Below are 288,358 nucleotides of genomic sequence, written 5' to 3'. Positions count from 1 at the left end.
CTTCCTTTCCAATTTGTATCCCCTTGATCTCCTTCAGTTGTCTTATTAATTTAGCTAGGACTTCAAGTAGTACTATGTTGAAGAGATATGGAGAGAGTGGGCAGCCTTGTCTTATCCCTGAATTCAGTGGGATTGATTTGAGTTTCTCTCCATTGAGTTTGATGTTGACTATAGGCTTGTTGTATATTGGCTTTACTATGTTTAGGTATGTGCCTTGTATCCCTGATCTCTCCAAGACTTTAAACTTTGAATGGGTGTTGGACTTTGTCAAATGCTTTTTTGGCATCTAAGGAGGTGATCATGTGGTTTTTCTCCTTCAGTTTGTTTATGTGGTGGTTACATTGATGGATTTCTGTATGTTGAATCACCCTTGCATGCCTGGGATGAAGCCTACTTGGTCATGATGGATGATATCTTTGATGTGTTCTTGGATTCGGTTTGCAAGGATTTTATTGAGTATTTTTTCATCAATGTTCATAAGAGGGATAGGTCTGAAGTTCTCTTTTTTGTTGAGTCTTTATGTGGCTTGGGTATCAAGGTACTGTAGGTTCTTAGAATGAGTTTGGTAATGTTCCTTCGCTTTCTATTTTGTAGAATAGTTTGGAGAGAATTGGAGTTAGCACTTCTTTGAAGGTCTGGTGGAATTCTGTACTGAATCCATCTGGCCCAGTGTTTTTTTTGGAAGGGAGACTGTTGATGACTGCTTTTATTTCCTTGGGGGTAATAGAACTATTCAATCTTTCTAACTGATCTTGACTTAATTTTGGTAGATGGACTCTATCTAGAAAATTGTCCATTTCTTTTAGATTTTCGAATTTGGTGGCATATAGGCTTTTGTAGTACAACCTAATGATTGTTTGGATTTCTTCGGTGTCTGTAGTTATATCTCTCTTTTCATTTCTGATTTTGCTGATTTGAATAGTTTCTCTCTGCCTTTTAGTTAGTTTGGCTAAAGGTTTGTCCATTTTCTCAAAAACCAGCTCTTGGTTTCATTGATTCTTTGAACAGTTTTATTTGTTTCAAATTGATAAATTTCAGCCCTGAGTTTGAGTATTTCCAGCAGTCTGCTGCTCTTGGGTATATTGGCTTCTTTTTTTTTTTTTTTTTTTTCTAGGGCTTTCAGTTGGGCCATTAAGTTGCTCGTATGAGATGTCACAAATTTTTTATTGAAGGCACTTAGTGCTATGGATTTTCCTCTGAGCACTAATTTCATTGTTTTCCATAAATTATGGTATGTTGTACCTTCATTTGCATTGAATTCTAGGAAGTCTTTAATTTCTTTCTTTATTTCTTCCTTAACCCACCTGTCATTGAGTAGCAAGTTGATCAGTTTCCATATGATTGTAGGCTTTTTTCTAATTCCATTGTTGTTGAGTTCCAGCTTTAGTCCATGGTGGTCAGATAGAATGCAGGAGATTATTTCAATCTTCTTGTATCTGTTGAGGCTTGATTTGTGACCAACTATATGGTCTATTTTAGAGAAGGTTTCATGAGGTGCTGAAAAGAGGGTATACTCTTTTGAGTTTGGGTGGAAAGTTCTGTAGACATCTATTAGGTCCATTTGAGTTAGGACCTCTGTAAGTTCCTTTATTTCCCTATTAGGCTTCTGTCTAGAAGATCTGTGCCTTGGTGAAAGTGGTATGTTGACGTCTCCCACCATTAAGGTGTTGGGATCAATGTGTGATTTAAGTTTTAATAATGTTTCATTTATGAATGTAGGCACTCTTGTATTTGGGGCACAGATGTTCAGTATTGTGATGTCCTCTTGGTGGATTTTTCCTTTTATGAGATTGTATTGTCCCTCCTCATCTTTTTTGATTAATTTTGGTTGAAAGTATATCTTATTAGATATTAGGCTAGCTACCCCAGCTTCTTTTCTGTCTCCATTTTCTTGAAAGACATATTTACAGCTCTTTATTCTGAGGTAGTGTTTATCTTTGTTGCAGAGGTGCATTTCTTGGATGCAGCAGAATGTTGGATCCTGCTTCCATACCCGTTCTGTTAATCTGTGTCCTTTAATTGGAGATTGATGTTGATAGATAATAGTGACCAATGAACTTTAGTTCCTTTTATTGTGGAGTCAGTGGTCTTACTGTGTTCCATTGCTTGTTTTTCTTTTGAAATTTTTGTTGGGATATTATCTGTATGCTATGTTTTCTTGGGTGAAGTTGTTTTCATTGTATTGGAGTTTTCCTTCTAGTATCTTCTGTAGGGCTGGTTTGTTGTGTAGATATTGCATAAATTTAGTTTTGTCATGGAATATTTTGTTTTCTCCATCTATGCTGATTGAAAGCTTTGCAGGGTATAGTAGTCTGTATTGGCATCTGTGGTCTCTTAGAGTCTGCATGGTACCTGCCCAGGCTCTTCTGGATTTTGTAGTTTCTGATGAGAATTCCGGTGTGATTCTGATAGGTCTGCCTTTATATGTTACTTGGGACAGAAAAATGACTTTATAGCTATGCTTACCCAATTATTTAAGGCTCATAAAGAGGAAACAAACAAATCTCTCAGAGCAATAGCGATGCAAGTTCAGACAATTAAAAAGGAAATGAGCAAATCTATCAAAGATTTGGCTAGTCAATTGGAGCCAAAGAAAGATGAAAAGAACAAAATTCTCAAAGAAACACAGGCAAATATATCCAAAAAAATAGAGGCATAAGTAGAGATACAATTAGTGGCATCTAGAGAGGAAATGAACAAAAAAATATAGACCATCATAGAAAGACAGGAATCCACATTCAAACAGATGAAGGAAATGGTGCAAGACATGAAAACAGAACTAGAATCAATAAAGAAAACACAAGCAGAGAAAACCCTGGAGCTGGAGAACTTGGAGAAAAGATTAGGAACCACAAAGGTAAGCATCACCATCAGAATACAAGAGATGGAAGAGAGAATCTCTGGTGCTGAAGATATACTCACAGAAATTGATACTGCTCTCAAAAAAAAATGTAGAATCAGAAAAGTCCCAAACACAAATTATCCAAGAAATCAAGGACGCCATGAAAAAAAATGAAATCTAAGAATAATAGGAATTGATGAAAAAGAAGACTCCAGGCTCCAAGGTCCAGAAAACATTTTCAAGAAAATCATAGAAGTAAATTTACCCAAGCTAAAGAAAGAGATGCCCATAAATATACAAGAGGCCTACAATACACCAAATAGACTAGACCAGAAAAGAAACAGATCATGTCACATCAGAGTCAAAACACTAAATCTACAAACAAAGAAAAGATATTAAAAGCATCAAGGGAAAAAGGCCAAGTGTGTGTGTGTGTGTGTGTGTGTGTGTGTGTGTGTGTGTTTTATTAAGAGCAAATGAGACAATTTGATGTTAATAGTTATTTGTTTGTTGTTAATAGTTATTTGTTGCAGTGTTTGTTGATACTTGTTATTTTATTGTTGGAGTTTTTCCTCCATCTTTTCATTTGCTGTCTGAGATTATATATTATTTGTGTTTGATCAGGTCTGGTTAACTTCTTCATGTTAAATTTTTTCTTCTACTGCCTACTATAGAGTTGGATTGATAGCTAGATATGGATTAAATTTGATTTTACTGTTGAGAGTTTACCTTTCTCCATGTATTGTTTGATAGTTTTGCTGGGTATGGTAGTCTGGGCATCTTTTTAGGATCTTCTGACTTTTAGAATCTCCCTCATAAGTGCAGTCTTATTCTAATATGTTTTCCTTTATATGTTATTTGGTCTTGTTCCCTTGCAGTCTTTAATATTATTTCTTTGTTCTGTAAATTCAGGGTGTTGATTTTTTATGTTTCATGGTGAATTTCTTTTCTGGTCCTTTCTATTCATATTCTATTTGCATCTTATAGCTCGCTAGGTTCCTTTGTCCTTAAGTTGGTAGGTTTTCTTCTATGATTTAACTGAAAATATTTTATTTGCTTTTTACCCAAGTTTAGTCTGTTTCTTTGTTTACTATTATTCATATATTTGGTCATTTTATAATGTTTCAGATGTCCTCGATTTTTCATTCTTGGATATTCTTTAGATTTTATATTTACTTTGCCTGAGGTATCCATTTCTTCTAGTTTGTCTCCAATACCTGAGATTTTCTCTACCATAACTTATATTCCATTGGTGTAGCTTACTTGCTAAGTTTTCATTTTTAGTTTTTTCTTATTCTTTTTTATTTATTTCATTACTTTTTAAAAAAATACTTCCCTGTTTTGAATTGTTTTCATTATTTCATTCTATTTTTGTTTGTGATTTTACAGAATTATTTAAGTGATTTATTTATGCCTTATTTTTCTGTAGTTGGTTAATGGGTTCTGGGTGAGGCATATTTTATTGGATATTTACATTTTTGTTTGGGGGCTGGTTTCTAGGCATCTGAAATTATGATGATTGAGGTAATTGTATGTTTCTTATCTTTATTGTGTTGGTGATCTGTACCTTTGTTTCTATTGTCCTCTCTGCATTGCTGGAAAATGTGATGGTTGTGTGTTTTCTTCTAGAGAGTGTTTCTGCATATCAGTGAGTGGTGGAAATGAATAAAGAAGGTCTAACTGAATACTATATCATAGAATACAGGAAGGAGCTAAGGGTATTTTAACATTTTAAAGAGATAGTATTCCTGGGAAATTGAAGGTTTGATGGGACAAGCAGTTCTTAAAAGTGGGTAGCAATAAAACAATTACTAATGGGGAGAAACAAGGTTAGAAAATGCTAGAATGATACTGTATCTATTCCAAGTGTTGAAATCTTCACTGAATTGAATTGAAGTAGGAGGAAGAGCACTTCAATTGCTGAGTAGTATTCTATTATGTAAATGTACCACAATTTCAGTATCCATTCCTCTGTTGATGGATATCTGGGTTGTTTTCAGGTTCTGGCTATTACTAATAAAGGTGCTACAAAAATGGTTGAACAAATGTCATTGTTGTGTACTTGAGCATCTTTTGGATATATGCTTAGGAGTGTTATAGCTGGATTTTGGGGAAGCACTATTCTTAATTGTCTGAGAAAGCACCAGATTGACTTCCAAAATGGTTGTACAAGGTTACATTCCCACCAGTGGAGGAGGGTTCCCCTTTCTCTACAACCTCTCCAGTATATTCTAACACTGGAGTTTTTGATCTTTGCCATTCTGAATCTCACAGTTGGAGATAGACATTGGAAGATGGAGAAAACAAGAAACAGGACAGTAGCCTACCACAGAAGGCCTCTGAAAGAGTCTACCTAGCAGTTTATCAAAGCAGATGCTGAGACTCATAACCATACTTTGGGCAGAGTGCAAGGAATCATATGAAAGAAGGGGGAGTTAGTAAGACCTGCGGAGGACAGGAGCTCCACAAGGAGAGCAACAGAATCAAAAAATCTGGTCTCAGGGGTATTTTCTGAGACTGATACTCCAACCAAGGTCCACTCATGGATATAACCTAGAACCCCTGCTCAGATGTAGCCCATGGCAGCTCAGTAATCAAGTAGGTTCCCTAGTAAGGGGAAGAGGCCCTGTTTCTGACATGAATTCAGTGGCTTGCTCTTTGACCACCCCCCTGAGGGAGGAGCAGCCTTGCCAGGCCATAGAGGAGGACATTGCAGGCAGTCCTGATGAGACCTAATAAGCTAGGGTCAGATGGAAGGGGAAGTGGACCTCCTCTATCAGTGGACTTGGAGAGGGCCATAGGAGGAGATGAGGATGGGAGGGTGGGATTGGGAGTGAGTGAGGAAGGGGGTTACAGGTAGGATACAAAGTGAATAAAATGTAATTAATGTAAAAAATAAAAATTTAATTAAAAAGAAAGCTTTTCGAGGTATCTAGAGCTGACACAAATCAATGAAGATAGGCTAAAAGGAGGGCTGAGAGGTGCACAGAAAGGAGCAAACCACCTAGTTCTATACCAAGGTTCAATGGAGTCTCCTGAGAATCTTCAAATTTTAAAAATACAGTTTAAGATATATAAAGAATGTAATTAAGTTGCTGGTTAGTTTAATACTGACTAAAATGGAAAAAATAATATAAAAATCTATAGTTTATATTTATTAATTTTTTGTTTATTATAGACCAAAACACATTTTCTGACATATCTGAGACAACCACCAGGGTCCATGGCCTATTACTGAACTTGAGAGTATCTCAGAATACTATTTACAAGCTGTTAGGGTTGACAATAGTACTGTTGATTTCAATGTGACAAGCTGACCTTAAAAAAATTAATTGAAAGTTACACTACATTAAAGATGTGGGGATTGCTCTAATAAGTATTGTGAAGCAGGGGAGCTTCTATTGGACCTCCAGCCATAATGATTCTGTGTGAATCTGTTAATGAGATGTAAACCTAGCTATCCCTTCAGAGAACCAAAAATAATAATGCTTATGGAAAAGAAAGCATTGATTTCCCTGTCTTACTCAGTTTTCCAAATAAGCTGCTAAAATATCACATTTCTTCAAATGTGTTCTGCAGATGTGCTAGAAATGGGCATACTTGTTTTCAGGAAGTACTTTCTAGTTGTGATAATATATGTTTTTCACAGTTACTGTTTGGCTTCACAGTTTTGTCCTGAATAGTATTTTAAACCTTAGCAGCAGTATATTCTGTGGGCATTGGGTTCAAAATTGGATGTTATTTCCCATTATTACTTGAACTTAATCTTAAAATGTCTAAGCCAAAATTTGAAGAAACATTGATATATAAATATAAGACATTTGTGTTTGCACCATTCAAACTACAACATTAGTTGTTAACCTTGAAGCCATATACATTCCACCAACAAAATCACACTCAACACACACACACACACACACACATACACACACAGTCAAATATAAGAGTAATAGTCAAGGAAATTAGGCAATCAACCAGAGAGGGGAGGGCACAAAGAAAGAGTTTGAGGAGGGAAGCTGGGAAGAGCTACAGGACAAAAAATGGGGGAAAGTGTTGTAATTCTATTCCAACACTTGACATATACTTAAAAGCCACTTTAAGACTTCCTTCATCATTATACCATTTGGACAACTTCTCAATATAAACTTAAGTTTTGCTAAGGATAAAACAATGAGATTCAAAAGTACAGAAATTTAAAAATTGTATTTCTGATTCAGCATGATTTATGATTCACATTCTATAATTTTGTAATGTAATGTGTTAAATATATGCGTATGAACAGTATTTACATGAATATATTTTCCTTATGTGGATTAGAAAATTTTATGACACCAGATACCATGGATTGAAAAAAAACAAAACAAAACAGGAAACACTGAAAGTTTTTTCTTCTCAAACAACAGAGGTTTTCTCTACCTTTATATCACAATTGGAAACTCATTCATTCAGGGGTGGGGGAAACATATTTTGTATTCAGTGGTGTCCAAAATAGTGTGTGTATGAGTGCATAAGAAAAGAAATTCTGGTTGATTAATAGAGGATGGTTGATTAATAGAGGATGCCTATCACAGACCACAGAAACATGGGAATGCCTATTATTCTGCATGTATGATATATGTGTGTATCTTTGCAATAATTTTTAACCTTCATATTTTTGAGACCAAAAGAAGCATGATCAGAAGTCATGAGTTTTCAGTTGGCTCAACTTGACTGTAAATAGCAAACTATATAAAATCAGTCTTTCTGATTATTTAAGATTTATCAATAGATCATTTTATAAATGTGGAATTTATAAAAACAGAGGCCAAAATATAAGGTAGAGATTTTCAAAACTAAAGTGTATGAAACAGAAGTAAGCCAGTAAGCTTTATATGCTCACCCATAGTACGTTTCTGCACTGACAAGTACTGAGTATATAACCGGTCATCCTATACATTATTTGGTTCATATTAGTGAGCAAAAAGGAAGATACAAATAAAATAAAAAAGCATCTTAAAGAAATGCTTATCTAAACTACCATAATACAGTTCTGAAAATTCAGCATAATGATTATACTCCTGTAGAAGGCATTTGTATTTCAAATGATCTGATAAGAATTGAGTGGAGGTTCTTTTGGTATTTAAGACCAGGAAGGCCAAGCAGAGCTCACATCAGTGCAAGTGTGTGGCAGTGGCTCCTAACACCATGGCAGAGTCCCTGAGAATAGGAATCAGGCTACATTGTTTAACGTTTTTCGAGAGTTAGTATTGTACACAGACATAATTCATGGAGGGTATTCTGAATATGGTACTGCATTTCATTTTTTTGAACAATCCAGTGATACAAACAATGATTATGCAAGGTAACTTATTGTAAAGCTTATGGCATAGGAATAATTACTTCAAACAACACACTTGACTATTCCTGTCTTCAACAAATAATACAGGAAAGTATAGAATTAGTGTTTTCATCCCAGGATTCCATCTAGGCCTGCTGGTTTATGTTGACATCATAAACTCATGGATGGAAGTAATTTTGAAGGGTCACCTAATCCATTCACCCTGCCTTAAACTTTCCTGACAGATGGGTAGCTACCTTAATTCTCTACCCCTTCAAAGAAAAGTACAACTTCCTCCTATCCCTTATTCTTGGATTTAACAACTACACTACAGGAAATCTCATTTTTATAGTTTAAATCCTACTCAGTGTTATTTAAGCTTGTCGGTTTTGCTCAGTTTCTTGAGAACACTTTGTGAAGTCTAAACAACTAAATTTTCTGTACTTAAAGCAGATACAGAAAATGTTTTTAAACCTATAATTTATGTTTTAGGTATATAAAATTGAAAACATTTACTTTTAATAACATAGTCTTTAGTATCTTATTGATGTTAAGATTCTTTTTTCTAGATGTTTTTATTTTAAGTTCTCAGTAATGGACTAAGACAAGGAAGATTTACAGGAGTTTGGCTTTGGTTTTTCTGGATATTCTAGGATGCTTTTGTTTAAATTGCATTACTAATATTACATAGCTGTCCATAGTTTTCATCAATATTGTGGAAACACTGAGAGCCTGTCTTGTTTTTAGTTTTTCTTTTGTGATTTTCTTCTACCCACTGACATTTTGAATAACTGTATGAGCTGAGTACAAAAGGAACCCCTGTTCATGCCCTGGAAGGCTTCCATCCCATGCTCTTCTCCTGGGTAACTGGTTAATGATGTCTTTAGAAGGCCCACTCATCACCCTTCTTTTGTGTTCTAATTGACGGTAGACCCATTTGATTCACCTTGTGTATCTCATAGAGACCCATTTCTACTCACAGATGCCATGTGAGTTTACATGAGATTAGCCAACAAAGACTTCTATAAATGATTAAGTTAAAATACGGAAACAATGGATTCACATATAAATGTTCCCCGGAGGTCCTTTTGGAATGTTTACTTCATTCTTAATACTGTTTCCTGACTTCAAATTTCTAAAGCATTGCTAAATTTCACCCACATGATTACTGATTCTAAATATGATTTTTCTTTTTGTGATTTATTTTGAAAAAATATTAGAGATCATCTTATCTACAATAGATGTAGATCTTTCAAGAGATCACATATAAGACAGCAATTGTTATCAATTGTGGCCTTAACTAAAACTTGGATTTTAGCTAAATGAACTTTCTTATTTTATGTTCATTTCTCAAGCATATTTGCTCCTGTGTTTTTAAATCATAAATTTAGTGAAATTCTAAATAGTATCACACTATTTTGGAACTATGTAGTTTTTTTTAAGACTGCAAAATACTAAAATTGATATAATGCTTACCTTACATTATGTCACTTCACTGATGTCTACAGTATATTGTATGTTCATGCTAACACTCAAGATTTCCAAATATTGCTACAGAAGCCTGCATCTAAATTCCTGTCCCAAATGTATATCACTACCTTTGTCTTCATACTGTGTTTCAGAGAACACAAGCAAGCAAAACCCCAAACTGTAAGACACATATGAAGCTTTATATGATATTCAGAGAACAAAATATAACCCATGGGCTTCTCCAATATACGAGAATAATGCATGTCTCAGATGCCATAGACAAGCAAAGGAAATTGGTAGTGGCAGATATGAGTTATCATCTTCCAAGTGTTGGCCAATAGTGTCCTACAAACTCCCAAAATAATCCATGCTACTTTCATTGTTCTTTATTATCTTCCTGAACTTAGTGAAGACCCTATGAATACTTGAATCATAACATTTTGGAAATATCAAGCTTCTATTCCGATCCATATTAGCTAGCTTCTCTAGTGGTAAAATGTGCTGTGAATACTATTGTCATCTGTCTTACTCATCTATAGACCCTGACATAGCAACATGACTGAAATGGGAGTAGCAACATTTTGTTTTTCTAATTTGAATCAAAGTCTGCTCCAGAAGACATTTGTAATATACCCAACTCTTCCAAGCTCAGAGGTGATCATAGGAGAGAAAGAAAGTTTGTAAGAGGTGACAGAAGAATGCTATGCTGTTGCATAAATGGATTCATAATGACTGTGGCCACTTGTGCAAAACATGCAAAATATCAATTTACCAAAAATTCCAGTGTGATTGGGGCAGGGACCCATAAAGTTCCATTCCTACCTGAGGAGCTACTGGGAATTGAGTTACTCAGGGAGGTAGAGTCAAGACCTCAGTTATTTTCTGTTGCTGTGACTAATGCCACAATCAAAGCAATTGCTCAGGAAATTGTTTATTTCATCTTCCAGGTCTTGATCTCAATCTGTCTATCTATCTATCTATCTATCTATCTATCTATCTATCTATCTATCTATCTATCTATCTATCTATCTCTCTATCTATGCATGAACTCCATCAAGGAAGAACTTCATAAGCAAGAACTTGGAGCAGAAACCTTTGAGGAATAGTGCTTATGGCTTGCTCTCTGGCTCATGCTCAGTCAGCTTTCTTATGTATTCTGGACTCTATTTGATTAGGGATAATCCCACCCACAGTTGGATGTGCTCAAAGCTGTTAAACACCAATCTAGATAACCTTTCATGGGATATTGTCATAGAAAATTTAGATTTTGGGAATTTCCCAGCTGAGACACCATCCAGTGATTCTGAAATATGAAAGGTAACAGCTAAAGCTAATGAGGACTGTCAGTTTTGTTTTGTTTATAGCTGCTGGTAGGCTGTTCATGCTCCGGTGAATGGCTCTACACTCATTCACATACTGGCAGTGCCAAGAGAGCTCTGGACACTGGCAAAAGACGTATATGAAGTTGGATGGGAAAATTGTGGAGAGTATGTAAGGAGTAGGAAAGGAAGGAGTGACTGGTTGATTTAATCAAAAGGCATAATGAGAATTAACAAATAATAATATGGACTGTATCCATATTAACCAAGGGCAGTAGTAAGTATAAACCCAAGGCAAATTGGAAAAAACAAGTGCTTCAAGTAAATACGTTCTCAATATCTCATATGACCTGTCATTTGCTGAACTTCTTAATAGATTATAAGAGATTAAGGGAAACTAAAAACATTCAACATAAGTTATTTAAGTGTGTTTAAGCTTTCTCTCCTTATGTTAAGATAACATGTTAACTAAATAAAAGGTATCAAAATAGCTTGACATGCTTGCCAGTGAATATAACTAGTTTAAGAGAAAATAATTGATGACTGATTGAGACATAACACAAAATAGTTTTATTACTTTTTGTTCTTTGAAGAATTAGTCTATTTTTCTGGCTTATCATTTTGATCTCCAAGAACATGAAGCTACATGATTTGTAATGTCATTTATTTGTAACATTATTTTACTTTAATTTTCAGATACTTTTGTGTGTAAACACTGTTTTTAAATATATTACCATATGTATATGAAGATTTATAGAAACAAAAAAATAAAGAGTAATAGATTCATAAAGAAGTTTATCGAAATGATTAGAAAAGCACATAAAATCCTACCTAGACTACCATTTTTAAGCTTTGTCTATAGATTTATATCAGTAAGAACTACCTTTTGTTGATTTGTTTGTAGATATAGTGACCAGATTAAACATTTATCCGTAAAGAAGAAAATACAGTGAGAAATGTTTACCATTATAAATATTGGTTTATATATTAATAAGATATCATTTGGGAATACTGAAACATTTAACGATATTTTGCTCTAGTCATATATCAGTGTCTCACACAATCATTCTCCTGCATTGTCCTGTAGAAGATGTGACTGAATACAGAGACCCATAGCCAAACAATAGGTGGAGAGTGAGAGACCTCAGTCCATTCCTCCCTAAAGTAGATGTTCCATCAAATCACTCCGTTCAGGGTTCAGAAAACTCTGTAAAAGAGGAGGCAGAAAGAATGCAAGAAGCAGGGGGATTGAGAACACCAAGGGACCATATCATTCTAGACACAACAGGGATGTTGCATATGTGAACTCACCGAGGCTGTGGCAGCATGCACAGGAATTGCACATATCTGTAACATATGGTGCACTAGAGCTGAAAGAATAAGTGGACACAAATCTCCATCCTTAAACTAGAAGCAATCTCTATGGATAGTCTCTTGAAAATGAAAAATTAATTTCTTTATGAGAATCTCCCTGGGGTTAGACAACACTCATAAAGGTAAGCCCCATGACCATATTTCCAACACAAAAATGAACTCAAAAGTATTTTGGGATATTCATTCTCTCATAATGTCAAGTCAGAGAGGTTTTTTTGTTTTTTTTTTTTCCTTTCTTTTCTCCTACCTTAACGTTCTTTCAATATATATTATGGCTTCCAGTTTTGTGAGTTTTTTAAAATTAATATTAAATTTTTATTATTCATATTAATTACAGTTTATTCATTTTGTATTCCAGCTGCAGCCTATTTCCTCATTCCCTCTCAACCCCACCCTCCTTCCCTCATCTCCTCCTATGCCCCTCTCCAAGTCCACTGATAGGGGAAGTACCCTTCCCTTTCCATCTGACCCTAGCCTATCAGGTCTCATCAGGACTGGCTGCATTATCCTCCTCTGTGGCCTGTACAGGCTGCCCCTCCCTCAGGGGGAGGTGATCAAAGGGACAGCCCCTGTTCCCATTAATAGAAACCCACTTGGATATTGAGCTGCCATGTTTTGTGTTTTTATGGGATTCCCAAGTATGCAAATATGTGTATCTGCATCTAAATACTGTTCCTATGCTTTTTCTTTGGCTTTTTTGTTGTTGTTGTTGTTGTTCAGTTGTTTCGTTATATTTGAATTTCTGTGTTATTGGTTTATTTTATTTCATTTTTTAGTTAAGATTTGGAAGTTTAGATTCAAAATATTTTCTGCCTTTCTTTTGTTGCCAATTATTTCCACAAAAGCATTGAAAAGAATAGTTTGGTCCATAGCGTTTTGTGTTGAGTGTTGCTTATCTGGCAATCTTTTGTCCAAGTCTCTAAAATGTGGGAACTACAGTGAGTGCCACCATACCCTGCAGGAGCATTGTATTTAAAAGGTAGAATAAGCTCAAAATAATTTTTATCTTATTTTATGTAATTTGTATTGTGTGGTTTGAGTATGAATTGTCCTATTTGTTACTACATCATACTTACATATAAAGTAATATTTTATTTTGCGAATATATTTAACTATTATTAATTTTATTGTACATTTTCTGTCAATTTAACATTTAAGTTATTAAGAGTATGTCTGATTAAGATGTATTGAATGAAGTTTTAATATTTCAATTAATATCAGATCATGTTTTTTGGCATTGTTCAATTATACTGAAAGATTAATTGGAAACAAGATGACTTTTTGGGTGTGTATAGTTCTGGGATTTGAACCTCAGGCCTCAGGTATGCTAAGTGAAACTGCTACTATTTAATCAAAACCCTAGCCAAGCATGACTCAGTGAGTCACATGAAATTGAAAGACCCAGTAACAGAAATACTTACAGAATAATGCTGCATCAGAAAAAAATACTTTCTCTTCAAAGAAACAAAGGTAACGAAATTATGTTATGCCTTTATATTTTAGTTCAAACTCACATCAAGATGAAAAATTGAAGTTATCAGCTTCAAAACAAGGCAAAGACCAGAATCACAGACATCTACGGATTACAAATATGGCAAACTTTGCAGAAATGCCTCCCCATTCTCTACATACTCTGCCTATTCAACAGAGGGTAAGTAGTTGGCACACTGAGGAAGTACTGACTGACCGAGTATGTTGGAAAGGTACAGTGAATAAAAGGCCAAAATTCCATTTTCATTTATATTTTTTAGTTCAGGTGCAGTATCAGGAAATAGTCTACAAAAGGAAAAGTATGATTATGATATTCCTCACTGAATCAAAATGACACAAACATTATGCTTATCGAGTTTCACCTTGTCAGAGCTCAGTAACTCAAAAGGAATGGAGTAACTCTCACATGCCATTCTTGCATGAAAAATAGATTATATAAGGAAGAATTTATACAAAAAAAGTAAAATTGTAGATTTTCTCTTACATTTCAAAAATGTTGGTTTTCCTAATTTGTTTGAGAAACAAGGGAATATCAAACAAAGAGCAGATGTAATTTACTGACTTAATCCATAGCTCAATTGCTTCTATGTAGAGGAAGGGGTGGCATTTCTGCAGAGTTTCCCATGTTTTTAATTAATAGAGGAAAATTATTATGGTCTTTGCTTTGCTTTGTTTTGAAGCCAATAACTTAAAATGTTCAAGTTTATGTGAGTTTGAGCTAAAAGATGGAGATGACCTTATAGCTAGCTCTTGTGAATTTTAATCAAAACCAAAATAAATTCATAAAAGAGCAGCTATTTCTCAGAACTAAATTAAATTCAAATTTTCTTGGAAATTTTTTCAGTACCCCATATTCATCATTTGTCCTGTGTGGATATTTATAATAAGCACATATTTTCCTTTCCATGAGTATAGAAAAAATATAGGACAAGTAAAAGGTTTTTCGTGGAATGTAAATCAATATTTCGGCAAAAATATAATCTGCTAGCTTTTCCCTACTCTTATCCAAACCTCAGTCTAATAGCTCTTCAGTATTTCCAACATTAGATAAATCCTCTATAACAAAAACATACCTTTGAAAAAATATGTCTGGTTTCGATTTGTTAACCCTGAATACGTACAGAATACATCCTATCTTCTCACTGCAAAGTCTCTAACCACAAGTATGCTTTCCCTAGTTTGTGAGCCTGAAATATAAAACAGACCCTTTTCCTGAAGGAGGAAATGCAACTTGGAATAAGAATAAGGCACCATGGCTTGGAACTTTCAACTCTGTATGAGAAGGTCACATTGCCCCCAAAGGATGACTCAAATTACAGCTGCTTTTCCCCTATTATTTTCTTAAATGTGAAAAGTAGTTTGTTTGTGATGGCATCTAAATATTGTTTCTTTTAATTACTGTTGTATTAAAAACTAAATCAATGTGCAAATGAATAAAAATGAAAAATAGTATTTCACTTAAAATAAGTTCCACCCTATTCTATTTCTTTGCATATGACTAATAAGACACGCTAATACTTACTTACGAAATGCCTTTCACCTTTGATTATCCCCAGCCTTCCAAGTCTAATTAAATCTAGAAATATCTCAACCACCGTTGCATACACCAAAAACATTTTTGTTTTATAAATTTGTTGAGTTATAATTTTGTGGTACAGCTAAATTTTTAATGTAAGTCAGTCCACACTAACTCCCCACATGCTAATGGCACAAATCGTTTCTTATGACAATGACAAATGCATCAATGTAGCAGCGTGGCCTTCTAATAGACAGACTAATGAACTACTAAGAGAGATGTGACCATATATAAGATTGCATAATTAATTTGCTTCTTTTTCTGTGAACTATGGAAATCCCTGCATCTATATTTGTCTTAAACAATCTTTTAAGTTTTAGACAAACAGCATCTTACATATGTGATACTTATTGTGTAGATATCAAATAGTATGAGATCAATTTATCTTTTATTTTGGTAATAAAATTTTTTTTATTAATTAAACTATACAATTTTTAAAATACAAATAAAATTAATACTAAATGCTGAGAATTGATTTATAGCAAGCATTGACTTCCAACTTGATATGTGTAATATAACGTTATCTTATTTAATTTATATTTTTTCTTTTCTTTTTAAAAATTTATTTATTGTTTTATTAATTACAGTTTATTCTCTTTGTATCCCAGCTGTAGAGCCTTCCTCACCCCTCTCAATCCCACTCTGCCTCCCTCATCTCCTCGCATGTCCCTTCCCAAGTCCATTGATATGGGAGGTCTCCTCACCTTCCATCTGACCCTAGCCTATCTGGTCTCATCAGGACTGACTGCATTGTCTTTCTCTGTGGTCTGGTAAGGCTGCTTCCCCCTCAGGGGGAGGTGATCAAAGAACCTGCCACTGAGTTCATGTCCCTGTTCCCCTTTCTAGGGAACCCACATGGAGACTGAGCTTCCATGGGCTACATCTGTGCAGGAGCTCTAGGTTATCTCCATGGGTGGTCCTTTGTTGGAGTATCAATCTCAGAACAGATCACTGTGCCCAGATTTTTTTGGTTCTGTTGCTCTCCTTGTGGAGTTCCTGTCCCCTCTAGGTCTTACTATCTCCCCCTTCTCTCATAAGATTCCCTGCACTCTGCCCAAAGTTTGTTTCTGAGTCTCAGTATCTGCTTTGATAAAATGCTGGGTAGAGTCTTTCAGAGGCTCCTGTCCTGTTCCCTGTTTTCTCTCTCTTTTGATTTCTGTCCCTTTTGCCTTTCTGAGTGAGGATTGATTATCTTACCCAAGGTCCTCCTTCTCGCTTAGCTTCTTCAGGTACCTTTTACAAACATTACGGCTTCTTTTATTGAACAACTTAGCAAGGACATATGGATGTATTAATAGCTTTCTCTAAGAAGCTATTTAGTATCATCCAAATTTATGCAGGATCCACTTAGGGCACAGAATTTTGCTAAAAATATGGAATGTAGCATAGTATTTTGGAGGAAAAAAACATTTTTTCTATAACAAAATTAATTTTGAGATTTCTCTCAATAAGTACACACAAAAAGGAGATAGTATACATTCTTAGTGTGTAATGTATTATTTTAGAAATATTGCCATGTATATGTGTAAAGGCAGTAGATTAGATGGATTACCAAGTTTTTAATCAAATTGTGACATAAGTGTATTTACTTTTTTATTTTTCACATGCTCCCCCTGCCCCTTGCTGGAGATGAGGAACAAGCCCTTGTGGATAAATCAGACATTAACCATCAGCTGCCTTGCAAAATCCACACCTTGCCAGTCTGTGAGTTAAAGCTAACAGGATGGTTTCATTTTTGCTCCTCTCTATGCTGATGCAATAGTGACACTGTTTCTTCTGTAACTTTATTTAGGTGCCCGCCCCTCACACCTATGCCTCCGCTCAGCAGGAGTTAAGGAGGTAAACAGCATTACCTACCTGGATTTCCCATCAGCAGCTGATTGGTGTTCTTTCTCTGAAGCACGGAGGCCCAGATTGCTTGATTGGCAAAGGAGGGCTTTCTCACTATGTTCATGCATGCTGTTAGCTTTGTTTGTCCATTTTACGGGATTAAGCTCCATTATGAGGATTTTCAGGTCACCCACAGTTAAATGTTATTCTAGCTGATGGGCACTTTGATCAGCTCAAATCACAATTTTCTTTGAAGATTACTTGTTCCTGTTCAAAAGATTTCTCAGGAAAAAATGGTTTTAAATTAAGACATCAAAGAAAAATAATGCATACAAGCCAATTAATACACTCACCAACATAGTGTGCCCCCACTCTTCTTTCTTTTATCCTGACTCATTCAGTTAATTTAGATAACATGTTATTTTTATGTGATTAACAGAGAAATAAAAGAGGAATGGAGAAATGTACTACTTTCAGACTGTCCTTGTGTGAGATTCAGAAATTATCTTCAAAATAATTCAATGAAACAAAAAACTAGACTAAATATTCTTAATACTGAAATGTGAAATTATTCTGTAGCATGTTGAGTAGATCAGACATGTTTGCCATTGAATTAGCTGTGAGGGGAAAGAATATAGATTAAAGATACTTTCAGATTAATGAGAAAGCTGCTTAGAGATGAAAGATACCCCAAGATTTGGTGCTCAAAATCTTCTGTTTTGTTAAAGATGTATATGATTTAATGGTATTCTTTTACTTTTTCTGTTATTTCCATCAGAACCATAAGCATATAACTCATAAGCAATTGTTACACCAAGGCGACACTAACGTTTAAACTTTCTATTAATCACCACATGTAAAAATAAAGTGTTAGTAATCATTACTTTTGACATGTAGGGTGATTCAATTTTTATCTGCTTACAAAAGGGGGACTGTTAATATTATTTACACTTTTAAAAATATACACACATTATATACACATTTTCAAAATTATAATTAGTTTTCCTTTTACTCTCTTTTAATACATTTTACTCTCTGTATATTAAATAATAGCTCAAGTTATCAAATACCCACAAGACATTGATGGCCTTTCAGTGAGTTTCAAATACATTCCCACTTAAAATACACTTCTAATGAATTCCACACTTTTGTTTCCGAAAGGCATTTTATGTATCCGGGTCTCCAGAGTATTTCAAGTCTGGAGATTATAACGCAGCAATTAAAGCAAGGTTTGTAGTAGTGAGTTCATTATTTGAACTAAAATTCTTCTGCTGGAATTGACAATGTTTAATGCAAGACATTTAGGGAACATTTGCTTTGACAAGGGGAAAACCACACAGTGGGTCATATTACTTTCAAAGAGATTAAAGACTGCAAAATGTTAGAGACACTCAGTAACTTCCTTATTACAGAAAAGAAGACAGGAGACTTACATAGAGTGTTTAAAAAAAAAAAAAAACAAAACGAAAAACCAAAACCTGCCTTGTAAAGCTGGTGTGTATGGAGGAGCTTAACTCATGGCAGCACACCAACCATGCTGTTTTCCAGTCTTACGCTCCAATGTCAAATTACAAGGGAGTCAAGAGCATAACAACGTATTAAGATGAAAATGTTCATATTGCTATTCACATTTTTAGTTTTGATATTTCTTACTTCCAAAATTCATGCACTGTAGAATTAGAATTTTCATTCTTACTTAGCTATAGGAAGACAGTTTCAATACTACAGGGTTCAATGGGTTGAAAGCCACACCTTATTGTATGTATTAAACAGGCAAAGACTTCTTGTCAGTCTCTACCAACTTCTGAGTGTCCTGTGAGCCAAGCAGTGGTGTATTACAGTAAAGTTGTGGTTGACAGCCAAGAGCAATGGGACAGCCTTTATTGTTTGGAAGTTCAAGGAAACACCAATCAACTAACCAATAGGACGCATCCTGCATCTGCCACTAGGTTTCTATTCGGCAACTTGGAATCATATTATACTCTATATAGGGTAGCCCTAATTAAAATTTGTAAAAAGTTAGTAAAATAGTAATTTTCAATTTGATGTCTTCAAATGTCCTCAAGTTTTCCTTGTATACCTCCTTCTTGACGCCTAGCTTTTAGAGTAAAAATGGCACTGTATACATTTCTGGGGAAACAGCAATAACCAAAATCCAACAGCTGCAAGCCCTGTGAACCTCAAAAATGACCAACCTGGCAAGAGATGCTCATGGGTGTAATAATACAACACATGCTAATGGCATAAACAGCAGCTTTCTGAGTGAATTTAAGGTCCTCTCTAAGGAGGAAACACTTGTCCAGAATTGTAAATCTGTCCCGAAATTCATGAGTGGAGAGCTTATAGCCCCCCAGGGGTGACCCGTTTACTATCATTCTGTTAAGTGGACATAATTTTAAAGCTCTTTGGAAATTAGTGCAGATCTCAGTCCTTATCACAGAAGTTTCTTTCTGCAGTGGGTGGTGATTGATGAAAAAACACATAAAAAACATAGGGCAGAGGACTGCTCAGCCACAAGTAGAATGTCTATGTCATTGCCTCTGCAGGGTTCATGAGCCATCATAGAGAGGGGTATACAGACTGTAAACTCCAGAAGTCAGAGAGGACTTGAATGCACAAGTGTCTTGTGGACCTGAAAGGATTATGACTCTCATAAGCTCACAGCAATTGTAGATGCCTGCACTGCAACTGGATGATATTTTGTCAGCCACCATTCTAGCATAGAGGGGGTTGGGACTGACTGGTCTCCACCCCCAATGAGCCATGGGCAGTTGATTACTGGGAGTGAGAAACCAGTATAGTACAGGCAGTATTTCCTAGAAATCTAAGGTATAGTGAACGGACCCTCTCTGTGATTGATCCTGAGCCTTGAAAGAACTAGATAAATGTAAATGATGAGTAGACAGTATAAATATCTATTTCTCTTCACTGTCATCTTGGATATCATTGCTACAGGACAGCAGACTGCAGAAGGAGCTGAATAGGAAGTCACTCACATGGTGGCCATTATGTCTATCCACATATGGCTCTCTCTGTGCTCTGTGCTTCATGTCAACCATGACATCTCATTATCCCAACAGTTCTAAAAGATTACTGTTATCATCGTGTTACAGAGGAGAAACCAGACTCAAAACTATTTCATTTTCATAAGCTAACTGTTCGTAAAGGACATCAACTTGTCCAGTTGTTTTCAAGGCAATATTGGTGTTACAAAGAAGAGCTGTAGTTTTTCAAGTCATTCATAAGTCCACTCCCCCACCACTGTTATTTTTCTATGCTGTTATGATCATAAGCTGAACCTATTTAAGTTGTGGCAAAAATATACAGTGGTGGCCTGACAGTGAGATCACTGAATGTCACGGGAGCGATTGGTTGGAGGGAACCCTTTGCATTTGGAGCAGGATGTGAACCGCTGATTATTTTTGGGATGCAAATTACTTGAGTTTCAAATCTTTTTTAAGTAGATTTGATTTGGTTTTCACATTTTTTTCTGAAACTCTTCTTCATATTTGTAGCATTTATGTTTTCTCCAAAATTTTTAGAAAAGCTCATTTTTGAAACCACAAAAAAATGCTTAAGGTGCACCTCAATCATTAGTCTCAAAGTTTCAGTGACACATACCTCCCACGGTAGTTAACTTTGGTCTTGTGTATTCTTTTATGATGAAATCTTCAGGTAGCTTTGCTTTTCATTACACCACTGGGTACACGTTGCAACTGTTTTAACAAATAACTTTCTTTATGTGAAAACTATATTTTAGAAGGTGTAGCATTTGTCTATGAAGCTACCATTTTATGTAGACTCTGGAAGCCATACTAATTTTAAGTGGAAAGAATAAATTTAGATGTGAAGTAACTATAATTGCTGGTAATGGATTATACTGGCAAATATATTTTTTATCTTAGGCAAATTTTAAAATGATATTAAGTGTTGTACAAAAATATCTGGAAACTTTTAATTGAAGTACAGACACACAGTGAAATATACAGCTTAACCATGTAATTGTCAGCTTTTCAGAACTTTGGATTAAGCTAATGATTTTGAAAAAAACATTTTCCAATTTGTGTTGGATTGACCTGGGTGACAGTAGATTAGCATTGCCACTATGATATTTGTCTAGTTTATTGAAACCAAATTATAGTCACCTAGCAGAACCTGCTATGCTATATTCATACAAATCAAATGGGACTGGTGTGATTCAAAAATAATATGGTAAAAGACGTTGACCATAAAAAAGTTAGTAGATAACATATCAAATAAATATATTAGCTAGCTACGCCTAATCTCTACTACATAACATATACAATCAAATATTACCAACATCATATGAACTAGACTTAAATTCAGTGTAGAGCAAACCATGAGTAACATCTAATAATAGTTACTTATTTCAACAATCAAACACAAAGAACACTAACCAATTAACTTGATTATAAGAACAGAATTCAACAGGAGAACCAATGTCTTGAAGTTTGAGAAGGGAAAACAGGGTAATTCATTTCCTTTTAGATGACCATGTACAAAAATATCTCTTTGCCCCCCATATAAGAAATTAGTTTTCATATTAGAAACATAGACATTATTAAGATTTAAAATTTTTTTCATTAATTATACTTAATTCACTTTGAATCTCAGCTGTAGCCCCTCCCTCATCCCCTTCCAATTCCAGCCTCCCTTCCTCATTTCCTCCCATGCCCCTCCCCAAGTCCACTGGTACAGGAGGTCCTCCTCCCTTTCCATCTGACCCTAGGCTATCATGTCTCATCAGGACTGTGTGCATAGTCTTCCTCTGTGGCCTGGAAAGGCTGCTCCCATCTCAGGGTTATCAAAGAGCCAGCCACTGAGTTCATGTCAGAGACAGCCTCTGTTCCTCTTATTAGGGAATCCACTTGGAGACTGAGCTGCCATGGGATATATCTGTGCAGAGGTTCTAGGTTATCTCCCTACATGGTCCTCAGTTGGAGTATCAGTCTCAGAAAAGACCCCTGTGCCCAGATATCTTGGTTCTGTCACTCTCCTTGTGGAGATCCTGTACTCTCCAGGTCTTTCTTTTCTTTTCTTTTCTTTTCTTTTCTTTTCTTTTCTTTTCTTTTCTTTTCTTTTCTTTTCTTTTCTTTTTTCTTTCTTTCTTTCTTTCTTTCTTTTTTCTTTTCTTTTCTTCTTCTTCTTCTTTTTTTTTTTTAGAATTCCTCTCAATCTTTAATCAAGTAGGGCCAAATCCCCACTTCAAAAAAAAAAAAAATCTGCAGTTTGGGGGGGGAAGGGAACAAATTTTAAAAAAGAGAATACTTTATTCTGTCCCTCTGCCACAGAGGTTTTCCAAACCTGTTGTTGCTTGACTAACATGTTCAAAATGTACGATTTTAAAGGCAGGTCTTTTTATACAAAGAAACTGCTGGCATCCGTTTACTAGTGAGAAACTATGTCAGAAAGACCCCTTTATTTCATAAGATTCCCTGCACTCTGCCTAAAGTTTGGCATTGAGTCTCAGCATCTGCTGGGTAGTCTTTCAGAGTCCCTCTTTGGTAGGATCCCATCCTGTTCCCTGTGTTTTCCCTCTTCTGATGTCTGTCCCTTTTGCCTTTCTGAGTGAGAATTGATCATGTGACCAAGGGTCCTCCCTCTCACTTAGCTTCTTTAGGTGTACAGATTTTAGTATGGTTTTCCTACAATATATGTCTAATAGTCACTTATGAGTATATACCATGAGCGTCTTTCTGCTTCTGGGATACCTCACTCACGATCATCTTTTCTAGATCCTACCATTTGCCTGCAAATTTCATGGTTTCCTTGTTTTTAATAGCTGAGTAGTATTCTATTGTGTAAATGTACCACAATTTCTGTATCCATTCCTCAACTGAAGGAAATCTGGCTTGTTTCCAGGTACTGGCTATTACAATTAAAGCTGCTACTAACATGGTTGAGCAAATGTACTGGTTGTATACTTGAGCATCTTTTGGATAAATGCCTAGGAGTGGTATAGCTGGATCTTGGGTAGCACTATTCCTAATTGTCTGAGAAAGCACCAGATTGATTTCCAAAGGGCTGTACAAGTTTGCATTCCCACCAGCAATGGAGGAGGGTTCCCCTTTCTCCACATCCTTTCCAGCATTTATTGTCACTGATATTTTGATCTTTTTTCTTCTGTGTGTGTGTGTGTGTGTGATTTTTTTTCTTTATTAATTACACTTTATTCACTTTGTATCCCTCCTGTGGTTCTCTCTCTCCTCCATTCCTAATCCCTCCCTTCCTCTGCCCTCTGCCTGCATGCCCCTCCCCAAGTCCACTGATAGGGAAGGACTTCTTTTCCTTCCTTCTGATCCTAGTCAATTAGGGCTCATCAGGAGTGGCTGCATTGTCTTCTGTGGCCTGGTAATGCTGCTTCCCCCTTACGGGGAGGTAATTAAAGAGCAGGCCAATCAGTTCATGTCAGGGGCACTCCCTGTTCCTATTATGGAACCCACTTGGATAATGAACTGCCATGGCCTACATCTGTGCAGGGGTCTTAGGTTATCTCCATGCATAGTCCTTGGTTGGAATAGCAGTCTCAGGAAAGACCCCTGTACTCAGATTTTTTGGTTCTGTTGCTCTCCTTGTGGAGTTCCTGTCTTCTCCAGATCTTACTGTTTCCCACTTCTTTCCTAAGATTCCCTGCTCTCTGCCCAAAGGTTGCCCATAAGTCTCAGCATCTGCATTGATAGTCTGCAGGGCAGAGCTTTTCAGAGTTCCTCTGTGTCAGGCTCCTGACTTGTTCTCTCTTTTCTCCTTCTGATTGTGGTGTATCTACACAATGGAACATTACTCAGCAATAAAAAACAAGGAAATCATGAAATTTGCAGGTAAATGGTGAGATCTGGAAAAGATCATCCTGAGTGAGCTATTGCAGAAGCAGAAAAATGCACATGGTATATACTCACTCATATAAACATATAATATAGGATAAACCTACTAAAATCTGTACACCTAAAGAAACTAATCAAGAGGGAGGACTCTTGCTAAAATGCTCAAGTCCTATCCAGAAAGGCAAAGAGGCTGGGCATCAGAAGAAGAAAAGAGGGAACAAGACAGGAGCCTGACACAGATATTTTGATCTTAACCATTCTGATGGGTGTAAGGTGAAATCTCAGGGTCATTTTGATTTGCATTTTCCTGATGACTTAATGACATTGAGCATTTCTTTAAGTGTTTCTCTGTCATTTGATATTCCTCTACTGAGAATTCTCTGTTTAGTTCTGTACCCCATTTTTTAATTGGATTACTTGATTTGTTGCTTTTTAACTGCTTAAGTTCTTTATATATTCTGGATATTGGCCCTCTGTCAGATATAGGGTTGGTGAAGGTCCTTTCCCAGTCTGTAGGCTGTCATTTTTTTCTGATGACACTGACCTTTGCTTTACAGAAGATTTACAGAAGCTTTTCTGTTTCATGACCTATTTATTGATTTTTGATCTCAGAGCCTGTGCTATTTGTGTTCTGTTCAGGAAGTTGTCTCCTTTGCCAATGAATTCAGGGCTCTTTCCTAATTTTTCTTCTAACTGATTTAGTGTGTCTGGTTTTATGTTGAGGTCTTTGATCCACTTGGACTTTAGTTTTGTGCAGGGTGATATATATGTATTTATGTGCATTTTTCTATATGTGGACATCCAGTTAGACCAGCACCATCTGTTGAAGATGCTCTTTTTTCCATTATAAACATAGATATTATTGACTTAAGGGCTTCAGAGTCAAAGCTTTCATAACAGAAAACTTACCGCCATGGTTAAAGACTTTTACCTTCAAGGTATTTATTGTTAATGGCATGGGAATAAGCATTGTATATGTCTTATAGAGGGAAGATACAAAATTGAAATATAAGTTTATACTGTACTTCATATTTATAAGGTTAAATTTCAAACACAACACATTGTTTGAAAAAAACAGAACTCGGAGAATTTGTTTTATTTATTTTATGTAGTTATCTTAAATAGTAGATGTCTTCAATTTTATTCTAAAATATACATGGTATGGCATTAATACTGAAAGAAATGGATCCTAATGTGATATTACACAAAGTGTGATTAAATGAAGAAATTCCTCTTTTTTTATTTTTTATGTATGCATGTATTTATTTATTTATTTATTTTAACAATGGTGATTTTTTTATTAATTACACTTTATTAATTTTGTATCCCCCCATAAGCCTCTCCCTCCTCCCCTCCCGATCCCACCCTCCCTCCCCTTTCTGCATGCATGCCCCTCCCCAAGTCCACTGATAGGGGAGGTTCTCCTCTCCTTTCTGATCTTAGTCTATCAGTTCTCGTCAAAAGTGGCTGCATTGTCCTCTTCTGTGGCCTGGAAGGGCTGCTCCCCCTTCAGGGTGAGGTGATCAAAGAGCAGGCCAATCAGATTATGTCAGAGGCAGTCCCTCTTCCCATTACTAGGTAACCCACCTGGACACCGACCTGCCATGGGCTCTACATTAAATCTTATTATGCTCTTCCTGAATTTAAGACAGTTAGGTACTAGGCAAGGATAGGGACAAAGATCAATGGAATAAACAATAGAATCCAGAAATATACACTTAATTAAAAGGTACATCTTATTTTTAAGCATATAATTACAAAATGATTCATCACTGTTTTTCTGGTCAATTTTGCCTTAGAAATGACACCTAGGTTCACACAAAACTTTAGTATGAATGTTGAAATATTAGTAACATTCTTTCATTTTAAAAATATTTTATTTAATTTGTGTATTAATATGTATTTATTCATTTTTAATATTTTGTTTTAAAAATTCTTTGAGAATATCTTATAAGCTTTTAATATAATCATTTTCATCCAGTGATTTCCACTATTTAACCAATGCTGGCCTCCACAATACCTTTCTCTATGACCTTAACTTTCTCTCTTTTGTGCTCATTCACTGTTTTATTTTATTTTTTTTAATGCCACAGTGCCTACTTTGTGCTTCACTTATGCAAATGGATATGAGGTCATCCACTATACCATAATTATACCAACCTTGTCCACTCCCCCTTACAAAATGATTACCACTGGCACAACAGTCTTAAACTCTTAAGTCTCTCCTTAGCTATGGATAGGGAAATGTGAGCCCCTCTCCAACCCATGCTGGAAAACTGACTTGTTTGCTCCTGTGCAGGTTTTATGTAGTTAATCAAAGATGGTGTAAGTTCTTGAATGTAGGGGTCACATCATGTCCAGGAGATATCATAGTAGGCCAAATTATGAAGGAATTTAGCATCGAGAGAATAAAAAGATGAAAGTAAAACCAAATCTGGATCACATATTTATGTAAAGCACTGTCTCTATATCTCTGGAACATCAAGGGTTAATTCAGTACATTAAACTAGAGTATGATTACTAATCCTGGTATCTGAAACCAGCAATTTATAGTTATTGGAAAGCCTCTGCAGGGAGTGCTATACATTAAATAGGAAAGATAGTTGTAAGAATCCTTTCCTGAGTATTTTTAATCCTGAGTTGCCGTTCACCTGAAGGTTTATGTTCCAAAGTCTATGCAGTGCTGCGGTAAGACTGGTACACAAGAGTACTTCCATAAAGTAGAGCTAAGATCTTCTTATTGCTCTGCTATGCTACAGCCACCATAAAATGACAGTATAAGGCATTATTGATGTTTCTCGTGATTCTGAAATAAAGGAACCTACAGTCTTTCAGCCATATAAAAGTCTAGTTTGTACACAAAGAATATAGCACACAGCAACTTGTCATGACAATAAACATTACTTGTTTATGCATGTTTTCTGCTTTACATTTTTGTGATATTGTTATGCATTCCATATATATATACATATATATATTATGTATAATGTGTATCAGTACTGTATGTCATGTTGTGCTGGCTGGCAGAAACTTCTTTTGTGTCTGTTTAGTATGTTTATCGGTTGTAAAATTGGACCATTTTGAGTGATGGATTGTGTCATCCATGTTTGTGAAAACCCATTGCATGGTGGCTCAAAGAATTATGAAGTCGTGGGCACCATGAGTCGCAGAATGTGTCCCCATTGTTATGTGATCCTTGACTTAGTATGTATAAACTTCACATTTGGGAAGACACAAAAGTATACAAAAATATGTGGTATTTCTCCTCTACAAAAGCCTCAGTGTTTTAGTACTATTCTTGTATTTTCCAATATCTATTTGTTTATAGGTCAGGAAAGACAGGATGAAAGATAGAAGCTCAGAAGCAACTGAGATAAATTCTTTGAGATCTTGCAATCAAAATGACAGTGATGTATAAGTCCACAGGTGAGCATAAAGCAGAGCAGTGCAAATGAAGTTCCTTTATCCCCTCAGCATGCCCACAATTGCTGAATTGAGGCCATGTAAAAATATCAGAGTGAATAACTAACCTATTGCAGAGAAAACAAGCAAAGCAAAATAATGACATTTACTGTTTTTATAGGTTTTATGGTGTTCTATTTCTGTGAATAAATTTTCTATAGAAAAGGGGATACATTTTTATTGAAGTTTACTTTAGAAGTCTAAATATTCAAAATCAGTGACCTAGAAAAATAAATTCTTAATTGTCTTGGCAACACTATCAACAAGAATTTTAAATATTTTCCCTCTTTCTGTCTCTGCCTCTATGGCTCTCCTTTTCTTTCTCTTTCTCACATTTTCTCTCCAAATATAAAGTACATATTATTTCATTATATAATGTATTATATACAATAATATATAGTGAAGTATAATTTATTAATATATTATATGTAAAAATTATAAAGATGTTCGGAAAATACTTTGTGTTACTTAACTGGGTTAATTAATATGTAATGCATAAATTTTTAAATATATTTTAAATGTTTTTATATTAATTACAGTTTATTCACTTTGTATCCCAGATGTAGCCCTCTCCTTCATTCCCTCCCAATCCCACCCTCCCTCCCTCCACTCCCTCCATGCCCCTCCCCAAGTCCACTGATTGGGGAGGACCTCTTCCCCTTCCATCTGACCCTAGTCTATCAAGCCTCATCAGGACTGGCTGCATTGTATTCCTCTGTGGCCTGACAAGGCTGCTCCTCCTTCAGGGTGAGGTTATTAAAGAGCCAGCCACTAAGTTCCTGTCAAAGACAGTCCCACTCAGAACCCACTCAGATACTGAGCTGCCATGGGCTACATCTGTGCAGGGGTTTTAGGTTATCTCCATGCATGATCCTTGGTTGGAGTATCAGTCTCATCAGAAAAGACCCCTGGGCCCAGATTTCTTGGTTCTGTTGCTTTCCTTGTGGAGTTCCTGTCCCCTCCAGGTCTTTCTATCTCCCCCTTCTTTCATAAAGTTTCCTGCATAAATTTAAAGATACAAAAGACAACTTCTGAAGCAGGTGTTGCAGATTCTCTTCTATGGAATTATATGTCGGTAAAGTGTTATTGACAAGGATATATACTACTTCCAGAATTTTGGTCAGTTTATAAATTAAAAAAAATAAGATAATAAAAAGCTAAATAATATATTTTATTGTCAGATAATTATATTTTCAATTGAAAAATGGCATTTTCACTTCAGCTTAATTTGAAAATCTTTAGCAACATATGAAGACAAAAATTCCAGTAAAAATTATTTACATGTGTGTTTGAATAATTTTATGCTTGTCTATTTTGAAAAACAATAGAAATCATGTCTGTTAATGAAAGACCTCAAAATTTTCATAGCATAAATGCAATCATACATTGTTCAGAATTAGTGCAGTCAAATAGTATGAGATGCTCTGCTCACAGAAGGCTCCCTCACAATATGTAAAAGCTTGTGTAATAAATAATATATAATATTTTGCAAAATATATATAGATATCAGAAATGCAGTGATTATAAGACATAAAGCTGAGGTACTGAAAAATGATTAGGTCTATATACCTAATAATTACAAATGATCCTCTAAATATTGCATTAAAAAACTAAGTTGCTGTTTTAAAGCCTCTTAGGTTTTAAAAACATCTATTAAACTGAACCATCTAATAAATGGTTTTAAAGTTAAATAAATAAACAAATTTTTAATAAGTTAAAAACTCAGGAGCTGGAGAGATGGCTCAGAGGTTAAGAGCACTGAGTGTTGTTCCAGAGGTCCTGAGTTCAATTCCCAGCAACCCCATTGGGGCTCACAACCATCTGTAATGGAATCTGATTTCCTCTTTGATATGCATGAAAACAAAGTGTTCACATACATACAATTAATAAATAAATCTTAAAAAAGACTCAAAGAAGTGCAACAAGAATAAACAGAAACATGTAACCAAGGGCCAATTGTTCTTACAAAGTTAAGAAATGCAACTGCAATTACTGGAATCATCTCTTTGTATTCAAGTTCTACTGCATCACAGCGACTCTGAAGCACCCCGTTACTACTTTTTGTTTTGATATCTCCTGGATGCTGACCCTATGCATGGTTGAATACCTTGTTCTATGAAAAAAGAGCTGGGTTCCTCTTGACTCTTCCTTACTTTAGTACCTTGTATTTTGCCAAATCTACAATTTGTCACAGAGACTATTTGAACAGGAAGTCCTACCCTGAATCTGGGTAGCATATTCTGCTGCTGTGCCAGAGAAAAGGCATGCGGAGGAAATCATTGTTTTTCCTTGCTTACCCTTACTCTTCCTGGCAAGTTCATCTATTCTACAACTGCAGATAAAGAATTCCTTCACCACTGTTAGAGACTGCTTCTGCCACCATCTTACAGAGAGTGAAAATCAGCATTTCCCCAGGAATCCTCCAAGGCTCTAACAACATATTAGTTCTTGTGAGGCATCTAACCTCTCTACTGAGAGATGGCAATTATTTAATTAACTAAGACCATATCCTTTAAGTCAGTCTAGTAAATCACCCGTTTGTTCCTGTGGATACTCTGTCTAGTAAAGATTGTGGGACCAGAAGTTGGTGTCCTACAGCCATGTTGTGAAGAATATAACCCTGACATTTTTAATTGTGAAGCCTTTGAACTAAAAAAAATCAGTTGAATAATATAAGCATAATTTAATGAGTCACTGCAGTAGGAGTTTGAAAGATAATAGTGATGAAAGCAGTGTGGACATTAGAGTTCCCCTTTTGAGGTTTCAGAAAAGAATATAAGCTTATGGGTTAGAAGCCATTCCTCTAATATTTTAATAAAGAATATGGATATTTGCTGCCTATGTCCCTAGATCTTTCTTGCATATGAATTTTTAAGTTATGCCTGATTTTTTATTGAGAAGATATCAAGATTGCATAATGTTTTGTTTGTGGCATGGCAATTACTTCTAATACTTATATTGGTCTACAATATGAAGTGCATATAGAACAGAAATAAAAGCATAGTTTAGAGACGAGAGGAGTAGAAACCTTAACTTTACATCATCCAAGATCTGTGTTGAAAAAGATGCTGAAGTTGCTAGGAGTTTAACACCATTAAGAATGGAAGAGTGCCAACCCCTGACACTATGAATGATGCTCTGCTAAGCTTGAAGACAAGAGACTGTCAGAATTGCTTTCTGAGAGACTCTACCAAGCAGTGCCTCTGAACTGATGCTCACAGCCAAACATTGGAAAATCCTTAGAGGGTCTTGTAGAAAAGTGTGGGGAAAGAGAAAATGACCTGGAGATTACAGGAGCTCCACAAGAAGACCAACAGGACCAACTAACCAGGGGCCAAAGGGGCTTGCAAGTACCGGAAATGAACTGGACCTAGGCCCCCTACAAAGATGTAGCAGGTAGACAGCTTAGGTTTCATGTGGGTCCTCTAGTAAGAGAAGTGTGGACTACATTAAACTCAGACTCACTTACTGGGTTTTTGATCACTTCCCCCTGGCAGGACTGCTTTACCAGGCTACAGGGGAAGAGGACATGCTCAGTCCTGAGGTAACTTTATGACAGCTGGGGTGGATGGGAATAGAAGTGCCCCTTTTCTAAGGAAGAGGCAAAGAGGAAGTGGGGAGGGAAAAAGGATGGGACTGGGAGAGGAGGGACAGATGGGACTGCAACCAGGATGTAAAGTGAATTATAAATATATAAATTAATAATAATTTAAAAAAAGAACAAGCATAATATGCACTGGAAAAAAGGAAAGGTTGACCTCAAGGCAGGATACCACTCAGCTACGCTTCCAACTTCTGAAATTAGCCTGTAAAGCAAGTGCATATAAACACTGTTGTTAATGTGATTCAAAGGTTCACCACAACATAATAGACACACTTGGCAGTGATATCCAAATGGTTCCAGCTTTAAAGGCATGAAGGGCACAATAGTGAAGACGCCATGGATTCTTTTTCTGCAGTTTCGTTGAGGCTTTGAGTTCCTGCATGAAGATAAGAAAGGGCAAGAGGCTGTGAGAGACCAAAGCTATGAAGGTGAAGCTTAGATTTTTGTGGAGACTCCAAATGTTGGGAATTCCCAAAACATGAGATAACTGGCAAGAAGAGCTTCACACAAGGAATAGAACAGGCCCAAGAAAAATATGTATATGGTGTATAGCCATGCTGAAGCGGTGGAGTATCTACTTCTTTTGATAGAAGACTTGGGTCTACCGATTTTGATATTGGCCCTGCTAGGTCTCAGTCTTGCTTTTATCCATTTTTTCGTCACAAAATTTTTGAAGTGCTAATATTTGTTCTGTACCATGTAAGTTTTGGAAGCATGTAATTTGCTTTTCATTTTGCTGGAGGTTACAATTAAGGTATTGCTTTGAGTCTCACAAGAGACTTTCAACTTTTGAAGTATTGAGCTGGTCAAACACTTGTGGGGACTTGTTAAGTTGTGCTATGTGCAGCTTAAATTAAAAGATGGACATGAAGCTCATGAGATCTACATGGTGACGCATTGTGCTTTGAAGGGTAATGTCCTCTATAGGCTACGATATTCAAACACTTGTTCTTGAGATGTTAACATTGTTTGAAGAGGCTCAGGAGGGATAGCCTTGCAGGAAGAAATGTTACTGGGGAAAATCTTAGTAGGTTGAAGCCCCAGCCACTTTCAATTCACTCTTCTTCATGCATGAAGTTGAGATGTGATGTCTCAATTTTCTGCTTCCGTTGCAATGCTTTCTTCCTGCTGCAGTTCCTCCCCATCATGATGGACTCTTATAGTCTGAAACTATAATCAAAACCAAACTTTTCCTTCTTTAATTTGCTTTTGTTCATAATATTTTATCACAACAATATAAAAGGGTCTAATGCAGTATCAATTAACAAAGTTATTTGATTCCAGATGCTCATCCATCTCTCCAGATACACACTAAGAGGTCTTTTTAATCAGATATAGATAATTCATTGACCTGAGATGTATATGATGTCTGGGAGCCATAATCACAAAAATTTTATTATATCCAGAATATATACTACCACAAACTTTCCTGGAGCAGTGTCTTATTCTTCATTTCAGTACTGTAGCAATAAACTTTGAAATCCTACTTTATGTATCAAATGGGACTGTTTATAAATCTGTTTCTCTGTTGTATCTAGAAAATCTGAAGTATTCATCCCCTTGGTAATGTGTTCAGTATCTCATTGGCTCTGCATAACTGAAGCAGGGTTGTGATCTTTTTTCTGCTGTTATCAAGAAGAAGCTGCTTGACATGTTTTTCCAGGGCATGCACACTTAGGCTGCCTTTCAAAACATTAACAGCAAACAGGATTCATCATCCAAGTGACAGGTGATCTAGAGCCCGTTATACCCCACAGTGGATACGGAAACATGACATTGTCATTCTGGCAAGGAAACAGTAAATAAAAGACTTACTATAACCACGACTATAAGTAACTATATGAGTCTGTACACGAATTGTCTGAAGCTTATATCTGGTTTAGCTAGGACCTAGCCGGTTAGGTTTAAGTTGCACAATACAATTTTGCATATCACCAGTCATTCTTAAAGTCTTTCCCAGATTTTGTATTCTTTGTGTATAATGCACTATGTGATTTTTGATCTGAATATGCACTGAAGGTATTATATTTATATGACTAATGAATGACTATTGGGATGAACAATAACTACACCAAGATTCTTCCTGCTTGCATAAAAATGTTTTGAAAAAGGCAAGGCTCTGAATCATTAATTTATATTACATCACAAATGTGTTGCTAATACATGCTCCTTTGAACATTCTAAGGATCAAGAAAAGAAAATATTATTTTGCTTTTCTTGCTTATCCTAAGTTCTGTTGTTTGAGGTGTTTCTGTCTATTAGAGAGGTGTTAGTTGTAAAGATATTGTACCTAGGTTATCAGTTCTCTTTCTGAGTTCATATTTTCGCAGGCAACAGTTATCTATGTTCATTGATCAAGAACTTTCCTCCATTTCATACAATCCAGGATGAGAATTCACATTCTGTCATATCTTGATATGTCTGATAATGTTGCCCACATAACTTTAAAGATAAAATACTTCTAAATTCACAATAGACCCTTAAGAACTCTAGTATTTCCTAGTACTCCTTGTCCCTACTGTATCATGGAAGGCAGCCATGTCCTTCACTATATGATTGAACATATTTCGGTCTATTAGATGGTTGCTTATATGTATTTTTCATCAATAGTTAAATATCCTGCTATACTCATTTTCATGTCTAGCCCAATCATCATCACGGAGGTTTTTATTTAGCAGCTGATGGGAGCAGAGACAGAGACTCACGGCCCAACAGTAGGCCAAGCTCCAGAAATTCCACAGAAAATGGGGAGGAAGGATATAGGAGCCAGAAGGTTCAAGAACATGAGGAAGACATGGTCCACAGAATCAACTCAGCAGGGTTCATAGAGGTTCACAGAGACTGAAGCGGCAATTATGGAGTCTGCATAGATCTGTGGTAGACCCTCTGCGTATAAGCTGCGGTTGTTTACCTTGGGGTTTTTGTTGGATTCCTAACTAGAGTCGGGGTGTCTTAGGGTCTTTTTCCTCCTACTGAGTTGCATTATGAAGACTTGGTAGGAGGATTTGGGTCTAGTCTTATGCAGCTTGTTATGCCATGCTCAGTTGTTTTCAGTGAGGCTTGCTCTTTTCTAAAGGAAAACAGAGAAACAGTGAATCTGGGTAAGAAAGGAGGTATATGGGGGCACTGGGGAGAAGGTAGGAAGGGGAGGCTGTGGCTGAGATGTATTCTATGAGGGAAGAATACATTAGAAATAGTTAAATTTCTGTTCTTTCCCTCTCTCTTCCACCATCTACTTAAAAAAAGTTCATAATTCTAGAATAAGACCTGCCACAGTTTTTTTTTTTAAACCTAATTCTTGAAACCTTCAGTGGAGGACAATAGTAAAACATAAAGGTGACAAATATTTTAAATCCAACACCCCAAAAATTCAAATAAATCTTGAGCTCATTTTCATTCACACCAGGCTTAATAGATTTTGCTTGAATATAACTGAGCTAATTCTTTTGGTATGCATCAAACTGCCCCATATAAGTTATTATGCACTTGGTGAACTGTGAATTTTGTTAGAGTTGAGGACACCAGATGAACCACTAATCATTTCAATAACTAAACTTAATACCACCTACTCGTGTGTTTCAGTTCAGTGTGCTCTGCTGTATGAAGTTGCTCATGTAATAGAAAACTACAACTATCATGGGAACTTGGGATTGCTGAAGGTCAAGACACCATTTGCAAAATGCAAAAGAATTTATTTATTTCTGCAGAATCATGAGGACATTAGATTGTAGAATGTTACATGTGAGAACAAATTAGTTTTGATATTTGCCAAGGGGATAGGGAATGAGATATTAGCCAAGTCCATATAGCATAACAATTTCCACTACAAATTACATCTTTCTCCATGAAGGTGATGATATTTGACACCACAGAGAGTTAGCGTTGAACAGGACAGTTCAGTCAGTCTCCAAACTCTGAGAGTGTTATTGACAGCCCACACGATCTGTTACATGGTACTTTATGCATGTACTGTTCCATTTCTCTTTGTTGAAGTTATGAATTAATATATTTCTTTAATATATTATGCAGTACTGCTTTTGTTGAATAATTCCATGGAGCTTGGTAGTTTAGGTATCAGGCAGTAATAGACAAGACCCACAGCCCTGAGTTTAATTTTTAGATGTGATTGGTCATACCTCCTTGATAACAGTGATGCTCTCTTACAAATAGCCTAAACATCAGTGTCTAGATGCATTCAACAATGGGAACAGTATTGTTTTCTGTATACAACCTGATTTTCAGGAGTTCATTGTTCATAGTGTTGGGTATTAAGCATCAGATATGTTCTTATGTTCTTATGTTCTATGGAACACTTGTTCCATGCAATCTCCTCAGCAAAATTTTGAATGTTGAAATGCTGGATTTAGTAAAAACATTAAGCCTTCCAGAAAAAAAAAAAACATATTTATTATGTACCGGATAGCTGCTAGATCCTGATACAGATAATTCTAGAAATTTGTACTCAATATTAAACAAAATTGGAATACCTTTACATATGAGAAAGGAGATTTTTAGAGGGTTTATTTCTCTTTTATTTTTTATTTATTACAATTTATTCACCTTGTATCCTGGCTGTGCTCCTCTCTGTCATCTCCTCCCAATCCTACCCTCCCTCCATCTTCTTCCCCTATGCCTCTCCCCTAGTTCACTGATAGGGGACTAGAGGAGATTTTCTTTTAAAAGATATTTTTAAAAAGATGCAAGAATAACAATTCTTCATATGTGTGTGTGTGTTTGTGTGTGTGCTAGTGTGTATACCCTACCATCATTTGAATTGTTTAGTTTAGTTTGGGCTTGGATAGATGTTAGTAGGATCTGTTAAAGTTGAATTGAATCAGTATCTTTTTTAATTAAATTTTTATTTTTTTAATATTAGTTACAGTTTATTAACTTTGTATCCCAGATGTAGCACGCTCCCTGATTCCTTCCCAATCCTACCCTTCCTCCCTCATAACCAAACCTTCTGCAGAGTGCAAGGAATCATATGAAAGAAGGGGGAATTAGTATGACCTGGACAGGACAGGAACTCCACAAGGACCAAATATATCTGGGCACAGAGGTCTAATATGAGACTGTTTCTCCAACCAAGGATCATGTATAGATATAACCTAGAACCCCTGCTCAGATGTAGCCCATGGTAGCCCAGTATTGAAATGGGTACCCTCGTAAAGGGAACAGGGACTATTTCTGACTTGAACTCAATGGCTGGCTGTTCGCATCCCCTGCTCTCAAGGGAGGAGCAGCCTTGCCAGGCCACAGAGGAGTACATTGAAGCCAGTCCTGAATAATCTTGATAAGCTAGGGTCCTATGGAAGGGGAGGAGGACCTCCCCTAACAGTGGACTTGGAAAGGGGCAGGGAGGAGTTGAATCAGTATCTTAATTAAGACACCTAGACTCAAAAATATTCATCATTCCTGGTAATATATTTCTCAGACAAAAACTAAAAACATTTCATAAGTTATTCTGTGTTATTTATTTAGTGCCTAAACATAGAATAGGAATTAAGCATAAATGATTAATTAATTATATTAATTATCATAAAAAAGTCTATTTTATCATATTTATTGATTTTGGGGGGCAATCTAAATGGCTGATTAATTTACCTCTAAAACTATATCTTTTGTCTTTCCATAATACACTATATTTTATGTGATTTCCCCTTTCTTATTCTTTCACATTTTGTGAATGAGTTTTCTCACATCTGCTCTTCTACTTTTAGAGATTCACTCAATACACTTTTTATTTATTTATTTATTTATTTATTTATTTATTTATTTTTACTCCTTCACACATTTTCCTCTATCCATTAACCACATCTTCAGCTAATGGCCAGAATTTATCCACAATCTACTGTATATAATGCAAGATGTTGCGTATCAGTGTCAAATTGATGCAGATCCTTTACACTTCTAGAGACAAAAAAACACAAGACTAGAGTTATTGTCAATATTTATGAAATAATTTGAGAAAATATTGGAGAAGATAAATGAGAGTTAGAAAGGTGATTTATCAAGAGAAGTCAACAAAATGATGCATAGATTTTTTAAATTATGTTTGATTGTGAGTTATATTTACATAGGATAACCGGATGTCTAAATGTGGTGGATTCTGGAGAAAAATATAGAATGGATAAAGCAACATGAAAATATCAAATTTTCAACTATAACAAGTTGAAGAAGCAAATGATAAGAAAAGTAAACAGTGTCTATAACAAGGGAATACGTGGTTTTAGGTGAAACTTGGAATATAAAAAAATGTTTTAATTTTATAAACATCACTTTGCTAAAGACTGAGAAAGAGTGATCTGGCGTTAAGTGTCTGGGAATGCAGAAGAATAATTTAAAAGAAAACGTAAAATACAGCCATATTAGGGACCAAATTATGGAGTCATAAATGTAAAGCACAGGCTTAGTTTGGAGGTGATTAACAAAAATAGAGTATTCTAAGATTATTCCTACGGTTTTAAAAACTTATTTAGAGTTTCAATAACACATTCTTAAAACTATGTTTTGGTCAGTGCACACTGAATATATGTGACAGTTTTGTCAGATTATCTGATATTGGAAAAATCGTTATCATGTAGTGATGACTAGACTATCATCACATCATAGCATAGGCATTATTCATGTGGATGTGGGGAGCTGGCATAAAAAATTCTATTGCCACTTTAGTTTATAAATGTCTATAGCACTAACAACTACATGCAGTTCATAACACTATTTTAGTCCCAAAAAGTTTTAATATTATTCTGTTTAAATGCCAAATTACTTAAAGTGAGTGAATGTAACAAAAATAATACCAGCTTATAGCTGAGACCATAAAACTAAGAGGAAGCAAAATAATTCAACATTTACAATATATATATATATCATAGACCTGTTTAAACTGCAGCATTCTAAAGCTCATTCAATATAGAAAGACAGACCTGGTTTGCTGTGAAAATTATTGCAGTTTAAGCAAATAGAGACCTCATAATCACCATGAATGTGTTTCTTAGTAACAATTACTATTTTTCAATATTAACAGTAATATCTGTGAAATCTGACAAGCTGATTTCTGTTTTTATATAATAAAACTATAGGTTTCAAACTACAGTTCTAAAATGAGTTAATGCTAAGGTATTTTTGAGTGTTTAACATTTGATGGTGATAATAAATAAATTAACCTTTTGTAAATAAAAATTGTTACTGAAAATGTAATCCTGAGCTGCTTTGGGAGGTACACTTTGTTGATACCTGAACTGAAGAGGCAGAGGCAGGTGGATCTCCATGAGTTTGAGACCAGCCTAGTCTACATAGTGAGTTCCAGAACAGCCAGGCTATGCACAGAAAGCCTGTATTAAAACAAAACAAAACAAAACAAAACAAAACAAAACAAAACAAAACCCTCCTAGGTTGGGCCTGAAACACATATGAATGTACCAAAAAAAAAAAAAAAAAAAAAGAAAGAAAGAAAAAAGAAAAGAAAAGCAAACAGATTATGCTAAGATAGCTAACCCAAACTCATATGGGTAATCACTTCTCGTTCTCTCTACCAACTGTGATAACGTGGAGTAAACAAACAAAGTATGAAGGGACCAGATCTGAGGATCAGGGGAGAAAAAAAGCAGAATTGAGAAATGGAATAGCTGGGTTCAGGTTTTCTGAAGCCAGAAAAGAAAAAAAAAAGTGGGAGAATACTCTACCTCCAGAGGAAAAAGGAAGTCAGAACAGAAAGAGGACTCTTAGGATCATACTATGGACAAAAAACTCCTGACAATAATTTCTGAGAGTAGTAGAGTTAGCTTATCCTGGGAATGGGTTCCCATTTGGGTTTGGGAGGGGGCATGGAAGAAGTTGGAAGGAGAGAACTTGGGAAGGGGTTTGAGAGAGGAAAGGAAAGGGGCAAAGTGCTGTATATCTTAGTTAAAAATGTAAAAAAAAAAAATAAAGTAAAACAAAGTAATTGATTCCAAGAAAAAACAAGAATATATTTTATAATATGCTATTAAATATAAACATTATGCTATTATGTGTTGTGTGGTATACATACATATATATTACATTGTACTCATGTTAGCTACCATTAACTTCCTGTGCCTCAGTTTTCCATATCTAATAATTGTACCAGGCTGCTACTCCAGGGATGGTCTTCTGTCATGTAGATTTAGGTAGGTACTATCTGATACTATCCTGGCCAGTTTTATGTCCGTTTTTCAAAAGTTACAGTCATCTGATGGGAGGAAACTTCAGTTAAGACAATGTGTTCAGAATATCAACCTGTAAGCATACAAGCATATTGAAGCATATTCTCCTTTTCTTCCCTTTTTATTTTTATGATTTATTACAATTTATGCAATTTGTATGTTATGGTCCCTCCCTCGTCTCCTCCCAATCCCACTCTCCCTTCCTTTCCCCCTCTTAAGTTCCTCCCTTAGTCCACTGATAGGTGAGATCCTCCCCTTTTATTTGACCCTAGCCAATCAGATCTCATCAGGACTGGTTGTGCTGTGTTTCTCTGTGGACTTGCAAGGCTGAACCCCCAGGGGGAAGTTGTCAGAGAGCCTGCCACTGAGTTCCTGCCAGAGAGTCCCTGCTCCTTTTACTAGGGACCCCACTTGGAGTCTGAGTCTATGGGCTATATTTCTGCTGGGGTTTTAGATGCTCTCCATGCATTGTCTTTGGGGTGTCCTTTATAATTTTCCTCAGGGCCTCCAGGGCTCAGTTTTTTTTTTTTTCTCTGTTTCTCTCCTTTTTGAGCTCCTGTCCCCCTCCAGGTCTTTCTACTATCTCCCCCTTCTTTCATAAGATTCCCTGCACTCTGCCCAAAGTTTAGCGATTCCTTAATCAGTCTTTCAGAGGTTGTCTGTGGTAGACTCCTGTCTTGTTCCCTGTCTTCTCCTGCTTCTGATGTCTATCACATTGTCCTTGGTTCCAACCCATCTGCATGGAGATGCCCCTGGGCTGGTGGTTCTGGATTCTATGATAAAACAGCCTGAGCTATCCTTGAGGAGCAACCCAGCAAGCAGCACTTCCCACGACTTCTCCATCAACTCCTGCTTCTAGGTTCCTAATTTGCCTGAGTTCCTGTGCTGGTTTCCTTCAATGATGAAAATAATGAACAGTAACGTGAAGGCATAAGCCAAATAAACCCTTTCATTAAAAGTTGGCTTTGGTTGTGTTGTTTTAGCACTGCAACAATAATTCTACCTCAGACAGGTACTCACATGATATACATTATTCACAGTCAGTCATATTAGTCAGAATATTTCTCTGTCATAGAGAAACAAAAGACTGAATTTGAAAATAAGGAATATTTTCAGCAACACTGGGAAACAAGGTAATGAAGAAGGTAGGTCTATTTGAGGCCCAATAAAAGTTAGACCTTTTCGAAACTAAGTGAATGAAATAGCAACAAATTTGAATATTTGGAACATCTTAAGTAATTTAAATTTAATCTGTTCATTTGACAAATTTACCCCTTCTAAATTGTTTCACTGGAGAAATAATTATGCAAATACATACAATACAAATATTTCCAATATTTTTTCAGTATTTTGTAATGAAAGATAATTTTAGGTGTATTTATAAATATTCAAAGGCAGTCCCTAATAAAGGAAAATGACTATAATATACTTAGTGATGAAATCAAGTCATATAATATGTATAGATTTTTTAAGTGGATATATTAATAGAAAAAATTTAAATGTTATTCATAGATAAATATGTGGAATTATGCATAATTGTGGCATCTATTTTATGTATTTTAAAGTGGCTTTAGATGATTATATATATTTATTTCATATATTTGAATAATTATGTATATATATATATGAAATAACCAAATGTACTTCCATTTGCTAAGTAAAAAATCCAGTAAGAATAATTTCATCCTAATGGCATCCTTATAATACTAATTTAAAAATTATAAATGCATTTCAGGGTTCAAAGAGAGTAAGCAGTGAGCACACTTTATTTGAGGGTAGAATATTACATGAGGCCAGTATTTAAGGAGTGAATCAATGGACTAAAATTACATAATGACTGAGAGGAAGTCTGAGCTTGTGAAGAAAGTCTCAGTAAGGAGAATGTCATTAAAATCCGGGGGAAAAATAAATTTGATACATTTAAATTACCATAACTTCTTATTCCCCGGACAATTTTTCCATTTTTAGATTCATGTATATGCCTGTCTATTGCTCAATCTTTGCTGGATATTTCATGTATACTTCAAACTCAATTTGTCTAAAACATCGAACCAATTTCCATTCTTTAACTAATGTTCAAGAGACCCCACCTTCTTCCATTTCCAGGAAAAGCTTAACAGTCATCATTTGTCACATGCAGAAATCCTGATAATATTATTCTTGCCTAGAACTAATTATTTTAACCATGTATCTGGATGAAATAAAGTTTTGTTGGTTTCATCCATGACATGTTTCTCATCTGTGATCTCCTGTTTTGGGCATTTCTCCCACTGCCCATATTTCATGTCCTGGACAATTGTAATTTGCCTGTGACTGGGTTTCTTCCTATTTTCTTTACTATCATTTCTTACCCCACCCCTTCCCACTTTTCTTGTTGTTCTTCTAATCACAGTGAGTCTTAGTTTCATTAAAAAGGGTAAAAAGGGAATTTAATTAAAAAGAAAACGCACACACATAACACACACACACACACACACTAGAATCTCCCTTTTTCTCTTTTCAAGCTTTTCCTGTCCAGAACACCAGAGATTCAGAGCAGCCCGTCCTCTTTTGGAATTGTCTCCTTCTACATTATGAAATTTAAAGAGTAAGAATTGTGTCTTAACTGTTGTCTTCTTTACTAGTCTACTGATGTAAAGAGAAAGCATAGTCAAATCAACTCTTAAGACAGAAGCCATTTAATTGAAGTCTTGCTTACATTTTCAGCGGTTAGTCCATAATCATCATGCAGGGAACATGTTGGCACACAGGCAAACATGGTGCTGGAGAAAGAGCTGATCTGTAGACAGAGGCAGGAGACACACCCATGCCAACAAGACCACACTCCCTAATCATTGTAAGGTTTTTCAAGTATTTCCACTCTCTAGTAACTAAGTACTCAAATACTTGAGCCTATGGAAACATTCTCTCTCTCTCTCTCTTTCTTTCTCTCTCACTCTCTCTCTCTCTCTCTCTCTCTCCTCTCTCTCTCTCTTGTTTATTAAGGTCGGACTTAACTTCATAAGCATTCTTTCAACACAAGGAAATCCATGAATTATTAAGTTTGAGATTTAAAACTGCTGTTTACTGTTCTAAAACTACAAGGAGTAATTTTACTGTAAAAAAATATTTAGGTTAATACAGATGTATTAAGCCTTAAATAGATGCTTAAAAAGTGCCAATGATTTATTTCTAGTGAAAAAGTTAGAAAATATTTTATATAACCACACCAATATTTTTAAATCCACAATATATTAATACCTATGTAAAATATAAATCTGCCACTAGAAATAGTATAATTTAAATAAAAAATATTTCTACAATAATGGCATCTCTTGCAAACATTTTAGGATAACGCAAGTTAGCAAAAATACAGTCTTCCAGAAACAAAAATATTACATGGAATAAAAACTAATGGTGGTCCCTGCCTGTATCCCCAGCACTCGGAGAGGCAGAGGCAGGCAGATATATGTGACTTTCAGGCTATCCCGGTCTACAAAGTGAGTCCAGGACAACCTAGACTCCACAGAGAAACCCTGTCCTGAAAAAAACAAAAACAAAAACAAAATCAACAAAATAGTAACTCCTACTTGTTAATCTTTTGTGGAGTATTCCCACACCCACCAAATTTGAATGTTACATAGGGAGTTAACCACTTAGGCTCATGGGAAATATCCTAATACCACTTTGCTACTCTCCCATGTAAACAAATCTTGAGCAAGCTCACCAAGATTGCCTTGGAAATAGAGAATGGTTAACAAAATCTTAAAGAACAATGGAAAGAAAGATTCTGCTACAAATGAAGACTGGAAATAATCCTTTCTAAAATAGCATCTTTAGATGTATTGATTGAATTGGGAAAAAAGAGAAGTAAAAAGAAACAACAACAACAAAACAGAAACATGGCTTCTCCTAGGTACAGTGGAAGAGAGTGTTTATTGTGGATATGCGGAAGAGTACAGCTTGAATCAGAGAAATCTGAGAAAGGAATGGCCATGACCCTGAGCCATGTGGGAAGAGTAGATAGGGAGGGAGAGAGAAGGGAAGAAAACCAGAGGCAGCATCCAGGAGGCCCAAAAGTACAAAGAAAGCAAGTAACCAAAATGGATAGGTTACATAGGGAGACGTGGCCCAGGCAGCTAAGGTGGCAGGGTAGAGCTCAGCAGGGCACTTCAGACAGAAGTTCTCTGTATCAGGGAGGGGCAGAGGGATTACACAGAGAACCTGGAGACCAGGGCCATTTTGATGTGTTAAATAGGCACCTGAACTGTTTGTTCCAGGTTTGAAATATAACATTAACTATTAAGCAAATAAACAATTAAATCAAGTAAAAGCCAAAACTTGAGGGATTTCAAAATATGACATTCACTTTCAAACACAAATGCAATTTTTTATATCAATGAGGTGTGATACAATGTTTTTAAGTGTGTATGTTTCAGAATAATGAAATCACCTCTCTCAAATACTTACCATTTCTGTGTATTAAGCACATTAAACAACCCATGGCAGGTCAGCCTTCAAGTGGGTACCCTAGTAAGGGGAACAGGGGATGTCTCTGACATGAACTCAGTGGCTGGCTCTTTGACCACCCCACCCTAAGGGAGGAACAGCCTTACCTGGCCACAGAAGAAGACAATGCAGCCAGTCCTGATGAGACCTGATAAGCTAGGGTCAGAGGAAGGTGAGGAGGACCTCCCCTATCAGTGGATGTGGGGAGGGGCATGGGAGGAGAAGAGAGAGGGAGGGTGGGATTGGGAGGGGAGAAGGGAGGGCTACAGCTGGGATACAGAGTGAATACATTTTAATAAATAAAAATAAATTACAAAATTGAATTTTGAGCTGAATTAAAGAACATGCACACAAAAAGAACATTAAAGACCTGTTTAATGTGGGGGTTACAAAAGCTACTTAAACCTTTTGGAAGTGGTTATGGGTTTTCAGGTAAGTGTACATCATTGGCCAGGGCCAGGGTGCTGAGGATGCCTCACTTGCATGAAGAGAAATTTCCAGGTTCTGCTAGACAAGACCTTATGAGGGGAGAAGAAGTTTATCTTGGCTACCAGGCAGACCTTCTCTAAGGGCCAAAGGTAGGTACAGGGAAACAGAGGATGGGGCTGGGGTGTGGGAGACAATCCTGCTTCTGTTCATCTCAGGACAAGTTCCTGGGTTTGGACACACTTTGACCTCACTCTTGCTTGGGAACAGCTTGGCTTCCCCCAGTCCAAACGTTCCCTGGTTCCACATCTTTTCTTTTAATTTTTACTTTTTAATGAATTACAAGTGAGAACATGATATCCTTTTGCTTCTGTTCCTTACTTATTACTTACATCACTAATATCATCTACAGTTTTGAAAATGACTATTATTTGTGAGAAGATTGAACAGTTCAGATGGATTTCAACTTCTGATAGGTTTATAAGCCAATACCTGTCTCATTATCACCTGTATCATGAGTTAACAATGTTGCAAACCTAACTTAAGGAGAATCCTTTATTAACTACACCATACTCTGTGAACTCCAGGACTGGAGTTTTTCATTTGTAATTGGTTGATGTGGAGCCGGACTTCACAGATAAAACCTATAGTCCCAAGATGTTTTACTTCAGTTGGTATTTCTGTCATAGTATGGAAACAGAAGTTTGTCTTCTAGTTCCGGTTGCTAGTCCATACAAAGGTTAGGTGGCAAACTTTTCTGAAAGACAGTATCTCCTGATGTTTTTTTACAACATCAAAGAGCAATCATCTGAGGCTGGGAGAATCTACAACACTTTGTGTACCAACAGATACAAAACCTACTCTTGTACTGATGGACAGATCTATATTTCATCTGTTATAATAATATTTATATGAAGATCATAGTGAAAGTATTTTCTCACCACCATGATTTTAATACCATTGGGGATATAAACAAAAGAGGAATAGTCAGGTCATATATTAAGCTTGTTCTTTTAATGAGTATTTTTACTATTTTCTATAATAACCATACTAACATGATTGAAGGTCTACACAGGGGGTTGTTTTCTTGGAATCCTTAGTAAAACACAGTATTAATTTGTTAGTCAATGTAGCAGATGTGACTTAGCATATGTTTATGATCATTTCTACAATCTTGTTAATTAGATATAAACATGCTGAGCATTTTGAGGTATGTGTTGGCCACTGTCAGCTTTAATAAGTGTTTATTCATGATTTCTGTCATATTTGTATGGCTATTTCTTCTCTTGTTATTGGATATTTTGAGTTCTTGTTATATTTTACATTAACCACTTCTCAAATATGCAACTTGCAAAATTTCCTCCCAAGATATGGGTCATGTCTTTATTTCCTTTACAGTGTAGAGGCTTTAGAGTTTGATAATATGTCATTTGTTTGTATTTGCTTATGTCACCTACATTGCTAGAGTCATATCTAAGAAACCATTTTCAGACCTTAGTTACAGAGCTTTGCAACAGTTTGTGTCATCTAGTAGTTTCTGATTTTCTGATTAACTCAGTGGCATCCTCAGGCTAAGTGTGAACTCAATATCACCCTGCCTCAGGCTTTTGAGTCCTGGGATTACAGCATGAACTTTCACATATGCTTTTTGTTTAAAATTTTAATTCATTTACAATATTTTTGTTTGTTTGTTTTTGAGATTATGTCCTAGTCTGTTATAGTCTCCAATAACCTGACTAAAATAATCTTGGCACAAGCATTCCAAGTTCTGGGAAAATAGTCATGTACCATCACACCGTGAACCAGTTTTAGATAAAATGATGTCCCATTTTTCATATATAAGTATTTGGTTTTTCAGCACTAAGTCATAGGGAATACTATCATCTTCTATTTGTTTTTTCTCGATACATTTAAAGACTGTCAGTTCCTTGTAGATATGTGTGTTTATTTCAGGATTCTACACTGATCTTCTAATGGATGAAAGAATTTGGGTTTTTATAGTTTTTAAAATAGATTTGGAATCTAGTGACATGATGTCTCCACTTAATTATTTCGGTCAATTGCTCTTTGAATATTCAGGCTTATTTGTCCTTCAGCATGGATTTTAGTGATATCTAGTTTTGTTAAAATTGCCATTAAAATTCAATGAAAATGAAGATACAAGTTACCCCAACATAAGGGACACAATGAAAGCTGTGCTAACAAGAAAGTTCATAGCATTAAGGGCCTCCAGAAATAAAGTTAGAGATATCTAACACAGGTAACTAACTGCACACCTAAAAACCCTAGGGGGAAAAAAAGAAGCACACACACCCAAGAGGAGTAGACTATTGGAAATAATCAAATTCAGAGCTGAAATCAATGAATTAGAAACAAAGAAAACAATTCAAAGAATCAATAAGACCAAGAGCTGGTTCTTTGAGAAAATTAAGAAGACAGACAAAACCTTAGCCAAACTAACTAAAAGGCAGAGAGATACCATCCAAATAAACAAAATCAGAGATGAAAAGGGGGAAATAACAATAGACACTGAGGATATCCAAAAAATCATTAGGTCTTACTACGAAAGCCTGTATGCCACAATATCTGATAATTTGAATGAAATGGATAATTTTCTTGATAGATTCTATTTACAAAAATTAAATCAAGATTAAGTAAATAGATTAAATAGTCTTATATCCCCCAAGGAAATAGAAGCAGTCATCAAAAGTTTCACTTCCAAAAAAAGCCCAGGGCCAAATGGTTTCAGCACAGATTTCTACTAGAACTTCAAAGAAGAGATACTCCAAACAAGGACCATTAATGGAGATAATCTAGAACCCTTGCACAGATATAGACCATGGCAGTTCAGTCTCCAATTTTGTTCCCTAGTAAGGGGAACAGGGACAGTGTCTGACATAAACTCGGTGGCAGACTCTTTGACCAGCACCAACCTCTGAGGGGAGAGCTGCTTTGCCAGGCAACAGAGAAGGGCAATGCAGCCAGTCCTAATGAGACCTGATAAGCTAGGTTCAGATGGAAGGTGAGGAGTATCAGTGGACTTAGAGAGGGAAATGGGAGAAGATGAGGGAGAGATGGTGAGGTTGGGAGGAAATGAGGGAGGGACTACAGCTGGGATACAAAGTGAATAAATTGTAATTAATATAAAAAATAAAAATTTAATTAAAAAAGAAGCATTAATTCTAATTTTCTTCAAACTATTCGACTAAATAGAAACAGAATGAATATTACCAAACTCATTCTATGAAGCCACAGTCCATTTGATACCTAAACCACACAAAGACCCAACAAAAATAGAGAACTTCAGAACTCTCTCTAATGAATATTGGCTCAATAAAATAATTTCAAGAACACTTGAATGAATCCAAGAACACTAAAATATATCATCCTTCAGTCAACATAGATGGAGAAAACAAAATATTCCATGACAAAACTAAATTTATGCAATATCTACACAGCAAACCAGCCTTACAGAAGATACTAGAAGGAAAACTCCAATCCAGTGAAAACAACTTCACCCAAGAAAACATAGCATACAGATAACATCCCAACAAAAATTAAAAGAAAACAAGCAACGAAACACAGTTAGACCACCAACTACACAATAAAAGGAACTAACATTCATTGGTCACTATTATCTATCAATATCAATGGACTCAACTCTCCAATAAAAAGACACAGACTAACAGAATGGGTGTGGAAACAGGACCCAACATTCTGCTGCATCCAAGAAACGCACCTCTGCAACTACCTCAGAGTAAAGGGCTGGAAAAATATCTATCAAGCAAACAGACCCAGAAAACAAGCTGGGGTAGCTAGCCTAATATCTAATAAAATACACTTTCAATCAAAATTAATCCGAAAAGATGAGGAGGGACACTACGTTCTCATCAAAGAAAAAATGTTCCAAGAGGACATCACAATTCTGAACATCTATGTCCCAAACACAAGAGTGCCTACATTCATAAATGAAACATTAATAAAACTCAAATCACACATTGGTCCTAACACCTAAACAGTGGGAGACTTCAACAACCCACTTTCAACCAAGGGACAGATCATTTAGACAGAAGCCTAATAGGGAAATAAAGGCACTTACAGAGGTCTTAAATCAAATGGACCTAGTAGAGGTCTACAGAACTTTCCACCCAAACTCAAAAGAATATACCTTTTTTTTTCAGCACCTAATGGAACTGTCTCCAAAATAGACCATAAAGTTGGTCACAAAGCAAACCTCAACAGATACAAGAAGATTGAAATAATCCCCTGTATTCTATATGACCACCATGGACTAAAGCTGGACCTCAACAAAAATGGAATTAGAAAAAGGCCTACAAGCACATGAAAACTGAAAAACTTGCTGCTCAATGACAGATGGGTTAAGGAAGAAATAAAGAAATTAAAGACTTACTAGAATTCAAAGAAAATGAAGGTACAACATACCCTAATTTATGAGACACAATGAAAGCAGTGCTCAGAGGAAAATTCATAGCACTAAGTACCTTCAAGAAGAAATCTGTGACATCTCATACAAGCAAATTAATGGCCCAACGAAAAACCTAGAAAAAAGAAAAAGACGCACATATACCTAAGAGGAGCAGACAGCTGGAAAAAAAAATCAAACTGAGGGCTGAAATCAATCAATTAGAAACAAATGAAATTATTCAAAGAATCAATGAAACCAAGAGCTGGTTCTTTGAGAAAATAAACAAGATAGACAAACCTTCAGCCAAACTAACTGAAAAGCAGAGAGAAACTATGCAAATAAGCAAAATCAGAAATGAAAAAAGGGACATAACTACAGACATGAAGGAAATCCAAACAATCATTAGGTCATACTAAAAAAGCCTATATGCCACAAAACTGGAAAACCTAAAAGAAATGGATGAATAGTCCTATATCCACCAAGGAAATAGAAGCAGTCAACAGTCTCCCTTCCAAAAATGCCCTGGGCCAGATGGATTCAATGCAGAATTCTACCAGACCTTCAAAGAAGAGCTAACTCCCATTCTCTCCAAACTATTGCATAAAACAGAAACAGAAGGAACATTACTAAATTCATTCTATGAAGCCACAGTCACCTTGATACCCAAACCATACAAAGACAAAACAAAAAAGAGAACTTCAGACCTATCTCTCTTATGCAAAAATACTCAATAAAATACTTGCAACCGAAATCCAAGAACACATGAAAGATATCATCCACCATGACCAAATAAGCTTCATCCCAGGCATGCAAGGGTGGTTCAACATATGGAAATCCATCAATGTGATCCACCACCTAAACAAACTGAAGGAGAAAAACCACATGATCATCTCCTTAGATACTGAAAACGTGTTTGACAAAGTCCAACACCCATTCATGTTTAAAGTCTTGGAGAGATCAGGGATACAAGGCACATACCTAAAGATAGTAAAGTAAACACAGCAAGCCTATAGCCAACATCACACTCAATGGAGAGAAACTCAAATCAATCCCACTGAAATCAGGGACAAGACAAGGCTGCCCACTCTCTCCATACCTCTTCAACATAGTACTTGAAGTCCTACCCAGAGCAATAAGACAACTAAAGGAGATCAAGGGACTGCAAATCAGAAAGGAAGAGGTCAAAGTGTCACTATTCACAGATGATATGATAATGTACATGAGTGACCCCCAAAATTCAACCAGAGAACTCCTTCAGCTGATACACACCTTCAGCAAAGTGGCTGGACAAAATCAACTCAAAAAAATCAGAAGTCCTCCTTTATACCAAAGACAAAAGGGCCGAGAAAGAAATCAGGGAACTAACACCATTTACAATAGCATAATAATAACTAAAAACTAAAACTAACAGAATAAAGTAACTTGGGGTGACTCTAACCAAGCAACTGAACAACCTGTTTGAAAAAAAAAACTTTAGCTCTCTGAAGAAAGAGAGCAATAGTAATAAAAACTACATGGAATATGCATAGAAACAGAATAGTGGATGAATGGAACCAAATAGGAAACCCAGAAATAAACCCACACACCTATGATACTTGATTTTTTACAAAGAAACCAAAATCATTCAATGGAAAGAAGACAGCATCTTCAACAAATGGTGCTGGTCCAACTGGATGTCTACATGCAGAAAAAAATGAAAATAGATCCATATTTATCTACCTACACAAAACCTAAAGTCCGAGTGGATCAAAGCCCTCAACATAAAACCAGACACACTAACTCGGTTAGAAGAAAAAGTGGGGACGAGCCTAGAACTCATTGGCACAGGAGACAACTTCCTGAACAGAACACCAACAGCACAGGCTCTAAGAGCAACAATCAATAAATGGGACCTCATGAAACTGAAAAGCTTCTGTAAAGCAAAAGACACTTTTTTCAGCACAAAACAACAGCCTACAGACTGGGAAAGGATCTTCACCAATCCTATATCTGACAGAAGGCTGATATCCAGAATATTTAAAGAACTAAAGAAGTTAAAAAGCAATAAATTAGTAATCCAACTAAAAAACGGGGTTTGGAACTAAACAGAGAATTCATTGTAGAGGAATATAGAATGGCAGAGAAACACTTCAAGAGATGCTCAACATCCTCATCCATCAGAGAGATGCAAATCAACACAACCCTGAGATTTCACCTTACACCCATCAAAATGGCTAAAATAAAAAACTCAAGTGACAACACAGGCTGGAGAGGTTGTAGAGAAAGGGGAACTCTCCTCCATTGCTGATGGAAATGTAAACTGGTACAACTACTTTTGAAATCAATCTGATGCTTTCTCAGACAATTAGAATAGTGCTTCCTCAAGACCCAGCTATAACACTTCTAGGCATATATCCAAAAGTTGCTGAAGTACACAACAAGGACATTTGCTCAACCATGTTTATAGCAGCCAGACATGGAAACAACCCCGATGTCCATCAATGGAGGAATGGATACAGAAAGTGTGGTGTTTTTACACAATGGAATACTACTCAGCAATCAAAAATGAAGAAATCATGAAATTTGCAGGCAAATGGTGGGATCCAGAAAAGATTTTTCTGAGTGAGGTATCCCAAAAGAAGAAAGACACACATGGTATATACTTGCTTATATAGACCTATGAGATATGATAAACATAATGAAATCTATACACCTAAAGAAGATAAACAAGAAAGAGGACCCTGGGTAAGATGATCAGTCCTCACTTAGAAAGACAAATGGGATGTGCATTGGATGTAGGAGAAAACAAGTAACAGGAGAGGAGGCTACCACAGAGGGCCTCTGAACGACTCTACCTAGCAGTGTATCAAAGCAGATACTAAGACTCATAACCAAACATTTGGCAGAGTACAGGGAATCATATGAAAAAGGGGAAGTTAGTATGACATGGAGAGGACAGGAGCTCCACAAGGACCAAATATATCTGGGCACAGGGATCTTATATGAGACTTTTTATCCAACCAAGGACCATGTATGAGTATAACCTAGATACCATGTATGGTATAACCTCTGCTCAGAGGCAGCCCGTGGTAGCTCAGTAACCAAGTGGGTTATCCTAGTAAGGGGAACAGGGACTATTTCTGACATGAACTCAATGGGAGGTTTTTTGATCTCCCCACTCCCCAAGGGTGGAGCAGCCCTGCTAGGCCACAGAGGAGGACTTTGCAGCCAGTCCTGAAAATACCTGATAAACCAGAGTCAAATGAAAGGGGAGGAGGTCCTTCCCTATCAGTGTACTTGGAAAGGGCAGGGAGGAGATGATGAAGGGAGGGTGGGATTGGGAGGGAATGTAGGAACAGGATACAGCTGGGATACATAGTTAATAAAATGTAACTAATAAATAAATGTAACTAATGATAAAAATTTTAAAAAATGATATCATCCACCATGACCAAGTATCCTTCATCCTAGGCATCCAAGGATGCTTCAATATATGGAAATCCATCAATGTAATCCACCATAAAAAAAATACTGAAGGAGAAAAACCACATGATCATCTCCTTAGATGCTGAAAAAGCATTTGACAAAGTCCAACACCCATTCATGCTTAAAGTCTTGGAGAGATCAGGGATACAAGGCACATACCTAAACATAGTAAAGGCAATATACAGCAAGCCTATAGCCAACATCAAACTCAATAGAGAGAAACTTAAATCAATCCCACTGATATCAGGGACAAGATAAGGCTGCCCACTCTCTCTGTATGTCTTCAACATAGTATTTAAATCCTAGCTGAAGGAGATCAAGAGAATACAAATCAGAAAGGAAGAAGGAAACGTATTACTATTTGCAGATTATTTGAGAGTATACATGAGCGACCCCCAAAAATTCAACCAGATAACTCCTTCAGCTGATAAAAACCTTCATGAAAGTAACTGGATATAAAATTAATTTAAAAAAAAGAAAAGAAAAATCAGAAACCCTACTGTATATGGAGAAAAACAAACAAATAAACAAAAAGGGCTGAGAAAGAAATTAGGGAAAAATGCAACCTTCACAATAGTCACTAATAACATAAACTACTTTGGTGTGACTCTAACCAAGCAAGTGAAAGAAGTGTTGGAAAAAAATTTCAAGTCCCTGAAGAAGGAAATTGAAGAAGATATCAGGAGATGGAAAGATCTCCCGTGCTCATGAAATGGTAGGATTAACATAGTAAAAATGGTCATCCTGCCAAAATCAACAGATTCAATGCAGTTCCCACCCAAATACCAACACAATTCTTTACAGACCTTAAGAGAAAAATTATCAACTGAATATGGAAAAAAAAATCAGAATTGCTAAAATGATCCTGCATGACAGCAGATCATCTTGGTAGTACATCTTGGATAAGAGGCTGTACTGCAGAGCAATAGTAATAAAAACTGCATGGTACTGGCATAGAGACAGAATGGTGGGTCAATGGATTGGAATAAAAGACCCTGAAATAAACACACACACCTACAGATACTTGATTTTTAAAAACAGAAGCCAAAACCATACAATAGAAAAAAGACAGCAGCTTCAACAAATGGTGCTGTTCTAACTGGATGTCTATATGTAGAAAATGCATAGAAAGATCCATATTTATCACCCTGCACAAAAATAAAGTCCAAAATATAGATCAAATATCTCAACATAAAACCAGACACATTAAATTGGTTAGAAGAAAAAGTGGGGAAGACCCAAGAACTCATTGACACAGGAGACTACTTTCTGAACAGAACACCAACAGCACAGGCTCTAAGATCAACAATTAATAAATGGGGCCTCAGGAAACTGAAAATCTTCTGTAAAGCAAAAGACATAGTCATCAGAACAAAACGACAGCCTACAGACTGGGAAAGGATCTTCACCAACCCTATATCTGACAGAAGCCTGATATCCAGAACGTATAAAGAACTCAAGAATTTAAAAATTAAAAAATCAAGTATTCCAGTTGAGAAATGGAGTACAGAGGTAAACAGAGTATTTTCAATGGAGGAATACCGAATGGCAGAGAAAGACTTAAAAAAATGCTCATCAGGGAAATGCAAATCCAAAAACTCTGAGATTTCACCTGACACCTGTCAGAATGGCTAAGATCAAAAATTCAAGTGATAATACATGCTGCTGGTGATGTAGAGAAAGGGCCTCCTCCATTGCTGGTGGGAATGTAAACTTGTAGAACAACTTTGAACTCAATCTAGCACTTTCTCATACAATTAGGAATAATGCTTCCTCAAGACCCAGCTATACCACTCCTAGGCATATACCCAAAATTTGCTCAAGTACACTACAAGGATATTTGCTCAACCATTTTCATAGCAGCTTTATACCTCTTAGCCAGAATCTGGAAACAACCCAGATATCCCTCAAGGGACGAATGGATACAGAAATTGTGGTATTTTTACACAATGGAATACTACTCAGCAATTAAAAACAAGAAAATCATGAAATTTGCAGGCAAATGGTAGGAACTAAAAGATATCATCTTGAGTGAGATATCCCAAAAGTAGAAAGACACACATGGTACATACTCACTTATATGTGGATATTAGACATATATTATGGAATAAACATATTAAAATCTGTACACCTTAAGAAGCTAAGCATGAAGGGTATGCATTTCATCATACCCTGGGTATGATGAAATGCAAAGAGGATAGACATCAGAAGAGGGAGAAAAGAGGGAACAGGACAGGAGCCTACCACAGAGAGCATCTGAAATACTACCTACCAATGTATCAAAGCAGATGCTGATACTCACAGCCAAACTTTGGGCAGAGTGCAAGGAAACTTTTGAAAGAAGGGGAAATAGAAAGACATGGAAGGTATAGAAACTAGTAGGAGAGCAACAGAATCAACAAATTTAGGCCCAGAGGTCTCTTCTGAGACTGATAATCTAACCAAGGACCATGCATGGAGATAACCTAGAACCCCTGCACAGATGTAGCCCATGGTAGCTCAGTGTATAAGTGGATTCCATAGCAATGGGAACAGCGAGATAGTGGCTGGCTCTTTGATCACTCCCCTTCCCCCCCCCCCCCCGCAAGAAGCAGCCTTACTGGGCCATAGAGGAAGACAATGTAGCCAGTCCTGATGAGACCTGATAGGCTAGGGTCAGATGGAAGGGGAGGAGGTCCTGCCCTATCATTGGACTTGGAGAGGGGCATGAGAGGAAACGAGGGAGGGACATTGGGATTGAGAGAGTATGAGGAAGGGGGTTACAGCTGGCATACAAACTGAATAAACTGAAATGAATAAAAATTTGTTTAAAAGGTTTCAATAGAAATTGAAATAAAACTGAAGTGTTTTAGACAATAGAGCCATTTTAATATTAATTCTTTTAGCTATAAAGTTGTACTGTCTTGCAATTGTTTTATGTGTCATTTTCTTTTACTTTAACTAATGTTGGTCTGAGGTTAGAGTTTTACACTTCGTTTTTTTAATTATTCTCATTTTAAAATTTATTATAAAGAAAATTTTATTTTTAGCTGAATTGATAGTATTTAAATGAAATTCTCGTTTTGTTGTTTGGTTTTCTGTTGTGAAATGCAACCGAATTTATTGACCATTTGTAGCAAATCTTTCAGTGCTGCCCTTAAGACTTTGTGAGTTTAAGATTACTTCATCCTCAGAGACAATTTAATTTTTTCCTTTCCTTGAATTTAACTAATGCCTACAATTGTTTTTTTTAAACTTCTTTTCAGTGTGCATATGTCATGGCTAAGACTTCCAGAGTGTTGGGAGTGAGATTGTTTTCTTATTTGCATCACCTTTCCATGACTGTGGCTTGTGTCTTTATTATTAAAGACATAATGATGTTTTACCTTCAGCAAAGTGGCTGCATACAAAATTAACTCAAAAAAATCAGAAGCCCTCCTGTATACCAAAGACAAAAAGGCTGAGAAATAAATTAGGGAAACAACACCCTTCACAATAGCCACTAATAACATAAAGTACCTTGGAGTGACTCTAACCAATCAAGTAAAAGACCTGTATGAGAAAAACTTAAAGTCTCTGAAAAAAGAAATTGGAGAAGATATCAGAAGATGGAAAGATCTCCCATGCTCAGGGATCAGTAGGATTAACATAGTGAAAATAACTATTCTGCCAAAAGCAATCTACAGATTCAATTCAATTCCCATCAAAATACCAACACAATTCTTCATAGATCTTGAGAAAGAAATTATCAACTTCATATGGAAAAACAAAAAACCCAGAATTTCAAAATGATCCTGTACAACTACAGAACACCTGGAGGCATCTCCATCCCTGATCTCAAGCTGTACTACAGAACAATATTAATAAAAATGGCATGGTATTGGCATAGAAAAAGAATAGTAGATCAATGGAACCTAATAGAACACCCAAAATTAAACCCACATACCTATGGATATTTGATTTTTTGACAAAGAAGCCATTCAGTGGAAAAAAGACAGCATCTTCAACAAATGATGCTGGTCCAACTGGATGTCTACATGCAGAAAAATGAAAATAGATCCACATTTATCACCCTACACAAAACTAAACTCCAAGTGGATCAAAGATATCAACATAAAACCAGATACACTAAATAGGTTAGAAGAAAAAGTGGGGATGACATTGGAACTCATTTGCACAGGAGACAACTTCCTGAACAGAACACCAACAGCACAGGCTCTAAGAGCAACAATCAATAAATGGGACCTCAGGAAGCTGAAAAGCTTTTGTAAAGCAAAAGAAATAGTCATCAAAACAAAATGACAGCCTACAGACTGGGAAAGGATCTTCACCAACTTTTTATCTGACAGAGGGCTGATATCCAGAATATATAATGAACTAAAGAAGTTAAAAATCAGCAAATCAAGCAATCCGATTAAAAAATGGGGTACGGAGCTAAACAGAGAATTCTCAGTAGAGGAATACAGAATGGCAGTGAAACACTTAAAGAAGTGCTCAATGTCCTTAGACATCAGAGAGATGCAAATAAAAACAACCCTGAGGTTTCACCTTACACCCACCAGAATGGCTAAGATAAAAACTCAAGTGACAACACATGCTGGAAAGGTTGTGGAGAAAGGGGAACCCTCCTCCATTGCTGGTGGGGATGCAAACTTGTACAACCAATTTTGAAATCAATCTGGTGCTTTCTCAGACAATTAGGAATAGTGCTTCCTCAAGATGCAGCTATACCACTCTTAGCCATATTACCAAAATTTGCTCAAGTAGACAACAAGGACATTTGCTCAACCATGTTTGTAGCAGCTGTGCTCGTAATAGCCAGAACTTGGAAACAACCCAGATGTCCCTCCGTTGAGGAATGGATACAGAAACTGTGGTACTTTCACACAATGGAATACTAAAAACAAGGAAATCTTGAAATTTGCAGGCAAATGGTGGGACATAGAAACGATCATCCTGAGTGAGGTATCCTAAAAGCAGACCTATAAGATAGGATAAATATACTGAAATCTGTCTACCTAAAGAAGATAAACAAGAAAGAGGACCCAGGGTACAATGATCAATCGTCACTTAGAAAAACAAATAGGATGGACATCGATGTAGGAGCAAACAAGTAACAGGACTGGAGCCTACCACAGAGTGCCTCTGAGAGACTCTATCCAGCAGTGTATCAAAGCAGATATTAAGACTCATAATCAAACCTCCAGCAGAATGCAGGGAATAAAAAAAAAAGGTGGGGGGAGTTAATATGACCTGGAGAGGACAGGAGTTCCACAAGGACTAAATATATGTGGGCACAGGTGTCTTTTATGAGACTGTTTCTCCAAACAAGGACCATGTATGGATGCAACCTAGAGCCCCTGCTCAGATGTAGCCCTTGGTAGCTCAGTATCCAAGTGGGTACCCTAATAAGGGGAACAGGGACTGTTTCTGACATGAACTTGATGGCTGGCTCTTTGACCTCACCCCTCCCCCACCCTAGGGAGGAGCAACCTTGCTAGGCCACAGAGGAGGACTTTGCAGCCAGTCCTGAAGACACCTGATAAACCAGTATCAGATGTAAGGGAAGGAAATTCTCCCCTATCAGTGGACTTGGAAAGGAGCAGGGAGGAGATAAGGGTGGGATTGGGAGGGAAAGAGGGAGTCAGATACAACAGGGATACAAAGATAACAAACTGTAACTAACATTAAAAAATAAAAATTAAAAAAAAAAGAAAGGATATTTTGTTTGGACAATTGTCTTTTTTCAGTTTTCTTTTAAATTTTATTTTTTATATTAATTACAGTTTATTCACTTTGTATCCCAGCTTAAGCCCCCTCAATCATCCCCTCACATTGCCATTCTTCTTCCCCTATCTCCTATGCACCTCTTCAAGTTCATAGATAGGGGAGGTCTTCCTCCCTTTCCACCTGACCCTAGTTTATCCAATCTCATCCAAACTGGCTGCATTCTCCTCCTCTATGGGCTGGGAAGGGTGCTCCTCCATCCAGGGAGGTGGTTACTGAGCTAGCCACTGAGTTCATGTTAGAGACAGTCCCTGTTCCCCTTACTAGGATACCCACTAATCATCATTGTATAAAAGCAGATATTAAGACTCAAAAACAAACTTTGGGTAGAGTGTAAGGAATTTAAGAAAGAAGAGGGAGATAGGAAGACTTGGACAGGACAGGAGCTCCAGAACCAAAATATCTGGGCACAGGGGTCATTTCTGAGACTGAGCATGTTTAGCTACTAATGTATGTTAATTTAGAAAATAAATTATTGCTATTTGTTGATTAAAAAACTCAGAAAAAAGTTGGTACATATCTAAGGTCGTTGAGTCAGTGACATGATAATCGGGCACCAACTGTTTCTCTATTTCACTAACCATATTTCTCATGCACTGAATTTGTTTATTTATTGCAATGGTGAGTCAATTGAATGTCTAATTCTACTTAACTGCCTCAATAATCATGCAGTAATTTTCAACCATTAGCCTGACAATGAATCCTCATTTAGATAATTCAGTAAGTTGGAAAAGATGTGGGATATTGAACATATATTTATCTATCATCTCAGTAAATGTCCAGTTTTTTTAAGTGAGCATTGAATAATAAAGCACTAAATTTCCTTGAAATATAAACACTCAGAAGACAATGATATGTTTGCTTAACAACAAGACTGTAACACAAATGTTGGAAGAATTATAAAGCAAATGCTGCAGAAAAAGCAATACTGTAACAAAAGTTGAATCCTGTAACAAAAGTTGAAGACTGGTAGGAAAAGATAGCATTACCAAAGCATATTAAAACTGACTAGAAAATAAAATAAGTATTATTTTATTTAATTTTTAATTAAATTTTTATCTTTTTATATTAGTTACAGTTTATTTACTTTATATCCCAGCTATAGCCCTCTCCCTCATTTCCTCCCAATCCCACCCTCTCTCCCTCATCTCCTCTTTGACCCTCTCCAAGTCTACTGATAGGGGAGTTCCTCCTCCCCTTCCATCTGACCCTAGCTTATCAGATCTCTTCAGGACTGGCTGCAATATCCTCCTCTGTGGCCTAGCAAGGCTGCTCCTCTCTTAGGGGATGGGGGAGGTCAAAGAGACAGCCACTGTGTTCATGTCAGAGACAGTCCCTATTCCTCCTTCTAGGGAACCCACTTGGATACCGAGCTACCATGGTGCCATGGGCTACAACCAAATAGGGGTTCTAGGTTACCAAGGACCATGCATGGTTAAGTATTCTTCAAATGCTATGGGGTATATTAAATAATTCCAAAGAAAAAGTAATTAATTAATCCAAAGTTATCTATTAACTATCTCTTGTGAATAAAGGGATATCAATTAAAATATAATATCTATCTTAAAATTATTTTACAAATGACATCACTGACTTAGGAGGAAAGAATTATAAACTTAAGCGTACTGTAGACATATTAATTGAATTGATGATAGTACAAACTTTGTGATGGCAAACATTATGTTGATGGCTAACTTTATGTTTAAAAGTTTAAAATTACTGTGCTTAAGAGAACTAAAAAGCAAAAATTGGCTTTCAAAAGTTAAAGGTCACTAAGGTTCATTTTTGTAACTGCCTTGTATTGTATAATTTTAACAAAACTACTGTTTCTGTAAACAAAAGATTGCTTTGTAGCAGAGGATCTAGTGCTTGCACTAGGCAGAAATGTAATTTTGTATTCTTTGCATTTGAAAGGCCTTTGCCTGAACTGGCTGGGCTCTGCATTCAGGAATCCAGAGTCCCTGGTAAAGATCTGGCCTTAGGATATGAATAGAAGCCTCCATTTTTTTTTAAATTTAGTAATGGTCATTGTCTGGTGAATCTCTGAACTACCTCAGATGCATAACAGCATTAGAATGTGAGCTCAAGTCTCACAAATTCATAGATCAATGTGGTAATGTTGACCTGTACTTGAAATGTCAGGGGAAGGAAGAAGGCAATGTGTGATTCCTTAAGACTCCTCAGCAATAGACTGTTTGGTGAGTCCCAGGCCAATGAGAGTGTCTGCCTTAAAAGCATGGCTGCTTTAGGAGTGACACCTGAAGTTGACACTCATCTTTCAAATGTATGCAAACACATTTGCATGATCACCCACATGCATACCTGTACCAACACATACATGTTCCCACATTAACAGTATTAAGTAACTGTAGAAACATTCTTTTGATTAAGGGAATATCCCACCAATTCCAGGCCCAACAATAAGACAAACCACATGGATGAAAGCCCACCCTTATCACTATTAACAATACTCTGATGTGCTTGCAGACAGGACCCCATCAGAGTTGTCCTCCTAGAGGCTCTACCCAGCAATGGCTCAAAACAGATACTGGGACACACAGCCAAACATTGGGCTAAGCAGAGGTAGTCTACTAGAAAAGAAGGGGGAAGGATAAATGGAGATAGAGGTAACAAAAGCTCTAGAAGAGCATCAGAGTCAATCAGCCAGGACCCAGAGAGGCCTAAGGAGTCTGAAGAACCAACCAAGGACAATGCATGGTCTGGACTAAGATCTGCTACTTATAAGTAACTGATAGGCATCATAGGCTTCATTTCAGATAAATAGTTAGGGGACTGGGGGAGATCTCTCACATGGACTATGTTGCCTGCTTTTTGATCACTCCCCCCTGATGTGACTTCCCTACCAGGCCACAGGGGAGGAAGACAAACTCAGTATTCATGTAGATAGATGAGCTGGAGTGTCTGAGTGGGGAAGGGGTTCCCCTATTTTGAGAAAAAAAGGAGAGGGATACAGGAAGTAGGGGAGGACTAAGAGAGGAGGGATAGGCCTAAGACTGAGATGTAAACTGAATTAATTAAGAAAAAGAAAAAGAAAAATAGGTATTTAAGACACACTCAAAAATAACTATAGAGAGAATATCTTTTATATTATGTACATGTGTTGTCTGTGGCCTAAAAGGAAGGGTATAGTATGAGGTGAGATATCTAGCAGGCAGAAAGGATTCTAGGGTAGAGCCAGGCACAGGAAATTTTCCCGGGAAGATGTGAGGAGGACAGATGCATGGAACCTGAACAAAGGTAACCAGCCATGTGGTAAAATGTAGATTTGTATAAACAGGCTATCTTAAGTTATGAGCTATTGAGAGAAGAGTCTAGCGAGATGGTATAGGCATCTGTAAATATATTTTGAGTCTCATCATTCCAGGAGCTTGAGTCTGGGAGGAAAAACATGTACCCTACTGCATGTTTTAGAAGTATAAGGCATGTTTGTAAATCATTGGCAGAAAACAGGCTTGTTCTGCAATAGAACAATTTCATTAAAAAAGCAGATAGACTCACAGTAACCAAAATAAAAGACCAGACTCCAATAAGTGAAATTGTTGAAGAAATAACTAACTTTAAACCTAATTACTTAAGAAAAATAACACCAGACTGGCACATAAAAATAGCAAAGATTTATTGCGTATTCTTGTTCTAAAACCTTATTCTGTTTTCATGATTCTCTATGATGTAGCTTACAACAATGCTTCTATTTTATGTGGGAAAAAATACCTCAGATATTTTTTGGAAATTATCTGAATTCCACAGATGTGGAATCCACAGTATTTTCTCTCTGAAACTATACTGCTGCTGCATAGGTAATGTAAAGTGCAGAAGGAAATTAAATTAATCAGGAGCAAAGTAATTGTATTAGCTCTGATAATGATGATCACTATTAAAAGACAAAGTGACAGACTCTATTATTATAGTATGTTAATAGGCAGCAAGGACATAAAATAAAGCTTTAAGTTGTAATGATATGAGCTTACATGCTATTCATTAGGAGCATAAACTTGTTTGGAACAATTTTATTGAATCAGAACTTCCACACTATGAAGTAAGATGTTATGAGGTCCATACATGGAATGGAGAAAGGCAGGTGATGGTTTATTCTTATGACCGGAAGAATAAATTAACTTATTTCCTGGTAAGAACTCAGGAGACTTGTTTTCACGTTAATAAAAGCCACATGAAGAGAAATAACTGCTAATTAGGAGTAGGGTAAACACTGTTATTTTCTGCTACCTCTGTGGGGAGGGAGTTTTCAGGTAGAAATTCCAAGGGGTTTAAGTGGCTAGAATCACATGAGGAGATGATTGCAAATCAAAGGGGAACAGATACTGAATTATTGAGAATCCTGGGTATTGTAAATATTTTCTTAAGTGACTATGGTTCAAAACAGTACAACATAGTAAACAGTCTAAAGAAAAAAAAAACTTAATGCCATCTATTCCAAATTGCAATATGTGGACGCTAGAGAATTTCTCTATGAGAGACAAGCTGACATTAATGGTAATGACCTTTTATCTTTGTGTGTACATTTGAGTTCGGAATAAATTTTATTTTCAGAATTTCACAAAGTATCCTAGACTTGAATCCACTATGCAGCTCAGGCTGCCTTTAAACTTGCACTACTCCTGTATTATTAGATTCCTGGGTAGGGTGCTGGGATTATATGGATACACCAGCATGCCTGAAAACAGCCAGCTTCTAAGATATCTTTTAATCTGATGTTCTCTTGCCTGAAGTCTAGTTAAAGAGACAGAGGTAGAAATGTTGCATTATAACACCACTTTCTGATTTCCTTTTTCTTTACTATCCTGCTTGAAGCATCATTGACAATGCTTACATTTCTGTTTAGACTAGGATAAGGGCCACATTTACAATAGTAATGCCTACAACAGGAAAAAGTTGTCTAGAAACGTCATATTGTAAATCTCCCATGGCATTGCCAGATTGCTTTCCTTGAGTAGTGCACATGAAGGATAAGAAAACTACAGTATTCTTTGAGAGTGTGCATGTGTTCACATGTTTGCATATGTGTAGAGAGATAAGATATTGACACATGGTACTTCCCTCAATTATTCTCCTCCTTTCTTTTATTTTTTTTCCTTATATTGGAGAAATCATCTCATTGAATCTGATGTTTACCTCCCAACCACAGTATGTAAAACCCTCATGAATCACCAGCACTGAGATTAAAAATAACTAGTAGGGACCTAGCAGAGGTACTCTATAGACTCAGCCATCTTCTAGCCCACTGCATTCTTGTCAACCTGTTATCGTGAGCTTCTTTAACTTCTAAAAGTTCATTCTAACGAACACACTTTTACATTGTGGAGATCACCAATCATGATTAGAAGGCACTTTGAGAGTCAATAATTTTTCTAATATTTAGCCCCTGAAAATAAACTGAAAAAATAGAAAAGCAAACGGATACTGGGAGGTGGATGGTGAGGTTATTGAAACAGCATGGGTATAACATATGCCCTGCCCAAGGTAAAAAAGGCAATTATAAAATTAAAAAAAAAAAAGTTAAGATGGATGGCCAAGACAAGGAGCCATTATAATTACAATTATAATTGTAATGACCATTTGAATTATATAAAAATTAAATTTAAAACAAAAACTTTTCTAATGCTTAAATCACTACAGATAGCTAAAAGGGACAAACAATATCATTATGATAACAAAAATGTTTTATAAAAAATATCAGCAGATTATTATTATATTAAATTTATCCTTCAGATATAAGATTGGATTGACTCCAACAAATGATTAAATATATTTGTTTACCTATTTTAACAGAATGAATTGCAAAACAATTGTCATGGGCTACATCTGAGCAGGGGTTGTAGGTTATATCCATGAATAGTCCTTGGTTGGAGTATGTACCCTCACCAGAAGTTCTTCCTTTAGTAGAGAAAGGTCTTTCTGCAAACTGTACAAAACAGAGATAAAGCTGACTGTGAGCTACCATTCTCAGATGATATATTTAAAACACAAGCCCTACACCTAAGGCTCATGGAGCATCCAGGAAGGGGACATCAAAGATTGTAATCACCAGAGGACCAAGGCATGTGCTATTTCTTCCAAAGCACAGAAAGAACAAAAAGTAGAGGTTAGGAAGGGGGAGGTGGATCTGGGAGCATCCGGGGCTATGAGAGATGGATATTAAAACAAAGTACTGTGATTATGGTTGTGAGTTTAGTCTTTAACACTGGAGTCATCTCAGTGTCCTAGCGGGATCCCTAGCACGGAGATCGGGAACTGTCTCTGACATGAACTCAGTGTTGGACTCTTTGACCACCTCCCTCTCAGGGGAGCAGCCTTGCCAGGACATAGAGTAAGACAATGCAGCCAGTCCTGATGAGACTTGATAAGCTAGGGTCAGATGGAAGGGGAGGAGGACCTCCCCTATCAGAGGACTGTGGTAGGGACCTGGGAGGACATAAGGGAATGAGGGTGGGGTTAGGAGGGGAGGTTACAGCTGGTATAGGAAGTGAATAAATTGTAATAAATAAAAAATAAATTTAAAAAGTAAAATAAATAACAAGTATGCATTTATAACCTGAATCAAATATTTCACAGTGGATATATAATATGCATTGGAATACTACATGTTACTCCATTACCATGAGAGGTTTTATGTAATCATGTATCATTTTAAAAACAAACTTGAATTAAGGCAATAAATGCATTTGAAGAGGAAAGTTTTTAAAAGTGCTGGAAGTGCAAAGGCAACAATAAGATATGTGAGAAAAACCCCAGGGAAGATCCATTATTAATAGTGTAGCAGACGCCAGAGGCCTCGAACCGGACTGATGAATCAGTGCAAACGTGTATTTCAAAGTAAAGATGTTTGAGCAACAGTTTGAACTGTGTGTCACACCGAAATGTTCACAGTAAGAATTTTCTTTCTTTGTTTGCTGTTTTTTTTATTTTTGTTTTCTTTTTTAATTAAATTTTTATTTTTGTTATATTACTTACAGTTTATTTACTTTGTATCCCAGCTGTAGCCCCCTCCTTTATGCCCTTCCAATCGCACCCTCCCTCCCTCATCTCCTCCTTGCCCCTCTTTAAGTCCACTGATAGGGGAGGTCCTTCTCTTCCATCTGACCCTAGGTTATCAGGTCTCTTCAGGACTGGCTGCAATGTCATCTTCTGTTTTCTTTTGTGGTGAAGGGTGCAAGTGTGGAGGGCAGATAGGGAGTGACCTAGAGATGAGTGTTATTGGGGTTCATAATTCAAAATTCAAGATTATTAAAAAGTTTTAAAAAGTGATGGAAGATTTCTTGAAGATTTTCACAAGTAAGTAATTACTTGAAATTACAGATCCATTTACCTTAATCTGAAAAACACAATATAAACAGACATTGTAAAATCTTACTGTCTCAAAAATTTGTTCTTTTTAATCTTTGGAGTTAACAACACAAATAAGAATTACAAAAGTGATGAAAAAATGAGTAGATAAAGTTATGCTGTTTTATTTCTATTGGAGGATAGATAATCAGCATTAGCCCATTACGTTGTTTTCTTTACTCTTCTTCAGGGAGATTCCTTGAGCTTAGGTATATAGTGGGTTTGGACACTTTTTGTGAGGTTTAGAGGTGCTCAGTTGTTTGATATCCACCATTCAGTTCATCACTGACAATCATCAGGCACGTACTAGTGGAATAACCCTTTTTATCTAGAGTCATCTTAGCTGCTCATGAGCAGTCTTGACAATTCATGGCTATTCAGGATGGACATGTATTCTGGCTTATAGAAAATCACTGGTCCTTGATGAATAACAGAAGAAGAGAAAAATTGCTTCTACATTGACTGTTTTTCTCAGTCAAAAATAGTTTTGTTTACATCTATGGAGTGGACCCCCCAACACATCCATTCTGTTTATCCCTGCTTAAATTGAAACCATGAGTAGAGTAATACAGTCTATAAATTAAATAACCAAAGAGAGCTCCTTATAAAATAAGCAGCACTCAAGGACTGAACATAAACTCCCTGTGTCTTTCCTATTCCTTGGTTGTCTCTCCTGTTTCTGCATGTATCACCAGAGAGTCTCTCTTTACTACCAATCTCAAAAGAATGAAAGAAAAACCCCTATTCAGAACCCACTGTCCTTGAATGTCCTAAAATTATTCATGATTCTCAGTTGTGCTAATGTTTGTACAATGATTTTGGTCATGTCTTTCCAAACCCTGCAGTGAATGTCTTTCTTCCTTACTTTTTTGAATAGGGGTTATATTTAGTACCTGCTGTTTCCAACTTACTGGACTGCAGTTGAAATTCTTAGATATCAGAAAATGTCCCTTCAAGATCATCTTACTATTACAGAAGGAATTTCAACCCAAAATGTAAATTAGGACAGCGTTTATGAATATCCCACATGCAGGCTTCCTAGACAAGGGGCAGCTTCACTGACTGGTGAGGATGAACCTGACTGCTACAAACACATGCAAATAATAGTAGAAATGATGATAGAGAGTATTTACAGAAGTTTTGTTATTTTCCAGCAACTGACTTAAGTGCTTTGAAAGCATTAACCTGTGTAACCCTCACAGTAACTTCACAGGGAACTATTAAACTTATTCTGTAGTTGAAGAAACTGATATTTCTAGCAAATCTCACCACAAGAAGCAATCTTCGAGTGGAGGAAGTTTATTTCCAACATTTCAGTGTAAGTGATACTACTGAGCCAATGACGATAACAATAAGTGCACCTTGTTACTGATCAAGACCTTCTTTGTAATGAACTAGATTATTGAGTATTGACTAAAGTATATTTTATAAAAAACATTTTATTTACTAACATCATGTATTTATGAAAGATTATATTATATTATAAACTTAAGGCTTATTAACAAAGGATAGGTTTGGAAAAATGGAAACATTTTGGGTAGTCATTAATAAATAAGTTTGAATAGAATAAGCATTACCATGCAAAAAATATTTCTTCTAGCTTCCTTTTTGCAAGGTTAGTGTAGTTCTTGTGACCTGACAAAAGCATGGAAGACTATTTGGAGGAAAGAAGTATTCTAGAAAGAGAAGAAAGTAGGGATAGGGAAAGATTAAGAACATGCATAGTAAATAAAATTTATCTTCACATCAAAAGATTAATTTTAAAACAATATATATTTTATCTGCTTGTGATATTTGACACCTGCATTTTTTTTGACTTGTATGTAGCATGCTTGTAACTTGCAAGTACAATTTGTGTTCATTCAATTTGGCAATTGGAAGGATCTCATATTTTATCTTGAGTATATTTCCACCTGGCATGTATTTAACACAAAATACTTTTGATCTATTACATACTTTTCCTTCTCTATAATTTTTGATCAATTTAGAAATACAGAGTGTACAGGATAAATATTATAATAAAAATGATTAATCACTCAAAAATCCACCTGCAATGCATTGCTCATTAAGCACAAATATTGCCAATTAATAAAATAATATCACCTGTTCTCAATGTTATTAAAAGATCCATACACATATTGAAATACATAGGTATTCCTTATAACATCATTATTTTAGACATCAATGTATTAAGGCACTTATTTTGTTAAAAATCCAAAAATTGAGCTAAAGAAAAAACAAATACAAAAAATATTTTATATAAGAATAATAGGTTTATTTTCTACAAAATAAGATGTATTATTTTGTTGTGTGTGTATGGTATATATACTATTACACATGAATGTCATGTTGTGTGTGGAGGTTAAGTGACAGTTTCTTGGAGGCTTTCCTCTCTCCTTATGTGGGTTTTAGGGTGCAACTCAGGGTGTTAGGCTCCAATGGTGAGCAGTGAATGCTTTTACCCTCTAAGCCATATTATTGTTCCTGTTAAAGGACTGATGTGGACAGAAACCTACCACAGATGACCTCTGAAATACTCCACCCATCAGGGAATTGAAGCAGATGCGGAAACTCACAGACAAACTTTGGACAGAGAGTTTTACGGAAGAAGGGGGATATAGAAGGACCTGAAGAGTACTGGAGTAGCACAGGAGATTAACAAGCCAAAAAAATCTGGGCCCAGGGGATCCTGCAGAGACTGATGCATCAACCAAGGACCATACATGGAGAGGAACTAGACCCCCTGCTCAGATGTAGCCCATAATGTGTCCCTTATTAAGGGGAACGGGGCAATCTCTGACATGAACTAGTTTGCTTGCTCTTTGATTGCTTCCCCATGGTGAGGAGACCTTGTCAGCCCACAGAGGAGGAAATGAGTGGCAGGGAAGTAGGAAGGCCTGAGAGGAGATGAAGGAGTGGGCTACAACTGGAATACAAAGGGAATAAATTATTACTGTTAATAATAATAACAATAATAATAATAAATGGGAGAAAAGGACTGATGTGAAAATATTCTTTTCTAGCTTGAAATATGTATTAAATTAGTGTAAATGTTAATGTAGCAAACATTTATTTATTTGACTTTTATTTGTTTGGTTCTTTTACCATGCCTCATGGTAATGATTCTTGTTCAAAAATTTAAGGAATGTATCCTTAAAGAGTAAAATAAACCCCTCTGAAAGATTCTATCCTGCAGGGTATCAAAGCAGGTGTTGAGAATTATAGCCAAACTTTGGGCAGAGTGCAGGGAATCTTATGAAACAAGTGGGAAATATGAGACCTGGAGAGGATAGGCACTCCACAAGGAGAGCAAAAGAACCAAAAAATCTGGGCACAGGGGTCTTTTCTGAGACTGATACTCCAACCAAGGATCATTCATAGAGATAATCTAGAACCCCTGCACAGATGTAGCCCATGGCAGCTCAGTGTCCAAGTGGGTTCCATAGTAATGGGAACCCACTGCCTCTGACATGAACTGATTGGCCTGCTCTTTGATCACCTCCCCCAGAGAGGGGAGCAGCCTTACCAGGTCACAGAGGAAGACAATGCAGCCACTCCTGATGAGATCTGATAGACTAGGATCAAAAGGAAGAAGAGGAAGACCTCCCTTACCAGTGGACTGGGGGAGGGGCATGGGAAGAGAAGGGGGAGGGAGGGAGCTACAGGGGGGATACAAAGTGAATAAATTGTAATCAATAAAAATTAGAGAAAATAAATCCATACTAGAAAACGCAAAAAAAAAAAAAGAGTGAAAGAAAATTGACTCAATGTTTTAATTTGAAAGAAAACAAGAAAATCATGAAATTTGCAAGCAAATGGATGGAACTAGAAGATATCATCCTGAGTGAGGTAACCCAGAAGCAGAGAGAAATGCATGGTATATACTTGCTTATAGGTGGATATTAGCCATATTATATAGGATAAACGTACTAAAATCTACAGACCTAAAGAAGCTAAACAACAAGGAGAAAGCTAGGGAAGATGCTTAATTCTCATTCAGAAGGGAAAACAGGGCAGACACAGGAAGTAGTAGAAGAGAGGGAACAGGATAGGAGCCTACCACGGGTCTCCTCTAAAAGACTTCACTTAGCAGAGGATTGGATACAAATGCAGAGACTCACAGCTAAACTTTGGACAGAGTGCAGGGAGTCTTACAGAAGAAGAAGGATGTAAAATACCCTGAGGTGACAGGAGCCTCACAAGGAGACGAACAAAGCCCAAAACAGCAGGGAACACAGGGGACTGCAGAGTCTGATGCATCAACCAAGGACTATACATAAAGAGAACCTAGTGCCCTGGTCTGATATAGCCCATAAACAGCTCAGTCTCCATGTGGGTTCCTTAGTAAGAGACGAGACAGCCTCTGACATGAACTCAGTTCCCTGCTCCTTGATCGCTTCTTCCTGGTGGAGTGATCTTCCCAGCCCATAGAGGAGTAGTATCCAGGCAGTCCTGATGGGACCTGATAGGCTAGGGTCAGACAGTAGCGGGGAAGGACTTCACCTATCAGTTGGCTGGGGAAGGAGGATAGGGGAGAAAGAGAGAGGGAGGATGGGACTAAGAGGCAATGAGGCCACAACTGGAACACAAAGTGAATAAATTGAAAATAACTACTACTAATGCTACTACTACTACTAATAATAATGAAAGTTTGGAGTTTTGGAAATCTGAGGATTTGCAAGCTGATGTTTAGTTATCCATTCTTGTATAACAGTACATTGGCCATAGGAGTCATCTTTGTGGCTGACTTACAGGTCACATTTGGTAGCTGGGTGTTTAGAAATAGCTTCAGCTGGAATTCTGGGTATCAGGAAGTCCACCTCCAAAGATAGGGCATGCCCATGGCCCTGACCCTTTCAGTTTATTTTTCACCAGGGCAATTGCCTCCTAAGACTGTTCTGTGGAGCCGGCTTTTTGGAACATGGCAATCATGATGTTTGGGCTTCCTATTTGGTGGGTTAGGTACACTGGACCTGAAAGTTGAATTTATTGGACTTACTAGTTCCTGAGCCAGATATGACACCAGGTCCTTTTCACCACAGGCTAATGATCTAAAGCAATTCTGATCCAGCATAGATTCTGGGAAGAAGGAAAAATGCCTTTTTGTGGAACTACTACTACTGCTAAACACACACACACACACACACACACACAGACACACACAGACACATATATATATTACAATTTGTTCACTTTGTATGCCCCTCAGTGGTGTCCTCCCAGTCCTACCCACCTTCCCTCTTCTCCCCCTTGGCCATTTCCCTAGTTCCCTGACAGTAGAGGACTTCCTCCCCTTCTATCTGACCCTAGCCTATCAGGTCTCATTAAGACTTGCTGTATCAAGGTCTTCCTCTGTAGCCTGAGGGGGAGGTCAAAGAGCCAAGCACTGAGTTCATGTAAGAGTCAACCCGTGTACCCCTTACCAGTATTTTACTTGGAAACTAAGCAGCCAATTAGCTTCCTTTAAACATGGAGTCTAGGTCCTCTCTATGCTGCAGGGCCGCTCTCTGCAGGGCCCCTTAGGCCCAGGTTTGTTTGTGTGTTTGTTTTCTTTGTTGTTCTCCTTGTGGAGTTCCTGTATCCACCAGGTCTTTCTGTATCCCTCTTCTTCCATAAGGATTCTTGCATTCTGCCCAGAGTTTGGCTGTGAGTCTCAGTATCTCCTTCAATACCCTAGTGGGCAAAATAGAAGAGTCATAGGAAGTAGAAGACGAGTAACAGGACAGGAGCCTTCCACAGAGGACTTCTGAAAAATACACTTTTTAAAATAGCCTGTTCTCTCATTTCTCAATGGAAAGAATGCTGCATTAATTAACATATGCCCCACCATACACTTTCGAATGAGAAAACTTCAGAGACCTCAGCTCCCAAAAGCAAGAACAAACACAAGTCTCGGCAAAAAGTTACCTGAATTTCTTTCTAGTAGATACAGAATGCAAACTGTGTGGACTCATTTCCCAACACAGAAAACGTTATAGCAAACGAGGGATTTGAATTTAGATGTTTACTCAGCTTCTCTGAATCCTGGGCTCTTTTGTTTCACATCTCTGCCAGGAGATTGGCTGTTTTTCTTATGCTTTGGCTCCCCGTGTCCCCTAAGCTAATATGCAGTCCCTGGCAAATTACAAGCTTTCAGAACTGGAGCAGAGACTGTGGCTGGAGGGTAAAATTAACTCTACCCACTGATTATTTCCCCCTGTTGGTCCAAAATTTACAGTGAAAAGCTTTAAACATACATCCGCATGCACACAGAAATTTACATGAACTTAGGAGTCTTAAAAACCAAAATTAAAAGATATGTATAAAAGCAAAGTTTTTCAATATGAGAGGCCCCAAGACCTCATATTTCGACTTGTGGGTATTTTGTGACCGTTCTGCTCTGTGACTGTTTAGAATATCCTCTTTGCTATTTTTCATCTCTTATGTATAATAGATCATTCTTGGTGAGGCAAGCTGTTATTTCACTTTTAGGTTTCAGTATTCCCTTCTTTAACCTGATCAAACATCTTTCAAGTTGCCCATGATTAATCCAGAAGCAATAGTGAAATTGCAGCAAGCTACTGGCTGTTAAAGCATTCCAGTAATTTTTCAGCTAGTGCTTGAAAGCTGCAAGAGACAGAATGTGCTTAGGGATATTTAGATGCACATAAACCCTTAAACACACAGATTTATAATACAAAATGTATTCATGTAAGATATGTTATATTTGTATATAATGTTGCTTTGCACTGCAAAGTTTTTTTTTAAATGCATTTGTTCTGCTGTTATTGACTTGGCCAGTGAATATTTTTCAATCCTGTAGTATTAGTGTCCAGTGTCTTCTGTGGAAGTTGTCAACCTGTGCTGACCGAAATGTTCATAAAATATTGATTCTGAAATATCGCTTAACAGTTCAGTAGCTCTTTAATGTGCCCTGTGTTTTATTAATGAAATGATTTATAGAAATATTTAATCTCACTGATTTACCATTAGCCTTAATGAGTCTAGTTATTAAGTTTTTTTTCCAAAGGCTATGAAAAACATTCTTGGCAAGTGTGTAGTGTTTGGCGATGAGTTATTTTTGCTGTGATACAGTCAATGCTGTGGGAAGCTCATTGCTCAAATGCAACAGTGCTATTCATGAGCATCCGACTTGATGACTCTTTCTGCAATTTTCATAGCATGGCTTTTTTATTTATAAGAAATTTAATATCGATTATGGAAACTATCCAGAGAACTATTAAGCACATTTAGATGATATATTTATTTATTTTTCATATTAATTAAAATAAACTCTGACAGCAAACCATTTGAAAATACTTAAACTGATTCTTGAACAGTTTGTGGATTTCCTCAACAGAAAAAGGAAAAAAAAAAACCCCACATTTATTTGGTTCCTATTGTCTAGAATAGTGTTTCCAATGACCACCACCATTCTATGGAGTCCTCTTTGAATAATGAGTCAAGTCCAGTAAACATATTAGGTCCATTTATGACAGTAATTTCCCTTCCTATTCACAAAAATCTCACAATTTTTCTGAACAGTATAGCAGGATTTTTAAATCCCATTTTCATGATGGCTGTATGTACTGATATCCATAAAACTTTTAGGATTGCTAACACAGATGATAGGTTTAGAGTCAACCATCTTTACTAATCATAAACAAAACCATTTGCTTATATCAGATACTAAAGAAGACCTTTTTTAGGGCTCACCTTAATATTCTTAGGAATGTTTTTACCTCTCATAGATTTCAGGGAATATTGTGAATAATCTATCTGTGGAAATAAACAGAACAAGATCAGAGTGGAAGAATATGTCTTGCTTTAAGCTATCAGAATAAAGTCCTAACTGACTCAGCTGCTGAAAATTGTATTAAATTGTTTCATTACTATTACTGTGTGCATTTTAGCCTGTATTTTTGATATACAATACCTCATAATAAGGGACTGGCAAGATACAATGACACAAAATATCACAGTGTGGTTTATACCACAAAATAATGTATTTCCTCTCCCTTGTTAGATTTCCCCCATAGTGTAGGATTCTCTTTGCATTGCTGGTGACATCTGGATATGATTTATATGGGAGACTTTGTGATTAATTAAAAACTTGGGGATTTTATAAAAATCCTCTGTCAGCTAAAAAAAAATTCCATTTAGAGTTTCGTATAATTAAGGGAGGAGTAGCCTGTGATGTTATAAAAACAAAACATAATCTTAAGGTTTTATTCAGATTCAGAAAGGAATTTAGAAGAGATTGCATTTATTGGCTGCAGGTCAACTGCATGAGATATGAACCTCGTAATTTTAAAAAACAACTATACATTTTAAGGATAGTTTTGTTTTTAGCTATAGTACATACTCAAATTAAGGGGATCTTTAAGTATGAGGCATTAACTCATTGCTAATATTAGAAATTAAATTATTTACAGCAATGCTGTATTTTATATTTTACAAAATAATTGAAATTATTGAAGAGACTTAAAACTTTTAATTGCTCAGTATTCATGTTAGGAGCATAATCACATCATAGCTAACATTAGGAGACATTTGTGGTAAAGCAAAACAATTATCATCGCCTGTTAAGAGATTTATGGTTTTGTATAAGGATTTAGAGGAAAAATCACAACATGAATAAATGTAAATTAGATTCAGGCTACCTGGAATTAATGATTAAGAAAAAAAATTACAACAAAGTAAATGGATTCAAATAAGTTTTAGAGAAACTTAATACAAAGTCAAGTTTTTAGAGAAACCAAATTATACATTTAAAGATATGAATTTTTTTTTAGATAAAAATTTTAGTTCTTACATTTTGCTTAAGAATGCAAAGAATGCTGTGATGGGCACATACACTGTGCCCACTACGAAATGAAGCAAAATAAATTCCAAACTATGGAAAAATACAGTTAAGTGTTAGTAGGTTAAACTCATATTGATTGTATTTTTGTTTTTAATGTCAATGAATAAAATAATTACAAGCCTCTGATTTTTAAATTATTTCATTTTGCTATTATAAAATAACTACATAATTTTCACCCTTTTTCTTTTTTCATGCACATCTTGCTATATATCCTTCCCTCCTCTATTTCAAATTAAGGACTGTTTATCCACAATTTATAATGTATAAAGTTCAATAAAGGAAAGTGTTTTCATAATTTTGCCATGAGGCGTGGCCTGCATTAATGCACAGGTACTTATAATTTATTACACTTAATAGGAAGAGTCATAGATTTGGTAGTAATGTATTAAGGTGTTACCTAATAATGTGCACATTTGCTTATATTTATAATAAATTAGTATGCAGGTTTTGACAAATTTGAACCAATACTTTCTTTTATTATTTGTCTGTTTATTCATTTATTATAATTTATTCACTTTGTATCCCGGTTGTAGCCCCCTCTGTCCTCTCCTCCCAGTCCCGCACTACCTCTCTCTTTTCCCCCATGCCCCTCTTCTAACCCACTGACAGGGGAGGACCTCTTCCCATTCAGTCTGACCCTAGCCTATCAGGTCTCATTGGGGCTGGCTGCATTGTCTTCCTAGGTGGTCTGGTAAGGCTGCTCCCCTCAGAGAGAGGTAATCAAACAGCCTGCTAGTGAGTTCACGACAGAGACAACCCCTGTACCTTATTAGGGTACCATCTTGGAAACTGAACAGCCTATGGGCTTCCTCTGAGCAGGGAGTCTAGGTCCTCTCCGTGCATGGTCCATGGTTGGAATATTGGAGTACTGGTCTCTGCAGGACCCCTTAGGCCCAGGTTCTGGCTATGTTGTTCTCCTTGTAGAGTTCCTGTCCCCTCCACGTCCTTTTATCCCTCTCTTCTTCCATAGGGTTTCCTGCACTCTGCCCAAAAATTCCACTATGAGTCACAGCATCTGCTTTGATACCCTGCTGGGTAGAGTTTTTCAGAGGGTCGCTGTGGAAGGATCCCCGCTTGTTTCTTGTCTTCTCCTACTTCCAATGTCTATTCTGTTTGCTCTTCAGAGTGAGTTTTTACCTCTTCCCTAGGGTCTTCCTTGTTGTTTAGATTTTGTAGGACTCTAGATTTTAGTATGCTTATCCTACATTAAATGCCAAATGTCCACTTATAAGTGAGTATATGCCATATGTGTCTTTTTGCTTCTGGGTTACCTCACTCAGGATGATCTTTTCTAGTTTTACCTGCAAATTTCATGATTTCCTTGCTTTTAATTGCTGAGTAATATTCCATTGTGTAAATGTACCATAATTTCTGTATCTATTCTTCAGTTGAGGGACATCTAGGTTGTTTCCAGATTCTGGATATCATGACTAAAACTGCTATGATCATAATTTCCTCAATCCGTTCATGTGAGATTATTATATTTATTATGTTGGATATTTAATGGCTTTTGTTAAAATAACAGCAATGACAAAATTTTATTACAAATTTCTTCCCAACATCTTTTCTTATTGTGTATATAACTTTGATGTTGGGTCTTTAAATCAAGGGATGGATTAAAAGCTGGAGATTGATTAGTCAGATCATACCTGTAAAGGTACCTCATTGTAAAAAAAAAAAAAAAAAAAAGGTACCTCATTGTCTGTTTTTCCAGTTTCTTTAAAGTAAATATAATGGGCACTATAGAGGATGGACTTCAGAGGGAGAATGTATTTGGTTTGGAAGCTATGCTTTACAAACTGTATGAAAGAAAGCCAAAAACATTTGCATAGGTTCAAATAGTAAATATTATATTCCATAATGATCAGCAAATCTGTTCAGATCCATGCATGTGCTTAGTAAATATTATCTCTTACAGTCAATGCATTTTATAAAGAAAAAATTGAAAACACAAGAAGAGGATTAGGTAAATCAGATTATTATATTTTAATTTGATAACATTTTTATTTATTAAATTACAATACAAAATATAGTCTATATAATATATTAATATCTGAAATGTTAATATATATTAATATATGAAACATAAAGGTAGGAAAATATTTGTTATTAAAATTTTAATTTTTCCAATTCTATCTTCAGGTCTTGAGCTATTTTGTTGGTTTCCTTCACCTGTCTGACTGTATTTTCATGTTTTTCCTTCAATTCCTTCAGCTGTTTGTTTGAACAATCCACTGTTTCTTTTATTTCATTCAGTGATTTAAGCATTTCCTCTCTAAAGGCCACATACTGTTTGGCTGCAGCTTCCTCTATTTCTTTTCGTATTTTATTTGTTTCCTCTGTTATCTTCCACATGAGCATAGATGTTAGGTCATCTCCTTGAATTTCAATTATGCTGGTGTGTCTAGGGCTATTTGCCCCTGGATAACTGGGTTCTGGAGATGCCATATTGCTCTGGCTTTTGTTGGTTGAACTTTTACGCTGTTCTCTACCCATTGGGCTATCTTAGTTGTTTGAACTTAGTTTCTGGTTGTTCCTGGAGTCTTGTAGTGGAGAGAATCCCTTTGGCAGGAAGATGTTTTTTTCCTGAAGGAAGACTTCTCGGCTTTTTGGTATAGTCACTGGATGGCCGGTGTTTTTCAGGAGTTGCTACAGCTTACCTCAGGCATAGAGACCTGGGTGGTAACTGTGATCCTGATGAAAATGAAGACACAACATACCCAAACTTGTGGGACACAATGAAGGCAGTGCTAAGAGGAAAGTTCATAGCACTAAGTGCCTTCAAGAAGAAATTTGAGACAGCACATTCAAGCAACTTAATGGCTCACTTAAAAACCCTAGAAAAAGAAGAAGCAGACACACCAAAAAGGAGTAGACAGCTGGAAATAATCAAACTCAGGGCTGAAATCAATCAATTAGAAACAAATAAAACAATTCGAAGAATCAATGAAATCAAGAGCTGGTTCTTTGAGAAAATCAACAAGATAGACAAACCATTAGCCAAGCTAACTAAGAAGCAGAGAAACACCATCCAAATCAACAAAATCAGAAATGAAAAGGGGGACATAACTACAGACACTGAGGAAATTCAAACAATAATTAGGACTTACTTCAAAAGTCTATACGCAACAAAATTTGAAAATTTAAATGAAATGGACAATTTTCTTGATCGATTCCACTTACCAAAGCTAAATCAGGACCAGGTAAATCAATTAAATAGTCCTCTATCCCCCAAGAAATTAGAAGCAGTCATCAAAAGTCTCCCATCCAAAAAAAGCCCAGGACCTGATGGTTTCAGTGCAGAATTCTACCAGACATTCAAAAAAGAGCTAACTCCAATTCTCTTCAAACTATTCCACAAAATCAAAACAGAAGGAACATTACCAAACTCATTCTATGAAGCCACAGTCACCTTGCTACCTAAACCTCACAAAGACCCAACAAAAAAAGAGAATTTCAGGCCAATCTCCTTTATGAACATTGATGCAAAAATACTCAACAAAATTCTTGCAAACTGAGTAAAAGAACACATCAAATATATCATCTACTATGACCAAGGAGGCTTCATCCCAGATATGTAGGGGTGGTTCAATATATGGAAATCCATCAATGTGATCCACCATATTAACAAACTGAAAGAAAAAAACTACATGATAATCTCCCTAGATGCTGAAAAAGCATTTGACAAAATCCAACATCCATTCATGTTTAAAGTACTGGAGAGATCAGGGATACAAGGCACATATCTAAACATAGTAAAGGCAATATACAGCAAACCTATAGCCAACATCAAACTGAATGGAGAGAAACTTAAAGCAATCCCACTGAAATCAGGGACAAGACAAGGCTGCCCACTTTCTCCATATCTCTTCAACATAGTTCTGGAAGTCCTTGCTAGAGCAGTAAGACAGTTGAAGGAGATCAAAGGGATACAAATTGGAAAGGAAGAAGTCAAATTATCACTATTTGCAGATGATAGGATAGTTTACGTGAGTGACCCCCAAAACTCTACCAGGGAACTCCTACAGCTGATAAACACCTTCAGCAAAGTGGCCGGATACAAAGTTAACTCCAGAAAATCAGTAGCTCTCCTGTATACAAAAGACAAAAGGGTTGAGAAAAAAATTAGGGAAACAACACCCTTCACAAGAGCCACAAATGACATAAGGTACCTCGGAGTAACCTTAACCAAGGAAGTCAAAGACTTGTATGAAAAAAATTTCAAGTCTCTGAAAAAGAATTAGAAGAAGATATCAGAAGATGGAAAGATCTCCCATGCTCATGGCTTGGCAGTATTAACATAGTAAAAATGTTCATCTTACCAAAAGCAATCTACAGATTCAATGCAATTCCCATCAAATTACCAATACAATTCTCTGCAGACCTGGAAAGAAAAATTCTCAACTTCATATGGAATAACAAGAAACCCAGAATTGCTAAAACAATCCTCTACAATAAAAGATCTTCTGGAGGTATCTCCATCCCTGATCTTAAGTTGTACTATAGAGCAACAGTTTTAAAAACTGCATGGTATTGGCATAGAAACAGAATGGTGGATCAATGGAACAGAACAGAAAACCCAGAAATAAACCCACACACTTAGGGACACCTTATCTTTGACAAAGACACCAAAACCATTCTATGGAAAAAAAGATAGCATCTTCAACAAATGGTGCTGGTCCAACTGGATGTCTACATGTAGAAAAATGCAAATGGATCCATACTTATCACCCTGCACAAAACTGAAGTCCAAGTGGATCAAAGACCTCAACATAAAACCATTTAATTAACAATTTAATGTGTATTAAATCGGCTAGAAAAAAAAAAGTGGGGAATACCCTAGAACTCATTGGTACAGGAGAAAACTTCCTGAACAGAACACCAACAGCACAGGCTCTAAGAGCAACAATCAATAAATGGGATCTCATGAAACGGAAAAGCTTCTGCAAAGCAAAGGACACAGTCATCAAAACAAAGCAACTCCCTACAGATTGGGAAAGAATCTTCACCAACCCTTTATCTGACAGAGGACTCATATCCAGTATATATAAAGAACTAAAGAAGCTGAAAAGCAGCAAACCAAGTAATCCACTTAAAAAACGGGGAACAGAGCTAAACAGAGAATTCTCTGGAGAGGAACATCAAATGGCAGAGAAGCATTTTAAGAAATGTTCAACCTCATTAGCCATTAGGGAAATGCAAATCAAACCAACCCTGAGATTTCACCTTACACCCATGAAAATGGTCAAGATCAAAAACTCAAGTGACAACACATGCTGGAGAGGTTGTGGAGAAAGGGGAACCCTTCTCCACTGCTAGTGGGAATGTAAACTTGTACAACCACTCTGGAAATCAATCTGGCTGGCGCTTTCTCAGACAACTAGGAATAGCGCTTCCCCAAGATCCAGCCATACCACTCCTGGGCATATATCCAAAAGAGGCTCAAGTACACAAAAAGGACATTTGCTCAACCATGTTTGTAGCAGCTTTATTTGTAATAGCCAGAAGTTGGAAACAGCCCCGATGCCCCTCAAATGAAGAATGGATGCAGAAACTGTGGTAAATCTATATAATGGAGTATTACTCAGCAATGAAAAATAAGGAAATCATGAAATTTGCAGGTAAATGGTGGGATCTGGAAAGGATCATCCTGAGTGAGTTGTCCCAGAAGCAAAAAGACACACACATGGTATATACTCACTCATATAGACATACAACATAGGATAAACCCACTAAAATCTGTGCATCTAAAGAAACTAAGCAAGAGAGAGGACCCTAACTAAAACGGTCAATCCTCATCCTGAAAGGCAAAGAGGATGGATATCAGAAGAAGAAGAAAACAGGAAACAACATAGGAACCTTCTACAGAGGGCTTCTGAAAGCCAGAAGAAGAAAACAGGAAACAAACTAGGAACCTACCACAGAGGGCCTCTGAAAGCCTCTGCCCTGCAGACTATCAAAGCAGATGCTGAGCCTGATGGCCAACTGTTGGGCAGTGTGAATGAAATTTTATGTAAGAAGTAGGAAATAGTAAGAGCTGGAGAGGACAGGGTCTCCACAAGGAGAGCAACAGAACAAGGAAATTTGAACACAGGGAACTTCCCACAGACTCATACTCCAACCAAGGACTATTCATGGAGATAACCTAGAACCCGTGCACAGATGTAGCCCATGGCAGTTCAGTGTCCAAGTGGGTTACATAGTAATGGGAAGAGGGACTGCCTCTGACATAATCTGATTGGCCTGCTCCTTGATCACCTCCCCCTCTTGGGGGAGCAGCCTTACCAGGCCACAGTAGAGGACAATGCAGCCACTTTTGATGTGAACTGATGGACTAAGATCAGAAAGGAGAGGAGAACCTCCCCTATCAGTGGACTTGGGGAGTGGCATGCATGCAGAGGGAGGAGGGAGGGTAGGATTGGGAGGGGAGGAGGGAGGGGCTTATGGGGGGATACAAAATGAATAAAGTGTAATTAATAAAAAAATCCAAAAAAATTTAATTTAAAATAATCCTTTATTAGACTATTTTTAGAAACAGGTATTTATATGACCCTTTACTGAAATAAATAACTGACCTACTTTAATCTTATAATCTATGGTGACAAGGCTTAGAGGTTGTACATGTCGCTGTAGTTAGTTTGAGGTTCCGTGGCATGGTAATATGATGTGGAATGTGCACTGCCAGTGCAAACAATTGAAAATGCCCTGTATAATTGTTTCTAACTCAAATCTAAAGACCACAGGTTTTTCCAAATGCTTTTGCTTAAACTAAGTTACTGGGTAAGTGTCTCCTCCTTATAACAACATGTAACCACATGAAGGGGGAAAAATAAAAAGAAACAGAATCATTCACTGAGTAACTTAACTATGTTAATCTTACTGCATTATGTGCATGGGAGATCTTTCCATCTTCTGATAACTTTTTCATTTTCTTTCTTCAGATACATGAAGTATTTTTCATACAAATCTTTCATTTGCTTGGTTAGAGTTACACCAATGTACTTTATGTTATTTGCTGCTATTATAAAGGGTGTTGTTTCCCTAATTTATTTCTCAGCCTACGGGAGGACACAAGAGGATACTGATTTCTTTTTTTTTTTTTAGTTAATTTTGTATCCAGCCACTTTTCTGAAGATGTTTATCAGATCTAGGAGTAACTTGTTAGACTTTTGGGGTCACTCAAGAGTCTATCATATGTAGACTATCTTATCATCGGTGAATAGTGATACTTTGACTTCTTCCTTTCCTGTTTGTATCACCTTAATCTCCTTTAGTTGTCTTATTGCTCTAGCTAGGATTTCAAGCACCACGATGAAGAAGTACTGAGAGCTTGGACAGCCTTGCCTTGTCCTTGATTTCAGTGGTATGGTTTCCATCTTATGAAGTATAAGCATTTGCACTCCTACTAGCAACATATGATCATTTCTCTTACTCCACATCCTGGCCATCATGAATTGTCTCTTGTTAGCCTTATAACCACAGGTAAGGGAAGCTCTTAATACTCAACAAAAATGTTCATTTTCACAATGATCATTACTGAAAGCCACACCTGGTCATAACACAAAGAAAACCTGACCTTGGGATGCTCAGCCCCAATTGATACATATACTTTCGATACATTTACAATAATATGGATAGTTTTTGTTTTGAGAATGGGATTTTATTTTGTTTTCTTGGCTTTGGTGATATATTGGGATTTGTTTCTTTTTGAGAAATTACTTAAGGTTTCCTGAGTAGGAGGGGAAGAGAAACTGGAATGACATAGGAAGGTAAGAATATGATTAAAATGTATTTGAATTTGAAAATTATTTTAAGTAAAATTATAATAAATGGACTTCATTTATCAAAAATAAATTTCTTGATTGTATTCTTGATAATCATGTTTGGGATGATGTTAATACTATTAAACTTACATTTGAATTAATATAAACAAACTTAAACAATACTAGTCAATGACACACTTCTGATACATTGGAAATTTTAATTCTCTTGAAATGACATGAGAAGAAAGTAGCCATATTTGAAGCCTGATATATTACTCTAGTTTTTAATTGAGCATATGATATCTCATTTCCTCTGCTCTCATTCATTGTAATGTACCCTAGGGACACTATTGGTTACTCTGAGTATTCTGTGCTTCACTTTAATCTCTTCAAAAATATTACATTTGTTCATGTGATATGCAGCTGTGACACAGACAGTTTGGGAACGAAAGTGGGAGAATCAGTTCAATGTTATGCTTGTCAAAAGCATTGGCTACATTAAACTCTGTTTCTACTATGTGGTTTTGAAGACTTTAGTTTAGTTTTCCTAGTCATGTAGATACAGAGTAGCAGGGTCTGTGCAAAGATGAGCATAGATTTCCCTAGAGTACAAAATAGGGTGTTAGATCCCAGAGCTGGAGTTCAAGGTGTTTGTGAATCACTCAGTATGTATGTTTTAAATTTAAATCATGTCTTCCTCAAGAGTAGTATGTGGTTTTTACTGCTGAGCCATATCTAGCCATATTAGAAGCCCAGCAGTCGCAGTCCCTGGTGGTAGAGACAGACTGATGGAGGTGGAGCAAATTCTGCTCCTTGGGGCTTGGATGAACACGTCCTGTACTATTTCCAAGCTCCATGACCTTTTTGTAAATGTCATAATACATTTCATAAATTTCATTTTGTGTAAAGTCAGAATGTTATGATTCCCAATTCATAGAATTTGTCTTAAGATAAAATTAATCAAACTTCAAATTCTCAGAAACACATTTTATTTGAAAAATCTTATTTTTCTGCCAGGATTTTTTTTTGTTATGTTATCTTCTTGAAAAGACCTGGAGGGGACAGGAACTTCACAAAGAGGCCAACAGACCCAAAAAACCTGGTTCCATAGGATACTGTAGAGACTATACTCCATACAAGGACCATGCATAGATAGGACCTAGCCTCCCTCCTTTGAGGAAGCCCATAGGCATCTCAGTTTCCAAGTGGGGTCCCTAGTAGGGGATAAAGGCTGTCTCTGACCTGAAGTCAGTGGCTGACTCTTTGTTCACGTCCCTCTGGGGGAAAGTACAGCCTTGACAGGCCATAGAGGAAGATGATGCAGCCAATCCTGATGAGACCTGAAAGGTTAGGATCAAGTAGAAGTGCAAGAGGTCCTTTCCTATCAGGAGACTAGGAGGGCATAGGGGGAGAAGAGGAAAGGTGGGTGGGACTAGGAGGAGAGGATGAAGGGGGCTATGGAGGGATACAAAGTGAATAAATTGTAATGAATAAATAAAAAAGAAAATGATTTTACAAAAAAAATGTAGCTTGGTGTATGACTAGTCATAGCTCTGAGAAAAATTTTATGCATAAGGGAGGAGGGTAAGGTTGGGACTGGAGAAGGGACAGGCTACATCCAGGATGTAAAGTAATTTAAAAAAGAAATTAATTAAAAAAGAAAATTAGCCATTCTTAGGAATGTATTTGAAGAAATATTCGCCCTTAATTTCTAAAGTGAAAATTTTAATATGTGTCTCCACCACTAACATTTTAATTTTCTAATTATTTTTTATACAAAACAGGCACAATCCAATATGAGAATTACTAAGAGTGAATAGTAGCAAATATGCTAAAAACAAGTTCACAACATGACAAACTACTGAGTAAGGTCCTGTGGATCTGATGATCTAGATGCATTTCTTTGTTACTATCCCTGGTTGTATTCACCAGCCAGTTTGAACCACGTTGGTCATTCCATCCATTTTCTAGTGAGAAGACAAGAAAACTGAAGACAGCTTACCAGTTCTGCGTGTATTTTGGGACATTCAATTCTCTGAAAGAAAATTGAAGCACATTCATCAGAGAAAGGGGTGTCATGCACAAACACTTTAGCTAATGACATTGTTCAAAAGGAAAGTTATCAAAAGCATCATGTAGCGGTGAGCAACTACAGTAATGAGTGGACTAGTGTGATACATGGCTAGATTGTAAAGTACCCTAGAAGATGATTTCAAGCTCTTTTGATTTTCCTACTTTTAATGTATATGTCATAGTCAGTGTTGGGTGCGTATCTTAAATTTTTGTATGTAATAATTCAGAATGTTTGCAGCATATGTTATATTGTGAACTATTCTATTTTTTTACAGTTCATGAACAAATCTTAGTCAACTTGAGAGAGTAAAACAATAAAATCCTATTCTATTTGGTGTAATATCATGTATGCCCCCAGTGGGTTCAGATACTAGTGTGAAACATTGATATATGGTTTCTTCTTTCCATCATAATTGTGTGCATAAAGGCAGAGCCTGGAGATGCACCAGCATATTTGTCTGAATTTTTCATTGTAGTGAAAAATGTAGTGGGGGCATAACCATATGCAATGATGATGAGGCACCCACTAAGCTGCCATATCTATCCTACAAGGGACTTAATGTTAGAACACCATGCTTTTAGGCCTGTGAGCTTACCCTTAGTACATCTATCATGTCATTTGTCTCTAAGCATTTTCTACATGTATGAGGGATGTTCTTTTCTAAAAAAAAATATATGATCATTTGATATTGCTTGCCTTGACCATTACTAACTAATCTTCAAAGTTTTCCCTATAGACCATTGTCTGAAAGTCTGTGGTAGTGGCGTTAATAGAAACAATGTGCCCTTTCATCTTGAGGGAGACATTGAAGTGGCTGTGTCAAATTCTCTTTCATGAGGGTAACACTTTTACATGCTTTACTGTTGACAATTGCCAGGAAATTCTTCCTATTGACAAGACCTGAGACATTTGTGCATCTTCATTTTCCTCTCATTATGGGTAGGCATGATTTCTCAACAACTTGTATTATATCTCAAACATTTTCAGTTGGTGATTAATGAACATATAAATTATCTCTTTAATTTTTCTAGTTCAAAGCCATTTGCAGGAGCTGTGTGGCTTCAACAAACTCATTTAACACAGTGAAAGCTCTTTTTAAATGATCTTTTTGATATGTCCAGAGATATATGTGATTTTATAATTTTCAGAGCCAATGTGCAAACATGGGGAAATTACTGTTAATGAACTTAATGAATGCTGAAAACTCAAAAGATCGAACACTCGCTATTCTCAGACATTCACATCTATTTCAGACGTGTAAATGCTTTCAAGCACATTAAAAACACCTCAAAGGCAAAATACTTATTCATACACAGAGTATGTAGATATATCCAGTACACAGAGCTGAAAGTTTTATTAGTGCTTTAGGAAATAGATTTGTACTTTGAAAAAATGACTTCAAATCTACTAAAACAGAGTTTGGGTAATTAAGTTGAATATATAAGCAAACAAATATTAGTGAATATTCCTGAACATATTATATTGTATCAACCAATGGAAATTTTAGATTGAGTTAATTTTATTTCAAGATTTTTAAATTACATTGTTTAAAGCATTGAAAAAAAAAGCAAAATTCAAACAATGATTTTGCATTGAAGGGACTATTTAGTATGCACTAGAATAACACCAGCCTGCTTCTCTGTCTCAACAAAAAATTGTGATGCAGTTAAGATTGCAGCCCCACTTCACTGCCAGTCCATGCTGACAATAATCAAATTGAATACAATCATGCACACAGTAGTATTCCTGTGTTTTCCTGGGTGCATTATTATAGTTGATACAAGCCTTTCTTTATAGTCCACCAACAAGGGACTGAGTTGTCGCTAAAAGGATTTTTATTACTTTCCTGAGATGACCCAGGTGACCTGCAGATGCATGAGAATTACAGCAACGTGAGCAAGAGAGGAGCTAGCAAGGTTCAGAGTATCCCAACCACCACTTAAAGATTTCCTAGAATCAGTTTCTGCAAAAGTGCAATAATAAAAATGAACAAAAGTTTTATATGGCCTTTTATGAATAAATAGTGAAGCTTTTAAGCCAAATGAAAGTGCTAAACTGAGCAATTTAACACTACTATCCCAGACGACTTCTCTGAACTAATTAAATGCCTGATTTAATCAGATTATTTAGTGCAATGGCCATTAATCTCCAATTTAATGCCTATCTTCTTTGAGGGACTATTAGCTTGCACAAGACAGGTTTCCTTATGCATACCCAATACCAGCCCAAGAACTTGGACACATTATATCTACTTATGATGAATTAAATCAGTAAAACATTGAAATTGTATTTAACTGCATATATTTAATATATATATTATAAATATATAATATATATGAACAGATATCTACTTTTGAGTAGATTTTTTTTTTTAGATTCTGTCTAATTCCATCTATGTTTCAACTTTAGAGCCTTTTTTTTTTAAGGAAATACTTTTCACCAGAGCATTTGTAAAACAGGTTTGAAATTGTTATTTATTCAGATGATTCCTGGCTCATACTATAAAGGAAAAACAGGATTACTGAAAAACAAATTATTGTATTTATTTATAATGTGTGTGAACTTATATTATTTTTGATCCTTTCTTATAGTCTTTGTCTAACAATATTAGTTTTAGCTAAATGTATAACTCTCTCTACAGAGAGATTGTTTTTTTTTTCTTTAAAAATAAATGAGCCCCCAAGGAGTAATTTCATAGACATAATTGAATGAGCCATACCTACATTATTACTGAATTAAAACCAATTTTATGCTATTAGCCTTAATAAAATCTCACACTTACTCAAGGAAAAATGCTTAACAAGTGTCACAAAACAATTGCAAGAAATACCCAGAGAATCCTAAAGTTGAAAAATGTCTCAAACATTAATTGCCGTAAAATATTATTTTTAGTTGAAGAAAAATCTAGATAGAATGACTAAAAATATAGAGCTACATTTTCCCTTGTTTCCTATTGCATTGTTCAATCTTCTATTGCTCATCGTAAGTGTGTTACAGTAATTTTATATGGTATTTTATAGTAAGATTTTGATTTTCACATCTGGTGGAATCTCAAGAAAGTCTGGTTAAAAACTTCATTATCCCTTCCATAATACTCAATACACAATTGCACAGTGAACATGTCTTGCCAAATATGATATTTTAGCTGGTATGATTCAGGAATGGATGAGAGTAATGATTACATTTCTCTTTCAAAAGCATAGAGAGCACCATAGAATGATGAAAGTCAGCCAGCAGGGATGGAACTTCTGTTTTTCTACATATGCCTCAAGCATATGGCGTTTTCACTTTTTGAGAATCAAGAGCAAGCAATGGCAGTAACCTGTAGTGGACCTCTCTACATACTGAGTTAAATGTTATGATATGTGAGAAAGAAAAGATGAGATCTAAAAAGGAATTACGGTTACTACTAATATGCTAACTTTAAAGCAGAAATAGTATGTAGGAAGCCCAGTGAAATCCAAAGGACACTTAGAGGCAGAAATTGAAAATACCATTGAGAACACTTCCTGAAGGACTAGAAATCAGAGACCTGATGGCCCAGAGACCTGGGACAAAACCAAACATGACTGGGAAAACAAACAAATAAGTAAATAAATAAATGATGCCTAATAGTATTCTTCTGCATGCATACAGTGGTGGCTAACCCACATCAGGAGGCTAGATTCAGCAACTGATGAAAACAGATACAGAGCTCCACAGCCAAATATTAGCCAGAGCTTGTAGAACAGGCAAAGCATGGGTTGTAGGAAACAGAAGGGTCAAAGATAATGCAAGAAAATGCAGAGAATCAACAACATGCACTCACAGGAGCTCCCTGAGACTGAAGTAGGAAGGGGTTGAGGAGGTGGGGGAGATAGGGAGGAAGGGGAGGGAGACTGTGGTCGATGTAATCTATGAGAGATTAATGGATGAAATAAGAAAACAAACTACCAGGAGATATCTCATCCAGCCAATGATGAATTTCAGAAAGAACGTTCCAGAAAGGCAAAGAGTACATGTCCTCAAGAAAAAGGAAGGCTTCACAGCATCCACACAGGTATGTTGCTCTGCTAACACATTGGTTTTCTTAGAGACAACCCCCCCTTTTTTTTTTACCTCTGACTTTTAGAAATAATGGTTAATCAATTTGTATTACTTTTCTTACTGCTTTCACCAAATACCCAATAAGCAACTAAAAGCAGGAAGTCTTTATTTTCACTAACAGTGTAAGAAGAGATAGTTGTAAGGTCAGGTGCCAGAAGGATGGGGCAACTCCTAACATAACCCACTCTGTACTACTGCAGTCAGGAGCAGAGAAGATACAGGAAGTATGTCAAACTTTAGGACTTCAAGATCCACCCATCCACACGCATCCACCAATGAGACTCTGCTTCTGAACATTAGACAACCTTCCAAACAGGCAGGGTTTGAGTGTTCCATTACAGGAGCCTGTCTGGACAAATTCCGTTAAAACCATGGTGATTTGTGTTGCTTAAAGTCAAGTTTGTGGTGCTTTGTTATTTGTGTCATTTGTATTTTATTGGAAAACTAATAAATACAGAAATAAATGGCACATTGATAAAACTCTAGGACTTCTACTGTGTTTAACTTTTAAGCGAGGTATCAGCTTTATTGACCTCGTGGAGGAGCAAGTTGATACCCTATGGCAAATCGCTCAACTTGGCTGTCAATGAAAGTATGCTGGACTTTGAGTCACTAGCATACAACATGAGAATTTTCCCTGTGCTGCAAATCTGTCTAAACAATTGTCTAGCTATATTTTAGGTAATTGGACTGGAGAATTCGATACTATGATGGAGCAGCTGAGAGTGGCCATTGTCACGGTAAATTCTACCAGAGTGGACGCAGGACTAGCCACAGGATTATCATCATGGATTGCTGCAGCCATGAATCATCTAAAGGAATGGGCAGGCATGGGAGCGTTAGCAGGCCTTCTGGTGTTGGTCTCCTTGGTTTGCCTGTGGTATATATGCAAGATTAGAGTCTCACAACAGCGTAATGCAGCCATGACCATTCAGGCCTTTACAGCCATTGAAGCAGGACAGTCTCCCCAAGCATGGTTGGCTACCATAAAAAGCTAAAATGTTATGCTCAGGATGCGAGGCTAAGCACTGCACTCAGGGTCAGCCGCTTTGGACCCAGAGAAGAGCATGTCTGATTGCATGCGGGTTGATGCCCCAGGTCCTGCCTCTGAGAAAAAGGTATCGGATGGGTCTGATGCTCTTTGGGTGGATGACACCTAAATGAACATCAGTACAAAGTCCCAATTTATTTCTAATATCAGAGATCAGACTTCTACTCTTGCCTGATGCGTCTAAAACGAAAAGGGGGAACTGTAGAGAGCTGCATAATGCCACGCCTTAAAGATGGAGCTGGTTTCTGCCTTCCACCTTCCTGATGGTGAGTGCTCTCTGTCACGAACAACTCCACATTTGGCTAAGGCCGAGGATCTGGCTTGCTTCCATGTATGTGGACCTATCTGCATTGCCCACGTGGCACGCTGGGGTTGGCTACCCAGAGGCTATTTAAGCTGTGGGCTGGCTTTCCCCAGGGTCAGATGATTGTTCAAGGTTCCTGAATAAACTGCATTGGAAAAAAAAAAAAAAGAATGCTATTTTTGGACACTTTATTTTCTTTCTGGGTGATAACAGAACAATAATACAAATATATAGAAACCTTTTTTGCATGGCTTTAAATACAATTTTAAATAATATTAGGACAGGCATTTGTGAAAATTCCCTTCTAACCAACCATCAATAATATGGCAAAAATATGTCATTGATTAATATAAAAATCTTACAAGGTTAAAAATAATACACAAGAAATGTTATGATAACACTGTCATCTTTTAGGCTCCACTTTTGTAAAATTATTCTCCAAATCATTTCAGTATCAAATAATGTGTAATAGGCATCACTGCAAGACCATTACAGAGATATTCATCACACTAAAGGATGCCTTAGACTACATGGCTTCTAGTTGATATTCATTTCTGGATTACCTGAAAAAGCTAAAGGAAGGTACGGAAAACTAGATATTTGTAGTGACCAACAATGATGAACACTGCAATAACTGAATTCCATCTTTAAGAAAAGTTAATATTGGGCTAAAGCTAAATTACAAGTTAATGTATATGGCTTATTTTTTTCAGGACTAATTATAAATAAAAACCAACCATACTTTGGAAGCCTATTTAGTCCAAGTTGTGTGTATTTCTCATCTGTTCAATGGCATTTAAAGTAGAATATATACATTATAATTTTATTGAACAAAGACTAGTAAATAATACTGCACATTTCTAAGTTATTTTCATCAAATACATTCCATGAGTATTTAATTCAGGTACTTTTTACAAATTGATAGTAACATTACCATTATTAAGTTACATTACTATATTCATGAACCAAAATGATAGACTCTGTGTATAGACTTTTGAAGTAATCATTAATGTTGGATAAGATCCCTTAGCTTAGAACGCAGGGACCATAATTTTAAAACTGTCATATCCAACTCATATAACTTTGATGAATACCTTTCCCAGATTCAGGTGTAAGCCAATGGTGTCCAGGGTGTTAGCGCTGGGAAGTACCTGTGGCTTTTAAGAAGTGAAGGTTTCAGAAGAACCTGAGGTAACTCAGGTCACACACTCAGAATAGAAAATAGAATTGATGTTTCCACTTCTTTGTGTTTCCTGATTTAAAGTTTTAATATTCCTCAGAATCCACTGTTACTATGGTAGGACAGAGGCTGAGAGCAATGGGGTCAACCAATCCTGGACAGACCCTTCCAGTCTGTAGGACAAACTGCCTCCCTTCACCTCAGCAGAAGGCCAGGGTTTGTTTGGTTGTAGTAATACCATGTTGATGAATATACCAAGTATTTTAAAATGAGACTAAATACACAGATTGTAACACTATATTATTTTTTTTCTTATTTGATGTGTTTGAATATTTTGGCTATATGTTTGGAGTTACAGATGGATGTGAGTGCTGGGAAATGAAACCCAGGACATTTGGAAAGCCTGCTAGTCTCATTAATCTCTGAGCTATCTCTTCATCCCAAATAAGCAAAAAAAAGAAAAAAACAAAAAACAAAAAAACATTAATTTAGCCACTAGAGTCTGCATGTTTTCATAACCTGTTGAAACGACATCTGACAGCCACACCTTACACAAATACCAGGTTAAAAGCAACTTTTCTTTGAAATTCTCTAATTCAGAACTCTTATAAGTGCTACTGAAATCAGTATAGTCAGATATAATTCTCTTAAAAACCTTTCCACACCTGTCAGTATATGATCTCAGTAGTCTGGGGGGGGAGGCAGGCAGGCAGAGACAGACAGAGAGACACATAGAGAAAGAAATACAAAGAGAGAGAGAGAAGAAGGGAGGGAAGGAAGGAGGAATAGGGGAGCTACTGAGGGGAGAACATTAAGTGGTAAGAAAACTGGCAGTTTGGTGTGGCTCTAGGAGGGGGAGACTGAGGGTAAACATGATCAAAATCCATTATATGAAATTTTCAGAATTTAATGATAAAATAGTAAAATAAATTGTATAACACAAAGTTACTTATAATGGCTTTGGATTAAGAAGGATCGATAACAATATCAGAACTCAAGTCATTTTCATTGATCCTCATGAGCTGCTGTACAAACATGAGTAAGTCACTTGTCAGTCTAAAATCTGTGTGAAGAGATTGAATACAAATTGAAGCTAAAAAATCAGTATCTTCTTGTAGTTTGTTATTTATGTGTATCATAATTTGCCATCAGAATATTTTAACTCAATGAACTTTGTTTCTGTAGTCAAGAATTCTACAATCCTGAAAATGACCATATTTATCCTTCCTTGAAATAGTTTATGGGCTATTGCATAATTAGACCTCAGCAATTCCTAAAGTTATTCAAGATAGTATGTCTAGAGTTTTCCTAACTCTCCGCTCTTCTGTGTCAGAATTCATATATTACCTTCAAAATGATAAAGTCACATTTTGTCCCAGTTTAGTGCATTTGAAAATTTGACTCTTTAAAGGACAGGTTTTCAATAGGTTTAAAATACTATTATACTGCGTTCTCTTTTTTACTATTTTAAGTACCACTCTGTCTTAAGTGGACATCTGCACTTAGCTTTTCATTATGCATTCTAGAATATTTCTCTGAAAGATTAAAATTAATTCCTCTCCTATCAGTGGATATGAGTAGTCACAATTGCCTCTGTCCAAGGACACTCATGTAAATCAAATGTTAACTACATCTCTGTAAGGTGCCATTAAAACAGCAATAAGCTATCTGCCCAGATTTTAGCATTGTGAAGAAAACATGCATTTAAACACTTGGTTATATCCTTGGCCTTCTGCTCACTGAGAAAATTTCTATTCAGGAGCATTTTACTGCCAAAGTTTGCCCATCTTTCTACTCTTCAAAGTAATATCCAGTAGAGGGAAATGACTCAATTGGTGATAGCACATAGAGAAGTAGATTAGTATCTGTTTTCTACATATTAGTGTAACAAATACTTGGCCAAAAAATGGATTTTACAAACAGATTATCTCTAGCTGCTTGGCCCACCTGGGTCAAAAAGAGCAAGCCCAGAAGAGAGAGTGAAACCAATCAAGCTGAGCTAGGAATGGGACCAAAGTCCCTTTATTCTCCATCTTGGGGAAGCCTAAGGGAGACCAGAGATGCCTGGACCACCTTGCTCACAAACAGTGAGCCAGCAGAGACAATGAATAAATTGGCAGTGTGTTGGGCTGGACCAAAGCCCTATTATCTTCCACCCAGAGGAGGCTTGTGGGGCTCTGGAGCAGCTATAGGCTCAGAGATCTTTCTTCCTGGCTCCCCAGCTGCCTGGCCCACCTGGGTCAGAAACAATGAATCCAGCAGAGACAGTGAACCCAGAGGAGCTGAGCTAAGGCACAGAAATCAAGTCCCATTGTCTGCTATCTCAAGAAGACTGTTGGGCACCAGAGCAGCTCTAGACTCGGAGATCTTTCTGCCTGCGCCCCAGCTACCTGGCCTAATTGGGTCAAAACAGTGAGCCAGCAGAGACAGTGAACTCAGCAGAGAGCACCCACTTTTCCTTAGCTCCATGTGAATCTCCAGCACCCATTCTAGAACCCCTGGACATTTCTCATCTTCCTGCAGGCTATTACAGAATCCAGAAACAGGTGGACCCAGTCTGCAGTACAAGCCCTAGGAACAGTCAGGGCTACAGAAAACCAGATGACTAGAGGCCAGCATAAGAATACAATCATCATCATCAACAACAACAACAACAAATAAGTAGGGCATAATGGCTTCATCAAATCCCACCAAAACAATGAATATTCTAATGCAGCTGAAACACAGGAACATTATCTTAAATCTATGATTATACAATTATTAGAGGCACATAAAGAAGAGACAAACAAAAAACAAAAACATAGAGGCCACCATAGCACACAAGAATCCACAATCAAACAGGCAAAGGAAATGAATAAAATCATTCAAGACATGAAAGCTAAATTAGAATCAATAAAGAAAACATGAACAGAGAAAACCCTGGAGTTGGAGAACTTAGAGAAGAAATCAGGAACCACAGAGGTAAGTACCGCAACAGAATTCAAGAGATGGAAGACAGAATCTCAGGTGCTGAAGATACAATTGCAGAAATTGATACCTCTTTAAAATAAAACATAAAAATGAAAAGGTTCCTGACACAAAACATCCAAGAAATCAAGGATACCATGAAAAGACAAAAAACAGAAACAAAAACAAAAACAACAACAACAAAAAAACATGAGATTAATAAGAATAGAAGAAAAAGATTCAGGCTCCAAGGTCCAGAAAATATTTTCAAGAAAATTTTTCTCAATCTTAAGAAAGATATGCCCTTAAACATATAAGAGGCTTACAGAACAACAAATATACTAGACCAGAAAATAAATTCCTCCCACCACATAATAACCAACACAGTAAATCTACTGAACAGAGAAAAAAAATTTAAAAGCAGCAAGAAAAAAAGGTCAAGTGACATACAAAGGCAAACCTATCATAATCACACCAGACTTCTCAACAGAGACTATGAAAGCTGGCAGATAAACATGCAGACACTAAGAGACCACAGATGCTAACCCAGACTACTATATCAAGCAAAACTATCAATCAGCATAGATGAAGAATATAAAATATTTCATGTCATAACTTAATTTAAACAATATATACACAGTAACCCAGCCATACAGAAAATACTACAAGGAAAACTCCAACCCAATGAGATTAACTACACCCTAGAAAACACAGGATAGAGATACCTTCACAATAAAAAAGCAGACGAAAACAAACATACAAACGCACAACCAACACCAACCCCAAAATAAAAAGAACTAATGTTCATTGGTCACTAGTATCTATCAACATCAATGGACTCAACTCTCCAATAAAAAGGCACAGACTAATAGAAGGGTTGCAGAAAAAGGATCCAACATTCTGCTGCATTCAAGACAGACACTGCCTCAGAGTAAAGGGCTGGAAAAAAGGTTTGCCAAGCAAACTGACCCAAAAAGCAAGCTGGAACAGCCTTTGAACAAATTTGAACAAATCCCTGTGTTCAAATTTTCTTGTTCTGTTGCTCTCCTTGTGGAGACCCTGTCCTCTCCAGCTCTTACTATTTCCCAGTTTTTTATATAAAATTCCATTCACTCTGCCCAACAGTTGCCCTTCAGGCTCAGCATCTGCTTTGATAGTCTGTAGGGTAGAGGGTTTCAGAGGCCCTCTATTTTATTAATACCTAATAAAATAGACTTTCAACCAAAAATAATCAAAAAAGATGGGGAGGGACACTTCATTCTCATCCAAGAAAATATCCACCAGGAGGCCATCACAATCCTGAACATCTATGCTCCAAACACAAGGGCTCTTGCTTTGTAATAGAAACATTGAAACCTAAACATTGGGACCTCTGAAAGGCTCTGCTCTCAGACTATCAATGCAGATGCTGAGACTTATGGACAACCGTTGGGCAGAGTGCAGGGAATCTTAGGAAAGAAATGGGAAACAGTAAGATCTGGAGAGGACAGGAACTCCACAAGGAGAACAACAGAACCAAAAAATCTGAGCACAGGTGTCTTTCCTGAGACTGATACTCCAAGCAAGGACTATGCATGGAGATAACCTAAGACCCCTGTACAGATGCAGCCCATGGCAGTTCAGTATCCAAGTGGGTTCCATTGTAATAGGAACAGGGAGTGCCCCTGACATGAACTGATTGGCCTGCTCTTTAATTACCTCCCCGTGAGGGGGAAGCAGCATTACCAGGCCACAGAAGAAGACAATGCAGCCACTCCTGATGAGACCTAATTGACTAGGATTAGAAGAAAGGAAAAGAAGACCTCCCCTATCAGTGGACTTGGGAGGGGCATGCATGCAGAGGGTGGAGGAAGGGAGGGATTGGGGCAGGAGTAGAAAGGGAACCACAGGGGGGATACAAAGTGAATAAAATCATACTAATAAACTTATCTTAACATTAAAAAAACCCTAAACATTGGCCCCAGACACTAATAGTGGGAGATTTCAACACTCTACTCTCACTAAGGGACATATCATCAAGACAGAAGCTAAATAGAGAAAAAAAATGGCATTGTTGTAGTAAATAAAAAATGAGTGTTGGGCTGTGTAATGTTTATTATTATAAACCCTAAGATTGGGGAGGTTCTCCTCTCCTTTCTGATCTTAGTCCATCAGTTCACATCAAAAGTGGCTGCATTGTCCTCTATTATGGCCTGGTAAGGCTGCTCCCCCACAGGGGGAGGTGATCAAAGAGCAGGCCAATCAGATTATGTCAGAGGGAGTCCCTCTTCACATTACTATGTAATCCAATTGGAGTCTGAACTGCCCTGGGCTACATCTGTGCAGGGGTTCTGGGTTATCTCCAAGAATAGTCCTTGGTTGGAGGATGAGGCTCTGGGAAGTTCCCTGTGTTCAAATTTTCTTGTTCTGTGGCTCTCCTTGTGGAGACCCTGTCCTCTCCAGCTCTTACTATTTCCCAGTTCTTATATAAAATTCCCATCACTCTGCCCAACAGTTGGCCATCAGGCTCAGCATCTGCTTTGATAGTCTGTAGGGTAGAGGGTTTCAGAGGCCCTCTGTGGTAGGTTCCTAGGTTGTTTCCTGTTTTCTTCTTCTTCTGATGTCCATCCTCTTTGCCTTTCTGGATGGGGATTGGACATTTTAGTTAGGGTCCTCTCTCTTGCTTAGTTTCTTTAGATGCACAGGTTTTAGTGGGTTTGTCCTATGTTGTATGTCTATATGAGTGAGTATATACCATGTGTGTCTTTTTGCTTCTGGGACAACTCACTCAGGATGATCCTTTCCAGATCCCACCATTTACCTGCAAATTTCATGATTTCCTTATTTTTCATTGCTGAGTAATATTCCATTGTGTTGATGTACCACAATTTCTGCATCCATTCTTCAGTTGAGGGGCATCTGCGTTGTTTCCAGCTTCTGGCTATTACAAATAAAGCTGCTACAAACATGGTTGAGCCATGAGTCATACTGTGCAGACTGCTCAGACCCTGAATAACCTTTTAGCCAATGTAGCTCATGCCTTAGATGTACAAAAAGGAATTAATGCTCAACTAAAAGGAGGCTTGATGGTGTTCAATCAGAGGATTGACCTCGTGCAGGAGCAAATTGATACCCTATGGCAAATCGCTCAACCTGGCTGTCAATGAAAGTATGCTGGACTTTGTGTCACTAGCATACAACATGAGAATTTTCCCTGTGCTGCAAATCTGTCTAAACAATTGTCTAGCTATATTTTAGGTAACTGGACTGGAGAATTCGGTACTACGATGGAGCAGCTGAGAGTGGCCATTATCACAGTAAATTCTACCAGAGTGGACGCAGGACTAGCCACAGGATTATCATTATGGATTGCTGCAGCCATGAATCATCTGAAGGAATGGGCAGGCATGGGAGCGTTAGCAGGCCTTCTGGTGTTGGTCTCCTTGGTTTGCCTGTGGTGTATATGCAAGATTAGAGTCTCACAACAGCGTAATGCAGCCATGATCATTCAGGCCTTTACAGCCATTGAAGCAGGACAGTCTCCCCAAGCATGGTTGGCTACCATAAAAAGCTAAAATGTTATGCTCAGGATGCGAGGCTAAGCACTGCACTCAGGGTCAGCCGCTTTGGACCTAGAGAAGAGCATGTCTGATTGCATGCGGGTTGATGCCCCAGGTCCCACCTTTGAGAAAAAGGTATCAGACGGGTCTGATGCTCTTTGGGTGGATGACACCTAAATGAACATCGGTACAAAGTCCCAATTTATTTCTAATATCAGAGATCAGACCTCTACTCTTGCCTGATGCGTCTAAAACAAAAAGGGGGAACTGTAGAGAGCTGCGTAATGCCGCGTCTTAAAGATGGAGCTGGTTTCTGCCTTCCACCTTCCCGATGGTGAGTGCTCTCTGTCACAAACAACTCCACATTTGGCTAAGGCTGAGGATCTGGCTTGCTTCCATGTATGTGGACCTATCTGCTTTGCCCACGTGGCACGCTGGGGTTGGCTACCCAGAGGCTATTTAAGCTGTGGGCTGGCTTTCCCCAGGGTCAGATGATTGTTCAAGGTTCCTGAATAAACTGCATTGAGAAAAAATAAATAAATAAATAAATAAATAAATAAATAAACCCTAAGATTATAACATAAATCTTGAGTATTGTTTAACTCACTATCATGAATAATAAGACACAGACACATGTTAGATTTTATAATTGCCTTATTTACCTTAGTCTCTGCAGATTTTTCACCTATGCTGGCTCAGTAACCTCATCAACCATCTCTCAATGACAACAAACATTCATATCTCCTGAAAACCTACCTAACTCCTCTTTAAAGGAAATGGGGTGTTGTTCTCATGAGTTTTTTCTAGCTGATTTAAGGACAAAGAAAACTTATTTGTGGGGCCAAAGGAAATTTGAAAAAATGTTTAAGCAAGCTAGAAATAACATTTTTGGTCCAAGTCTCTAAGTGTTGAGAAATTTTGGGCTTAATAGAATTCTCATTTGGAAAAGTCTGAAATGCTGGCCCAACTGAAATCAGTAACTTTCTTTGAAACTCTCCTGGGAGCAGGCTTTGATGAGGAACAGCAACTGAAGCAGTTGAGGCTGGAAATGCAGGATTCTGGAACAGATATGTCAGCGTCTCAGCATGCTGGAAGGACGAATTCTGTCAGGTTTGATCCAGTATCATTGGTATCCAGTTCTTTTGTTCTGAAAACATATAATTTCTGACAAGCATTATAAAATTCTAAAATTGTAAATGTAGGAGATGTACAGGATGCACACATTAATTGAGAATGTTTCTCTGCTCTTTGTATGAGCAGAAAAAAGACATTTGTAAATTTTTTTTCATGCCCTATAAAAAGACAGCATGTATGTGTCATGGGATTCTGTAGTCAACAAGAATTATGCATAGACATCCGTGTCTCAGTCAGTTTCAGAGAGGCTCCCAGGCACTGGGACCAGTAGCATAAGTAACAATTATTATTGAATATATAATCATTACCATGTTGAAATGAAAACAAGGTTTTATAGATCTAAATGTAGAGCCCCCTTTGGGTTCTTGGTCACCTGTTGTTTTAGGCCAAGCTGCTGTCTTCTGAGATAAGGTGTCCTGTTTAGAGACAACCTGGTTTACCTGAGCAGTAGAAAAGACATATGTTTTAAATAAACTTTATATGAAATCCTTTTTAATTTAGTGTTTAAGCATATCCTAGGCTTGTTGTGCCTGTTTAGAGGTTTAGGCCTGGATTTTTTATATTTCAGCTTTTTTTTTTGTCCTACCCCCTTTTCTATATGAAATTGGAAGTTATGCCTTTATTGATTTCTATAAATTCCCTTTTACCTTTAGAGTTCAAGCACACCCTTGGCATCTTGCACCTTGTTTTTTTACATTGGTTGTGCCTATCTTTGGCTTGCCCCTTTTTTGATGTGAGATGGACAGTTCATCTTTTTAAACATATGAATTGTAATTTTTGAGTTTTTAAGACTTAACTAGGCTGGCATGTACTTTGCCACCTGTTAGTCCTCTGTGCCCCTTTTACATCAGGAATGGCCAACATTTGGCCCCTTTGAAAATATCTCACCTTCGAAATGATAAGCCAGATGCCAGAGCAGTGTAACACCTTAATTTTGCCAGCATTTAAAAGTGTTTTGACATGGGAGATGTGCAGTTGACCTGTTTGTCTCCCAGACTAATTTTGGGGACTTACATTGACCAACAGAACATATCTCTTTAGCCAAAATGTCCTTTGGCACTAGTTCTCCTGTGGAAGTTCTACTAGATGAGGAGATTGGCTCATGAGCAGTGTGACATCATCTCTCCTTACATAAACATAAACTGATGTGATCCAACCTCTACATCAGTAAGAATATAACATCCATTATTAAAAAAAAAAAGAACTTACATAGAAACCTTAAGGAAAAGTTTGTCATTTTGAATCCAAGACTGTCTTTGCCAAGTAGCTGAACATCAAGAGTTCCTGATCTGACTTATATAAATTAAGTTGATCTAGAACTCAGGGATTTGCCTATTTCTTTTTCCTTTGTGTTGGAAATAAAGGCATGTGCTGTCATCATTTTGTTCAAACATTTTGTCTCAAATCCATATCATTGTAACTTAAAGCCTTTAAATGAAAATCAAGCAAAGAAACAAGAAAATTTTAAGTTATGGGCCAGTTGTGCCAATTTAGGCTATAACAACCAAAGCCCAGTTCATAATTTTTTGGAATTTATTTGTTTCATGAATTGGCAGAGCCTTCCCATGAAGAGCTGAGAAGTATCTTCCAGACAGATAGTTTAGAATTAATCTAGTTTCTATTAGGAAGAGTACCCTTTCTGATGTCCATAACGTAGAATTCCATCTTTTGGCTTTTTTCTCACCTTCCCCTTGAACTTTCTCGGAGAAGGCCTGGAGAAGAGTTGTCACCATTAAACACATTGCAAACAGATCCATGAATATGACAACGAAACCAAAGCTAAAAATGATCCACATAACCTCTGCCATGGCATATTTACTTTAGATGCATTTCCAGGCCTAGCTCTGTCTAGAGGTCTCTGTGTCTTCCAGTTTTACCTCTCCAACTTGCCATGTCTCCATAGCCATGGCTGTTGTTGTATGAGAGCTGAACCAACCAACAGAAGCAGGGAAACAATACTTGTGTATGTCTTGAGACAGACTATTCTTAAGTCCACTCTGTTTGCCTCCCCATCTGGGTCTGCCTGCCATAGGCTGTGTTTTGTTTGAGGGCATGTTTAAGAGTCTCTCTTAAAGAGACAGTATTTGAGCTTAGGGTTTTAAAGATTTAAGTTTGGGTTGTTTTGCTGAGAGCTTATCTCCCCCCACCAAATTATGATAAAGTATGACTTAAAGGGTGTGGCTACTTAAATTGTTGGGCACATGCAGTTTTCAATAGTATTATTGCTCTATAGTACAGCTTGAGATCAGGGATGGAGATACCTACAGAAGATCTTTTATTGTAGAGGATTGTTTTAGCAATTCTGGGTTTCTTGTTATCCCATATGAAGTTGAGATTTTTTCTTTCAAGGTCTGTAGAGAATTGTGTTGGTAATTTGATGGGAATTGTATTGAATTTGTATATTGCTTTTGGTAAGAGAGCCATTTTTACTATATTTATCTTGTCAAGCCATGAGCATGGGTGATTTTTTCATCTTCTGATATCTTCTTCTAATTCTTTTTTCAGAGACTGGAAATTTATTTCATACAAGTCTTTGACTTGCTTGGTTAGGGTCACCATGGTACTTTATGTCATTTGTGGCTATTGTGAAGGGTGTTGAAGGACCATTGATAGAGATAAACTAGAACCCCTGCACAGATGTAGCCCATGGCAGTTCAGTGTCCAAGTCAGTTCCATAGTAATGGGAAATAGGAACTGTCTCTGACATGAACTGATTGGCCTGCTCTTTGATCACCCCCCCCTGAGGGGTAGCAGCCTTACCAGGCCACAGAGGAAGATAGTGCAGCCACTCCTGATGAGACCTGATAGACTAGGAAGGAGAGAAGGACCTCCTCTATCAGTGGACTTGGGGAGGAGCATGCGTGAAGAAGGGGAGGGAGGATGGGATTGGGAGAGGATTAGGGAGGGGGCCGGGGGATACAAAGTGAATAAAGTATAATTAACAAAAATTAAAATTAAAAAGTAGAAAAAATTGTTGGGCACAATTTGCTGTTGTAAACAACAAAAAAAATGAGTGTTGGGCTTATATAGTGTTTATTATTATTTGCCTTATGATTATTGCAGTGGTATTAACTAACCAAACGGATCCAAACATTTTCCAGACACCTGTTAGATTTTATAATTGCCTTACTTTCCATGGGCCAGACAGATGCTTTACCTACACTGTCTCAATATCCTCACCATTCATCTCCCAGTCCAAATCCTATCTTCATCTGCTCTACTGTTCATAGATAGTCTCAGGGTACTTGCTTGCATTCGCTGTCTGAGCCTTCTCACACCATTATTGGAGTCCTTCCTCTTAGCCCACATGTTTTTTTTTTTTCTTTTCTCCACACTAAACCATAGTGTCAATCCTTCTTCTGCTCTTCCCATCTGTCTGTCTCCTGTGATTCTGCTGAACCACAAAGCCCTGGAACCTTAGACATGCCTATCTCATTCTGCACTGCCCAGGTAGAGGCTGTTCAATCAACCAATCAGATACAATGACTTAGGCAGATTTACACAACAAGAATAGGTTTACATAAGAATGTGATCTTCTGAGCAAGAAAAAGATCTTGAGGGTCCTTAATTAACATTAGAATACGTGGCACCAGGCAAACCCCATAAATGACACTTAAAAGGGTATTAAATGAAATGGACCTAATAGATGTCTACAGAACTATTCACTCAAACACAAAAGAGTTTCTTCTCAGAAACTCATGGAACCTTCTCCAAAATACTCCATCTCAAAAAACAAACAAACTAACAAAAGTTATTAGAATAGAAGGTAATCCAAAATATAGCTTAATTGGAAACATAGAAATTGTAGATGTTCACACTATGCCATTTTGACATTGAAATATAGATATTGAAAGTATTTAACAAAATATGGAATATGATAAAATATGGAAATTTTCTTTTTTAAAAATGAAACTATGTTTAATCTACTGTTTTTATGATAGACTAGATGGACATGTTTACTAGCTGAAGCACATATCAGCAAAATTCATGAAGAACAAGGAACAAAGAGACTGAAGATCTGTCGATATAAAGAAATCAGAAACAGTCACACACTCTTTTTAGAAGTACAAATAGAGGTGGAAGCAAACCAGGCACATCTTAATGAACTCTGTAGAAATTGAAGGTGCACATGAAATTACAAAATTAGATAAGGAAAAAACAAACTAAAGAAATGACAAAGCAATTAAATATAATCATTTTTGAAAAAGTAAAAAGAAAAGAAATTGAAGCATATATTAGAATTATAAAAGAAGTGTATTTGCATATAATTTTGTGTTGTGGAAAAAGCCCTCTAAAATTAACAAATAGAGATATTTTTATTTTATTTTTTTAGAAACAACCACTGGGAATTAGTTATAGACAATGCACATTAAAAATATAAAGAGTTTAAACCCTGATGACTAGAAGAGAGGGATGGGAGGAAGAAAAAGGGAAGATGAGACCAAGAGGAGACAAGAGGGCTACAATCAAGATGTAAAGTGAATAAATTTAAAAAAAAATTAAGAAAACCACTGAACCATCAATGTTTATACCCTTTGCCAATAGATGTATGTGTGAACTGGGTCACATTAAATATTCATACTGTTAAAAATATAAAAAATTTACTTAGGGAATAAAGACATGATTCTAGTCAAAACTATAAAAATATTAAATGATGTGTACTGCCTTAAAAAGCTTAAACCAGAGAACTAATTAAGCAAAAATATTGTTAGTAGAATCCATTACATCCTGGTGGGCACAGCAGTGGGTACAAACTAAAGACTATGACTGTTTCTCACCCAGAGTCCATTAGCAGTTAATAGTTCAGCAGGGAGTACAGGGCCTGTATTCCCTTCCCTGATCATAGTATGAACTAGTTCAAACGAGCTCATCACAAAAATATATGAATAAGGTAAAGGAAATTAAAGAGGAGGGAGTTAAAAGGGGTAGTAGAGAGATGAGACAGGGTAGGTAAAAGAACAAAAATTACACAGAATATCTGAATGAACTTGTCAACAAATTTGATAAAAATTATAAAAATGCTGAAAAGATAAATTGGAAATGATAATACTTTGTGAAGTTAATAGCTGGCCTGCTTCCAACTCGGGCTTGAAGGCTATCATATAATAAAGTCAAATTAGATTAATTTCTGTTTATGATTATATCTGTTTCTCAAGGATTGGGCTATGCCCCAACTGTAACTTTAGCTACACATGATTCTGTACTAGCTGTTCTAGGAAAGGACAAATGTGCCTTTGTTCCACAAAGTTGTTATGACCACCTTGTATGACTGTTTTGTTGGGACCAGTTTGTTAAGGCTACCTTATTATGGCTAACTTCTGCTATACTCATAGATCAGTGCCTTGCTCAGCAATCACCAGAACAGCTTCCTTTTCAAATGATAAGAAAATACACAGAGACCCAGCACTGTATAATGTGCCCAAAGTGGGAGGCTTTGGAACATTCAATCTTAAGCAAGGTATCACCAACAAATTCCTGCCCTCACCACTCAGGGAACTTGGTGAAAGAGTAGATAGAATGATTCTAACAGCCAGTGTGGAAGAAACACAGAAAGGAAGCAGTGCCTAACAGGAAAATCAGGGGTGATGCACTCAGGAACTCACAGAGACTGTGAAAGAATGCACACAGTTGGCATGGGTCCAAGCCAGCTGAAGCCCAGAAGTGAGAGAGCGAAGGGGGCATGTGCTCCATGCCTAACCAAGAAGATATCTTCAACTGACATCTCTTTGCAAAATTAGTTTTCTCCAATGTAGTATCCCTGGGTATTAAAACCCCACTTAAAGGTAGGTACAGGTCTTAGAAGATGATGACTGACTCAAAATATACTCAATGGTATTTTGGGAGATTAATTATTTTCGTCTCATAAGTCTGTGTCTGGGCATTTCTTTTAACCTGACTAGTCTTTTGCATACATATTATATCTTCTGATGTTAATGTTTGTGTGTGTTGTGCATGTATGTATGACTTTGTGTGTACATGATTTTAGCGCTTTTTCTTCTTTGTTTGTTTTATTCTTTTCTGGTGTGCTTGTTTAATTTCCCTGTTTATCTTTTAAGGAGAGAGAAAGAAAGAAGCAATTGAGCTGGTTAGTGGAGTGGAATCTGTGAAAAGATGAGGGGACAAAAGCTGTGATCACAATATATTGTATGAAAAAAATCTTACTGTCAATAAAAGAGAAAATTTGATATGGTTACAGAATTATAAAATAATAATCTCAAACATCATAGTTCCCAACACTCAACTTTCATACTTGTAGGATGCATGACTACAAAGACCACACAACTTGAGGAGTATGTATTTTCTCAAACTAGCTTTCTCAACCATGTGTCTTCCTACTTCATGTATGTACTAACTCTGCATGTCTTGGTTTACACTGACTCAGACTACAGATGTTAGAGTAGTTGATATAGAACCTTCGAAGCTGTACTTAATCGTCAGAACTTTTTGAAGGTTTACATATTTTCAAATATTATAAAGACTTTAAAATAACTGATTTCATCGTTCACTGAGAAGTTTACATGCCAACGTACTGTGCTAATTATAGATCATTAACCCTTCTAACCTACAACATATATAGCACTTAATACTGGATAAAACATAATGTAAACTTATACAGAATGCAAGTATTGTTTCCTTATTATAGAGGAAAGTAAGATTTAAAAAACAAAACACTAAAAAAATAAAAGAATCAAAATACTAACTAGTTAAAACTAAGTAGTCTAATTAGGAGCATTTAATTTAAAATAGAGTTAATAGTTCTAGGGCCAGGTTAGCTAGGAGATCAGTAAAGTTATGTTTTCACAAGTGTATGATGGTGTGTGTGTACACACACACACAACTATGTATATGTGTGTGTTCATATGTCAGCCCAGCTTTCTATCTTGTTTAAGGCAGGTTCTGTGTTTCGTTCTTTGCTACTGGCTGCAATTTGCATTGCTGAAATGAGAGTGTGTAAATTTTCCTGTCTCTGCTTCTATTTTCCACCAGAATTTTCGAATTACAGACATGTAATATACTGTCCAGTTATGTATGTTCTGTAGATTCAAACTCAAGTCTTCCAGCTTGTATAGAAGACCCTTTAACTATTGGCTGTCTCCCCTTTCCCATACATAAATGGTTACTTGAAATGATTTTTGTTAGAAAAAGACTTTAATCATTTGTACATGAGAAACTTAAAATTGAATCAATGAAATATGTAAACATTAGATTTACAAAAAAAAAAAAAGTAAGAGTAAGGACAAAAGCTTTCCAGTAAGTAAAACTCTTAAGAAATGGTAGGGAAGTCACCATCGAAAACTGAAGCCCAAAGTGAGAAAAGATGACCTCAGGTGCATTATAGAGCAGAAAGAACATGCAAGATTTTAAAAACTGTGAAGTGAAGCAAAGCTTGAAGGTTTGCCTTATAACAGTTTCTGTGATGTGGGAATTATGTGAACAACAAATTAAAAAGCAACAAGCACAGACTTTTCTGGATAAAGAACTAGAGTTTTTAAACAAAGAACTTGGTGATGTACTTGGTAAAAATATATTCACAATAAAGTTATATATAAAGTGACAGTTATAAACCTGGCTAAATAAGTTATAAAAATAGTTCTGAAAAAAGTGATTGATGAGGTAAAAGAAGAGTGAAAAAGTGTGGGGGCACTGGGAAGCACATAAGAATGGAAACACAATAGAAGACTAAGTGCTGAAAACTTGAGGTGAAAAATAAATGAATTTGTCAAATGAAGTGGGAATGTTATAGAGGCTTAGATTTTTCAACAAACCTTTTTTATTTAAGGTTCTTAAATGCTTCTACTTGACTTCCAACCCACTGATTAGAGGTAGGGGAGAAAGAAAGTTATTAATAAAAGGGAGTTGTAGACCTTTTACGAAGCTAAGTATCAAGGAGGATCCTATGGAAGAGGCTGAAACCTCATTCAGAAGGGAAAACATTATAGACATCAGAAGTAGGAGAAGACAAGGAACAGGACAACAGCCTTCCACAAGGGGCCTCTGAAAGACTCTCCCCATTAAGATATAGAAGGAGATACTGAGACTCATAGCCAAACTTTGGGCAGAGTGTAGGAAACCTTATTGAAGAAGAGAGAGAAAGATCTGGAGGGGACTGGAACTCCACAAGGAGACCAGTATGGCCAAAAACTCTGGGCCCATGGGGACATGCAGAGACCTGTACTCCAACCAAGGACCATGCATAGAGAAGACCCAGACCCCCTGTTCAAACAAAGTCCATTGACTGCTAAGTGGTACGGGCTGTCTCTGATGTGAACTCAGTGGCCTGCTCTTTGATCACCTACCCCTGGGGAGCATAGCCTTGCCAGGCTACAGAAGAAGATAAAGCCTCCAGTACTGACGAGACCTGACAGACTAGGGTCAGATAAAAAGGGAGGAGGACCTCCCTTATCAGTGGATTACGGAAAGGGTATGGGGGGAGAAGAGAAATGGTGGGAGAGACGGGGAGCAGATGAGGGAGAGGCTACAGCTTTGCTACAAAGTGAATAAATTGTAATAAATAAAGAAATAAAGAAATAAATAAAAATAAAAAGAAGTATTCCCTGGGGTGAGTATTCTTCACTCTCTGGATACCAGCAGTCCAGCCCAAATTCCAACACCAAACAGCAATAGGAATCAGCATGATTCAGCAGATCAGGACAAGTAAGTGAAAACCACCAGACTTAGTTGGATTATCCTAGACGTTCTCTGGGATGTTTCTCTCTTTGAAGCGAAGTGTCGAAGAATGACGACTAGTGCAGCAATGTTGATCTAAAAAGAATACTCTCACTGTCTGTGGGCTTCTATATATCTCCTCTCCTCAAATTCCACCCATGGGTGTTTTCAGCTGACCAAAGTCACAACCCTAGCAGGAGACAGCTTGCAGCAAAAAAATCATGTGACCTCTCATAATATGGCGTCTAGCAAAACATCACATGATACAAAGGAGTCTTCCAAGAAACCAGAAACTCCTACTTCAATGCTATTGTTGAGTTCGTTCAGTAGACTACTATGAGAAATTGCAATTGAATTAAGAAAAAAATTTAAAACACATGCAATAATTTTTAATATTTTTGTAAAATATATAGTATTTGTAAAAAATATACACTGATCCCATAGGCAGAATTTGTTTTAAAGGCCTGTTGAAACGTGTTGCAGTAGAAGGCTGAGTATCTGGATTATGTGTTAAATGTACGATCTAGCATTGTTAATAAGTTGCAAAAGATGAACATCATTTTCTAGGCCGATTCATAATACTGTCTACTAACAGTAAGGAATTTGACATATGAAGGCCAAAAACAAGGTTATATATTTTACAGTCTATATCCAAATAACATTTAACAGCTCCTGTGTAGAAGTGAGTAGAGAAAAAAAATTGAATCAAAGGAAAATCTGCTTAAATCAATTTTTTTTTTCTTGTTCTAAACTGCAGTTTCAAAGGGAAAGAACACACACAGGACTATGTATGTAACAGAAAGACTAAATTGCTCAGATAAAAGATAATTGAGAAAAGAAAGAAATGAGACTCATTAAAAAGGCAGTACTGGAAAAGACAAGAATACAGGATCATAAAATTGAAGCAACTGGTGCCGAGCGCAAATGCAGTCAAGAAACAGAAAAGACTGAGAACCTACAAAGTGGCGATCAGAGCTGGAGCAATCCAGGGGAAGGTGAAGGATCTGGACCTCTTTCTCATTAACACTCATCATGCCTGGAGCACCGATGCTCATGCTGGCCAGCACTGACACTTTGGAGAAGTCACCTGCCCTGTGTCACTCTGGCTTCACTTACACAGTGCTAGGGAAAAACAACCCTTGAAATAACTAGAAGTTATCATCAAATCTCTACTCTTTCAAAGGCATCTCCCAAATGACCAGTCACTGTCTCTGAATAACACACTGGTGTTCACAGATGTGGCAGAAGACCTTTGTAAGAATTCCTCTCTTGCTCAGTACAAGAAAAGTCATCAAAAGTGGCTTTGAATACGCGTATGTGGAATGACTGGCTGCTTATTTCACATGTTCATTTTATGTGACTTGCTGTGTTTCCTCTTTCCAAGAAGGAACTGAGTAACTGTGTGTGTAGTCTTCATACTGAGGGTAAAATAAGCTGCTTCCTTTTTACCTTGGGTAAGTCTTAAAGTATGTCTGACTTAATTCCAACAGTAGACACACACACGTGTTTATAGACAGACACACTTAATCTTTAAAAGGTTGACTATCTTTACATAAACATTTTCTTTCAGAATTCTTTAATATTTATTCTTCCTTTTTACCAGTGTTTTTTCATTCAGATAGGTATCTTAGCATGTTTTTTCTTTCTTTCTTTTTTTTTCAAGACAGGATTTTCTGTGTGTAGGCCTGGTTGTCCTGAAATTCACTCTGTAGACGAGGTGGGACTCGAACTTGGAGATTCGCCTGCCTCTGCCTCTGCCTCCTGAGTACTGGGATTAAAGGAATATGAGCCCATACCACAGCCCAGCACAGGAATTTATTTTTCAATAATACTTATAGTAGTGATTACTCAAAAAAGAACCTGGTACATAGTAAACAATAAATGTTTTGTATCTAACCATGTGAATATTGCTTCTGCTATAAAGTTCTAATATGACATAATATTAACTAAATAACAAATGAATACAGATCTATCCTTGATCTTAAACTACAGTGTACCATGGTACATAATACATAAGTTATTTGACATAATTTGTTTTAAAAGCATACTTAATATATATCAATCTAATTCTCACTTAAATATGTCAATATATTAAATATGCATTATAGATATTATATAACTCTTAGTTTTCTTAGAAGACAAACATAGTTTAAATCCCTTGATATCACTAAAGTTGCCATAATCTGGAATCATATGAATTTTCAATCTTTATTATGAATTTTTTTTCTAACATTACTTAAATGGATTAGCCTAAACAAGATTTTCACATTCGGATTTTCAGTTTGACTCCAAAATGCTACTTGTGAAAATTTTCTAAAAATTAGATATATAATTTTTTTAATGTAATTGTTGAAAAGCCTTATGTCTTTGTAAATCATCCAACCATAGTTTAAATTTGCAGCTCCATCTTAAGAGTATTTTATTAGGTTCAGTCCATTTATCAAAAAAGAGAAAAATAGATTGAAAGAACATAGAAGGCCTTGACTTCGTGGAAGACTGTAAGTTAAACTCAGTGTTCTCAAGTGTGTGAGTGGTTAAACAGTTACGGTTCTAACACACATTTTCTAAGCATGAAATCAGAAATGACTTTTAAGCTCACCAAATTATTCCCTCAGTAACTGGTGCTGGAAAAATGAGTAAAGTGATTTAAACCAACATGAACTTTCATGAAATTTCAGTAATTATTGCAATAACTTTAGAGTAAAATTAAATTGTCCATCCAGGAGGTAACGAGCTCACACCTAGCGTCACCACGAATTCACAGGTGTGAACGGGTCACAAAGGAATAATTGGGAGAACTCCAGGCTCGTAAGAATGCAAAGGAATGTTATTTTAAAAAAAGATATAAAGCCAAATATTTACATTATAATCTTGATTTGGGCCATGAAAATGTGTCAGTGTTTCTCTGCTATTTTTGTAGATAATAATTATATTTTTGTCTTTATTCTAAGTTTTTCTTTTCCAAAGAAAGCTATATTTAGGAACATTTAACTCTCTGTTTTTATTGTTTCTGTTTCTTTGTCTCTCTATCTTTCTGTCTCCTCTCTCTGTCTTCCCTTCTGTGTATGTATCTGCCTGTCAGTCTGCTCTACCTGTTTAAAAAATATTATTTTTAAGTATCAGGTCTTTCTATTATGATACCAATGTGACAACACATATTTGGAAGTGAATATGGTTTTTAAAAAGATTTATTAATGTGAATATGTGAGTATTTCTTTAATTTTGGAACACAATCACAACTGTATCTAAAAGCTTCTCTATTGATGGCTGACTTCCAGTCTTCAGCAAACATCCTTCATAGTCCCCTGATAGTCGAGACTCACTATCTGCCATAACACTGAGGCTGTTGGCAGAAGATGGTCCCAATTATGGGGGCTTTGGGAACCTCAGCCTAGGGCTGCATTGGAATAGAAGTTGAGCTTCTGCCACACCAGAGAGCCCAGAGCTTCCATTGGCAGCATTGTGCCCCTGACTAGGCAAGTACTACTACATGCAAGGGAGCCGGGAGACTCCCACAAAGCTGTCAGAATTAACTATAGTTGCCGAGCTCAACAGCTGTTGCAAAGCTATGACCTCAGATATCTTTCAAAAATTTAATATTATCTGTTTTGTGAACACTGCAGTAAATCTAGTAAATCTTTTGGTAAATTTCTTCTTATTCAAGAAATTTAATTCTTGAATAATGTTAATGAAATAAATTATTCTTCACTAAAGTTGAAGAGTAACACATTTTGCAGTAGGGACAACTGAAGTTGAAAGGTAAGTTATTTCCAAAACCTTAATTACCATCATGGAACATGTACCAGTGCTTTACCTGAACTACAGTTCACATTTGTCACAAATTGTAATGCCAGAGAATACAAACCCAAGTAAAAGGCTGTGAAGTTGGCATTAAGAAGAGGGATGTAGAAAGAACTGGAGGGGACAGGAACTCCACAAGGAGAACACAGAGCCAAAATATTTGGGCCCAGGGAGGCCTTCAAAGACAGATACTGCAACTAAGGACCATGCATGGAGAAGGCCTTGACCCCTCTTCAAAGGAAGTCCATTGGCTGCTCAATCTCCAAGTAGGTTCCCTAGTAAAGAGTACAGGGGCTATCTCTGACATGAACTCAGTGGCCTGCTCTTAGATCACCTCCCCTTGCTGGGGGTGGGATGTGGGGGGCGGGAGTGGGGAATGGGGTGGGGTGGTGCAGCCTTGCCAGTCCACAGAAGAAGACAATGCAGCCAGTCCTGATGAGACCTGATAGGCTAAGGTCAGATGGAAGGGGAGGAGGTCCTCCCATCAGTGGACTAGGAAAAGGGTGTAGGGGACAAGAGGGAGGGTGGGTAGAATTGGGAGGAGACAAGGGAGAGGGCTGCAGCTAGGATACAAAGTGAATAAATTGTGATAATTAACTATTTAAATAAAATTGAATTTAAAAAAAACCTGAAAAAATGTCTAAACTCACTGAACTGTAGAAAATTTGACACAAGAGATATGAAGTTTTGAATGTGGCCCAATGATAGAAATTAGATGTGGATATTCTAAATCATAGAGGAAACCTGTAAGACTTCCTAAGTATACTCCCTTACATAAGCTTAATAAAAAATTACTGGTTCTCTGTTAAAAATAAATCTTAAAAAGGCACTTGTTTAGTTTGTGATTTCTGAGTGGGAAGTTTAAATCAAAATACATACTGTAAACCTGTTTTTCCAAGGTTTTTTATACTGATAAATTTAATTCTCTTGGTGCTCACTAAAGATAATCTCTGCTGATATGGCATCTTGTGTTCTTCTGCAGTCCCATGTTCAATGAACTTGGACTAGAATCAAAGTTTGCACTGATCTTATCTTAACATTCCTTTGAATCCCAAGGATTTCTGATGCTTAACATTTCGAATTACCTTTTTCAATTATTTATTTATTGCCTTGTTTATTACAATTTATTCACTTTTTATCTCATCTGTAGCTCCCTCCTTTGTCTCCCCCCACTCCTTTCTACCCTCCCTCTTCTCCCCCTAAGCCCCTTCCCTAGTCCACTGATAGGAGAGGTACCCCTTCCCTTCGATCTGACCCTAGCCTATCAGGTCTCATCAGGGCTGGCTGCATCATCATCCTCTGTGGCCTGGCAAGGCTGCACGCCACAGGGGGAGGCTATCAAAGAGCCAACCGCTGAGTTCATGTCAGAGACAGCCCCTGTTCCCATTACTAGGGAACCCACTTGGATACTGAGCAGATTATGGGCTTACTCTGAGAAGGGAGTCAAGGTTCTCCAAGTCTCAAAAGAGGAGTATCGAATGGCAGAGAAAAGGTTAAAGAAATGCAAGTCTAAATGACCCTGGAATTCCCATCAGAATGGCTAAGATAAAAATCTAAATGGATGATGCATGCTGAAAAAGTATGTCACCTCATTGCTGGTGGGAATGTAACCTTGCACAACCACTTTGGAAATCAATCTGGAACTTTCTCAAAAAATTAGGAATAGCTCTTCCTCAAGATCCAGCTATACCACTCCTGGGCATTTACCTGAGTGATGCTAAACCATAGAACAAGCACATTTGCTCAACTATGTTCATAGCAGGGTTATTCATAACAGCCAGAATCTCAAAACTACCTAGATGTCCCTCAACTGAAGGATGGGTACAGAAGTTTTGGTACATTTACACAACTGAATACTAATTTTATCAATTCGTTCACAGGTTTTCTCTGGAAATGTAGGTTAAATTTTCTTATATCCTAATTCATGTTCAAATTAGGCATGAAGTACCAATTATTATAATGAAGGCTTTAAAAAAATGATGCAAGTTTATATAGCTAATCAAGCTTTAGCCAATAAAGTAAAACTCATTTCAAATCAACAGTATATTTCTTTTTTTTTTGGAGTACATAAAAATGATATTTTTAATTAAATTTTATTAATTACACTTTATTCACTCTGTATCCCCCCCATAAGCCCCTCTCTCCTCCCCTCCCAGTTCCACCCTTCCACCCTTCTTCATGCATGCCCCTCCCCAAGTCCACTGATAAGGGAGGTCCTCCTCTCCTTCCTTCTACTCTTAGTCTATCAGATCACTCAAAGTGGCTGCATTGTCATCTTCTTGTGGCCTAGTAAGGCTGCTCACCCCTCAGGGAGAAGTGATCAAAGAGCAGACCAATCAGATTATGTCAGAGGCAGTCCCTCTTCCCATTACTATGTAACCCACTTGGACACTAAACTGCCGTGGGCTACTTCTGAGCAAAAGTTCTAGGTTATCTCCATGCCTGGTACTTGGTTGGAATATGAGTCTCTGGGAAAACCCCTTTGTTCAAATTTTCTGGTTAGGTTGCTCTCCTTGTGGAGTTTCTGTCCTCTCCAGTTCTTACAATTTCCCATTTCTTACATAAGATTCCCTGCACATTGCCCAACAGTTGGCCATAAGTCTCAGCATCTGCTTTGATAGTCTGCAGGGCAGAGCCTTTCAGAGGCCCTTTGTGGCAGGTTTCTAGGATGTTTCCTGTTTTCTTCTTCTTCTGATGTCCATCCTCTTTGCCTTTCAGGATGAGGATTGAGCATTTTAGTCAGGGTCTTCTCTCTTAATTAGTTTCTTTAGATATACAGAATTTAGTAGGTTTATCTTATGTTATATGTCTACATGAGTGGATATATACCATGTGTGTCTTTCTGCTTCTGGGACAACTCACTCGGGATGATCCTTTCCAGATCCCACCATTTACCTTCAAATTTCGTGATTTCCTTATTTTTCATTGCTGAGTAATATTCCATTGTGTAGATGTACCACAGTTTCTACATCCCTTCTTCAGTTGAGGGGCATCTGGGCTGTTTCCAGCTTCTGGCTATTACAAATAAAGCTGCTACAAACATGGTTGAGCAAATGTCTTTATTGTGTACTTGAGCCACTTTTGGGTATATGCCTAGGAGTGTTATAGCTGTATCTTGAGGAAATGCTATTCCTAGTTGTATGAGAAAGCGCCAGTTTGATTTCCAGAGTGGTTGTACAAGTACACATTCCCACCAGCAGTGGAGGAGGGTTCCCCTTTCTCCACAACCTCTCCAGCATGTGTTGTCACTTGAGTTTTTCATCTTGGCCATTCTGATGGGTATAAGGTGAAATCTCAGGGTTGCTTTGATTTGCATTTCCCTAATGGCTAATGATGTTGAGGATTTCTTTAAGTGTTTCTCTGCCATTCAATATCCCTTTACAGAGTTCTTTGTTTAGCTCTGTTCCCCATTTTTAAATTGGATTACTTGGTTTGCTGCTGTTCAAGTTCTTTAATTCTTTATATATACTGGATATTAGCCCTCTGTCAGAAAAAGGGTTGGTGAAGATTCTTTCCCAATCTGTAGTCAGTTGTTTTGTTTTAAGGACGGTATCCTTTGTTTACAGAAGCTTTTCAGTTTCATAGGTCCCATTTATTGATTGTTGCTCTTAGAGCCTGTGCTGTTGGTGTTCTGTTCAGGAAGATGTCTCCTGTACCAATGAATTCTAAGGTTTTCCCCAATTTTTCTTCTAACCAATTTAATGTGTCTGGTTTTATGTTGAGGTCCACTTGGACTTTAGATTTGTGCAAGGTGATAAGTATGGATCTATTTTCATTTTTTTACGTGTAGACATCCGGTTAGACAAGCACCATTTGTTGAAGATGCTGTCTTTTTTCCATCGTATGCTTTTGGCATCTTTGTCTAAGATCAGGTGTTCATAAGTGGGTTTATTTCTGGGTTTTCTGTTTGGTTCCATAAATCCACCATTTTGTTTCTATGCCAGTACCATACAGTTTTTATAACTGTTGCTCTATAGTACAGCTTAAGATCAGGGATAAAGATGTCTCCAGAATATCTTTTATTGTAGAGGATTGTTTTAGCAATTCTGGGTTTCTTGTTATTCCATATGAAGTTGAGGATTTTTCTTTCAAGGTTTGTAAAGAATTGTGTGGGTAATTTGATGGAAATTACATTGAATCTGTAGATTGCTTTTGGTAAGAAGACCATTTTTACTATATTAATCCTGCCAAGCCATGAGCATGAGAGATCTTTCCATCTTCTGATATCTTCTTCTAATTCTTTCTTCAGTGACTTGAAATTTTTTTCATACAATTCTTTGACTTCCTTGGTTAGGGTTACTCTGAGGTACCTTATGTTATTTGTGGCTATTGTGAAGGGTGTTGTTTCCCTAATTTCCTTCTCAGCCCTTTTGTCTTTTGTATACAGGAGAGCTACTGATTTTTTGGAGTTAATTTTGTATCTGGCCACTGCCTAAGGTCTTTATCAGCTGTAGGAGTTTCTTGTGGAGTTTTTGGAGTCACTCACATATACTATCATATCATCTGCAAATAGTGATAATTTGACTTCTTCCTTTCCAATTTGTATCCCCTTGAGCTCCTTCATCTGTCTTATTGCTCTAGCTAGGACTTTCAGAACTATGTTGAAGAGATATGGAGAAAGTGGGCAGTCTTGTCTTGTCTCTGATTTCAGTGGGAATGATTTAAGTTTCTCTCCATTCAGTTTGATGTTGGCTATAGGCTTGCTGTATATTGCCTTTACTATGTTTAGATATGTGCCTTGTATCCCTGATCTCTCCAATAATTTAAACATAAATGGATGTTGGATTTTGTCAAATGCTTTTTCAGCATCTAGGGAGATTATCATGTGTATTTTTTTTTAATTTGTTAATATGGTGGATCACATTGATGGATTTCTGTATATTGAACCACCCCTCCATACCTGGGATGAAGCCTCCTTGGTCATAGTAGATGATATATTTGATGTGTTCTTTTACTCAGTTTGCAAGAATTTTGTTGAGTATTTTTGCATCAATGTTCATAAGGGAGATTGGCCTGAAATTCTCTTTATTTGTTGGGTCTTTGTGAGGTTTAGGTACCAAGGTGACTGTGGCTTTATAGAATGAGTTTGGTAGTGTTCTTTCCGTTTCTATTTTGTGGAATAGTTTGAAGAGAATTGGAGTTAGATCTTCTTTGCAGGTCTGGTAGAATTCTGCACTGAAACCATCTGGTCCTGGGCTTTTTTTGGATGGGAGACTTTGACTGCTTCTATTTTCTTGGGGGATATAGGACTATTTAATTTATTTACCTCATCCTAATTCAGCTTTGGTTGAATTGATCAAGAAAATTGTCCATTTCATTTAGATTTTCAAATTTTGTGGCATATAGACTTCTGAAGTAAGTCCTAATGATTGTTTGGATTTCCTCATTTTCTGTCGTTATGTCCCCCTTTTCATTTCTGATTTTATTGATTTGGATGGTGTTTCTCTGCTTCTTAGTTAGCTTGGCTAATGGTTTGTCTATCTTGTTGTTGATTTTCTCAAAGAACCAGCTCTTGGTTTCATTGATTCTTCGAATTGTTTTATTTGTTTTTAATTGATTGATTTCAGCCCTGAGTTTGATTATTTCTAGCCCTCTACTCCTTTTTGGTGTGTCTGCTTCTTCTTTTTCTAGGGTTTTTAAGTGAGCCATTAAGTTGTTTGAATGAGCTGTCTCGAATTTCTTCTTGAAGGCACTTAGTGCTATGAACTTTCCTCTTAGTACTGCTTTCATTGTGTCACACATGTTTGGGTATGTTGTGTCTTCATTTTCATTGAGTTATAGGAAGACTTTAATTTTTTTCTTTATTTCTTCCCTGACCCAGATGCCATTTAGTAGTAAGTTGTTCAGTTTCCATGTGTGTGTAGGCTTTTTGCTATGTCTGTTGTTGTTGAGGTCCAGCTTTATTCCATGGTGATCAGACAGGATATAAGGGATTATATCAATCTTCTGGTATCTGTTGAGGCTTGCTTTTTGACCAACTATATGGTCTATTTTGGAGAAGGTTCCATGAGGTGCTGAGAAGAAGTTAAATTCTTTTGAGTTTGGGTGTAAAGTTCTGTAAATGTCTGTTAGGTCCATTTGATTCATGATCTCTGTTAGAGATATTGTTTCTTTGTTTAATTTCTGTTTTGTTGACCTCTCCTTTGTTGAGAGTGGGGTGTTGAAGTCTCCCACTATTAATGTGTGGGGATCTATGTGTGGTTTAAGTTTTATCAATGTTTCTTTTACAAATGTGGGTGACCTTGTATTTGGGGCACAGATGTTCAGGATTGTGATGTCTTCCTGGTAGAACAAATCCCTTGATGAGTATGAAATATCCTTCCCCATCTCTTTTTATGAATTTTGTTTGAAAATATATTTTATCAGGTATTAGAATGGCTACTCCTGCTTGCTTCTTGGGTCCATTTGCTTGGAAAGCAGTCTCCCAACCTTTTACCCTCAGGTAATGTCTATCTTTGTGGCCCAGGTGTGTTTTTTGTATGGAACAGATTGCTGGGTTGTGTTTACGCATCCATTCTCTTAGTCTTTTTCTTTTTATTGGAGAATTGAGTCCATTGATGTTGAGAGAGATTAATGACCAGTGGCTGTTAGATCCTTTGATTTTGATGTTGGCTGTGGCCATATAGTTGTGTGCTTGGTTGCTTTTTGTTTTATTGTAGTGAGGTTAATTATTTCCTGTGTTTTCTTGAAAGTAGCTAATTTTCTTGGGTTGTATTTTCCCTTCTAGTGTCTTCTGTAACGCTGGATTTGTGTATAGGTATTGTTGAAATTTGTTTTTGTCATTGAATATCTTGTTTCCTCTGTCTATGAGGACTGAGAGTTTTGCTGGGTATAGTAGCCTGGGCTGACATCTGTGTTCTCTTAGGGTCTGCATGATATCTCTCCAGGCCCTTCTGGCTTTCATAGTCTCTGTTGAAAATCATGTGTAACTCTAATGGGTTTGCCATTATATGTTACTTGGTCTTTTTCCCTTGCAGCTTTTAGTATTTTTTGTTTGTTTGTTTGTTATGTATACTTACTGTTTTGATTATTATGTGGCAGGAGGATTTTCTTTTCTGGTCTAATTTATTGGTTGTTCTGTAGGCTTCTTGTATTCATATTGGCCTCTCTTTTAAGTTTGGGAAATTTTCTTCAATGATTTTGTTGAAGATATTTTCTGGGCCTTGGAGGAGGGAATCTTCTTTTTCCTCTATTCCTATTATTCTTAGATTTTGTCTTTTCATGTTGTCTTGAATTTCTTGGAAGGTCTGTGTCAAGAATTTTCTAGATTTAACATTTTCTTTGACAAATATATCTATTTCTTCCATTGTATCTTTCACACCTGAGATTCTTTCTTCCATCTCTTGTAGTCTATTGGTTATGCTAACCTCTCTAGTTCCTGTTTTCTTCCCTAAGTTCTTTTTCTCCACAATTTCCTCCATTTTTGTTTTCTTTAATTTTTCCAATTCTATCTTCAGGTCTTGAGCCATTTTGTTGATTCCCTTCACCTGTCTGACTGTATTGTTCTGTTTTTCCTTCAATTCCTTCAGCTGCTTGTTTGAATAATCCTCTGTTTCTTTTATTTCTTTCAGTGATTTAAGCATTTCCTCTCTAAAGGCCACAAACTGTTTGACTGCAACTTCTTCTATTTCTTTATGGATGGCCATAATCTGTTTGAGTTTATTTTCCTCTAGTTATTTACGCATTTTATTTGTTTCCTCTGTTATCCTCTTTGAGAGCATAGATGTTAGGTCATCTTCTTGAATTTCAATTATGCTGAGGTGTCCAGGGCTACTTGCCTGTGGATAACTGGGTTCTGTAGATGGCATATTCCTCTGTCTTTTGTTGGTTGAGCTTTTACCCATTGGGCTATCTTAGGTGTTTGGAGTTAGTTTCTGGTGGTTCCTGGGATCTTGTGGTGGAGAGAATCCCCTTGGCAGAAAGATGGTTTTTCCTGAAGGAAGCCTTCTCAGCTTTTTGGGTATAGTCACTGTATACCTGTGCTTTTCAGGAGTTGCCACAGCTCACCTCAGGCATAGAGACCTGAATGGTAACTGTGGTCCTTGTTAGTCAAGAGGGCTCTACTCTCACCTGGAGAAGTCCTGGAGACAGCTACCTTGCTTCTGGGTTTCTTGCTGTAAATTTAATAAGCTGCTACTCTAACCTTGATGCCGTGTGGTTTGGTCAGTTTAATTAGGGATAACTGGTTTCCCCTTGGAGCAGTATCTGGGGTTTGATCTCAGTGATCCCTGGCTTCTGCCCTGCTTTTATGTTTCTTGCTGTAAATTTAGTGAGCTGTTGCTGTAACCTGTGTGTTCCTTGATTTGGTCAGTTTTGTTAGGGATAACTGGTTGCCCCTTGGAGCAGTATCTACTGATTGATCTCAGGGATTTCGGGCTTCTGTAGGTCTGAGGTTGGGGCTCTGTGCCCCAGTACCTAAGCAGTAATCTGTGGTGGGCTGGTACCACTCTCCTGGTAACATCAGGTTATATGGCGCACAGCAGGTCTCTGAGTTGGGCAGGTCTGTGGGCCCTTTTGAAGGATATACTGGGTGGCCTAAGTCAGTCCCCTTTGGTTCATTCCCGACAGTGACTCCCAGTCTCTCGTGCCCTGGGGCACACATCTCTGTCTGTGTTGAAGAGCTGGGCATGCAGCAACTGTCTGTGCTCTTGGATGGAGCCCATTTCAGTGATGGTGGCTAGTACCTGCTGGTCTGTGAGACTTTTTCCAGGGAAAGAGTAGCTGACCCAAGTCAATACTGTTTCCTTCTTTCCCTGTGGGGCTTTCCCCCGACAGGGACTTCCAGTCTCTGTTGCCCTGAGGCGCACAGCTCTGACTGTGCTGGAAAGCTGGCATGCAGCAACTGCCTGCCTGTGCCTGCGGCTGGAGCCCAGTTCAGTGATGGTGGCTTGTACCCTCCAGTCTGCAAGACTTTTTCCAGGGAAAGACTGGGTGACCCAAGTCAGTACCGTTTCCTTCCTTCCCTGTGGAGTTCTGTCACGACAGGGACTCCTAGTCTCTGGTGTTTTTGTGCCCACCAATCAGCCTGGGAAGGTGATCAAGATACGCAGGCATGTGGCTCTGGTCTGTCGACTTAGTGCCTTGGGACCCAGGATCTCTTCTGGGTTCTGGCTGGGTGACCTGAGCATGGACCTGACTCATTCCCAAGCCGTAGGGGTTTCCTCTCATTGAAGGCATAAACAATAACACCCCCTCCACTGATTTGCTCACCCACAAGTCACATCAGCCTCTGGTGAAGTCTATGTTGTAGTAGTTTCAAATAGAACTGTCCATGTATGCTCAGTTATTTAAATATTAAATATCAGCTAAGAGTATCACTATGTTCAGGCTTTGAGACTATATCCTCCTGCACTTTATTCAGTTTGTACACTGTCCTTCACGTTGATGAGAATTTCTAGTCTTCTTTATCCTGCTGCCATGCCTGCCTGACACCTTTCTGCCCAGCCCATGCATCCCTGACAGAATGGACTCATCCCTCTCAGACCCTAAGCCAATAAAAATTCTTCCTTCTATTAGTTGCTTTGTGTTTCATCACATCAACAGGAAGAAACACACACACACACACACACACACACACACACACGTATCTTTCACACATTTTGTTATATTTGCTTAAAACACTTGGATTCCTTGATTTAACACTGAAATTCCCAGAGTATCACTACTCTGTCTTGTGCTGACCCTCCCTGGAGATGAAATGCTTTAATTTCCTCCAGAGCCCTAAATGAGTCTGCAATTGGGTGATCATTGATATGATTACTATTGCACTGTCTACATTAAGAGGATAACATCAGCGCCTACTTACATCTCTTGGTTTACTAATATTAAAACAGTGCCTTGATCATAGCTGTCAGTCATTCCTGAATAATGGAATGAATAAATTAATGCATTCTTATTAGTTTGATCTAGGGCTCTATTGAAAAATAAAGAAAACTATCTTTATAATGAGTCATCTTATATTCAATTGTTTTAAATATTATATTACCTTTTGATATATTAATCTTATTTTACTGCATGAATTTAAATGTACACATGATGTCTAGAGTTGTTTATACTCAAATGTATTATAATATGTAAATAGTTTGTCATACTCTCTTCAGACAGAAAAGGGATTTTGGAATTACAGCCGCCATTGTTACTGCCATCTCATTGGCGGCTGTTGGAGCTACCACCGCGGCATTAGCCATGAGTCATACTGGGCAGACTGCTCAGACCCTGAATAACCTTTTAGCCAATGTAGCTCATGCCTTAAATGTACAAAAAGGAATTAATGCTCAACTAAAAGGAGGCTTGATGGTGTTCAATCAGAGGATTGACCTCGTGCAGGAGCAAATTGATACCCTATGGCAAATCGCTCAACCTGGCTGTCAATGAAAGTATGCTGGACTTTGAGTCACTAGCATACAACATGAGAATTTTCCCTGTGCTGCAAATCTGTCTAAACAATTGTCTAGCTATATTTTAGGTAATTGGACTGGAGAATTCGATACTATGATGGAGCAGCTGAGAGTGGCCATTGTCACCGTAAATTCTACCAGAGTGGACGCAGGACTAGCCACAGGATTATCATCATGGATTGCTGCAGCCATGAATCATCTGAAGGAATGGGCAGGCATGGGTGCGTTAGCAGGCCTTCTGGTGTTGGTCTCCTTGGTTTGCCTGTGGTATATATGCAAGATTAGAGTCTCACAACAGCGTAATGCAGCCATGACCATTCAGGCCTTTACAACCATTGAAGCAGGACAGTCTTCCCAAGCATGGTTGGCTACCATAAAAAGCTAAAATGTTATGCTCAGGATGCGAGGCTAAGCACTGTACTCAGGGTCAGCCGCTTTGGACCCAGAGAAGAGCATGTCTGATTGCATGCGGGTTGATGTCCCAGGTCCCGCCTCTGAGAAAAAGGTATCGGATGGGTCTGATGCTCTTTGGGTGGATGACACCTAAATGAACATCGGTACAAAGTCCCAATTTATTTCTAATATCAGAGATCAGACCTCTACTCTTGCCTGATGCGTCTAAAACAAAAAGGGGGAACTGTAGAGAGCTGCGTAATGCCGTGCCTTAAAGATGGAGCTGGTTTCTGCCTTCCACCTTCCCGATGGTGAGTGCTCTCTGTCACAAACAACTCCACATTTGGCTAAGGCCGAGGATCTGGCCTGCTTCCATGTATGTGGACCTATCTGCTTTGCCCACGAGGCACGCCTGGGTTGGCTACCCAGAGGCTATTTAAGCTGTGGGCTGGCTTTCCCCAGGGTCAGATGATTGTTCAAGGTTCCTGAATAAACTGCATTGAAAAAAAAATAGTTTGTCATACTCTTTTGGTCACTTCTCTCTTGCTAAGAACAAACAACAACAACAGAAACAATTTCCAGTAAGTAGAATTTATTTAGACTGTGGTTACAGAGGAACAAGTCAGTCTCATTGTGGAGGAAGCATGGCAGCAAACAGACATACCAGGAAAGGGGCATCTTACTTAAGAAATTTCTTCCATGAACTGGCCTATGGATGTCAGTGAGGCAACTTCTTAATTGATAGTTGATACAGGAGAGTCCAGCTCACTGCCAGCTTTCCTTAGGTATGTGGGCACAGGCTGCATGAAAACTTAGATGAGTAAACAAGGCAGAAAGCAAGCCAGGAAACAAAGTTCTTCTGTGGTGCTTTCTGCTACAGCTCCTATTTCCAGTTTCTTGGCTTGAGTTCCTTCCTTGGTTTCCTTTGAAGATGTATTTTGTAAGCTAAATAAGTTGTTTCTTCACCAAATTGTTATGATATTGATGTTTATCACAGAAAGGGAAGGCACACTATGGCACTAGATTTAAGGGGGGAAGAATTTAGCTTTATGATAAAATACTAATGTTTTATTATCATAAATATTATCAGTAGCATTCTTTTGTGAAATATTTTAGCTGAGAACCAGGATATTTTACCCATTTCTGACCAAAATACAGATTTTGTTTATTTCTTCATGTCATATTTTTGGATTATCTACTCTGATAATTGAACTCTAGTTTTAGACAAAACTTGAAAAGAACAGCCAAATCCAACCTTCCTTAAAGATAATCAACCAAAGCAACACTTGAGTAAAGTCAGTCATCACTTGTTATATTTGAGGCATTGCCTACTGGCTTGAACTCTAAATCTCTCACAGACACATGCTTGGCTTTGTATTTTATGAAGTTCAAGACCACCTGCCTAACAATGACACTCCACACAGTGAGCTGGGCAATGCCTACGTCAATTTACAATCAAGTCTGTTTCTAACAGATTTTCCCACAAAGCAATTCACTCTAGAAATTCCTCAGTTAAGTGTTTCTCTTCCCATGTTAACATTTAAAAGCTAAAATGAAAGCAATAAAAAAATTGCATGGTATTGGCATAGAAACAGAATGGCGGCTCAGTGGAGCTGAAAAGAAAACCCAGAAATAAACCGATACACACACACACACACACACACACACACACACACACACACACATATATATATATATATATATTTGATTTTTTACAAAGAAGCCAAGAACATTCAATGGAAAAAAGACAGCATCTTCAACAAATGGTGCTGGTACAACTTGATATCTACATGCAGAAAAATGTAAATAGATCCATAAATATCACTCCACACCAAACTAAAGTCCAAGTAGATCAAACATCTCAACATAAAACCAGACAAACTAATAGGTTAGAAGAAAAAGGGGGAAAGAGCCTAGAACTCATTGGCACAGTAGACAACTTCATGAACAGAACACCAACAGCACAGGCTCTAACAGCAACAATCAATAAATGGGACATCATAAAACTAAAAAGCTTCTGTAAATCAAAGGACACTCTCTTCAGAACAAAACAACAGTCTGTAGAATGAGAAAGGATCTTCACCAACCCTATAGCTGACAGAGGGCTAATATCCAGAATATATAAAGAACTCAAGAAATTAAAAAGCAACAAAGCAAGAAATCCAACTTAAAAAAATGGGTACAGAGCTAAACAGAGAATTCTCTGTAGAGGAATATAGAATGGCAAAGAAACACTTAAAGAAATGCTCAATGTCCTTATCCATCAGGGAGCTGCAAATCAAAACGACTTTGAGATTTCACCTTATACACATCAGAATGACTAAGATAAAATCTCAAGTGACAATACATACAGGAGAGGATGTGGAAAAAGGGGAACCCTCTTCCACTGCTGGTGGGAATGTAAACTTGTACAACCATTTTAAAAAAACAATATATTGTACTCTCAGACAACTAGGAATACTGCTTTCTCAAGTTCCAGCTATACCACTTTTAGGCATATTTCCAAAATATGCTCAAGTACACAACAAGGACATTTGTTCACCCATGTTTGTAGCAGCTTTATTCATAATAGCCAGAACCTGGAAACAACCCAGATGACCCTCAATGGAGGAATGGATACAGAACTTGTGGTACATTTACACAATGGAATACTACTCAGCAATTAAAAATAAGGAAATCATACTTTTTTCAGCAAATGGTGGGAACTAAAAGATCATCCTGAGTGAGGTATCCCAGAAGGAGAAAGACACCCATGGTATATACTCACTTATAAGTGGGTACTAGACCTTTAAAACAGGATAAACATAATAAAATCTGTACACCTATAGAAGCTAAACAAGAAGGAGAACCCAAGGTAAGATGATTAATTCTCACTTAGAAAGACAAATGAAATGGACATTGGAAGAAAGAGAAAACAAGAATGGGAGGCTACCATAGAGGGCCTCTGAAAGACTCTAGTCAGCAGTGTATCAAAGCAGATGTTGAGACTCTTAGCCAAACTTTGGGCAGAGTACAGGGAGTCATATGAAAGTAGGGGGAGTTAGTAAAACCTGGAGAGGACATGAGTACCACAAGGGCCAAATATATCTTGGCACAGGGGTTGTTTCTGAGACTGATTTTTCAACCAAGGACCATGTATGGATATAACCCAGAACCCCTGCTCGGATGTAGCAGTGGCAGCTCAGTATCCAAGTGGGTTGTCCTAGTAAGAGGAACAAGGACTATTGTTGACCTGAGCTCAGTGGCTGGCTCCCCGGCAAGGGAGGAGCAGCCTTGTCAGGCCATAGAGGAGGACGTTGCAGCCAGTTCTGATGAGACCTGGTAAGCTAGGGTAGGATGGAAGGGGAGGAAAACCTCCCCTATCAGTGTACTTAGAGAGAGGAGTAGGAGGAGACAAAGGAGGGAAAATGGGATTGGGGAAGGAATGAAGGAGGAGGCTATAGCTGGGATGCAAATCAAATAAAATGTAATTAATGTAAAAAAATAAAAATTTAATTAAAAATTAACTTAAATTAAAACAATAAACATGGGTGTGCAAATATCTCTTAAAAGAATATACAATTCTTTTTGCATGTGCTCCAGAATGGTATTACTGGCTCGTATGAGGATTATATTTCTTTTTTTTTCACTTTCATTTTATTTTTTATATTTATTTATTTATTATCAATTGCAGTTTATTCACTTTGTATCCTAGCTGTATCCCTCTCTCTTGTCCCCGCCCAATCACATTCTCCCTCCCTCATCTCCTGCCATCTCCTCCCATGTCTCCGCTGATAGGGAGGTCCTCCTCTCATTCCCTCTGACCTTAGTGTATCATGTCTGATCAGGACTGGCTGCATTGTCTTCCTCTGTGGCTTGGCTCCCCACCCAGTGGGAGGTGATAAAAGAGCCAGCCACTAAGTGTATATCAGAGACTGCCCCTGTTCTCCTTACTAGGTACTTGGAGACTTGGAGACTGAACTGCAATGGGTCACATCTGTGCAAGGGTTCTAGGTTAACTCCATGCATAGTCCTGGGTTGGAATATCAGTCTCAGAAAACACCCCTGGGCCCAGATATTTTTATTCTGTTGCTCTCCTTGTGGAGCTCTTATCCCCTCCATGTCTTTATATCTCCCCTTTTTTCTTAAGATTCCCTGCTCTCTCTCCAAAGTTTGGCTATGAGTCTCAGCATCTGCTTTGATAATCTGCTGAGTAGAGCCTTTCAGAGGCTGTCTATCCTGCCCTGTTCCCTGTTTTCTCCCTCTTCTGATGTTGGTCCCATTTGCCTTTCTGAATAAGGATTGACCATATAACCCAGCGTCCTCCTTCTTGCTTTGCTTCTTTAGGTGTACAGTTTTATTTTTTTCAATGTGAAAAAAAAGACAGTATTTTATTCATGTAATATCTCAACTAATCTTCTTTGAGCATCAGGGAAACAGATCTGTAGGAAAGGTTTTTGGTGTTCAAAGGTGTCAGTCAGACCTCAATAATCATATTAAGTTGGCCAAAAGAGATTCAAGAAAGTTGTCTCCCACTCTCTACATATTTGTGTCAGTTTATAAGAGTAGATATTGAAGAAAAAGCAAAACACCCTACAACCTAATAGATTTCTGAAAGAACTTCAAAGAACTAACAATAGTGCTATTCAGATTATTCCAAAAAAGAAGGGAATTCTTCTAAAGTGTTTCTACGAAGCCAGTATTACACTAAAAGAAAAACTCAGCTAAAGACAACTATAAGAAAAGAAAAGAAGTCTAAGGAGCATCTATTACTATAGTGCTATCAAATTAGCAGAGTATGAAACTGCCTGAACAATTAACTCTGTATCCATGAATTAGACTACCTCTCAGTCACTGTAAGAGAAGCTTCTTTTTGCAGTGAACGGTGGCTAATATAGGGACTTACCACGTGTTGTGCCCCCAAGGCTCAGGAGTTACAGAGGAGGAGGGAGCGGTAAAATTGGAAAACAACTGTTACTATTTCCCAGTTCTTACCTAAAATTCCATTCACTCTGCCCAACAGTTGCCCATCAGGCTCAGCATCTGCTTTGATAGTCTGAAGGGCAGAAGCTTTCAGAGGCCCTCTGTGGTAGGTTCCTAGGTTGTTTCTGGGGGCAATGGTCTCCTGAACCTACTCAGACTTCAGACACCACCACTGCTAGTTCTAGAACTGACACAGGATGTTCCAAAGAGGGGGTTAAGGCTTCTCATAATATTTCCTATAAGCCCACACCTGTTTGTCTATATCCCCCATTTTTATTCATTATTAGCCAGATAGAGCCAAGTAACTGTGGTAATGATACATGCTTTTTTGCCCAATGCTGGAATGCTAGTGAATTTAGGTATGCCCTGGTTACTCGCATGCCTCACTGCGTACCTGTGCCCGTTGATGCCCCTCACGCTATGACTCTCTTCAGACAGAAAAGGGATCTTGGAACTACAGCCACCATTATTGTTACTACCATCTCATTGGCGGCTGTTGGAGCTACCACCGGGGCATTAGCCATGAGTCATACTGGGCAGACTGCTCAGACCCTGAACAATCATTTAGCCAATGTAGCTCATGCCTTAGTTGTACATAAAGGAATTAATGCTCAACTAAAAGGAAGCTAGATGGTGTTCAATCAGAGGATTGACCTCGTGCAGGAGCAAATTGATACCCTATGGCAAATCGCTCAACTTGGCTGTCAATGAAAATATGCTGGACTTTGAGTCACTAGCATATAACATGAGAATTTTTCCTGTGCTGCAAATCTGTCTAAACAATTGTCTAGCTATATTTTAGGTAATTGGACTGGAGAATTCGATACTATGATGGAGCAGCTGAGAGTGGCCATTGTCACAGTAAATTCTACCAGAGTGGACGCAGGACTAGCCACAGGATTATCATCATGGATTGCTGCAGCCATGAATCATCTGAAGGAATGGGAGGGCATGGGAGCATTAGCAGGCCTTCTGGTGTTGTTCTCCTTGGTTTACCTGTGGTATATATGCAAGATTAGAGTCTCACAACAGTGTGATGCAGCCATGACCATTCAGGCCTTTACAGCCATTGAAGCAGGACATTCTCCCCAAGCATGGTTGGATACCATAAAAAGCTAAAATGTTATGCTCAGGATGCGAGGCTAAGCACTGCACTCAGGGTCAGCCGCTTTGGACCCAGAGAAGAGCATGTCTGGTTGCATGCGGGTTGATGTCCCAGGTCCCGCCTCTGAGAAAAAGGTATTGGACGGGTCTGATGCTCTTTGGGTGGATGACACCTAAATGAACATCGGTACAAAGTCCCAATTTATTTCTAATATCAGAGATCAGACCTCTACTCTTGCCTGATGCGTCTAAAACAAAAAGGGGGAACTGTAGAGAGCTGCGGAATGCTATGCCTTAAAGATGCAGTTGGTTTCCGCCTTCCACCTTCCCGATGGTGAGTGCTCTCTGTCACGAACAATTCCACATTTGGCTAAGGCTGAGGATCTGGCTTGCTTCCATGTATGTGGACCTATCTGCATTGCCCACGTGGCACGCCTGGGTTGGCTACCCAGAGGCTATTTAAGCTGTGGGCTGGCTTTCCCCACGGTCCGAGGATTGTTCAAGGTTCCTGAATAAACTGCATTGAAAAAAAAAAATTGGAAAACAACTTCTGTGAAATGGTGTCTTTGGACATTCCTCACAGCTATGGCTGCTTTCACAAGACCTATTAGAAAATAGAACTAGTCACCTGGATTGTATGATAATACTATTTGTAATGTTGTGAAGAACCTTTTGATTAATCTCCATGGCGGCTCTTCTAATTTGCAGTCCCATCAACAGGGTGAAAGTATTGTTCCCTCTATTGAATTTACTGGATTTGATACTTTGTTAGTAATGATTATCATTTAGAGGAGGGAGCATTTAAATATCGTCTTGATTTCTATTTCCTTGATAAAAAAATGTCAGATATTTAAAACCCATTTATGAATTTTGACCCATTTTTACTACTTCCTGTGAATATTGTTTTCTCATTTTATTTGTCCATTTACTGATTGTAATTATTCTTGTGGTAAATAATTTTCTGTTTTATGTACATATGATTATTAATATCCCATTAGGAGAATAACTGACAAACATTTTTCACTATCCTGTAGGCTACTTTGGTAATGAGAGTTCTTTCTTTCGTTATAACGTGGGAACTTTTTATTTGGTATGGTTCTGTTTTTCAACAGGTGTTAATTTCTCAACTATAAAAATCCTACTTTAAAACTCATTGCCTATATTTCCATCTTATAAAAATATTTCATTAATTAGCTTGCAGAGTAGTAGGCTTCTGTATTCTGCCTACTTATGATTGTTAGATGAAATCAGCTGCATTTATCTGTCTATCTCTATTATGTTCTTTGTAAGTTGCTCCCCTTATTAGATGAATAATTTAAAGTGTAACTTGTTATGTTGTGTTATGAGTACAACTCATTTTCAACTTTTGTTTGCTTGATGCATGATATTTCAATAATCTCTTTTTATTCTTTCTGTGTCTTTGTTAGTGTGTTGTGTTTCTTGCAGGGAGTAAATAATTATACCTTGTAAATCCAATCTGCTAAACTATCATTTATTTTACTTTTTCACTATCATTTTAATTTGCATAGCTCACATTAATAGAAAGACTAAATATTTTGGAAACATATCTCCATTGTTTTCAGCATTCCTATTTAAAAAGAAATATAATATTTTTCTTTTATTTTCAGGATGATAATATTATACATCATTTTCTATTCTCTTTCTTTCATCCATATGCCCCTCCTTGCTCTCTTTCAAATTCATAACATCAGTTTAAATTAATTGCTGCTATCTTCATACAGAAATACACACACACACATTGCTAAATATAACCTTCTCAGTCTGCATTTAATTTTGCATATCTAATTGCTGTGTACTACCCTGAGGAAAACTAGTTACCTGTAATTTTTTGTATAGGGTTGAGGCTTTACTGTCTTTCCCCTATTTACTTCACCATTTCTGTAATTGTTATCCTTGTTCAGCTCATGTTTAGACAGACATATTAATGAGACTTTGTAGTGCTGGCTTTTAAACTCTATTTTATTTGGAGTTTTAAAGCCTCCACCTCCCTTCCACGAACCCTTTAAACCTAGGTAGAAGAGAGAAGGTTAGTGGGGAGAGGAAGCTCTGACCCCTTTACTTCTTGGGTTTTTTAGGGTCAATGGGTTCTTTTAGGGGCTATACCAATTCTCCATCATCAGCAAAGAAAGCTAACAGTCTCCTCCAAGCCTCTGTGTTGAAAGCTTTCTCTCTGTCTGTCTTCCAGCTGCAGCACTGTCAGTCTCTGATTTCTCCAAACTTCCACTCATCACACACCTCCACCACATGCCGCATTTCTTTTTCTGGGCCTTCTTCATATTATATGCTCAGAACCGTAGACCATGCCACATTACCAGTTGTCAAAGGCTTTGCTCTACCCTTGACAATTATCAGTTGTGGAAAATCTAAAGCCCAAACTAAAATCCCACACACTTGGAATTAAAATAAAAACATATTTACATAATGAAGTTGGTATATATATATATATATCCATTGTGACTTGTCTTTACAACTTGGCATTTTGATTGGTTGTGTTTCTAAAAGGCCATTGTCTCTTGAAAAGTTTTCTTAATGAATGGTGAGGAAGATAGTCATTTGCAATAATATGGACAAATATTTAGTTTACTTAGGGATTATACTGATTTAATAAAGTGGTGGTTGTGTGTTCTCCTCCGGTAATGACTTCAATGACATCACATACCTAGGCAGGTTCCCAGTACCATTTTTTCTAGTTTTTCTTGAGTGCATCTTAAGTCCAATAAGAGAGCTGTTTGTTATGTCCAAGGTATGCATGCCACTAATGTACTCATTGTTTCTTGTGCCATGCTACTCATTGCTGCATTTCATAGCTAGCTAGGACTGTTTTTGTTTTTTTTTTTTTTGTTTTGTTTTGTTTCACCCCTTTGAAACTTGTATAACACTTTCTGCTACCATGAAAACAAGTCTTCAGGAAGATGGTATTTATGTACTTTACAACTCAGGGTCCTCTGCCCCAGTGTCTGAAGTACATGGTATCTTCAGCAATAGGAAATTATCATGCACCTGTGAAAGGCAATCAAGGGCAATGATATTGGCAAGGGATGTTGATATAGCTTGTAATGTACTGGGTAGAACTGTCTTTTAGTTGTAAAGCTAAGGCAGTTGCATGCTGTGATATTGTTGACAATTATTTACTAACTCCTTCAATTTTGTTGGTTTTTTTTCATTGATTTCATTGATTTTGTGTTAGAATATTTTTTTTAGTTTAATGAATTGAACATGTTAACTACTTTTCTATATCTCATTTGCTCATCTGTGCCTTTTATTCTTGCCTGAGCTTCAGCTTTTCTTTTCAGTTATATATAAGATTTTGTAAGTAACTTCAGCAATTCTAATATGGTAGTCATAACATGCCTTACTTTGTAGACTCTTTGAAACTCTTGATTTATGTTATTTGAAGGATAATTTTTTTTTTTTTTTGGATACAGAAATTTTTTTTGTCAGTAAATATCCTTAGGTCTTAAATTTCAGTGTTTTGGTTTCATTAAATTGTTTAGTTTTTCTCCTTAGAGATGATCTGTCATTCTGATGAGTTTTGTTTTGGAGGTAATTGTTGTTCTCTTTTGCAGTTTTTTAAAAAATTAATTAATTAATTAATTAATTAATTGATTAATTAACTTTATATCACAATTGTAGACTCCTCCCAGTTCCTTCCTCCTTCCCTCTTATCCCTATCCCCCTCCCCTACACCTCAGTCTCAGCAGGACTGAGTGCATCCTTTTCCATGGTGACCTGCCAAAATAGCGCTGCTAGGGAAAAGCATGCAACAGAGTCCTTGCCAGAGATAGACCATGACCCCCTTACTATGGAACTCACATCAAGGCCAAGCTGCTCATCAGGTACATATGTGTAGGTGCCCTAGGTTCATCCATGCAGCCTCCTTGGTTGATGCTTCAGTCTCAGAAAGACTCCCTGGACCCAGGTTAGTTGGTTCTGTTTGTCTTCTTCTGGAGCTTCTGTTTCCTTTGGATCCTTTTGTCCTTATCCCCATAAGGCTCTCTGTGATCCACCCAGTGTTAGGCTGTGAGTCTCAGCATCTGTTTCTATATGTTCTAGATGAAGCATCTCAGAGGACAGCTATGCTAGGCTCCCATCTGAAATCATAGAGAAGGTAACTAATAGTAGCAGGGGTTGGCTCTCTCCCTTGGTGTAGTTCTCAGATTGGGCCAGGCATTGGTTGGACATTCCCTCAGTCTCTGCTCTATCTCCATCCCTGCACATCTTGTGGACAGGGTAAATTTGGGGTCAAAATTTTTGTGAGTAGGTTCGTGTTCCCTTCCCTCAACTAGGAGTCCTGTCTAGTTAGAGGACTAGTCCAGCGTCTATGACCCTACCTACTGTGGGTCTCAGCCTGAGTCAGTTCCACATGCTCCCAGGAGCACACTTTGATGTAAGTGTCCAGCTTGTCTCACAGATGCCCTTGCCCATGGTTTCTCTTCTCTCTGCATGCCCTCCATCCTCCCATCCCAGCTCTCTCTACATCTGATCCTCACTCTCATTTCCTCAGCACTCATCTCCTATCCTGTTCTCTCTCTTCAACTACTTCAACTAACTATTTTATTTTCCTTTCTAAGGGAGATTTCAAACATCTATGTCTGGACATTCCTTGTTACTCAGATTCTTTGGGTCTGTGAATTGTCGTATGGTTATATTTGATCTTTCCTCAGTACTCCTACCATTTTAACTGTAATGTGGCTTGGAAAGTTTGTTTGGGGTGATCTGGAAAGTTTGTTTGGGGTGATCTCTATTTGAGTTTCAAAATACTTTCAAAATTTGAATATTTTTCTTTGGCATAAGTTATCTTTTCTTCTTCAGTTTCATTGATTGGACTTCTTGGGACAAATTAAATAAAGATGATGTGAACAACAGATTTTAGATGAAAGAGAGTTTTTTAGATAGAGATGAAAAGAAAAAGAGAAGGGAGAGAAGGTTATGATAAGGGTAGAGAGGGGGTTCCCTGACAGAGAAAGGGGAGAGGGCAGGGAGCCAAGAGAACAATAGGGAAGAGAGGCCAAGAGGGAGCAAGAAAGGGACAAAGTGACAAGTTGGTCCCTTTTAAGGAGCAAAGTAACCATGTCTTCCATGTGTGGCCACCTGGCCAGGACACATGATGACATCATAGGTTGCTAGGTAACCTAGAAGCAGGTGCTTAAATACTAACAGGACTAACTACAGTTTGTATCTAATCCCCTTTGACCCAAGGATTATTTGAATTGTGACACAGACTTCCCGAAAATTGTCATAATAATTGCTTTATCCACTCATTGCTAACCAAATTTTGTTTGATCTATTAATTTGTAATTTTTATTATTCAATTTCTGTGATTTTACTTGTTTCTTATTTTAAAATGTTTCTTATTTTGATGAAGGATCTTGAATTATAAAATTCTGTTGTCTGTTGCATTCCATGAAATACAGGCTGGCACTGAATTTATGATATTCTTGGCTTAGTCTTTCAAGCGATGATATTATAAATGTGTTCAACCTTACTCTAAATTTCTAATCTAAATTTTGAACTGACTTTCTTACTTCATCTGTTTGTTTATTTCAGTTCTTTCTGAGATCATTGATCATTATAAGCTTGACCTTATTAAATTTTTAGCATTTCAACTATATCAGTATCAGTGTCTGTGCATCGTTATTAGGGAGATATACTGTCTTATTTTTATATATTTCTTCACAAAAGTTTGCATATCTGCTAATATGGCAAATGGATGGAACTAGGAAAAGAGCATCCTGATTAAGGTAACCCAGAAGCAGAAAGAAACATATAGTATATACTCACTTATAAGTGCATATTAGCCATACAATATAGGGTAAACATACTAAAATCTATATTCCTAAAGAAGCTAAACAATAAGAAGGACCATAAGAAAGATGTTTAATCCTCATTCAGAAGGGTAGACAGGATAGACATCACAAGTGGGAAAAAAACAATGAACAGGACAGGAGCCTACAACAGAGGGCTTCTGAAAAACTTTGCCTGTCAGGGTATTGAAGTAAATGCTGAGACTCACAGCCAAACTTTGGGCAGAGTCCAGGGAATCTTATGGAAGAAGAGGGAGCTAGAAAGACCTGGACGGGACAGGAGCTCCACAGGAGACCAACAGACTCAAAAACTCTGGGCTCAGGGGGTCCTGCAAGGACTGATGATCCAATAAAGGATCGTGCATGGATTTGACCTAGACCTGTTTATCTCAATTTAAATGTCATCTGCTGTTTCCATTTCTCTGTTGAGGACAGACAACTTCCAATTTCCACTCTCACCTCATATGTTGTTTGTTACATGAAACAATTACTTTACTCTCAAAATCATCATGTGCAATTATTATCTTGTTCTCCTGTATCCTCCTAACTATTCTCATAAACCTCACTTTAACTCTCCAGTTTTTTATATTAATGAAGAAACAGGTCACAAATCAAGAACCGCAACATAAAGCAGACTCCACGTTTTGGTTTATGACCTCACTGTGCTTCACATTTTCTCTGATTAAATGCTGCAGCTATTATAATTGCCCATATGGTCCCTGTGGTCTGCTCAAAACCCATGAAAGAAGGTAATTTTATCTGTTCCATTCACTGACTCCATCCAGTGCCTGACTCAATGTAGGTGCTCAATAAATGTTATCTTATGAGTAACTTTTGAGCAATTACTGAATCTGTGATCTGTCCAGCCTCCAGGCTGCCTAGACGACTCAGGTGGTCCCTGAGGGAACCTGTTCTGACTTACATTATTATCTTACCTAAGGCAAAATTATGGTTCCATGAGAATGCAGCCAGGCATAATTGAGTTATTGTTAACAGTGTCAACTAATTTTTATTGTGAGACATGAAAAATAAGTTTTCTCTAATCTAAACAGAAGCATGATAGTGCAAGTCACCATGGGTTTTGGATAAAGAACAAAATAAATTTTGCACGTAGAAAGTTTGTTAATTTTTTGGTGTATTATAAAATATATTATTGGAGAACACAATAGATCTTGATAAGACTCATATGATGTCTAATATGATGTCAAAGTCAAAATGTATCTTCTCTTCTACAAGATCCACATTCTAGTCCCATATTCCCAATAGAAATCAAATTAAGGAAAGCACAAACATTATTGTATGCATATAATTTTATATTTAACATTTGAAATTTTTCTTTATTTAATCGTTTTACTCATTTTATTGTGTGGAGGATGAATTTAAAAAAAAAGCATGTTATTAAAGTTTATTATTTTCCTATTATATACCAACCATGTAATGCTTTTTTTTCTACATTTTTATTCTTAAGTTTCTATTTGAAATATCCAATTTGAATTTGTTTCTTCTTTTTTTAAGTGAGTCTTTCACATATAAGTATTTCTTATTCCCTTTTCCCCACTCCTGCTCATACTCAGGTTGTTTTTTTTTTTTTTTCTTCTTCTTCTTCTTCTTCAGTTACTGTTGAGCCCGTTTATCATTACTCATATGTATCTGTGTTTAGTATGTACAAGAATGGCGACAGAAGCCCTTTGGCTACAAATCACTGAATCTCTCCTGGAGAAGCAACTGAGTACTTGTATTTTTCATCGACATTCTCTGACATTCAGTCCTGTTGGTTATCTGTTATGACCTTACAGTCTCCACAGTCTCTAATATATTTGCATGCTTAGCACTTTCTTTAACATTAGTTTTTTTTTTGTTTTTTGTGTTGAATAATATTTATTAAATTAAAGTGTTATCTGTGATTTCTTTTTTAATAATTAAATTTATTTATTTTATTAATTACAGTTTATTCACTTTGTATCCCCCCATAAGGCCCTCCCTCGTCCCCTCCCGGTCCCATCCTCCCTCCCCCTTCTTCACGCATGCCCCTCCCCAAGTCCACTGATAGGGGAGGTCCTCCTCTAAGGATCATCCTGAGTGAGTTGTCCCAGAAGCAGAAAAACACACAGGGTATATACTCACTCATATAGACATACAACATAGGATAAACCTACTAAAACCTGTACATCTAAAGAAACTAATCAAGAGAGAGGACCCTGACTAAAACACTCAATCCCCATCCTGAAAGGCAAAGAGGATGGACATCAGAAGAAGAAGAAAACAAGAAACAACCTAGGAACCTGTCACAGAGGGCCTCTGAAAGGCTCTGCCCTGCAGACTATCAAAGCAGATGCTGAGACTTATGGCCAACTGTTGGACAACGTGCAGGGAATCTTATGTAAGAAGTGGGAAATAGTAACATCTAGAGAGGACAGGAATCCCACAAGGAGAGCAACAGATCAGAAAATTTGAACACAGGGGTCTTCCCAGAGACTCATACTCCAACCGAGTACCAGGCATGGAGATAACCTAGAAGCCCTGCACAGATGTAGCCCACAGCAGTTTAGTGTCTAAGTGGGTTACATAGTAATGGGAACAGGGACTGCCTCTGACATAATCTGATTGGCCTGCTCTTTGATCACCTCCCCCTGAGGGGAGAGCAGCCTTACCAGGCCACAGAAGATGACATTGCAGCCATTCCTGATGTGATCTGATAGACTTTTATTGTTTTGTATTTAATAATATAATGTATATAATATATATGTAATTATTGAGAATGTAGAGGTAAGACACTGTAAAATTTCCCCCATTGTGTGAATATATCCCATCCAGATAAAGCCAACATGTTTTCTTTATATTGAGTAAATATCAACATGTGTTATTCTACTGGCGTTATGATTTTCAAAAACTACAGAAATAATGTTATTTATAATTTTTTAAATTCTCACCCCCAGGTTGTCTTGTAGCATTTTGTATATTTTAAGGACTGTTTTAATAGTGATAAAAACAACACAATAGAATATTTCTAGGTAAATACTGGAAAAGGTGGCTAAACAGTATCCATGTACCTTTTTGTTCAATTTAAACTAAAGAATAATAGGTTGTCAATTATATACTACTATGTGTTGAAAGATGCTTACACAGTCACACAGAAGACAATGTTATTTATCTTCTAAAGTAGTTTTCAAAATTTGTGTGAAAGACATGGAATGATAATTATATACAATAATAAGAAACACTATTATAAAGATTGTATACAATATTTTAAGAAATTTTCTGAGAGTAATTCAACTAAAATAGAGGTCACATGAAATTGTGAGTAGAGATCCAAACTGCACAATAGTAGGATTGCTATTTAAGGACAATTACAATCCCTTAGCATGTACCTGCCATCCATTATACATACATATACACAAATGTATGTATATATCTATACATATATACAAACATATATACATATATGCATATATCCATTAATATACATATGTATATACATTCACATATATATAATGGATATAATAAATCCTTTGTGTGTGTGTATATATATATATATATATATATATATATATACATTCATCTGATGTGCAATAAACAGTCAAAACAAAACAATAAGAGTAATAAAAAGAGAAAGTGTTAAGCATGCAAATATATTAGAGACTGTAGTGGATATAAGATCATAACAGATAACCAACAGGAATGAATGTCAGAGAATACAGATGATAGAAGGTCACCATCATTTTGAAGTATGAAGATAGACAAGTAGAGAGTTCAATGAAAGACATGTTCTCTAGGGTTGTGATATACTGAAAAGCAACTGAAATGATATTTTAAAATAGGTTTATAGAATTGCATCATGAAATTTCACACTTTGACTTCTAAGTGGAGCTGTCAAATGTTAGTAGATAAGTCAATTATCTATTTTTTTTCCCTAAAGATAAAGGAGGTCATTTAGCTGAAATAAATGATAATTTTAGAGAAGTTAACAATTTTTGATAAGTGGTTGACAACTTCCTGAAACACTTAGTGACAGGCTGAAACTTAATTTCAAGTCTGCTTGCCTCCATAATTTATTTTTATTTTTTCCTTATTTATTTATTTTATTAATTTATTATCCCTGTAGCCTCTTCCCTACTCTCTTCCAAGTCCCACATTCTCTCCCTTCACCCTCCCTTCTTCCTCAGAAAAGGGGAGCTCCCTTTCCCATACACCCCAGCTCATCAAGTTGCATCAGGGCTGAGCATGTCCTCTTCCCCTGTGGCCTGTCAAGTCAGTTCTGCCAGGAGAAAGTGATCTAAAAGCTGGCAAGTGAGTCTGGGTCAGATGCAGTCTCCTATTTTCTTACTAGAATACCCACTTGAAGCCTAAGCTGTCCATCTGCTACATCTTTGTAGTGGGCTGCTTTGTCAAGGACCACACTGATGGAAATGTGAGAGCTGGAATTCCTGTTTTGTTTCTAATCACAAATTAAAGTTCACAATTTATCACAGGTGATTGCAATATTACCAAGAGAGTTGTCATAGTTGGCATTAACTAAAATTAGTTATGTATTTCATGTTATTTTTAAAGATACTTTTAGTGTCTGTGAGAGGGTTCAGTGCATAAACACACCTTCTTCCAAGCCTGATAACCCACATGGTAGAAGTAAATAACTGATTTCTGCAAGCTGGACCCTGATGGCAGCATATGGTCAGTGACACCTACATCCATGTACATTTGTATACACAAATGTTCATTAAATAAAACGAAATTCATTTACAAATAAAATTAAAAAATACTTATTTATTTGTGGAGTTATGAGCTCATGAGTGTAAGTGAATATTTGTATGCACATGTGTGCTCACAGATGCCAGAAGTTGGTGCTGGATTCCTAGAGGATGGGCTTTGTTTTCATTTGCCTCAAGAAATTTGTTAGACTTGAGTAATTTTTTGTTTTAATTTTTTTCTTTCATCTTTTTTTATTTTTTATTTTTTTTTATCAGTTACATTTTATTAACTCTGTATCCCAGCCGTGTCCCGATCCCTCATTCCCTCCCAGTCCCTCCCTCATCTCCACCGTGCCCCTTTCCAAGTCCACTGATAGGGTGGACCTCCTCCCCATTCATCTGATCCTGTTTTATCAGGTATCTTCAGGACTGGCTGCAAAGCCCTCCTCTGTGGCCTAACAGGACTGCTCCTCCCTTGGGGGGTGGGGAGGCCAAAGAGCCAGTCATTGAGTTCCTGTCAGAAATAGTCCTTGTTCCCCTCACTTTGGGAAACCAATTGGTTACTGAGCTGCCACAGGCTACATCCTAGCAGAGGTTCTAGGTTATATCCATACATGGTCCTTGGTTGAATGTCAGTCTCAGAAAAGACCCTGTGCCCAGATATATTTGGTCCTTGTGGAGCTCCTATCCTTTCCCCTTCAGACTAACTCCCCTTCTTTCTTATGATTCCCTGTACTCTGCCAAAGGTTTGGTCATGAGTCTTTGCTTTGAAAACACTGCTAGTTAGAGTCTTTCAGATGCGCTCAGTAGACTCCTGTCATACGTTCAATGCACATCCCATCTGTCTTTCTAAATGAGGATTGATCATCTTACCCCATGTCCGCTCAATTGATTATCTTTTTTAGGTGTATAGATTTCATTATGTTTATCATATCTTATAGGTCTATATAAGTGAGTATATCCCATGTTTGTCTTTCTCCTTCTAGGATATTTCACTCAGAATGATCTTTTCTAGATCCCACCATTTGCCTGCAAATTTCATGATTTCCTCCTTTTTGATTGCTGAGTAGTATTCCATTGTGTAAAAATACCACAATTTCTGTACCCATTCCTCCGTTGATGGACATCTGGGTTGTTTCCACGTTCTGGCTATTACAAATAAAGCTGCTATTTTAATGATAATCTTTCTACCTTTTAGTATTTTATTCCCTCTTTTGAAAGTTTCAGAATACAAAAGTTAGTTTGCTTGATTTTGCCTTATTGCTATCATCCTTCCCCTCTTCCACTGTGCTGACTTCCTTTTGGCTTTTTGTTCCTGTACATGATATCGAATTAAATATTCTTAAATCCTTTGTTTCTTTCTTCTGTTGGATCACACAGATCGCTGAGGCCCTGTTGACTTTAGAATCCAGTTCCATATTTCCCATATGTTTATTTTTAGAGTCTCTATCTCTTAGCTGAACATCTTATTTATGTTCAGATATTTTTAAAATAAATTTTGGTCATCTTTCTGTACTGTTTAATATCTAGGTTTATTTCTAAATCCTTGTTATTTTGATTTGTTTCTAGCCAGTCCAAAGACCTTAAGTTTCTCAAATTCAGTTATTGCAGATATATTCCATTTCTTTCATAGTGTGGGTTTTTCCTTTTAAATCTGTATGTTGTTTGCAGCTTTGTACTAATTGCATCTTATGAACTAGATAGGCCTACTAATTTTCAATCAACAGCTTGAGAAAGAAAAAAAAATCACCCCTGGGTCCTTATAGAAATTTTAAAGAGCTGGAGGTGTTTTATTTGGATACCTTTTACTCAGTCCTCTTGCTTTTTTTCTTTTCTTTTCTTTTTTTTTTGGAGCAGAAAGAGTCAAGGACTGTGTATCTTCTCTAGATCTCACAGAGCCAGTCTTTGTTGCCAAACTCCCCATGGAAGTGCCTGAAACATTTTCTCTTAACCCAGCAGAGTTGCCTAGCTGCTGATCTCTCTCTGTGCCTCGTGGCCATACATAGCCATATGGCAAAATGTACCCAATCGACCACATATATTGGGAAAATTATGTCAGAAAGTTGATCAAGGCTTTTGAAAAGATAGTAGAGTGCTCTATAGACCACTTTGGTATGGGTCTATACTCTAAACAGTTCTATCTGAAGCCATTTGCTTAGATCTCTGCTCAGATGATGTAAACCTTCTCATTTATTCCTCATTCCTAGATAATCCAGAATATTCTGTTGAGATAACTCTCTCTGGCTTTTGGAAAATTGACATAGGAGCAGTTCTGCTGTGCAAGGTCCCTTTCTACCCAAATGGTTAAATATTTATTTCACTCTAGTTTTCTTCCAAGCGTTCTACATCTTGATCTGAAGGCAGCCAGGAGGGCCATACATACGGGGTCATGCCTATTCAAAACACCACACCCTCTTTAGTATATCTTCAAATTTTTGGATATACCAAAATATTGATATCTTTTTAAATGTTTTATGCTTCTGTAAAGATTCCTGTCCATTAATGGTTGTTAAAATATTTTTTTTCATATTGTCTTTTTGCTGATACCTATCAGACAGATGATTTGTTATGTAATTGCATTCTTTGTGTTTAACCACTGGGAGAAGGACTGTTTGGCTACACACACACACGCACACACACCACACAATCAATTTAAGAAATATAATGTCTTTTATTAGTGTAGCTCAGTTTGAGAACATGTGCCTAGCATGCAGAAGAACCTAAAATCATCAACAACCTCAGAAGGACAAATAACACTGTGAGATTTGTAAAGCTTTATTAGAAAGTAAATAGTTTTGTGTACTCGATGGTGCATTTAACAATTTCTAAATCTAAGACTGTACCCTGAAGACGTGTAGACAATAATAAACTAGTGGCTCTTCACTCCTCAAACACCACATCTGCCTGCATGTTGCCATGCTCCCCACCAGGATGATATCGGACTGGAAGTCAACCCAATTAAATGTTTTCCTTTTATAAAAGTTGCCTTGTTTATAGACCTATAAGATATGATAAACATAATGAAATCTATACACCTAAAAAAGATAATCAATTGAGCGGACATGGGGTAAGATGATCAATCCTCATTTAGAAAGACAGATGGGATGTGCATTGAACGTATGACAGGAGTCTACTGAGCGCATCTGAAAGACTCTAACTAGCAGTGTTTTCAAAGCAAAGACTCATGACCAAACCTTTGGCAGAGTACAGGGAATCATAAGAAAGAAGGGAAGTTAGTCTGATGGGGAAAGGATAGGAGCTCCACAAGGACCAAATATATCTGGGCACAGGGTCTTTTCTGAGACTGACATTCAACCAAGGACCATGTATGGATATAACCTAGAACCTCCACTCAGATGTAGCCTGTGGTAGCTCAGTAACCAATTGGTTTCCCAAAGTGAGGGGAACAGGGACTATTTCTAACAGGAACTCCATGACTGGCTCTTTGGTCTCCCCACCCCCGAAGGGAGGAGAAGTCCTGTTAGGCCACAGAGGAGGGCTTTGCAGCCAGTCCTGAAGATACCTGATAAATCAGGATCAGATGAATGGGGAGGAGGTCCCCCCCATCAGTGGACTTGGAAAGGGGCACGGTGGAGATGAGGGAGGGAGGGAGGGAGGGACTGGGAGGGAATGAGGGATCGGGACACGGCTGGGATACAGTTAATAAAATGTAACTGATAAAAAAAAAAAAAAAAGTTGCCTTGGTTCTGGTTTCTCTTCAGAACAATGAAACCCTAACTAGGACATAAGGTAACATAAGTGTGTTGACAATAATAAAACAATCTTTTTTTAAAATTTTTTTTTCAATGCAGTTTATTCAGAAACCTTGAACAATCCTTGGACCCTGGGGAAAGCCAGCCCACAGCTTAAATAGCCTCTGGGTAGCCAACCCAGGCATGCCACGTGGACAATGCAGATAGGTCCACATACATGGAAGCAAGCCAGATCCTCAGCCTTAGCCAAATGTGGAATTGTTCATGACAGAGAGCACTCACCATCCGGAAGGTGGAAGGCGGAAACCAGCTCCATCTTTAAGGCATAGCATTCCACAGCTCTCTACAGTTCCCCCTTTTTGTTTTAGATGCATCAGGTAAGAGTAGAGGTCTGATCTCTGATATTAGATATCTTAATAGATTTCTAGATGTACTAGTTAATAGTGACTGTAACCAAAAAGAAAAATTTCCCCCAATGCAAAAAGTTGTAGTGGCTTGTGTTTTCAGAGGAACAGGGACAGTGTCTGTGTACCCACTGCAGGGTGATGTTTCAGCCCTTCATCCAATGTTCCTGCCTGATGCCTTGATTAGGGCTGTGGAGGATAACCAACTGTTGTGTGACTTTCTTAATTTTTGGAAACATTTGAATAGAAATCTATTCACAGCAGGTAAATCAACAACAAACCAAATGAAAAATTCCACTAGGTCTGGGTTGGTGAAGCAATGAATTTAATAGGGTTGCTAACAGACTCATGGATGATGGCCTTCTTGTTTGCTATACAGCCTGCTGAGCCTTCCCTGACATTTAAGATTTGATAATGGGTGTAACGTGGGAGGGACATCTGAGAGTAATTGTAGTTGCCTCAATGTCAAGATGTCTAAAGGACAGTGTTCCAGTAGAGTGGCCTTCTATTTAATTCCACAGTGTTACTTACTGATCAAGGAAAGCTTTATAGTGTTGAAATCCCACTGGCCCCAGTTGAAGAGGGATAGTTGGGCACTACATCTCTTGCTGTACTGATGATGAGAAGAATGCATTACTTTTAAGAGTGATAAGATTTGAGGCTGGGTTTTAAAAGATCCCCTTTGCCCTATACTGTTTGGAATATTTTTGATAGGTCTAATTCGCTTGCTGTCAGAATTAGGGAGCGCATATGTGCACTGCAGAGAAAGGCTCTCGGCCGGTAGCCTCAGCAAAGTTTCCGTGGCAGACCTTCTATAGCAAAGTTTACAGAATGTGGTTGTAGAAATTTTAGATGCCCCATTTCCCCGAAGACACTAGGCAAGGCTAGGAAACAGGTTGATCTCCTTTTGCAGAATATGATGAGAGATAACTAATGTTTTTCTCTTAATCATAAAATAAGTATAAGGATTTATTATGCAGTGGCATACTAGAAAAAGAAGCATAGGAAGTTGGCATAAATACAAATAAATAAATACTAAACACAGTGTATGGTAGAAAATGAATATTGGGCTTTCAATTCCATGGATATTCTAAGCCTCACATTCTCCTATCCTTATTTTCTAGATGAAAGATATTTTTTTAAGTCACTAGAATTTATTCATAAAAATATGGCAATTAGAATATATTGTGAAATACGAAGAGTTTACAAATGAGAAGATACATGTAACAAATTTTAATCATAAACATGATTAGAAATACCTAACTAAATAGCTGTCACTCATGCCAATCATTATCCTATTATTATACCTTAAATATAATAATGTATTCATTTGTTATATGAATCTTATTACACAGTAGTTCAGTGAAAGGTAAAAGTTACCATTTATTTTGTAACATATGACAATGCATTAGATGGTTCTTTTCAATAACTATGAAATACACCATAGAGAACTTTTAGTCTAACCAAGTACTCTATAGTACTTTTTAAAGTACCAAGAAATATACTTCCAAGCTCACTGAGAACCCATAAAATTACTTTTCAATCCCATGAGGCTTCGCATTACATCTACCATGGATTTTTCATTTTGCTATTTCCAGGTTCCAAAGCTTACTTTGCCCTTACCATTAAATTCTCATTAGTTTCCTTCTTTTTCCTTCTATTTTGTTTTTCTGTGATATCAGTAAGGCAAGTGACAACGACACATTAGCTTATGTGATTCCAAAGGAATAATTTACCTGGGAGAAGTGTCCTCAAGATGGATTTAAAAGGAAGCACGTCTTTTAGAAGTATATAATGACTACTAAAAATAAAGACTTATTTTCTGCCTTTCTGAGTTTTTAAAAATGAATTTATTTGTATTATTTAATTTGACTAGCAAATCATAATGTTACACTGTGACCAGTTTGCTTATAAGGTCAATAAGCCTTTTACACAAGGATAACCTTCTGGCTTTCAGGCCTTTCTATAAAATGATGGCAAAGACAAATCAGAAGAAAACCACAGTATTTCATGTCAGAGTGTATAGAAAAAAATAATGCCAAGATTATAATGGATAGAAACATTTTATCCTTTCATGGCTAGCAAATGCAGGGACATTTTAAAACTAGTGATAGAAGAACCATTAAATTTTACTGTTGACGTCAGGAGGAGGACAATTACTCAAGTGGATCTTTAACAATTTTTGTGTCTAACAGCTTTGACACTATCACACTGATTTTTTTTGTCCCTGCCCCAATGAATAGCCTTGAGAAGTGTCTCCTGTCTGAGCTCTAATGTCGCTGCAATTAAATCCCCTTAGGAAGCAGCAGCTTTAGAAGATGTGACTGGACTAGAGACACTGATGCTTGTTTAGATTTTGAAAATGCATCATTGATCATGGCTACTGATTTTGACAAACGGCTCTCATGGAAGGTAGGTAGAAGGAGAGCTGCTTTCTGCCTTGATCTATTCAACTTGGTGGAAAATGAAGTCTTCCCAAGCCTGACAGGTCTTTACTGTGATATGTAGCCAATGCCTTCAGATGATAATCTGAAGGATGTCAAATAACCTTTATTTCCCAGAGGTCATTTTGATCTTTTTCTTTCCATTCTAACCTCATAATAGACCAATTCATTTTAAGTCTAACAACAAACACGAAAAAAGAAAGAGGTGTTTTTATTATTATTATTATTATTAGTTACATTTTATTAACTCTGTATCCCAGCTGTATCTGCTCCCTCATTCCCTCCCAAACCCTCCCTCACTCCCTCGGCTTCTCCCTGCCCCTTTCCAAATCCACTGACTGGGGAGGACCTCCTCCCCTTTCATCTGACCCTGTTTTGTCAGGCATCTTCAGAATTGGCTACAAAGTCCTTCTCTGTGGCCTAGCAGGACTGCTCCTCCCTTGGGGGGTAGGGAGGTAAAAGAGCCTGCCATTGAGTTCCTGTCAGAAATAGTCCCTGTTCCCCTTACTGTGGGAAACTAGTTGGTTACTGAGCTACCACGGGCTTCATCAGCGCAGAGGTTCTAGGTTATATCCATACATGGTCCTTGGTTGAGTGTCAGTCTCAGAAAAGACCCCTGTGCCCAGATATATTTGGTCTTTTTGGAGCTCCGATCTTTTCCACATCATACAAACAAACGGCCCCTTCTTTCATATGGTTTCCTGCATTGTGCCGAAGGTTTGGTTATGAATCTCAGTATCTGCTTTGATACACTGCTAGAGTATATCAGAGGGCTCTTTCAGGAGCCCTCTGTGGTAGGCTCCTGTCCTGTTACTTGTTTTCTCCAATGTCCAATGCACCTCCCATTTGTCTTTCTAAGTAAGGATTGATCATCTTACCCTGGGATCTCTTTCTTGTTTATCTTCTTTAGGTGTATAGATTACATTACGTTTATCATTTTTTATAGGACTATATAAGTGAGTATATACCATATGTGTCTTTCTCCTTCTGGGATAGCTTACTCAGAATGATCTTTTCTAGATCCCACCATTTGCCTACAAATTTCATGATTTCCTTGTTTTTGATTGCTGAGTAGTATTCCATTGTGTAAAAATACCACAATTTCTGTATCCATCCCTCCGTTGATGGTCATCTAGGTTGTTTCCAGGTTCTGGCTATTACAAATAAAGCTGCTACAAACATGGTTGAACAAATGTCCTTGTTGTGTACTTGAGCAAATTTTGGGTACATACCTAGCAGTGGTATAGCTGGGTCTTGAGGAAACACTACTCCTAATTGTCTGAGAAAGTGCCAGATTGACTTCCGAAGTGGTTGTACAAGTTTACATTCCCACCAGCAGTGGAGGAGGGTTCCCCTTTCTCCACAACCTCTCCAGCATGTGTTGTCACTAGTTATTCATCTTAGCCATTCTGATGGGTGTAAGGTGAAATCTCAGTGTCCTTTTGATTTGCATCTTCCTTATGGCTAAGGATGTTTAGCATTTCTTTAAGTGTTTCTCTGCCATTCTATATTCCTCTACAGAGAATTCTCTGTTTAGTTCCGTATCCAATTTTTTTTAATTGGATTACTTGATTTATTGCTTTTTAACTTCTTTAGTTCTTTATATATTCTGGATATTAGCCCTCTGTCAGATATAGGGTTGGTGAAGATCCTTTCCCAGTCTGTAGGCTGTCGTTTTGTTCTGACAACAGTGTCTTTTGCTTTACAGAAGCTTTTCAGTTTCATGAGGTCCCATTTATTGATTGTTGCTCTTAGAGTCTGTGCTGTTGGTGTTCTGTTCAGGAAGTTGTCTCCTGTGCTAATGAGTTCTAGGCTATTCCCCACTTTTTTTTTTTCTACCTGATTTAGAGTATCTGGTTTTATGTTGAGGTCTTTGATCCACTTGTACTTTAGTTTTGTACAGGGTGATAGATAAAGATCTATTTTCATTTTTCTGTATGTAGACATCCAGTTGGACCAGCACCATTTGTTGAAGATGCTGTCTTTTTTCCATTGAATGGTTTTGGCTTCTTTGTCAAAAATCAGGTATCCATAGGTGTGTGGGTTTATTTTTGGGTCTTGTATTCGGTTCCATTGATCCTCCTTTCTGTTTCTATGCCAGTACCATGCAGTCTTTATTACTATTGCTCTGTAGTCCAGCTTGAGATTGGGGATGGAGATTCCTCCAGATGACCTGTTGTTGATGGAGATTCTGGGTTTTTTGTTCCTCCATATGAAGCTGAGAATCTTTCTTTCAAGGTCTGTAAAGAACTGAGTTGGTTTTTTGATGGGAATTGCATTAAAGAGAGAGTTTTAAGATCCCCCCAGCGTATGTAGGGATATATTTTGTAGCTGCTTTGAATATCTAACCCTGCACTTAGAAATGTATATATATATATGAATATATATAAATGTATATATAATATACATATAATAAGATATTATATGTTTATTATATATATAATTGGTAGTTCATACAATGCCAAATAAAATATTAAGCCCTTCAATTGAGTCTATTGATTTTGAGTAAAAAAGTAATAGCATTAATATTGTTAAAGAATCTCATCTTAGGTAAGATAAGAACTTCCAGAATCATTTTAGAGTCTGTTGTATTTCCTATATCTCATTTTAATTTTAGCAAAGTTTCAGGGAATTCAGGGGAGAGAGAAAGAAAGGGAAGGAAGAAGGGAGAGAAGGGGAGAGAGATGAGTGAGAGACAGACAGACAGACAGACAGAGAGGTGGGGAGAGATCAGCAAAACAAAACCCCAAGACTTTGTGACATGAAAAAAAGTAATTAAGTCATGTAATCTATCAATTATCACACATGCCTGTTCCCTTGGTGAATCATAAAAAAAGCTCATACCTAGCAGGTGAATCTTTGCTCAGGCCACTATTTTCTGGAGGATTCCTTATTCCCCGAACTCCAGCTTTCTCATTCTCCAAGTTTTTCAGTTACTCTGTGCATTTGAAGATGAAGTTAAATGACTAGACATATAATGTTCAACATAAGATGTTTGTATTTCACAAAACCCTAAACCATCATGTAGATATCAGAAAAAGTACTCATATAATGAAATTTAATGGTGAATAACATCTAGAAAGAGATGCAAATAAAGTGAACTTTGGGATCAAATAACATTTGGTGAAATATTCACCTTATATTGGATAATCTGAATTACTAAAAAGCTCATAGCTTTTCTTGAAAAGTTAAAAAAATACATACTTTTAACTTTAGATGATAAATTATATTCAGTACGTCGTTACCCTACATAGTTTTAATTATATTTTGGTAGCATGCCTTTTGTTTTTCTTTATTTTTAGGAGTTATGGTTTTACATACAATGTTAGTACTGTTATTCCTTTCTGCTATTAAGAAACTGTTTAAAAATTGAACTGAGGAATTGAATCTGCATTTCTTGGACTTAAAAATGACCAATAGATATATGTATATGCTCTAAATATTATCAGTCATTTTGGAACTGCAAGTCAAACCATGATGGTTTATCTATCTCTGTACTCCTGTTAAGGTGATAATTTCTTAACAAAATGGCAGATGTGAGTGGGAATGCAGAGGAAAGAGGAAGCTAATATGTAGTTGTAGGAAATGTATAGTACCATAGTTGTTGAAAACTGTATTTTAGTACCTCAGATTTAAGGGACATCATCATTATCCAGAATTTCCACATCTGTGTGTGTCCCAAAGAAATGACGTATATTTAAAGAATATTTGTATTTCCATGTTTGATTCAACATTATAGGCAACAATCAAGATACTAAATTAACTTAGGTGTTCATTGGTTAATGAATGGATTGAGAAATCATGTTTAAAGAAAATATGCAAATACAGTGGACTTCCCCTCAGTCCTATTTAAAACAAAACAAAAACATCTTTTAGTTCTTACACAATTAGTGAACCAGAGGATATTTACTTTATTATTTTATTTTTTTAATATTAATTACTGTTGGTTAACTTTGTATCCCAGCTGTATCTCACTCCCTTTTCCCCTCCCAATTCCACCCTCCCACCCTCATCTCCTCCCTGCCCCTTTCCAAGTCCACTCATAGGGGAGAACCTCATCCCCTTTCATGTGACACTGGCTTATCAGGTATCTTCAGGACTGGCTGAAAAGTCCTCCTCTGTGGCCTAGCAGGGCTGCTCCTCCCTCAAAGGAGGGAGGGGAGGAAGTCAAAGAGCCCACCATTGAGTTTATGTCAGAAACAGTCCCTATTCCCCTTATTAGGGTACCAATTGGATACTGAGCTACTAAGGGTTACATCTTAGCAGAGGTTCTAGGTTGCATCCATACATGGTCCTTGTTTGGAGAAACAATCTCATAAAAGACCCCTGTGCCTGGTGTGACCTAGAAACAATTATCCTGAGTGAGGTATCCCAAAAGCAGAAAGACACACATGGTATATACTCACTTATATAGACCTATAAGATAAGATAAACATACTGAAATCTATCCACCTAAAGAAGATAAACAAGAAAGAGGACCCAGGGTACAATGATCAATCCTCACTTAGAAAGACAAATGGGATGGACATTGGATGTAGGAGCAAACAAGTAACAGGACAGGAGCCTACTACAGAGGGCCTCTGAAAGACTCTACCTAGCAATGTATAAAAGCAGATATTAAGACTCATAAGCAAACCTTAATATGACCTGGAGAGGACAGGAGTTTCCCAAGGACCAAAGGATATTTCTTTAAGTGAAATGGAGAATGGTCAGACAAATACTGCATGGCTTTACCTATCTGTAAATTCTAATAAAAATAAGTGATATTGTTGGTAGTTGTTAGGGCCTAAGTGGAAAATGCAAATGGTGAGATGAAGTCATAGCATTAGAGATAGAAAGCATAAACTTTGAAGAACTAATGTATAGCATAATACCAATATCTTTTCTAGTGATTTATATTCTTGAAAATATATATGAAAATGCTCCCTACTTACACACAAATGAATACAGTTAATGTGGTGGGTAAGTTAAAGAAACATATATAATTTTGTTTTAGTGTATATGCATATACAACGTCAACCTATATATCATAAATGCATATATTCTTTACTTCTCAAAATGTATAGTTATCGAATATTAGAAAGTGTATCGAATTAATCTACAGTTTCATTTTTATTGTTGCAAATTAATTGCAAAAAATAATGGGATTTATTTGTCATTGGAACATGTAAATTAGATGTTTCCTCTGCATGTGTACACTGATATAACTGTAATAACTGTCTCCACCCTCATGTTCTTTGGTTTAGGAGTGATATTCTATTTTCTTAATTCTCAGTTTTCTCAATTACAATGGGGATTATACTTTGTCGGAGTGTTGTTGTGAATCTATAATTATATAATATATGGGAATTTTATTTCTTTAAGGAATGACTGATATAACAAAGTTGGCAAGTGTTGGGAGATCCCCAGTTGACCCCCAATTTCTATGAACTTATGTGTTCAAATATGGCTTGACTGTAGGATCTTAGATCAATAGATGATAGATATTCCAGTAGATAAGTAGATAGCCAGAAACATAAACATATTTTAGGTATATAAAAATGACTTCTGTAGTTTTTAAAATGGATAGGTATTGTCAGTTCAAAACCCATCTCAAAATTAATACAATATCTACCAAACTGGGGTCTTTGAAAAAGAGTAAACAGGAGTCAGCATAAGCTCCTTCAAATTGTTGTATTATTCCTTATAACATGAGAATGAAGATGCTGTTCAGACACTGGTGAAAATACTCCCTTCATCTTTAGGAAAGACATATTGGCAGAGTGAATTATTTACTAATAGAGAATTGAATAGTGAGAAAATGCTTTTTCACAAATGATTTTAAGTGACTACCAATGGCTACTGAAAATTTGCTGTTACTTTTATTTTATCCTGTGTGTTTGTGTTGCTTTTGTATATATTTAATTTTGCAGGGAATATTAATTACCATTTAATATAAACGTGCTTATAGACTATAGTCCATACTATAAATCACTCCAACAGAGAATGAAAAAGGACAGAAAAATATATGGAAGCATTTTTTCCAGTAAGTATTATTTAATTACAGTGCACATGTTTTCATGTAAGTACTGTATCACTAAAAAGTACCACAAGCTTAAGTACAATCTCAAGATTGTCAGGAGAACTGATTAATTTTGCTCTTTTCCCCATTTTCTCAACAATCTTTGTCTTCAGAGCGAATAAATGCAGTGTCACTCTGGGTTCACTTGGCAATCTTAAAATTGTCACAAGAATGGATTGGGTGCCGTTTTCTCTTCTTGTTACAATCTTTGTCATGAGCTCACACAGACCTTTTAATGCTTGATATACTCTCACTCTCATTACATATTCTCATTCCCATAACAAAGATTATAATGAAAGAAGAAAATGTCATAAAATTAATCCACTCTCATAACAGCCTGTAACGAGGGCAGAAAATTGAGCAAAATTAATCCATTCTCATAACAATCTCAAGATTGTAATGAGAACAGAAAATGGCATGAAATTTATCCTTCTTGTGACAATCTTTAAATTGTAACAGGGCAGGAATAGGATACAAGATTAACAAGCCCTTGGGACAAAGACTCTAACTAGAACTGAAAATCATACTAAATTAATTTGAGAATATGGACATGGGAGTCTGTGTGTGTGTGTGTGTGTGTGTGTGTGTGTGTGAGACAGAGAGAGAGAGAGAGAGAGAGAGAGAGTCCTGAAAATCTTACTTCATAAAGCCTATTAACTATAGATAGTCACCCTGAAATTAACAAAATAATTTTAAATCAATTAAACACTGTATACTTATGTGTTTTTTGTATTGGTAAATTAAAACAAATATGCATGCTCACTCTTCACATTCTCCCTCAAAATAAACTGTTTAGAAAGGTAGTAAAGACACAAAATTTATGAGTAACCCATTTCTTATTCAAATTTTTAATTGAAAATAAACAAATAAAAAGAATGGCTGTGGTTCATAGTAATGGCTGTACTATGAAACAATAATTATATGAACAAAAATGACAGCAGATACTTTATACATTGTGGCTTATGTCCACTGGAAACATCAGAGTTCAAATGTTTAATGGGAAAAAAAATCCCTGTACAATAGGAAATTTTAAAAATGTAGACTAACAATTTTGAAAGATAATAAATATTAAGAAATAACACCACTAGAGTGGAGAACTATTTTTTTTGTGGTCCTCCTAATCTTTTTTTTTTTTTATTTTTCTTATTAGTTACATTTTGTTAACTCTGTGTCCCAGCTGTATCCCGCTCCCTCATTCCCTGCCCAACCCCACACTCCCTCCCTGGTCTCCTCCCTGCCCCTTTCCAAGTCCACTGATAGGGGAGGACCTCCTTCCCTTTCATTTGACCCTGTTTTATCAGGTATCTTCAGGGCTGGCTGCAAAGTCCTCCTCTGTGGCCTAACAGGACTGCTCCTCCCCTGGGGGAGGGGCAGTGGAGAACTATTAATGTGAAAAATAAAATTTTAGTAAGCAACTGTTTTAAGTATTAGTTTTTGTTTTCATTAATTATGCTTGTTTCATTTTTATGTATGTGACATAGTAATATTATTATCTTACACAATTGTCTTCCTAAACATAATTCTTTTTACAAAAGTGAAATATTTGGGTAATATGAATATTTAACTCTTTGGATGATGCAGAGTAAAATATTTAGATTATATGCACCGAAACCACAACAAGCCTTATATCATTCTTTATTTTTTTTCTCTTTTTTAAAAATTATGTTTTTTTTAATTAATTATTTTTTATTAATTACAGTTTATTCACATTGTGTCCCAGCTGTAGACACGTTCTCCCTCTCCTCCCACTACCACTGTTCCTCCCTCATCTCCTCCAATCCCTCTCCTCAAGTCCACTGATGGGGAGGTCCTCCTCTCCTTCTCTCTGACCCTAGTCTAGCAGGTATCCTCAGGACTGGCTGCATTGTCCTCATCTGTGACCTGGTAAGGCTGCTACCTCCTCAGGCAGAGGTGATCAAAGAGCCAGTTACTGAGTTCATGTCAGAGAACTCTTCCCCTTACTAGGACACCCACTTGGAGACTGAGCTGCCATGGACTACATCTCTCCAGGGGTCTTAGGTTATCTCCATGCATGGTCCTTGGTTGGAGTATCAGCCTCAGAAAAGACCCCTGTGTCCAGATTTTTTGGTTCTGTTGCTCTCCTTGTGGAGTTCCTGTACCCTCCAGGTCTTTTTATTTCCCCCTTCTTTCATAAGATTCCCCGTACTTTGCCCAAAGTTTGGCTATGAGTCTCAGCATCTGCTTTGATACCTTGCTGGGTAGAGTCCCTCAGAGGCCCTCTATAGTAGGCTCTTGTCCTGTTCCCCATTTCTCCCTCTTCCTATGTTTACCTTTCTGAGTGAGGATTAATCATCTTACTTAGGGTCCTCCTTCTTGCTTAGCTTCTTAACGTGTACAGATTTTAGCATGTTTATCCTATATTATATGTGTAAAATCCATTTATGACATGGAGAGGACAGGAGCTTCAAAAGAACCAAATATGTCTGGGAACAGAGGTCTTTTATGAGACTGTTTTTCCAAAACAAAGGCCATGTATGTATATAACCTAGAACTCCTGCTCGGATGTAGCCCATGGTAGCTCAGTATCCAAGTGGGTACTTTAGTAAGGGGGACAGGGACTAGTTCTGACATGAACTCAATGGCTGGCTCTTTGACAACCCCCCTCCCCAGGGAGGAGCAGGCCTGCTAGGCCACAGGAGGACTTTGCAGCCAGTCATGAAGATACCTGATAAACCAGGGTCAGATGAAAGGAGAGGAGCTCCTCCTCTATCAGTGCACTTGGAAAGGGACAAGGAGGAGATGAGGGAGGGAGGGTGGGATTGGGAGGGAATGAAGGATGGAGATACAGCTGGGATACAAAGTTAATAAAGTGTAACTAATAAAAAAAAGTATTTACCATATGTGTCTTTCTGCTTCTGGATACCTCACTTAGGATGATCTTTTCTAATTTCCACCATTTGCCTGCAAATATCATTATTTCCTCGTTTTTAATTGCTGAGTGATATTCCATTGTGTAAATGTACCACACTTTCTGTACCCATTCCTCCACTGAGGGACATCTGGGTTGTTTCCAGCTTCTGGCTATTATGAATAGAGCTACTATGAACATGGTTGAACAACTGTCCTATTTGTAGTTGAGCATATTTTGGATATATGCCTAGACGGGTATAGATCCAGACTATATAAAGAACTTAAGAAGTTAAACACCAACAAACCAAGTAATCCAATTAAAAAAAATGTGGTACAGAGCTAAACAAAAAATTCTTAATAGAGGAATATCAAATGGCAGAGAAACACTTAAAGAAATGTTCAATGTCTTTAGTTATCAGAGAGTTTCTAATCAAAACAAACCTGAGATTTCACCTTACATGCATCAGAAGGGCAAAGATCAAAATTCAAATGACAATACATGCTAGAGAGGATGTGGAGAAAGGGTAATTCTCCACCATTGGTGATGGTAATGTAAACCTGAGCAACCACTTTGGAAATCAATCTGGCATTTTCTCAGAAATTTACGAATAGTGTTTCAAGAACAGTGTGTTATTTTTTTTTTAATAAATGTGAAACAACATAATAAAATGCCTCACATGGCACGTTAGTTTTAAACTGTCATTTGCTCATGTCAGAAATGGCCAGTTTTTTCTTTCTCATATTAGATGTTATATATGAATAGCCTCAATAAATTCAGATAAAAGTCTTCATAACGCCATCCAGTACAATTTGAAGGAGCCCACCTTGAACAATGATCATGCATTAATTGTGACATTTAGTACCTGGCATTCTAACACTATTGTTTTACAAGGCTAACGTTGGGGAGGGGAAGATGGGAGGTCTGAGGAAGAGCGCCTCAATAGCAGTTAAGTAATATTCAGAGAAGAACAAGACCCTCAACAGTGCTGAGGAAATGATGCAGAATAAGTAACTACTTCTCTCCATGCCTACTTTAAAGCACTGTGCTTCAAAGTTTTAAAAACAAATAGAAAATAAGTCCAAAGTTTCCACCATGTGGGGATTTTTAAATATTATAAGTTTAATCTGATTTAAACATATTTAAAGTATCTATTAAACATTATAGCTTGCCTCCTTAATATACATGTAATGTAGTTATCAGTTACATCTCTAACACAAACAAAAACTAAAATAAACTCCTATAGGAGAAAGGAAATGATTTTTCTTCATAAACCAAGACCACGGTTTGCTTTAGTAAAATCGACTTTTAAGGGAATTTCTCCCTAGTTATGTTTGTATTCAGAAAACATGGATTTTCACCAATAATGTATTAAATTGGAACACACCTATAGCCCAGGATGAAACAGGTAGGAACAATGCAGAAGCACAGAGACGAGTGTGTTCTTTCTGGGATCCTATCCTGGTGCTCATGGCCCCTCACCTTCCTACAGTATCCCATGGATGGACCATATGAGTCTGTGCTTATGATGTCTGTCCTTTCAAAGGTTCTGTGAACAGCTCTTCTTTTACGTCTTTCATGGCAGGACCTTTACAACCTTTCCACGAACAGCTAAATAAATGAAAGTTTTTCATTTCTTCTTTGGTCAGCAAAAAATAGCTTTTGTTGATGATGAAAAGTGCAACCTCCCAAATCTCTCATTTTTCCACGAAGCCAAAGCTTCACTTTCTGGAGGTTTTCACAAGCACTGTGTATCACTATATTTATCTTTCCCCTGGATGTTAAAAATTGGGTGGCAATTTAAATCCCGTCCATGCTTGTTTCTTAAGAGATGGAGCGACTACTATGTAACATTCATGTCTAGGTTGGCTATATTGATTACATGCTTGTTCTTATCTAATATTCACTCTTAATTATGGTTAAAATTATATGCTTTCCTTACTTAAAAGACAGAAAATATAACAAAACAAAGCATCTATAATTGTCTTCAGAATAGAAAATCTTTATATAAAAATCATCCACTATACCACCAAGTTTTGAAATACTATCTTTCATGTTTAAGATAATTGGTGTTCAATAATCTATTCTTAGTAAAATATAATTGCACATAGCAGCAAGAGTTTCAAATGCACATTTCTTTTAGAAGAATAGGAAAAATGTTATAAAAGAGGTTTGCATCTAATAATATATTGCAATTTCAATAATACACTCGCAATTTTCTAAATCAGCACTGGAGGTGCACAGTCCTGAAAAAAAAAAAAACAAAATAAAAATGAGGCTTTTCATCTTGGTGGTGCATAAAAATGAATAAAACTAGTAATATTAAATATTTCAATTTAGTATTGTTGCCATCTATTTATCTTCTAAATTATATCTTCCCAATTATAGCTTACACTATAAGCATTTGAAATTATCACTTGTTTGAAAAAAAAAACCACTATATATCTGGGAGAAACTTTGTAATTGTTATGAAGAATGACTCTAAATCCATTCATAATGCACGCTTTAATGTAAGCACTAAGTATTTGTGAAATATATTCTCTGTACAATTATGTGTGTCCGCTAAGTAAAACTAATTGGCACATGAATCCATTACACAGTTTATGCTTTAATTACAAAGCAAATAAAAAGACATTCTTTCACCTTCTACTGGAATGAATTTGTACTGTGTTCAAATATTTTCTGACTTTATTTTCCCATGGAAATTGAGGAATTTAAATCTTAAACATTATTAGAGACAATCACAAATTGAATTCATTAGGAGAGTAAAATTTTTGAACAAAAATGCTCATTAAGTAAAACATAAAAACATTCTGTCAACCAGAAGCCTGGATATGTGAGCACTGATACTTGCTGACAGAATTAACTCACTCTGTGTAGACTGAAGTATATCTCCAAATCCTAGGGTCAATTATGTATACAGATGTGTTCTGCTTTGTGACTGAATAATTATTGCTTTACTTGAGATTAAATTATCACCAACTATTTTATGTCACTTCTTTAAGTTAAAAATTGGGAAAACATATTCCACAATTTAAAATTCAGTAAAAAAATTATTGCATAATACTTAAAATATGAAATATGCATTTTCACTGTGAAGAAAGTGTTTTTTTTTTCTTTTTGTGGGATATTTGCATGTCAAAATATAAAAAACCTAAAGATCACTGCCTGAAAATAAATCAGCACATATTAGCACAGAGGTGGAGACTGAGAAGATGAACAAGGAGATAGAAAAGCATAAACTAGAGTTATCTAATGTAGGAAGTCTATTATGTCCTTGTAAGGAGGAGACACTGCAGCATTACCCATAATTAGAAGACCTTCATTGGTGTGCTGACAGATCTCTGAGGTTTTGTTGAGAGTGGATTTGAAGCAAAATTAGGAAGGGAAAAAAAAAAACAGAATATTAATGAATCTAGTTTGTGGACTGTCTTTATAAGAGACAGTGGTCGTGCTGATAAACCAAATAGCTTTGGAGTTGGTAAGAAATAGTTAGAGTCTGCACATAAGTGGAAGAATCATCAAGATTCCTCAGCAAGATGTTGCTGTTTCTCCTCAGTCTTTACTTTCACAGTCAGATCATTATTGTCATATCCCAGGCATTATATAATCACAAAAGTCTGTACCTGGGAAATAATACCTCCGTGTTTGCTTTCATGAATAATCATAGACGTATTATTTAAACATTTTTAGTAATCATTGTCTATGAATATTTTGAAATGATAATGTTTTTAAAGCACTAGTATGGATGAAGTTAAAACACTAAATGTTGAAAGTGTAAAAATCATAATAAGTGTTGAATTTAATATGACTGGAGAATGGTGATGGAGAGTACACATTACTCAAGTATTTGTGACAATTTAATTATTGTATTTATTTGAATTCATATTGAAAAAATCACACGTTATTTTAGTAAGTTTCCATTAATAAAGAAATATTTTACTGTATATCTTGTGTACTTGCAAATTCCAAATTGGTGCAAGAATATTGGAAAGGAATAATTGGTGTTCATCAAATTATTGTTTAGTTTAATAAATTCAGCTTGTTATTTTATACTGGTTATTGGAAATGGGACTCTTGAAAAATTGCAAACTATTGCATTCATTGTTTTATTTACATTACAATTGATAATATATTTGGAATACAGTTTTTGCTTCTTCTGTACATCTACTCAATAACTGTAGATAAATTTAACTATTATGATTTATTTTGTTCAATTATTTGTACTACTTTAAATTGATTAGGATCAAAAGGAAGAAAAGGAGATCTCCCCTATCAGTGGACTTGGGGAAGGGCATGCATGCAGAGGGTGGAGGAAGGGAGGGGCTGGGATGGAAGGAGGGAGGGAACCACAGGGGGAAAACAAAGTGAATAAAATGTAATTAATAAAGAATTTAAAAAAATCATATCATATTAAATAGCCCAAGCTCTAAGACCAACAATTAATAAGTGGGGCCTCTTGGAATTGAAATGCTTCTGTAAGGCAAAGAACATTGTTAATAGAATGAAGCAACAGTCCACAGACTTGGAAAAGATTTTCACCAATCATACATCTAACAAAGGGCTTATATCCAAATTATATAATGATTCAAGAAATCAAACACTAATCTGTACACCTAAAGAAGCTAAGCAAGAAGGAGGACCCTGGGTAAGATCCTCACTCAAAAAAGGTAAATTGGACAGACATCAGAAGAGAAAGAAAAAGGGGAACAAGACAGGAGCTTATCGCAGAGGGCCTCTGAAAGACTCTACCCAGCAGGCTACCAAAGCAAATGCTGAGATTCACAGCCAAACTTTGAAGAGAGTACAGGGAATCAAATGAAAGAAGGAGGAGATAGAAAGACCTGGGGGGTACAGGAACTCCACGAAGAAAGCAACAGAACCAAAAACTCTGGACATGGGTGTCTTTTCTGAGACTGATACTCCAACCAAGGACCATGCATGGAGATAACCTAAGACCCCTGCACAGATGCAGCCCATGGCAGTTCAGTATCCAAGTGGGTGTCCTAGTAATGGGAACAGGGACTGTCTCTGACATGAACTGAGTGGCTGGCTCTTTGATCAACTCCCCATGAGGGGGTAGCAGCCTTACTAGGCCAGAGAGGAAGACAATGCAGCCAGTCCTGAGGATATCTGATAAGCTAGGGTCAGAGAGAAGGGGAGGAGTACCTCCCCTCTCACTGGACTTGGGGAAGAGCTTGGGAGGAGATAAAGGAGGAAGAGGGTGGGATAGGGATAGAATGAAGGAGGCTTCTACAGCTGTGACGCAAAGTGAATAACGTAATTTATTAAAAATAAATTAATGAAAAATATTTTTAAAATGGGGCACAGAACTAAACAGAATTTTCAATGATGATAAAACACTTAAAGAAATGCTCAACTTTCTTAGTCATCAGGGAAATGCAAATCAAAACTTCTCTGAGATTCCATCTCACATAAGTCAGAATTGCTTAAGATCAGAATCTGCAGCTAAAGCCCATGCTGGCTAGGGTGTGAAGCAAGGGGAATACTCTTCTAGTGTATTGCTAGTGGAAATGTAATCTTATACAATCATTTTGCATATCTCTCTGGCTCTTTCTCGGATAATTGAGAATTGCTTTACCTCAATACAAGCGTTACCACTCTTGTATATATACCGAACAGATGTTGTGCCATACAACAAAGACACTTGCTCACCTATATTCACAGCTGCTTTATTAGTAATAGCCAGAATCTGGAAACAACCTAGATGTCCCTCAATGGAAAAATGGATAAAGCAACTGTGGCACATGGAATTCAGCTATTAAAAACAAAGAAATATTGCAATTTGCAGGCAAATGGATGGAACTAGAGAAGATCATTCTGAGTGAGGTAACCCGGAGCCAGAAAGACACACATTGTATGTACTCACTTAAAAGGGGATTTTAACCATACTTTACAGGATAGGCATAATAGAAAGCATAGACCTAAAGAAGATAAATAACAAAAAAGGTTCCAAGAAAGGATGCACAAATATCACTTGGAAGGGAAGATAGAATAGATAGAGGTAGTCTCTGAAGAGAGGGGTGAGGGGGCAAAAAGAGTTAAGAGGGTAGAGAACAGACCTGGGAAGAGCAAGGGGAACAGAACAGAAGCCATGTAGAAAAGCAGGAAATGGAAGGTGGGGTATCTCTGTGACACACTGGAGATCTAAATCAGGGTAGGACCCTGGGATATATGAGAGGAGTTCAAGCAGTGACTCCTAGTAGCAGAGGGTATAGAGATTTCAGAGGACACCCTCTACCTAAATTAGTCTCCTAGTAGAGAGTGGAGATCACCAACCCACCCACAAAAACTTCTATTCCAAATTTACCCTGACTACAAGATGAGCAAAGACAAGAAGAAATTCGTAACATCACACACAAACAACTTAATGGCCCAACTGAAAACCCTAGAAAAAAAAGAAGCAGATACACCCAAGAGGAGCAGACAGCTGGAAATAATCAAACTCAGGGCTGAAATCAATCAATTAGAAACAAATAAAACTATCCAAAGAATCAATGAAACAAAAAGCTGGTTCTTTGAGAAAATCAACAAGATAGACAAACCCTTAGCCAAATTAATTAAAAAGCAGAGAGAAACTATCCAAATCAGCAAAATCAGAAATGAAAATGGAGACATAACTACAGACACTGAGGAAATCGAAACAATTATTAGGTCATACTACAAAAGAATATATGCCACAAAATTTGAAAATCTAAATGAAATGGATAATTTTCTTGAAAGATTCCATCTACCAAAACTAAGTCAAGATCAGGTAGAAAGACTGAATAGTCCTATATCGCCCAAGGAAATCGAAGCAGTCTTAACAGTCTCCCCTCCAAAAAAAGCCCTGGGCCAGATGGATTCAGTGTGGAATTCTACAAGACCTTCAAAGAAGTGCTAACAGCAATTCTCCTCAAACTCTTCCACAAAATAGAAACAGAAGGAACACTACCAAACTCATTCTATGAAGCCACAGTCACCTTGATACCTAAACCACACAAAGATCCAACAAAAAAAGAGAACTTCAGACCTATCTCTCTAATGAACATTGATGCAAAAATACTCAATAAAATGCTTGCAAACTGAATCCAAGAACACATCAAAGATATCCACCGTGACCAAGTAGGCTTCATCCCAGGCATGCAAGGGTGGTTCAACATATGGAAATCCATCAATTTAATCCACCACCTAAACAAACTGAAGGAGAAAAACCATATGATCATCTCCTTAGATGCCGAAAAAGCATTTGACAAAGTCCAACACCCATTCATGTTTAAAGTCTTGGATAGATCAGGGATACAAGGCACATACTTAAACAGTAAAGGCAATATACAGCAAGCCTATAGCCAACATCAAACTCAATGGAGAGAAACTTAAATCAAACACACTGAAATCAAGGACAAGACAAAGCTGCCCACTCTCTCCACATCTCTTCAACATAGTACTTGAAGTCCTAGCCAGAGCAATAAGACAACTAAAGGAGGTCAAGGGGATACAAATTGGAAAGGAAGATGTCAAAGTGTCACTATTGGCAGATGATATGATAGTATACATGAACGACCCCAAAAATTCAACCAGAGAACTCCTTCAGGTGATACGCACCTTCAGCAAAGTGGCAGGATATAAAATCAACTCAAAAAAGTCAGAAGCCCTCCTGTATACCAAAGACAAAATGGCTGAGAAAGAAATTAGGGAAACAACACCCTTCACAATAGCCACTAATAACATAAAGTACCTTGGTGTGACTCTAACCAAGCAAGTGAAAGAACTGTTTGAGAAAAACTTCAAGTCTCTGAAGAAAGAAATCGAAGAAGATGGAAAGATCTCCCATGCTCATGATTGGTAGGATCAACATTGTGAAAATGGCCATACTGCCAAAAGCAATCTACAGATTCAATGCAATTCCCATCAAAATACCAACTCAATTCTTTACAGACCTTGAAAGAAAGATTCTCAGCTTCATATGGAGAAACAAAAAATCCAGAATCTCCAAAACGATCCTGTACAACAACAGATCATCTGGAGGTATCTCCATCCCTGATCTCAAGCTGTACTACAGGGCAACAGTAATAAAACTGCATGGTATTGGCATAGAAACAGAAAGGAGGATCAATGGAACCGCATAGAAGACCCAGAAATAAACCCACACACCTATGAATACTCGATATTTGACAAAGAAGCCAAATCCATTCAGTGGAAAAATTCAGCATCTTCAACAAATAGTGCTGGACCAACTGGATGTCTACATGTAGAAAAATGAAAATAGATCCATATTTATCACCCTGCACAAAATTAAGGTCAAAGTGGCTCAAGGACCTCAACATAAAACCAGATACTTTAAATCAGTTGAAAAAAAAAGTGGGGAACAGCCTAGAACTCATTGACACAGGAGACAACTTCCTGAACAGAACACCAACAGCACAGGCTCTAAGAGCAACAATCAGTAAATGGGACCTCATGAAACTGAAAAGCTTCTTTCTGTAAAGCAAAAGACACCGTCATCAAAACAAAACGACTGGCTACAAATTGGGAAAGAATCTTCACCAACCGTTTATCTGACAGAGGGCTAATATCCAGTATATATAAAGAACTAAAGAAGCAGAAAAGCAACAAACCAAGTAATCCAATTAAAAAATGGGGAACAGAGCTAAACAGAGAATTCTCGATAGGAACAGCAAATGGCAGAGAAACACTTCAAGAAATGCTCAACCTCATTAGCCATTAGGGAAATGTAAATCAAAACGACCCTGAGATTTCACCTCACACCCATCAGAATGGCCAAGATCAAAAACGCAAGTGAAAACACATGCTGGAGAGGTTGTGGAGAAAGGGGAACCCTCCTCCATTGCTGGTGGGAATGTAAACTGGTACAACCACTTTAGAAGTCAATCTGACACTTTCTCAGACAATTAGGAGTAGTGCTACCTCAAGACCCAGTTATACCACTCCTAGGTATGTACCCAAAATTTGCTCAAGTACACAACAAGGACATTTGTTCAACCATGTGTGTAGCAGCTTTATTTGTAGTAGCCAGAACCTGGAAACAACCCAGATGTCCATCAAGGGAGGAATGGATACAGAAATTGTAGTATTTTTACACAATGGAATACTACTCAGCAATCAAAAAGGAGGAAATCATGAAATTTGCAGGCAAATGGTGGGATCTAGAAAAGATCATTCTCAGTGAAGTACCCCAGAAGGAGAAAGACAAACATGGTATATACTCACTTATATAGACCTACAAGATATGATAAACATAATGAAATCTACACACCTAAAGAAGATAATCAAGAAAGGAGACATGGGCGAAGATGATCAATCCTCATTTAGAAAGACAAATGGGATGTGCATTGAACATATGACAGGAGTGTACTGCAAAAGGCATCTGAAAGACTCTACCTAGAAGTGTTTCAAAGCAGACACCAAGACTCATAACCAAACCCTTGGCAGAGTGCAGGGAATCATATGAAAGAAGGGGAGTTAGTATGATATGGAAAGAATAGGAGCTCTACAAGGACCAAATATATCTGGGCACTGGGTCTTTTCTGAGACTGACACTCAACCAAGGACCATCTATGGATATAACCTAGAACTTCTGCTTGGATGTGGCCCTTGGTAGCTCAGTAACCAAGTAGTTTTCCAAAGTAAGGGGAACAAGGACTATTTCTAAGAGGATCTCAACAGCAGGCTCTTTGACCTCCCCAAGGGAGGAGCAGTCCTGTTAGGCCACAGAGGAGGACTTTGCAGCCAGCCCTGAAGATACCTCATAAAACAGGGTCAAATGAAAGGGGTGGAAGTCCTCCCCTATCAGTGGACTTGGAAAGGGGCAGGGAGGAGACCAGGGAGGGAGTATGGGTTGGAGAAGGAATGAGGGAGTGGGATACAGCTGGGTCACAGAGTTAACAAAATATAACTAATAAGAAAAATACAATTTAAAAAAAAAGGAGGGCATGAAGTCAGGGGAGGGGAGGAAGACATGATGGCATTGGGGAAGAGTGAGGGGTAGAACAATCAAACCCATTGCTTATATTTATGAAATTTCAAAGAATAAATAAAAGTTAATATTAAAAGTTAAAAAATAAAGAGATAAAAAAAGATGTGCAAAGATAAAGATAGAGCAGATAGAGCAAATAGTGTGAAAATGAACAATCAAGGACCCACTCTATGGGAGAGTGTTGACCCTTGAAACCATGAATGATACTCTGCTAAGCTTGCAGACAGGAGCCTGGTAGAGTTATCCTCAAAATGGATGTTGAGACTCACAGCCGAATATTGGATGGTGCTTATGGCCTGTGGAAAAGTTGGAGGAAAGAGAAAAAGACCTGAAAGTGATTGGAGCTCCACAAGAAGATCAAAAGGACCAACTAACCAGGACCTAGAAGGCCTTGCTGAGATTGAAGCATCAAGAAGGACCATGCAGGAGCTGCACTTAGGCCCACTACAAAGATGTAGCAGAAGAACAGGAAGTGGGGACTGTTTGGACACAGACTTACCTGTCAGCTTTCTGGTCACTTCCTCCTGGTGTGACTGCCTCAGCAGGCCACAGGGGAAGAAGACATGATCAATCCTGATGCAACTTGATAAGCTGGGACAGATGGGAAATGGAGCTCCTTTTTTCTGATGAAGCAGTGGTGGGGTGAGGTGGATGAAGAGAGGGTAGGACTGAGGGGGATGGAGGGATGGGAGTACAACCAGAATGTAAACTGAATAAAAAATAATTAAAAAAAATTATCATGTGAAACAAAATTTGCTAGCAATTGTTTTAATTTTTGTGTATTGATAATTTTGTGATGTCTGGCCAACAAATCTGACTTTATTTTTTTTCATGATTAAATTAATCCAATTTTGTTTTTCTTTATATTTGTATACTTCCTGAGAATATGATTCGTGCTGAAGGCATTTTGACAGTTCACCAATGATATTCCTGTCTTCAATGAGAGGGTGAAGAACAGACCTGTGGAGAGCGAGGGCAAGAGGACAGAAGACCTATAGAGAAGTGAGAAAATGAGGGTAGGCCTATCTCTGTGAAAAGCTGGAGACCTAAGTCAGGATGGACTCCTGAGAGGATATGATGAGGACTCAAACAGAGACTACTAGTAGCAGAGACCATAGAGACTGAAGAGGACACTCTCTAACTAGACTAGTCACCTAGTAGAGGGTGGGAAACACCAACACACCTGCAAAACTTTGACCTAAAATTTATGCAGGGATAAAGATAGAGCAGATAGATTGGTTGGGAATGCCCAACCAATGCCTGGCTCCACCAAAGACCCTCCCTATCGGAGAGTGCTAACTCCTGACACTATGAATGATGCTCTGCTAAGCTTGCAGACAGGAGCCTGACAGAGCTGTCCTCTGATTCTACATAGCATCACCTCAAATCAGATGCTGAGACTCACAGCCAAACATTGGGCAATGCTTAGGGAGTACTGGGGAAAAGTGAAGTAAGAGAAAGGACTTGAAGGCGACTGGAGCTCTACAAGAAGAACAACAGAGCCAACTAACCAGGTCCCAGAGGGTCTTGCTGAGGCTGAAGCATCAATCAAGGACCATTCATGGGCTGGACTTAGACCTGTCTACAAAATGTAACTGATTGGCAGCTTAGGCTTCATGTAGGCGCTTAAGAAAGGAAAGCAGGGACTGCATCTGACATGGACTTTTACTTGTCAACTTTTTTTATCACTTCCCTCTTGTAGGTCTGCCTTGCCTGGTCACAGAGCAAGAGGACATGCTTAGTATTCATGCAACTTGATGAGCTGGAGTGGATGGGAAAGGGAGCTCCTCTTTTCTGAAGAAAAGGGGGAGGGGGAGGGAAGAGAGATTTAGTCTGAGAGGGGAAGAGAGATTGGCCTACAAGGATGTTTTTGTATGCCTTTACCCACATCTGGTTATCCATTTCTCACCATCTACTAAATAATTAGTATCTTACTGAACTCTTCTTCTTCATCATCTTCTTCTTTGTTAATATATCTTTTTTTGTTGATGTTGCTTGTTTCTTTCTTTTATATCCAGACCACAGTTTCCTCTCCATTATCTTCTGCTAGTCCCACCACCTACCCTCCGCTTCCACTCCACTGAACCTCATTTTCTTTTCAGAAAAGAGCAGGCCTTCCATGACATTCCTAATTGCAGTAAGGCTAGAAACCTCCTCTCCTGAGACTTGACTAGGCAACACAGGAGGAGGAAAAAGACTCTAAAGCAAACAATAGAGTCAGAAGACAGCCCTGCTCCCATTGTTAGGAGTCTCACCAGAAGACCAAGCTATCAAATTCTAACACATATGCAGAGGGCCTAGTTAGTCCTATGCAGGTTTCCTGGATTATCTGTTCAGTCTCTGTGAGCCACTACAAGCCCAGGTTGCTTAATTAAGCTGTTTTCTTTTGGTGTCCTTGATGCCTCCAGCTCCTATATCCTTCTTTCCTTCTTTAAGATTCACAGATACCTGCCTACTGTTTGGCCATGGGTCTCTGCATCCATTTCCATCAGTTATTGGGTGAACCACTCTGATGACAATTTTGCGAGACACCAGTCTAAGAGCATAGCAGAATCTCATTAGGAATGGTTTTCTATCTTATGTCTTTTAGCTATTCAGCCTTTGGGACCTGGCACTCCAGGGAGTGTCAGATACGGGCTTCTTCTCATGGCATGGGTCTCAAGCTGGACCGTTTATAGGTTAGTCACTCCCACAGTTTCTATGCTAATTTCTATGCACATCTTGTAGGCAGGATAAATTGTAGGTCAAAGATTTTGTGGCTGAGTTGGAAGCCTTGCCTAAATATGGGGAAATGCCAGTTCATGCTCTGCAGCTCTCTTTGCTAGGAGTCTTAGCTAAAGTCTCCCTCATAGAATGCTAATTTTCATTGCACAACATTCTAGCTTGTTCCAGAAATGTTCCCTGATTATAGCTGTTTCTCTCAGTACTCTCTTGTTCCCTCCTCCCTCCACCTGATCCCTCTTGTTTATGTACCCACACCATACCCACACACCACCCCCTGTCCACCAGTGCTATCTATTCTATATCACCTATACATGGAGATTCATGCACCTATACTTAAGCCCTCCTTGCTAACTTAGCGCCTCTGAATCTGTTGATTGTAGCATAGTCATTATTTACTTTACAGCTAATATCCACCTATAAATGAGGATATACCCTGTTTATCTTTCTGTGGTCATCTTGCCAAAAGCAATCTGCAGATTCAGCACAATTATCATAAAAATTCCAACAAGATTCTTTACAGACCTTTAAAGAACAATACTCAACTTCAAGAAGAAAAACAAAAAAATCCAGGAGAGCTAAAACAATCTTGTACATAAGAACTCTTGACTTCGAACTGTGATCTTAGACCAATATAGTACTATTACTACTATTACTACCAAAAAAGAAAGGTATTGGCATAAAAACAGTCCATTTGATCAATTGAACTTAAGCAAAGACTCAGAAGTAAAATCGCCCTCCTACAGACACTTGATTTTTGACAATGAAGCCAAAATTATACAATGGAGAATAGAAAGTCATTAAGAAATGGTGCTGATCTAACTACATGTTGCCATGTAAAAGAATACAAACAGATCTCTATCTATCACCCTGCCCAAAGCTCAAGTCCAGGTGTATCAAAAACCTTAAACTGAAACTGAAACCGCACTGACCTGATAGAGGAGGAAGTGAGGAATAGCCTTGAATGCATTGGCACAGAGGACAATTTCCTAAACGAAACAAGAACAGCATGAGTACTAAGATCAACAATTAATAAATGGGACCTCATGAAACTGAAAATCTTCTGTAAGACAAAAGCACACACATCAATAAGACAAAAATGAAAGCCTACAAAATGGGAAAATATTCACCAACCCTACATCTGACAGAGGACTAAAAATATAAAGAAACTGTGTTACCCACTATTCAATCACTTCCCTCTGGTGTGGCTGTCTTGCATGATCTCCATGTAAAAGGATACACTTAGTGCTGATGAGACTTGATGTATTAGGGTGGGTTGGTGGGAGAAAGGAGACTCTCTTTTTCTGAGGAGTAGGGGAAGAGGGTTGCGGAAAAAGAGAGCTATGGTAGGACAGGGAGGGGAGGAGAAGGAAGCTACAATTGGGATATAAAGTGAATAAATAAATAAACAAAGAAACAAATAAATAAATAAATAAAATGAAATAAAAATAAAATTGCAGCCTACAGACTGAGAAAGTATCTTCACCAACCCTGTATCTGACAGAGGGCTAATATCCAGAATATATAAAGAACACAAGAAGTTAAAAAGCAACAAATCTAGTAATCCAATTAAAAAATGGGGTACAGAACTAACCAGAGAATTCTCTATAAAGGAATACCAAATGGAAGAGAAACAGAATAAACTGCACTGAGAAGAACAAAAAAAAAAGATCAGAAAGAAGGAGAGGAGGACCTCCCCTATCAGTGGACTTGGGGAGAGGCATGCATGCAGAAAGGGGGGGGAGGGTGGGACCGGGAGGGAAAGAGGGAGGGGCTTATGGGGGGATACAAAAGGAATAAAGTGTAATTAATAAAAGTTAAATAAAAAATTAAAAAAAAACAAAAACAAACAAACAAACAAACAAAAAAGAAATGCTAAATGTCCTTAGTCATCAGAGAAATGCAAATCAAAATGACTGTGAGATTTTGCCTTACATCCATCAGAATGACTAATATCAAAAACTCAAGTGACAATACATGCTGGAGAGGATGTAAAAGATTTAGGGTAAACATACTGAAATCTGTACAACTAAAGAAGCTAAGCAAGAAGGAAGACCTTTGAGAAGGTGATCAATCCTCACTCAGAAAGACAAATGGGACTGACATCGGAAGAGGGAGAAAATAGGAAACAGGAAAGAAGCCTACCACAGAAGGCCTCTGAAAGACACTACCCGGCAAGGTATCAAAGCAGATGCTGAGACTCAAAACAAAACTTTGCGCAGAGTGCAGGGAATCTTGTGAAAGAAAGGGGAGATAGAAAGACCTGGAAGGGACAGGAGCTCCACAAGGAGAGAAACAGAACCAAGAAATCTAGGCCCAGGGATTTTTTTCTGAGACTGATATTCCAACCAAGGACCATGCCTGGAGATAACGTAGAACCCCTGCAGAGATGTAGCCCATGGCAGCTCAGTCTCTAAGTGGGTGCCCTAGTAAGGAGCGCAGGGAATGTCTCTGACATGAACTCAGTGGCTAGCTCTTTGATCACCTCCCCCTGATGGGGGAGCAGCCTTGCTAGGCCACAGAGGAGGACATTGCATCCAGTCTTGAAGATACCTGATAAGCTAGGGATATATGGAAGGAGAGGAGGACCTTCCCTATCAGTTGACTTTGAGAGGGGTGTGAAAAAGATGAGTTAAGGGAGAGTGGGATTGGCAGGGAGAAAGTGAGGATGCTACAGTTTGGATAAAAAGTGAATAAAATGTAATTAATATTAACAATTAAAATAAAAAGAAAGATACTTGAAATCAGCAAACCAAATAATCCAATTAAAAATTGGGTACTGATCTAAACAGAATTCTCAATACATGGTATATATTCACTTATAAGTGGGTACTAGAGCTATATGATAGGAAAAACATACTGAAATCTGTATACCTAAAGAAGATAAACAAGAAAGAGGACACTGGGTAAGATGATCAACCCTTTTTTGAAAGACAAATGGGATGGATATTGGTTATAGGAGAAAATAAGTAACAGGACAGGAGCCTACCACTGAGGGCCTCTGAAAGACTCTACCTAGCAGTGTATCAGAGCAGATACTGAGACTCATAACCAAACGTTCAGCAGAGTACAGGGAATCATATGAAAGAAGGGAGAGTTAGTATGACCTGGAGATGAGAGGAGCTCTACAAGGGCCAAATATATCTGGGTACAGGGGTCTTTTCTGAGACTCTTTCTCCAACCAAAGACCATGCATGGATATAACCTAGAACCCCTGCTCGGATGTAGGAGAATGACAGCTCATTCTCCAAGTGGGTACCTTAGTAAGGGGGACAGGGACTGTCTCTGACATGAACTCAGTGGCTAGCTCTTTGACCACCTCCCACCTCACCAAAGGAGGAGAAGCCTTGCCAGGCCACAGAGGAGGATATTGCAGACAGTCCTGAAAAGACCTGATAAGCTAGGGTCAGATGGAAGGAGAAGAGGACCTTCCCTATCAGTGGACTTAGAGTTGGGCAGGGAGGAGAAGAGGGAGATAGGTGGGATTGGAAGGGAATGAGGGAGGGGGCTACAGCTGGGATACATAGTAAATAAACTAACATAAAAAAAGAATTAAAAAAAAAGAATTCTCAACAGAGAAATATCTAATGGCCATGAAGTACTGAAAGAGATGTTCAACATCCTTAGCCATTACAGAAATGGAAACTGAAATGTCCTTGAGATTCTTTTTTTCACCCTTCAGAATAGCTAAGATCAAAAACACAAGTGACAGCACATGCTGTAGAGGATATGGAGAAAGGGGAACACTTCTCCATTGCAAACTTGGGATCACAAACTTGTACAGAGTCTTTGGAAATCAATATGGTGGTTTCTGAGAATTGGGATTAATCTACCTCAAGACCCAACTGAACCACTCCTAGGCATATACCATTAAAGAAGCTCTGCCGTGTCACAATGACTCTTGCTCAGCTATGTTCATAGCGTCTGTAATGGCAATAGCCAGAAATTGGAAACCACTTAGGTATCCTTCAACTGAATTCAGTTAACCAATAAAATTTCACAGGAAGGGACATTGTAGGTTACGTCTGTATTTTTTTTTCCTTAGTCCAAATCATCTTGATATTCAGCTATCTTGAATGTTGGCTTTTATTTGTTTTCAACTTTTACACAAAATATTGCCATGTGAACTTATGAAAATGTAGATATTTGGAGTACAAGATCTGTCATTTTCATGAACCATATGTTAGAACCTTCATAGTGTAAAAAGACCTTAATATCACAAAAATTATCAAATGCTCAACTGAAACGTCAGTAGTAGATAAAAAAGGTCATAGACTCTAGGTCTACTCATCTATTATATTGTATTATGATGAACAGCTTTCTGAATGTATATTGATGGTGTCAGGCAAATTTGAAGATGGAAGATTTGTATTCCATTCACTTGTTAATAATTTTAAAACACAGCTTAAAGGACATAATCATTTTTTCATTCCTTAACTTTCAAACATATATTTATTATAGTGAATATTTGGCTTTATTTCTCTACAAAATATGTACATTTTAACATATTTTACAATTAGATATTTCTAGAGAGTGGCCATCAGATATTAAAATGAGTATTAGCTTTCCTTAATGTTTTAATGATAGCACCTAAATCCTCAAGGTTTTTTTTTTAAAGATAGTTTTATTATCTTAAATATTAAAACTATTAACAAGTCTAGCAGGAATACAAATTACATTAAGTGCTGCTTAAATACTATAATATGAATCTGTTTTAGTAAATCCTATGTTTTGTGGCTGAGTGTATTAGTAAGGGTTTTCTAGAGAAACAGAGTTGTTATAATATATATATTCGTATATAAATATATATGTGAGTATTAAAGATTAACTTTTCTTGGTAACAATAGTTGGAAGACTTTTTTTACTTAGGTTAACTGTGTAGTTTTTCTTTTTCTTTTTAATTATTGGTTAATGTTACAATGTAAAGTAACAAATCATATATCAATTGTGTTTATGACAACTCCTTGCAAATGTCTAAGAAAAATCCATGTGCTTTATTCCAAAATGATACAATATAGGAAAAAATTACATAGGACAAACTCCCACCTTACAAATCAGCACATCACCTTAAGTGAATTGGAGGCTGTTACATAATTATTCCAAATTAGCAATTCCATTTTATTCATGACTATGTTTAGAAGTCATAGGAACTCTTTCGCACAATGAGGGCAAGGAATTAACTATTGAAGATGCTTAGCTAAATTAAAATAGTCCATAAAATTTTTGGAGCAGTTCTTCACTCTTTTCTCCTTGGGGAAAAGAGAATTCAATAGTCTTGATATCATTTTTGCAATTTAAATGCTATTTGAATCTTAATAACATTAATTTTCTGCATGTGAGAATAGAGAGCATGTTGTTCATGACGTCTTTCTCTGTTAAATTTATGTCCAATGAATTTTTTCCTCAGAAATGTGACTTATCATTTGTTATTCACTAACCTTATTCCTGTCTTCTGAGATAGCACAGTGTAGCTCTTCAAGTATTTATAAGCCTGAACCTCTGTTTTCTTCCTCATTAGCTTACAGGAACATCACTAGAAATTTTCTGAGTCACAAGGATGTTCAGTTCTGTTTTGCAAGGCATTCATCCAGTACATTTCTTATTGTAATCTAGTGTAAAGAAACTGTAACTAGAAGTTTAAAAAAGTAGCCTTAAATTCAAGATTTTTTCACTTTTGTTTATTCTGAGTTTCAAACTTTACTTAAAAATAAAAAATCTTCTCCAGTTTATTTCCCTAAGCATGTTGTATCTGGAGAGAAGATGGCATGAAAAAGCAAATAAAACAAATAAAGTAAAGACCTGCTGTGAATAGAGTTGTTAAAATGAGTAAAAAGTGTGGGATAAGGCTACATACTTAATGAATTGTCAATTGCCATGCTATTGAAAGAAATAATTATATGTTTCATTGTTTGCTACTTTACTATTTATTGAACAAATAAGCTTGTTCATACATCCAAGAAGAGGCAGGTATACTTCTCTAGAGTTTTTCTTCTGTTATTAATATTATTATTATTATTATTTTACAACTTAATCACTTTATATCCTAGCTGTAGTCCCCTCCTGCATCTCCTCCCTGTCCCATCCTCTCTGCCTCTTCTGACCCATTACCCTCCCCTACTCTACTGATAGGGAAAGTCCTCTTCCCCTACTATCTGACCCTAGCTTATCAGGTCCCATCAGGTCCTCTTCCTCTGTGGCCTACTAAGGCCACCCCTCCAGGGGGAGGTGTTCAAAGAACAGACAACTGAGTACCACACCACAACTAAGTATCTATACATTCTAAACAATGTATAGAATTGAATTGATAGATAGTAGCCAACTGAGTACCACACCACAACTAAGTATCTATACATTCTAAACAATGTATAGAATTGAATTGATAGATAGTAGCAGCAGAGATATCTTAATGAAGATAGCCTCATTCCAGTAACCATTTCACCCACACAATGAGAGAGTGAGAGAGACAGAGAAAAAGAGAGAGTAAGAGAAAGAGGAAGAGAAAGAGAAACAGAAGAACACAGAAAAAAAAACAGAGAGGAACACAGACACAGAGAGATGAATAGCACTCAGTTTACTACTCTCAGGGGTTTTCAACCTGTGTTTTGTGACCCCTTTGGGGTAAGAACTCTTTCACAGGAGTTACATAAAACCATTTACATTACAATTTGTAACATGAGTAAAATTACAGTTAGTAAGTAGCAACAAAAATAATTTTATGGTTGGAGTCACTACAACATGAGGAATTGTATTAAAGTGTCATGACATTAGGAAAGTGGAGAATCCCTGTTTCCAGTGGGTAGTGTTTTGAAGGGAGAACAAAATATCTACATCACATTTTCATCACAGACAACCAAATCATATTCAGGTGCTCTATGTAGTATATAATCATTGGCAAGACTTTGAGGAAAACAAATTATTGCTAAAATATTTGGCAGTTCTTACAAAACATCCTAGCTGGGCAAAAAGTTACTTTATATTGTAAATGAATCTATGAACAGAAAGCAAAGAACAAACAGAAAAAAAATATGACAACTACTAAAGATATCTTTAATGTCTACATTCCAGGAAAGCATAAAGGACTCAAATCTAAAATCTGTGTATTTTATCAGTAGAGTAGGTCATTTACTCAGTTGCTTGTCAGGACAAGTATGGCTGTTCAGTGTAAATGACCTGCCAGGTTTGAATTTTTTTTTTAATATAAGTTACAATTTATTAACTTTGTATCCCATGTGTATCCCTCTCCCTCATTCCCTCCCATTCCCACTCTCCCTCCCTAATCTTCCTAACCCTTTCCAAGTCCACTGATAGGAGAGGAGGTCCTCCCCTTTCATTTGACCCTAGCTTATCAGATATCTTCAGGCCTTGCTGCAAAGTCCTCCTCTGTGGTCTAGCAGGTCTCGATTTGGGGGGAGAGAAGGTCAAAGAGCTAGACACTGAATTCATGTCAAAAATTGTCCCTGTTCCCCTTACTAGGGTACCCAGTTGGATACTGAGCTACCATGGGCTATATCTTATGAAGCTACTGAGAACAGAAAAGAAGCAGGCCCAGTATCAAGGACACATACCACCTTAATGACTGCAAACATAAATAGAAGTATTATTATATGACTGAAGAGGTTATGGTTTGGCATTTACATGTATGTACATGTGCATATATGCCTGCAATAACAGTTAATGAAAGAAGAAGTCATGATTTTGAAGGAAAGTGCAAAGAAATAGAATGGATTTTTTGAGGGAAAAAAGACAAAAAAAATATTATGACTATAAACTTCAAAAAAGTATAGAAAAAAAGAATGCTGAAAGGGGTAAGAAGGAGAATGGATGCAGAAAAAGAAGCATAAGCAAAAGAAGAGGAGGAGGAAGCAGAGGAAGAGGAAAGAGGAAGAGAAGGAAAAGAAGAAAAAGAAAGGAGGAGGAGGTAGAGGAGGAGGAGAGAGAAAAGACAAGAAAAGAAAATGAGGGAGGGAAGAAGGAAGGAAGGAAGGAAGGAAGGAAGGAAGGAAGGAAGGAAGGAAGGAAGGAAGGAAGGAAGGAAGGAAGAAAGGGTCTTAGAGAGTAGGGAGAGAAGCAGGAGAAGGACAAGAAAGAAGAGGAAGCGCGAGGAGAGGAGGAAACAAAACTTTTTCAGTTTTCTGTATGTTTCCATCAACATTTTTTTCCTTTGAAGTACTGATATTAATACTTTACATTGTACAGCATCTTTTTACCCTGGCTTATCTCACACTTCCTAGAAACTTTTAAGAAATATTATATAATTTGATTTAGGTAATGCCGAGACCAAGTAAAGCTATGTGTTATCTATGATTTTACAAAACAAACTATACAAACATTTCAAGTACAATGCTTAAAAATTTTAAATGTAGATATGCCTTATTCCTATTACTTCATAAGATTTTACTTAGTATTATATAATTACTTATTGTTTAAAAGAAATATAGAAACAGATTATTATTCTGACATGAATGTGTAAATTTAAAATGTCAAATGAAGTCTATTTTTAAAAATTTGTGACTGTACAATCAAATATTATAATGCTTTGAAAAATGCTTACATTTTCTTGTTTTCATTTCGACACTATGAGAAATCTTGAAAACTATGTATTTACAAATTTTTGCCTTCTAGAACAGTTTTACACATCATGCTCATGATATATATAATTAAGGGAAATTATTTCTGTGCTTGAGTAGGTATGTTGGGTGAGAGATTTTCTTATAATCCTTTTGACAATGATTAAGCATGTACATTCTCTTTTTACTCTGTTATAACAACTATAATTATAATAATATTTCAAGTGAAGTGCAGGAAAAGGTGTTCAAATCTGATTTTATAAAGCTAAGGACTTTTTCACTGTAAAGGAAACCATCACCAGAGGAAATAATGAAGTCACAGAGTGGGAAAAAACACTTGAAATTACACATTTCACAGAAGGTTAGATTTAGAATACACAAGGAAGCCAGTTCCAAGAGGGAAAGATAAAAAGAGAAAATGAAGACTTAAATAAACAGAATATCTAAATGCATGTTCAAGAAGAAAGTCAAATCTGCCACAGATACATGTAAAACTGTTCATTGCAAATCATAAGAAAAGTGTAAATTGTAACTACAGCGAGATACCAACTCAGCTCATGAAAGATAGTTACTATCAAAAAGACTGAATATAACAAATGCTGGTGAAAACATAGACAAAATGATCCCTGTACATTATTGTTAAATGAATACTAGGAGAATGATTAAAAAAAATTGAACAGAGAATCCTCAAAATACACAACTGTCACTGTCATATAATCTTGAAATCACATTATACATTTAAATAAAAAGAATCAGAACATCAAACGGCCACGTGGAATCACATATTCACAATAAAATATAAATAGATTCTGCATAAGTGTTCATAATCTGATGAAGGTGTAAAGTAGAAGAGGCTCCATTTACGTGGCGAGATGTCAGATAAGGAGATTCAGTCGGTGTGCACAGAGACAGAGATGCCTGTGATAATGGAGAGAAGCTGAGTGCACTTGGTCTTTCAAAATGTGGGCTCTTTCAAAGCTGAATATTGGCTAGCAGAAGACAGGAGAAATAGGAAGGGCTTTTAGACAGTTATCAATGGATCTAAGTTATAATTAAATATGAATAGGCATTTCTGTTATACAACTACAAAGCAGGGGTATAGTATGTAATAGTTTGTGGGATATTTCAAAAGCTAGAAAAAAATAAGTGTTTTGAAAGGTTCTATGATAATAGCTGTTTGGATGTTTAGCAATTTAACTTGATATAAATACTATAAAAGATATAATAAGTTAAAATACTCAGTTTACATACACTTTGGTTTTGCTACTCACCAATTAAATATACAACTATTAGAAAACTAAAATACAAATATAGTACTTTTAAAAGTTTAAACTGAATTAAAAATATAAATATAGTACACAGTCTCCAAATAAGCAAAGTGAAATAAGCCAATGTTTGTACATAATCTATAAAAAGGTATGATAGATGATTTTCTATGGATTAATGAACTTTTATAATTATATCACAATACTGACTACATTAAGAAATAACTACAATAAAAGGACCTGGAGAGATGGCTCAGAAGTTAAAAGATTAATATTCTATAGAAGCCTTAAAAACTTGACTGTTGTTTGTATTTCTCCTTCTGGGATATTTCACTCAGAATGATCTTTTCTAGATCCCACCATTTGCCTGCAAATTTCATGATTTCCTCCTTTTTGATTGCTGAGTAGTATTCCATTGTATAAAAATACCACAATTTCTGTACCCATTCCTCCGTTAATGGACATCTGGGTTGTTTCCAGGTTCTGGCTATTACAAATAGAGCTGCTATAAACATGGTTGAGCAAGTATCCCTTTTGTGTACTTGAACGAACTTTGGGTATATGCCTAGCAGTGGTATAGCTGGGTCTTGAGGAATCACTATTCCTAATTGTCTTAGAAAGCGCCAGATTGCTTTCCAGAGTGGTTGTACCAGTTTACATTCCCACCAGCAGTGAAGGAGGCTTCCCCTTTCTCCACAACCTCTCCAGCATACAAGGACCAAATATATCTGGGCACAGGGTCTTTTCTGAGACTGACATTCAACCAAGGACCATGTATGGATATAACCTAGAACCTCCGCTCAGATGTAGCCTGTGGTAGCTCAGTAACCAATTGGTTTCCCAAAATGAGGGGAACAAGGACTATTTCTAACAGGAACTCAATGACTGGCTCTTTGGCCTCCCCACCCCCGAAGGGAGGAGCAGTCCTGTTAGGCCACAGAGGAGGGCTTTGCAGCCAGTCCTGAAGATACCTGATAAAACAGGATCAGATGAATGGGGAGGAGGTCCACCCTATCAGTGGACTTGGAAAGGGGCACGGTGGAGATGAGGGAGGAAGGGAGGGACTGGGAGGGAATGAGGGATCGGGACAGGGCTGGGAAACAGAGTTAATAAAATGTAACTGATAAAAAATAATAATAATAATAAAAAAGAAAAAAAAAACAAAAAAAAACTTGACTGTTTCACCATTTGTTTGAAGACAAAGAAGTTGGTGATATTTTGGCTTCTCAATGCTCCTATTGACAAGATGTTTCACAAAACCTTTGTGATTTATTCTGACAAAGACATGAATTTTATTCTTTTTGGACAGCATGTGGTGTATATAAATCCCCATTCTATGTCATCTATGCATTTATTTTATTGAAAGAGCTTTTTCTCTTGTAATTATGCATGCTTCTATGTTAAATATGTGATTTTATATTTTGCATATACATCCTGTCATTTTGGAGTTTTATTTTGAGCCTGGAATTTTCCTTCTGTAGGACTTTTTTTTGTATAAAACTTGTTATTTGATTGCAATCACATTTGTCATGATTAAGAGAAGCACTCTAGCCTGATGATCCAGCTTCGATAGAGGCTTCTGTAATTTAATATGTGCTGGTATGTTAGACTTTCATACAGGATGTTGTTAGGAAACAGTCTTTTACTTGGCAAATCATTAAAAAACACACTGGATTTTGTATCAATCTAAAATTATAATTTTTGCAATATGACCACAAACAGTGTCTTTAGTGTTTTGTAAAATTGAAAACAGTACAATCAATGTAAGACCCATTTCTGGGTCTTTTTCACGGACTATTTTTTATTGTTTTATTTTTATTTTCTTCTGTCAGTAATAGCACCCTAATATTTTTTTTAATTTTTATTAATTACACTTTATTCACTTTGTATGCCCCCATAAGCCCTTCCCTCCTCTCCTCCAGATCCCACCCTACCTCCCCCATCTTCACGAGTGCCCCTCCCCAAGTCCACTGATAGGGGAAGTCCTCTTCTCCTCTCTGATCCCAGTCCACCAGATCTCATCAAGAGTGGCTGCGTTGTCATCTTCTGTGGCCTGGTAAGGCTGCTCCCCCCTCAGGGGGAGGTGATCAAAGAGCAGGCCAATCAGATTATGTCAGAGGCAGTTCCTGCTCCCATTACTTTCGGAACCCACTTGGACACTGAACTGCCATGGGCTAAATCTGTGCAGGGGTTCTAGGTTATCTCCATGCCTGGTACTTGGTTGGAGTATGAATCTCTGGGAAGACCCCTGTGTTCAAGTTTCTGGTTCTGTTGCTCTCCCTGTGGAGTTCCTGTCCTCTCCAGCTCTTACTATTTCCCACTTCTTACATAAGAATCCATGCACGTTGGCCATAAGTCTCAGCATCTGCTTTGATAGTCTGCAGGGCAGAGCCTTTCAGAAGCCCTCCATGGGGGTTTTAGCTTGTTTCCTGTTTTCTTCTTCTGATGCCCATCCTCTTTGCCTTTCAGGATGAGGATTGAGCATTTTAGTCAGGCTCCTCTCTCTTGATTAGTTTCTTTAGATGTACAGATTTTAGTAGGTTTATCCTACATTACATGTCTATATGAGTGAGTATATAACCTGTGTGTCTTTCTGTCACCCTAATATTTAAGACCAAATTGAAAATTTATTTTCAAATTTAATTCTGATTTCCAAATTTTTTATTTTTTATTTTATTTTTATTAATTACAGTTTATTCACTTTGTATCAAGTGTTTCATGTTTCTTATTTTCATCTGATAAAATTTATTATACTTATATTATTATATATTTATTATATGATTATTATACTTAAATATTTATTATACATTATTTATACCTTTATTATTTAGTTTAGACAACTGTTATCATACATTTATTAAACATATGTAATTAAGAAAATTTTCTTTTACCATAATAAGCTTAGTAATATCAATAGTGCAATAAATTAATTCAGATTGTTTTAGACTGTTAGTATAGACATTGAATAAATTAGTCACAAATTTTAGTTTGCTACTTACTTCATTAAGTTTTATTATCTAAAAATGAGTCATAATTCTAAGATCATATTTATCAATATTTTGTTTCTCTTATAAAAATATTTATTCAAAATACTTTCTACTTCACAAGAGGTGGTTAAGTAATTTAAAAATAATTTTTATGAAAATAATCACCATACTATGAATGTCAACCAGTATTTTAAATGTTATACCTAGCCAACTATAATAATGTTGGAATAAAAACATTGTTATAATTCAAAAATAGCTAAGGTTATGTTTATTTAATATTTGGTTAATTAATATTGGCTTAAAATTTTCTAAGAATATGTTATTCTTAGCAATTAATAGAGTTTTTTACTAGGTTACTCCACATGAGAAGCCATTCACTGTAGGTCTGCTGTGTTGAAATGGTACACTGTAGATATTTAATTAGCTATATCAATCTAGTAAATGGTATATAAACATATTTCCGAAATAGCAGATCTGTTTTCTCCTATGTCCAATGCCCCTGAAAGACTCTACCTAGCAGTGTCTCAAAGCAGATAATAAGACTCATAACCAAACCTTTGGCAGAGTGCAGGGAATCATATGAAAGAAGGGGGAGTTAATATGACTTGGAGAGGATAGGAACTCCACAAGAACCAAATATATCTGGGCACAAGGGTTTTTTCTGAGAATGACACTTCACCAAGGACCATGTCTGGATATAACCTAGAACCTCTGCTCAGATGTAGCCTGTAGTAGCTCAGTAACCAATTGGTTTTTCCCTAGTAAGGGGAACAAGGACTATTTCTGACATGAACTCGATGGCAGGCTCTTTGACCTCCCCACCCCCTAAGGGAGGAGCATTCCTGTTAGGCCACAGAGGAGGGCTTTGCAGCCAGTCCTGAAGATACCTGATAAAATAGGGTCAGATGAAAGGAGAGGAGGTACTCTTCTATCAATGGACTTGGAAAGGGGCAGGGTGGAGATGGAGGGCAGGTGGGGTTGGGAGGGAATGAGGGAGCAGGATACAGCTGGAATACAGAGTTAATAAAATGTAACTGACAATAAAAGTCAAAAAGAAAAAAAAAGAAACAGCAGATCTGAAATTCAAACATTAAATTGTAGGTACCTCTATAAAATTTTAAATGCCTCTGTCTATTGCTTCTATTTAATCGATGCCTGGCCATCAGTCGGTGTTTGTTTGGATAGAGCTGATGAATTTGCAATAAACCTAAAGTGAGAATGGGCATGTTTCACTCCTTAGAACCAACATTTATGCAATCGTTCTTCCCCATCTGCCAAGAAGTCAAGTTAGTTTATGATAGAATATAATCTGAGAGGTCTCTGTGTCCATTGTCATCTTTTCTCTCACCCAACCCAGCCTGCTAGCAAATGATGTTAATTCACCTTCCACACTTAATAACGGATCTATCCTCATCTGTATTACCAAGGTTGTACTTGAACTTAACCACCTCTTACATCTAAGTAATTGAAATGGCCTCTTGATAATTACCTCCAATTTATTCTTTCTTTTGCCTTTCCAGTGTTTACAGTCATATGAAAAATATTCACTTCTTTCTTACACAGCTTTACTTTTTTTCTATTTCCTCCTATATAACCATATTACATTGCTATACCTCTATTTGATCTGTAGAATTACTCAGGGTCTTTACATAGAATATTGTCTCATTTTCAGTTCTACATTCATATCTTTAGATACCTTCCCTACTGGCATCGCCTTTTCCCATTTTTATTTTTTTTTTTACCTAAAGAGACTTTAATCCTGTACTACAACATGTATAATTCCATAGTGTATATATTTCCCTAACTAAAATAACTTCTTAGTTTTCCACATATCAACATCATTTGCATATCTATATTTGGTTTTGGAACTGTTTTATTTATAACAACTTTGAAAGCTTGTAAGTCATATAACTCATCTTCCCTTTATCTGTGTCTCTTAGTCCTTGGCTCATATTGGGACTTCCATGAATATTTATTGTTTTCTGCAATGAGGGATATTGAAAAAGAGAGCTCAAATGATCTGTGAAGAAAGGGAAGGAGGTAGAACATGTGAAACAGTGTCCTTTGTAACGTAGTATATTTTCTTCTTCTGCCACAGCACCCTTGCCATTTGCAATAAGGCTATCACTCATGGGTTGTTATTATTGAGGTCCTCACAGAAGAAATATTATTCTATTTATTGCTGCTCTCTGCAGCACTTACTTCATTATTTCCCCATGGGCCTCAGTGTCCTTCAGTTTTTTCCTCAGTCCTTTGTTCCATGGTGGTATCTGTGAAGAAGGGAGTGATGCCAAGTAATCAACTTCACTTCTTTTGAAAAAAAATCCAGTTGGGCCGATGATTCATTTTATAGACAAAAGCATCTCTTCGTGTTTTGTGTTAGACCTTTGAAACATTTCAGCAATGTGTTGTGGGATCTGCCAATTGATGAGATGCCAAAAGTCCATAATGGAAAATAGGAAAAGGATCAAAATTCTTTTCACCTAAGAAATTGCTATTAGTTCAAGTAGCACTCAACTAGTGAAATAAATATGCCCTAGAGCAGAAATTTCATCTTTTGCAGCTGTAATGTCATATACCCACTGACTATCCTTTGTTTCTCTTTATTCAGAGTCTCATTTCTGAGAGTGGATAATTCACTTTATATTAAATTCTTTTTATTTACAATAAAATAAAGTATTGTGTAGATTCAATACAATTTCCTGCCTGAAAATTCCTCATCATCTAATGTGTTACCTCTCTAACTTACTGGTGACACCTCTTGTATCTCCAGGTTTCATTGCCCAGAGTGTATTTTGGATGTCTAGAATACAGAAGAAACAGATGTGGACAAAGGACAGAGGATGTAAATAAGAGAATTCAGTAGATGTCAAAACATACTGAATCGTGGAAGGCACTGAAGTATTTAATATACAAATGGAAAAGATTTTAATAACAAAGTATTATATGAAAGCACATCAACTGCTTTGTTATATCCCCTTCATTAAAAATATATTATGTTCTGAAAGAAAGACAGTGAAAGAATTTCATGGCTAGATTTTCAGGGGACCTGATCAATGAATACATGTGATATGCCTGCAACTAACTAAGGGTGAGTGTTTCCCTGTGAAAATTTGAATGAAAAATTATATTAGGTAGAGTGCATTCTATTATTTTATCAGTAATTCAAATTTAATTAATGATCCATTATTTCTACCTAAGGAGTCATGAAGTGTTCTGTTTGCTCAGATGTTGAAAACATTAGACAAAATAGACACACAGGTGAGATTTTCAATGAAAGATAATGTCAGGTGCACATTGTTATTGCACCATAATATATTAGAGAAAGGCATGTGTAAAACTATAAGGTCTACCCTGAAATTAAATTTACTAACATTCTGCCTCAAAGAGTTTCTTCTATAGGAAGCAGATGACATATTAAACACATACATTTAGTGTTGTCCACAAGGATAAAATGCTGAAAGCATCTCAGTTGTTCATACATAGAAAGATGAATAAAACATATGATCTATTCTTTAATTTTGAGCAGAAGGTTAAGTGATTCATGCAGCAATTCCAGAACCACAATTGTGGCTTTATGGGGCAGCTTTGTAATTTCCTTCACAGCTCTACATAGGATTCATAAATTTTCTATAGTTTCTTTGGCATGTGTAAAATAAAAAATACAATAGTGAAATATAATGTAAAAGTAATAAAAGTCTAAGAAGCACTTTGAGCATATGAAGAATTAATACTTAGCAAATACAGGATGTAAAGATAGCTTCTGTCAAGCTGAGATTCTATACATGAGCAAAATAAATGAATACAGACATAATATCAAAAGAGTATTTCTCTTAAATGGTTATAATGGGCAAAGTACATTGCCCTGTACATTTATGATTATACATAATGAATATATATGTATTGAAAAATAAACACCTAATGATAATTATACATACCATTTAGGAGGAAAATCCTAGGGATTAGAATAGTTACTTAAACAATTGAACTTAGCTATTATTGGTGAACTCTTATGAACAGATTGAAAATATTAATATTTGCTCATTCTTAAATTAGAGGCTTTTGTTTCTACTCCCATATGCTGTCTTATAAATTTTCAACCAGTGAAAATAGTGATGACCACAGGGTATAATAAGAAAACTGTTGCTTTTTGAAAGTAGGTCTTAGGAAATATTTTTTTTAATGTCCCATCACTGAGTGGGCTACATAGATGTCATAATTCTGAACTTCTCAAGCATTGAATTTTTTTTACCATTGACTGCAATTCTGAAGTGTGTCTTATGACTTTTGCATATGACCAATACACAAAGGAGTTTTTAGGTTTCTAGTTTTGGTTATTAGAAAAAAAGCCTGAAAAAATTATTAAGTGTCAAACTATGAAGTAGGCAAAGAAATATAAAGTTCTATTTTTAAATGGAATAGAGTAGAATAAGAGTTATTGTATAACCATCATTTTTAATATGTGAATTATTATTAATCTACAGAAAGTATCTTTGAAAAAAGTTCTTGCAAGACTTCAAGAAAATGTTCTGGTTAGAAAGGTGTCATGTAGCCTCCAGTATGAGCTGGATGTTTATGGCATGTAACTCTGCCCTTCAAAGAAAGAAACATGTGCAGGGAAAAAAGATGTAGATAATTAAAACATTCAAAACCAATTTAATTCACTGAAGAATTTTTGAGTGCCCTGTCTATATAATGACCATGTCATGAAATTTAAAGTCAGTCTTCAAAATTTTTCATATTTTAAACATATTATACACAGTTTTCTTTAGAGTTAATGTGACAAGAAGTATTGACCAAAAGTATATAAACATGTTCGATTTAAGATAGTAATTTTATTTATATTCTTTATTAATTTTTAGTTTTTAATATTAGTTACAGTTTATTAACTTTGTATCCAAGGTGTATCCCACTCCCTTATTCCCTCCCATTCTCATCCTGTCTCCCTAATCTTCTCCCTACCCCTTTCCAAGTCCACTGATAGGGGAGGACCTCCTCGTATCTTCAGGCCTGGCTGCAAAGTCCTCCTCTGTAGCCTAGCAAGGCTGCTCCTCTCTTGGGGGGGGGGGTGAGGTCAAAGAACCAGCCATTTAGTTCATGTCGGAAATAGTCCCTGTTCTTTTTACTAGGGTACCCACTTGGATATTGAGCTAACATGGACTACATTCAAGCAGGAGTTCTAGGTTATATCCATGCATGGTCCTTGGTTGGAGTATCAGTCTCAGAAAAGACCCCTGTACCCACATATATTTGGCCCTTCTGGAGTTCCTGCCCTCTCCAGGTCACACTAACTCCCCCTTCTTTCATATGATTCCCTGTATTCTCCCGAAGGTTTGGTTATGAGTCTCAGTATCTGCTTTGATACACTGCTAGGTAGAGTCTTTCAGAGGCCATCAGTGGTAGGCTCCTGTACTGTTACTTGTTTTCTCCTACAACCAAGGTCTATCCCATTTGTCTTTCTAAGTAAGGGTTAATCATCTTACCCAAGTTCCTCTTTTTTTGTTTATTTTTTTAAGTGTATAGATTTCAGTATGTTTATCCTATCTTGTAGGTCTAGTATCCACTTATAAGTGAGTATATACTGTGTGTGTATATACACACACACAGCCACTGTAGGAAACAGAGGGGCTCTTGAGACATTGAAGCCCCTGCTCTGTGGGTCCAACAGTGGAGTTCAGGCAAATAACACCAGGAGCTCAGACAGAACCTAATACCAGTAGCCTGTAAGCCACTGAGGTATTCAGGGAATTTGCATAAGGAAATTGAGCCTCAATTATCACCAGCACCTGCTACATCTATAGCCCATGCAAAAGTAACCCCTTAAATGCCTGCAAGGCAGAGCCCCTCCCACACACTCAAGGGTTCAACATTCCTTATTACTCTGTCCCTTGAGGCACACTTCCACACACACTGCTGAAGCAGACTTTCCTCCCACAGGTACAACTGAAACAACAACGGACACCCTGAAACCACTGGACCTCTCTCCCCTTCTAGAAGAGTTCTCCAGACGCCAGAGAAAGACAGTAGGAGTCTGAACTGCCCAATCCAGGAACAAACAGTGAAGGTTACAGATAAGCAAATGGCCAGGGGTCGGCAAAAGAATACATCCAAGATAAATCAGGACATCATGGCTTCGCCAGCAACCCCCAAAATCAATGGATACTCCAACTCATCGGAAACACGGGAAAATGACTTTAAAGCTATGCTTATCCAGTTATTTAAGGCACATAAGGAGGAAACAAACAAATCCCTCAGAGAAATAGCCATATAAATCCAGACAGTTAAAGAGGAAATGAACAAATCTCTCAAAGATTTGTCCATCCAAGTGAAGGCAAAGAAAGAGGAAATAATTATTTTCTTAAAAGTGAACCTAAAATATATAAATGACCAATTTAAGTTTTGAATGAAGAAGAAAGAATAAAATCTGAATTTTATTGTGGAAAGAATGAGTAAGTTATGGCATTATTTTTCGTCATTTATATTAGTTTTATGAGAATTCTGTAAATGTATTTTTATCATATACATCTTCTCACCCTTCCCTTTTCCTCCCAGATGCACACTTTTTTCTACCTGTACAACTTAATATCATCTGTGTAGTTTAAACTGATCAAGTGCAGTTTGTGCTGTCCTTAAACTCCTGCACTTGTGACCTTAAGCAAGCTATAGAAAACTGAACAAAAACTGTACTCTTTAAAAAAAAATTAACTCTCTTCAGAGACTAGAAGTTTGAAGAAAGAAATAAAAGAAAATATCAGAAGATGGAAAGATATCCCATGTTCATGGCATGGCAGGGATAACATAGTAAAAATGGCCATTTTACCAAAAGCAAACTACAGATTCAATGCAATTTATATCAAAATAACAACACAATTATTTACAGAACTTGAAAGAACAATTCTCAATTTCACGAGAAATAACAAGAAACCAAGAATTGCTAAAACAATCTTTTAAAATAAAAGAACTTCTGGAGGTATAGCCATCTCTGATCTCTGGCTATACAAACCTGCATGGTACTGGCATAGAAAGAGAATGGTGGATCAACAGAATTGAATAGAAGACCCAGAAATGAACTCATACCCTTATGGACACCTGAGTTTTGACAAAGAAGCCAAAAAGAGCATCTTCAAAAAATGTTTCTGGTCTAATTGGATGTCTTCATGCAGAAAAATACAAGTAGATCCATATTAATCACCCTGCACAAAAAGAAAGTGCAATTAGATCAAAGACCTCAATATAAAACCAGGCACACTAAACCTATTAGAAGAAAAAGTGGGGAAGCACCTTGAACTCATTGGCACAGGAGACAACTTCCTGAACAGAACATGAACAGCACAGGCTCTAAGATTAACAATCAATAAATGGGACCTCATGAAACTGAAAATCTTCTGTAAAGTAAAGGACACTATCATTAGAACAAAAGGACTGCCTACAGATTAGGAAAGGATCTTCACCAACCCTATATCTGACAAAGGGCTAATATCCAGAATACATAAATAACTCAAAAAGTTAATCAGCAACAAATCAAATAGTCCAATTAAAAATGGTGTAAGCAGAGAATTCTCAATAGAGGAATATCAAATCGCAGAGAAACACTCCAAGAAATGCTCAACATACTTAGGCATCAGGGAAATGCAAATCAAAATGACCCTGAGATTTTACCTTACATCCATCAGAATAGCCAAGATAAAAACTCAAGTAATAACACACGCTGGAGAGGGTGTGAAGAAAGGGGAACCCTCCTCCATTGCTGGTGGGAAAGTAAACTTGTACAACCACTTTGGAAACCAGTCTGGTGCTTTCTCAGACAATTAGGAATAGTGCTACCTCAAGATCCAACTATACCCCTCCTAGGTATATATCCAAAATATACTCAAGTATACAACTAGGACATGTGCTCAACCATGTTCATAGCAGCTTTATTCATAATAACCAGAACCTGGAAACAACCCAGATGACCCTCAAAGGAGGAATGGATATAGAAATTGTGGTTCATTCACACAATGGAATAATACTCAGCAATTAAAAACAAGGATATCATGAAATTTGCAGGCAAATGGTGGGATCTAGACAAGATCATCTTGAGTGAAGTATCCCAGAAGCAGAAAGACATACACAGTATATACTCATTTATAAGTGGATACTGGACATGTAAGATAGGATAACTATACTAAAATCTGTACGCCTAAAGAAGCTAAGCAAGAAGGAAGATCCTGGGTAAGGTGATCAATCCTCAGAAAGGCAAATGGAATGGACATTAGAAGAAGGAGAAAACAAGAAACAGGACAGGAGCCTACCATAGATGGCCTCTGAAAGACTCTACCCAGTTGTGTATTAAAGCAGATGCTGAGGCTCATAACTAAACTTTGGGCAGAGTGCAGGCAATCTTGGGAAAGAAGGGGGAGAAAGATCTGAAAGGGATAAGAGCTACACAAAAAGATCAACAGAACCAAGAAATCTGAGCCCAGGGGTCTTTTCTGAGACTGATACTCCAACCAATGACCATGCATGGAGATAACCTAGAAAGTATCCAGGTGTGGTCCCTAGTAAGGGGAATAGGAACTGTCTCTGACATGAAACCAGTGACTGGGCCTTTGATCACCTCCACATGAGGGGGAAACAGCCTTCCCAGGCCACAGAGGAAGACATTGCAGCCAGTCTTGATGAGACCTGATAAGCTATGGTCAGATGGAAGGGGAGGAAGCTCTCCATATCAGTGGGCTGGGGAAGGGGCATGGGAGTAGAAGAGAGAGGGAGGGCGGGATGGGGGGTATGACAGCCGAAACCACAGCTAGGATCCAAAGTGAATAAATTGTAATGAATAAATAAGTTAAAAAATAAAAAAATATCTAGAAATAAACATTTCAAAGGAAGCATGTGAAAAACCTCTATAAAACTGAGTTAAATTTTAAAAGAAAATGGAAAAAGGTATTTATATAAATGATTTGGTCCTGAACATCGTTATTTCTAAAACACAAAGATTGTGCTGCAAAGAACAAGTTTCGGGTCTAGAGTGATAACCTCACATCTAAATAAAAGTGGAGTGCTGTTTGTCAAAATTAAACAAAATAATAATTATGACTCTCACTATCCTGGAAGCTATCTACTGACAGAGGTTGTACTTGATGCATAACTCTCATCTCTCTACTGTGATTATTATTATTATTACTGTGATTATTATTTTTTTTTATTTTCTGCTTTCATAGTATAATTTAAACATTTACCCATCCCTTTCTATCTCCAAATACTCCCCTTGAAGCCTCCAGTACATTTACACATGTTTATCTGTGTGAACTGAAACGTTGGAATGGACAGTGTTTTACAAAATCCTGAAATATCGGTCCACTGCCAGGGCTCCATGGAACTAGGGGAAGCTGGTCTGGAGCATCAGGGGAGTTGAGTCCTGTCCAACCACGGAAATCTCCTCTCAAGACTGGTAGGACATTGGAAGTAGGAGTAAACAAGTAACAAGACAGGAGCCTACCGCAGAGGGTGTCTGAAAGACTCTACCTAGCAGCATATCAAATCAGGTGCTGAGATTCATAACCAAACCTTGGGCAGAGGGTAGGGAATCGAAAGAAAGGGGCGTTAGTATGACCTGAAGAGGATAGGAGCTCCACAAGGACCAAATATATCTGGGCACAGGGGTCTTTTCTGAGACTGACATTCCAACCAAGGACCATGTATGGATATAACCTAAAACCTATGCTCGGATATAGCCCATGGTAGCTCGGTATCCAAGTAGGTACCCTAGTAAGGGGAACAGGGACTATTTCTGACATGAACTCAATGGCTGGCTCTTTGACCTCCCCCACCCCCCCCAAGGGAGGAGCATCCTTGCTAAGCCACAGAGGAGGGCATTGCATCCAGTCCTGAAGATACCTGATAAGGGAGGGTCAGATGGAAAGGGAAGAGGACCTCCCCTATCAGTGGACTTAGAGAGGGGCAGGGAGGAGATGAGGGAGGGAGGGTGGGATTGGGAGGGAATGAAGGAGGGGGCTAAGGCTAAGATACAAAGTAAATAACCTGTAATTAACATAAAAACAAAAATTATAAAAAAAATATGGTTCATCCTTTAGTGGCTTATCTCTTAAAAAAAAAAAGAGTGGTAATAATAGGGATCATGGCCTCCTCACCTGAGGCCTGCATGTGCACTCTCTGATGTGACAGATCACGCCAATAACATTGAGGGAGTGGAGTGCAATGACACTGAAAAGTTAAATACCTTTTAGTGAAGTATATTTGTCTGCTTTAAATTCTGTCTTCACATAAAATATTGAAGATTCTTTGGAAAAGTTTCTATTTCCGAGTTGAAAATATAGTATATACACATTTCCATAGATTGCATAAAATTAATTTTAAGAATTTTTAAAAGTTTAGGTTTGTATGATCTTTTTTTAAATTAAATTTTTATTTTTTTAATATTAGTTACAGTTTATTAACTTTGTATTCCAGCTGTAGCCCTCTCTCTCATTCCTTCCCAATCCCACCCTCCCTCCCTCATCTCCTCCCTGCCCCTTTCCAAGTCCACTGATAGGGGAGGTCCTCCTCTCCTTCCATATTACCTTAGCTTATCAGGTATATTCAGGACTGGCTGCAAAGTCCTCCTCTGTGGCCTAGCAAGGCTTCTCCTCCCTCGGGGGGTGGGAGGAGGTCAAAGATCCAAAAACTGAGTTCATGTCAGAGACAGTCCCTGTTCCCCTTACTAGGATACCTACTTGGACACTGAGCTACCATGGGCTACATCTGAACAGGGTTCTAGGTTATATCCATGCATGGTCCTTGGTTGGAGAAACAGTCTCAATAAAAGACTCCTGTGCCCTGATATATTTGGTCCTTGCTGATCTCCTAGCCTCTCCAGGTCATACTAACTCCCCCTTCTTTCATATAATTCCCTGCACTCTGCTGAAGGTTTGGTTATGAGTCTCAGTACACTTATAAGTTGGTACTAGAGCTATAAGATAGGATAAACATACTAAAATCAGTACACGTAAAGTAAATATACAAGAAAGAGGATGTGGGATAAGATGATCAATCCTTACTTAGAAAGACAAATGAGATGGACATTGGTTGTAGGAGAAAACAAGTAACAGGACAGTAGCCTACTGCAGAGGGCCTCTGAATGACTCTACCTCGAAGTGTATCAAAGCAGATACTGAGACTCATAATGAAACCTTTAGTTTGTATGATCTTTTTTTTGTATGATAAAATATACATAAAAATATAAAATATAAATATATATAAATATAAATTTTATGTAGTTGGTAAAATATGAATATAGCTAGATGTACATGTGTACTAAGTGATATTTATAAGAAACAGTGGATGATTACATTTTACTCTCCAAGTGATTTTATATTCTGTACATAATTGAAGATGTCTTGTGATGTTAAGCATATTGTATTAAGTATTGGGAAATTACAGAAACTAAATTATCCATGTTTACCAGTTTTAGGAAACTATTACTTAATTTTCATTTTACTATAACTGAAAAGATTTATTTTAATATATATGTAAATTAACATTTATCAAAATAATATGTAGATTGAAGGAGATATTAATTAACAAAACAAATGAAGATTTCTCCTCATAGTTTTGTATGTCAGGCTTTATAATATATCAAGGAAAGACATTATTAAATGTTAAAATTCAAATAAATGTGACTCCAGTAATGAAAATATTTTTCTGTAGCTCTTATAAATATAGGAGATTTTAATAATTATCCTTTAAAATCAACTATTTTTTAAAGGCAGTAATTAAAAAATGTAAAAATTGAAATTAATTAAAAAAATTAGGCCACAAGCAGACTTCTACAATCTTTAGCCTATGTCTTTATATTAACATTGTATCATGTTTACATTTTATTTTTAAAATATGAAATTATTTGCTATCTTTATTCCAGTAAAATAAAGGAGGAAAATTAAAATTTTCTAGCGTTAGCACATGTAAACATCTAAAAATACCATCCAAGGGCTGAGGCTGTATTTCTCTTTGCAGAGTGTACTCTTTGGCATGTACTGAGCTCTTAGTTCAGAGCAGTGAAGTGCCGCAGCAGACCCAAACAATAGCGGAAATGGATTTAATACAGCGTTACCTGAAAATGCAATCCTTGTAGAGCTTACGTTAAAGCTTCCAAGATAGAATGACTGATAAAACTTATCAAAATAAGCTTTGAGGTGAGCTTTTCTAATGTAAAGCATGCTAAATTTGCTCTTTAGCTCAGAGTAAACCCACAATCCCACTGCCTCGTCCTTGCTGGGATTATTGACCTGCACCACTCTACCTGGCTTGAGCTCTGTAATGACTAGTACTGAATTGAAATGTGTAACTGAAAATCATTATGTCAATCATAACAGTGTACTTCACAGTATTCTAAGGTAATATTACATCCTAAACATTTAACATGCAGCTGTATATTCTCAAGAACTATTAGTCATTTCAGAATTTCATACGCATTTTTTATCAAATCCCACGCAGTATTGTCTATCAAGGCACAAGTTTTGTCTGCACTTTGTTTCTTCGTGTCTCCTGTAAGTTTTAGGGATTGTAGAGCCATGAAACCTTTGTTAATGAGAAAAAATTATATGTATTTGACATTAGTGTTTAAATTCAGACATAGAAAATGTTTAAATTTAGATAGAGAATACATATCAAAATAGCTTTTATCAACCTCATATCCTTTAGAGTAATAGGTTAGTTATCATAAGCACATAGCACAATTGAAGACTGTCAACTGAATCACTATCATATCGCTAAAAGAACTATAATGTGGATTATTAATATGGTAAGCCAAATTTTTCCGTTAATTTTAGTGAAATGTTTAGATAACACTGCTTCTGTAAGCTTGATGATGTTATTATCTTTTACCAGATTTGAAAATTATTGTTGTTGGCTATTTAGTTTTCATATTATAGAATGTACATTAGTAAACTTATAGAGATATTCCATCTTCCGGGGATAATTTCTTGATTTGCTCTTTCGTGAACACATAAAATTTCCATATAGCTGCCGCCAATTGTTTTACTTTCATTAGGACCATTTAATATAATAAAATATAATCTAGGAAATGCATTTCAACCCAAGATAGTTATTCATAGAGTGATAATATCTAACTGAACTGACCTTTCATTTGCTGTCTATTCTTTTTAATAGAATACAGATTTATTACAGATAGATCAGAAATCATATAGGCAGCTATACTCATTATTATGATAATTACCAAAAATGTGCTTTGGAGAGAACATGGATTCAGTGGGGAAAAAAGTCCTGTATCTTTGCAGAGATCAGGAGGTGCACTCCTCCACTTTACATGATTTTCAGGAATGCTAAATGTAGAAGTTTAACATTTAAGTATAATAACTGCTTAATTTTAATCTTTTACAGGTCTCTAAAAAATGTACGCTCAAACCACAAATTTAGAATATTGTCATTTCATTTTCAAACATCCCTTTTATAATTCCTATTTTAGATACATTCTTACAGTTTTCCGTGGAAAATTAGAGGAAAATGAGGATGAGAAGATATCGTATACAACATGTTCTTATCTGTTCCTCCTCAGGCATGAGATCTGGCCTGCTGTTCTCTAGGTCACAGAGGAAGCTCTCAAAGGAAAAGAAAAATATTTAAATAAACTTGTCAATTAGTGTGCTCTTTACGGGGAACACTTTTTCTCCCAGTCTCTGCATTCTTCAGTTGCCTCAATTTCCTCGCGTATGGCTGAGACCTCCTGGGCTTTTCCAGTCCAAGTTAGCTCTTCTATTGTTGTCCTTTCAGTATATATTTATTCTAAAAACATATACACATACAAATTTATAGAGAATGAGCAGTTTGTACTTTTGTATTTATGTATTGAGGCCTGTGTGTTTGTGTGTGGGTGAACAATTCATGAATAAAAAAGAGAAAGTAAATTTGTAAGAGAGCAAGAAATGGTATATTGAAAAGTTTGGAGGGTGGAAAAGGAAGGAGAAAAGATTTTATCACATTATAAGCTCAAAAAAATAAGGGGAATATGGGCTGTCTCTGACATGAACTCAGTATCTGGATTTTTTATTGCCTCCCCTCTGAGGGGGGGAGCAGCCTTATCAGGCTACCGAGGAATACAATGCAGCCACTCCTGATGAGACCTGATAGACTAGGGTCAGAGGGAAGGGGAGGAGGACTTTCCCCTATCAGTGGGCTTGGGAGGAGCATGGGAGGAGATGAGGGAGGGAGGGTGAGATTAGGAGGGAATAAGAAAGGGAGCTACAGCTGGGATTCAAAGTGAATAAACTGTAATTAATAAAAAATAATTTAATTAAAAAATAGAAACAGATAAAGCTTTACTTGATGTAGTGACAAAGGGATAAAGTTATTACATAGTCAAACTCTGAGAATTATGTTCTGGGGACTTTGAAAATCAGATGTGTCTGTGCCATCACAAGATTACTTGGTTCTATCCAAATAAAAGTTAATAATCTTTGTTAAAAAATAGAAGTTTTTAAAGGAGCAGGTAAATTTTGTTACTTTACCTTTTTTTTTAATTTAAAAGATAGTCTGACAAAGCTAACATAGGCACATTGCATTGAGAGTGTTTACTGTGCTCTCCATGGAACTGACACTTTAAAATATCCCTTATGTTTCTGATTCACGCTGATTGTGAGTCAAATCAACAATAGTTTCTATTACATTATCATATCAAAGTTATTGGTTCTTATAAAGTATATTGCATAAAGGTTTCACTTCATAGCATTTCATACTTCTCAGTCCATATCTTGAATACCTAGTGATCTCTGAGCTGTTTCTTGTCTCAGCATTGTTTTTGATTTATGACTAGGTGCAATTCTGGAAAGAGCTACTCTAAGGCACATGTTCCAATCTTTGTCAAGGATACACACAATTAAAGTGAGGACCACATTCATGTCATCCAAGGAAAAGAAAGACACATTAAAATTAACAATGTGATAAAAGGAACCTGAAATTGAAGCAGTTTAAAAAATGACAGTTTAATGAAAGCAGAGTAAAAAATACTATCACTCTGATGGGGAATGTCTGTCCTCCTCGAATGTTGAATGATGGAAGGTTGTAAGGCTCTTAAGGATTGTGCTGCCAGGCTATGGTTATATCAACAGTGGGTCAGGCCAGGGCTGTCTCTTTAGTGTCATAGTTATGACTGCCCAAATATATACCATTCCAACCGATACCTGTCTCCAGCATCACAATAGGTTACTTTAAAGTCTTATCAGTGTTTGTTGGCCTTTTCAAGTGAAACGTGTGATAACAATATCAAATTATATGAAAATTACAACAAAAACACCTAAGCAGATCTATTTAGATCTTTGTACATTAAAACATGAATATTATAATTTAAGTTTCAATTTTAGAAAAACAGAAATATTTTTCCCTTTGCCTTTATTAAATTATTGTTGGAACAAAACAGTGGTGATTATCCTTTGTTTCATTTTATGGTTATTGACCACTTCTACTACTGAGTCCCTCATACTTGAAGAGGAGACGATCATGTGTATAGACACACACACACATCTATCTATCTATCTATCTATCTATCTATCTATCTATCTATCTATCTACATAAACACATCAAATATATACTATATACTTACTATACATATATGTTTATATATATAAGTGAATTCTACTGGTAGCTTAGAATTGAAATGTGGGATATGAAGGGATAGGTACACAGTAGAACTTCTGTTCATAAAAATGTGACTTTCTGGCTTCTCTGATTACTCTAGGTTACATACTCACATTAGAAGGTTTGGAACTAGGGATCCCAAGTAAGTTAGAACTCATGGATATTGTCTTTCTGGGTCAGGGTTACCTCACTCTAAATAATATTTTCTAGTTCTATCCATTTAGATGCAAATTATACATACATATTTTACCTGTCCCTTCTTTTGTTATAGAGGAGTGAAAAGCAAAACTGGTAAGAGAGAGAGCCTTAGAGAGCAGAGTAGCAGAATACACATAATATAAATGGGGAGTATTCATAAAATGAGGATGCTATTCCAGGATAATTATGTAAGATTCCTAAGTTCACCAAAAATAATGTGCTTATTTTCAAGGCAGAAGTTTGTCCTAGGTAATTGTTCTCAGCATTGTATTACTTTGAAATAAAACACATAATTTTTTTCTTACACATTTGCAGGAAATTGTCATACAAATCAAGATGATAAAATGTATTACTTTACATTGTAACATGAATTAGTGTTAAAAAAAAAAAGACAAACAATAGAGTTAAGGTAAGGAAAGCAGATTCCAGATGAGAAAACAAGAGCAAAACAGGAAGAGTTGCCTGGAAGAGTTAGCCTCTGAAGTCACAGAAGTTTTCAAACTTGGCATTGAATTTGCGTGCAACATCTAGTAGAGAGTTCTTGGTTGCCAACCTGACTACACCTGCAATTAGCTAAAACCCAAGCTTCTGAGTTCCGGTGTGAGAAAATGTTCATGGCTGAGTCATTTGAATTGGGAAGATCTATTCTTAATCCAGCTCATCTGAACTAGGAAGAGCAACCCTAAATGTGGACATCAAAATATGGAGCTTTTGTTTTATTTCTGGGTTACCACATTTATTCTTTTAAAGCTTGTTTCTTCAGGATACCAACATTTATTGAAGACCAGTAGAGACATCAAGTCTTACGAACTGAGCAACTATTGGACTCTTGTATTTTTCATTGGGAGACAGCCATTACTGCAGTAGTTGTACTAACGCTTGTAAGCCCCTCTAATAGAGCTCATTTGTCTGTGTTTGTGTGCATTCATTCTATCATTTCTATTTGTCTAGAGAATCTTGACTAATGCAGGTAGACCTCTTTATTCTGGAGGGACTAGCCCTTTAATTAAAGAGGGGATTGGAGGTGTAAGTAAGGGAGGAGGGATTAATAATAAGTAAGGGAGGAGGGTTTTATAATACCTTAAGCAATCATATTATTTTTTATTTGCCTCAAATTATATCTAAAGAATATGAATATATTTACACACACATACATACATACACAGCTTAGATAAAGTTATGCCATGAGCTGTTAATGATCCCTCCAAGAGCCACAGATAATCTAACAAAGATGATAGTACGAGGCATGAGAAACCTATTTTTAAGTTGCTTTTCATGGGATTTGAAGAAACTCCCCAGACAATATATCTGTTGACCTTTCTTGCCTTTCAGACATTGGAAGTAAGTACCTACTGATGAAGACAACACATACTTCAAGAAAGAGGACACAGATGATTCAAGCTGCATCTTATCTGAAGCCCTATTCCTAATGTTTAGCTTTCAAGCTGCCAATGGGGAAAAACAGTAAATAAAACTATCAAATTGTAACATCTACGAAATAAATCAATGACCAGCATGGCAAATTGTTTCTATAGGTGCAAGTGTGACAACTATATTCTGATAGTGAAACAGCTCTCTAATTGCCTCAAGAGGAGGGCAAACATAAATCGTACAGGAATCCTAGAAAAAAACCTGGACAACTGAGGTCATAGATTTTAGAGAATCTTCTACCACCAGATTACTTGACCAATATAATCCTCAACTACTTTATAACTATTTTCCCTAATACCTACAAATAAGTGTGTTTCTCACCCCTTCTCTAAAAGCTTCAATGTGGCTGACAGAGATAGTTACAGAAAACCACAACTGGAAAAAAAAAAAAAAAGAAAAAGAAAAGGAAGTAAGTGATTACGGAGTTTCTCTTCCCAATGGATACATTTCCAATGTTTCTTTTCTTTTCTGTTTTTTTTTTTTTTTTTGCACCTAAGGCTCAGAGAACATTATGGAACAGTGGACAGAATGATTCTAAGAGTCAGAGGATGAGTGAGTCACTATGATTTTTTGTCTCCTCAAAATGTGGAATCAGCTATGCACCCAATACTTAAAAAACATGGCTGACTAAGCAAGACCTGAACAAGGACAATATCTATAGGCATGCAAATATGGAAGGAGGAAATTTCACAGGGTCTCACCCCTAAACAAAGAAATACTTGCCACTAATGACAGCTGAAAGAGTCACAGTTAGTTTTTCTAAGAGATAAATTCCATTTTTTATTATTCAGTACATAGTAATCATCCCTGAAATCATATACACACAAGAAGCACTAAACCTACTTTATATATATATATATGTGTGTGTGTGTGTGTGTGTATAATAATAATAGGAGTTAAGAAGGACAAGGAAAAAGTTCAAGCGAGGAAAGGAAATGATACAGCAATAATTTATTTTTAAAGTAAAAGTGGGTCCCTAGTAAGGGGAACAGGGAATATCTCTGACATGAACTCAGTGGCTGACAATTGACCATCCCCCACCCCTGAGGGAGGAGCAGCCTTGCCAGGGCACAGAGAAGGACAATGTAGCCAGACCTGATGAGACCTGATAAACTAGGGTCAGATGGAAGGGGAGGAGGACTGCCCCTATCAATGGACTTGGAGAGGGGCATGGGAGGAGATGAGGGAGGGAGGGAGGGTGGGAATGGAATGGAAAGAGGGAGGGGGCTACAGCTGGGATACAAAATGAATAAACTGTAATTAATATAAAAAATAAAAATTATGGCTTTCTTATTGTGGGTCTATCTTTTATCATGCCATGAAAACCTTTGTGATTTAAATTAGGAACACACAAGTGTATAGTATCAAAATATCCCAATAATGAGTTTCTAGCAAATGAAAAGTTGCCTTGGTGATTTTTGCATAACCACAAAAGGTATTAAATAATTTCCAGTGTCATAATAAAACACCATATTGATGAAGGTGTTATTTTAGAGCAGAGTTCATGTGACTCCTTCAGATTATATGCATTTGAGTTCTAGACAGTTATTTGCTAAAATAAAGGTTATTTGGATAATTCATTATGTTTCATATATTAATTTTTATGTATTGATGTTGTGCCCAATTTCTTATGTTTCAAGTGTAACACAAGTATCAACTGAATCAATTTTAAACAAATGTATTTTAATTTAATCCTAACATCCACATTTCCCAACACACATACAGCTTAATATTTAAGTACAAAGATCCTTCTCTCATATTTAGAATAGAGCAAATTTCTATAGGGAGTTAAAAATGTAAATAGTTAAAGGTCGTTCTGACATAAACTTTAATAAGAATATTTTATTCAGTACTCTTGAGTATCAAGTGATATTTAAGTCTTGCCAATTCATCAGGAGAAACAAAAACATCAATTATCTGCTAAATGTATTTAACAAAATCACTTAATAACTGATCCTTAGGATGAAAACAATACAGTGTGTTCACTTTGAATAAAACTGATGTGAGATTTTGTTGATCAACAGAGTATGCTCAATTTACAAATAAGCTACTTCCTTTCAAAGTTGTATTTAAGCATTAAATCTGGTTAAGAAAACTGTCAACTGGTAAATAACCCATGCTGTGTAAGTGCCGTTTCAGTGTGTTAATGCTAAATATATAAAAGAGTAGCCAGCATTTTCTAAAACCATGTCAAACCATCTCTCCCTCAAAACAGCATGTTTATCAGAACTTCATTCCGATTGCATTTCTGAGTGAATTATTCCCCTCTTTTGATGAGATGTTAGAGTCAATGCCACCTGAACATAAGTCAAATATAACACTTTTTTTTTCTGGGCCAATGATTCATAATTGCTAGAACTCTTAGTTTCCCTTCTTGGTTTTTCATTTCAGATTAGTGCATCTTACTCAAAGCTTCCATTGATTACAATATAGAGAAATGATTCACATAAATCCCTTTTAATATGCATTGCATAGGGTATAGAACAATATGATTCATAACTGATTGGAAACATTTTTCCATGTACATGGAATTCTGATCTTTTACCTGACTTACAAACTAGGTCTCTTGGTTGAACTTCGGCAGGGCATGACAGTCATCAGAGTCCCATTTGTTTCAGTTTTGCTCTCTCTAACTTGTTTGCATGATGAAAACAGTCTCAGGAAGGTAAACACAGGAGAAATCACATATTCCTGGAAATTTCATGAGCAATTGAATAAACAATAATGCAGACAAGTAATAAGTTGAAGGTTGTAAAATTATGCTTATATTTTCACTTTTAGCATCTATTTATTATGGCTAAATTTTAATAGGCAAATTTGATACTGTATGCATTTTGAATTTTGAACTATTATTAAGTATGTTTCTATATCAAAGTATTAATGAATGTTGGTCTACATTATATTAAGTTAGAAGTTGTTAGAAATTTGGTGTCATTTATAAAATACAATCTGTATTTGTTTACTTTTAGATATTATTATAGAAAATATATTTTAAAACCAATGAACTAAACATCAATAATATTGTGTAATAGTGGTGATTTTGAATTTATTTGTTTTATAACATTTACATGAATTAAGTATGATCTTTTAAAATTAAATTCTACAATGTTTGTTACTTTTTAATAAACTGATTAATAGACAAATCTGTTACTAAGGTGATGATATAATATTTCCTTGGAAAATTTATAGATAGAGATCATTTTACTGAGGACTATCTATTTTTTTTCTTGTTCAAAAATTCTTTTTTATTTATTTTATTTTATTAATTACACTTTATTCATTTTGTATCCCCCCATAAGCCCCTCCCTCCTCCCTCCCGATCCCACCCTCCCTCCCCTTTCTGCATGCATGCCACTTCCCAAGTCCACTGATAGGGGAGGTTCTCCTCTCCTTTCTGATCTTAGTCTATCAGTTCACATCAAAAGTGGCTGCATTGTCCTCTACTGTGGCCTGGTAAGGCTGCTCCCCCCTCAGAGGGAGGTGATCAAAGAGCAGGCCAATCAGATTATGTCAGAGGCAGTCCCTCTTCCCATTACTATGTAACCCACTTGGACACTGAACTGCCATGGGCTACATCTGTACAGGGGTTCTAGGTTATCATGAATAGTCCTTGGTTGTAGTATGAGTCTCTGGGAAGTTCCCTGTGTTCAAATTTTCTTCTTCTGTTGCTCTCCTTGTGGAGACCCTGTCCTCTCCAGCTCTTACTATTTCCCACTTCTTACATAAAATTCCATTCACTCTGCCCAACAGTTGACTATCAGGCTCAGCATCTGCTTTGATAGTCTGTAGGGCAGAGGCTTTCAGAGGCCCTCTGTGGTAGGTTCCTAGTTTGTTTTCTGTTTTCTTCTTCTGGCTTTCAGAAGCCCTCTGTAGAAGGTTCCTAGGTTGTTTCCTGTTTTCTTTTTCTTCTGATGTCCATCCTCTTTGCCTTTCAGGATGGGGATTGAGCGTTTTACTTAGGGTCCTCTCTCTTGTTTAGTTTCTTTAGATGCACAGATTTTAGTGGGTTTGTCCTATGATGTATGTTTATATGAGTGAGTATATACCGCGTGTGTCTTTTTGCTTCTGGGACAACTCACTCAGGATGATCCTTTTCAGGTCCCACCATTTGCCTGCAAATTTCATGATTTCCTTATTTTTTATTGCTGAGTAATACTCCATTGTATAGATGTACCACAGTTTCTGCATCCATTCTTCAGTTGAGGGGCATCTGGGCTGTTTCCAGCTTCTGGCTATTACAAATAAAGCTGCTACAAACATGGTTGAGCAAATGTCCTTTTTGTGTACTTGAGCCTCTTTTGGATATATGCCCAGGAGTGGTATGGCTGGATCTTGGGGGAGCGCTATTAAATTCTCAATTTCATATGGAATAACAAGAAACCCAGAATTGCTAAAACAATCCTCTACAATAAAAGATCTTCTGGAGGTATCTCCATCCCTGATCTTAAGTTGTACTATAGAGCAACAGTTTTAAAAACTGCATGGTACTGGCATAGAAACAGAAAGGAGGATCAATGGAACCGAACAGAGGACCCAGAAATAAACCCACACACTTATGGACACCTGATCTTTGACAAAGACACCAAAACCATACAATGGAAAAAAGATAGCATCTTCAACAAATGGTGCTGGTCCAACTGGATGTCTACACGTAGAAAAATGAAAATAGATCCATACTTACCACCCTGCACAAAACTGAAGTCCAAGTGGATCAAAGACCTCAACATAAAACCAGATACATTAAATCGGCTAGAAAAAAATAGTGGGGAATACCCTAGAACTCATTGGTACAGGAGAAAACTTCCTGAACAGAACACCAACAGCACAGGCTCTAAGAGCAACAATCAATAAATGAGACCTCATGAAACTGAAAAGCTTCTGCAAAGTAAAGGACACCGTCATTAAAACAAAGTGACTGCCTACAGATTGGGAAAGAATTTTCACCAACCCTTTATCTGATAGAGGACTCATATCCAGGTTATATAAAGAACTAAAGAAGCTAAAAAGCAGCAAACCAAGTAATCCACTTTAAAAATGGGGAACAGAGCTAAACAGAGAATTCTCTGTAGAGGAATACCGAAGCGCAGAGAAACACTTAAAGAAATGCTCAACCTCACTAGCCATTAGGGAAATGCAAATCAAAACAACCCTGAGATTTCACCTTACACCCATCAGAATGGCCAAGATCAAAAACTCAAGTGACAACACATGCTGGAGAGGTTGTGGAGAAAGGGGAACCCTTCTCCACTGCTGGTGGGAATGTAAACTTGTACAACCACTCTGGAAATCAATCTGGCGCTTTCTGAGGACTATTTTTTAATTACACAGGAAAAAAATGTGTTGAATTTTAGTACTGACACCAAGCACCTGCAAAACATTTCTTAAATTTAAGGCTGACAGTACATATTCCTCTATATTTGGAATCAAATGGCAATATAAATAATACGTGCTCTTCATAAAAGTTTGGCATAAGTTTCTAGATGGCAAGTGGCTAGCTAGGCATTCATCTTACTCATAAGTGTTACCAGATTCTTAATGAAATAAGTAATGTACAGCTGTTAGAAATATGCTTGAACTAAATCAAAGGATGAATTTGTCTATTAACGGTTATGAAATCTGAAAGCTATACTTGCTATAATTTGAAAGGTACCTATTCTTTTATATGTATATACATATATATATATGACAGTCTTACTGATGTATACATTCCTAAAGTTGCAAATTTAAGTTTTTAACTTCTCAGCCTTATTGATGACACTCTTAGACATATAACTGAGTCTATTTTATTCTAAATAAATCAGTAAATCAGTGTGCTGTTTGTTTTCACCTGGAAAATATTTCACTGATAATTTTTATTCATTTTATATCCTGATTGTAGACCTCGCCCTCTTCTCTTCTTGCCTCCCCACTTTCTCTTTCCCCTATTCACCATCCCCTATCCATCACTGAAGAAGACTCCTTCTCAAGCCAGCTTGCCCTGACACATCAGGTCTCATCAGGACTGAATACATCTTCTTCCACTGAGACCAGGCAAGGCAGCCCCACCAGAGGGAAATGATCTAAAAGCAGGCAACAGACTCCGTGTCAGAGATAGCACTCTTTCCTCTTACTAGAGAACCCACATGAGGACTAAGCTACCCATTGGCTACATATGTGTAGAGGGCCTAGGTTCAGTCCATGCATACTCCTTGGTTGGTGCTTCAGTCTCCCTATGCTACCCTGGGCCTTGGTTAAGTGATTCTGTTGGTCTTCTTGTCCCTTCTGCATCCTTCTGTCCTTCCTCCCACTTTTCCACAGGCTCCCTGAGCTCTGTTAATGGTTGACTGTGAACCCCTGCTTTTGTTTTGAACCACGGCTCGGTTGAGCCTCTCAGAAACCGACCATGCTAGACTCCTCTCTGCAAGCATAGCAGAGTATCTTAAATGTTGTTAGGGGTTGGCGCTCTCCCATGGGATAAGTCTCAGGTTGGGTCAGGCATTCGGTGGACATTACCTCAATCTCTGCTCTAACTTTATGCCTACACACCTTATAGCCAGGGTAAATTTGCTGTCAAAGCTTTTTGAGAGGTTTGGTATTCCTCTCCCTCAACTAGAAAGTGGCCTCTCAAGTCTCCATGGACCCTGCTACTAGTAGTCTTATCTTGAGTCATTCCTACATCCTATCAGGAGGTGAACTTGTCATATTTCTCCAGTGTGTCTCACCAGTGCCCTCTCCATCGATTTTTCTTTTCACTCCAAGCCCTGCTCTCCTCCCAACTCTTCCCACATCTGATACCCACCCTCAATTCTCTCTGTGCTCTCTCTCCCACCATGTTCCCTGTTTTCATCCACATCTGCTGACTAGTCTATTTCACCTTCCAAAAGAGATTAAAGAATCTTCCCTTGAGCCCTCCTTCTTACTTAACATCTTGGGGTCTATGAATTGAATGATTATCCTGTACTATATTGTTAAGACCCACTTACGTGTGAGTACATACCATGTGCGTATTTCTGGGTCTGAGTTACCTCACTCAGGATGATGTTTTCTAGGTCCATCTTGCACATTTCATGATGTTCTTGTTTTTAATAGTTGAGCAGTATTCCATTATGTAAATTACATATTCTTTATCCATGCCTCTGTTGAGGGACATCTGTGTTGTTTCCAATTAGGAATAAAGCTCCTATGAACACAGTTGAGGACATATCCTTGGTGTATGGTACAGCATCTTTTGGGTATATGCCCAGGAGTGGTATAGCTGTATCTTGAGGTAGAGCTATTACCAGTTTTCTAAGAAAGCACCTAAGTGGTTGTACAAGTTTGCTCTCCCACAAACAATAGGAGAGTGTTCACGTTTCTTCACATCCTTGCCAGCATGTGCTGTAATTTTAGTTTTTGATCTTAGCCATTCTGACATGCATAAGAGGGAATGTCAGAGATGTTTTGATTTGCATTTCTCTAATGACTAAGGACGTTGAATATTTCTTTAAGTGCTTCTCAGCCATCAGATATTCTCTTGTTGAGAATTCTCTGTTTAGCTCTGTAACCCATTTTTAAATGGATTATTTAATTTGTTGATGTTTAATTTCTTGAATTATTTTATAATTTGCGCATTTGCCTGTCTTCAGATGTGAGACTGGTGAAGATCTTTTACCAGTCTATTTGCTGATGTTTTGGTCTCTTGACTTTGCCTTACAGAAGCCTTTTAGTTTCATGAGGTCCCATTTATTAATAGTTAATCTTAGAGACTAAGCTTTTGGTGTTCTGTTAGGAATTTGTCTTCTGTACAAATGAGTTCAAGAGTCTTCCCCACTTTCTCTTCTAATAGATTTAGTGTTTCTGGTTTTATGTGGAAGTCTTTGATCCTCATGGACTTGAGTTTTGTTCAAGGAGATAAATCTGGTTCTATTTTAATTCTTCTACATGTGGACATCCTGTTGGACCAGCACCATTTGCTGAAAATGCTTCCTTTTTTTCTGTTGTATGGTTTTGGTTTCTTCATCAAAAGTCAAGTGTCAGTAGATGTGTGGGTTTATTTCTGGGTCTTAAATTGAATTTTATTGATCAACTAGTCTGTTTCTATGCTAGTACCATGCAGTTTTTTTTTATTATTATTACTATGGATTTGTAGTACAACTTGAAATCAAGGATGGTGATACCTCCAAAATTTTCTTTATTGTACAGAATAATTTTAGTGTACGATTTCAACATCATGTACTCACCAATGGACAGGTAAATGAGACAGACACTAAACAGAGAAATTGTAAACGTATCCAAAGTTATAAATCAAATAGACTAAGCCTCTTCCATTGGGTTCTTTTTGTTGTTTAGCTTCTTTAGGACTAAAGATTTTAGTATGTTTATCTTATATGGCTAATATCCACTTATAAGTGAGTATATACCATGTGTGTCTCTCTTCTTCTGAGTTACCTCACTCAGGATGATCTTTTCTAGTTCTATCCATTTGCTTGCAAATTTCAAGATTTCCTTGTTTTTAATTGCTGAGTAGTATTTCATTGTGAAAATGTACCACAATTTCTATATCCATTCTTCGGTTGAGGGACATCTAGGGTTGTTTGTGGGTAGAACTGGGAAGATTGGCAGAAAGGAGTGAATTAATCAAATGAATTGCAGGAAACTATCAAAGAACTAATAAAAATGAGATAAAAACCTCAAAAAGGTATACAAGATTTTACATCTGGTTTATCTTATTTATAGACTCTTTATAGAAGACATGATGCCAACTCAATGTTGATTTTTCTCAGGATAGTTTTTAAAATGCTAAGTCATTAAGCATTTTGAAATAATCTTTCACATTACTTTGTTATAGTTAAATAAATTTTTTATGAAAATCCAATGATACTGTAAATTAAATTAGGCAGGAAAAGCACCTTAATAATTTTAAAAATTTAAATTTACTATGATAAGAATTTCTCCATTTATGTATAAAATCTTTAATAGTTCCAAGCATGATTTTTAGAAGATAGCTTCATTAGTCGGAAAAACTGAAAATATGAACAAATTATATACATAATAAAATTATTGAAATTAATTGCGGAATTGATTCATTGACAATGTATTATTATGTAAGGTATTAATAGCAAGGATTGTTTAATGCATTAATGGTGAAAAGATTTACTTCTTTTTTCTACCTATTTAAAACTTTCACATTAGAAAAGTATATAAAAGAAAAACTGTTTCCAAGTAATTGAATATGACCAATTATTAAGTACTAAAGCTCATAACTTCATAATTGTATTGTTCAAAATTACTTTAATATTACACTAAGAAAATGTGTGATGACTAAGAAGCTTGATTTATGATTTCATGAGGTAATGATAATATATCCTTCAGAGCTCCTTTTACTTTTGAATGTAAGTAAATTCATTTGTAACAATTAAAAACTTGAAAAGAGTTTTTATAGTGAGAATTAAAATATAGTTTCTGGTTCATTTACATATTAGTTTTATTTTCTGATGTAGTGAATAATCACTGGTGAAACAGTTAACATAAAACAGATACAATGTTATATATGTCTGTCAAAGGAGTTGGTGGCAATCTCTCTGGCTTTAGCAGAGAACAGATTGTGCTTCTCTCTAGTGGCCATGAGAAGAGTACAGCTCAATTGCATTTTCCAGTCTTCCATCTCTAAAGCCAACAGTCACTGATTGTCACAGTACAGTCCTCTGGCACTGGCTTGTCCTCTCCTGCAAATTCTCAAAGGCCCTTATGATTATCCTGAGCCTCTGAGAATTATTACTTGAACTCCCTCCTACAACCCAAGGGATCACCTTCACAGCTTCTTGAGATACTCTCTCTTTTTGCTGTATCAGGACCTTCCTGCAGGAACTCCCTTGTTGCATAGTGCCTGGCCTCAGCACCTCTCTAAAACATTAGAAGAAGAATACATGACCTCATCACTGTCACAATTCTCAGGCCATCAGCATCATGGGAATGATACTACAGAGTTTCATTGCCAACTTGAGATAGACCCTACGCATGTGATTCTTCCTGAATCACATAAGAAGAAGCTTTTGTATGCTATAGATTAGAGCAGAAAAGTCCTTAGGCCATTTGCTTTCAGTGGTTGGACCTTACTTCGATTGAGTCTTTTCTTTATTTCATTTATTAATTTTTTTACCATTTATTCATTTTATATCACAATTGTAGCCCCCTCCCTCATCTCCTCCTTGTCCCACCCTCCCTTCCTCTTCTCCCCTATCCTCCTCCTCTAGTCCACTGAAAGGCGAAGTCTTTTCCCCTATTATCTGACCCAAGCAAGAGTATTGTCTTGATACCCTTCTCATTGTTCTAGTTCAGAGCAAGAGGCCTCTCCTTAATGAAACTAATATCTTCAAATTTTATAGCTTCTCTTTCAGTGCATGCCTTGTTTTCAACATTACAGGAGTGTTTTTAATAAACTTTTGTTTGCTCAAAATTGTACATTTTAAAATTTTCTTTCTACAGTACTTGTTTCTTTTGACCTGCATAAGAGTTATACATAATTATAAGGTACAGACTCATGTTTCACTGTCCTAAAATTTCATTCATCAAAACAATTAGTCAATTATGTTTCAATTTAGCATGTCAAATGGATGCAGACATATTATTTACCCGGATAACATATGAATGATCTCTAGCTAAATGGCTGTTAAATTCCTTGCTTACCTCTAAAGTTTCATGAGTCAGGATTCCATAGTGTGCATTATTGTCAATAATGTCATGCCAGACTCTGCCAGAATGGTCCACTGAACTCTGCCTAGAGTTTTCAATTATTTTTTCTATCCTGCATTTCCAAAGTCTACCACAATTCAAGCACAAAATATACATGGTCTGGTTTTACACAGAAATAGCTCACTTTCAGGTATAGACCTCTGTATCAGTTATTTTATATTTTTTTGGTGTCTATAATAAGTACTGTGCCAGAAGCAAATTATAGAAGGAAGAGTTAATTTGAGCTGTGATTTCTGGGGGACAGTTCACAATGATGAGAATGGCAGCTCTAGCAGGAAACTGAAAGAACAAATCCTCAACATTTAACAAGAGAGAGAAAACTGGACTGTAAGCCCTCATCTTGTCCTAATGCCATTCTTCCATTAAGGGCCACACTGCCTTAAAACTCCATATAGGTTCCTGAAAGTGCCACAAAAATGAGCCTCTGGTTTTCAACTGGGAAATATTTATTTATTTTTTAATTTAAGTCACCACAGAAAAACTCATTATTTCTAAAATACTCTTTGGAATTATAACTAGGTGGTCATTGTGGTGGCCTGAATGAGAATGGCTTCCACCATCTCATACACTTTAATGTTTTGTTGCCAGTTGATTTTGATGAATTAGTTGAGATTAGGTGTGAGGCTTTGCTGAAGGGGATGTGTCCTGAGGTGTGATTGAGGTTTCTAAATCTCATGGCATTTCCAGTTAGCTCTATTACTCCTTCTCTGCCTGTGCTTATGGATCAGATATAAGCTAGTTACTCCTCAAGCACAGTGCCTGAAAATGGAATGCAAAGTCTGTAACCAATTAGACATTTGCAATTGATAATGTGGGGGGGGGGGGGAGGAAATCAGTTTCTTCAGTGGAGCGTGACTGGGAATATCAACCACACTCCAAGGTAGGACCCGGGCTCTGGAATTGCTGGACAACACAAAATGTATTCCGTGGTTCTTTCAGTGTGCTTTTTGTTTTGTTTTGATTTTTCCTATTATCTTTTGTTTGTTTATTTTGTTTTTCTGTTTTGTAGGTGTTTTGTTGTTGTTGCTGCTTTCTTGTTTTGTTTTCTGTTTTTTGTTTTCAAATATTTTAAGAATTCTCGCTAAAAAATAATTATTATAAACACCATTTCAAATTATGTTTATAATAAAGTTCATTTCAATTAATTTTAAAATGCTTTATTTTTGTCACTGATTACTGCTTAATATCAAAAAAGGAAACTTGTAGGTGACATATGATTTAGATAGTAATTGTATCTAGCTGAAAGATGATTATGCTAGAATAACCCATTCCAGTGTTCTTACAGAAAGAAAAAAAGTGGAATGATAACTGGTGTACATTAGCATATCTTTGTTATTTTAAATCACACTTTGCTGATTCAAACCTCTTGAAATCCCAATGAGGCTGTTCAGTGAACTATTTCTACTAATAGCTCCCATTATGTGATCCAGGTAAAGGGAATGATTAAAATATCTCCAAGAACACCGTAATTTTCATGTAGAAATCTTGCTGAAGTGATACGTCAAAGTTACTTTTCTCTATAAACTATGCAGTCTTACACAACACATCTTAAACATTAAGAAACCAGTATCCAAAAATTTCATCTTTACCTTCTTCAAATTACCATCATAAATACATAGCTAAAATTAAAACTTTAAAGAATAATCACAAAAGAGAACTTGTTTTTAGGTTTTAAAAATCAATTACATGATTAGTAATTTGACCATTGATCCATAGAGACTATACCAGCTGATAAAGAATAATCTGTCTTAAAATTAAAGTGTTCTCTCATTTGACAAAACAATGCCATGTTCTATGTGATCCCATGAATTATATGGGAATACTTGTCAGTATAAATTTTCTGGCAATGGTAATAGGGAACTCTATCATTTATTTTAAGCAGGAGAAAAATCTCTGTTTCTTATTCATACCAAAACAGTATTTCCATTATTTCTTATAAGAGCCTTGGCAAGACTTCAAAATGAGTGTTATTACAGAATATTTTATCTCAGCCTGGTAGATATATGGCTTTCTTTTCCATTATGTTCATAGCACTCTGCAGAGGACTTTGCTTTGGTTATGCAGATCTTCTGTCAAGATAGAAAAACTGACTCTCAGACTTTCGCTTGCTGAGAGGATACAGGGCATTTTCTGGAAGCCCTCTCATACTCATGACTACATTGACACATGCCAGCAAACTTTAGTGACTTTCTGTGTTCACACTAGCACTTGGATATAAAGCTTCTTTGGCCACAGTAACATGCTTAGGAGTCAAATATAATTGGCTCACATTAAATATTTGAGTAAAATGAAAATTCCAAATGTACTCAGTTTTAATTGCCAAATTACTTTTAATCCCCAAGACAGAGTCACAGTTAAATTCTAATTTGATGTTTTCTGTGTTAAAAATGGTAATGTTTAGTGTTTTTAAGCAAATGTTTGCCAGCATGTACAATCATCTATGAATATTACAGTAAGATGACTGAAAGAGTCCCTAAAACTCACTACAGCATAATTCTGAACACCAAACTTTGAAAAAGGAATTTCCCACTAAAATATATTTTTAATTTCCATAAAACTATTCATATTAAGGGATATTTCATATTATCAATATTTAAATTATTTTACCTTGTAACTAAGGATAGTTTACGATTCACTTTCATTTTTATGTATGTGAGTATGTGTATATGTTTCTGTGTATGTCTGGCATGTGGTTGCAGGTTTCCTTAAATGCCAAAAGAGGGCTTTGAACCCATTGCAGCTGAAGTTACAACAGGTTGAGTGCTCTGTATCACTGAAAGTAAGGGAGCTGTGGTTTGGAAAAATCAGCCATCTTCATAACACTTTACTGAGGCTTTAATAAATATATGCAAGCCATGTTAGGAAGGAACAAGGAAGGAGTTTATTATTTCATTTTACATGAGATGGTATAAAATATTAAAATGTAAATAAAAATTTAAAAATCTTAGGAATATGAATACTACTTTTTAGAATAATAAAATCTCTGATATTAATTGCCCAAGTTTATTTCAGAAATAATAAATAAATAACTTTCAGATTATAATAGCCCAATTCACTGATATAAAGGTTTATTAAATTAATAATCAATAAATTATATGAAAGATGATTATATAAGCTTGATATTAAGTAACAGCATTTCACAAATAAGCTGCAACTTAATTTGACCATTATTTATGTATTCTATACATAGAAGTATTTCAAATTATAAGTACTGCTCTCCTGGACTTTATTTATAATAAAGTGATTATATCATTTGGTACAGCTTCTCTCTTGTTTTGTTTGTTTGCTAGCTGTTAATTTGATGGTTTTGGTTTTAGTGTTGTTTTTCTAATTCTGAAGCTATCAAGAGTTGTTTTATTTTATAGTCAGTATCTTTTCAAATGAGAGAATCATTCCTTTACACTGATAGTTTTTCTATAATTTCCCCTTCATTTTATATTTATTGCGTTTATTAACTCAGTATCTTTAGTCAATAATGTAGTAGCATGTGCTAATTGTTTGTTGTCAAATATCCAAAAGCTATACATTTACAAAAAAGAGATCATTTCAATAAACCACAAATTATCAAAATGTACATTTGGGGATCTCAGTTCAAAATGATACATCTACAATACAAATCCCATAATTAAAGCTCAAATAAAAAAAGACTGTGGGCTTCTTTAACAGAGAAGTCAAATGACATCTAGAGTCAAACTCTTGAGGACTGGGTAAGTAACTGTGGTTAAATGAGTTAATCCCCTTGTCACTTTTTTTTAAATTTTATTTTTATTATTAGTTACAATTTATTAACTCTGTATCCCAGTTGTATCACGCTCCCTCATTCCCTCCCAATTCCACCCTCTCTCCTGCATCTCCTCCCTCCCCCTTTCCAAGTCCACTGATTGGGGAGGTTCTCCTCCCCTTTCATCTGACCCTATTTTATCAGGTATCTTCAGGACTGGCTGCAAAGTCCTCTGTGGCCTAACAGGACTGCTCCTCCCTTGTGGGGTGGGGAGGTCAAAGAGCCTGCCATTGAGTTCATGTCAAAGATAGTCCCTGTTTCAGATGAATAATTTCTCTGCTTAGAAAATATAGTATTAAATATAATACGAGTCTCGTATAATAAACAGAATGTTCTTTGTTACTTAGAAGTGTCTTTTCTTTAAGATATTACTTTCACTATGCCTCTTTTATAAGCTCACTTAATATGGAAATGGATATCAGTTTACAGGCATTAACCTGATTACAAACACTCAGAGGTACAAGGGAGTGTCTCTATGAGGCACCAGGACAGATCTTCTTCTGAATCTTGATTGTGAAACATCTGACTTTAATAATAGACTGCACTTTCTACAGTAGCTTTGAAATTAGGAGAAAGGAACATAAGGTTTCCCTAATTTAAAATATAAAACCAAGTTACTCTGAAATTAAAATATTCAATTAGAAAATTTCAGTGAGCATGATGACATAGTCTTATAAACCTAACACATGGGTGGTAAAAGTTAGCCACTGATACATATTGAACTTCATGTAAGACTATGCTACATGAAATCTTATCACTAAAAAGAAAATAAAGTATTTTAAATTTGTAAATAATTGAATTACTAAGAGTTATAGCACATTTTAGATAATTACAATAGATACAACTTAAAATATACCAATGGAACTAAATATATAAGATGCATAAAGTGTGCATAAATGGAGAAAAAGTGAACATTTTGGACTTTTACAGGATACATTATCAAAATAAACTCAAACTTAACCTACTGTAGTAATGTCATGGAAAGCCTCATTTTCTTATTACTTTGTGTTTTCCATTGTCCCCTTTTTATTTGCTTGTAGGCTTAATATAAACTGTTCAAATCTATTAATCTTCCAAATAGTATTTTGGATCAGTATAGATTTTAGGTTCCATTTGTAGGGATGTACAAAACAACATCACTTTACTCTTTGCTTGCTGTGTTTGGAACCTAGGGCAAGAAAGATGACAATATTAATATTCACAAGATATATATCTGTTTTATTTTATTTCCCAATATTGAAATGTCACTTCTGGCATTTATGGAACACTATTTGATCAGTAATGTCTTTTGGGCCTTAAAAGTACCTCCTATGAAATGTTCTTGTGTGCCTGTGTGGTTTCTATCATCCATTCTAAGTCCAAATGCAAAAATCACCCAATAAAATATTTTGATAATTTCTCAAATGTAGTATGTTTCCCAAAGAGAGCAGAGACAACAAAAACATGTATGGAATATATAAATTTCACTTATTAATAAAAAGAAACTAACAAATAAATCAAATTGCAGGATTACCATGATTTGTAAAGACCAGGTAATAACAACGTTAAAACCATCTGTGAACCATAATGTTGTAATCACCTGAACTGTAATTCCTCTATAATTCCTCGAAGCGATTATTGTAAATGTTGGCATAGAATTGTTAGGCTCATAGATAATTAGGAGGCTGTCCCATGACTGATAATCTTATTCTTTAATCTTATTATGCATATGTGTAGTGTGCATATTCAAACACTACTACAGATATATTGTTTACTGTTTGAATCAGTGTTTTGTTTTTAGGACTGAATATTTTCATCATTGTGTCTGGAGAAAGAAAAATAAAAAAAGAAATCTTCATCTAGAATCTGAAAAATAAATCATTTCAAATGGTGGAAAAAGGAGCCACATTTGAAACAAAAAGATGTGCAATTAATTTTAATATAATGAGGTTCACATTTGTATCTGTTTGATGGGTATAAGCTCTCCCTTTCTTCTTGTTCATTGAAAATGATTTTGAAGATATATTCAGTCTGAGACACTTTAGAGTAGGTCTTTCTCTGGTCAAGTGCTTGCATCCTAAAACGAATACATTTTTTGTTTGTATCTTTTCACTTCCTTTTAGTTTTGTCTTGTGTCCAAAGTATGCTGGGGTTTTTTAAAGCTTCATCTACTATAATGACCTAGCTTATGCTCCTCTCACTTCAGCTGCACTAAGAAAGAAGAGGTAGAGTAAAGCTTTGTCTCCAGACAACAATAATCTTCAAGAGAACAATATCGATTAACCTCAACTTGGAAATGAATGATGAGTCAGCAAGAATTAAAACATTATAAAAAAAAGGGGGGGGGGCTGCTTTCTTGGACCTTTAAGCAACAGGAGGTAAAACAAAACCAACAACATGTAAACTGTTTTGCCCGGTTCACGAACCCCAAAAGACCAGGAATAAACAGACTCTGCTGTAAATACATGAGGTTCTTTTTATTACAAATTACAAGCTGCAGCTTGGGCCCACACCCTCTACCACCAAAGGGGTGAGAGACGAGCGCCCTGTGCCCAGGTTAGTTGGGTAATTTTAAAGATTCTGGTCCATCCCAGCATGCCCAAGGCAGGGGCAATTCCTGCCTGGCAAGCATCTATTTCTCAAAATGCTACATTTTGAATTGATTGGCTATAGGAAGGTCCCCAGACCATAATGACCTGGTGTTCCTCCCTAGGGACAACTATATCTCTAGTGGGTGGGGAAAGAATGCAGTAAGGCAGTCCTTCCCCTCAGGGCATTACTGTACTTCTCCACCCACCTAGTTCAGGCCTTAATTAATAGCTTATTTTTAATATTTTGGTCTCTCATTTCCCCCTTTCCCATGATCATTTGAAGACCCAATCTTGGGTCTTCCAGATATGACCCCTTGTATTCTGTAGATTTTTCTTTTTATAACGGGATCTGAGTACCATTAGTATATTGTTCCCAAATATTTCTTTATGAAAGCCATGAAGCAATTTAAAATACAAGGCCCAAAGATAAAAATCAAAATGAGTAGGGGTCCCTTCAGGGTGGATATAGGGGTAGTAAGTCAAGGAGAACTATTATCCTTTCTTTCTAGGCTTTTAGCCCAGTTGCTGCAATATTAGTTTCCATTTCAGCTAAGCAGATGCCCAAGATAATAGCTAATGCCAGGGAGCCAGCCCCTTTTGACTTAGCATTTCAGGCTGCTAGGTGGGATTTGGGCAAAGATCCATCGTCTGTAGCTTCTTCAGTTCTGACCATTGGACCGTTGGCATCATGGGCAAGGGAGGCTGAAATGTCCGTCAAAGGCTGGGTAATGGGGCAGTCCCAAGCATCTGGTTAGCTGATCCACCCGAAGAGACACAAAGCAACCATATTAGTTTCCAGGAAGTCCAGATTTCAGCTTGCAGTCCATAGCTGATCCCAGAACAGAGTCAAACAGGTGAAAATCTGCTGAGACAAATTCAGACTGGAAACAGAAGTTAAAATTTGTCTATTGAATGGGAAGGACCAGGGAAAATTTCATCTGCAATACTTTTGCCAGATCCAGGTCACATTCTGAAACTCATATGAATTTTTTTGGTACACAAAAGGAAATATACATTCAGAAAATCTAATATAACATTCTGAAAGTAACAGGTAAAAGTGCATCCCACTGAATGAGTATCAGCTGTTTGTTTTATAAACCTTTATAAACAACTTAAGTGTGCCCACAGTAACACTTCTGTGGGCATAGCTGTTGGTAATCAGTCACGAATGAAGCTTGGCCATTTTTCATACATTCAGCATCTGCTTTTAGCCCCCATCTCCATGTTTACACTGAAAAGTTAGGCAGAAAAACATTACTGGCTTTAGTGCTAAACCCTGGATGCTTGGATTTTTTTTTTTTTTTTAGAAACTAGAAGGAATAGGTTTAAGATATTGCTGTGTCAAAGTCTACCCCAGAAACAGCAGATATTAATAACCATACTAACAGCTATGACTTTTGGGTCAGATATACACATTAAATAGATGTTTTTAACATGAGGAGAAGCACCTTTAAGTCTATGTCCAGACAACAACCAAAGGGAATTAAAATCTCAAGCTGGTGACTGAATAAGCAGTCAGTGCTCCAGCAACTTATCAGAACTATATTGATTAGTGCCAAAACTCTGAACTTCTCAATCTTATAACATAAGCACAACAGTAGCAAAGAGGGGAGAGAAATCTAAAGTATCTCTCATTTTTAATATGCTTAAAAATATTTTTATATCATTATAACTCATTTATATACTTTAAAACATCTTAAGACTCTCTAATTTTTTGCATTTATCAACTCTTAAACATTTTCTCAGACCAAATAACACTCCAGATTTTTACAACCTAAACTCCTATATCCTCAGACCCTACATAAGCTCCATATTTTTTTTCAATTTATTTACCTTAAGACACAGGCAACTAACATGAATCCTGTGAGCAAGACAAACCTGTTTTCCTTTTAAAATAAAATATCTAGTACCTAGTAGTTCTAGCTAGCTAATGAACTGATCAATGAGCTAACAGTGGATCTAATTGTCTGCTCTTTAGCTGCAAAGTTACCGTATGCTTAGCCTAGCCATAAAATTGATCAGAGACCTGAGAAGGATAAATTATAAGATAAATAAATATACCAATCCATGTGTCAATCAAAATGATAGGGATGACTAGTTAGTCCATCACCTAGGCAGTGTCCCTGGCTCCTGTGGTCTCAAGGCATCCTGAACAGAGGTGGTTCTGCCTGACAAAGAAGATGAGAGATTGCTTCTGTGTAAAGAGGAACATGAGAGATTGACCTCACCTTGCCTCTGGCAATGTGAAACAATGACTCTCCAGGTGTCCATGGCTTTATCCACAGTTTAGGCCGGGCCCTAGCAGTGGGCCAGTTGGGTAGTATTGCCCAGTGGTTAGCATATCACAATCCAGAGTCACAGTCATTTGTCATTGTGCCCAAATCTTCTCGGAGACCTTGGGGGATCTACTGCCAGGATTTTGGGACTATGTCGCAATAAGCTTACACATGTTAAAATGCCATATTCATCAGATCTCTGACAAGCTTGAGGGCCAGCATATCTGAGTTACTCTTTGTCTTTATCATCTGCTCTAAACTGTGTCGTATAAAACAGAATGCTATAATCTTTAATTCTAGCATATTTTTAAGATGCATGTTTTAGAACTATATTTTAAGTAGCTTAGGCTTAACCTTAAAAAAAACCTAAACAAAGAGACTAGGTAAGGCTCAATTGCAGTATTTAACATAACTTTAAATCTGCTTTTTCTGAACTAAAATTAAAGCAAACCTTTTAATCAGATACAGTTCATAGAGAAGCTAGCAAATCTTGCTGCTCCTACCACTTGCATTAAAATTGAACAGTAAAAAGCTTTGCACTTAGCACTAATCAGAGGCTTGAACATAACTGATGGACCCACACAAAGATTGCAGCAACCCTACAGCTCTATCCTCTCTATCCCTGAACCATCATGGCAGCTAGCCATGTGTTAGCACAGGCTGGGACTGACAATACCAAACATAGCCATTAGGTGCTGCTGCTGATACAGCAAACACTGTGGAGCATCCACAATCCCCCACAACCAAAAGTTCTAACATAGTGATCAAATAAGTTTTAGAACCAACTGCATAACAGAACAGTATAGAACAAATTCAAACTGTACAAACTATTCTGGCCACACCAAACCTATCAGACAGAATTCTCCCCCCTTAAAGAGCATAAAAAACATTTTGCAGTAAAGAATCACCAGCCTTTTAAATGAATTATAACATATTTTTAAATATAGTTCTTTATCATGTTAACTCTCTGACTTTTTATAATATATTCACTAACCTTCTGCAACATTCTATACACCTTCAGGTTCCTAAATTCATTCTTCTGGCTTAACCCGACATTCTTATTTTAGACAGCTATGTTTTTAAAAAAATATCTCCTGATATCTCCCTTGCTTTTCAGACAACATAAAAACTCTCATCAAAATCCTTTCCATCCTGACATGATCTTGCTGGAGCCCAGCATACACGATTTGCTTAATTAGGCAAAACAAAAACAAGTTACATTAATACAAAAAGAAGTTCTGAAACTGCCAAATTCTTTTTCTAAAATTACTTCCCTGTAGCAGATATGGTAGTCCAAGATCACATAAACAAACTCTAAGGAATTTAGAACAAATTTTAAGGAACTTGGTGAAACTTTCTCTTTTCTCTGTCGCAAGGTGAAGACCAGGGTGGTAACGTATTTTTCCATAAACAAAGCAGCTTAGCAAGCAAAGTTTTACATTGCAAAACTGCAATTTTCTCAATTAGTGTAAACCATATGGCTTAGTTTCATTTAGCAAAATAGATAAATACCAAAGTTTTTTGTTCTCCCCCAAATGATGGAGAAACTTTTAAATTTTCTGTTAGACTACCCAAGATCATTGTCATACCCAAATGCCTGATAAACTTTAAACATTTTATAGCCTTAAACATTTATACATTTTTTAAAACCTGTTTTTGCAATATCAAAATAAAGTACCCCTCTTTTAGGAGAGAAGTGTCACAAAGCATGACCATAATTTTAAAAATCTAAACCAGATTTTAAAAACAGAATTCACCAGTGAAAACAATCCAATCTCTAAAGCAGCACCACTTTAAATAACCCATCCTTTTAATCTAGAAGGAAACATGTAGGTACCAACGTGGTGGTCACAGGTCACATTGCATTTCACAAGGCTGATTTCAAGATGGTGGAGTCATACCACGTGGCAACCTATATTGTTGCCTTTAATAATATACATTTATAAACCTTATTAACACATAGGCACACATATACATTTTAAACAAGAATTTGAATTTAACCTTTAAACATACCCAATAACTTTTGATCATATTAACTATGACCTACAGAGCATAAGGTTAGTCAAAGATAAACATGATGGACTTACATACATTTAAATAGACAAAACTGTTTTTTCAGAACAGAGAACAGAAGATAGACACAAACAAATACTGCACAGAGACATTGAGACAAAAAACACCAGCCGGCAAAATTTCCCGGGACCAAAACTGACTCTTCTGAGGCAGGCCTAACATCCTGATTCCTCCTGCTGCTAGACCCCAGCGGGTGCAGGAGGCATGGGCCCTACTGCCCCAGGAGACACGGAGAGTGGGCTGTTGTTTGCCCTAGGAGACACCTAGTGGTGCTCACTGGGACCAGGCAGTCTAGGCCTGTGAGAGCAGGCCTTCCGGAGCTTACACTTTGGTTGGGTGACTATGCCCTGCCCTAGGCTTTCTGGAGCCAGCAGTACAAGGTCACTGTGCTCTGCCATGTTGGAAGTGTGTCTGGCAAAGGTCTAACAATTTCACTCCCAACAGACACACACAAAAGACCCAAAACACATTAGACAGCTTACCCACCAAAATACTGATGAAACTAGGGGTGTCCCCCTGAACTTTGGCAGCTGTGGCCACCAGTGTATCCACCTTGATCACGTCTTGCTACCTAGATACTGACACCCTGAGGCCTGAGGAATTTTTGGAATACAGAACAGAAAATACTGCACCTACAGACATTGCACAGAGACATTTAGACAATTACGGCAGGCATAAAAACCTCCGGGTCAGGTTCTTGGAGTCTTGGGATCCCAGGATGGGCCCCCAAAATGTTCTGCCCAGTTTCTGAACCCCAAAAGACCAGGAATAAACAGACTCTGCTGTAAATATATGAGGTTCTTTTTATTACAAATTACAACCAGCAGCTTGGGCCCACCCCCAACCCCCACCAAATTGGTGAGAGCTGAGAACCCTGTCCCAGTAAGGTAGTCCTTCCCCTGATGGCATTACTGGACTTCTCCACCCAACTAGTTCAGGCCTTAATTAATAGCTGAATTTTTATCTTTTGGTCTCTTAAAACCTACCTTAATCTTAGACTAGAATTAAAGGAAACAACCTTGAGTCTTTACTTGAGTCTTACAATGTGAACCAAACAGAGTTACCTGTTCTGTTTTTGGAAGGTGTTAGCAGGAGATAGGTGAGGTGAAAGTAGAGGAGAATGGTGAAAACGTGAAGGTGCAGAAGGTAGTGGAATGGTGAGGACTGGAAAACTGGAAAGGGCTAACCTTTTGAACTGTAGGAAGCTATGTTCTTGTAAACCAAACAAAAAGAATGGTAAAAGTTAGAGTAGATCATAAGTGATATGACAGAAGGGATATGGAGGGTGAAACATTAGGTAAAAATGAGAGCTGTGGGAGGATTGAGAGATAGGGGCTAAATCAACAAAAAGCAAGGATGAATGAAAAAAACAGTTTTTAAGCTAATTAATGAATTTTAAAAGAGGAGTTTGGGGGGGGAGCCAAGATGGCTGCTCCGCGTTTGAGAAGCAGGACAGCACTCGCAGTGCAGAGACCAGGAGACTGAACTCTGGGCCCTGAACCTACATCAATCGTGTTTCCCAGGTGAGGGGAGGCTCCCACGGTGCAGAAATCGGTCGGGTTCACTGACGGCTACCCAGCCAGAACCCGGAAGAAATCCTGGGTAACGCGGGCTTTGTGTCTCTGGGCTGGAGCCGCAAGCATCCGTGTCCCAATCACTTTCCCAGGCTGATCCGTGAGCACAAGAGTGCCTGAGGCTGGGAGTCCCAGCCGCGGGGGGACCCCACTGGGAAGCAAACTTGCCAGACTGATCACGGCTCACTCAGTCTATCCCCGGAAGGTTGCTAGGACGGCGGGTACCCACCGCCAACACAACTGAGCTCCTGCCACGCAGAGATCTGCGCGCTCAGCTCAAAGGTACAGACAAGCTGCGCACCCCAGTACAACAGGGACTGGGAACCCCTGTCCAGAAAGGACCCCACAGGGAAGGAAGAAACCTTGCTGCTGGGGTCACCTAGGGAAAGTCTAGCAGCCTGCAGATCACAGACAGGTGAGTACGCCCAGCCATCACAGATCTGGGCCCAAACAGGAGCACAGAGTGATCGGAAACTCAGCTTCCGCAGACTAGCAGGCGGGTGCACACTCCACCAGCCCAGAGGCCTGCATTGTACCAAATACACCTTACAGGCAGAACTGTGCGCCCCAAGACACCAGAGCAGTACTCACCCGCCACAAATTACCTCTTGGGTTCTGGGGCACAGAGCCCCAACCTCAGACCAACAAAAGACCGGGAACCCTGAGATCAACCTCCCAGATACTGTTCCAAGGGGCAACCAGTTATCCCTAACAAAACCAACCAAACCACGGACACACAGGTTACAGAAGTTGATCACTAAATTTACAGCAAGAAACCCAGAAGGAGGGTTACTGTCTCCAGGACTTCTCCCAGTGAGAGGAAAGCCCTCTGGACTAATCAGGACCACAGTTACTACCCAGGTCTCTAGGCCTGAAGTGAGCTGTAGCAACTCCTGAAAAACACCGGACATCCAGTGACTATACCAAAAAAGCTGGAAAGGCTTCCTTTAGGAAAAACCATCTTCCTGCCAAAGGGATTCTCTCCACTACATGAGTCCAGGAACAACCAGAAACTAAATTCAAACAACTAAGATAGCCCAATGGGTAGAGGACAGCGTAAAAGTCCAACCAACAAAAGCCAGAGCAATATGGCATCTCCAGAACCGAGTTATCCAGGGGCAAATAGCCCTAGACACACCAGCATAAATAAAATTCAAGGAGATGACCTAACATTTATGCTCATGAAGAAGATAACAGAGGAAACAAATACAATACAAAAAGAATTAGAGGAAGATAAAAACAAACAGATCATGGCTATCCGTAAAGAAATGGAGGAAATTAAAGACAAGGAAATTATGGCCACCCGTGAAGAAATACGGGAAGCTGAAGCCAAACAGTCTGTGGCCTTTAGAGAGGAAATGCTTAAATCACTGAATGAAATAAAAGAAACAGTGGATTGTTCAAACAAACAGCTGAAGGGATTGACGGAAAAACATGAAAATACAGTCAGAAAGGGGAAGGAAACCAACAAAATAGCTCAAGACCTGAAGATAGAATTGGAAAAATTAAAAAAATCACAAATGGAAGAAATTGTGGAGAGAAAGAACTTAGGGAAGAAAGCAGGAACTACAGACGTTAGCATAACCAAAAGGATACAAGAAATGGAAGAAAGAATCTCAGGTGTGGAAGATACAATAGAAGAAATAGATGTATCTGTCAAAGAAAATGTTAAATCTAAAAAATTTCTGACACAGACTGTCCAAGAAATTCAAGACAACATAAAAAGACAAAACCTAAGAATAATAGGAATAGAGGAAAAAGAAGATTCCCTGCACCAAGGCCCAGAAAATATTTTCAACAAAATCATTGAAGAAAATTTCCCCAACTTAAAGGAGAGGCCAATAAGAATACAAGAGGCCCACAGAACACCCTCTACCATGGAACTCCTACATCTGATAAACACCTTCAGCAAAGTGGCCGGATACAAAATTAACTCAAAAAAATCAGTAGTCCTCCTATATACAAAAGACAAAAGGGCTGAGAAAGAAATTAGGGAAACAACACGCTTCACAATAGCCACAAATGGCATAAGGTACCTCGGAGTAACCCTAACCAAGGAAGTCAAAGACTTGTATGAAAAAAATTTCAAGTCTCTGAAGAAAGAATTAAAAGAAGATATGAGAAGATGGAAAGATCTCCCATGTTCATGGCTTGGCAGGATTAACATAGTAAAAATGTTCATCTTACCAAAAGCAATCTACAGATTCAATGCAATTCCCATCAAATTACCAAGACAATTCTTTACAGACCTGGAAAGAAAAACTCTCGACTTCATATGGAATAACAAGAAACCCAGAATTCCTAAAACAATCCTCTACAATAAAAGATCTTCTGGAGGTATCTCCATCCCTGATCTTAAGTTGTACTATAGAGCAACAGTTTTAAAAACTGCATGGTACTGGCATAACAACAGAATAGTGGATCAATGGAACCGAACAGAGGACCCAGAAATAAACCCACACTTATGGACACCTGATCTTTGACAAAGGCGCCAAAACCATACAATGGGAAAAAGATAGCATCTTCAACAAATGGTGCTGGTCCAACTGGATGTCTACATGTAGAAAAATGAAAATAGATCCATACTTATCACCCTGCACAAAACTGAAGTCCAAGTGGATCAAAGACCTCAACATAAAACCAGACACATTAAATCGGCTAGAAAAAAAGTGGGGAATACCTAGAACTCATTGGTACAGGAGAAAACTTCCTGAACAGAACACCAACAGCACAGGCTCTAAGAGCAACAATCAATAAATGGGACCTCATGAAACTGAAAAGCTTCTGCAAAGCAAAGGAGACCATCACCAAAACAAAGCGACTGCCTACAGATTGGGAAAGAATTTTCACCAACCCTTTATCTGACAGAAGACTCATATCCAGTATATATAAAGAACTAAAGAAGCTGGAAAGCAGCAAACCAAGTAATCCACTTAAAAAATGGGGAACAGAGCTAAACAGAGAATTCTCTGTAGAGGAATACCAAATGGCAGAGAAGCACTTAAAGAAATGCTCAACCTCACTAGCCATTAGGGAAATGCAAATCAAAACAACCCTGAGATTTCACCTTACACCCATCAGAATAGCCAAGATGAAAAACTCAAGTGACAACACGTGCTGGAGAGGTTGTGGAGAAAGGGGAACCCTTCTCCACTGCTGGTGGGAATGTAAACTTGTACAACCACTCTGGAAATCAATCTGGTGCTTTCTCAGACAACTAGGAATAGTGCTTCCCCATGATCCAGCCATACCACTCCTAGGCATATATCCACAAGAGGCTCAAGTACACAAAAAGGACATTTGCTCAACCATGTTTGTAGCAGCTTTATTTGTAATAGCCAGAAGCTGGAAACAACCTAGATGCCCCTCAACTGAAGAATGGATGCAGAAATTGTGGTACATCTACACAATGGAATATTACTCAGCAATGAAAAATAAGGAAATCATGAAATTTGCAGGTAAATGGTGGGATCTGGAAAGGATCATCCTGAGTGAGTTGTCCCAGAAGCAAAAAGACACACATGGTATATAATCACTCATATAGACATACAACATAGGACAAACCTACTATAATCTGTGCATCTAAAGAAACTAAGCAAGAGAGAGGACCCTAACTAAAATGTCCAATCCCCATCCGGAAAGGCAAAGAGGATGGACATCAGAAGAAGAAGAAAACAGGAAACAACCTAGGAACCTCCCACAGAGGGCCTCTGAAAGCCTCTGCCCTACAGACTATCAAAGCAGATGCTGAGCCTGATGGGCAAGTGTTGGGCAGAGTGAATGGAATTTTATGTAAGAACTGGGAAATAGTAAGAGCTGGAGAGGACACGGTCTCCACAAGGAGAGCAACAGAACAAGAAAATTTGAACACAGGGAACTTCCCAGAGACTCATACTCCAACCAAGGTCTATTCTTGGAGATAACCCAGAACCCCTGCACAGATGTAGCCCAGGGCAGTTCAGAGTCCAATTGGGTTGCATAGTATTGTGAAGAGGGACTGCCTCTGACATAATCTGATTGGCCTGCTCTTTGATCACCTCCCCCTGGGGGGGGGGAAGCAGCCTTACCAGGCCATAGTAGAGGACAATGCAGCCACTTTTGATGTGAACTGATGGACTAAGATCAGAAAGGAGAGGAGAACCTCCCCTATCAGTGGACTTGGGGAGTGGCATGCATGCAGAGGGAGGAGGGAGGGTGGGATTGGGAGAGGATGAGGGAGGGGCTTATAGGGGGATGCAGAATGAATAAAGTGTAATTGAGAAAAAATTGAAAAAAAGGGGGAAAATAATTTAAGAACCTTAAATGACTTTCAAAAGTGGAGCAAAACATGCAGTTAGTCAATTTACATGGAGCATGTCTCGCCCCTGGGGGCAATGGTCTCCTGAACCTACTCAGACCTCGGACACCACCACTGCTAGTTCTAGAACTGATGCAAGATGTTCCAACGAGGGGGTTAAGGCTTCTCATAATATTTCCTATAAGCCCACACCTGTTTGTTTATATCCCCCATTTTTATTCATTATTAGCCAGATAGAGCCAAGTAATTGTGGTGATGATACTTGCTTTTTTGCCCAATGCTGGAATGCTAGTGAATTTAGGTATGCCCTGGTTACTCACATGCCTCGCTGGGTGCCTGTGCCCGTTGATGCCGCTCATGCTATGAGTCTCTTCAGACTGAAAAGGGATCTTGGAACTACAGCCACCACTGTTACTGCCATCTCATTGGCGGCTGTTGGAGCTACCACCGCGGCATTAGCCATGAGTCATACTGTGCAGACTGCTCAGACCCTGAATAATCTTTTAGCCAATGTAGCTCATGCCTTAGATGTACAAAATGGAATTAATGCTCAGCTAAAAGGAGGCTTGATGATTTTCAATCAGAGGATTGACCTCGTGCAGGAGCAAATTGATACCCTATGGCAAATGGCTCAACCGGGCTGTCAATGAAAGTATGCTGGACTTTGTGTCACTAGCATACAACATGAGAATTTTTCCTGTGCTGCAAATCTGTCGAAACAATTGTCTAGCTATATTTTAGGTAATTGGACTGGAGAATTCGATACTACGATGGAGCAGCTGAGAGTGGCCATTATCACAGTAAATTCTACCAGAGTGGACGCAGGACTAGCCACAGGATTATCACCATGAATTGCTGCAGTCATGAATCATCTGAAGGAATGGGCGGGCATGGGAGCGTTAGCAGGCCTTCTGGTGTTGGTCTCCTTGGTTTGTCTGTGGTGTATATGCAAGATTAGAGTCTCACAACAGCGTAATGCAGCCATGATCATTCAGGCCTTTACAGCCATTGAAGCAGGACAGTCTCCCCAAGCATGGTTGGCTACCATAAAAAGCTAAAATGTTATGCTGAGGATGCGAGGCTAAGCACTGCACTCAGGGTCAGCCGCTTTGGACCCAGAGAAGAGCAAGTCTGATTGCATGCGGGTTGATGCCCCAGGTCCCGCCTCTGAGAAAAAGGTATCGGACGGGTCTGATGCTCTTTGGGTGGATGACACCTAAATGAACATCGGTACAAAGTCCCAATTTAATATCAGAGATCAGACCTCTACTCTTGCCTGATGCGTCTAAAACAAAAAGGGGGAACTGTAGAGAGCTGCGTAATGCTGTGCCTTAAAGATGGAGCTGGTTTCCACCTTTTACCTTCCCGATGGTGAGTGCTCTCTGTCACAAACAACTCCACATTTGGCTAAGGCTGAGGATCTGGCTTGCTTCTATGTATGTGGACCTATCTGCATTGCCTACGTGGCACGCTGGGGTTGGCTACCCAGAGGCTATTTAAGCTGTGGGCTGGCTTTCCCCAGGGTCAGATAATTGTTCAAGGTTCCTGAATAAACTGCATTGGAAAAAAAAAAAAAAAAAAAAAAGAGGAGTTTGAACAGAGGTATCCTGTGGGGGACCTTCTGGCACCTTGCTGTCCCCAGAATTCTTGGCATATTAAATGACAATAGTGCATTCCTGACTGATCTGGGGCTTGCAATAAGTCATCTTCCTGAAACACCTTAAACTCTCCTGCCCCCTCAGGGCTTCCTGAGTAACACTCCTGAGGAACGTTCCAAACAATCCTTATTAGCACATCTTGTGACTCCTATGGTGGGTCATCCTGTGATTCCTTGTCACTTAGTAACCCTGCCAAAGGCAATTACATTCCTTTTGTCCTGCCTATATGAAGGATGCAGAAAAAATATTAAACGGAGTCCTTGATCAGATAAACTGTTTTGGTCTTCATTTCTCACATCTCTTGTCCCACCCTGTTCTCACCCCCTCTCTTAGGGTCTCCTTCCACTGACCTGCGGACCAGGTCAGTATCCCATATGAGATACCTACTTCCAGCAGGTAGAGTTTATTTATTTTTTTTTTTTTATTTTTTTTTTTCAGGTAGAGTTTATTAAATAACAATCTCACTGTCAGGCACAGGTTATGTCCCTATTTGTTACTGGTCCAGAAGATCCCACTGGCACACTAAAGAAGACAGACCCTTGCTCTGAGTTACCCATCATAACTAGACACCTTTATTTCTTTAGTTAAGGGAAGGCAGCAGGACCTTCTTCGTTTCCATGATATTGCGGGTTCATGCTTGTAGTAGCCATGTTATGTCTAGAGGACATCCAGAATTTAAAATACTCCTCTGCATCTTCCAGCTACGATATTCTTTACAGTCCTCTTCTGTGGTGTTCCCTGAGACTAGGGCTTTGGGGTTGACATAGAATTCTATCTTTGGTTGAACAGTCTGTAATTTTCAGCACTTTGACATTTATGATACTTTATATTACCCATGACTCTCTGACTAAGGCTGATCGAAGCACAAACCTGTGGGAATCAGCATCAACATTAGGAAAAGGAAATTTGACAGCATGGCCACTTAGAAAAACATCGAATGGTTCTCCTAGGTCTTCTAACATTTATAACAACTTTTTTAAACAATGCTATAGTATAAGGCATAACATCTGGAGCATGCCGCAAATCCCATTAACAGTCTTGCTACTCTTGTTCCAGTGGTACTCCAGGCCTGGCAGCTTTCTACTATAGAATGCAGTGTCCAGCAATTCATAAGACAATTACTAATATGATTTTTAACCTTTCAACTTGCTTAAAACTTTCTAGGTCTATGAACGATGGACAGTCAGGAGAGAATTTTCTGGTCAGCTCAAGACTGATTTATTTATATCCTGAAACCAGAGTGAATGGTGTTCTCGGTAATCACTAGATGGAAACCAAAAAGACATAATTTTGAAATACCCTAAAATGATCAACAATCTAGAACCATTAAGCATTCTAAAAGTGAAAGTACATTATTACTAGGTCTTCTTGTAGGCAAGAGTTTAAAGAAAACCTAACCCTTGAATTAGATTGTTCAAAATGTGAAAACATCATTTATCAAGATACAATTTACTTAAGAACTTCAACTTCTTTAACTTGTAATAGAAAGGAGCAATGGAATGAGCAACTACTGACTAAAGTAACTTCCTTGATACTAAAATAGGACCATCTGCAAACAATTCTTGATCCCTGTTGCTTTTTGGCAGAATATGCTTATTAGGTGTAAAATATTAAAAACTGAAATTGTTCAGAAACGCATTCCGCTTTGCAAAGCAATTACTAATTGAATTAGCATAAAATAAATACTTTTCTCCTACGATAATTAAGAGCAATACTGTAATTTGAGAAAACATCCTGATGTCATTATCTTTGAGTTCACTTGGTTATGGAGTAGATTAATTACAGAAGAGAAAACCTTCACCAGATAGGAGGCTGTGGGTAGCTTAAAATTAATGCCACCTAGAACGTGGGCTGATATAATCGCATGGAACTTTCTAATACGCTATAGTACAATAGACTGGAATTTCAGGTATGCAAGAAAGGATTTTTCTTGCATTTTCTCAGAATTGTATATATATTATGCTTGGGGTCAATTATAGAAGCCGGCAGGTTGATACATGTTTGAGACTCCATCAAATCAGTTCCCTTAGACAAGTTGTGGGCCCAATATCAACAGTTTAAATTTTATCTTTCCTCGCGTACTGACACTCGGCTTCCCTTACTCCAGCTCACGAAACAAATGCCTTATTGGGCCAAGGCATTGCTGGAGCACGTTTGCCCTGCTATCCCAGGCTCCTTCAGGAACGTGTGAGCACAGTTCAGCCCAAGTGGAAGGTCTGGCCTATTCTTAGTTCCTCTGACACAGGAGGCTGCCAGAAGCAGCACAGCATTCTACTGAATTAAAGGACTACCGGTATATTCAATTAAGCATGTGTGTCTTGTCTTATGTCATATTTGTTTGAAGTAGGGATCCTATCCAGTAGCAGATGGGAATAATAAGCACAGCAAAGTTATATTTTATGCTTCCTTGCTGTATGACCTCTTCCCAGATGCGCTATTTAATTTACAATCTTGCCTGCCTGTCATGCAAGAGAAGATGCATCTTCAAACAAATTAAAATATCCATTAGATAAAAAATGGCCAATTTCAAGATGTGTTTTAATAACTGAATGAATTCACTGTGGTATACCCAGATAATAGGATATTTTTCGGCACTAAAATGTCACAATCTACTAAGAGATTTGGCATTCCTCCTCAACAGCTGTAGAGTCTCCAATAAAACATGACGTTTGGGTGATGTGGTATGTTAATGTAGGTTTATCAGTTGAAGAACTCAAGAAGAGGATGTTAATAAAGAAACAAGAGGCATCTCTCTGTACCCTTCTCCCAATTTTGTTATTATACTAAAATGACCCTAAAAAATTAAGTACTAAGGAAAGTAAAAGTCTGTTTTCTCTTACTACCCTTAGCTAATATTTCCTAGGCCCTGGACACATCTCTGCATGTGGATGCACAGCAGAAACTCCACAGGCTTATTTGATCTCTCCTCTCTCTCTCTCTCTCTCTCTCTCTCTCTCTCTCTCACACACACACACACACACAGAGAAACACATACACATCTGGATATTTTCGTGGATTAAGGACATTCAAGGAGAATGACTACCAAACATTCTGACTTGAAAATAAAATTAGACTGAAACTCTCACCTGTGTTCGTTCCTGAGTAATGTCCTCTCTCATGCCCTAATATCACTAGCACAGACAGAATAGAGGAATATCTATGTGTATACTTGAAATAAGACTTCAAAGCAAAAACCTAAATACTAAAAAGATCAATGAGCAGGAAATTGCCTTGAACAAGGTTATTCCAATTTGATTAAATATGTTAAAAAGTGTAATATACTATTTTGTGGACCTTAATTTCTGGAAGTAATTCTTTGATCAGTCTACTTTAAAAGAGAAAAATATACCATGAATTCCTTTAATTAAATAAAGTTAGTGTGTAAAAACAGAGTAACTGTCAAGTTTAATTGATCACTAATAAACTTGGTCTCACTTGTTTTAAAAAAATGTATCCGGTAGAAGGTAGTAAAGAATTTTACTTTCCTATCATAGTTCAGGTAGCAGATTCTTTTTCCAAGGACGGAAGTCTCACCCCTGAAAAGAAATCTGTTCTTTTCAGGGCAGGGCTACATTTTCCACCTGTTCAGTAGGTATTAAGTCCATTGGAAAGAGAAAGACAAAAGGGCACCTGGGAGAAACTGGAGGTAAGAAAGTGAGAGGGGAGAGGGATGTGATTCTATCTCATTTGAATATATTTTAAAAATGCAAAAGCCTTTATCATATTTGAACAGTAAAAAAAATAAACTTCCGTTTTCTTTTTCTTTTTAATTTTATCTATTTGTTTGTTTAGTTTATTCATTTTATATCCCCGTTACAACCCCCTCCCTTGTCTCCTCCCAGTCCCACCCACCCTTCCTCTTCTCCCCTTACGCCATTTCCCTAGTCCACTGATAGGGGAGGAGCTCCTCCCTTTCTATCTGACCCTAGCCTGTGAGATCTCAGCAAGGCTGGCTGAATCATCTTCCTCTGTGACCTTGTAAGGCTGCACCCCCAGGGGGAGGTGATCAGAGAGCCAGCCACTGAGTTCATGTCAGAAACAAACCTTGTACCCCTTACTAGGGAACCCATTTGGAAACTGAGCAGCCTATGGGATCCTTCTGAACAAGGGTCCTCTCCATGCATGTTCCTTGGTTGGCCTATCGGTCTCTGCAGGACCCCAAGGTCCAGGGCTTTTTTTTTTTTTTTTTTTTTTTTTGGCTCTGTTGGTCTCCTCATGGAGTTTCTGTTCCCTCCAGCTCTTTCTGTCTCCCTCTTCTTCCATAAGGTTTTGGGGTCTCAGTATCTTCTTCAATACCCTGGTGGGTCGTGTCTTTAAGAAGTCCCGTGGAAAGCTCCTGTCGTGTTCCTTGTAGTCTCCTACTTCCGATGTCTATCCTGTTTGCCCTTCTGAATGAGGTTTCAACCTCTTCCTTACAGTCCTCCTCGTTGTTTAGCTTCTTTAGGACTATAGATTTTAGTATGTTTATCCTATATTATATGGCTAATATCTGCTTGTAAGTGAGTATATACCATATGTGTCTTTCTGCTTCTGGGTTATTATCTTTTCTAGTTCCATCCATTTGCCTGCAAATATCATGATTTCCTTGTTTTAACTGCTGAATAGTATTGTATAAATGTACCAAAATTTATGTACCCATTCTTCAGTTAAGGGACATATGGGTTGTTTACAGATTCTGGCTATATTATTTTCATATCTTAATAAGTCACTGATTTACTTCTTGTCCCAAGTATTTACTTTTTGAATAATTGATAGGATTTTTATTAAATAACCAAATTTCTATTTTTATTACCTTGGTTTCAATTCTGCCAATATTATTTTCTCAAAGTAGACTTTCAAATATACAAGTACTAAGCTTCTTTGAAATCTCAGTAGCTTAATATAGCGTTCCTGGGAAATGATCCTTTGAATTGACTATATCTCTCCCAATTTTGCTCTTTGTATTCCATGACCTAACTAAGTAGACAACTGAATTATGCCTTATAATGTCATTTACTATTTATGGCTTTCTCTTTTGTGTTATACAAATGTTAAAAACATCTCATTCTTTTTTGTTGTTGTTGTTTTTTAAATTTTTCATTATTATTATTATGATGATGATGAATTACAAATTATTCACTTTGTATCTCAGCTATAGACCCATCCCTAATCTCCTCTAGGTACCACCATCTGTCTTCCCCCCTATGTCTCTCCCCAAGTCCGCTGATAAGGGAGGTCTTCCTCCCCTACTATCTGACCCTAGCCTGTAGAGTCTCATCAGGACTATCTCGATCTTCTTTCTCTATGGTTTAGTAAGGCCACCTCACCAGAGAGAGCTGATCAAAGCCCAGGCAAGCAAGTTCATGTTAGTGACTGCCCTTGCTAGCCTTACTAAGGAAACCCCATGGAGACTGATACGCCCAAGGGCTATATCTGAGCAGGGGGTATAGGTCCTCTCCATTCGTGTTCCTTGGTTGATTCATCAGTCTCTTCAGTCCTTCCATGCCCACATGTTTTGACTATGTTGATCTCTTGTGGAGCTCCTGTCCCATCCAGGTCTTTTTATTTCCTCCTTCTTCCTGTGATATACTCAATTATAAGTAGATATTAGTCATTTAATATAGGATAAACATACTAAAATTTGTAGTCATAGAGAGGCTAAACAACACAGAAGACCCTAGGGAAGATGCTTAATCCTCATTCAGAAGAGGCAAACTGGATAAACATTGGAAGTAGGAGAAGACACGGAACAGGATAGGATCCTTCCACCTAGGACCTCTGAAATGCTCTATCCAGCACAGTATCAAAGCAGATGTTGAGACTCATAGCCAAACCGTGGGCAGAGTGCAGGGAATTCTTCTTCTTCTTCTTCTTCTTCTTCTTCTTCTTCTTCTTCTTCTTCTTCTTCTTCTTCTTCATCCTAGAGAATGTCTTTTCTTTTCTTTAAGTTTTAAAGTTTCAATTTAAATATAATTATATCATTTCTCCTTTCCCTTATTCTTTCTAATTTTTCCCACATTCCATCTTATTCCCTCTCAACATCATGACCTCATTTTCTTTGATATTGTTTTGGTTTTATATATATATAATCATCAACATAGAAATATAGCATGCTTAGTCCTTTCACTATTGCTTATGTGACTATGTTTACAGGGATTTACCACTTAATACTAGATAACAAGTTAGGAGCTTCATTGGCCTCATTCCTAGGAAAGGCTAATTGTCCTCTCTCAGTAGTACTCTCCTGCAGTTCTCCCTGTGACATTTCACTTTTCCATATTAGAATTTCTTTTGGAATTGTCAGTGATCAGGTTTTCTCTAGGCCATCCTATTGCTGAGGTATCAAGAACACAACTGCCCTGACATTTAAGGAGACAAAATATTACAACATCCTCCCTGGTCCTCAGGATCTTTTAATTATGAAGCTCCCTGTTTGTAATATTCCCTGATCCTTATGTTCAAGAATGTGCTGTAGATGTGCAGGCTGGTACTGGGCACCTGCCTTTTGATCATTGTGGTTTTGCATTATCATCTCAGTCTGCTACAAAGAGAAGGTTCTTTGATGAGAGGTGAGAACAACACTTCTGTGTGAATATTTGGAACATTTTAAGGACTTGGGAACCGAACACGTGGTCCATGGTTATGTAAGCCATCACACTGCAACTGAACTTGACCCTCCTCCAGCCCATTCTTCTTCTTCTTTTTTCCTTTCTTTTTTTTTTCTTCATAATTTGGGAATGTTTAGGAATGTCAGGAAATACTACTTGTACTCAGGTAGCCTGACAAATCTTTGGCATCTATCAGTTATGAAATCATACTATTAAATTAAAATGTCTGTTCAATGCATCATTAAAAAATACACTCAAAATTAGTAAGTATTCAAGCTGTCACCTAGCATAACATTATGCCCTTGGAACAAAGCAATAAATTTTCTGCCAATCATCATAGTTAACCTTCATCCAAACATAAGCAGTATGCCGTTAGACTGCATTGATGTAAGGCTCAGACTTATTAGATTATCTCTTTTAAAACTTTTCTTTCTGTGACTATAAATATAATCTGAAAATTGCATAGACAAAGCAGAACTGATAGACAGTTGAGTCAAATCATATTTGAAGTCAGAATTACCCATGAATTGCAATTTTTGTTATCAAACCAGTAATTTTTTTTTTCTTCAGACAATTCATGCTGGAGTTTAACTGGAAACTGAAAATATTTATCCCTTAAAACGTCAAGATCCCAATTAATGTAAACAATTATCCAAATAATCACAAAACTTACATGCTCTGTCATTAAAACTAATTATGGACCAGAGAGACGGTTTGGAAGTGAAGAGTATGTACTCCTCTTTCACAGGACCCACATTTGGTTGCTGTCATTCATTTCAGGTAGCTCACTACTACCTGCAATTAAAGCTCCAGCGTATATGTTGCCTTCTTTCATCATCTGTGGGTACTCACAACTCACATATACATAAACACATCTACAGATACACACACAAAGGTAAATATAAAATAAAACAAACAGTTTAAGCACTGATTTGTTTAACTTTGGCTAATGCATACCTATATTAAGTATGCGTATAATTTGCTTTGAAGTTCACATAATGTTCCTTCTGAATACAATGACAAAAAGATATATACAATTCTTCTCATATGTGACTGCAAATGAAATAGCCACGTTCTCGGTGAAAGATCTTTGATTAGAATTCCACATATTCCATGCTATGTGACCATTGAATACATATAATTAGGACAGTTTGAAAAGCTGTGCTCAATTATGGTCTTCAGGATGAGTTATACACAGACACTCCCAGGGCTTATTTCTATAAACTCCATTCTGCTCAGCTACAGTATCAAAAGAGGATTAAAACCTGAGTAAAATCAAGAGTGGAATAGACTTTTGCTGAGGGAGCCCTCAGGAACAGAAACACTGGAAAATATTTGGCCCTGATAAAAATGATCGTCAGATTTTCTAGGAACTTTGAGCCTGAAACAGATTTAAAAACAAATATGTTTCTTTCAAATATAGAAGGTGGGGGCGTAATGTTTAAACAAAATGAAAAAAAAAAAAAGCAAAACCAAACAGCAGGAAAAACAGGATTTTCACTTGTATTTGCAGAGACTTTGCTCCATCAAATTATACCAGCCCAAGCTTTGTCATTGTGCTCTATGCAGACTGAAAAATGACAATCTCTGATTTTCTAAAATCACCACAGATCAGAATATAGATACACCTTTTATTAACATGACTTAAATGCAATTTCAAAGAAAGCAAAGAAGTCATAAAATGGTGTGCTTAAAATTATTTACCAGGCAATTTTGTATCCCCGAGGTTGTGTAAACACACCCTGCCTCCATTGATAAAATAAAGCCTGCATTTGCTGCTGATGTTTCACCCTGGAAAGAGACTTTCCAGAGAGCAGCAGGAAGAAGTGGCCCTCACTACCACTCTGAAGTATCTGCTCTCAAGGCCTTTCCACTCAGGGCTTTGCCATTAACCAGCACGGGCCTGAGATATACAATATACCCTTGAACTCTCTGCTAGTGACTGAGACTCACAGAAGCTGTGTTCATTAGAAGGTACGTAGCAAATACAAAGGTTAGAACAATGAAGAACAAGCTAAGTACTGGGCACGGACCACGCTTCCATAAACCAGTGGCACTTCCAAAACAGTTTTAAAATACACTCTGTTCTGTTTTCTCTTGTGCATCTAAAAGCCATTCAGATTCATCTTGTTGTCTTTCAAGAGCTCTGAGTCAGGCTAGAAATTATCACAAGGATTTAATCATATTGTCCAATTGCTTTTCTTCTGAATGCAAGCTAACATTCCCATGTCTGACTGTGTGCACCTAGGAACTGCATGGCTATCTCAACTATTTCATGATTATGGAAGATTATATTATTGTGTTAAAATATTTTCCTCTTTTCTATGTAAAAATGATAATTTCTTGCCTTCTTGATATCAAACCTGCCCTGGATAAAACATGACTTGTGATGTATACTCTCCCTTTAGTGTAATGTTCAATTCATCCCACCAAAAACAGCTTTGTCTGCAAGTCTCACTTGCTCTGATAAAACACCATGACCAAAAGCAACTTGAGGGAAAATTGGTTCATCTTGATTCATGTTTTTTGAGGGATCAGATTCCATAAGGGTAGAGAAGGATGGCTGCAAGTAGCAAGGGTGATTGTACAGGACACTGAGTGACTGTGTATTCAACCAAAAGCAAGAAGCAGAGAGTGAACTGCAAAGGTTTCACCACAGGATGGTGGCATCCTGGATTGTCTTAGCTGACCCCCAAGGACACGCTTCCTTTAGCAAGCCTGCACTGTCTCCCCAAACAGCAAAAACTGATGATTGAATATTGAAATAAGAGCTTGTGGGGACATTCTCATCCAAACCAGGATTCTTGTTAACATGGGAAAATATGAAAAGAGAGGAAATTTGTGATTTCTAAGGAGGGTATATGACAGCTAAGATTATTTCTGTATTTTTTTCTTCTTTTAGCAATACTATGAATAAGATACTCAATGGGTCTTAATACAAAAATGAAAAGAACTGTTTGCCTGAGACAGAGATATAATCTTAAAGTAGAAAAAGAAAAGTTCTGTGTTATCAGAACTCACTGATTGGGGCCATTTGTGTATGTATACATATATGTATATATATATATATATATATATATATATGCACAAATATATATGTGTGTATATATGTATTATATATATTTACATATATGACATGTATTTATAATTATTTATATTTTATAATTATATTTGTTTAAAAATCTTATATTGTATTATCAAAAATAAAAATATAAATATATGCATTTTCCAGTCTTAAATACCAAGAATATTTTCATCTTTAGACTCTGCTTACAGTTGTTATATTTTGTACTTCAATCATAAGAACTATCTATGTTATTTCATCTTCACCTTCCTGAAATAATAGTACTAGCAAATATAGAATTCTCGCTATGAATTTCAGTTTAGAACACTGTAAACTGATCTAGACTGTCTTTATAGAAAATGGAGCTAAACATAATCAAACACCACAGTATGTATCAGAATGGTGTGTGCATATTAGTGGTCATCGCGCATTTCGTGTGAAGGACACCATTTAATTGGAGATAACTGAAGATTCCTATCATGATAAATTGGAAGGGAATGTTTAAAATACTCCACATATTTCAAAACTCTCAGTACATATTGTAATAGCCAAAAGAAACATCTGAGCCAAAACTAAATTTTTGTATAACACATCAGGTTTACAATTGAATCACTCAATTTTTATGTGTAGAGAGCAAAAATATCCAGGAAAGAACTGACAGATCATTTTGAGAAATGTCAAGGTAGTGAAGGAGCTGAAAGCCCACAGGCTGCCCTGCTTTTTCTGGCAAAACATTGCAGCAAGTACCCTGCTTGCACCGGCCCATCCATTCAGAGTGGTGAGGGCACCCGCTGATGACTCAGATTGCTCTCTAGTCATTGATTTAGATGCAAAGGGGAACTGATACTGCTTTCTGCTTCCAGTCAAAGCTTGCCTGTGGTTACGGGGTATGCCCAACTCTGACAGCTCTTTTTAATCTTTTGCAGGTGATAAGAGAGTAGAGACAACCACAGTAAGGAGATAGTGGCTTCACCACAGTGATTGAACCTAGAAGTCAGAAAATCATGGAGACACAAAATTCATCTTGGTTTTACCTCCACCATCAGCCTCTGTCACCAGCAGGCATTAGAACTGTCCTATACTGACAATCCCTGAGATAGGTGAAAGGGGTCTTCCTTCTTGTTGAAGTGTTCCACTGTGGCGACTTCCACACCATTCTTAATCCTTGTTCAGTGTGCTGGTTTCTCTGGAGCAGCCTCTCCCTACAGGCGCACATGCACTTTTCTTAATTCATTCAATCTTCAGCATGGAATCGTAAAATGAACCATTTCAAAGTCAATTTTGCTTCAGCAATAAATATAGATAACATATGTTGTATGAATTCATGACAATTATTTTGTTAATAGAATGGAAATGACCAAGGGGCCATATTGACAAACATAGTCTGAAATGGACTTTAAGGCTTAGATCTTTAATAAAGCATGCAAAAATATTCACTCATAAAAATGGTGTTTATACCTTGACAAAATGTAAAATATATTTTAATAACTACTTGGTAAATTTATAAATATTAAAATATATACACTTTGAGGAATAAATTGTGTCAGAGGAAGAAAATAATATTGGTGGACATGGGATATTCCAGTTTCGATCAATATTAAAGCACATTAATGAAGATAATAAAAATAAAGATATTTTAGTTTTTATTTTACCAGACTGATAATAAAATATTGCAGTGTTTGTAGATTGCAATGCCTTTTGAGCAATTGTGTGTCTGCTCAGATTTGGTTTGATTTTTCCAATAAATGCAAGGATGCCTTATTATAACTCAATTTCAATTATACATGTTTATTATTCATTTTGTTTAGTATTTGTGTTTTTTATGAAATATGTTGATTTCCCCAAAAACACAAACATAGTTTGCATTAAAAATTAATCCATACTATGGTTAAAAATCCACTTTAAAAATTAACGTGTGGAGAATTCATGTAAATATGATTACATTTCAGTAAAACCAATAGCGAACATCACATACTATTCTCTTTAAGTAACTGTATGGATCAGGGCTGGTGAGGTATTTGCCATCAGGTCCCATGACCTGAGTTTTTCCCTCCCCCCTGAACATGGAAGTACAGGAATGAGTTCTACGGGATTTCTCTAGCTTCTATGTGCATGATGAATATATCTTATTCCAGAAAGTAAAGAATAAAAAAAAATGGACTTAAATAGGAAGTTTACGTTTAATCTAGAGTGCATTATTTTGTGTACAATTTCAACTGTTATGTGTCTCATGTATAGGATTTATAATAAACACTATGATTCATATACTCACATGTATCATTAAATTTTATAACTTATGTTAATGATTTCAATGCACTATTTATAATGAAGTATAACATAAAAACAAGGATGCCATCCTTTTGTGTAAATTATGTTCCTCATGAAAACCTCAAGAATGTAATAGACAAAAATAGGGATTAAATTTCAGTCAGTATAATCAGCTTAAAAATATGTAACTACAATAGTTTCTTATACAATGACAGTCTATGTCACTGAACAGCAATGACATTTTTGTTGGGTATGGTTCAGGAAAATCTATGACTTAATTTTCTAATTATTTCTAACCAGGTAACATCTTATTTGAGCTGTTCTGTGTGGCGGTGCAGCAGCACAGAGGCAGAGGAACTGCACAGCTCTGGAGAATGCGATTTAGGCAGTGCAGTCACCGAGCAGCTTTTTATTTATGTTTACTTGTCTTAAGGGGGCAGCAAAGGCACACAAAGCATTTGATAATATTAAAAATCGTCTTCTGTGCCCCAATCTAAAATTAAATGCAAACATTTATGTGATAACAGAAGCAAAAGACGATGTGGTGATGTTTCTGACTCAGGTCTTTATACAAGTACAGTCCAGCACAAAGCTTTCTTTCCTGGCCTTTATGAACGACATACAATTTAGCCTTTCTTTGATGTTTTGGTTGTGTGTCACAGCAGATTAGTTAGATATGTGTAGAGTTATTATTGCTACTGCAAACTGAGACTGCAGAGCACATTCTCTGAAGTATATCTCATCTGCAATTGTTTTATTCAGTTGTTCCTAAAGTCCAAGGTATGTAATATCTTAAAAGTAAGATGCAAATGCTGTACTTGTTTTCCTGAGGGGAATAGACTTCATTCTGACTTGTTGAGTTGTAAATGGTTACTGTTAATCTGCTACAATTTGATTTTTGAATACTTTTCAGATTCTGCTCAAAGTAACATAAAATGTTTGTTTTTACAACTAAAAAACAGAAGTTGGAAATGTTCTCTTTCAAAAAATATTTCATTTTTTGAAATCACTGAATTAATATCTACAGTTCCCCTGAAGGGTAGCATTGTAATGAATGAAAATTAAAATTTTAATTTATATCTTCCCCATTAAATAAAATACAAACCTTAGCAATGTATAAAATTAGTACAAAATATGGAACATTGTATTAGTAAAATATATTGTTAGAGACAGATTCTACAGATATTTCAAAGAATGAAAATTAGCATAACTTTCTCACCAGCATTTTAATTATAAAATTCATTAATGCTTACATGCATTTCTTTCAAACTTCATGATCTGAGCATTAAACCTAGACAGATCTCAAGCAATGAACTAAAAACTGTATATAGAAGGAGAGTAAAGTATTTGAAATGAAATCACATACACTGTCTATAAAATCACAGGATTTGATTTAAAAGCACAGATGAAGATTTCAACAAATTCTTGGCTATGTGGTGCAAGAACAGTTTCATTAATCTAAATGATTCTTCTCTGGAAAAATAATTTCTTAAAATCATAGAAAAAATTAAAGTTATAGACCATGATGCTGTTATCTTCCAACAAAAAAAGCAAAGTAAAACATTTTATATTACACTAAAATATTCACGGCAGAATAAATATATATTCCGACACCATTTAAAACAGACCTAAACTGTAAGGAACCTAAGTTAACAATAGAGAGTAAATAAATAATATTTAGTATTTTTCTTAATTTGCAAGATATCTATATTTACCAGTTTGTTTTCAACAGTTAGGTAATTAAAAATTAAATCTCTTGCTAAAAATGTATAACATAAAAATACATTGCATATAATAGTTCCTTTTATACAGTAAACTCTATGCTCCCAATCAGTGATACTGGAAACATCTACTGGATACCTACATATTGCAAAGTCTGACTGATGCTAATTTATATTAAAATATATTAGTAAATGATGTTAACAAATAAAATACACAAATTACCTCTTGCTTGCCAAGTGTATGAAGCTCATTCATCACCAGTGTTTTTAACTTGGACATTCACCATAATCATTTGTGGTTTTAGTCTTTGGATGTAGAATCTAGAAAAGTAGTTATCAGCTTTGTTGATGTTGGGAACCTTTAATGTAGTTCCTCATTTTGTGGTGACCCCACCATAATTGTTTTTGTTGCTACTTCATAACTGTAATTTTGTTACTTGTTATGAACCATAATGTATATATCTGATATGCCACTCCTGTGAAAGGATCCTTCAATCCTCAAGAAAGTCACTGCCCAAAAGTTGAGAACTACTGATGCAGACAGATAAAATCAGTAAGAGAGATCGCTATGTAAACATTAAACTGTAACAAGAGTAGCAAAATAGGAATCACCGGGAAAGAGCTAGAACTCCAAAGAGCAGAAGACATTTCCAGGAAACAGTCACAGCCACCAGAACAACAAGGTTAGGAGGAAATCATGGATGAGACAAGTGCGAAGGAGCCTTTGTGAAGTCTGGGAAAGGGCATCCTGTGACTGGAAAATTGGAAGTATATCTATTCTTAGAAACAGAGCAAGGAGGGAAGGAACAGAGTGAAGACAGAAGAGGACATCCCTGCAAACCTTGTCATCTTTGGCCTATATCTCAGAACAAAGTCAGGGACACAATGAGATGGAATGATCAGGTTTGAAATGAATATTGCTTATTATGATTGCATCAGATAGAAGGATGAGGACTTGACTGAAGAAGGGAGAGACTAAGAGTTTGAAGGAGGAAAATAATGCAGGGATTTGAAACAGAGAGCCTACTCTTAAGCAAGGAATGGAGACTTTGAATCATCCATGGGTGAACTGACTAAACTGAGTTCCATTACCTATAAAGCCAGGAATAGCTCTAGGATTTAGTGACCTCAGCGAAGGTCCTCCCAACCTGTGAGAGGCTGGATGAACAGTCTCTTACATTTCTTTCCTTCTTTTCGTTTTAAAATCTTACACTGACTCTTTTTAATGCTAGAGAACAGAGGTTAAGCCTGGGATTTTTTTTTTTTTTTTCCTTTTTTTTTTTTTTTTTTAGCTTCCCGGGGTGATTCGGTGAAGCCAGCTGGCCTTAGGCAGGCCGCTTTGGATTCCTTTTCCCGATAACAGAAAGTTTCACAATTTTCAGTTGAACCCATGAAGAACAAACTTGCTCAAAAATGTGTGACTGGTCACTTCGCCCTGCTGTCGCCAGTTCCCGGGCTGTCAGCAGAGCTGATGGACAGGCTTTCTCAGCTGTGTACTTATGACAGCGACCTGAAATACAGAATCTGCTAACTTCCAGAATCTCATATTAAAACTTTGTAACAAGTGCTATCGGACCATCTGTTTTCTTCACAGATGCAGGAGGCAGTCATGCATCCCAAACACGCAGCTTAAACTGGCCTCATTTCCCGTTAGCGGCACTGGCCATTTGCTGCAATGGGAAACAATTTACTGGTGCGTATGCATTGCCCTCCTGTTGCTGTGACACAAAATATTCTCATGAACATCCACTATCCTTTAGACATGTACTTAGAAGGGGCTACTAAAATTCGAAGGAATGGTAGCTCCTTTGCTTCAAAATAAATGAAGTAGATATAATTAGAATAAAGAAATTTGGGGAAAGAGAAAAATAGTGGCTAGATGGATGCTTTTCGAAGAGAGTTTGTAGTCAATATTGACACAGGAAATAGATTCTTAGCTATTGCTGTTCAGTATTATGCAAACACCTAGCCTCCCACACGCCACTGTACATGGCTGGGAGTGACTGGATATTAAAAGGATGCTCCTTCACCGGTTAATCATCCAACCAAGAGAATGGGACTCAGTGATCAATGGCAATTACTTTAGAATTGCAACACATGGCAAACTGAATCCTTTTTGTACAGTGGTATTTAGTTGTTTGGGACCATGCACCAAATTAATGGGAGCATCAGGTAAATTTAACATCTTTACTGCTTTAATTGATCTTAAAGTAGGTAATTATGTCATCTCTAAAGTCAGTTTGTCCTTTTGTCCATATTTATGACATGCAGCTTTACAGCAGCCATATACCAATCACAAAGCACTAGCAACATGCTTGCGCGGTTACAGCCTACTCTAAATGCAGTCCAAGACCCAAGGAAGAAATCACCTGCAAGTATCTGAAGTATGTTTTTTCATTACTCTGAAGAGAGCATCCTCTTGCTTCTACAGTTGCAGTATGTGTGGAATAAATTTGTAGAGTTGTCTTTAATTTTCTTTTCTCTCTGGCTCTGTTTTAAAATTTCCCAGGAACAGGAGAACAGCTTAAAGAGTTCTTGCCACACGGTTTTGTTTGTAACTCCATTTATTGTGAGTTTTTTCAATATTTCCACTGCTGTCTTTTTGAACTCCTGGGTTTGTTTAATTAACAGCTGCCAAGCTCTTTTCTTTTCTGCCTTTTGGAAGGAGACAAGGTGTTTCCATTGTGCCTTCACTGGGGGTTCTCAGATCCAGCAGCACATTGGGATTACCTGTGGAGACAAAAACACAAGTCAGGATTTCCAGCTCTGCTTCTATAGCTTCTTACTTCATTGGTCTGAAGGAGCAAGAGAGAGGTGTTTTCATAGGCTCCACAGATGATCCTGCTATAAAGCAAGTGTAACCATAACTTTAAATTTAGGTCTTACTACAGAAAAAAAATAACAAAAGCTGATGTATATAGACATTTACAATAATATTGACTGTAAAATGAGATTAAATACATGGAGAAATGAATTTAGGCTTTATTGACATTTGGAAATACAAATTCAAATTGAGTAAGATTAACAGTTAGCAAATTACTGTTAAATGTGATCATTAAAACCATATAAATATTAATGTTTTGGCAAATTTTCAATTTATTAATTTAATAGTAAGCAAAGATTAGATTATTTGGTTCACTGAAAGTCACTGCAATCAAGAAAATGAACAAAAATAAGTTTTACTCAACTATTTGCAGTTTATATCTTCACATAAGTTAAAGATACATTTTTGCAAAGTGAAAATAACATAGAAAGCTCTTTCATACCTGCTATACTACAGAATTTCACAGATCAACTTTTATGTAAGTGGAAGCAATTTTTTCAAGAATACTGTTTTAAAATTAACACACACACATACAGCATGCATGCTTGTGCATAATAGCTGTGTATACATGCTTTTCAGTAATTTCCCAGGCACTATACAGCCTGTGCATTAGTAATTATCTTTATCCTTGTTTGATGCTGAAGTTCAGATTCCTATCCCCCTACACAGATTTCTGTGCCATAGGGCAAGAGACCTATGTAAGAACAACATGCATGGTGATAACCTAGAACCCCTGCACAGATGTGGACCATGGCAGCTCAGTGTCCAAGTGGGTTCCTTAGTAAGGGGAAAAGGGACTGTCTCTGACATGAAGTCAGTGGCTGGCTCTTTGATCACCTTCCCCTGAGAGGGGAGCAGCCTTACCAGGCCACAGAGGAAGACAATGCAGCCAGCCCTGATGAGACCTAACAGACTAGGATCAGAGGGAAGGAGAGGAAGACCTCCCCTATCAGTGGACTTGGGGAGGGGCATGCGTGAAGAAAGGGGAGGAAAGGTGGGATTGGGAGGAAAGGAGGAAGGGGTTTATGGGGGATACAAAGTGAATAAAGTGTAATTAATAAAAAATTTAAAGAAAAGAACAATGTTGAAGAGCAAAGGCCAGTGTGTCTGTCTTGAATAAGGAACTGATTTTCCACTCAGTCTTGAAGATCTCCTTCTTTCTCTGCTTCGCATCAGTAATCATCATGTTTTGTTTTTAACCTGGGTGTCTGGCTGACTGCCCACCATGTGCCAGAAACATTGAAGGTTTTAGGTAGAAATAAAAGAATGTGGCCTGAAGACATTTAACACTTACATTGTTTTGTTACCCCTTTATAGAAGCTTAGAATATTAATATTTGTTTCCATGGATGATAACATTTTTCTAAGAGAATAATTTAGACCCAAATAACGCAAAATCACAATAATGTTATCAGGTTATAACTCTGTAAATATGAAGGATAGTCTGGATTTGAAATTTTGAATGAACTGTCTTTTTATGTAAATCTGTCTTATGCTTTCTAAATGATGTAAAGTAAAAAAGATTTTATGGCTTTAAGGAGGCTATTTAAAAATCAATAAATGATGTGGTCTTGTGTTCAGTTTGCAAGTATTTTGTTGAATATTTTTGCATCAATGTTCATAAGGGAGATTGGCCTGAAATTCTCTTTCTTTGTTGAGTCTTTGTGAGGTTTAGGTACCAAGGTGACTGTGGCTTCATAGAATGAGTTTGGTAATGTTCCTTCTGTTTCTATTTTGTGGAATAGTTTGAAGAGAATTGGAGTTAGCTCTTCTTTGAAGGTCTGGTAGAATTCTGCGCTGAAACCATCTGATCCTAAGCTTTTTTTTTTTTTTTTTTGGATGGGAGACTTTTGATGACAGCTTCTATTTCCTTAGGAAATATAGGACTATTTAATTGATGTACCTGGTCTTGATTCAGCTTTGGTAAATGGAATCGATCAAGAAAATTGTCCATTTCATTTAGATTTTCAAATTTTGTGGCATATAGACTTTTAAAGTAACTCCTGATGGTTGTTTGGATTTCCCCAGAGTCTGTTGTTATGTCCCCTTTTTTCATTTCTGATTTTGTTAATTTGGATAATTTCTCTCTGCCTTTTAGTTAGTTTGACTAAGGGTTTGTCTATCTTGTTGATTTTCCTAAAGAACCAGATCTTGATTTTATTGATTCTTTGAATTGTTTTATTTGTTTCTAATTGATTGATTTCAGCCCTGAGTTTGATTATTTCTAGCTGTCTACTCCTTTTTGGTATGTCTGCTTCTTTGTTCTCTAGAGCTTTTAGGTGAGCCATTCAGTTGCTTGATAGTAAGACCTGGAAAGGACAGGAGCTCTACAAGGAGAACAACAGATCCAAAATTTCTGGGCACAGGGGTCTTTTCTAAAACTGACATTCTAGCCAAGGACCAACCATGGAGATGGCCTAGAACCCCTGATAAGAGGTAGCCTATGACAGTTCAGTACCCAAGTGGTCTCCATAGTAATGGGGACAGGGACTGTCTCTGGCATGAACTGATTGGCTTGCTCTTTGATCACCTCCCCCTAAGGGGAAAGCAGCCTTAGCAGGCCATAGAAGAAGACAATGCAGCCACTCCTGATGAGACATGATAGACTAGGACCAGAGAGGGGGACTTCCCTTTTTAGTGGACTAGGAGAAGGAAACAGGTGGGGAAGAGGGAGGGTGAGATTGGGAGGGGAGGACGGAGAGAGGTACAGGGGGATACAAAGTGAATAAACTCTAACTAATAAAATAAAATGATTAAATAAAAAAGTAAAACATTAAAAGTAAAAGAAGTAAAATTAAAAATTCAAGAAATGAGAGAAAACTTACCAAAAATTAACAATTTATGACTATAGAAGAGACTCATGACATGCCACTGATAAAATGTTACAGTGTTAATAAGGAAGTTTGTCTCAGGGAAATTAAGATGATGAAAAGTTTTCTCCTGTTCTTTTAAAAAGAATTGCTCACCCATGTTCATAGAGGCTTTATTAGTAATAGCCAGAACATGGAAACAACCCAGATGTCCCTCAATGAAGGATGGGTACAGAAATTGTGGTATATTTTCACAATGGAATACTACTCAGCAATTAAAAACAAGGAAATCATGAAATTTCCAGGCAAATGGCAGAATATAGAAAAGATCATCATCCTGAGTGAGGTAACCCAGAAGGAAAAAGAGACACATGGAATATACTCACTTATAAGTGGATATTAGACATATAATATAGGATAAACATACCAAAATCTGTACACCTAAAGAAGCTAAGCAAGAAGGGGATCCTTGGGACCTCCTCACGCAGAAAAACAAATGGGTTGGACATTGGAAGAAGGAGAAAACAGGAAACAGGACAGGAGCCTACCACAGAGGGCCTCTAAAATGACTATACACAGCAGGGTAACAAAACAGACGCTGACTCATAACCAAACTTTGGGCAGAGTGCAGGGAATCTTATGAAAGAAGGGGGAAACAGTAAGACCTGGAGAGGACAGGAGCTCCACAAGGGGAGCAACAGAACCAAGAAATCTGGACCTATCGGTCTTTTCTGAGACTGATTCTCCAACCAAGGACCATGCATTGAGATAAACTAGAACCCCTGCTCAGATGTAGCCCATGGCAGCTCAGTCTCTAAGTGGGTACCCTAGTAAGGGGAACAGGGACTGTCTCTGACATGAACTCAGTGTCTGGCTCTTCTATCACCTCCCCGGAGGGAGGAGCAGCCTTGGTAGGCCACAGAGGAGGACATTGCAGCCAGTCCTAAAGAGATCTGATAAGCTAGGGGCAGATGAAGGGGAAGAGGACCTCCCCTATCAGTGTTCTTGGAGAAGGGCATGGGAGGAGATGAGGGAAGGAGGGTAGGATTGGGCTGGAATGAAGGAGGCAGCTACAGCTGGGATACAAAGTGAATAAACTGTAATTAATATAAAAAATAAAAAATAATAATAAAAATAAAAGTCAGTTACTTTTCTCCTTCGTGTGGTTAAAAAAATGTAATTTAAGGGGGAATTTGAGGGAGGACAGTTTTATCCTAAAGTATAGTTTGAGGAAGCACCTTCCTTTAAGGAGAAAGTGAAGGGAGGCCAGAAGGTCAAATTTCATCTGAACATAGTAATTAAATAGGGCCAACAAGAACTGGAGACAGACTTCAGTATCTGTTCCAATGACCCTTTTCCTCTAGTGAGAACTCATATACTGAAAATCTTCAGAGCAGAACTACCAGCTGTGGACCAAGTGTCCAAACACCTAAGGCTATTGGGGACAGTTTGCATTCAAACTTCAAGAAAAGATGATAAGGGAAGAATGGAATTAGAAATAGATTCAGGGTTTAAAAATGGATTTCATTGTACATCTACTTTGAATGCTAAGATATTTGAAGTTGTGAATAAAGTCAAGTTTAATAAATACTAAAGAAGGTGTGTGTGTGTGCATGTGTGTGTTGCTGTGGATTGAGTCCAGAGCTTTATTCATATATACTAGTTAATAACCTTATCATGAAGCAACACTCCCACCCTAAAGAAGGTAATTTCATGTGTGGTACAAATAGGCAATAATGACAGAACAACTTTTTTTTGTTGCTGTTGTTGTTTTACTGAAGAAAGAAAGAAGAAAGAAAGAAAAAAGAAAGAAAGAAAGAAAGAAAGAAAGAAAGAAAGAAAGAAAGAAAGAAAGAAAGAAAGAAAGAAGAGAAAGTGAAGCAGACAAAATATGATAGATGAATCTGAATCTGCCCAGGTGACTGAATTACAGTGGAGCTCGCAAGGAATAAATAGCTGTGTTCATCCAGGTGAGCCAGGGCCTTCTTAATCTGGAAAATATATCAGTGAGGTCATGTTGCAGAAAGTTATCCAAACCTGCCAAGAGGGATTAGAGGAGACCACGGAAGAGGGGCAGGGGCTACTCTCACTGAGCTGTGAGATTCTTGGATGAAAGATGTAATAACTTTGAATGAAAGAGGCTGAGTCTCATAGGATATCAGACTATGTCAGAATCATGGAGAACTATTTAAAGCAGATGTATTTCCTTTAGGGAAGATATCAGATTTGGTTACTATGGATGCAATAAACAAAAGCAGGCCCAAGTCATTCTTTTCATGCTCTGCTTTTTGAAGCAAATGTTGTTCCATTTTCTTCTTATAGACTTTTGTTCTTTTTCCCCCAAAGAGTCAAAAGAGTGTTAGATTAGATATTTAAAAAGAAAAGTAATTTTTCTTACATTCTTGTATGATTCTGTATTTATTTTAAATGTATTAAATAAATACTATAATATTTACAAAGTGATAGAAAAATAATATTTATAAAAATGTATTACTTCACAGTTTTCATTATTTTTTTCTAATACCTTGTGGATTTAGTTAGATGAAATTAACTTGTATTAACAAATAAAAATGCTTTTAGATGGATAGCTAACATTACTTTATAAATTACAGTGTAATCCTATGAATAAATCATGTTTTAAAATTATATTTGATGGTACAGAATAATCTTTAAGATAAACTTTATGAAAATATGTGATTTTTAATATATAATCATTTTTCTTAAAGAATAGACTTTATATGTATACATGTGAAGGCGAGCTTAAAAATTATGAAACATAGTGTTAATGTGTTATCTTTTTCTGGATAGTTAAGAGGTTATGGAATGTTATTCTACTTCAATGTATAAATAGTTATTTATATAAGTATTTATAATTTCAACAATTTTTCGATTTTAAATGAGGGATAAAAATTTCAATTTCCTTGGTAAATATTATTAAGTTATATGTAGGTTAAATACTTTTGTGGGAGCTGTAGGTTAATGTTTTAATCTAAGGATTAAGTAAACATATTTAAAATGTATATTTGTAAATTTTATATTTTATTTTTATACTTAAAATTTATATTTGTAAATGGCTTTCGTGTGTGTGTGTGTGTGTGTGTGTGTGTGTATGTTTATATACATCCTATGGAAAAGGGAACCGTATTTAGTGCTGACTCTGCAATTACTCCACTGTAATTTTCTGCAGTGAGATAAAAGGAGATGTATTATTGGTTACATGTACAATAGAGCATTTGGATTGGTAGAAATGGATTTCAAAGTACCTCTGACTAGTTGCACTATTCTTCGTTCTCTAAATCCTTTGATCTTTTCTTATGATGCAATGGGTAGGTTGTTCAAAATGCCCTTATTTGAGCACATTTATAGAAAAAGTAACTTGACTAACGTTTTTATTTCACTTACCTGAAAAAGTGGAACCCAAAGGTGTTTCTAAAAGTGGAAATCTAAGAAACCTAAGTTATATTTAACATTCAGAGTAAATTTTTGAAGGTGCAATATGTTTATGTATTGAGAGGAAAAAAGGAAATCTGTTAAGATTATTGTTGTTTTGGCTGGAATGAAAACTTTATACTAATTGCAAATAAAAGTCACTTCATAAAAATAAAAGCAGAAATCAGCTGAGAACTGTGATAACAGTTCTAGATTAATGTTTTCTGACAACAGCTGTAGGATACTAAACAAAGGAACAGACAGTGATATTAAACTTTGTCTGAGATTCAAGTAACCAGCAGAAATGCAATGGAGTTTTGAAATATGTCAGCACAAAATATCATCAATTTAGTCTAAGCTACCAGTCTCCCAGACCCATGAGGAAACATCCTAAATGAGCCCAATTTGAGATCAAAGATCTATGAAGACAGATTGGGACTTTGATCTTCACATAACTGCCTGAGTTTGAAGCAGCTCTGTGGGCTGTGCACTTTCATCAGCACTCTGCTTTCCTTCCAACCATGTTATCTGTGGGACGGAAAATCCGAGGATGTGTGGTGAGAAGAGGTTCAGCAGTTACATGAGAGACACCGGGCAAGGACAGCTCAGAGGGAGACATGTCAGCTTGCTTTCTATACAAGTGATTTTCATATACACAGGTGGATAATGTTAAATGATTATGCTTAGGGGAGAAGTGTTCAAAGCACAGGTTGATACGCTTACAGTGATCTTTTAAATTAATCAAGTCATAAATACTGTAAGAGAGCATCAGCCAGATGGTTTTGAACTGGATCTGTTTGGCACTCAATATAGTTATTGATTGCTTCTATGTTGATTACAACACATACATCATCTCCTGAAATTATCGTTGGTCAGAACAATATAAACATCATAAATTGTGTTTTACAGTAAGTCTGAGAAATATTTTGATAAATATTCCTCAATACAGTGTGAATACTGTTTCTGGCCCACAGCATAGTATTGTGTATGCTACTAGAACTGACTAGAATATAAAGCACAAGTGTAGAATAATTATGCATTTTCCTATTCTTAATGCACATTCTAATATCAATAATGATTTGTTCTATTTATATTTTATTTTAATTTTTTAATTGATATTCCTAAATATTTTATTTTTATCCTATTTTCTATTTACTCCCATAGACTGTCATTGGTAATTTTTTAAAAAATTTTAATAACGAGATTAATGAAGAAAACAATTGAAAAATAAGAAAGCATATTTATAAGTTAGCCTTTGCCTGCATTAAATAAATTGGAAAAATATCATCTTTTTATAAAGTGTTTCTACATAGATGACAGATAAGTTCCTTAGTTAACTTTGCAATGTTTCTGATAAAAGAAAGAGATGCAAACATAATTTATGGAAGAAAATGATAACTATTAACTTACTAGAATATAGAACACAGCTTGACACTACTATTGATTATTTGGAAAAGAATTATGTCAAATATTTTGTAAAACAGGAAAAAAAAAAACAACACTGTCCTGTACAGATAGCAGCATTCAATATAACAAGATTTTCTTAGCCTTTCTTCATCAAAATACTATCTAAATTTAATGGTATTTGTAAAAGTTCCCCAAATTCCACTTGTAAATAAGCTGGTGAAATAGATAGAAATGTTTTACAGACTTCAAGAAGTTTAGGATTTATCAAGCATTTATTTTCTTTTTACTCAGAAGTAGAATTTGTGTTTACAGTGTTTCTTCATTATTTATTTTAATTTATCCACTCAAGTTTTTGTTACATTTCTTTTGATAGGAGAAATGAGATGGATTTCATGTGTACAGAAAATTCTTTTTTCCCTCTTTTATTTAATTATTTTTATTAACTACCATTTATTCACTTTGTATCCCCCCTGTACCACCCTTCTTCCTCTCCCTCCTAATGCCACCCTCCCTCTTTCCAACCCTTGTCCCTCTCCCAGTCCACTGATAAGGGAGGTCCTCCTCCCCTTCCCTCTGATCCTAGTCTATCATGTCTTAATCAGGAGTGGCTGCATTGTCTTCTTCTGTGGCCTGGTAAGGCTGCTCCCCTATCAGGGGAAGGTGATCAAAGAGCAGGCCAATCAGTTCATGTCAGAGACAGTCCCTGTCCCCATTACTATGGAGGCCACTTGGACACTAAACTGCTATAGGCTACCTCTGTTAAGGGCTTCCAGACCATCAACATGAGTCGTCCTTGGCTGGAGTATCAGTCTCAGAAAAGACCCCTGTGCCCAGATTTTTGGATCTCTTGCTGTCCTTATGGAATTCCTCTCCAGGTCTTACTATCTCCCACTTATTTCATAAGATTCCCTGCACTCTACCCAAAGTTTGGCTATGAGTCTCAGCATCTGCTTGGATACCCTGCAGGGTAGGGTCTTTCAGAGGCCCTCTGTGGTAGGCTCCTGTCCTGTTCCCTGTTTTCTCCCTCTTCCAATGTCTATCCTCTTTGCCTTTCTGAATGGGGATTGAGCATCTTAGCCATAGACCCCCTTCCTGGTTAGCTTCCTTAGGTGTACAGATTTTAGTATATTTATCCTGTATTATATGTTTAATATCCACTTATGAGTGAGTATATACCTTGTGCATTTTTCTGTTTCTGTGATACCTCACTCAGGATCTTTTCCAGTTTCCACATTTATCCACTACTGCCCCAAATTGGGAAAGGATCTTCACCAATGCTATATCTGACAGGGTCTAATATCCAGTGTATATAAATATCTCAAGAAATTAAACAGCAACAAATTAAGTAATCCAACTAAAAATGGTATACAGAGCTAAACATAGAATTCTCAATAGAGGAATATCGAATGGCAGAGAAACACATAAAGAAATGTTTGAGGTCATTAGTCTTCAGGGAAATGCAAATCAAAAAGACCCTGAGATTTCACCATACACCATCAGAATGACTAAGATGAATAACTCAAGTGACACATGCTGGAGAGGATGTGGTGAAAGGGAAACACTTCTCCACTGCTGGTGGGAATGTAAACTTATACAACCACTCTGGAAACCAATCTGGAGCTTTCTCAGATAGTTAGGAATAGCACTTCCTCAAGATCCAGCTATACCACTCCTAGGCATATACCCAAAAGAGGCTCAAATATACAGCAAGGAAATCTGCTCAACCATGCTTGTAGCAGCTTCATTTATAATATCCAGAAGCTGGAAACAGCCCAGATGCCCCTCAGTTGAGAAATGGATACAGAAATTGTGGTACATCTACACAATGGAATATTAGCGATTAAAAACAAGGAAATTGTGTACAGAATTTTCATGGGACATGAAAAAAGAAATTTCAGTTAATAATTTGGATGGCAAAGCTAGAATCAAAGCAACATAATTGGTCAAAGTAATATCCTTGTCATTTTTGAAGTTTAAGTTTAACTGAAACAAGAATAAAATGTCAATAAGCAAGCAAACCTAGTTGAGGAAAGAGGCATAAGAGCAGAGGACAATAGGTGTGCAAACATATGTGATGTGTCTGGATATTACGTTTTCAAACAATCAGATTATAACCCAAATGATGATGTACCTCCAGTTACATTTTATATCACATTCAAATGAAACAACACTCCATCAAAATAAAGCAACAACAAAATTCAAAGTAAAATAGGCCTTTAAACACTTTTTAGTTAAGATGTTTTTATGTATTTATGTATTTATTTATTATAATTTATTCACTTTGTATTGCAGCCGTAGTCCCCTCCCTCATCTCCTCCCAGTTCCACCCATTCTCCCTCTTCTCCTCCTATGCCCCTCCCCTAGTCCACAGGTAGGGGAGGTCCTCCTCCCTATTCTATCTGACCTTAGCCTATCATGTCTGCGACACCTTTCTCTCTAGCCTGGCAAGGCTGTACCCCCCAGGGAGAGTTGATCAAAGAGCCAACCACTTAGTTCATGTTAGAGACAGCCCTGATTCAAGAAACCCACTTGGAAACTGAGCAGCTTATCAACTACAACTGATCAGGGGGTATAGGTCCTCTCCATACAAGGTCCTTGGTGAGAGTATTGCTTTCTGCAGGGCCTACTGGGCCTACTTTTTAGGGATTTGTTGGTCTCCTTGTATAGCTCCTGTCCCTTTCAGGTCTTTTCTTTTTAATTTTTATTTATTTATAGTAATTACAGTTTATTCATTTTTTTATCCCACCTGAAGCCACCTCCCTCATTTCCTCTTAACCCTACCCTCCCTACTTTGTTTCCTCCTATGTCCCTCTTCAAATCCACTGATAGGGGCAGTCCTCCTCCACCTCCATCTGACCCTAGCTTATCAGGTTTCATCAAGACTAGCTGCATTGTCCTCCTCTGTTGCCTGGCAAGGCTTCTCCCTCATCAGGGGGAGGTGGTCAAAGAGCCAGCCACAGAATTCAGGTCAGAGAACTGTTCCCCTTACTAGGGTATCCTCTTGGAGACTGAGCTGCCATGGGCTACATCTGAGCACGGGTTCTAGGTTATCTCCATGAATGGTTCATGGTTGGAGTATCAGTCTCAGAAAAGATCATTGTCCCCAGATTTTTTGTTTCTGTTGCTTTCCTTGTGGAACTTCTGTACCCTCCAGTTCTTACTATCTTCTGCTTCCTTCATATGATTCCCTGCATTCTGCCCAAAGTTTGGTTATGAGTCTCAGCATCTGCTTTGATACACTGCTGGGTAGACTCTTTCAGAGGCCCTCTGTAGTAGGCTCCTGTCCTGTTCTCTGTTTTCTCCCTCTTCTGATGTCTGTTCCATTTGCCTTTCTGAGTGAGGATTAATCACCTTATCCATGATCCTCCTTCTTGCTTAGCTTCTTTAGATGTAGAATTTTTGTAGGGTTATCTATTATATATCTAATATCCACTTATAAGTGAGTATATACTGTGTGTGTCTTTCTATTCCTGGAATAACTCACTCAGGATGATCTTTTCTATATCCCACCAATTGCCTGCAAATTTCATGATTTTCATGTTTTTAGTTGCTGAGTATTTTTCCACTGTGTAAATGAACCACAATTTCTGTATCCATTCCTTCGTTGAAGGACATGTGGGCAGTTTCCAAGTTCTGGCTATTATGAATAAAGCTTCTGCAAACATGGTTAAGAAAATGTCCTTGGTGTGTATTTGAGCATATTTTGGATATATGCCTAGAAGTGGTATAGCTGGATCTTGAGGCAGTATTATTGTTAATTGAGAAAGCACCAGATTGTTTTCCAAAGTGGTTGTCCAAGTTTACATTCCCACCAGCATTGGAGGAGGGTTCCCCTTTCTCCACATCCTCTCCAGCCTATATTGGCACGTGAGTTTTTGATCTGAGCCATTCTGATGGGTGTAAGTTGAAATGTCAAGGTCATTTTGATTTCAATTTCCCTGATGATTAAGAACTTTGAGCATTTCTTTAAGTGTTTTTCTGAAATTCAGTATTCCTCAGTTGATAATTCTCTGTAGCTAAACAACAAGGAGGACCCTAGAAAAGAGCCTGAAATCTCATTCAGAAGAGCAAACAAAAAAACAAGAATCATCACCACAATTACTTGGCTCTATCTGGCTAATAATGAAAGGGGGGATATAAACAAACAGGTGTGGGCTTATAGGAAATATTATGAGAAGCCTTAACCCCCTCGTTGGAACATCTTGCATCAGTTCTAGAACTAGCAGTGGTGGTGTCCGAGGTCTGAGTAGGTTCAGGAGACCATTGCCCCCAGGGGCAAGACATGCTCCATGTAAACTGACTAACTCCATGTTTTGCTCCACTTTTGAAAGTCATTTAAGGTTCTTAAAATATTTCCCCCCCCCTTTTTTTTAATTTTTCCTCAATTACACTTTATTCATTCTGCATCCCCCTATAAGCCCCTCCCTCCTCCCCTCCCAATCCCACCCTCCCTCCTCCCTCTGCATGCATGCCACTCCCCAAGTCCACTGATAGGGGAGGTTCTCCTCTCCTTTCTGATCTTAGTACATCAGTTCACATCAAAAGTGGCTGCATTGTCCTCTACTATGGCCTGGTAAGGCTGCTCCCCCCCCCCAGGGGGAGGTGATCAAAGAGCAGGCCAATCAGATTATGTCAGAGGCAGTCCCTCTTCACATTACTATGTAACCCAATTGGACTCTGAACTGCCCTGGGCTACATCTGTGCAGGGGTTCTGGGTTATCTCCAAGAATAGACCTTGGTTGGAGTATGAGTCTCTGGGAAGTTCCCTGTGTTCAAATTTTCCTGTTCTGTTGCTCTCCTTGTGGAGACCCTGTCCTCTCCAGCTCTTACTATTTCCCAGTTCTTACATAAAATTCCCTTCACTCTGCCCAACACTTGCCCATCAGGCTCAGCTTCTGCTTTGATAGTCTGTAGGGCAGAGGGTTTCAGAGGCCCTCTGTGGTAGGTTCCTAGGTTGTTTCCTGTTTTCTTCTTCTTCTGATGTCCATCCTTTTTGCCTTTCCGGATGGGGATTGGACATTTTAGTTAGGGTCCTCTCTCTTGCTTAGTTTCTTTAGATGCACAGGTTATAGTGGGTTTGCCCTATGTTGTATGTCTATATGAGTGAGTATATACCATGTGTGTCTTTATACTTGCTTTTTTGCCCAATGCTGGAATGCTAGTGAATTTAGGTATGCCCTGGTTACTCGCATGCCTCACTGGGTGCCTGTGCCCGTTGATGCCCCTCACGCTATGACTCTCTTCAGACAGAAAAGGGATCTTGGAACTACAGCCACCATTGTTACTACCATCTCATTGGCGGCTATTGGAGCTACCACTGTGGCATTAGCCATGAGTCATACTGGGCAGACTGCTCAGACCCTGAATAATCATTTAGCCAATGTAGCTCATGCCTTAGATGTACAAAAAGGAATTAATGCTCAACTAAAAGGAGGCTTGATGGTGTTCAATCAGAGGATTGACCTCGTGCAGGAGCAAATTGATACCCTATGGCAAATGGCTCAACCGGGCTGTCAATAAAGTATGCTGGACTTTGTGTCACTAGCATACAACATGAGAATTTTTCCTGTGCTGCAAATCTGTTGAAACAATTGTCTAGCTATATTTTAGGTAATTGGACTGGAGAATTCGATACTATGATGGAGCAGCTGAGAGTGGCCATTATCACAGTAAATTCTACCAGAGTGGACGCAGGACTAGCCACAGGATTATCACCATGGATTGCTGCAGCCATGAATCATCTGAAGGAATGGGCAGGCATGGGAGCGTTAGCAGGCCTTCTGGTGTTGGTCTCCTTGGTTTGCCTGTGGTGTATATGCAAGATTAGAGTCTCACAACAGCGTAATGCAGCCATGATCATTCAGGCCTTTACAGCCATTGAAGCAGGACAGTCTCCCCAAGCATGGTTGGCTACCATAAAAAGCTAAAATGTTATGCTCAGGATGTGAGGCTAAGCACTGCACTCAGGGTCAGCCGCTTTGGACCCAGAGAAGAGCATGTCTGATTGCATGCGGGTTGATGCCCCAGGTCCCGCCTCTGAGAAAAAGGTATGGGACGTGTCTGATGCTCTTTGGGTGGATGACACCTAAATGAACATCGGTACAAAGTCCCAATTTATTTCTAATATCAGAGATCAGACCTCTACTCTTGCCTGATGCATCTAAAACAAAAAGGGGGAACTGTAGAGAGCTGCGTAATGCCGTGCCTTAAACAAGGAGCTGGTTTCCGCCTTCCACCTTCCCGATGGTGAGTGCTCTCTGTTACAAACAACTCCACATTTGGCTAAGGCCGAGGATCTGGCTTGCTTCCGTGTATGTGGACCTATCTGCATTGCCCACGTGGCACGCTGGGGTTGGCTACCCAGAGGCTATTTAAGCTGTGGGCTGGCTTTCCCCAGGGTCCGATGATTGTTCAAGGTTCCTGAATAAACTACATTGAAAAAAATAATAATAATGTGGTCATAAGGATGAGAGAAAGGGAGAGGCTACAAGGATTGTAGCTGACTTGTTCACTGAATAGTGATACCAAATAGTGATACAATTTTTAATTAATTTTTTTATTTTTTAATATTAAAAAAAAGAAGAGCAAACAAGAGAGACATCTGAAGTAGGAGATGAAAGGGACTAGGATAGGAGCCTTCTACGGTGGGCCTCTGAAAGACTCTACCCATCAAGGTATTGAAGGAGATGCTGAGATTCATAGTTTTTAAACTCTTAGAAGTATTTGTGTTGTGTAGTTCATAGGAACTTGACACAAATGAAAATCATGTAAGGTAATGGAATCTCAGTTAAGAAAAAGCCTCCCAGGCTTTTTATATTTCATGAACATTAAAAAAAAAAAGGCTTCCATTAGAACCTTCTGTAGACAAGCTTATAGGACTATTTTTTATTAGTGACTGATGTGGGCCAGCCCTATTGTAGTCCTGTGTTCTGTAAAGCCACAGGCAGAGCAAGCCATGGGAAGCAATCCTGTAAGCAGCATCCCTGTATGGCCTCTGCTCCAGATCCCACTACCAGGTTTCTTCCTGTTCTGAGTTCCTTTGAATGATGATGGTCTACTTACTATATGCTACACTCTTAGAGAAAATTCCCTTCCCCAGAATTGACAATTGACAATGGCTCTTAAAAGTCATGCCCAATTTCCCTCTCCATGCTGTGGTTTATGAGCTTCCATAACCCTTATGCATAACCTTGTCATAACCTCTGACAGTTCATATAATCAACTGTCTACTGTATTCAGAAGACAGTGTCCTTGTAGTACATGCCTACTTTTCCAAACCCTCTTCTTCAATGATCCTGAATTTGTGGAAGATTTTGTGGTATATACGTCCCAATTGAGGCTAAGCCTTCTGCAGTTTCTTGTTTGCACTTTGTCCAGTTAAGGGTCATCATCTACTGCAAATAAGAAGCTTCTCTTATGAGCCCTGAGAGATGCACAAATATGAAGGGAAACAAAAGAAGTCTACCAAGCAATAACCATAGCTTGGAATGTTTGGGATCGATGGGACCTCATTGGTTAACAACTACAAAAGAAGCAACTTATTCCTCATAGTGATTTTTTTGTTGTTGTTATTTGTTAGCCTTTGGTATCTAGTTGTGGCAATGCTTTCCTGCTATAACTCCATTTTAGCTCTCTGTACACACACACACACACACACACACACACACACACACACACACAGAGATATGTATATATGATTGTGTGTGTGTGTAAGCTTCTACAGTAGAAGATCATATGACTTTTCAAGTCATCTTTAGTGTTATTTATTGCTTCCAACCCTCCCTCTTCAAACCTCTCCTCCCCAACCCCAAAGTAATCTTTTCTGTTCCATTATCTCCTTCTAAATATTTATTCCATTGGGTTCTATCTCTCTTCCACTGAAAGCCCCTCAATCCCTTAGGAATTTCCTGTCTAGCATGTGTATTCCAAATGATACATACTTACCTGAAGATTCAAAGAAAAGATACAGATGAGTTCATACTTTGGAAAGTAGAGGTATTCAGGATGTCCCCAATCTTGTGATTCATTCTCTTGCGTTTTAACTTGATTATGTTTCTGTACCCTTTCATACTAACTGATCTTTCTTCTGTCCCTTTGTTCTCTTCTGACTCCTTTCAGTCCATCTTTTGTTCTTTATTCCCCTCTTCATTTGTTCTGAAAGTATATAAATACATAATATATATTTATAAAAATATATATAATTTTGCATCCAGCAAAATCATCCATAGTATCTTATCATCATAAATATTTCACAAGCTATTCATACATCTTCACATACAAGACATTATAAAATTTTATTTCTGGCAAAATTCTGTGTTTTTTTCTGCTCAGTCTAATTTCATTCATTTTTTATTTGTAATTATTTTACCTACATTTTCTCCTAAAGACCCTAAATATACAATCAATACATCAGATTTAATCAAAATGTTAAATTTATAAGATACATTTGTATGTATTTAGTATACCAAAAGAAATCAAAGAGAAAAATCAGAATGTTTTCCAGTACCAGGTGTGAACTCAAGGGAAATCTCGACCACTTTGAGGAAGGTGAATAGTCAAATTTTCTAATTTATCAAAGTCAAGAAATATTAATTGGGCTAGTAAGAATGTAGAAACTTTATAATAAAAAGAATCGTAGATTTTATCTGATACTACCTCTTTTTTAGAGGAAGAAATCATGTGTGTATGTGTGCATGTGTGTGCGTGTGCGTGTGCATGTACTTGTGTGATTTTATTATTATTGTTATTGCTACAATAACAATAATATTATTGTTTTCAATTTATTATTATTATTATTATCTCCTCCCAGTCCCTTCCTCCTTCCCTCTTTTCCCCCTATCCCTTTCCCCTAGTCCACTGATAGGGAATTACCCCCTATGGTCTGACCCTAGCCTATCATGTCCCATCAGGACTACCTGTATGCTCTTCCACTATGGGCTGGCTAGGTTACCCCACCAGAGAGAAGTGATCAAGGAGCAGGCAACCAAGTTCATGTCAGAGACTGTCTTTTCTCTCCTTACTAGAGGACCGACATGGGGACTGAGCTGTCTATAGGCTACACCTGAGCAGGGAGTCTAGGTCCTCTCTATGCAAGGTCTTTGGTTGATGCACCAGTCTCTGCAGCTAAAATGGCCTAGCTTTTTTTTTTTTTTTATTTTGTTAGTTTCCTTGTGGGCCCGGCCTCTCCATGTCCTTCTGTCTCCCTCTTCTTCCAAAGGACTCCTTGTGCTCCTTTCAAAGTTTGGCTGTGGGTCTCTGCATCTTCTTCACTCCCTTGTTAAGTGGAGTCTTTTAAGGACAACTGTGGAAGTCTCCTGTCCTGTTCCTTCTTTTCTACCACTTCTGTTATCTGTTCTGTTTTCTCTTCTGAATGAGGATTAATCATCTTCCCTAAGGTCCTTCTAGTTGTTCAGCTTCTTTAGGTATGTAGATTTTAGTATGTTTATCTAAAATTATAGGCCAATATACATGTATAAGTGAGCATTTACGATGTGTGTTTTTCTACTTCTAGGCAACCTCACTCAGGATGATCTTTTTTAGTGCCATCCATTTGCCTTCAAATTTCATAATTTTCATAGGATGTGGAGAAAGGGTAACCATCCTCCACTGCTGGTGGGAACATAAACTTGTACATCCACTTTGGAAATCAGTCTAGCACTTTCTCAGAAAACTGGGAATAGTTACCTCAATGCCCAGCAAGACCCCTCCTGGGCAAATATCTGAAAGGTGCTCAACTCTACCACTAGGACATTTGCTCAACTGTGCTCATAGCAGCTTTTTCATAATATCCAGAATGTAGAAACAACCAAGATGCACCCCCCCCCAATGAAGAATGGATACAGAAATAGTGGTACATTTACATAGTGGAATAATACTCAGCTATTAAAAACAAGAAAATCATGAAATTTGAGTGTGTGAGTTTAGCTGATCAAATTTCCATTACACCTATAACTAGTATATGCTAAAATTGAAAGCAGTCAAATCTACTAATTGAACAAGGATAGCTCCATTCTGTCATTATTTATTCATTAATCTATTTTTAATTACAGTCTTGTTTTTTTTTTTTGTTCCAGCTTCTCCTAAGCTAAGTACATGTCACTATCTTTATGATTCACCACCTGTTTCAGTGATAGAGAATTTGTCCAGCAATGTCGATGCTAGATCTAATTATCAACACTGACCCTGGAGATGATGAGATGACACAAAATTGGAAGACAAAACAGTAACAAAGTCATGTCAATACTTTCATTAAAAATTAACTTTTTTATAATTTTTATTTTTTATATTAATCACAGGTTATTACTTTGTAGCCCAGCTGTAGCCCCCTCCCGTATCCCCTCCCAATCCCACCCTACCTCCCTTATCTCCTCCCTGCCCTTTTCCAAGTCCACTGATGGGAAGGTCCTCCTCCCCTTCCATCTGACCATAGCTTATCAGGTCTCTTCAGAACTGGCTGCAATGTCCTCCTCTGTGGCCTAGCAAGGCTGTTTCTCCCTTGGGTGGGGGGTTGTATCAAAGCAGATGCTGAGACTCATAACCAAATCTTGGGCAGAGTGCAGGGAATCTTATGAAAGAAGGGGGAGTTAGTATGACCTGGAGAAGACAGTAGCTCTAAAAGGACCAGATATATAAGGGCACAGAGGTCTTTTATGTGACTGTTTCTCTTCCTCCCTTTCCATCTGATCTAGTCTATCAGGTCTCCTTAGGACTGGCTCCTTTGTCTTCCTCTCTGGCCTGGTAAGGTTGCACCCTCCTCAGGGTGAGGTGATCAAAGAACCAGCCACTGAGTTCATGTCAGAGACAGCCCCTGTTCACCTTACTAGGAAGCCCATTTGGAGACTGAACTGCCATGGGCTACATCTGAGCAGGAGTTCTAGGATATATCTAAGAATGGTCCTTTGTTGGAATATCAGTCTTAGAAAAGACCCCTGGGCCCAGATTTTTTGGTTCTATTGTTCTCCCTCTAGGTTTTTCTATCTCCCCCTTCTTTCATAAGATTCCCTGCACTCTGCCCAAAGTTTGGCTATGAGTCTCAGCATCCACTTAAAGACACACATAGTATATATTCACTTATAAGTGGATATTTGACATATAATATAGGATAATCCATACTAAAATCTATACACCTAAAAAAGTTAAGCAAGAAGGAGGACCCTGTGTAAGATGCTCAATCCTTATTCAGAAAGGCAAAAGGTATAGATATTGGAAGAAAGTGAAAACAAGGAACAAGACAGGAGCCTAATACAAAGCGCCTCTGAAAGACTCTACCCAGCAGGGTAGTAAAGCTGATGCTGAGATTCATATATACAAAACTTATTTTAAGCACATATTAATTTTAAATAGTGGGTTACATGAAGAGGCCATCCTCTAATTGAAGAGGCCACCCCTAACTGGATAGGACTCATAGTATGAGAAAGGAACTCTAACACACCCACATAAACTTCACCCAAAATTTGCCCTGCTTACAAGATGTCAAGGGATTAAAATGGAGCAGAGATTGAAGGAATGCCCAGTCAATGCCTGGGCACCCTAATACCTACCCCATGGGAGAGAGACAGCCTCTGACACTACTAAAGAAACTCTGTTATGCTTGCAGACAGGAATCTAGCATGGTTGTCCTCTGAGGTGCTCCACCCAGCAGCAAAGGAAACAGATGCTGAGACTCACAGTCAAACATTAGGCAGAGCCTTGTAGAAAAGTAGGAGGTAGGACAGAAAGATCCAGAGGGGACAAGAGCTTCAAAAGAGGATCAACAGAGTCAACTAATCCTGACTCAGGCTGCCTTGCTGCCTTGCAGAAGCACAAGCCAAAAACAAAAAACAAAACAAAACAAACAAACAAAAAAAAAAACCCAAAAAACATGAAAACCATGCATGGATTGTATCTAGGCCCATACACAGATGTAACCTATGAGCAGCTTAGTCTTCATGTAGGTACCCTAGTAAGGAGAGCAGGGGCTGTTTCCTGGGGACTCTGTTGCCTGATTTTCCATCAGTTCTCCCTGGCAACCCGACTTAGCCAGACCACAGGGGAAGAGGATGACACTTGATGTGCTAGGATTTGTTAATGGGAGGGCTCCTCTTTTTTGAGGAGTAGGGGGCAGAGAGTGAAGAGGGAGAGAGGGTAGGGCTTGGAAAAGAGAAGGGAGAGGCCTATGTTTGGGTAGTAAATAAGTAAATATATTAATTAAAAAATAGTGGGTTACATTATGACTTTTAACTCATGTGTACAGTGCATTTTGTTCCTATTTATCCCCTCATTATTTCTTTTTGTCCCTCTTTCCTGTGTTTTTAATTCTCCACAAAAATACCCAGGAAGTTCCTATTGTTGAAGTCAGAGCATGCAGACTGTAGAGACATCAAGTTTTCCGGGAGTTGGGAGCTTCTTCTCTGCCAGCTAGATTTCATTGTACAGGATGATGCTGTGTAGGTTGCGGGGTTGGGGGGGGGGGGTGTCATCAAGGGTTTTGCCAGTCTAAAGAGTGTAGACATTCCCACTGACTCCCAGAAGAGATGTGCTCTAGTGGCATGAATGTCTTGGGGGATACCAACTGCTTTCTGATTTGTGGCCCATTTCACAGGAGGAAATTTATACCTGAAGCCCTCCACCAGTTCTAAAGCCCATGACTGGGGGCCATACACCCTAAGCCAATACTGCTGTTTTGTTGAATATGTAAGATGTGTCTCTTCACCTGCCTCGTAAATATGTATGTTCATGTTCACTGTTTAGTTAACATAACTTCATTTACACCTTATTAACTGACCCCTTTACAACTGAAGCAAATCTTATCATTTTTACCAAGATGTTTATTTTGTTTTAAAATGTCCTAAGGATCATAGAGACATTTCATTTCATACAAATTTTTTTTAAAAATCCCTAAGGCAAAAACTTATTTAGAGACCGCCACTTTCTTACCATCTTCACATGAATCCAGGGCCACTTCTGCATATCAGTTATTGAAAATTGGATGAGATGAGACCCAGCCATTCTAAATGAATAACTGTGAGAACAGTGGAGTTGTTCTGTTGTATGAAGCTAGGATATTTAACAACACATTTTTTCCCTTTAAAGTGACACTAGTAACCACATTCACACCTCTGAGCCACATGAGATAAAAAGTGGCAATATAAGCATGATCTCATAAAGACTTCTATAGAGCAATTTTTCCTGTATAAGTGACTAAATGGAAAAAAGATGTGTAAGTAATGATCCTGATTAAGGTATCAGTCTCTGCAGGGCCCCCAGGGCTCAGTTTTTTTGATTGTTTTGGGTTTTTTGTTTGTTTGTTTTTGGATTTGTTTTTGTTTTTGTTTTTTGTTTGTTTGTTTGTTGGGGGGTGGGCTCTGTTGGTCTCCTTTTGGAGCTCCTGTCCCCTCCAGGTCCTTCTATCTTCCCCTTCTTTCATAGGATTCCCTATACTCTGCCCAAAGTTGGTCTCTGAGTCTCAGCCTCTGTTTCAATACCTCTTTCAGAGGCTCTCTGTGGTTGGTTCCTGTCTGAATCCTTGTCTTCTGCTTCCAAAGTCTATCACATTTGTCCTTCTGAGTGAGGATTGAGCGTCTTCCCTATGATCTTCCTTGTTGTTTAGCGTCTTTAGGAGTATAATATGTTTATCCTATGCATGGAGAGAACCTAAAACCTTGGATGTAGTCCATACATCTGTATCTAAGTGGATTCCCTAATAAGAGAAGCATGGGCTGTCTCTGAAGTGAACTCAGTGACAGGCTCTTTGATCACCTCCACATGGGGGAGGCAGGGTGCAGCCTTACCAGGCCACAGAGGAAGACAAGGCAACCAGTCTTTATTAGACCAGATAGGCTAGAGTCAAATAGAAGGGGAGGAATACCTTATCTATCAGTGGACTGGGGGAGCGGCATAGAGGGAGAAAAAGGAAGGAGAGTAGGATTGAGAGGAGATGAGGGCGGGCACCACAGCCAGGATACAAATGGATAAATTGTAGTTAATGATAATGATAAAAAATTTTTAAAAATTTTTGAAAAGAAACAGGAAGAAAGAAAGAAAGAAAGAAAGAAAGAAAGAAAGAAAGAAAGAAAGAAAGAAAGAAAGAAATGATCCTGCAGAATATGAGGTGCCTGAGCTCCACAAGTAGAAGCAGTTGTTTCAGGACAAAATGAATACAGATCCCCATTGCAAGACTGGTGTGGGCAGTCTATGGTATAGGTTGTGTCAAAGACAATCTACAGGAAAGGCTGTCTACCTGCAGAAGGTCATGGTGTTAAACTGCCCACCATGCTGACTCGGCACAGCGGCATTTATCACTGAATACAGGCTTCATCTGCAGCACACAGAACCTCCTCAGGCGTGAGGAGAAACCTGGCATTTTCTGCTACCTGCAGGCTTATGCTTTTCGAAGCCAGAAAGGACATCTGTAAAAGTTGGCTGCTTGCATGGCAGACCATGCAAAATGCCAAGGAGAGTGATTTATGTCCTATTCTCTGAGACGAAAGAGGAAATACAGAGAGCGTTTACTAATGAAAGGTCAGGATAGTGTAACATTTTCATTACACTCCTTTCAAAAACTTAGTATAAAAGACAGATCACTATTTTGACAATTTACAAACTTCCACCCTATGTAGCACTGTGTAAGTTCTAAACTATGATGTTATTCAAATATGATTTCACTAATTTTTCTTTAAAATATGAACCTTAGTGGTCCAATTTATTTATAATGGGAAACAGGTAAAATATTTCTTTTGTTTATTTAATTCAACGGTTTTAATTAGACTTCCAGTTACAGAGAAAAATTTTCAATCAGGAGATTAGAATATAGAATACAGCTTAGATAAAAATTAGTAGTAAAAGTACTAAAGTTGGAGAGTTGGAATAAACACAAAGAACACTTACAAATGAATACATCCTGGTCTTTATTTATTCTTAGAAAATGTGAGAGTTTATTAGAGTAATTGTTAAAATTTCCCATAGAGAAAAACAATAACAGAAACACCAATGTTTATCCTAGCATGTCTGATTTTTACTGTACATTCTAACATAGAAAGTGAAAGCATGTAGCCATGAAGTCCACTTAGTTTCTGTTTTGAAATTCAAAGACACATACACACACTCCTTCTCTAAATGATCATGATGAAATTTATCTCTTCCAGTATCTGTAGCATACTCAAAATTTTTAAATAAGTAATTTAGTGTCAGTTATTAACAATTAAGTTTGTTGTATATTCTATAACCAACACACGTGCTTTTAAACTATTTCCTGACAGAAATAGCATATTAAAATGAAAACAATAAAGTACCTCATATGTACTTCATAATTAGAAGCTTGATTTTCTTTTTAAATTTCAGAGAGTAGAATTACAAAGTGAACAAATGAATGTCCCAGAATCTTTCATGCTATCCTGTGAGTGAAGCACTTTCAAAAGTGTTGGTGTGTGTTTCTTATTGTGAATGCAAACAACCTACTGTTTCTAACTATAACACTATCCCACATAGTTTGGAAACAGATGTGAATTCACATAAAAATGGTGAATATTAAGTTACAAAGCAAGAACATGTTTTTGTTATAAAGCTTGAAACAGCAAGTAATTTATTCATTCTGGGTTCCACTTTACTTGTAATTAAACTTGGGGATTGTACCATCACAGGCCGTATCCGATTCTAACATGCATTTTAGGAATTACTACACCAGTTTCTCTTGTTAGTGCTCTCATGTGTGATGCTTTCTTGTGGTTATTCCAGCCCCAAGAAATTGAAATTATAGTTCTGAACTATTATATTGTTAATGGCATAATGAATCTAGGGGCAACTATAGATGTCTTACAGAACTCTAGGATTAAAAAATTAGAAAGCAACAATCACAAAACAGAGAAAAAATGCATAAAGATGAAACAGACATGAAGAGAATGAATGAATAAGAGTAACATGTCAAATTATTTTATAAGCTTCAAGTGGCATTAGATAACAAGCAAATGAAAGATACAGTGAGTCTCTATCTTCTGTATCTCAACACCTGAAGTCTCTCTAAGATTTTTCTTTCAGATATATAAAGGGAGATCTTTTTGAACCAGAATTATAATAAAATAATTAGAAACTCATGATAAATACATGAATACAATCAAGCAGGAAAGGAAGGAGAGGCATTGCAGTCAATATTAACAAAAATGATAAGGCTTTCAGACATCCCTATAAGCAACTTGACAAGCAAGGGTAGATGATTTTCTTAGAACACCAAGAGTATGCCATCATCCACCTAAATACCACAAAATGACCTCTGCCAAGGCCTGCTGCTGTTTCATGCCACATGTAATATTCAGAGAAGAAAAGAGAGTAGGAGTGGGTTTTCGTGAGAACAAAGATTTCAGGATGGACAGAAAGGAGACATAGAAGTGAAATATGACTAAAATTCATACATAATATACAAAACTTTCAATTAAATTATACAAAACATGTGTACACAAATAAAAATGATATAACAAAGCACATTCCCATGGATAATTAATAAATGCTAAAATATTAAAAATTTTAAAATTCAAAATAGAGAATAATATCTCCTTAAGCCTTGAATCAGAAAGTAAACACAAAGTTTGTCATGTTATTAAATGCTAACATTTTTTTCTGGTCCAGTAATTCTTAATTATCTTGCTCTGTAATGCCCTCAATGTTGTGGCTTTAATGTTTTTCTTAATATCCTTAATTATATGATGGATGCAAAACTGCTAGTTTGCAAGAAAGATTCTCCATACCCGCAAATTTCTCAACCCTTATCCTGTATTGAATGTGATTGGGAACACATTCCTGGCTAGTTAGACGTCTCTGAAGGCTATCTTCAAATGCTCTGCTTCAGGCTATTGGGTTTCTGTTTAGCTGCCTCGCTAATTTCCGTATCTCTATAACTGACACAACTTCCTATAGTTATCAGTCATCAAGAAACAAGTACTGTGGTTTGTGAAACTGCACTGTTTTATCCTGGAGGTGTTTTGCAGAATATACAGTATATATTGATGAGTAAGTTGGAATTAAAAAATGTTTTTGTCTTTCTAACTACACTTAATTCTAAAGTTTGGAGTCCACAGATAAAGAGGTTTGTAAAACACCAAACATAGAGCTGTGGAAAAATAAAAGCACACAGGGAGGGATATTCAAATCATTAAATTTAAAATTTGTAAACTTCCTTGAGAAGACTATTCTCATATTCAAGCCTTAGCTTGAGTGTTGACACTGATATGTGAAATATCAGTTTGGATATTCTGTCTCAAAATGCTTACAATGAATACCTTCAAAGCTTGTTTCTGGGCATTAGAGAAATGGATGAGCAATAATAAGAATCTGCTGCTCTAGGAGATGCTATATTTGGTCCCATAGACACGAAAAAAAAAAAAGGAAAAGAAATTTAAATAAATAATTTAATGCCCAGGCACGAGTAAAATTTTGAAACTGTATATCATAAAATGTTGAGCAACATTTTCCTTGATATATGGTAATTAAAATCAAATTGCATTACATTTGTTGATATACATTCTTCACTAATGAAGTAAAAGTTCATTCATACCAGTAAGATAACATTGTAATTATTTAAGAAAAGTAAACCATGCATTTAGTACACAACTTTCATGGAAGTTGATTCTGCTGATGCAAATTGCTTAATTTTCCACATTAAAAAGTGTTGGTCGTGTTTACGAAAAAAAAAAATTCATTCTCTGTAGAAATCTCCTTTCATTAATTTTATATAAGTGAATATCTGATTTGTTCCTTAATTCAAATCTAGTATTAATGTAATATTTATGGTATATTTTATTAATGATAGAACTAATCAGTTAATAATACATATTTTATATATAGATGATGTTGTGTTTTTTTATTTATAATTTTTATTTTTAATATTAACTACAGGTTATTTACTTTTAATCCCAGCCATAGCCCTCTCCCTCTTCACTCCCAATCTTTTTTTTTTTTTCAATGCAGTTTATTCAGGAACCTTGAACAATCATCGGACCCTGGGGAAAGCCAGCCCACAGCTTAAATAGTCTCTGGGTAGCCAACCCAGGCGTGCCACGTGGGCAATGCAGATAGGTCCACATACATGGAAGCAAGCCAGATCCTCAGCCTTAGCCAAATGTGGAATTGTTCCTGACAGAGAGCACTCACCATCGGGAAGGTGGAAGGCGAAAACCAGCTCCATCTTTAAGGCACAGCATTACGCAGCTCTCTACAGTTCCCCCTTTCTGTTTTAGACGCATCAGGCAAGAGTAGAGGTCTGATCTCTGATATTAGAAATAAATTGGGACTTTGTACCGATGTTCATTTAGGTGTCATCCACCCAAAGAGCATCAGACACGTCCCATACCTTTTTCTCAGAGGTGGGACCTGGGGCATCAACCCGCATGCAATCAGACATGCTCTTCTCTGGGTCCAAAGCGGCTGACCCTGAGTGCAGTGCTTAGCCTCGCATCCTGAGCATAACATTTTAGCTTTTTATGGTAGCCAACCATGCTTGGGGAGAATGTCCTGCTTCCATGGCTGTAAAGGCCTAAATGGTCATGGCTGCATCACACTGTTGTGAGACTCTAATCTTGCATATATACCACAGGCAAACCAAGGAGACCAACACCAGAAGGCTTGCTAACGCTCCCATGCCCGCCCATTCCTTCAGATGATTCATGGCTGCAGCAATCCATGATGATAATCCTGTGGCTAGTCCTGCGTCCACTCTGGCAGAATTTACTGTGACAATGGCCACTCTCAGCTGCTCCATCGTAGTATCGAATTCTCCAGTCCAATTACCTAAAATATAGCTAGACAATTGTTTAGACAGATTTGCAGCATAGGAAAAATTCTCATGTTATATGCTAGTGACTCAAAGTCCAGCATATTTTCACTGACAGCCAAGTTGAGCGATTTGCCATAGGGTATCAATTTGCTCCTGCACGAGGTCAATCCTCTGATTGAACACCATCAAGCTTCCTTTTAGTTGAGCATTAATTCCTTTATGTACAACTAAGGCATGAGCTACATTGGCTAAATGATTATTCAGGGTCTGAGCAGTCTGCCCAGTATGACTTATGGCTAATGCCGCTGTGGTAGCTCCAACAGCCGCCAATGAGATGGTAGTAACAATGGTGGCTGTAGTTCCAAGAACCCTTTTCTGTCTGAAGAGAGTCATAGCGTGAGGGGCATCAACGGGCACAGGCACCCAGTGAGGCATGCGAGTAACCAGGGCATACCTAAATTTACTAGCATTCCAGCATTGGGCAAAAAAGCAAGTATCATTACCACAATTACTTGGCTCTATCTGGCTAATAATGAATAAAAATGGGGGATATAGACAAACAGGTGCGGGCTTATAGGAAATATTATGAGAAGCCTTAACCCCCTCGTTGAAACATCCTGCGTTCACTCCCAATCTTAACCTCCCTCCCTCATCTCTTCCTTACCCCTCTCTAAGTCCACTGGTAGGGGAGGACCTCCTGCCATTCCATCTGACCTGAGTTTTTCAGGTCTCATCAGGACTGGCTGCAATGTCCTTCTCTGTGGCCTAGCAAGGCTGCTCCTTTCTCGGGGGAGGGGATGTGAAAGAGCCCACCACTGAATTCATGTCAGAGACAGACCCAGGTCCCCTTACTAGGAACACCCACTTGGAGGCTGAGCTGCCATGGGCTACATTTGAGCAGGGGTTCTAGGTTATATCCATGCATTGTCCTTGGTTGGAGAATCAGTCTCAAAAATGACCCTTGTGCCCTGATATATTTGGTCCTTGAGGCATTCCCATCCTCTCAAGGTCTTACTAATTCACCCTTCTTTTATATGATTCCCTGCACTCTGCCCATGTTTGGTTATGCATGTTAGCATCTGCCTTAATAATACACTGCTAGGTAGAGTCTTTCAGAGGCCCTCTATGGTTGGCTATTGTCCTGTCTCTTGTTTTCTCCTACTTCCAATGTCCATCCCATTTGTTTTTCTAAGTGAGGACTGAATATCTTACCCCGGAAACTCTTCTTGTTTACCGTGTGTAGGTGTAAAGATTTTAGTATGTTTGTCCTATCTTATAGGTCTAGTACCCACTTATAAGTGAGTCTTTCTTTTCTTTTCTTTTCATGTGTGTCTTTCTGCTTCTGGGATACCACAATCAGGATGATCTTTTCTAGATCCCACCATTTGCCTGCAAATTTCATTATTTCCTTGTTTTTAATTGCTGAGTAGTATTCCATTGCCACAGTTTCTGTATCAATTCCTCCTTAGAGGTACATCTGGGTTGTTTCCAGATTCTGGTTTTTATGAATAAAGCTGCTGCAAACACGGTTGAACAAATGTCCTTGTTGTGTACTTGAGAATATTTTGATTATATGCCTATGAGTGGTATAGCTGGATCTTAAGGTAGCACTATTCCTAATTGACTGAGAAAGAAAGCACCAGATTGATGTTCAAAGTGTTTGTACAAGTTTACATTCCCACCAACAATGGAGGAGGGTTCCCCTTTCTACACATCTTCTCCAGCATGTGTTGTCACCTGAGATTTTGATCTTGGCCATTCTAATAGATGTAAGGTGTAATCTGATGCTCATTTTGATTTGCATTTCCTTGATGACTAAGGACTTTGTGCATGTCTCTGAGTGTTTCTCTGCAATTCTACATTCCTCTACTGAGAATTCTTTTAGCTCCCTACTCCATTTTTTAATTAAATTGCTTGATTTGTTTCTTTTTAACTTCTTCAGTTCTTTATAAATTTTGGAAATTAGCCCTCTGTCAATACAGGGTTGGTGAAGAACCTTTATCAGTCTGTAGGTTGTCATTTTGTTCTGACTACAGTGTCCTTTGCTTTACAGAAGCCTTTCAGTTTCACAAGGTCGCATTTGTTGATTGCTGCTCTTAGAGCCTGTGCTGTTGATGTTCTCTTCAGGAAGTTGTCTCCAGTGCCAATGAGTTCTAGGCTCTTCCCCACATTTTCTTCCTAACTGATTCAGTGTGTCTGGTTTTATGTTGAGGTCTTTGATCCAATTGGACTTTAGTTTTGTGCAGGGTGATAAATATGGCTCTACCTTCAGTTTTTGCAGGTAGACATTCAGTTGGATCTGCACCATTTGTTGAATATGCTATCTTTTTTTCCATTGAATGGTTTGGGTTTCTTTGTCAAAAATCATGTATTCATAGGCTTTATTTCTCAGTGTTCTATTTGGTTCCATTGATTCACCATTCTCTTTCTATGCCAATACCATGCAGTTTTTATTACTATTGCTCTGTGGTACAGCTTGAGATCAGGGTTGGACAAACCTTCAGAACATCTCTTGCTGTACAGGAGCATTTTGGAAATTCTGTGTTTTTTTGCTTTTAAGAGACTTGAAGTTTTTTGTTTGTTTGTTTTTTTTTTTTTTTTTTTTTTTTTAAATTGGTCTTCTACTTGCTTGGTTAGAGTCACACCAAGGTACTTTATATTTTTAGTGGCTATTGTTTTTCTTTTTTTTTTCTTTTTTTTTTTTTATCCAGCCACTTTGCTGAAGGTGTTCATCAGTTTAAGGAGTTCTCTGGTTGAATTTTTGAGGTCACTCATGTAGGCTCTCATATCATCTGAAAATAGTGATACATTGACTTCTTCCTTTTCGATTTATATCTCAATGATCTCCTTTAGTTGTCTTACTGCTCTAGCTAGGACTTCAAGTACTATGTTGAAGAGATATGGAGAGAGTGGGCAGCCTGGCCTTGTCTCTGATTTCAGTGGGATTGATTTAAGTTTCTCTCCATTGAGTTTGATGTTGGCTTGTTGTATATTGCCTTTACTATATTTAGGTATATGCCTTGTATACCTGATCTCTCCAAGAATTTAAACATGAATGGGTGTTGGATTTTGTCAAATGCTTTTTCAACATCTAAGGAAATGATCATGTGGTTTTTTTCTTTTTGTTTTTATGGTTTGTTTTTATGGTGGATTACATTGATGGATTTCCATTTGTTGAACCACTCTTGCATGCCTGGGATGAAGCCAACTTGGTCATGGTGGATGATATCTTTGATATGTTCTTGGATTCGGTTTGCAAGTATTTTATTGAGTATTTTTGCATCAATGTTCATAAGAAAGATAGGTCTGAAGTTCTCTTTCTTTTTTGGGGGTCTTTGTGTGGTTTAAGTATCAAGTTGACTGTGGCTAAAAAGAATGAGTTTGTTAATGTTCCTTCTGTTCCTTCTGAATAGTTTGAAGCAAATTGGAGTTAGCTCTTCCTGAAGGTCTGGTAAAATTCTGAACTGATATCATCTGGCCCTGGACATATTTTTGGAAGGGAGACTTTTGATGGTTGCTTCTATTTCCTTGGGGGATATAGGACTATTCAATCTTTCTACCTGACATTAATTTAATTTTTGTAAGTGGAATCTATCAAGAAAATTGTTCATTTCATTTTGTTTTTCAGGTTTTGTAGCATATAGGCTTTTGTAGTGAGACCTAATGATTGAATTTTCTCAGTGTCTGTTGTTATATCTCCCTCCTTGTTCATGCTTTGGACAGTTTCTCTCTGCCTTTTAGTTAGTTTGGCTAAGGGCTTGTCTATCTTATTGATTTTTCTCAAAGAACGAACTCTTGGTTTTATTGATTCTTCCAAGTATTTTATTTATTTCTAATTGATTGATTTCTGCCCTGAGCTTGAATATTTCCAGCCATCTACCCCTCTTGGAAGTGTCTGCTTCTTTTTTTTCCACCTAGGGCTTTCAGGTGAGCTTTTAAGTTGCCTGTATGTAATGTTTCAATTTTTTTCTTGAAGGCACTTAGCACTATATTCTTTCCTCTTAGCACTGCTTTCATTGTGTCCCATAAGTTTGTCCGTTCATTTTCATTGAATTCTAGGAAGTCTTTAATTTATTTGTTTATTTCTTCCCTAACTAAGTTGTCATTGAGTAGCTAGTTGTTCAGTTTCCATGTTTGTGTAGGATTTTTCTTATTTCTGTTGTTGTTGAGGTCCAGCTTTAGAACATTGGGGTCAGATAGAATACAAGGAATTACTTCAATCTTCTTGTATCTGTTGAGGCTTGCTTTGTGACCAACTATATGGTCTATTTTGGAGAAGGTTCTATGAGGTGCTGAAAAGAAGGTATGCTCTTGAGTTTGGGTGAAAAGTTCTGTAGACATCTATTAGGTCCATTTGAGTTAGGGCCTCTGTAAGTACCCTTATTTCCCTGTTTAGCTTCTGTTTGGTTGATCGGTCCTTTGGTGAGAGTGGAGTTTTGAAGTCTCCCACTATTAAGGTGTTGGGATCTATGTGTGATTTCAACTTTAATAATGTTTCAACTTTAATAATGCTCTTGTATTTGGGGCATAGATGTTCAAAACTGTGATGTCCTCTTAGTGGAATTTTCCTTTGATGAGAATGAAGTGCCCCTCCTTATCTTTTGTCATTAATTTTGGTTGAAAATGTATTTTATTAGATATTAGGATAACCAACCCAGCTTGTTTTCTGGCTCCATTTGCTTGAAAAACATTTTCCAGCCCTTTACTCTGAGGTAGTGTTTATCTTTGTTGCAGAGGTATGTTTCTTAGACTCAGCAGAATGTTGGATCCTGTTTCTGTAACCATTCAATTAGCCTGTGTCTTTTTATTGGAAAGTTGAATCCACTGATGTTGATAGATAATAGTGACCAATGAAGATTAGTTCCTTTTATTGTGGAGTTGGTGGTCTTACTGTGTTTCATTGCTTGTTTTCTTTTAATTTTTGTAGGGAAATTATCTGTATGCTATGGTTTTTTTTTTTGGGGTGTAGTTGTTTTTGTTGGATTGGAATTTTCCTTCTAGTATCTTCTGTAGGGCTAGGTTGCTGTGTAGATATTGTTTAAATTTAGTTTTGTCGTTTTTCTCCATCTATGTTGATTGAAAGCTTTGCTGTGTATAGTAGTCTGGTTTGACATCTACATCTGCCCAGGCCCTTCTGACTTTTATAGTTTCTGATGAGAACTCGGGTGTGATGGGTGTGATTCTGATAGGTCTACCTTTATATGTTACTTGGCCTTTTCCCCTTGATGCTTTTAATATCTTTTCTTTGTACTGTAGATTTAGGGTTTTGACTATGATGTGATGTGAACAGTTTCTTTTCTGGTCTAGTCTATTTGGTGTTCTGTAGGCCTCTTATATATTTATGGACATCTCTTTCTTTAAGTTGGGAAAATTTTCTTCTATGATTTTCTTGAAGATATTTTCTAGACCTTGGAGCCTGGAATCTTCTTTTTTATCAAGTCCTATTATTCTTAGATTTTGTCTTTTCATGGCGTCCTTGATTTCTTGGATGTTTTGCTTTTGGGACTTCTCAGATTTTACTTTTTCTTTGAGAGAAATATCAATTTCTGCATGTGTATCTTCAGCACCAGAGATTCTCTCTTTCATCTCTTGTATTCTGTTGATGCTTACCTTTGTGGTTCCTGATCTTCTCTCTAAGTCTTCCAGCTCCACAGTTTTCTCTGTGTTTTCTTTATTGATTCTAATTCTGTTTTTATATGTTGCAAAATTTCCTTCATCTGTTTGAATGTGGATTCCTGTCTCTCTATGTTGGTCTCTATTTTTTCGTTTGTTTTCCATATGCCACTAATTGTGCCTATACTTGTGCTTCTATCTTTTTTTTTTTTTTTGGCTTTATTTGCCTGTGTTTCTTTGAGAAATTTGTTTATTTCTTCTTTATTTGTTTCCATTTGTATTGCAATTTCTTAGAGAAATTTGTTTCCTCCTTATATGCCTCTACTAACTGGATAAAATATAACTTTACAGTTATTTTAATGTGTTTCCGATGAATTTGAGAATCCATTGATTTTTGGGTGTTGCTGATGAAGCCATGATGTCCAGATTTTTGTTGGATATTGTTGTTTTCTTTTTAATGGAAAGATTTTGTTTTTCATTCTTCTTTTCAGGATCCATATAGTTTGGAGCAGGTAGAGCAAAGAGTAATTATCAATTATTGCTTATCATTTTGTTTGTTTGTTTTTTGGGTCTCAAGGTCTCTGTGTAACCTTGGCTCTCCTGGACTTGCTTTGTGGACCAGACTGTTCTAAAACTCACAGAGATCTGCCTGCCTGTGCCTTTCCCAGTTTTGGGATTAGAGGCATGTGCCACAGAGCCTGGCTTATTACATCTGAATGAAATCAGAGTCATCTTAGCCTACTGAGTTAGCATCCCAACTTCTGAGTCAGCATCACTACCTTAGCAATATATATTTTCTTCTAAAATATTTATACTATAAATTAATCATTAGATGTTTTTTTATTATAAAATAGAACATCATGATAATTTTACAGATATTGAAATTTGTTGATAATTTAAAAATTAAAAACAAAGCAGAGTTTTATTGTGGTCCTTTGCTTTTCCTTTGATCTCTACAATACTGTCATCATGTTGTTATTCTTTCATTTTAATAAAAAAAGGAAGAATACTTATCTTTAGTGTCCTAAATAGATTTTTTACATAGCGATTCTTCTGATTGTGAATATAAGGATACTCAGGTGACTTATATGCTATCTATAGTACCTCACCTTTATGTTTCCAGTAAGATTCTACAGAGGTTAGCATACCTATGCCATTTGGTAGGGACCTTATCTTGGCTTCCCTGGGCATCTTGTTTCTTCTCCATTCACCTGAACCGGGGCTGACACATCAAATGACACCAAAAGACTATCTGAACTGACAAAGAAATATTTTCTGTTATATAAATTCTCCAAGTATCTTGTTCTTCTTCACACCTTGGCAAATTGTGAACAGTCATATCTTGTACATGGAGTCTGATAGCAAGATATGCAGAAACTACCTGTCTTCTTATGACTTATTCTCAGAAAGTGTTCACTTTAATTTCTTCCATATTTTACAAGACTTAGTGACTAAGCGATATTAAATGAGGGAAGGTTTTTCACAAGAAAGAGAAGTTGTACATTGAAGATTGAGGCAAATTAAGCATTTCTGGTATTGTAGACATGCCATCCATAACCCCATCTGACCTTTCTTTTATGTAGTTTATGATTAAGATTTTATTTTCTTTTTTTTTTTGCTGTGAATTTTTGAACTTCTCTACCATACAGTTCTTACATTTTGACCAGTGTTTCTTAATCTTTCTAATGCCAAAATCTTTATTGTAGTTCATCATGTTGTGAGAACACTCCATAATATTATAGCATTGCTACTTCATAACTGTAATTTTGAAAATGTTGGGAACAGTGATGTAAAAATATTTGTTATGCAGGATATCTGATCTGACATCCCTGTAAAAGGATTGTTTGGCCCACAAAGAGCTTGCAACCTAAAATAGTGCTGGCTTTCTTAATATTTTCCACAATCAATTGTCTTCTTCTACCAATAAACCTCTTATTCATTCATCTCTTTCTGGATTATTACAGGACTTAATTATATAGGAAAGCAACCTCTTTTGTTGATAAAGTACCAATAGAAATCACATAAATAAATCTTTCATCAAAACTCAAACATCATTTTAATGTGAAATTTGTACCCTCTGTGTTGCTTTCTTGCTCTCTCATTTTCCGTTTGTTTTTTTTTTTTACTTTTTTATTAATTACACTTTATTCACTTTGTATCCCCCCATAAACCCCTCTCTTTTCCCCTCCCAATTCCACCCTTCTTCCTCCTTCTTCACGCATGCCCCTCCCCAAGTCCACTGATAGGGGAGATCCTCCTCTCCTTCCTTCTGATCTTAGTCTATCAGATCACATCAGGAGTGGCTGCATTGTCATCTTCTATGGCCTGGTAAGGCTGCTCTCCCCTCAGGAGGAGGTGATCAAAGAGCAGACCAATCAGATTATGTCAGAGGCAGTCCCTCTTCCCATTACTATGTAACCCACTTGGACACTAAACTGCCATGCAGGGCTTCTAGGTTATCTCCATGCATGGTAATTGGTTGGAGTATGAGTCTCTGGGAAGACCCCTGTGTTCAAATTTTCTGGTTCTGTTGCTCTCCTTGTAGAGTTCTTGTCCTCTGCAGATCTTACTATTTCCCACTTCTTACATAAGATTCCCTGCACACACAACAGTTGGCCATAAGTCTCAGCATCTGCATTGATAGCCTGCAGGGCAGAGCCTTTCAGAGGCCCTCTGTGGCAGGTTCCTAGGTTGTTTCCTGTTTTCTTCTTCTTCTGATGTCCTTCCTCTTTGCCTTTCGGAATGGGGATTGAGCATTTTAGTAAGGGTCCTCTCTCTTGATTAGTTTCTTTAGATGTATAGATTTTAGTAGGTTTATCCTATATTACATGTCTATATGAGTGAGTATATACCATAATGTTATTAATTTTAGCCAGATACCAAAGCTGAATAAGTGTGGTTTCATAAAACTGTTTGATTTATTACTTATTTATATATTTGTCTACATGTGTGCTTTCATGTTGGTAACAAGAATCTAGATGCTAACAACAGATTACCTGGAACTGGAGTTACAGATGATTGTAAACTGCCAAATGTGGGTTCTGGCAAACTGACTCTGTTCAGGCAAGAAGGAGTAATTTTTCTAAAACACTGAGCCATATCACCATCCTTGCAAATATACCTAAATCACATATAATCCCTGAGACTTTAATAAGACCTTCCTCAATTTTCTATCAGTTGTATTTTTGTATCCTTCTACTTTTCTTATATGTGATTTTCTTTTTATCATAAAGAACTTCAACATGGAGACTGAGCTGCCCATGGGCTACATCTGAGCAGGTTAAAGTCCTCTCCATGTATTGTTCTCGGTTGATTCATCAGTAATTGAAAGAAATCCTGGGCCCAGATTTTTTGGCTTTGTTGCTCTCCTTGTATAGCTCCTGTACCCTCCAAGTCTTCCTATCTCCTTCTTCCATAAGATTTCCTCTACTCTGCTGACTTTGTTTGTGAGTCTCAGTATCTGCTTTGATACCCTGATGGGTAGGGCTCTTTGGTAACCTCTCCCTGGTGAAATGGCTTTACTAGACCACACAGAAAGAGAATCTAGACAGTTTTGATGAGACATTATAGGCTAGGGTCAGATGGAAGGGGAGGAGGACCTCTCCTATCAGTGGACTATGGGAGAGACATAAGTGGGAAGAGGGAGGGAGGGTGGGGAAGGGAGAAGATGTATACAGCTGGGCTACAAAGGGAATAGGTTGTTAATAATAATAATAATAATAATAATAATAATAATAATAATAATAATGAAAAAAATTCAGCATTACCAGCAGGCTACAAAGAGTGAGTTCTCTGAACTCTATTTCATCTAATCCTCTGTTTCATTTTGTTTCGCTGTTTTGATCAAGAATGAGTATAGGAGATTGACAATTTAACTTGATTGCTGTATGATCCCTACTTAAAACTTCAAGAAGACTAGATATCTTTTAAGGCTCTGCTAGAAATTCCAAAGAAAGAAAGAAACAAAAAATCCACTGAGTAGTATTCTAGGTAGACATTAAAGGCTTTTGCTTGAAGGTTCTTGATTTATGAAAATGCCCTTATTGGATAGATTAATTCTTGCTTCCTTTAACAAGTTTCTTCAAGCCACAATATAACACAGACAAGAAGGATGGTAAAATCTGATTTTGAATAATAAACAATAATCCACATGCATATATATATATATATATATATATATATAATTAGCTATCCAAATGCTGTGTGTTGAGACTTAATTTGGGGGCCTACAGCAAAAGTTTTCTTCCTTAAACATGTGCGTTTTTAAGAAATCTGTGAAGTAATACATAAAATAACTGTACAGTACAATAACACCAAATCACCATTTATATTTTAACCTCTTTAAACAGATAGAATATCTTCTTGATCTTATTTTAATTTACTATTTTGTTTAATATCTGAACCTTTCACTAACACATATTTATCCCATATGAAAGAGATTTTCAAGTTCCATCTCCCATTTTCTTAAATTTTCACCACAATATTCTGATGTTGGCATGGAAAGATTCTGTTGGTATTAATGGGAACAACAGCAAAGAAACTATATGTTCTTCAGAATGCATGAAAGTCACTTTATAGAAACATCACAAATGCATTATACTGACAGAGACTGCCAGTTTGGTGCTGGGTCAATTATTTAATATGTAATAAACTTTAACTTTAGAAAAACATCAAGTATTAACTTAAAGATAGCAAAAATAATAGTAATTTCTTTACAATGGGTAGAAGCAGAGTCTATAAATACAATAAATATGATGCTGTATTTGTTAAAAATGCTCTCTTGTGAAAGTGAGAAGAAACAGACATTATTATTTGGGTTAAGCTTGCACATGATGTGAGGATCATATACAACAGGCATGTTTGGTAAGATGAATCTTCTTTTTAATATGGTATAAAACCTTAATCAACCTAGAAGAATGAGAGGAGTTCCATGCCTATCAGAGATCCTGCTCACTTCTAACTCCTTGAGTCATCAGCCTCAATATTGATTTTTATTGTCTTTTCCTAAAAGTCTGCTTAAGATCCACCCGCTGTGTCAAATAAATAAATAAATAAATAAATGATGGAAATCTCACCTTTTAAAACATGACTTTCACAATTGTATATTAGATTACACTGTAGAATTTCATCATATTGTCACTTCAGCTTTAATGAAAACCAGGGAAATATGTAATTTCTTATAGTGACAATGCAGTCTTCTTCTTATTCATATCCATTCTCTTTCTAAAGAGTGAAGACAGAATACCACTGGTGATCTGTCAGCTGTTGACGTGGCACCTATCCTGGTGTGAATGATGGTAAAAATACACAATAACAAAAAGGCCTGACAATGGATTACAGTTGGGCCTCATAAACAACTGAGTTCAAAAAAGGTTCACAATCATGCAGTGTCTCCATATCCTGGCACTATCTCAGTATATACATGTATTTTATGTATTCTCTTTAGAATTTCCAGTCTGCATTATTCCAAATGTGATTACTGACACAGATGTACATTTTTAACTTTCTAGGTAATTGTGTCTCTAATTTCCAGTTCCAAAATTCTCTGAATGCAATTTTCCAGCTGTGGAGATTTGAATAGGCTCATAATATACTTGAATACTTGGTCCCCAGTTGGTGAAACTGTTTGGGAAGGTTTAGGAGGTACTGACTTTTTGAAGGACACGTGTAACTCTGGTTGGGCTTTAAGGTTTCAAAGGCCCACAACTTTCTGATTTAAGGTCTCCCTCTGCCTACAAGTTGCAGATAAAGAAGTAACCTCTCAGATCCACCATCATCAACTCTTATTTTTTAAAACTCTAAGCCAGAATGAAACAATTTCTTTTATAATTTACCTTGGTGACGATGTTTTAGCACAGTAGTAGAAAAGCAAACAAAACATCACCAATTACTGAAATAAGTTTTAAACATACAAGTTAGATTGGTATTCCCATGTTAATCATTGTTGCATTTAACCATATCTCAGAGTAGAGGAAACTAAATTATAATCAATACTTAACTTCTATCATTTACAATGAATAATCATGATAACCATTTAATAGCTCTTCACTGATTTCTAGAACTCAGTGATCTCCAGTATTTTCTTTCTTGTTGATAAGTCACAGTGATGACAGAAAATTTCTCTCTCTTTCTATTCTAGTAACATGCTTTTATTCCACACGACATTTTTAATTAGACCGTTGAATATAAATATCAAAATTACTTAAATTTTTGTTAATTAATGTATAATTTCTTTATAAATCATGGTGGGACAGTTTACCTTGTCAGGTTAACTCTCATGATTTACTTTCTTGATTCTGTAGACATGGTACTACTATTTTTAGCATAAACATAATGTGTAATAGCTAAGCATATATATAGACTTCTGATACCTATTATTTGTGTTTTGTTAAATGTGTAGCGAAGATTTCGCTTTTCCCCCTCGCGGCCGCCATCTTCCAGGCGTGACCGTCCGTGACCAGGCGTGACCGTCTGTGACCGCTGCGACCATGACCAACACCAAGGGCAAGAGGCGGGGGACCCGCTACATGTTCTCGCGGCCCTTCCGCAAGCACGGCGTGGTGCCGCTGGCCACCTACATGCGCATCTACAAGAAAGGCGACATCGTGGACATCAAGGGCATGGGCACGGTGCAGAAGGGCATGCCGCACAAGTGCTACCACGGGAAGACGGGGCGCGTGTACAACGTGACGCAGCACGCCGTGGGCATCATCATCAACAAGCAGGTCAAGGGCCGCATCCTGGCCAAGCGCATCAACGTGCTCATCGAGCACGTGAAACACTCCAAGAGCCGCGACAGCTTCCTGCGCCGCGTCAAGGAGAACGAGCAGAGCAAGTGCGAGGCCCGCGAGCGCGGAACGTGGGTGCAGCTCAAGCGCCAGCCGGCGCCGCCCCGCGACGCGCACTTCGTGAGGACCAACGGGAAGGAGCCCGAGCTGCTGGAGCCCATCCCCTACAAGTTCATGGCCTGACACGCGTGTCCGCGCCCGGGGACCCCGTCACCGTCCCCTGCGAGCTCATGACACGCGTGTTTCCCGGGGAACCCGGGATCCCGAGTAAAAAGCCTCCCGTGGGCCCTGTCCCCTATTCAGCGCCTGGAGAGCAAATAAAGAGTCTAAATGTGAAAAAAAAAAAGATTTCAACATGGACTACACAAGCCAGTCTTCAACTCCTGAAACACACCTAAAAGAGGAATGAGAGCTCCATCTCCACAAGTCTGTTTTTGGATCTCAGCAGGTATATTGTGGGATGTATATATGCATTTATACACAAATTCACACACACAGAGAGACAGAGACAGAACATACAAAGACAAAATAATAATAAATATTAACTTCAACATAGTAATTTCTGGGTATAAATAAATTAGCAGCACACAGAAAGCCATTTTAAAACTATTTTTTATCATTGTTAATTGTAGAGGAATTTTAATTTTAATTGGCTGCTCTGACAAGGGATTACATCAAAAGAGCTGTGTGATCCAGATGGATTACAAACATGCCCTTAGTACACGCTTTAATCCCTCTAGCTGGGGTATACACCTTTAGTCCTTCTGGCTGGTATTCAATAAATACCTTTAATTCCAAACAATGACATCCAATTGAGGAGCAGACTTTAATCCAAGTGATTAATCAGAGAAAGATTTGATGGAATGAGTCAGAGATAGGATACCCCCAAGAAAGAGAGTTTATGGAGACAATACAGTAGAGTTTAGGGAGTACAGTTACTTTACTTCATGGAGTTCAGTCAGATTTTTCCAAGCAGAGCAATTCAGTGAGAAACAGGGAGATGCCAGTTTGAATCAGTCAGCTTGGAGAGGAGATTTGAACTAAAATAGCTGAGATGAACCAACCATCCAGAGTTTAGAAAGACTTCAAAAAAGTAAACTTATTAAGCAGTAAGTCTAGAAGGCTGAAAACATTTTAAGTCTAGGTTAGTAGATGGAGCCTGGAAGCTAAGGTCTTCAAGATCCAGGCTTGCAAAAGATTGGATTATACAGAGGCTAGAAGCTTCCAGATCTAGGGATAGTTAGATAGAAACACTTTGGGCTCAGCAAAAGCCATGCATTTGTAAAGCTTCAGTACTGCTCTCATTTTATCCTTCATCTGAGGAAACAAAAACAACATTTCCAGTTAAATACCCTTATTTACATATATACATACATTTTAAGCCAGGATCCTCATATAAGGTACAGCAAATGTTTTTATTTTAAATTTTTGTTTAACTTTTTGTGAATGTAATTTAATTACAGTTCTCCATTCCTTCTTTCCCTCCAAACCCTCCCACATACCCAGTCTGCTCTCCTTCAAATTTATTAATTTCATTCATTAACTGTTATTGTGTGCCTAAATATATTTAATTTCTTAATTAATATCAGATTAGTAAATTATGCTTTCCAGGATAATCTTCACTCTTTTTACCTTTTAAAAATCCACTGAATATTTAAAAATAGCACTGAAGAAAAGGAAGTCCTCATGACAGTTAGCTGCATGACTACTAGTAGTGTTTTCTGTTCTTTGTTCACTGCAGTCTACCTTTCACTCTTCCTGTCTATCTAAAATAAGATAGTATATTTGAAGCTGGATATGTATGAAACAAACAGAACTTCCAAAACACTGCTAAGTCACTGAATCATGCAACCAAAAAAAAAATTTAGATATAAACCTATAGCATCAAATATATATATATATATATATATATATATATATATATATATATATATATATATATAATTTGAGTTTGCTTACTTTATATTTCAATGGTAGTGACTCCTTCCTTCCAATCCCCTCATTTCCCCTTCCCATCTCCCATTCCCCTCTGAAAATAGGTGTTCCCCTCCCCCTGTATCCACCCTCCCCAGCATATCAGGTCACATCAGGACTGAGCATATTCTCATGCCCTGAGGCCAGGCAAGGCAGCCCTGCCAGGGAGAAGTGGTCCAAAAGCAGGCAACAGAGTCCATGTTAGAAACAGTCCTCCTCTCTACTTGACAGGTGCCCCATATGAAGCCCAAGACAAACTTGGACCACATATGTGCAGGGAGCCTAGGTCTAGACCATGCCCCCGTCTCAGTTTGGGTCAATTATTGGCTGGAAATTCCTTCAATCTTTGTTTCTTCTTTTTCCCTGCACTAGATTTTTTTCCTTACAGCTTTTCAAATAGGTGCTTACCTGAACTTCTCACCTACTGTAAGACAGTTTGCACAATTATTTATAAATACATGTCATAATGAGTTCACTTAATTTACCCAAGATCATGCAAATAATACACTACAGGGTCACACGTTATAATATGGTATAGTAAGTTTAAAACCTTTTTATTTTTGCCTTTACATGTAGAGTTTTATCAGTTTACAATGTCTCTAAACAGTACAAACATATAATTATTCTTATTCAACTTTTTCTCCAGGGTAAAAATTAATGTTGTATTGGAATTTCTGTAACAATATTGAATTCTGCCCCAGTATCCCATTGCAATTGTACCAAAAGATATTGTTTCTTAAGTTAATGTATTCTGCATTTCTTAGGTAACCGCTACAAACAATACCTATCTGGAATAGTATTGCAAGTGAGGGCAGAGTGAAAGAGTAAAACCACCAAATTGGTTTTAACACCCACTCATTGGGTGTTAAAAGTTTCTTTGTAAATAAGAAGTTGACATATGGCTATCTTTTGGGCAGTAGAGAGAAAATAAGCCAAGGGATTTGAGGGGTCTAAAAACTTCCTTGGCTACCTCTCAGGAGGCAGAAAGGATAGCAGCCTGGTGACATCCATGGCTACTTCCCAGGAGCAGAGAGAAGCCAAGAAGGTAACTGTGGCAGGAAAGGAAGATGGAGTCTGGAACCCCATGGGAGGTAGAGCAAGAGGAGTGGGGGAGGTGATAACAGCCAGGAGGCTAACATGAAGGTTTGTGGCCAGAAGAGGCTGGTGGCTTTGACATGCATGGCAGGTCCATGATAACAGAGATCAAAAGTGCCTGGAGGTTAGTGTGCATTTTGATGCCCTGTTTTCCAGTGGCAAGAGGAGATAAAAGAAATGATCTTCCTGGCTGACAGAAGCCCATTTTACAGGTTTCTGAGGAATGTGGAGAGTGGGTTTTGGTTTATCTTCTAGCAATCTTACTCAGCCAAACTTCACCCTGAACTATGTCCAGGCTATCATTTTAAATGTAGTCAGTGGCACTACTTTTTTGGGGAGAAAGGCAGGGATGGTAGGGAGGAAGCACTGAAACTTATGAGTGTACGAATAAAACAAGTATAGTCACATTATTGTTTTGCCTCCATAGGAATCACTTAAGATGAAAAAAATGATTAACACTATATTAATTTGACACGTACTACTTAGGCATGGTAAATTTCATGGAGAAGAACTGGAATAAAAGCCTTGACTCATAAAATTTTCAATATATGAGACTATACTGAGTGTTTTAGTAGGTATGCTGACAAAGAATTTCACAGGAAGCCCACCAGAGATGACTACTGAGACATAGTTTATAGCCAGCTGAAAGTCTTTATTTCAGCTGGCTGGGACTACACTCGTGTATTTACAACCTAAGTGTAGTCCGAGTGTCCTGGACGTGGGGTTTTTAAAGAAAAATTAAACATTTCCTGGTGAATAATTTGACAACTGCAGGCGAACTTCATAGAAGTAAGCATTTTAACAGAAGCTAATGTTAGCAGTTAGCTAGAGAGAGGCTCAGCACAAGCAGGCATATTAAGGACACTACAATAAGTTAGCTGGAGCATCTTGACCTAAGATTCCTAGAATCAAGTTGGGTAATTTATTTTGCAAGTCTCCTTCAAAGTGATCAAATTCTAGTTAAACCTTGAATGGCCTCAGCAAGAATACAATATGGATGGGCCTCTGCACTGCCTTTTCCTGTCACAATTGGAGGGTGAAAAGTGAAGTAACAGGACTATTTACTAAAACTTAATAGTAAAAGATTGGAAAATGAAAACATAAGAGAAACAGACAGGAATTAAGTATAGTAGCTGCACAGGTTAACAGTGAATTTGGTTAACAGTTGAAGGGATACATAGAAATTACTGAAAGGTTTTGAGTAAGAAAGAGGAAAAAAATATTTTTGCTCCTGTAGGGCTGATGTGACCACCTAGCTGAATGTGGTTTAAAATGATAAAAAGTGACAAGTGATCAAATTAAGTGATTATAGATAATATTTTGAACTATGTGGCTATATAGCGACCAAAAAGCAGGATTTCAAAAATGCAAGCTAATTGATTCTAATCATCAGTTAAAACTTCAAATTAGAAAAAAATAGAACTTATTGTTATAGTTGTAGATTTGTCCATCCTTTGATTGCAAGATTGCAGAATAACATGAGTGTTCATTTGTAGCTATATAAATAGCAAATTGAATAAAAACTTGGGCAGAGTTTGAGATGATTTGACAAAGCTGAATTATGCAGATTCTTTGATGTTTCATGTATTACAGGTAGATGGCAACCTCTCTATGTGGCCCCAAATATCCTTGAACATCTGATCTTCCCACCTCTACTTCCTGAATGCCTGAATTCCAGGCATTAAGCATACCACTCAACATTAAGTCGTGCTGTACATCAGACTCATAAATTTGGGAATGTTGGACAAACACTCTACCTCCTGAACTCTAGTCACATTGTACACCCACCACATGATCCAGTAGAATACCTCTTGGTGTCTCTCCAAAGGGACTTCAGATATTTGTCAGCGTAAAAACTGATGCAAGGAGTTTTACAGCAACTTGGTTGCATTAGACTAAAAATAGATGAGCCATGAAGTTACAGAATACAAAGAAAGCATAAACACACATTGCCAAGCAAAAGAAGCTAACTTGAAATATGTGTATTCTATATGTTTCTCCCCATATGTCATTTCGGAGAACAAAAGCCAGGCATGTGTGGAAAGGATTCGGGGTTTGGTGCCTGTGGAGATTTATTCATCAAAGCATGGAGAATTTCTAGGATCAGGAAGCACCTCTGGGTGACTATTTTATGGAAGGTGATTATTTGGCTGAATCAACTGACTGTGAACGACATGCATGGATAGCAACGTAAGACACAGATTGAGTGGCTGCGGTGTTCATTGCTACTTAATAGTGAATGTTGACAGCTATGGGGACCTTAAATATCCTGTCTCTGTGTACAAAAGTGGAGTTGATGTATTTATGAAGATGGGAACTTTATGAGAAAATTGTGTGCCTTCCTCTAAAATTGCTATAAAATTAAACATTCTCTAAAAGTTTGTCACAATTAAACAGTGTCATTTAAAGATCCGTAAATCTGAGTATATTAGATTCTTTCTTTCTTAGATACATAGATAGATGTTTTCTTTCTTATTTGCCCATTTTTCTTGCTTTCTTGATTATTCATACTCATGCTTTCTTCTTCCTCTGTTCTTTCATCTTTATTCGTTCCAGTACAAGAGTCAGGAACACTTTCAACTTCTATAGATTTCAGGTCCATTTAATACAATTCACCAGTGATGCAGTTCTTTTAAAATGTAAAACAGATGGGCTGTGTAATCAACTTCAGATGAGTATAAATCAATCATTTACCTGTGAGAACCAACTAGTGAAATACTAATCTCTGCAATAACAGTCAATTTTGTCAATGAAATAATATGCCACTAATATAATAATATTCTTTAGCAGTAACATGTGTGGGATCTAAGAAAAGAAACAACTTTATTTTGTCTCTATTGGATGTCTGTAAAAATTACATCAAATACCTTTCCTGATGTATAGGATCCATACAATTTATTTTGCATATATCTATTTCATCCAAAAGACTATGAACTTGGAATTAAAAATGAAAATGAGTATGCATTGCTACAAAGCAGTTCCTTTTCCGAAAGGGCACTCTTGTGAAACTGATTTCCTCAATAGCAGGGCCAGGTGGAGAGATGGAGGTCACCTCTGTGTAGCAGCATGCTCCTCCCAGATCAATAGGAAGCCAGCAATGCTGTCTTCCTTAGTGACCAGATGGGCCAAGTCCTGCAAGATAGCCCACAGCCATTATTCTGTGCATCAGGCTGTGCAATTGATTTCAAGATAACAGACAAGAGGGAAAGGGCTTGTCAGGCTTGACTTCCTCCTGTCAATATAGAGACCCTGGAAAGGTGTAATTCAGAGATTTTTTTTCGTCAATTTGGGTGATGCAGGGTGGCATCCTGACAGAGGATGCATGGCTTGTCATGCAGATCACAGGTGCAGTGGGAATCCTGCTCTTTGGTGCCTAGGTTGCAACTACCCTGACCAGGACAGTACATCAAGAAACATGGTTCAGTCCCAAGGGCAGCTCCTGTAGATGGCTTTTATTTTGATCAGAAATGAATTTGAAAAGGTGGAATCCAGAAGTGCAGTTTGCTTCCCACAGACTATCCCAGATACTTCATTTTTCTCACAGTCCCCGCCCTGCTTTTCACAAGTGAAACTATTTACCTGTCAGTTTCTAAATTTCAATTATCTGCAGTGTATAAAATTCCCTCTCGGCTGGTAATCAAGTTATTAATGGGGGAAATAGAGAAACTAATGTCTCAGGAACAAGAAGATATATTCTGTAAACATCACCACATTTCTATTTTGACTTGGATTGGGTAAATCAGGTTACAATAATTGTGTCATGTACAGATGGATTTAGAGTCGCACATCAGGCTGTGCTAAATCATGTGAAAAGTGTTTGAATGAAAACATTAATTACATCTCATAGGTAAACATCAAAGACACTAGACAAGTCATGATTTTTTTTTTTTTATGCTGGAAATGTCGGAGCTACTTGACTACAGATTCCCCGGGGCCCTCTCTTTTGTCATATTTCATCTGTTGTATTACTTCACAAACATTTATATTCTTGCTTTCTAGTTTAGAAATGATGATAATGTCAAAATGCTTCAATTGCAAGACCTTTATAGAAGTTTAAAATAAAACCTTAGGGTCCTGAAAGCCCATATTACCAAAGCAAAATTTTCTGCAGCATGGACTGATAACTCAGAAGCCTGCTGAGTTATAAATGTTAAACCAAAGAATGAAAGATATGGCTGACAAGATGTTAGAAAACATGAGTGAGGTTTTAAGATGGACCAGACTTTCCGGTTAGGATGTAAAGAAGAAAAATGATGTCTCCATTGAATAAAAGTAATTAAAAACATGCAGGCAATGGACAAGTTTTTGTGGTTTTACATTAAGATGTAGCTTCAGGGTATGTTGATAAGTTTCATGTGCTAAAGAGGATTACCAAGGACATAATCATGGTCTTCATATCAAGTGGAAGTATTCACTTCACAGATATTTTTTATTCCTAAGAGAGAGAGAGATTGAGATCTCCTACTCCATTTTAGTTGCTTGTAATTATTTTGAACCTAATATCAAAGGCTTGTGTCTAGGATACATTATTGTACATCATATGAAGGCTAAATCTATCATGTAGTTTTTAAACACATAAGCTAATTATGTGTTGTGGCACTACTAACCATTGTTTTCTATTAAATGATTACAAGTGATTTGTGATTTCAGAAAATGGGAGTGCCGTTTTCAATTTGCATCAGGACTGAGGGTGTGCTTTTCTCCATATCTGAAGACTGTTTTCTCTTTTTTAATTAATTTATTTTTTTATTAATTACAGCTTATTCATTTTGTATCCTAGCTGTAGCCCCCTCTCTTATCCCATCTCAATC

The 288,358-nt window shown here is 37.2% G+C and overlaps 1 protein-coding gene across 1 annotated transcript; it reads left to right on the top strand.

Annotated features, from left to right (window-relative positions):
• Positions 1 to 280,113: 280,113 nt before the first annotated feature.
• On the top strand, positions 280,114 to 280,693 carry LOC110540694 (large ribosomal subunit protein eL21). Its single transcript, XM_021627447.2, has one exon. It carries the CDS (start codon positions 280,179 to 280,181, stop codon positions 280,659 to 280,661), a length of 483 nt encoding a protein of 160 aa, XP_021483122.1. The 5' UTR covers positions 280,114 to 280,178; the 3' UTR covers positions 280,662 to 280,693.
• The last annotated feature ends 7,665 nt before the right edge of the window (positions 280,694 to 288,358 follow it).

This window comes from Meriones unguiculatus, chromosome 15 (assembly GCF_030254825.1).
Source record: "Meriones unguiculatus strain TT.TT164.6M chromosome 15, Bangor_MerUng_6.1, whole genome shotgun sequence".
NCBI lineage: Eukaryota > Metazoa > Chordata > Mammalia > Rodentia > Muridae > Meriones > Meriones unguiculatus.
This window is presented reverse-complemented; position numbering and strand designations above follow the sequence as displayed.

What these genes read in the sequence shown, in the direction of transcription:
- LOC110540694 (XM_021627447.2), top strand. Translation starts at nt 280,179, where the DNA reads ATGACCAACACCAAGGGCAAGAGGCGGGGGACCCGCTACATGTTCTCG.